General features: G+C 49.3%; 9 protein-coding genes and 1 non-coding gene across 37 annotated transcripts; 5 read left to right on the top strand and 5 right to left on the bottom strand.

Annotated features, from left to right (window-relative positions):
* The first annotated feature begins 256 nt into the window (after positions 1 to 256).
* TCF25 (transcription factor 25) lies at positions 257 to 28,038 on the top strand. 11 transcript variants are annotated; one of them, XR_007149498.1, is made up of 20 exons: positions 257 to 598; positions 7,186 to 7,335; positions 8,314 to 8,388; positions 9,070 to 9,188; positions 9,762 to 9,827; positions 13,270 to 13,352; positions 14,427 to 14,557; positions 15,002 to 15,101; positions 15,912 to 16,005; positions 17,162 to 17,254; positions 17,382 to 17,487; positions 18,852 to 19,011; positions 20,689 to 20,776; positions 21,734 to 21,892; positions 22,044 to 22,134; positions 22,585 to 22,664; positions 24,219 to 24,291; positions 24,601 to 24,891; positions 26,323 to 26,385; positions 27,111 to 28,038. XR_007149498.1 is itself a non-coding variant. In XM_047846177.1 (19 exons), the coding sequence occupies exons 1-18, from the start codon at positions 407 to 409 to the stop codon at positions 26,357 to 26,359; spliced, it is 1,902 nt and encodes a 633-aa protein (XP_047702133.1). In that variant the 5' UTR covers positions 257 to 406; the 3' UTR covers positions 26,360 to 26,385; positions 27,111 to 28,038. The 11 variants fall into 11 exon arrangements, 6 of the variants coding, with proteins under 6 accessions (XP_047702133.1, XP_047702135.1, XP_047702134.1 ...); XR_007149494.1 differs by having other exon boundaries at positions 26,034 to 28,038; XR_007149495.1 differs by having other exon boundaries at positions 26,070 to 28,038.
* Positions 28,039 to 28,597: 559 nt separating this feature from the next.
* On the top strand, positions 28,598 to 44,056 carry LOC125158857 (uncharacterized). The gene is made up of 8 exons (XM_047846359.1): positions 28,598 to 30,353; positions 30,432 to 30,577; positions 30,643 to 30,823; positions 33,945 to 34,060; positions 34,104 to 34,246; positions 41,139 to 41,247; positions 41,771 to 41,881; positions 42,634 to 44,056. Exons 1-8 carry the CDS (start codon positions 29,404 to 29,406, stop codon positions 43,707 to 43,709), a joined length of 2,832 nt encoding a protein of 943 aa, XP_047702315.1. The 5' UTR covers positions 28,598 to 29,403; the 3' UTR covers positions 43,710 to 44,056.
* A 7,167-nt stretch (positions 44,057 to 51,223) lies between these two features.
* Positions 51,224 to 67,736, top strand: DEF8 (differentially expressed in FDCP 8 homolog). Of its 6 annotated transcripts, none has more exons than XM_047846237.1 (12): positions 51,224 to 51,276; positions 55,150 to 55,283; positions 56,489 to 56,586; positions 59,137 to 59,286; positions 60,183 to 60,324; positions 61,633 to 61,797; positions 62,334 to 62,461; positions 62,646 to 62,759; positions 63,301 to 63,381; positions 64,177 to 64,317; positions 64,458 to 64,567; positions 65,651 to 67,736. In XM_047846237.1, the coding sequence occupies exons 2-12, from the start codon at positions 55,160 to 55,162 to the stop codon at positions 65,751 to 65,753; spliced, it is 1,356 nt and encodes a 451-aa protein (XP_047702193.1). In that variant the 5' UTR covers positions 51,224 to 51,276; positions 55,150 to 55,159; the 3' UTR covers positions 65,754 to 67,736. The 6 variants fall into 6 exon arrangements, 5 of the variants coding, with proteins under 5 accessions (XP_047702193.1, XP_047702195.1, XP_047702196.1 ...); XR_007149514.1 differs by lacking the exon at positions 51,224 to 51,276 and adding an exon at positions 52,062 to 54,584 and having other exon boundaries at positions 62,702 to 62,759; positions 64,228 to 64,317; positions 65,651 to 65,682; XM_047846235.1 differs by lacking the exon at positions 51,224 to 51,276 and adding an exon at positions 52,064 to 54,584 and having other exon boundaries at positions 64,228 to 64,317.
* A 5,081-nt stretch (positions 67,737 to 72,817) lies between these two features.
* LOC125158858 (tigger transposable element-derived protein 1-like) lies at positions 72,818 to 74,185 on the bottom strand. The gene has a single exon (XM_047846360.1). It carries the CDS (start codon positions 74,183 to 74,185, stop codon positions 72,818 to 72,820), a length of 1,368 nt encoding a protein of 455 aa, XP_047702316.1.
* Positions 74,186 to 75,236: 1,051 nt separating this feature from the next.
* GAS8 (growth arrest specific 8) lies at positions 75,237 to 139,742 on the top strand. Of its 10 annotated transcripts, XM_047846137.1 has the most exons (16): positions 75,237 to 75,372; positions 82,013 to 82,570; positions 90,834 to 90,912; positions 101,828 to 103,668; positions 103,999 to 104,339; positions 118,510 to 118,882; positions 121,478 to 121,564; positions 125,006 to 125,203; positions 126,137 to 126,343; positions 128,201 to 128,255; positions 129,131 to 129,336; positions 129,876 to 130,043; positions 130,506 to 130,592; positions 133,511 to 133,720; positions 136,453 to 136,518; positions 138,141 to 139,742. In XM_047846137.1, exons 6-16 carry the CDS (start codon positions 118,610 to 118,612, stop codon positions 138,288 to 138,290), a joined length of 1,707 nt encoding a protein of 568 aa, XP_047702093.1. In that variant the 5' UTR covers positions 75,237 to 75,372; positions 82,013 to 82,570; positions 90,834 to 90,912; positions 101,828 to 103,668; positions 103,999 to 104,339; positions 118,510 to 118,609; the 3' UTR covers positions 138,291 to 139,742. The 10 variants fall into 10 exon arrangements, with proteins under 10 accessions (XP_047702093.1, XP_047702092.1, XP_047702091.1 ...); XM_047846136.1 differs by lacking the exons at positions 75,237 to 75,372; positions 82,013 to 82,570 and adding an exon at positions 88,090 to 90,563; XM_047846135.1 differs by lacking the exons at positions 75,237 to 75,372; positions 82,013 to 82,570; positions 90,834 to 90,912 and adding an exon at positions 100,949 to 100,964.
* On the bottom strand, positions 104,317 to 114,164 carry DBNDD1 (dysbindin domain containing 1). 3 transcript variants are annotated; one of them, XM_047846144.1, is made up of 4 exons: positions 114,016 to 114,164; positions 107,104 to 107,250; positions 106,602 to 106,742; positions 104,317 to 105,669 (listed from the first exon to the last, which is right to left on the bottom strand). In XM_047846144.1, exons 1-4 carry the CDS (start codon positions 114,044 to 114,046, stop codon positions 105,512 to 105,514), a joined length of 477 nt encoding a protein of 158 aa, XP_047702100.1. In that variant the 5' UTR covers positions 114,047 to 114,164; the 3' UTR covers positions 104,317 to 105,511. The 3 variants fall into 3 exon arrangements, with proteins under 3 accessions (XP_047702100.1, XP_047702099.1, XP_047702101.1); XM_047846143.1 differs by having other exon boundaries at positions 107,104 to 107,271; XM_047846145.1 differs by lacking the exon at positions 114,016 to 114,164 and adding an exon at positions 112,892 to 112,965.
* On the bottom strand, positions 138,533 to 141,444 carry LOC125158772 (5-hydroxyisourate hydrolase-like). Of its 2 annotated transcripts, none has more exons than XM_047846147.1 (4): positions 141,214 to 141,444; positions 140,628 to 140,767; positions 139,280 to 139,405; positions 138,533 to 138,805 (listed from the first exon to the last, which is right to left on the bottom strand). In XM_047846147.1, the coding sequence occupies exons 1-4, from the start codon at positions 141,271 to 141,273 to the stop codon at positions 138,751 to 138,753; spliced, it is 381 nt and encodes a 126-aa protein (XP_047702103.1). In that variant the 5' UTR covers positions 141,274 to 141,444; the 3' UTR covers positions 138,533 to 138,750. The 2 variants fall into 2 exon arrangements, with proteins under 2 accessions (XP_047702103.1, XP_047702102.1); XM_047846146.1 differs by having other exon boundaries at positions 139,270 to 139,405; positions 141,214 to 141,430.
* Positions 141,445 to 141,447: 3 nt separating this feature from the next.
* On the bottom strand, positions 141,448 to 164,481 carry LOC125158859 (cadherin-1-like). The gene is given in 12 exon segments (XM_047846361.1): positions 141,448 to 141,525; positions 143,960 to 144,075; positions 145,202 to 145,338; positions 145,542 to 145,784; positions 155,093 to 155,274; positions 158,900 to 159,028; positions 159,865 to 159,960; positions 159,963 to 160,045; positions 162,551 to 162,695; positions 163,910 to 164,065; positions 164,172 to 164,315; positions 164,395 to 164,481. Coding segments are annotated over 12 exon segments (1,596 nt in total).
* Positions 164,482 to 167,212: 2,731 nt separating this feature from the next.
* PRDM7 (PR/SET domain 7) lies at positions 167,213 to 186,339 on the bottom strand. The gene is made up of 12 exons (XM_047846362.1): positions 186,239 to 186,339; positions 184,974 to 185,127; positions 184,444 to 184,567; positions 184,018 to 184,125; positions 178,854 to 178,903; positions 176,020 to 176,176; positions 175,282 to 175,383; positions 174,796 to 175,067; positions 174,305 to 174,372; positions 172,922 to 173,115; positions 170,686 to 171,015; positions 167,213 to 167,268 (listed from the first exon to the last, which is right to left on the bottom strand). Exons 2-12 carry the CDS (start codon positions 185,097 to 185,099, stop codon positions 167,213 to 167,215), a joined length of 1,587 nt encoding a protein of 528 aa, XP_047702318.1. The 5' UTR covers positions 185,100 to 185,127; positions 186,239 to 186,339.
* Positions 186,340 to 187,161: 822 nt separating this feature from the next.
* On the top strand, positions 187,162 to 187,267 carry LOC125158865 (U6 spliceosomal RNA). The gene has a single exon (XR_007149557.1). It is a non-coding gene; the product is annotated as a U6 spliceosomal RNA (small nuclear RNA).
* The last annotated feature ends 93,139 nt before the right edge of the window (positions 187,268 to 280,406 follow it).

Raw genomic sequence — 280,406 nt, forward strand, 5'->3', positions numbered from 1 at the left:
TCTCCTCACCTAGCCCTACCTGCGGGTTCCTCCCGCCCAGCCAGCCCGCACTCGGAGAGCAGAGTCTAGGTCCCCGGGTGCAGGTGGCTCGGAGCCCGTGAGGCCCCATCCCCGTCCCAGCCGGACGTCGGTCCCGGGCACGCCTCCGGAAGACCCGGGGACACCCAGCACCCGGGCAGCCACGACTGCCGCGCGGAGGCGCCCAACTCGCGCGAGAACTCGCCCGGACGCGCCCGCACTTTCTTAGATGCCACTGTTGGCGGAGAGGAAGTTCCGGAGGACCGCAGCACGCAGACGCCAGAGCTCGGGCTCGCGCCAACGCGCCGTAAGTGCGCAGGCGCGCCGGTCGTTCTCTTTTCGGCTCTTCCTTCTCCCGGTCTCCGGACGTCAGCGGCCGTTGGGTCCTATGTCGCGCCGGGCCCTCCGGAGGCTGAGGGGGGAACAGCGCGGCCAGGAGCCCCTCGGGCCCGGTGCCCTGCAGTTTGCCCTCCATGATGACGATGATGCGGAAGAAGAAGGTCCAAAGCGGGGAACAGGCGGCCGGCGCCCCCGGGGCGCAGGGAAGGAAGGCGTCTGCGTCAACAACCGGTTCGAGCTGGTGAGAAGCGGGGTTGCCTGGGGTGGGGGTGGTGGGAGGGGGTGCTGTGCCAGGCGGGTCGTGACGTCAGGGGGCGGGGCACACAGGTCTGGGCTGCGGTGGGGGCGGGGCCAGGGGCCAGTGGGTGGAGCAGGCGATGGGGTGGGCGGGGGCACGGCGGGTTGGGCGGGGCTGTCGGGGGGTCTGGGCTGCAGGGTGGGCGTGGTCTTGACGTAGAGGGGCGGGTCCGCATCACAGTGGGCGGGGCCTCACGTCCCCAGGTCTGGGCGCTGTATTTCAGGACCGAACATTGCCTACGTTAAGCTGTTGCAGGGCCATTGCTGACATTCTTGTTTACTTCTCACAACCCAGGACTTGGTGTTTTCCTCATCGCTGCATTAGCTGCGATGGTGTTTAGCTCATCTCTGCACCCACAGCAAGTGTCTGCCACAGAAATGACACCGTAGATGTGAATTGAGTAAACGCCCACCGGGGTTTCTTTAGCTGGCCTCAGTCTGTACTCTGGCATGTGCGCGCATCGCCTTATTCTTGCTTCTCTGACCTCTGGCGGGTAACGTGTCCGTTTTGCTCACCTTGTATCCTCTCCTCGGTGTGCCCGAGTGGTTGAACAAACAGCAGTGGGTCTGAAGATCATGGAGAAACCAGTGACTCTTTCTTGGTCTTGTGATTGCTGCTTGCTTTATGGAAAGTTGGCAAGTTAGACACCCATCACAAGATGGCGGGGCGTGTGGGGCGTGTGGGCTTGCAGTCTGGGAGATTGGTTTAGAGATTATTGACCTTCTCTCTTAAGGTGAGAGACAGCCTCACCCTGTAGTCTCTGGGGGAGTTGGGACGAAGCGCTTTCTTCATATTCTCCAGTCTCCCTCCACTTGTTCCGATTCCGAGATGAAAAGTAACTCCTTCCCCGCTACCTGTTTCTTCTCATTTCTTTCTTCCTTTTTGGCATTTTTATCATAAAAAATTTCAAACAGGTACAAAAATAAAAGCAGTATTAACCTTCACGTGCTCATCTCCCAGCTCCCACAGTTGGAAACACGGCCAGTTGTGTCTGCCCAGTATTTCCGTCACATCACGTGTCCATAAATTTGCCACTTTTCTGACTTCTCTCAAAATACTGAAGTCTTCCTTCTCATCTCACTTGTCCACGGGCTGAAATCAATTTGTGCTGTAGGCAGCCGTTTCCACGGGCGTTTTATCTGCTTGTGCTTTCTCTTTCCCCATATCCCCAAGATTTATCCCTTAACACCAACAGCTGCTCTTTGGAGGACATTGAACATTGCAGGTGCTGCTGCTGCATCATATGATTCTCATAGTCTGGGAAGGAGATCTTGTAGTCCCCCCTGTGCAAATGACATGCTAAGTGACACTTGGAGAGTAAACCCAGGCTTTCTGACCTAAAATTTGTACCCTTAACCATGTCATGGTTTTTGTCTCTGAAGCAAAGTTAATGTTCCTGCTGAAGAAGAAAGGAGGGTAGATGGACAGGGGGGCAGAGTGTTTGGGAGAAATGAAAAAAATGGCAGATGCTTACCTGTGTAAATGGAGGAAAAGAATTCTGATGTGGACCTCCCCATGACATCATGTCAGAGGGACTCAAGGTCTGTACCTGCTCAGGACTCTGCTGTTTGTGTGTTCCCTTCCACTTTCTGACACTGGTGTCACCAGCTCAGATGTCCTTCCTGGTCTTGGGATTCATACCTCCAACTCAGCGTCTGTCACCTCTTAGACCTTTCACAGATATCTCACACCCAGTGTGTCCAACTGTTAACTGCTCTTTCTGCCTCCTCCAGCCTTCTCTATCTCCGTTTTTCCTTTTGTCCACGCCAGCAACCTGAAGGTATCCCTGATCTTTCTCTCTCTCAACAGTATACGAGACCATTCTGAAGTCCGGTAGCACCTGGGTGGGGACTGTTGCCTCTGGCCTGGATCACCGTCACCCTTCGGCCCAGTCCCTCTCTTCTTGTGCCTTTGCCACCTGTCTGAATGCAGCAGCTACAGTCACACATACGTCTGACCTCAGCCCTCCTTTCTTCGCAACCCCCAATGATCCCACGCCGGTCTCGTTTACCCCATGAGCTCTGCCACCTCATTTCCTTATAACCTTGCTTGCTCTGCTGTAGCCATAGTGACCTGTCCCCTTTGCTGTCTCCTCTGCCTTTAACACCGTGTATTCAGATGTCCCGTGTCTCACTTCTCCTTCCTCAGGATTTGCTCAGAGGACGCCTTCTCAGTCTTGCCTACCCTTCCTACCTGCTTTCAAGGTGGAGTTATCTGCACATTCCCATTCCCCTTCTTCTGTTCTTTCTCAGTTTTCCCTGGCAGCTATCATAGAACATACCGTACAGATTCTCTGTCGGTCCTTTCTATTTGGTGTTACTTTCCTTCCTTGCTCTCTGATGAAGTAGAAGCTTTGTGGGAACAGAGACTTTGCTGCTCCCTGTGTCTGGCACCCAGGTATGCAGAAAATTTACCGCAGGAATTAGCATTTCCTCTAAGCGGACCAGCATGTACTGTCTCCAGCCAGAATGTATGTCCACAGGCTTTGGAGTCAGAAGGACCTAGGTTTGGATCCCAGCCCCATCTCTTCATAGCTGTGAGAACGTGGACAAGATATCTAACATAAGCTTCAGTTTCCCTGTTTCTTGGCGATGATCTCACTTCATGGGATTTTCATGAGTGATAAATGAAGTAATAACGTGTGTCGCCTTTAGCCCATACTGGGCAGACGGCGCTCTGCAAATGTAGGTATTGAATGAAATTGAAAACCACGGTAGGAATGTGACCTGAAGTGGTTTACTGAGAAGCCTTTCCTGGGCACTTAGAAGTGCTCTCCTGGAGAGAGGGAAGCAGAGCAGGAGACATTCTTCGTTGTTAGTTCATGGATTTATCCTGACAACTAGCCCTTGGGTGATTTTGTTGCTGTTGTTGTTGTTGTTGTTGTTGTTGTTGTTGTTGTTTTGGCTTTAGAAATCATCTCTCTCTCTTTTTTAAAATTCTGCATATAAGTGGACTGGCACATTTCAAACCTGTGTTGTTACAGAGTTAACTGTATGTGTATATGTCTCTGTTTTTATGTTCAATATAATGGTCATGCCTGGAAAGTAATTGAAATAAGCATCTAAGTTGTAAAATTAAATAAAAAACCAAACTTCTTCCAAAATAAGTTTCGGTGATTAGGCTGCTGCTGTTTGGCTGGAATAAGGACTTGAAATTGTTCAGTGATCTTTGAGTTGGTGTTCAACATGTGTCATCTTTGATATCGAGTTGATTTTGATCCTTTGTGTTTTGTTTTGTTTTGTTTTAATTTTTTTTAACGTTTATTTATTTTTGAGACAGAGACAGAGCATGAACAGGGGAGGGGCAGAGAGACAGGGAGACACAGAATCTGAAACAGGCTCCAGGCTCTGAGCTGTCAGCACAGAGCCTGACGTGGGGCTCAAACCCACGAACTGTGAGATCATGACCTGAGCCGAAGTCGGGCGCTCAACCGACTGAGCCACCCAGGCGCCCCACAGAAACAGTACTTTTAAAGTAATTTTTCTTAGAGAGAGACCATGCAAGCAGGGGAGGGACAGAGAGAGAGAGGGGAACAGGGGATCTGAAGGGGGTTCTGCGCTGACAGCAGTGAGCCCTATGCGGGGCTCGATCTCACAAACCACAAGATCATGACCTGGGCCAAAGTTGGACGCTCAACACACTGAGCCCCCCAGGCGCCCCTCAACATAAATCTTGTGTCTTCCAACCCAGTGATTCTACCTCTGCATACTTACCCAAGAGACTTCTGCAAAAACGCTCACACAGTAGCTTTCATCCAAACAGCCGCAGATGGGAAGACCCTCAAGCGACTTCCTCTGCCTGATGGGTAAGCTATCGTAGCGCGTCCACACAAAGGAGTACTGGTGACCAATAATATGGGCACCAGCAGGATAAGTGTCAACACATTACACTGTGTGAATGGAGCTAGACACAAAAGAAAGCATACTCTGGCTCTTTCTGCACCAAGTTCTAAGACAGGCACAGGCCATCTCTGGTGGAAGAAATCTTAGCAATGTTTGCCGGAGTCAGCAGGAAATGTTAGTTGGAGATGGTAGGAGGCATATATTTCTGGGGTAATGGGAGCATCTTACATCTTGGTAAGAGTGTGGGTTACATACTTATGCAGTTTCCAAAACTCATACTGTGCGTCTGTTTCAAGCCACGTAAATTATACTCCAGTTCCGTGCTCCTCCCCCCAAAAAAGACGAAATTCCCACCCGGTGTTTATTGAAGTATCGATCAAGCCTTATCCCCGTGGAATAGCAGAGAATATGTGTGTAGTGAACAAGAACCTCTTGAAATTGTTACCCATTTGAGACCGTGAAACTGATGAAAGTACCAGCTTTTGGATACCAAATGAGATTTACCTCAGGATGGTGGGTGGAGAGTCCTTGAGTGCTGGTGCCTGCTGATACAAATAGCAATGAATCATGCGCAGTTAGCAGCTGTTTCCAGTAAAGAAACAAGACTGAGTATGTATATCGATGGAGGTTTGTACGTGTGCGCACAGACCCAGAATATTTCAGGTGAAGCTTAGCTTGGCATAGAGCTTACGCATTTGAATTTCTCCGAACACCTCAAGTTTCCAGAAGGGGCTCAAAAAATAATATCTTAGTGGGGCGCCTAGCTAGGTCAGTCAGTGGAGCATGTGACTTTTGATCTTGGGGTTGTGAGTTTGAGCCCCATGCTGAGTGTAGATATTACTTAAAAATAAAATAAAAAATTATTGGGGCACGTGGGTGGCGCAGTTGATTTTGACTCAGGTCGTGATCTCACAGTAGTGAGGCCTAGCCCTGAGTCGGGCTCTCTGTTGGACACGGACCTTGCTGAAGATTCTCCCTCTCCCTCTGACCCTGCCCTGCTCTTGCGTGTGCATGCACCCTCTTTGTCTCAAAAAAAATTTTTCTTAAAAAATTTTTTTAAGGAAGCGGACGTGACTTGAAGTAAACCAGCACCCGGCTTCACTAGCGGCATTAGGGGTTGAATACCGGAGGAAGTGTAGGTGCCCGTTCCCCAGTGCCTCCCCCACTTGTTCAGAGGAAATGTCCCAGGAGGCCACGTTCTAGTTTTGTTCCTTTGCTCCAACACCCAAACCAACCAGACCACACATGGGCCTCTGGCTTTACAATGCCACCACTCAAGAGAAGGTGTCTGCAGTAGGAGTCCCCACGGTATCGGCGACGCGGGGACAGAAACTGTTGTGCTAGAAGTCGAGCATGTGTGAGTCAGATATGGATTTGCAGACAGATTGGCATCACGTACTTCTGGGTTGTGTCCTTGGTAGGCTCCATTGGTAAAGAAAGCAAAACCAAAGGACACAAAAATTTGTTCCCGTGTTCTTTTCTTTGACACTTTCCCAGCTGAGACGGTAGGCCAAAAGAGAACCATCACTGAAAAACTCACCGGCTGCGGTGTGACCTCAAGTTTAACAAGAAATTGTCTCAGGGTTGTGGGGGTTAAAACATGTTATTTTGGGGTGCCTGGTGGTTCAGGTGGTTGAGTGTCCAGCTCTTGATTTTGGCTCAGGTCATGATCTCGCCATTCGTGGGATCCGGCCCCACGTCAGGCTCTTGCTGATGATACTGAACCTGCTTGGGATTCTCTCTCTCCCTTTCTCTCTGCCCCTCCCCTGCTCGTGTTTTCTCTCTCAATAAACAAACAAACAAATAAATAAGTAAATAAAAAAAATAGATGTTATTTTTATTTTTTAGCTTTATATTTTTCAGAGGTTCTAAATTGAACATACAGTTTTATTTTTGTGTATTTTGTGTATTTCACTGTACTAGATTGGGTCCGTCCCATCTCATCTGGTTTATGAAGCATAGTTAGTATTCCTGCTAACCTCTTTTATGTGTTTGTTCATTGACTGGCTAAAGGGCCAGAACTTCCCCTGTAACTTGTACCCACCCCTGCCGCTGTCTCGCCTCCAGGGTGTGAGTGTTTAGTGTGTGCGGGAGTGTGTGCATGTGTGGATCCTTCCTTTTCGCTACTGTGTAAGGTTCTGTCCTGAGTTATTTTTATTATCGTGTGTTACTTTTATCAGGGAAGAGTTTCCAGGTAGGTCAGTCCTTGGGTACTGTTTCTTCCCCCAGGTTCTTGTCCTGTCTGCTACTGTAGATGAGCTACCTAGTGTCTCCAGTAGGAGGAAAGAATATTAATGCATCGACAGAACAAATGTATATACGAATCTTTGTGCTAGGGTTCTGTTCCATAAGGGAGGTAAGTTGTGACGTTTGGGGGTTCTTCATTATGTCCCCTCTGAAGACAGAGACCCCGTGGGGCCACACGGTGCCCAGCATTCTCTGGAGTTTATTGACTAAAGTAACCGTGAACCAGAGCTGTTCAGAAGGTGAGCAGTACGGCTCTGCTAGGCACACAGACTTACGTTTCTTCCTCCTGTGACCTCAGGGTGATCCTGAACGTGTCTCCCCGCCTCCCCTCCCCACCCCCGCCCTGTCCTGCTCTCTTGTCTCTAACGCAGTTCAGTATCACCATGGGATCTGTGACCAGGACACCCGTAACACCCTTGTTCTCTCCCATCTGTCTTCCAGATAAACATTGAGGACCTTGAGGAGGGACCAGTGCTGAATGGGGAGAGACCCGAGTGTCTGCTCACAGGGAACAGAAGGAGATCCCAGAGTGGAGGTGCAGATGCCAAGAAAGCTGGAGAAGTGGCTGGCAAAGCAGCACCCCCAGAGCAGGTGTGGGGACTAGGAGGTGCCAGCCACATACACCCTCTGCTGTCGTTTTCTGGGTCCCAGTCGTCCCCACTTTTCCTTGGGACCCCTGATAAGATTTGCATGACACCCTCAAGACGAGTTGTGGGCATCGAGGAGGCCCCACACAGCGTCCCCGAGTCAAGTTTTCTTGGCACAAGAGTGGCCTCCACACTCTGGGAGGGTCTGCTCCTCCCTCCCCAGGGGCTGTGTTTTTTGTGACTGTGTGTCTGGAGCTCTGGTCAGGTGGTCAAGACCCTGGGTGGACGTGCCTTGAAGAAGTACGTAGGTCAGGTTAGCGTTGGGCTGTGGCTGGTGTGCACGACGGCAGTGTGGGAGAGGGTCCCTCAGGAGATCTTTTGCTTGTTTACTCAGTAAGTGCTTTTTGTCAGCCTGCCGGGTTCTGGGGACAAGTCTGCCTTCCTGGGGCCTCTGGTCGAGAGAGCGACAGACGAGGACAGACAAGTGCAGCTGGAGGGACCCTGACTCGTGGCGTAGAGAGGGGCACCTGCCTGAGCTTGGGGTGGTGTAGTGCTTCACGTCGCGGGGAAGGAGGTGGCCAGGTGAAGGGGCGAGAGCGATTCGGGCAGAGGCACCAAGGGTGTGGGGGAGTGCAGTGCGGGGTCCCAGTCTCCAGGGTGGCTGAGCGCGGCAGGGAGAGTGGTTGACAAAGTGAAAGATGAAGGCAGAGGGCAGGTGGGTGGATGCTTCACACCCTGTGAGCGTCTTGAGGTCCTGGGAAGCCACGAGTTCTGTCAGGAAGGAGAAACTTGGAGGGAACCAGAGTTGTGGGCCAGTGGGAGGTCTGTGTTGTTGAAGCAGGTGAGCTCACAGGACGTTCAGGGTGGGAGGGAGGGGACCCAAGCCTGTGTTCCCGTGTCCCTCTGTAGCTTGCTGCTTTAGTTGTCAGCATGTAAGATTTTATTGTCTCTTTCCTTGACTAAAATGTGCTTCTTTTGTTAGTCTAATATAAGTGGCAAACTCCGAAAGAAGAAAAAGAAACAGAAAAATAAGAAAAACACTGCAGGAGAAATTCTGGTATGTGCATCTGGCTGTTTCTCAGGGCAGTTCATTTTCATTTGATATTTTGATTCCTTCCCGTTAGGAGTCTAACTCGGGGGTCAGGGAAGGTCACTTACCAAATCTCACTCGTGTTTGTTCACTTTGTTCCTTGAGGGTCAGACCTCCCTCTGTGCTTTCTGTTTTCTGGTGACATCTGAAATGATGCTCTCTGGATGGTGCAGCCTCTGTCACTGGACTGCCCATGTGCCCCGACCTTTCTCTAGTGCTGATGGACTAATCAGATGTTGAGGTGTAAGCCTCCAGGTCCAGTCGGTTGTCAGAAAATCTGTTTTCATTATCGCCTGCGGCCCTCGTCACCCGGTTCTGTGTGTCCTGAGGAGGCTGTGGCCCTCTGTGCCTGTCACTGGCAGTTACGGCCCAAGTCCCACCTGAAGAGCTTGGCGGGCACATCCGAGAGACGAGCAGTGTAGGCCTGTGGCTCGGTCATTTCAAGAGTCCTTCTGGTTCTGTGATCTCGCCGGTTCTGAGCTTCCTCTAACGAAGCACCTCTCCTTTTTTTCCAAATATGTGTGCAGTGCGGCGTTCAGGAAGCAGACCCAAGAGAATGCTGCTTCTTTGTGAAAACCGTTTTATTGTTGATCTTACACTTAAAATAAAGTCTGTGTGGTGATGAAGATGTTCTTCTGGGGCTTTTAGGAAAACGGGCTGGAAGATATTGATCGCATCCTGGAGAGGATTGAGGATGGCGGTGGTTTAAGCCGCCCAGGCCCGCCTCCCCTGAGCTCAAAGAAGCACGTCCTGTATGTGGAGCACAGGTTAGCCCGTCCCCCTCCCGGCTGACACAGAGCCTCTTTGCAAAGGGAAGGTAATATTTCAAAAAGAAGGAAACTTACTGTCTTGATCTAAAAGTGATGTAGGTTTATCGCCAAACATTGAGGCAGCAGGGGCAAGGACAGAAGGCGAGGGAGACCCCTCTGTTTCCAGGGACCCATCACTTAGCTTTGTAGATCTCTGGGAGTGTTTTTTTCTCGGAAGGTGCTGAAGTCAGAGGTCATCCTGGGACAGGTTATTCCTGTCTTGTCCTCATAGATGCCTATGAAAAGCCTGTCCCTACTGAAGAGATTGTTGCCAGTGTTTAAAAAGCCATCTCTTTTCCTGAGTCAGTGAGCACACCTTGATCTAGTCGCCGGTCTGAGGCTGCTCTGATTTGGCCCCAGGACCGGCTGCCTCTGCTTCAGGTTAGCGTGGTTTTGAAGGAGGCCTGCCGGTTGTCTTCCTGCCAGAATAGCTGTTCTCTCTGCTGGGTTTTATGTGACCTTTCAGAATTCCCAGATTCAGTGTGGAAGAACTCAGTTTCATTTCTGTTCGTGAAATGTTCAATTCTCTAGACACTTGAATCCAGACACAGAACTGAAAAGATATTTCGGTGCTCGAGCTGTCCTGGGGGAACAAAGGTAAGATCAACACTGGCTTCGTCCCCAAGAAAGGGAGGGAGGTTCTCCAGATGGGTTAGACCCTTGGGGAGGGGGAGGGGGTCCTCGGGGAGGGGGAGGGAGTTTCTCCAGGTCGGTTAGACCCTGGGGGAGGTTAGGCAAAGGGCCTTACAGGAGGAAACCCTAAGGACTTCTGGTTCTGAGGGATCTGAAGGGGGCTGGGGAGAAGTTGGTGGTTGACCTTTTTGATGGCCATTGGGCTCCAACCCTCACACTGCCTTTATTATTAGCCTGTGAGCCAGCGTTTTACAAGGATTCTGGAAGTCGTGAAATTTTGAGCTTCTAGCCTTGAAATCTTGGCCAACTTCATTTTTGTTTCTTAGCAAGCAAAACCAACACGAGGTTTAGGTTCTGGGATCAGTTTGGTCTTTGTTAATTTAATAGTTCTTAATGGTAAACCCAGGGGGAAATGCTCTGTTTGCAGACCTTTCTGTAGGAGGTGTGGGTGTTCAGCTTTCCCAACGCTCCAGCACCGAGTCCGTTCTGACCAGGAGCTGTCACACCGGCAGAGGCTTTGTCTTTTCAAGTACTGTCCGTGTGTTTTCTAAATGTAGAATTAAATGCTTTTTATAAAAGAAAAAACTGAGGCAATTCAGGATTGTCTCCTCTGACAGCCCCGAAGATAACCAGTCAGGACAGCTTGCTGCCCCTCTCCGGGGCCCCTCTGCACACACTCCTCGTTCCCCGGAACCACAGGGCTCTGCTGGCGTCTCACACCGCATGGTTCTTCATGGTTGGATTCCAGGCACCATTTTCACACCCGGTGCACGAGGGGAATGCCCTCGCCCCGGGGACAGGTGCCGGCTTGTGTGCTGGCCGCACTCTCCCTGCGTCCGTGTGGTCTTTTCTAGTGCAATTGCACAGGAATGGGTATTCCCCTGTGGTGTTAGCACCAAGTCTCTCCGCTGCCTTCCAGATACCTGTGTGCCTTAGCCTACCCACCGCCTGAGTGTTTCTGCCTCCTCTGACCTGTCGTAGAGTTAGGGGTTTTAGATTCTGTCATAATATACACGTGGAGGACTTTTCTTGTTATTTGCTGATGGTTTTTGGTTTTATCTCTGGTGTTAGGTTATTCAGGACACAGGGGTTTCTGACTTTATGTCTTCTTGTGGAATATTGATGAAAAACATTTTTGCTTAAAAATGTTCCTCTTGGGGAGCACCTGGGTGGCTCGGGTGCTTAAGCATCTGCCTCTTGATTTCAGCTCCGGTCATGACTTCACGGTTCATGAGTTTGAGCCCAGCGTCAGACTCTGCACTGATAGTGCAGAGCCTGCTTGGGATTCTCTCTCTCTCTCTCTCTCTCTCTCTCTCTCTCTCTCTCTCCCTCTCTCCGCCCCCCCCCCCACTTGTGCTTTCTCAAAATAAAGAAACTTAAAAAATAAATAAATGCATAAAATGTTCCTCTTGGTCTGAACGTCGTGCCTCTCCCCAGCCTAGCTCCACTTGTTTGCATGTGCTTGGCCTGTCTTTGCCGTTTTCTTCACACTTATGCCTGGTCTTGTTTCTGTGCAAATGGTACTTAATGTAATTACATTTATTGTTTTTGTAGTATTATTATACTTCTTAGGGTATTGATTTGTTTAAAAACTTAAGTCCCACCGACGGCTTCCCTGAGAAGCCACGGTTCCCTCGTACCCCTTGTGTGCAGACACACTCAGTGTGTTTCTGATTGTCCCTGTCCGGTGGCCGTCTCAGAACGTGCAGATGGCCTGTGCACAGCTCTTTCTCGGAAAGCTTCCTATGACAGACGCATACGGCATACTCGCCCTCCTGCTGCTCTTGTCTCCCCCCCCCCCCCCCGCCCCCTGCTGCCCCCCAGCAGAGCCTCCCCCACCTACCTCCCTGCCTCCTCTCTGTTCTGAGCGGACAGCTCACTGCAGGGCCGGGCTGTCCCTGGGCTTCCATAGACCAGGCAGTTCTGCATATCCAGTTAATTCTCCTCTTTACACCCTACCAAGCTCCCGGTCAGAACTGGGCTCCGTGCTGGAGCGTCTGGAAACTTGAACACCCACACCTCCTACAGAAAGTCCTGCCAACGGGCCTTCGTGCACAGAGCGTTTCTTACTGCATCTACCGCACGATGCCAACCGCTAAGAAGTGTTAAGTGGACAAAGATCAGACTTATCCCAGGTTCTAAACCTCACGTTGGTTTTGATGCCGGTTGAGAAGCAAAAATAAACCTGGCGAAAGTTTCAGGGCCAGACACTCAACATATTAGAGGTAGTCATTTGAGTGTTCTTCAGACTATGACTGTGCTTTTTTTTTTTTTAAATTTTTTTTTTTTAACGTTTATTTATTTTTGAGACAGAGAGAGACAGAGCATGAACAGGGGAGGGGCAGAGAGAGAGGGAGACACAGAATCTGAAACAGGCTCCAGGCTCCGAGCTGTCAGCACAGAGCCCGACGCGAGGCTCGAACTCACGGACCGTGAGATCATGACCTGAGCCGAAGTCGGACGCTTAACCGACCGAGCCACCCAGGTGCCCCTATGACTGTGCTTTTGAGGCACCGTGTTTTTTTCTCCTGCATTTTGCCTTCTTGGTGGGATAAGAAACCTGCTTTTTTACCCTGTTTGTAATGCAGGCCAGATTCTTACTCATCTTTATTTTCTTAACGAAATGGTTCATATTATCGAGAAAATACACAGAATCACATACACATGTCCACATGCCCGTTACTCAGCTCAAGAAAGAAAGCGTCAGTGATGGAGCAGAAACGCCTCCCTGCAACCACCGCTTTGCGGGGGGCGGTCTGGTACCGCCGGAGACATCCCCGCCCAGCGAGGCAGGAGCACCGGGCTGAGGGATGAGGGCAGTCTGTGGGCCACATCTCAGGGAGCTCAACCTCCCTCCCCTGCTGCCCACTGGTGCTGTCTGGCTCGTTTTCACCCAGGAGTGTGTTGGTGTCAGTGTCCTGATGCCCCCCCCCCCCCCCCCACCGGTTCCTTCCGTGGTTCCCCTTGTTCCCTTTTCAAATAAATCCTGTTCTTGCGTCGCTGGTGTCTTGAGAGGTGAGGAGAGGACCCGCCTCACGACAGAGCTCTGCCCTCTGCCCTCTGTGCTCAGCCAGCGGAGCATCTGTCCAGCCCGGCCCCCAGGGAATTGCGTCCACAGGCTTGCTCTCCTCCTCCTCTCTGTTTTTGGTTTTCAACTTCTGTTTCCTTTTTACCTCTCTTTCCTGCCATTTTGCTAGACCCAAAAACTTCCGGTTCTTTCTGTCTCTGGTTGTTTGGTTATTTAGATGCGGCGTTTAGTTTGGCTGGGCACTGCTGACGTTCTGTCAGTGCTGTTGCATTCTGCCCTGTCCGTGCCCTTCCCTTCCTCTCCCCGCGGTTTTGCTTCCGAGGTCCCTCAGAGGTCAGGCAGCGAAGATGAAGCCGTGACCGTGTCCGTTCTCCCCAGGCCGAGGCAGCGGCAGCGTGTGTACCCCAAGTGTACGTGGTTGACGACCCCCAAGAGCACCTGGCCACGGTACACCAAACCAGGTGAGGGCCGGCACCGGGCCGCGAGGATCTGCGCCCGTTGGGCCGGGCCGCTGCCCTGTTTGTGCAGAGCCAGCGTGCGGGCGTGTGAGCGCGCGCCCCGGCCTCGTGCTGGAGGACGGAGGGCCCCCCACCCCCCAACACAGGCCAGCTGCGTGTTTTCTCAAATACGGTTCAATGCAGCTTCTGTCTACCTTTTTCTTTTTTCCTGTGAATACTGTACCACGGGAGGCAATCAAGTTCATCTTTCAAGCGTGGTATTTTATGTTCTGTTGACATGTAATAAGTACGCGTATCTGAAGAGAAACAGCCACAGTGCAGAAAGGCTTGCTGTGTGCTTGTGGTTGACATCACGACACCAAAAGGAGGAGCATCCTAGAGCCCTTGGGCCGGTCGGGCGGGACAGAGGGGAGGGGCCGGGGTGCCCACTGTGATGGGAGCGTGTGACAGCCACGCCCTGCTTCTGTGTCTCTGGGGTTCTGCATGATTCCTGTGTGCTGGCAGTGAGGACACCCCTACTTAGCTAGCAGAAGCCCCCGAGCCACTTTGAACAGACAAAGCTCCTGGCTCTGTGGTGGGGCCGTCAGAAGGGACTGGGTCGAGGGTAGCCTGGAACCACTCACCTGTTCTGTGGAGGTAAGTGGTTCCTCAGAAGAAACTGGGCCTCTACCCAACACGTGGTACAAAGAGAAAGGCCGTCCACTCGTGGGGTGTAGATCGCCGTTGCTTCAGAGGCCTGGCTGCAGCCCCTGCACGGTCTCCCATGCCCACCTGGATCTGGGCTCCAACCGCTGTTTAGGCCCAGCCAGATGCCATGGGGGTGGCGCCGTGTGTGTCCTCACGTTTGTTGTCCTGGGACATTGATGATCGATCCATACCCCCGGGGGCGGGGCGGGGCGGGGGGGACATCTTCCTAGGAAAGGCGTAGATGGGATGTGGTGCCGGTGTGGACCGAGCCGTGGGCGGTCAGCCCCAGGCATCCTGGGAGAGCAAACGCTGTGACAGGGACTCACATTGGGTGCACGCAGAAATTCCTGTCCAGGAACGCCACGGGGCCTGACGCCGCACTCTCCCCAGGTCTGTCGATGCGGCTGCTGGAGTCCAAGAGAGGCCTCTCCTTCTTTGCGTTTGAGCACAGTGAGGAGTACCAGCAGACACAGCACAAGTTCCTGGCCGCCGTGGAGTCCATGGAGCCCAACAACATCGTGGTGCGTGTGTCCCCACGAGAGGGTCCGCGCCCAGCCCACACCCTCCCCACAGTTACCCAGGGTGCCCCGGGCCTGGGGCCCAGCCTGTGGTCACTCCGCCCGGAAGCACCTTGCCCTCCTGGCTCCTCTCACCTCCAGTATACGCCCGGGTCATGGGGGCTGAGGGCCACGGCAGGATGCTTCCGAGGACTCGCCTCATCTTCCAAGGGCTGCTTGTGTGGGGGGGGTGGCAGAGGGTAAAGATGGGGGTCCCGGGGCACAGAGGTCCCGGTTCCCACCACAGGCCTGGTTATGAGCTTGGTTCGAGGTGAGGGTATCGTGGATGCCACCGCTGGTAAAATTTTCACAAGGTTTACGTGCCTGAGAGAAAGGCCTGCCTGGGGCTGGGGCCTCGCCGGTCCAGGGGCACCACCTGCTGCCCCATCAGTGTCCCCCTCCTCGCAGGTTCTGCTCCAGACCAGCCCGTACCACGTTGACTCGCTCCTGCAGCTCAGCGACGCTTGCCGCTTTCAGGAGGATCAGGAGATGGCCCGAGACCTCGTAGGTAAGGGGGCGCGTGGGCACCCTGCCCTGCTGTTCCTCCGCACCCGCACACGCCTTCGCTGGCGGAGCACAGGCGTTGAATAAAGCGATGGCGGGGACACAGGGTTTGCCAGGGTGTCTTTTAAACAGTGGCTTTCTTGAGGTACGGTTCATAGACCTTACGATGCTGCCATTGATGGCGTATGACTCGCTGGTGTTTAGGTTCTGGCAGAGTCGTGCAGCTTTGTCACCACCGATTCTAGGTCATTTATGTGACCTCTAAAAGAATGCTTGCCCGTCACCTGACGCCTCCCCACCCCCTGCCCCTGGCCACCCGGTGCGCTTCCTGTTTCTGTGCATTTGCCTGTTCCGGACATTGCCTGTGAGTGGAATCCTGTGACTCACGTCTTCAGAGCTCCCCTCTCGTACGGCCAAGTGATGCTCCATAGTGTGGACAGACCCATGTTTTGTGTGCCTGCCGGCATGTGGGGGACACTCGGCGCGTTTCCACTTCCTGGATCGCGTGAACAAGCTGCTGTGGTCGTGTGCCTGTGGGTGTTGTGAGCACGTGTGCTTGTATACAACCCTGGGGCCGACAAGTGGTCTGTGGGTGAAGCAAACGCACAGAGTGGCTTCGGTGATCCCCAGGGTCACATCTGTGGCGCACCGCCTTTTCCCAAACCCTCGCCGTGTGACCTCCTCCCTCTGAGAGCTTTCTCTGTGAGCCGGGGCGGGGGGGGGGGGGGGGGGGGTGGGGGTGGTGGTGGTGGTGAGGTTGCACTTGCCACACAGTGGCCCCGACCCCCTCCCCTGGTGTTTGTGTGGCCTGCAGAGAGAGCGCTCTACAGCATGGAGTGTGCCTTTCATCCCTTGTTCAGTCTCACCAGCGGGACCTGCCGGCTGGATTACCGCAGACCCGAGAACAGGTGGGTTTCACGATGGCAGGTGTGTCGAAGCTGTCCTGCGACGGGAGACGGCAGAGGACTGTCCCCGAGGCGTCCCACCTGCCAGCTCACACTGGGGCACCTCACTGTGTACAACCTGAATGCAGGATGGCTGGGCTCACGGACGCACCGATTGGGCCAGCCCGGGGTTACTTCTGTCCTTGTTACAAGTGAGTCTGATAAGCGACTCCACTATGTTGGGGGCTGTAGTTGTGTTTTCCTTGTATGTGTGGACAGTAGGATCTGTGCCACCTGAGTTTAGAATGCTTTGGAATGCTTTGCGGGCAGCCATACCTTCCAGTTCCTAAGCCAGTTAGCTGCTTTCACTTGGCTTGATCCTGTTCCCGGTGTTAAGCGGTCAGGATTGGGTGCCAGTCTTCTCTCCAAGCCCCACTCTGGCACCAGCCCTCACTAATGGAGCCCGAACAGCCACGGTGGCTTCCCTGTTGACCTCACCCCCTGGCTTCTTGCCCTCATGGGGCTGCGGGGGGGTGGGGGGGAGGGTCCTCTGTTGTCCGGTGCCCTCGCCCTCACGGCCTCCAGCGTCTGTGGTCATCTCCAGCACTGGACGCCCTCCGCACCTTGGCAGTCAGCCTGGGCACGCTGACCCCGACTGCACAGATTGTCTGGTTTTGTTTGTGTTAGTCTTGTCTCTCCAGTTAAGTTCTTAGTTCCCAGAAACAGGTCATAAAATACTAACATCCACAGGCAGGGTGTTGGTTATTGATGCAAGTAACAGCCTACCAGGATGATTCAAGTCCCAGAACTGGATGCATCCAGCAGCAGTGCCCCTAGCAACTGTTGAGGTTTGAGGGCAAATTAAGGTGGTAATTACAGTAGGAGATGTTGACCTGTCCTCTGAAGCGAACAGCAGGAAACAAAAAACACGATGGTCGCAACTCCCAGATAAGCTGGTTTTTCTCCACACGGACACACACGTAACCGCAAACAACAAGCAGAGCGTCACCTTCTCTGCAGACACAGGAACACTTGGCGAACACTCGCGGTGATTAGGCCGCGCGGGAAATGGCCAGCGCAGCCAAGGAGCAGAGGGCGGCGGCGGTGCTGGACGAGGCTTCCGGGCAGTGCGGCTCTGGCGGCTGCCGCTCTGGCTCACGAGGAACTGTCTTGGATCTAGGAGCTTCTACCTGGCCCTCTACAAGCAGATGAGCTTCCTGGAGAAGCGCGGCTGTCCCCGCACGGCGCTGGAGTTCTGCAAGCTCATCCTGAGGTGGGTGCCTGCCTCTGGCGCCTGTGTGCTCGCGGCCTGGGCCCGTGGATGTCCACGCCGGCCCACTCTGCCCCTTGTCTCCCTTCGCCTCCCCCTCCCCCGCCACTCCCTGGGCCGCCTCCGGAAGCCTGGAGCCGGACGAGGACCCTCTGTGCATGCTGCTGCTCATCGACCACCTGGCCTTGCGAGCGCGCAACTACGACTACCTGATCCGCCTCTTCCAGGAGTGGGAGGTAGGCGTGCGTGTGCGCCGTGACGCGGGGCCAGATCCCCCCCCCTCCCACCCCGCTTTTCTCCGTCCAGGGTCTGTGCGCCCCAGGGCGGTTCCGCGAAGCAGTGGGGAGGCTCTGGCCACACCCCGCGTGCTCCTCCCTTTTTGTCTCCACTGCCGCCCGTTTCCCCTGCAGACGGGCTCTGCCTCCAGCCTGACGTCGAGGCTGAGACTGGGCACGAGACCTTCATAGTGATCTCGTGCGGAAGTGATGCTATTTTAGGAATTTGGGTTAAATAGAACATTAGTAAACGTTAACTTCACCTGTTTTCTCTTTAATTTGGCTGCTAGAGAACGAGTGTTCCTGTTGGGCATTGCTGTCCTGGGGACGTGTGAACCTGACCACCTTTAGGGGCGGGGGTGGCGGGCAGGGAATCGACAGCTTACCTCCTTGGTCTCCGAGCTGGAATCTTCTGTCACCGCGCGTTGGTGCGCGATCGAAAAATGACTACGTAGATCATTTGAATTGTGTCGCTTGGCTGCTTGGCCGAGGAGTCCCGCCTCTGGGGATCTGGTTTACAGAGGTTCCTGGAGCACCCCCATCCGCCACAACAGGGCTGAGGAAGAAAGTTTTTTTTTTTAATTTTTTTTTTTTTTCAACATTTATTTATTTTTGGGACAGAGAGAGACACAGCATGAACAGGGGAGGGGCAGAGAGAGAGGGGGACACAGATACGGAAACAGGCTCCAGGCTCTGAGCCATCAGCCCAGAGCCCGACGCGGGGCTCGAACTCCCGGACCGCGAGATCGTGACCTGGCTGAAGTCGGACGCCCAACCAACTGCGCCACCCAGGCGCCCCGGAAGAAAGTTTATATAACCGTGGAGACCATGGTCCCATTTTAGCGGAGGAAACGGCACGCCACGTGTTGTCTGTTCCCTACCCGTGTGGAGAAAGGCAAGGAGAGTGCTCGGCCATGAGAGCAGACTTGATCGGGTCCTGGCAGCAGGAGGGACGTTCTTCGTTGCCGCCCCGACTCACTCAGTTTTCCACTGTGACAGACAGAGCACAGGCTGGCTGCTTTCAGAGCCGAGCCCGTCACGAGGGCGGGCGTCTGGCGGTGACCCCACCTGACTCCGCTTCCCCCCAGGCCCCTCCTCTCATCCATCCCAGGCAGTTTTCTACCCTCCCAGGGCCTTTTGCTTGTTTTCTGCCCCGAGGAAGTCCCCAGACGTAACAAAATTCTCGTTCATGCCAAGTGACGGGATGCCAGCGCGACACTTGTGTTCATCGCGGGCGCATCCACTGACTCTGGAGCAGCTGTGGGTCTTGAGTCTTTTGTCTTTGCACAGTAGAGCTCCAGGTTTTGTGTCTCCGCCCCTTTCAGGCTCATCGAAACCTGTCTCAGCTCCCGAATTTTGCCTTCTCTGTGCCGTTGGCCTATTTTCTGCTGAGTCAGCAAGCAGACCTCCCTGAGCAGGAGCTCAGCTCTGCGAGGGAACAGGCCTCTCTCCTGATCCGACAGGCGCTCACCATGTTCCCTGGAGGTGGGTGCGGCGGGCCCCAGCGCGCACACTCCACTGACAGAAGGGCGTGTCTTCAGGGCTTTTGGACAAGGCGTAGTTACAGTTCAAAAGCAGAAAATGAGTCAGAAGCGACTTTGGCGTTCAGGTGTCTTGGGGCTTCAGGATAAGTTTCTGATATTGACTGAGAAAAACTTACTTCCTGAAGGTGTGGTATTTTCTTTTTTTTAAGTTTCTTTTTAAGAGAGAAAAAGAGACAGCACGAGCGGGGGAGGGGCAGAGAGAGAGGGAGACACAGAATCCAAAGCAGGCTCCAGGCTCTGAGCTGTCGGCACAGAGCCCGACGCGGGGCTCAAGCCCACAAACCGTGAGATCATGACCTGAGCCGAAGGTGGACGCTTGACCGACTGAACCACCCAGGCGCCACTGTGTGGTATTTTCTAGAGAGAGAAGTGAGCTGCTGGTTCTTCAACGTTTATTTATTTTTGGGACAGAGAGAGACAGAGCATGAATGGGGGAGGGGCAGAGAGAGAGGGAGACACAGAATCGGAAACAGGCTCCAGGCTCTGAGCCATCAGCCCAGAGCCTGACGCGGGGCTCGAACTCACGGACCGTGAGATCGTGACCTGGCTGAAGTCGGACGCTTAACCGACTGCGCCACCCAGGCGCCCCTGAGCTGCTGGTTCTTAGCAGAACGTGCAGGAGGGGCCCCGGCTTTCTGTTCTTGTCCTCAAATCCCATCTTTCACTGGGTTGAATAACTCGGAGACAGGGTTGTCCGGGATTGCTCAGACAACCTCCAGGCATCCTAGAGTAGTGGGCTGGTGTCTGTGTGGAGACAGAGCTGTGCGGTCTGTCAGGGTCCCGCTGGAGTGCAGTCCTCCTACCACGTGCATTTTCACAGAGGGCCGAGTCCCGGGGACGGGCCGTGGGGACTTAGGCACGCTGTCCCCCCAGCCCCCAGCTGGAGGGGCAGCCCAGGCTCTTGAGGTGACCCCTTAACCTCAGTGAGCCTGCTGCGTCCCAGGCCGGGAGAGGAGGTGACCAGGGTCCCCGCTCCTGGGGCTCACATCCTTGGGCGGGGAGAGTGGCAGGTAGTACCAGGTGCTGGGGAACACACAGAGAACACAAGCATGGTGAGGGTCTGAGGAGGCAGCCAGGGCAGGGCTGAGGCCCATGTTACTCGGGGCGCCCACTGGACAGTGTTCTCAAGCTCTGCCTGTGTGTCCAGGCCCCGCCCCGCTCCATCCGTGCTCACACGGGGCTGCCTGGCCAGGCCGTAGGACAACCGACCCTTCCCCATCAAGGTGCGTGAAGTTACCAGGCGAGGCCCTTCGTGGGCACCGGCTGTTTGTGTGGGATCGGGGCATGAGCCGCCTGTAAAGTCACTCGGAAGACAGGGTTCTCCAGGTGACCTCCTGTGGGGAGGCCACTGCTGCTCAGGGAGAGAGACAGGCTCTGCCCCAGGCCTGAACCCTGCAGGCCGGCCTCCCCACCAGCCTGCGGAGGGAGACTGTGATGTCAGTGGTTAGAACGCCTTGTGCGTGTGCCTGGGGGGCACGGGTGTAACCCCTCACATGCAGACCGGGCCACTGGGAGGCAGCAGGACGCACGACCCCCTCCAAGGTGGCAGAGGCTGGTGTGGGTAGACTGGCCTCACCCTGGTGTCACCGTGCCCATGGGGGCCCTGCTTTCTCTGCAGCCCTCCTCCCTTTGCTCGAGTACTGCTGCGTGCGGCCAGACGCCGCTGTCGCCACTCACAGCTTTTTCGGACCGGACGCTGAGATAAGGTAAAGACCGACGGGCCCTGGGAGGACAGTGCCCACCTGTGTGTGAGTCGTGGGGACGCTCCTGGGGGCAGACCCTGGGAGTCTGGCTGTCACTGCTCTCTCCCCGCTACTGGGAGGGGCCTGGCAGGTGCTCTCTGCTCGAGACTCCGGCGGCTGGACTGTTGTCCCACTTGGGTGGCCGGGTCCCGGGTCCAGGCGGGGCATCGCCTCAAGGGTCAGGCACAGAGCCGGCCGGTGCGTGAGCAGCCTGCGGCCTAGAGCACAAGCCTTCCTGGTGAGGAGTGAGCAGGGCACGGGGCCCACTGTGCCCACAGCTGCTGGGTGGGCTTAGTATCATTACGCTTGTTAGCGTGGTTCATGCGTCTGCATGGCACGTGCGACGTTTTCCAAATTTCTCATTAGAAAACGACAGAAAAACGTGCAGTAAGGGAGCCAGCCACCCTCAGACCCTGTTTGTAAACCACAGCGGTTCTTGCGGCGTCTGTGCGTGCATGTGCATACTCTTTTTCTATCTTATGTTGCTGCTAAAAAACTCATACTTTTTTATTTATTTTTTTTTTAAATATATTTAAAAGTAAATATTTTGAGAGAGTGAGAGACAGAATCTGAAGCAGGCTCCAGGTTCTGAGCTGTCAGCACACCGAGTGTGACGTGGGGCTCGAACCCACAAACTGTGAGATCACGACCTGAGCCGAAGTCGGACATTCAACCGACTGAGCCACTCAGGCTCCCCAAAGAACTTGTGCTTCTTAAAAAACACATACCCTGGATAAAAGTAACCGCTGTGTGTGCCCCCGCCCCACTCCGGGTGATTGCCTACCCCGGTCGGCAGCCCCTCCGGGCGGTCTCCTGTCACCCCCGGCTGCTGGACGGGGCCGGACGCTGCCCATAGGCGCCGGCGGGTGCACGCAGGCCTCGCCCTGGTGGAGTCTGCTCACGGGCTCCGCTCTCCCGCAGCCAGCCCCCTGCCCTGAGCCAGCTGGTGAGCCTGTACCTCGGAAGGTCGCACTTCCTCTGGAAGGAGCCGGCCACCATGAGCTGGCTGGAGGAGAACGTCCGCGAGGTTCTGCGGGCGGTGGACTCCGGGGACCCTGCGGTGGAAGCATGTGAGAGCAGGTGGGCTTGGGGCCAGGGGTGACAGGGCGGCAGGTGGCCTCGGGATCCTGCTAGGACGAGGCCCACCTGCTCGGGTGCTGCCATCACACACGGGGCAGCAGGGCCGGGGCGGGCTCCATTCCACGTGCTGCCGCTTTACTCCCGGCCCTAGGCGGAAGGTGCTGTACCAGCGTGCGCCCAGAAACATCCACCGCCACGTGGTCCTGTCTGAGGTCAAGGAAGCCGTTGCCGCCCTCCCCCCGGTAAGGCAGAGGGGCTGGGGGTGGGAGCTTTGTCACATGCCGGGCCCTTCCCCTCACAGCCAGGGATTTGAGAGGTGGAGCTGTGACCTCACAGGGCTCAGAGCAGTGACCCAGCCATTCGGGGCCCTGGAGCCTGCGTCCCGTAGCGCTAAAGTGGGGCTCCTGGCACAAGTGACCATATGATTCTGTCCCTTCCCTACGGCACACACACTTTTGCCCACGGGTGTCCTCTGTAGCCCTCTGAGCGGGCAGAGTGGGTGTCCCCGTGTTAGAAAGGCTCTCCCTGCCCGTTCACCCGGTGGCTTAGGACGGGACGCATAGCCTCGCGGCCGGGGACCGTTTCTGTCTGACCGACGGACTCTTAGCAGAGAGGCCGGTCCGGGCTGGAATTGGCTGAGAGTCTGCGGAGGGGAAGGCAGGGGCTCACGGCAGGTCTGCTTCCCTTTGAAGGATGTGACCACGCAGTCTGTGATGGGCTTTGACCCCCTGCCTCCTTTGGACACCATCTACTCCTACGTCAGGCCAGAGAGGTACCTCTCCGCCTCCCGCTTTGCTCCTTTGCTCTCGTACAGCTCTGAGGTCAGTGCTTTAGGGCTCACTGCCTCCCGCAGACACAGGCCCGCAGAGGACGGTGCGGTCTGGGGTCGCGGGTCAGCTCTGCCAGGCGTGTGCTTCCACTCCCTTGTCGACAGCAGGCGCGTTTTTGGGTCAGCTTCTAGAGCAGGCGTTGGAGGTAACGGTGGGAAGCAAGAGTAAGGCATTCCCTGTGTCCTCATGGAGTGTTCACAGGGCAGTGGGGACACACGTTCGTTACGGGATCGAGGCTTAAATGTGGAGTCAAAACTGCAGTGAGAAACTTCGGGTGCACATGACTCTCCGAGAAGGCCGCGGTCACTGCTGTGTGAAGGAATAATAGACCTTCGACCAGTAAAGGGGGAGGGAATGTCGCTGGTACATGAGAAGAGTCGGCGCGTGCAAAGGCCCTGTGCAAGGAGCACGGCACAGGGCACGTTCCCAGAAGTAAAGAAGACCCACACAGCCAAGCCAGGAGGGCTGCGGTGAGAGCACAGCGGAGCCCAAGTCTGCAGTGGATTTGTGGACAGTGGTTAGCCTTGAATCGTGCACTAGCTTCTTTTTCCTCTCCTCTAGTCTTTAAAGCTGAGTGATTGACTTACCAAGAGCCTTGAGCACAGTCTCGTAGATGTGGAAGTCACAGACAGATTTGCCCATTTCGGGAAAGCGTGTGGTTTCCAGATCTCAGTAGAGCACCTTATGTAGGATGAAGGATTTTTTTTTTTTTTAATGTTTAATTTTGAGAGAGGGAGAGAGAGAGAGAGAGAGAGAGTGCAAGCAGGGGAGGGGCAGAGAGAGAGGGAGACACAGAGTCCAAAGCAGGCTCCAGGCTCCGAGCCGTCAGCAAAGAGCCCGACGTGGGGCTCGAACTCACGGACCGTGAGATCATGACCTGAGCCGAAGTCAGACGCTGAACCGACTGAGCCGCCCAGGTGCCCCTGAAGCACTTTTTCTTGACTGAATTGTGCTATAACAGTTAGACTACGTGCTTCTAGGGAAATAGCTCCCGGTTGAATTTATAAGTAGAGTAGGACGACAGTCAGGAATTTGTGACACTGGAAGGTTCAGAAAGAAAGCGGACCGGCTGGACACTGTCGCCCCGACCTGAGGAGTGGCCGAAGGGCTGTGCCCAGCAGAGGCTGCCGGTCCTTAAAAGTCCAGCTGGAGCTGCTTACAGCGTGGCGTCTTCTCAGGGGGGCACTCTCCAGCACACCCTGGCACCTTCCCTTGATGTGACCGACCCCTTTGCACCCCTGCACAGCTCTCCTCAAGAGTGACCCTCCTCCCTGCTCGGCTCAACCAGCCGGGTCCCGAAGGGCCCACCGCCTCTGGACGCCATTCCCCGGGAGGCCTAAGCAGCCCTCACCGGTACCTCTGGGCGCCCACTGCCCACCCAGAGCTGAGCAGGAGTCCGGGTGGTCCAACCCCGTGTCCCAGCTGGGGCTCGGGCCGCCTTCCTGTCCCTCCCCGCCCTCGGGGGCGCTTGCTGACCTTCCTTCCTCCTCTTCCAGGCTGAGTCCTGTCAGCCACGGAAACACAATCGCCCTCTTCTTCCGGTCGCTGCTGCCCAACTACACCATGGAGGTACGTGGGCACGTGTCGGCCGGGCGGGTTCAGGCAGGGCCACTGATTGTGCACGGGTAGAGAGCCTTGCTGGAGCCAGCGGCCGGCCTGCTCGGGAGGCTGGGACGTGCCCGCCTGACGATAACCACCACCTCGGCCCCTCCACCGGACGCGGCTCCCTGACCCCGTGCTGGGGCCTGGTCTTGTTAGACACGCGCGTTTGGGTCTGGGGGCTTCCTCTTCTCGACAGGGTCCTGGGCAGGCCGGGTTGGGAGCGCTGGGCCTCAGGGCCCAGGACAACCCCTGCTCAGACGAGTCTCCTTGCCGCAGGGGGAGAGGCTGGAGGCTGGAGGGGCTGGGGGTCTGAACCACAACCAAGGCTTGAACAGGCTGATGCTGGCCGTGCGAGACATGATGGCCAACTTTCACTTCCACGACGTGGAGGCGGCTCGTGAGGACAACCCCGAGGGGGACGGGGAGTGGGACTAAGCCCGCGTAGATGCCGCACCCCGACGCTGTACAATTATGTTCCCGATTGCTGTTCCGGTCGGAATTGGCCGGTTCCCTGGAGTAGAAATGCTGATGTGTTGTCCGCCTTCCTCCTTTGTGTCTCCTATAAATGTGAGTGGGTTACGCTGTGTGTGGCCTGGGCTCTTCTTTTCCGGGGCTGGGGTCAGTGCCCAGTGTGAGGCAGGTGGGTCCTGGATCCGCACAGCCCCCGAGGTTTCCCAGGAGAGAACATGACCCACGGTCACACACAGCCACGCCCAGGCTCCGTGTGAGCTCTCTCCGTTGCCACCCTGCCCCTCCACGATTTGGGGCACAGAGCAGAGACGAGGTCCCACAGGCTTCAGTGCAGCGTCCCTGCTGAGAACGCCCCAGTGTTTGACCCAACCCCCCCCCCCCATCCCTCCCCCGGGAACGTGGAACAGGCTGGCTGGGAGCCGTAGGGGCTGACACAGGAGTCCTTGGGCTGGGCTCCACAGGTGCGGAATCTGCTCACGCTGACAGAGTGGTTTTATTAGGACACTTCAGGGCAGCCCCGAGCTGGAGGGAGGCTGAGATGCAGGCTTTGGAAAGGCTGTTCTGGCCGCTCTGGAGAACGTCATGGCGGAGACTAGGGGGCATTTGATTAGGGAGTGAGCACGGCATGGGGGAGGGCTCATCACTGGGGCGAGTCCTGGCCCTGGCCCGCCTGACAGCTTGCTACCAAACAGGGCTGCCTCTGACTCAGGAGCCTGACTGGCTGTGGAAGGGCCAAGGGCACTGAGCTGGGTGCTCTTGGCTGCTGGGTGCCCTCCCAGCCCTGATCCCCACCCTTGTAGGCAGCAGACTAGGCGGGTGGGCGGGGTACTGCTGGTGTGCTCTGGGTGGGCCAGGATCGGTGTCTTCTGAGCCCTGGTCCGGAGGCCTGCTTCCTAGGAAGTCCCTCTTCCTAGGAAGTGTTCTTCCTGGCCTCACTGTGCAGTCACCTGTTGGGGACATCCGTGAGGTTATCCTGTCAGGAGTTCCCAGCATCTGTGGGTGAACAGAAGCCTCTGCTTTGAACACCCCTGGCCAGGGCATGTGTCCCACAGATGTGTTGGTGTCTTCATTCCTTGTCCCCATAACCGGATTCGGTAGGTGGGATTGAGTGTGAGATCATCCCAGACTGTCCTGGACGCACAGGTGTCCTGTTAGGGTGTCCTGCGGTAAGCTTCAGCCTATAGGACAAGAGTCTACTGGGTTCCTCCACGAAGGGGTTTGTTCTCTGAAAATGACAGGCAAGCAAGGAAAACTTGGCACCCTGCCTCTTCCAGCCTTAAATACATCCAGATGGGGAGGTGATGTCCAGAGCTGCAGCAGCCATTTTGCAACCAGGAGTCGGTGACCTCCAAAATGAAGAGCCAGTGTCCTAGGGGTAGTGAAGCAGAGAGAGGCTGGCCCCAGCCCGTGATGAAACTGCTCACCTCTGGGCCTACTGTCCTGAGAGACTAACAGCTCATCAGTGCTCAGCCAGGCTGGTTGGGTTTAGGTTATTACTTGCAGTTCTTTGTTTCTATTGGAGACAAGAAGACAGCCAGGTCTCACGTCTGAACATCCGCTCTAAGACTCGACCTGCCACCCCGTGTCCAGGTGAGCGTGAATCGGCTCCTCCCGGGGCTGATATGTTGTGCCCTCTCCCACCAAGCCAGACCCTACCTCAGGGTCTCTGGCGCGGACACTGCAGGGTGGGCGCAGAAGCCATTCCCCTCCCTGAGTTCAAAGAACCCACTGTGACCCAGCCCTGAGCCAGGCCTTCCCGAGATCCTTCCCCCACCCCCACCCACCCCCCCGCCGTGTCCAGAGTCAGGGGGACCGGGCCGCACGCCCCACATGTCTGCTCATGCGGCCGTGTCCCCTGGCTGGCCCTCGGGGGGTAACCTCTGTGAAGGAAGCAGGGCCTGGGCCCGGTGGTCAGTGACCCCTACCTCCTGCTGTGGCCACGGCTAGGCACAGGTATCCCACCGGACTTTGCACCCCAGCCCCCACACGGAGCTCCTTGACCCATCGAATGCTCGCATGTTGTCGGCCTGCGTGCGCCTGGCACTGCGCTCGGTGCTGGGGACACGACGACTGAGGGGTTCCTGCCCTTAACAGCCTCCTCACGTGTGGGTCAGGCACGTTGTCTCATGTTGACACGTGCTCTGAGGGGACAGTTGTGTCCACCACCTGTCCCCTGGCCGTCCCTCAGTTTCCCTTAGGGGCACTGGAGGTCGGAGTTGCTATAAGAGGCCTTGGGGATTATCTGTGATTTCCTTTAGACCCTTCCCCTCACAACCATAACTAATCACAACGCTGACTGTCTCCCTCCCGTGAAGTCCTCAACAGGCACATCAGAACCAGATGGGGAGTCTCGAGGCCTCACCAGGAAGAAGACTGGTTGTCCGCCAGAGGCTGTCCAGTTCTCAGGCCCTTTGAAGTCTCAGGCCGGGGGTGGGTGGGGGTGGGGAGGGCGCGTCCATCTCAAAGGCCTCATTTGTGGAGCTGGAAATACTAACAGCCCTGAAGTGTGACGGCACAGAGGCGGGGGACAAGGCTGCTCCCACGACAGACTCTTGGTCGGTGCCCCCACATGTGGAGGGTGGTCAAGAAGCTGGTCCCTGGTGATGGACAGCCACAGTGTGAGTCCTGGGACCACCCCCACTGGCCGTGGCACCACCCTGTGGTCCTGGGAGCCTTTGCTCCCTTTGGAGTTCTCCATCAGGCGGAGAGAGTGGGAGGTGGAGTCCACAGAAGGCATAAAGCTGGGCCGGGCCGGGGGGGGGGGGGGGGGGGGGGGTTGGTGTGTTCCATCATGTGCCTGGTTCCTGGGGGGTTTGGGCTTTTTGTCTTCTATGGGGGGGGGGGGCAGTGCTCGTGCCAGAAACGGACCCGTGCGTTGCTAGGCGTTGCCCCGCGGGAGCCCTTCCCTGTGTCCACCAGAAGATGGGACAGGAACGCCTGGCGGGTCTGGGGAGACATCCAGGGTGCTCTGTACGCCAAGGACCGCTGCTCGCACCCGCACGGGTGTCTGAGCGCGAAGCAGAGGAAAGCACACGCAGAATTCACTGATGGTCATGGGGTGGCTCCCAGGGCAGGGGGGATGCCCCAAGGGTTCTGGTGCAGTTCATGTTTGATGGCTTGATCTGGGTACTGCTTTCCTGGCTGTGTGGAGGTTGGGGCACCCACTCACCTGCACTTTTTATGATTTGTGTACTTCTTACGTATGAGGTACTTCAATAAAGAGCACAAACCAAAGGGGGTAAAGGAGCTTTGTGAGTTGTGTGATGAGTAATACAAGCGGGTACTGACGTGTGGTCACACGTGTGGGCCCTGCCATCAGAGGCCACCTGGCTTCAACGGGAATGTCACAGATACGCTCCAAACACCGAGACCTCCCTCCCGGTCCCCTCCTGGCCCCACCACCACCACAGAACGAGTCACTCCCCTTTCTCGCTCCGGATTTTCTCTGCCTGTCAACCAACAGTTCGATTCCCCCGCCCACCCTCGCCCTTTAGAGGAGAGATGGCAGTCTTCGGTGAGAAAGCGCTGGGAGCATTCTGGGGCGAGGTGCCCGCAGGCTGCGCGGTGGCTTGGGCAGCGCACCACGTGGTCGTGGTCGCAGACTGAGGTCTGCCCTTGAAGTGGTTTCTTCCGCAGAGGAAATGGGGGCTTGCCCCTCCCCCAGTGGAGGATGAGGCAAAGCAAAAGGCTGTTGTGACCAGGATGCCCTGCAGCAGGTCTCAGTGAAGGGGGTGGGGTTCTTGGGGGCAGGGGCTACCCTTCGCATTTAACAGGGGGGTGTTGCAGGCCGGGGGTGGTCAACAGCCAATGGCTGTTCCCAAGGCAGAGTGGTATCAGGTGGGTGTCCGGGATCAGAGATGGCTCCAGGAAGGAGGTGGTGTTTGCAGCGGGCCTGGAGGAGGGTTAGAAGTCTTGGGGTAGATTTAGAGGAGAACCCCCACACACACACCCGTCCCCGTGCCACACCCAAACAGATGCCGGGAGCAGAGCCAGGCTGGGAGTGATGGTGGAACACAGGTGACGGGAGATCCCCAGCCGAGCCCTGAAGGGGCCCTTGAAGGTCCAGGGCCCTTGGAGTGAGGACGGCCCTGGATGCCATTTGTGTTGCCTGGCAGCAGGCCGGGGTACCATGGGTGCTCTCTGATGGTGCGTCCAGGGTGCACGCCCATCATGTGGCCGCCCTCAGGAGGAGGGGCTCCGGGGACTTGGAAGAACCGGAGAAAGGCTTCATTCTTTCTGGGACCTCAGCCCACCCCGGGCCTGGGGAAGCAGGAGGCCTGGCCGGCCACGAGGCAGCAAGAGGCATAGAAAAACGTATGTCCAGACCCGAGCCACCGCACCTCCACGGAAGAGGTGGGGAGGTGGGCCGAGGGTCCAGAGAGACTAGAGGTTGGTACAAGGGAGCTTGGGGTCCTGGCCGAGAAGTGACCGCTCTGGTGGGAGGCTGGGGTCTTTCCAGCTGCATTGTGCCTGAGCTGACATTTGTCCGGACGGGGAGACGGTGACTGCGAGGGCGGCCCCCGGGGGGACCGATGAAGCCTGCTGGAAGCACCACTGCTGAGCAGGACGCCGCAGAGTGAGGCCCCGTTCCTGTTCCCTGGCGGGACTATGTCCGTGCAGGGCCCCCAGAGGAGGCTGCTGGGCTCCGTCAACTCCACCTCCCCAGCCGCCCCGCGCCTCGGGCTGGCCGCCAACCAGACAGGGCCCCGGTGCCTGGAGGTGTCCGTTCCCGACGGACTCTTTCTCAGCCTGGGGCTGGTGAGCATGGTGGAGAACGTGCTGGTGGTGGCCGCCATTGCCAAGAACCGCAACCTGCACTCGCCCATGTATTACTTCATCTGTTGCCTGGCCGTGTCCGACCTGCTGGTGAGCGTGAGCAGTGTGCTGGAGACGGCCGTCATGCTGCTGCTGGAGGCAGGCACCCTGGCCGGCCGGGCCGCCGTGGTGCAGCAGCTGGACAACATCATTGACGTGCTGGTCTGTGGCGCCATGGTGTCGAGCCTCTGCTTCCTGGGCGCCATCGCCGTGGACCGCTACATTTCCATCTTCTACGCGCTGCGGTACCACAGCATCGTCACGCTGCCCCGGGCGTGGCGGGCTATCTCAGCTATCTGGGTGGCTAGCGTCCTCTCCAGCACGCTCTTCATCGCCTACTACGATCACACGGCCGTCCTGCTCTGTCTCGTCAGCTTCTTTGTAGCCATGCTGGTGCTCATGGCCGTGCTGTACGTCCACATGCTCGCCCGGGCGTGCCAGCACGCCCGGGGCATCGCCCGGCTCCATAAGCGTCAGCGCCCCGTCCACCAGGGCTTGGGCCTCAAGGGCGCGGCCACGCTCACCATCCTGCTGGGCATTTTCTTTCTCTGCTGGGGCCCCTTCTTCCTGCACCTCTCGCTTATGGTCCTCTGCCCTCGACACCCCATCTGTGGCTGCGTCTTCAAGAACTTCAACCTCTTCCTCACCCTCATCATCTGCAACTCCATCGTCGACCCCCTCATCTACGCCTTCCGCAGCCAGGAGCTCCGGAAGACGCTCCAAGAGGTGCTGCTGTGCTCATGGTGAGGCTGCGGGCTCGGGGCCAGGGTGCCGGGCAGAGGGAGGTGGGGATATCCTATGGCCTGATTCCTGTGCGACAGGGGCAGGCACTTGCCAAAGGGGACGGATGAGCCGATCTCTGGCGGTGCGGAGGCATGGACCCTCTGGGGCCCGAGAAGGGAGAGAGCACAGACCTCCAGGAGTTGCTGTGGAGACTGGAGGCTGGGGAGATGGCGGGGCCGCAGGCACTAGAGGTGGGTCCTGGGCCCCTGGACGGGGACCCTGCCCACCCCTGGAGCGCTCCACCTCCAGCCAGGCACCAGGCGAGGACACCCACCTTTGCTGCCAAGTCTATGGATCTGTGCCCCTTGGCCTGTCGGGATGCGAAGTCTCCGTGTGGGCCGAATGACAAGCGCTGCTCCCCGGGAGGGCCTCTGGAAAAGGGACTTTGTGACCAGCAGGACCTGGCTTCGCAGGCCTGCTTCAGGAAGAAGTGAGCTGCTGTTTCAGGCAGAGGGACCGTGTCTGCACGGGCTCCGGCGGAGGGCAGGGCTGATCCAAGGCTCAGCGGTGACCAGAGAGCATGGGGGCTGGGGGTGGCTATCTGTGTGCACCCCACGTATCTGGCAGACGGCGCCGGCCAGTGCCTACTCAGGCCAAGGCGGGGGTTGTCGGCCTGAAGCAGTGAGCCAGTGTCAGCCCAGGGTCTCAGGGCTGGGAAGTGGCCTGGTAATAAATGCTGTGCTCAATGCATCGCCTCCACCGCCCGTCTTGCCTCTTTCTGGAAATTGCTTGAAGCCAGAGGGAGGAGGAAGGGGGAGGGGCAGGGGTGGGGTTGAGGGTGATGAACAGGGTGAAGTGAGTCCCAGAAACCAGCCAGAAACCGTGGCTGGCCTGCCCAGGTGAAGAAGCCACAGCCCTGAGTGACTCAGTCAGCTAAGCATCCCACTCCTGATTTCGGCACAGGTCACGATCTCACCCTTCATGGGACGCAGCCCTGCACGGGGCTCCGCGCTGACAGCACAGCGCCTGCTTGGGATTCTTCCTCCCTCTCTCTCCACCCCTCCCCTGCTCATTCCCTCTCTCTCTCTCTCTCTCTCTCTCTCTCAAAATAAATAAATATGTTTAAAAAAAAAGGCATAAACATAAGAGACTCTTAAATATGGAGAACAAACAGTTACGGGAGGGGTTGTGGGGGGGGGGATGGGCTAAATGGGGAAGGGGCACTAAGGAATGTACTCCTGAAATCATTGTTGCACTATATGCTAACTAACTTGGATATAAATTAAAAAAAAAATAAAAAGAAAGAAAGAAGAAAAAAGCCATAGCCCCAAAGGACCCAGAGTGCCTGAAGCCCGGCCCAGGGGGAGAGTGTGGTGGTGGGGGGGGGGGGGGGCACTCACACCTGCTCTGAGCCCGTGTCCGGTTTTCTCTTCATGGCGCAAACCCCCAGCTCAGAGCAACCAGAGTAAAGAGACAGCAGGAGCAGCAGCCGCACCACCCCAGACACCTCCATGGTGACACGACTCGGCACTGTCCAGGCTGCAGCCAAAGCTGGACCCCCGTGACGCATCTGTGACCTCAGCCCGAGCACATCCCTCTCTCGGCCCAGTCATGGCACCCCTCCTCCGTGTCTGCTCTGAACAACATGGAGGGGCCCACAGTGTAGAGTGGGCTGGGGCTGGGGTCTGCTCTCCCCCCAGCACTGCCCTTCTGGAAGGGGGGTTAGGACTCAGCCAGCTCTGGGAAGTGTTTGAGGCAAGGCCTCCCCGAATGGAGTAAGTCTGTCCAAGGCCTGTCCAAGTCCACACCCCAAGGGAGTGGACATCTGGGGTGAACCATGCTGCCTGGTGCCAGAAAGCCTTGGGTCCCCCCTCTGTTGCGATCCTGCGTTTCTCACTGAAGAGCCCACCTGGTTTGCTCCACACATACTGAGCGCACAGACGACCCCCTCCTCATACAGGTTCGGCGGAGGCCAAAGTGACGGTACCAGCCAGTTTGAAGGCAGGTCTAGTAACGCTGAGGGCTCCTGCAGCCCCCGGCCAGCCGCCCCGCAGCGCTGCCCCAGCCAGTCCCCACCCATGCTGGCAGCTTCAGCCCAGACTGCTGGCCTCAAGGCCAGGAGCTGGTTCCCGGCAGGGCCAGCCTTTGCTGGGAGACAGGATGGTGAGTCAGCTTTGAACCTGGCACCAGAGCCCTCTGGGGATGGAGGGAGAGCTGGCCTGGCCTGATGCCATCACTCAGGGAGGCAGGGCATGTGGGTAATGGGTCCTGGCCAGCAGGATGCTGCAAAGCTTCTTCCTTCGCTCAGACGGGGAGGTGCAGCCAGCTCCGGGGAAGAGCCAAACGCTCACCAACGACCCCCTGAACAGGGTGGGGGGGGGGGGAGGCAGGGAGGGGCCCCAGGCAGCCAGAAGCCAAGGCTCACCAACGACCCCCTGAACAGGGGGTGTGGTGGTGGAGGGGGGAGGCAGGGAGGGGCCCCAGACACCCAGAAGCCAACCACAGAAAGCCACATCGTGGACATGTTGTGGGGGAGGGGTGTCTCTGGAGAACAAAAGACCCATTTCTGGACTAGCCAAACTGGAGAGCTTCAGGAGGGAAAGAGGGGCTTGTGCACAGCCACACCCAGGCAACACACAGGCGCACCGCCGGCTGCTTGTGGAACCTCCGGGCACTGTGACTGAGGCCCTGGAAGATTTTCTTACTGAAACATCAGAAGGACCTTATTATAAGGTGGTTTCAGTACGATGTCTGACCCCAGGGGAACATCGAGCCAGTGGCATATGTACGTCAGCACAACGTCCGCACGGCTCGTCTGCTTCTTTCTCTCCCTTCTTTTCTGACCAGGGGACCCCCTCCCAGTTTTTCCCCCAAGAGCCCCACCCCCTCTGCCTTAGGCACACACCATCTCACCACATAGACCCCACCCCCCCACACCCCGTTGTGCTGGCCTCACTTGGACCAAGGGTCTAGGGGTACAAGTGAAATCAGGAGGTGAAGCAGACAGAACCCACTGCCCACCACCCCCCACCCTGCCAGTCCCTGGACTGGCTTGTGTCCTTATGACCATTCCCGACACCGGTATTCACTGAGCAGCGGACACATGGCAGGCGCTGTGACATGTGCAAGGTCCGTCTGGAATGGCGTGGCAGGCCCCTGGGGGAGGAGGAGGCAGGATCGCAACCCTCACTGCAGAAGCTGCCACCCTCTCCCACCGCCCTTCTGACTCGGCGTTTCTGAGCCCTGCCCCACGCTCTCTTCTGGAGGGTTCGGTGACTGCTGCAGCCTTTCCCCGCGTCCCCCACCCCTAAGGGATCCGGCAAAGCTCAGAGTACCTTGTTTGTCCCTTCATGCCACAAGACAGGGAGCTGAGAGGCGTCCATCTCGGTCTTTTGGGGTGGGAACGTGGGGGTGGTCCCTGAACGGGTGTGGGGGAGAAAGGCTGTCCTTGCAAAGCCTCAGGGTGGGGCTGCCGCTGCGCTGGGACCGGGGAGGGCGGCCTAGGCGGCGTCCGAGAGCCGAGAGGGGCCTCTATTGTCCTCCCCGGAGCCCTCCAGCCCCTCCTTTCAGTGTGCGGCCCACCCCACCCCCCGCCCCCCGCGGGCCCCCAGACCCCGGCGGCGGCGGGAGGAGGCGCCGCAGCGCGCGGCCGAGTGGGGATGCGCGGTGCTGATGGTGCAGGCCGGTGCCGCATTCTGCGGCGGCGCCCTCCGATTGGCCGCGCCCGGTGACGCCAGGCCGGGCGCGGCGGGCGGGGCCCGGCCTATAAGAGCGGGCGGCGGGGACGCCCGAGCCTCCGCAGCCAGCCCCGGCCTGTACGCGCGTGTCCCGCAGCCGCCCGCCGCCCGCACCGAGCATGAGGGAGATCGTGCACATCCAGGCCGGCCAGTGCGGCAACCAGATCGGGGCCAAGGTGAGGAGGCGCGCCGCCGCACCCCCGCCCCGCTCCGGGCCCCGAGACCCGCGCGCCCCCCGCACCCCCACCCCGCGCCGGGCCCCGGAGGGAGGGAAGCAGGGAGGCGCCCGGGCCCCGCGAGCCGCACCCCGCGTCGCACTCGCCCCTGCGAAGCCGAGAGAGAACAAAGGGACGAGCCGGGCCCCGCGGCGGGCGGGCGACCGGGGCATCGGGATCCCCGCCCTGCCACCTGCACGCCGTGTGTCCTCTGTCCCTGCCCGGGCACCTCTGGCCTGCCGGAGCACGGCTCGAGTCAGCGGCTGCGGCTGCGGGGACTGTCTGGGCGTGGCCCTCTTCTCCGGGGTCCCTACGCAGCCTTGAGCCTGATGGATGGGTGGGCAGGTTTGGGTGGGGCGTCACCCTTCAAAGCCGTAACGATTCTGTCGGCCGTGCTCCCACTCCGCCCGCCCGCCCCCCCCCAACCCCCCAGCAACAGGATGTCCTCCCAGCGGCCAGGCCACCCCCGTGTCCCTAACCTCCCTCTTACAGCCCTGGGCTTCCTGACCCCACCCTGTTCCTTTGTTGGGGGGAAGGGTTGGGCACAAAGTCGGGGTGACCTTGGTCCGGGCCGGGACTCTCCTTCGGCTCAGCCCAGCCTGCTCAGAGCACCCGGTGGAGCTGGGTGGGCAGTACCCACCCCGGGACCGCGGAGTCTGGGGGTAGGACGCGGGAACAAAGCCGGGCTCCCGGGATGGACAGCTGCATCATCGCCCCGCGCTTCCCCTCCACTGTTGTTAGCCCACCTCACAGATGTTGGGACTGAGGGGAAGAAGAGCTCCTATATTCCCCGCTGGAACCCAGGAGACAGGTGTCACATCCTGGAGATTGTCCCTTGCCCAAGGTCACACAGCAAGTGCGAGACAGAGCCACGCTCTGCAGACGGCCAGCCTAGGGCTCAGGCTGGGTGGGTGGGGCCTGCTGCCCACTGGGGCACCCCTCAGAACAAAACGGGGCCGCAGGAGTGGCTTTGTCAGGACCAAGGCCAGGGACGCGGGGTGGGAACGGTGGAGGGCGGGTTTCCCGAAGGAGGCTGTGGGAGGAGACAGGTCTTGGAGGGGAAGGGGCCTAGGAAAAGGTTCCTCTGGAGGCTGTTGCCATGGAAACCAGGCAAGAACAAAAAGCTAATTACGACAGGGCTGGGGCAGCCTCGTGGCTGACATGTAAATTGCAACTTCTCTAGGGTGGAGGCGACTTGGATGGGGTGGAGGGGTGGAACCAGGGAGACTCCCTAATCACCCAAGGAGACAGCTGTGTCTGCCCCAGGAAGGGGACTGCGGGAGGGGGAGGCCCGGGGGATGATGGCCTCAAATCAAATCAGGGCTCCTGGGGCAGTCACTGACAGCTGCCCTGGCCAGGTGGGAGGGGCGGAGGGCTCACTAATGTGGTCACAGGGGCCAGGCCTGCCCTGAACATCTGCTTCGGGGGGGGGGGGGTGTCAAGGGTCACTGGGGGGAGGGAGGGCAGTCCCGAGTCCTGCCTGAGCCTGGGTGTGTAGCGAGTCCAGTTATGCACCCCTCCCTTCTGTGACCGGGACAGACATGTACCAGGCAAAGGCAAGTCCACGCCAGAGGTATTGCTGAGGTGGGGGGACGGCCAGGAGGGCAGGGGTGGGAGGAAGAAAGGCAGAGGCAGTAGCCTGAGTGCCAGACAGTGTCCTCCGGGGAGATTTTTTTTCTGCTTCTTAGAGATTGCTCATTACTTTTTATTCCTTTTGGGTTGATTTTCTTACTGTATGTTGTTTTAAACATTAATATCTGATCCTTTCTAACAGTTCAAACCAGGGAGAGATGGGGTTTGCAGGGAGGGGGATTGCTTCTCCCTTTCCCACCGCTGCCTTTCTTTGGTGACCAGTGGCAGCTGTCAAGCCCTTTCCTTCTGGCCTCCTTGTCTCGGAAAGTATTCAAAGCCCCCTGGGCTAGGCCCCATGTACGGGCTTAGTGGATGCTGCCATCTGCCCTGTGGACAGGCAGTGCACTGGCCATTTCAGCCTCCTAATCCCATACTAGTTTGGGGGTTTGGGGCTCCCTGGTGAGGGGAGAGAGCAAACTTTTCCTTTCCATCACGATCAGCAGGCTTGCAGGTCCTTGGGTGGTGCTTGACTCAGCTTGGGTCCCTGCTCCAGGGAGGGGCCTGGCTGTGGGGGATCTAGGGCAGTCAGGGAGACTGGGGCCAGGAGAGAACACATCTGTCCTGAGGGTGAGCTTGGCGCATTACTGACTCATGACAATGGTCGCTGCGTATTGAGCGCTGTGCCAGGTGCTCTAGGCGCACCACCTCGCAGGTATGTGGTGAGATGGGGTACCGCTCTCCTCCCAAGGGTCGCTCCAGGAAGTTGAGGCACCCGCCCAGGGGGGACACGGCGGGAGTTTTGAGTTTAGGTCTGCAAGGATATATCGGGATGCCCCCCCCCCCCCCACCGCGTCCATTCAACAGGCGGATGAATCTGGGGCCTCGCCCTCCTCCCCTGGGGTGCAGGGCCGGCCAGGAGCCTTTGTCTGCACCCCCTTCTCTCGGCCGCTGGGCGGAGCCTGGGAGGGGCGGACCCGGACCCTGGCCCTGACGGCCAGTGGGGGGAGGGATTTCCGGTTTCCTCGCACCCGCCTCCTCTCCCAGCGCCTCCTAAATGGGTCAGGGCAACGCTCTCTGTGCTCGAAGCGGGGAAAGACATCGAGGACCTAAAAGGGTTTAACGCCCCTGAATCGGCTAGCCCTCCCTCTGGCGGAGCTGCTGCACCCCACTTGCCTGGGGCTCCTGTGCCCGCCCAGACACTTGGCCGGCCCCTGGGCGCGGACGCGGCAACGGATCAGCACCACGGACAGCGCCGCGGGGGCGGAGGTGGGGGGTGGTGACGGTGTCTTGAGGTAGGAAATGCCGCCTGGACCCTGGGGTCCACACACCATCTGGCAGTCTTCTCAACTGTAGTGATGGTCGTAATTTTTTACTTAATTTACAAAATTATGTTTCATTTTATATTACATATTTTACTAACAAGATACTTATTTTTCTTAAGATTTTTCAGAAGTTCATTTTTTTGAGGGAGAGGGCACGCTCCAGCAGGGTAGGAGCAGCGAGAGAGGGAGAGAGAATCCCAGGCAGGCTCCACGCTGTCAGCGCAGAGCCTCAGACGGGGCTCGATCTCACTGACCCGTGAGATCATGAGCCGAAATCCAGAGTCCGACGCTTAACTGACTAAGCCACCCAGGAGCCCCAAGATCCTTATTTTAAATCACATTTTATTAGTCTTAACTTCAAAAGCAATTCTTAATATATTCTTGTAAAAAGTGGAGACACTGCAGATGAGGGCAAAGTGCCTACCACCTCCTTCCTGCCTCCACGTTCTGCTCTCCTTGGGGGGCAATTTTGTTTCCATTCTTCCAGCCTGTTTCCTGCGCATGTTATCTGTATATCTTTGTAGAGAGATACAGCATCTTTTGTGAGGTTTGCTTTTTTACTCCATGCATCATTATGCGATATGCCTTTCCCTCAAAGATGCGTCTTGGAATCGGCTTTTATCAGTGATGTTATTTTACTGCACCACACTATCTCAAAGTATATTGCTTTTTTTTTTAAAAAAAAACTTTTTTCAACGTTTATTTATTTTTTGGGGGGGACAGAGAGAGACAGAGCATGAACGGGGGAGGGGCAGAGAGAGAGGGAGACACAGAATCGGAAGCAGGCTCCAGGCTCCGAGCCGTCAGCCCAGAGCCTGACGCGGGGCTCGAACTCACGCGAGATCACTCGAGATCTCGCGAGATCGTGAACTCCCGGACCGCGAGATCGTGACCTCCCGGACCGCGAGATCGTGACCTGGCTGAAGTCGGACGCTTAACCGACTGCGCCACCCAGGCGCCCCAAAGTATATTGCTTTTTTTAACTTTTATTTTTATTTATTTTTTCTACATAGGACTTTACAAATTTAAATAGCGTCTAAGGGGGGTGGCTGGCTGACACAGTCAGTTAAGTGTCTACTTGGCTCAGGTCATTATCTTGTGGTTTGTGGGTTCAAGCCCCACGTCAAGCTCTGTGCTGACAGCTCAGATCCTGGAGCCTACTTCGGATTCTGTGTCTCCCTCTCTCTCTGCCCCTCCTTTGCTCTCTCTCTCTCAAAAATAAATAAACATTAAAAAAAAATTTAAAATAGCATCTAGGGGCACCAGGGTGGCTCAGTCACTTAAGTGTCTGACTTCGGCTCAGGTCATGATCTCACAGCTTGTGGGTTCGAGCCCTGTGTCAGGCTTTGTGCTGACAGCTCAGAGCCTGGAGCCTGCTTCGGATTCTGTGTCTCCCTCTCTCTCTCCTCCCCTCCCCTGCTCACGCTCTGTCTCTTTCTCTCTCTCAAAAACAAATAAACATTAAAAAAAATTTTTTTTAATGGCATCCAAGGGGCATCAGGGTGGCTCAGTTGGTTAGGCAACCAACTCTTGATTTCAGCTCAGGGCATGATCTCAGGGTTCCTGAGTTTGAGCCCCACTCAGGCTCTGCACTGACCCTGTGGGGCCTGCTTAGGATTCTTTCTCTCCTCTTCCCTCTCTCTGCCACTCCCTCCCTCACCCCCCCCCCCACATACACCTCTCAAAATAAAGAAATACAACTTAAAAATTTTTTAAAAATAAATAGCATCTAAGACCTTTTAACTCAATGAAGCCAACATTTGCTGAATGCATCAGGCCTTGTGCTAACCATGTGATGTGGGTACTATTATCGTGTCCACTTGACAGTTGAGAAAACTGAGGTCCCAAAAGCTGGGGTCACTGGCACACACTGACTGGTGCTGGATGGATCTGGTCCGTCTTCTCCTGGAAGACCGTGCTTCTCACAGATGCATTTTCAACAACTTTCTGTAGATATGTTGATGGCAGGGTGACTGAATCACTCTCTGCTGGCCCCACACTTGTTGTCTTGAGCTCATCACTCCTCTACAGGGGCTGCGGGTGTCCCTGAAACCAGAGGTTTGGGGTGTCTTGGAGCCCTGGGGACCAAGGCCCTGGCTCAGGCTCTCACAAAGGCCTGGGACTGAGGAGGGCAGTGGTAGGAAGCTCTGATCAGGCCCCAAATACCTCAGTGACATTTCTGTGTGTTTGTTTCTAATTACAAAATTAACAGACACAGTGTAAAAAGAACAGTTAACAATGACAAAACGGGGAATAAGTCCAGCCCCTGTCCTCACTGAGGGATGACCTCCAAACACACCTTCTCTGGACGAACTACCAAGACTTTTCATGCATTTTATAATAATAACACTTTTCATAATGATCAGGGTTTTAAATTTTTTAATGTTTATTTTTGAGAGAGAGACCGAGCGACAGAGAGGGAGAGAGAGAGAACACGAGCGGGGAGGGGCAGAGAGCGAGGGAGACACAGAATCCGAAGCAGGCTCCAGGCTCCAAGCCGTCAGCACAGAGCCCGACGCGGGGCTCGAACCCACAGATCCTGAGATCAGAACCTGAGGGGAAATTGGATGCTTAACTGACTGATCCACCTAGGCGTCCCATAACTATCAGGGTTTTAAAAATGTTTTTTAAACTAATCTTTTGTTGTTGTTTAGAAATTAACACATGACAAAGAATTCCAAAAACCCCAAGGGTATACAGTGAAAAGAACCCTTCCCCAGCCCAGAACCACACTGCCAGGCACAGCTCCCTGGAGCAGACTTCTGTGTGCCTGTTAGAGACATCTACATATCGATGAGGACGAGCACGCTGGTGTCTTACTGCTTTTTTCACTGAGCCGTCTTTTTGCCAGCACATGACTCACGTGTAGAGGTCTGTTACTTCTTGAGCCCTTCATCCCATTCATCTTCTGAAAGTCACTCCAACCCTGGGGAGCAAAGGGGAGGGGCACCGGGAAGTCCCACGGCGTGTGACCAGTGACCCTCCCTGAGTGGGCCCACAGTATCCACAAAAGCTTGGAGATGCCCTTGGGATGAGAGCAGAGCTCCGGGCAGCCTTCCCTTCCCCCGGGGAGCGTGTCTTTGTGTGCTCACTTACAAGCCCCCACTCACACGCTCCACACAGATTAACTCGCTTTACTCCTGGGAAGCCTTGTTTCCACCATCCGGCCTACCGAACGGATGAGGGCCCCGAGGCACAGAGAATCCTCAGGACCCGGCCAGGGTCACACAGCTGGAAAGAGGTGGTGCCGTTCCTGAATGCAGGCCCCGCTCTAGGCTTTTGGGCCCTGCTACAGCTGCAGGAGCGGAGTCGGAGGAGGGCAGTGTGGACGGCAGGAGGCAGTGGAGGAAGGAAGCCCCGGGGGTTGGGGCCGGGCAGGTCTTTGAGGACTGGCTGGGGGGCCCCAGGCAAGTCAGTCCCCACTCGGGGCCCCTGTGGTTCCTGGTGGCTGAGGCTGATGGTGTCCTGGGCACTGCCGGACCCTGTCTCTGGACAGCCTTTGCCCTGACACCGAAGGGCACACATATCCTGGACCCTGTCACTTGCTGTGGGCAGTCCTTGATCTCTGTGCCTCAGTTTCTTCATCTGAAAAGAGAAATAACGAAAACCGCCCCGCGAGGGTGATTATTACTACCTCTTCACGGAGGAGTGGCTGTCCCAGGCCCCTGGTTAGCAAGTGCAGGGCTGAGTCTGGGGGCCCGGGTCTGTGTCAGCTGAGCCCGGAACCACCCTGAGGGCTGCAGGCCGCGCCCACCGTGCGGACAGTGGACGTGCACATTTGCTGGGACAATCTTGTGGCGGATGACAGAGCTTGGGGGCTCTTCTCCAAAGTCACCGAAAGGAGTGAGTGCAAGCTCTGCATCCAGGCCCCTTAATTTATACCCAGGGCTGAGTCCGTGGGAGGCGAAGGGCCTGGTGGGGGCCGCAAGCACCTGCTGACCCTTCCTTTCTCCCTGCAGTTCTGGGAGGTGATCAGCGACGAGCACGGGATAGACCCCAGTGGCAACTATGTGGGGGACTCGGACCTTCAGCTGGAGCGCATCAGCGTCTACTACAACGAGGCCTCTTGTGAGCTCCCACCTTGCCCCGTGCTCGACCTGGGAGGAGTGGGGAGAGGGCTTCTTGACTGCCGGGTCTCGGCATCTCTGCCCGCCTAGCAGCAGCTTGGCAGATGCAACCTGAGACTCACAAAACAAAGACAAGGGACCCTGGAAACTGCCACCCTAGTGAGATTCAAATACGTGTAATGGTCACACGACACATACACAGTCCAGGGGAATGGACAGGGCTGGGCAGGGTCCTGGAGGTCCCGCAGGAGGCCCCTGGGAGGGTCCAGAGCAGGGGCTATTTAGCAACTGGTGTAAAATGATGTCCACGGCGAACTGGAGAAATATCAGCCTGCCCACGTGGACGTAGGATGAGGTCCCGGCTGTCTGAGGTGTTGACCACGATCCCCGTTTCACATGTGGTTCCCACCTCTCTGGTCCCAGAGAGTCTGAGCACTCATGGTGACAGCATGACTCTGGCGGGACAGGGCGGTAGGCGTCCCTTCCCCTGTGTGACCCACATAACCCACCCCTTTCCTCCTCAGCTCATAAGTATGTGCCTCGGGCCATTCTCGTGGACCTTGAGCCTGGGACCATGGACAGTGTCCGGTCTGGGGCCTTTGGGCACCTCTTCAGGCCTGACAACTTCATCTTCGGTAAGTTTCCCCTGTCCCACACTCTGATGCAGACCCCCACCACAGGCAGATCCAGATCAGTGAAACAACAGAGCAAAGTCGCCACTTAGCAGGACAGAAATGACCTTCCCCTGTTGCAGTGGGCCCAGAGAAAAGGCTCTGTGCAGAGAATAGAAACCACTTGTGTATTTCAGGCAGAACAATGTGTAAGGCAGAGAATTAAGCTTAGGAGACTGTTACAGAGCTGGCAGGACACGAGTCAGTCTCCAGAGGATTCAAGTTCATGGGCAGGCAGCATTGCTGTGATCAAGAGACCCTCACCCCATTTCTGTCTTCCGGAGTTCAACACCCCAGCTGAGGGGCTCGAATCCACATTCAGACCCCAAGCCGTGAGGGATTCTGGGGTTCTGGAGGCCACCGCTTACACTGCCAGCATGGCCAGCCAGAGGGTGGGTGGGCTGCGGGGGGGGTGGGAGGGGGACAGGTAGATTCACCCAGGACCCCCGAGGGAGGCAGAGCGAGAGCTGCAAGCCCAGGTCCTCAATTCCTGTCTCGAGCCCTTAACACGGGGCACCAGGCAGTGGGGTCCCCAGCACACAGCATGGCTGGCATGGAGGGCCATGGAGGGAGCGTGCGGGTGTGGGCACCCCCACTGCACGGAGGGAGACAGGCACAGGGTGTCCCCAGTGGTGCTCTGAGTGGCCTGTTCAGGCAGCCACCGGAGGCCTGACTAGTCTTGTGCTCCCCCTGCCCCCTCTCCCCCTCACCCACAGGTCAGAGCGGGGCTGGCAACAACTGGGCCAAGGGTCACTACACGGAGGGCGCTGAGCTGGTGGACTCGGTCCTGGACGTGGTGCGGAAGGAATGTGAGAATTGCGACTGCCTGCAGGGCTTCCAACTGACCCACTCGCTGGGCGGGGGCACGGGCTCGGGCATGGGCACCCTCCTCATCAGCAAGGTGCGGGAGGAGTACCCGGACCGCATCATGAACACCTTCAGCGTGGTGCCCTCGCCCAAGGTGTCGGACACGGTGGTGGAGCCCTACAACGCCACGCTGTCCATCCACCAGCTGGTGGAGAACACGGACGAGACCTACTGCATCGACAACGAGGCCCTGTACGACATCTGCTTCCGCACCCTCAAACTGGCCACGCCCACCTACGGCGACCTCAACCACCTGGTGTCGGCCACCATGAGCGGCGTCACCACGTCCCTGCGCTTCCCGGGCCAGCTGAACGCCGACCTGCGCAAGCTGGCCGTGAACATGGTGCCCTTCCCGCGCCTGCACTTCTTCATGCCCGGCTTCGCCCCGCTCACCGCCAGGGGCAGCCAGCAGTACCGCGCGCTCACGGTGCCTGAGCTCACGCAGCAGATGTTCGACGCCAAGAACATGATGGCCGCGTGCGACCCGCGCCACGGCCGCTACCTGACGGTGGCCACCGTGTTCCGCGGCCGCATGTCCATGAAGGAGGTGGACGAGCAGATGCTGGCCATCCAGAGCAAGAACAGCAGCTACTTCGTCGAGTGGATCCCCAACAACGTCAAGGTGGCCGTGTGCGACATCCCGCCCCGGGGCCTCAAGATGTCCTCCACCTTCATCGGCAACAGCACGGCCATCCAGGAGCTGTTCAAGCGCATCTCCGAGCAGTTCACGGCCATGTTCCGGCGCAAGGCCTTCCTGCACTGGTACACGGGCGAGGGCATGGACGAGATGGAGTTCACCGAGGCCGAGAGCAACATGAACGACCTGGTGTCCGAGTACCAGCAGTACCAGGACGCCACGGCCGAGGAGGAGGGCGAGATGTACGAAGACGATGAGGAGGAGTCCGAGGCTCAGGGCCCCAAGTGAAGTGGCTGGAGGGGCGAGCCGGGCTGCGGCCAGGGCCACGAGGCCTGTCCCCTGGCGCCATGTCGCTACTGACACCACCCCCAGGCTTGCCCCCACCAGCTCTGCTCACAGCACCCTAGGGCTCCCGAGAGCTTGTCCTCCAGTATTTACGGCATCCCCACCCCACGTGAGTCCTGTCTTCCCGCCATAGGTCACCTCCATTTTTGTGTCTGCTTTATTGTCAGCTGCAGGCCTGATGTTTTATGGCTTATTTTGTTTCTTTTGTTTTTGTTTTTTTTGGTTTTTTACTGGTTTGTGTTTATATTTTTGGGGGAGGGGATACTTAATAAATTTATTGCTGTCAGATATCCCTGCCTGGTGCTGGAGATTTCATTTTGTTCTGGAAAGTTGGGTCTGAAGGGGTGAGGAGGGGCAGACGGGGAGGTCTGTGTGGGAGCAGGGCAAAGAGGCATCGTCTCCCAGGCCGGTGGCTGAGAAGGGCTATGCTCAGAGGCTGCCGGTGCGTCAAGGCTCAGCCCCTGGGGAGCTTCTGGAAGGGGGGTCCTGGAGACGGAGGCTCATCCCGAACACCAGGTGCAGCTCACCCTAGATTGAGAACCTCTAGTCTCCCACAGGGAGACATACTCCGGAGCTTCTGTCTGGTTTACCTGTGTGCTGGAAGTTAGGGTGCAGACAGCCAGAGACCCCAGTGGGGGTTGGAAGGGAGGACTTTGAACAAACCACCCCCCCCCGCCCCCACCGCCCGGAAAACTATGGTGTGTTGGAGGATTGTGTCTTGGGCCCTGGCAAGGGGCTGGTGGGGGTTAGGGAGCCAGGGCCACTGCACCCGGGCACACCCCTGGCAGGGAGCAATGTGCTGGCCCTAGGCGCCCCCTGGTGGCACTCCTGTGGCTGTAGGGCGACCAGTGTCCAACTACAAGGGTTTTGGACGCAAAAAGAGTTGAGACACCTGCCCAGTGTTGAGAAAAGTCCTTCTGGCTCCTGACATTCACAGATGATCTTCCTGGGCCCCAGGTCCACTGTCTTACTGGGGCTCCTCCTGAGAGCTCAACACAGACACCTCAGGGAACCTTCACGATGATGCTACGAGGAGCATGTCATTATTACCACATTTCACAGGCCAATAAATGGAGGCTCCGAGAAGTGAGGGCACTTGCCAGCTGGCAAGTTGAAGAGCCACGTGTCTGGCCCAAGGCTGTGCACGTCTCCACTTAGCTTAAAGCGGCCCCAAACTGCCCTTCCCTCCCGAGCACCTGCACCCACAAGAACTTCCTCTTCCTCCACATCTCTCCGATGCGCCTGGCCTGCCTGGGTCACCCTGCCTTTGTGGGGCTGGCTCCCGGGCCAATCCCTTCCTTCCTTCTCCCAAGGCCCACAACCCGGCTTAGCGCCAGTGTGCAGGGCCAGTTTGTGAGGACTGTGGTGGTGGGGGTGTGGGGAGGTGAAGGCGTGGGAGCCCATCGCTTCCGGCCCCCTAGCACATCTCTGCTTCTCCGCAGACTTCTTCTGTGGGAGGGGCTTCGTGCTTCCTTTTTTTCCATCCCTCTCCCCTCTCCTTCAACTGACTCTCCCCCATGAACCTCTAGCTTTAGTTTCTTATGAGGAGTAATTTAGGTCTCTGCTGTTTTCCTACACTGCAGACATGGGGCAGAAACCAGCCAGCCCTGTGCTCTACGTGAGTTCCTGACTCACAAATTCCCGAAGCATAATGAAATGGCTGATGCTTTATGCCATTGAGTTTCCGAGGGGCTTATTACACAACAGAAAGCAGGAACACGCGTGGGGAGTGGCTAGAACAGCATGTGGCCCATAATAAAGGCCACAAATGTAAGCTCTTAAGTGTATCTGTTATTGTTAGTAAAGGGAATTTGTCTCCAGAGGGGCACCGGCATGAGGGCGCAGGAGAGGCCAGCTCAGTGGCTGCCCAGTCTTGCAGACCCTCCTACGAGAGCTCTGATTGGCCCAGCACCCTTCAGTGGGAATGACCCTATTGGCTGGCATTTGGGACGGCCACTTCATTGGCTACCTCACCCTCAGGTCCGCCTGTCCATTTCAGCCTAGGTGAAGGACCGGGGGTGTCCGGACCTGGGCACACTGCCAGCCCTCATGGGGGAGAAGCCCCAACCCTCCCTAACCCTCTGCCTGGTCCCCTGCAGGAGGTACTCGGGCCAGGAGTTTAGTTAACACTTGGAGAGGGCGGCCAGGACAGATACAGGACACCCAGTTAGTTAAATTGGAATTTCAGACAAACAACAAATAACCTTCCACTTGAGGGCATGATTATGCCGAGCAATTATGCCTCAGTTGCTAAATCCAGTAATCCTAGCCTAGGACTCTTCAGCAGCCCTGCAATTGGGCCAGGCAGGGTCAGGCAATCTTGAGCTCTTCACCTTCTCGTGTGCTCCTCGCGTGACCCTGTGAAGCAGACGAAGAAACTGAGGCAGGAGACAAGCAAAACTGTCCCAGGGTGTCCAGCTGCCAGTGGCAGGGCCACAGTTTGAACGGAGGAGGCTGGGGGTGAGTCGTCACCGTTCCCACCACCCCTGGGGACAGCAGCAACCTGAGGAGAGGAAGGTGAGTGCACCAAACGGAGGTGACCTCGGCTGCTGCCCTGCTCCTTATAGCCAGGCCATCTCCCCTCTTAAGAGCACTTTTCCCAGCCGCAAAGATCAGGTGCCTGCTTGGACTTTAGATTCATTGTGCTCGCACAAGTCTTTGAAAACTACTTGCTTAGATAATAACAAACACGAGTGTATGCACTGGAGGCTGCTGAGATCCAGCCTTTAGAGACTGCCAGACAGACGCAGCCGTCGCGGCCACCGCAAGTGGGGCGTGGGGCAGGGTGGGAGTTCTCCCACGTAAAGAATGAGCCAGGCTTCCGTGGGATTTGGAGGGATGGCAGGCTCAGACAACACTGAACGAACTGAAGTCGAGTCATTGTGGCCCAGTGTGAAGATATGGGCCTCTGACCAGGACTTGGAACCTGACCAGAATCCCATTTCCTGGGGAAGTACAGAGTTAAAGTAGATATGGGGTGTTGGGGAGCAGCTCACACTGGGGCTCCCCTGAGTCGGTGGCCAGTGTGACTTTCATACCCCAGGCGGGAGCTGGACACCCGTTGCCACTATTATGATCGCAAACAGTGTTCCTCAGCCTGTGAGTTTCAAAAGCAGGGTTTCTCAGCATTGCACCTGCTATGGAATGAATGCTTGTGCCCCCCCCCCCCAAATTCATATGTTGAGGTCCTAACCCTTATGTAATGGTACTTGGAAGTGGGGTGTTTGGGTCATAAGGGTAGATCCATCACGAATGGGATTCGTGCCCTTTTAAAGAGATCCCAGAGACTTCTGTCATCCTTTCCACCTTGTGAGGGCACCAGGAGACAGCAGCGGTCCACAAACCAGAACAGCAACCTCACCGGCACCCAGCCGTTCTCGTGCTCCGACCTCAGACTTCCAGCCTCCAGAGCTGTGAGCGATAAATTGTTTATAAGTCACCCAGCCTGTGGTGCTCTGTTATAGCAGCTTGAACAAACTCAGAGCAACCTTAATGCTAATTCACAAAAGCCATTTTTACAGGTTTACCACGCTTGGTCTGTGACAAGTGCTCGACTGAGATGGTGTCATTTACCGCTCCTGGCAGGGTCATAATTCATACCCGGTCTTCATCTCTGAGCCCACCAGCCAGGAAGCTCATCACCAGGGGCCCTAAGGTGTGCATAGGAGGGCATCACACAGCAGGACTCTGGTGGCAACATTCAAGGTTCTGAATTTGAAGACGCCAGCCCAGCAAAGCTGCTGCTGCTCCGCGGAGGCCAAACATGAGTGGTCAGATGTGGAGTGGGACTTCCTGGTCCTGGAGCCAATATGGAAGGCTTGCATGTGGTTCCTGTCTCCTTCTCTGAGGGTGTTTGGTGGAGGACTGGATTCGTTGCCAGCAGAAACCATTTGTGACAGTCTTGGAGTCTTAGAGTCTCTCTCCAGGATCCCTCCACTTTCCAGCACCCGTCATATGTGTAATAACCTTCAGTTTTCCAGGATGGCTGAATGTCACAGGAAAATTATAGAACAAAAATTAATAAAGAGAGAAAATGCGAGAGTCGCCCGTGGTTGCAGTGACGCTGGAAACTCGCCAGCATACCCCAGAGAGGGGAGCGGGGGAATGTCCAGACCCTCCCTGGAGCCCTGGCCTGGCCTCTGGCTGTGCTCCTGGCTAAGTCTCTGGCTGCAGGGGGTTAGGGGTGAGGCAATAGTGGATTTTCTTATATGGCCTTTATTATGTTGAGCTAAGTTGCATCTATTCCTAACTTTTGAGAGTTTTAATATGATGGGGTATTGAGTCTTAAAAAATACTTTCTCTACATCTATCGAGATGACCCTGCGATTTTTATCCTTCAATAGACGGCACTTGGAAATTGGATATCCATATGCCGAGTATTAAAATTGGACACTTACTGGGGCAGCTGGGTGGCTCAGTTGGTTAAGCGTCCAACTTTGGCTTGGGTCATGATCTCACGGCTCGAAGGCTTGTAAGTTCGAGCCCTGCATGGGGCTCTGTGCTGACAGCTGGGAGCCTAGAGCCTGCTTCAGAGTCCGTGTCTCCCTCTTTCTCTGCCCGTCCCCTGCTCTCACTCTGTCTCTGTCTCTCTCTCAAAAATAAACATTAAAAATTTTTTAAAAATTAGACACTTATCGTACACCATACACACAAAAACTCAACACAAAATGAATTAAACACTTAATATAAGACCTGAAACTATAAAACTCCTAGAGGAAAACATAGGGGAGAAGCTTCATGACATTGACCTTGACAGTGATTTCATGGATGTAACTCCCAAAGCACAGGCAATGAAAGTAAAAAGAGACAGGTTTTCATCAAACTAAAAAGCTCCTGCACAACAAAGGAAATAACGAAGTAGAAAGTCAGCCTGTGGGATTGAAGAAAATATTTGCAAACTGTATATCCGACAACTGGTTTGTTTCCAAAATGTATAGGGAATTCCAACAATTCAATAGTAAAAAAAAAAACAACCTGATTACAAGATAGACACATGAATAGATAGACAAGATAGACATGAATAGACATTTCTCCAAAGGAGATATACAAATGGCCAAGATGTATAGAAAAAGATACTCAATGTTGGGGCGTTTGGCTGGCTCAGTTGGAGGACCATGTGGCTCTTGATTTCAAGGTCATGAGTTTGAGCCCCACGTTGGGTGTAGAGATTACTAAATAAATAAATAAACAAACTTAAAAAAAAGATGCTCAGTGTTACTAATCATCGGGGAAATGCAAATCAAAACCACAGTGAGATATCGTTTCGTACCCGTTAGGATGGCTATTATCAGAAAAATAAAAGACGACAAGTGTTGGTAAGGATGTGGAGACACTGGAACTTTTGCACACTGTTCATGGGGATGCAAAGTGGTGCAACCACGAGGGAGAGCCGTGTGGAGCTTACGCCAGCAGTTACAAGGAGAGCTACCACATGACCCAGCAATCCCACTTCTGGGTATTTATCTACAAGACCTCGATTTATACTTGAATAAAGCTGTTAAGAAAAAAGAACCCTCCAGTGGCTCCTGTCTTGGCACAAATCAAAGCCGATGTGGGTACAAATGCTACAGCTTTGCTTCTCACTTCACCTTTCACCAGGCTTCCCATTTACCAGTCTCTGGCCACACCGACCTGCTTTCTTTTCCACGGGCACCCTGGATCTTTCGGTTCCTCGAGTGTTTTGCACTGTGCTTTTCCCCAGTCCTCCAGTGGTTCTCACCGTCCTACCCTTTGGGTCTTACCCGGAGCCTACTGTCCTCCTCCCCTGGCCTTTTGCACCGTCTGGTCACCCTGTTTACTTCCTTTTTGGTGCTTATCCTATCTCCTATCACTTTGTATCTTTGCATATTGTCTGTCTGGCTCCTTGAGTGCTAGGACCTTGTCTGTCTTTTCTCTGCTGTGTCGCAGTACCTCAGCCAAGGCCTGGTTTACCAGACACTGATTCAGTTCAACAGCTGGTGCTAACACACCTTTGTGGAAGCCTCTCTCACTCAAGGCTGACCTCACTCGTGGACTTATTCCTTCCTCAGTCCATGTAAGGAAGCACCTCCTGTGTCCAGCCACTGTTCTGGGCAAGCAGCCCTGAAGAAAGTAAACAGAACGCTTGTCCATAACCCTTGGTTTCTGGTGGGGGGAGGGGTGATGGTAGAGACAGACAGTAAGCAAAAAGGTATGAGGCAGGGGTGCCTGGGTGGCTCAGTTGGTTGGGTGTCTGAGTCTCAGTTTCGGCTCAGGTCATGATCTCACTGTTTGTGAGTTCAAGCCCCGCATTGGGCTCTCCATTGTCAGTGCAGAGCCTGCCTTGGATTCTCTGCTCCCTTCTCTTTCTGCCCCTCTCCTGCTCATTCTCTCTCTCTCTCTCTCTCTCTCTCTCTCTCTCTCTCTCTCTCAAACAAACAACCACACATTAAATACTACTACTAAGTATATGAGACCGAGGACACCAGACAGTGGTGAGGATTATAGAGAGAAATGAAGCAAGGGCACAGCAAACCTAGAAAGCAGTAATAATACCAGCTACTTCAGATCCAGGCTTCACCAACGTCCCTTAACCCATCCTCCACCGATTCTTCCCCTGGCCTCACTGTGCCTCAGTTTCCTCTTCTGTAAGACGGAACAGAACGCAGCGCTTCCCTTCCCCCTCCCTCAGCAGCGGTGAACACCGCCCAGGGTCGTGCAGGTGCCCTCCAGCAGCGGCTGTTCACACAGTGATTCCCACTTCCCTTTTCCCCTCAACCACTGGGCTTTGTTGTTGTTGTTGTTTTTAAAGAAATTAAATACCACCATTTTTTCCTTAAGTGTTGTGGTTTCGATTTAAACCATGACTTTTCTGGGGAGCCCTGGTGGCCCAGTCGGTTAAGCATCTGACTTGGGCTCAGGTCACCATCTCACAGTTTGTGGGTTCCAGCCCTGCGTGGGGCTCTGTGCTGACAGCTCGGAGCCTGGAGATGCTTCGATTCTGCATCTCCCTCTCTCCCTCCTCCTTCCGCCTCCCCCTCCCCCCCTCTCAAAAATAAATAAACATTTAAAAAACGTATATGAGGGGCGCCTGGGTGGTGCAGTTGGTTGAGCGTCCGACTTTGGCTCAGGTCATGATCTCACAGCTTGTGAATTCGAGCCCCGCGTCGGGCTCTGTGCTGACAGCTCAGAACCTGGAGCCTGATTCCGATTCTGTGTCTCCCTCTCTCTCTGCCCCTGCCCGGCTCCTGCTCTGTCTCTGTCTCTCTGTCTCTCTGTCTCTCTGTCTCTCTGTCTGTCTCTGTCTATCTCTCAAAATGAATAAACATGACTTCTGTGATTACAGGGAACACAGAAAATGCAGCACCGCGCCGCGCCGTCTGGAACAGGGCGGGCGAGGCCTCACCCATTTCCCGGAGGCGGACGTGGAGGCTGCGGGCTCGGCCGCCTGTCATGAGCCTCCGGGCCGCAGGCGGCAGCAGCGGGCGGCGGCGGCTGCACTGTGGCGAGGGCGGCGGGCGGGTTCCAATGTGGCGAGGGCGGCGGCGGTCAGGTGAGCGGCGGAGGGGGGAGTCGGGGCGGGCCGGCTGAGGGGCGGGGGTGCCGGGGGTGCGGGGAGCAGGGGCGCTCGGCCCGCGGGGGCTCTCTCGGCCGGCCGCGGCGCCCCCTGCCCGAGGGCGCGGGGGACGAGCGACGGGCCCCGGACCCCCGCCCCCACCCGGGGCGGGATCCAGACCCGACGGGTCGGGGCGCGCACCCTCCGGGCCTCCCTCGGGCGCAGAGGGCGTCGGCGACCCGCGCTGCGGTGCTCCGCGGCTCGGACGCGTTTGTCACCCGAGAGGGGGAATGCCGCCCCCTCCCCGCCCCCCAGGTGACGGTGTCACCGCTTCCGGCCTCGACGTGGGGCCCGCGCCACCTCCCAGGACTGTGCCACTGTCCGCGAATGCTGGGCCGCGCCGAGCCTCAGTTTCCTCGCCTATGAAATGGATGCGCGCCCGCCGCGGGTTCGCGGGGGTCCCCAAAGTGTGGCCTGTTGTTGTGAGCCAAGTTGGGGAAGGTGCCTGCTCCCGAGGCGGCCAGCGGCCACTCCGCCGGCGTCAGTGGCAGACAACCCCCCTCCAGCTGTGGCGGGGGTGACGCTAGACCCTTTTTGGTGGCTGTGCCCCAGGCAGGACACCGAGGCTGGCGGAGTCACGAACCCCGAGCTTTATCCTGAAGTCCCCTCGATTGCGAACTCGCGTTGTCCTCCCCTCACTTCTGCCAGAGAAGGGTCGTCTGGGAGGAGGGCAGAGGTGGATAGTGGGCTTAGTGGCTTCCTTTCGCTTTCCTTCCTTTCGCTCAGTCTCCTCCCTCCTGCCTGTTCCGTGGGAGGCCAAGCCTGAATGTGGGGGCAGGGCTCTCTGAGGGGTGAACCCCACGGGCTGCGGTGTGTGGGTCCGAGTCAGCTGCTGTGTGGCTGCGGTGGCCCAGTATGTTGGGACATCACCTGTCTGTGCTCGGCAGCCCTGAGTGAGGCATGATTCTCCAACCTGGCAGGAGAGAGACTGAGGCTGAGGGGTCAGGGGACCCTCCATCCATCCATCCATCCATCCATCCATCCATCCATCCATCCATCCGTGGCCTCTGTGCCAAGCCTGGAGCCGGCACTACCCCTAAGCAGGCAAATGAAAGATGCTTTTCCAAGGGAGCTTCCAGCCCAGAGGTGTTCCCGCCTTTGAGCTGCTCTGGCCATATTTTAAAATGCTGGGAGATTTCCTGCGGGTTGGGCTGGGCATCGTGTGATGACAGTGACAGTTCGGTTAGGAGCACCTCTGGGCTGTGGGCTCTCCTGCCTTATTTAACTACACACTTGGTCCTTCTACCCACCCCAGTAGGTAGGTATTCTCCCTTATTTGTGGCAAGAAAATGAGATGTATACCTCATCACTGGGAGGCCCAGAATGTAAATCAGGGCTGTATGATTCTTAACATTAGGAACAATGATGATGCTAAGTTGTAGCTGATATTTATTGGATGCATGCTGCGTGCTGGCCAGGATGCTCAGACCTCTGTATTTAATCTTTGTGATAATCGTATACAGCGGGTACTATTATTATCCCCATTTGAAACATGAGAAATCAAAAGCAAAGAAAGGTTGAGGCATTTGCCGGAGACCATGCACGTCAGCTGGGAGCTGGCAGAGCTGGGATTCGAATAGCACCAATTCGTTTTATTACCACAAGGTGCTCAGGGCGGCCAGACAGGGTCTGTTTTGGATGTAAGAGACAGCAATCCCTCTCCCAAACAGAAGTTTATGTCTGTCTTATTTGAATGAAGCCTGGGGGTGAAGCAGCTCAGGGTTTCTACATCACAACCCAAGGTGGCTACTCTAGCTCCACCCATTACCTCTGCATCCCAGGTGACCAGAGTTAGAGCTGAAGAGGGGCAGTGCCTCCTTTTAAGAACAATTCTCATGAGATCTTCCTGTTTAAATTCTATCGGTCTTAACATAGTCACATGAGCACATCTAGCTGTAGGGATGCTAAGCCAAAAATCTAGCTCCCCCACAGTCAAAGAAAACACAGACCTGGATAGTTGTTAAAAATAGTAAACACAGATTTTATTGAGGGCTCTTGCAGTAGGGGAAAAGAGCCGTTGGTCTTGAACCCAGTTCGACGCCGAATACGGCATGGGCAAGTGGGAGTTTATAGCCAAGGAGCAGCTTAAAATCATTGCGTGGAAACTTAATGCGGGGGAGACGTCAGGGGCGAGGGGAGGATTCTGGCTAAACCCACCCGACAGGATCTTTGCTGAGGGCAAGCCGGGTGATCAGATGTCACCTGGGGGTGATACCAGATGTGAGGCTGACCAGGCATCAGAGTGGGGGACTCTTGCTAAACTCAAACAGCAGGGTTTTGTTAAAATTGGATTTTACAGGAAGGGCACAGGTGGGCCTGTGATAGATTTTGGGAGCCTGACTCAAGTCTGGTCAAGTAAAGAACCTTTGTCTCCGCTTGGGGAGGAGAGGTGAAGGAGTATGGCCCTTCCTGCACCCCAGAGTCCTGCTTCATAGGACACTGTGGCCCCTGCCATTTGGAGAGGCACCAGGCATGGGGGCCCAACCACCCTGTGTGAGCCACCCAAAGCTGTCAGGTAACAAGAGAGAGGAGGCTTAAGCCCATGGCACCTGTAATTTCCCGTGTTTTGACCCAGGGGCAGCCAGTCAGTGGGTGCCGGTTTCTGCCGGACAAGAACTCCTGACCCACATCCTCCCTCCAGAGGCCAAACAGGCAGGACAGGTCTCACAGTGTGGGCGTTTCTGACCCAGATGCAGGACAGCGGCCAGCACTGGGCAGGGGTGGGGGGTGACTTACCAAGGCCATCCGTCTGGGCTCAGTTCTGTTTCTCTTGCAGGGGGTGCAGATAGGGGTCACAGGATTATCCTTGATGATCGCAAGTTATTTCAGACTAAATGACACGAAGAAAGCAACTAATACCTGTCACTTTCTACAAAGCTGTTTTACAAAACATCTGACTTGCTGCCACCCTGGAGGCAGGGAGAGGCTAAGGAATGTGGCCCCACCTAGGAAGGAAACCCCTGACCTCACCAAAGCCCCTTTCTCCCTGTCGGAGGCCATCAGCCCTGTGTGTTGTGGACCGAGCCCTCGGGAGGGGAAGCAGCACCAGGTGGTGAACTAAGAACTTCCTCCCCCTTCCTGGGAGCCCAGGGTGTGGGGCCATGTCCTGACTCAGGCCACATGGAGCCTCGGTGGGAATCCAGGCCAGTGAGGTGCCACCCTTGCTGACATGATGATTAACGAGCGATGCCGGGGTCTCCTCTACGTGGCCAGCAGAGAGCTGGAGCTCCGAGGGCCCTGGGAAGGTGGGTCCTGCCCAAGGCCACGCTGCGGGTGGCCGAGCAGGCCTGGGCTCTGGGCTCCAGAGGGTGCAGCACTGTGACCTCTGGCAGTCTTCACCGGTGGCTCCGCTCTGACAGAAAGGGAGCACGTCTGGTTGGGGCCGGAAGTAAGGAACCGGGTCCTGGGAGGTGGTGTCTCACGGGGGCAGCCAGGCCTTTCTTCCAGCTGGACTGGGGATGAACGAGGCGTCTGGGGCCGACGGGAGGCGAGGGGCCTAGGTTCCGACCGGCGGGGCGCCCTCGGGTAGGTCGTCCCCCTGTCCTAGCTCTGCTTGTGTCACCTGTGGGATCTGAGTGGGTTGCTGTTACTGAGGGGGTGCTGCCGGTGGGGCCTGGGTGAAGGGGCTGAGCTGGCTTGGGGCCGGGCAGCAGATGGCACCTGTGGTGTGGGGGTGCCCCACCTGGCCCCTCCTGGGGAGGGGAAGGAGGCCAGGCATCCCCTCTGAGACCCCAGGAACTCGGGAAGGGGACGGCAAAGCAACAAGTGTGGGAGCCGGGCGGTCATCTCTGCCCCCCTCTTCCTCTGCAGGTGGGATGCTATGGAATATGATGAGAAGCTGGCCCGGTTCCGGCAGGCCCATCTCAACCCCTTCAACAAGCAGCTGGGGCCAAGGCAGCATGAGCAGAGGGCCAGCGAGGAGGCCCCAGACTTCGCTTCTGAAGGCGGGTGCTGGGGGAGGCCTGCGTGGGCAACCCGACCCCTCACATTGTGCCCCCCCCTTCCTAGTTCCTCTTGTGGAGCACGCTGGCTTTCCCATGGAGCTGGGCTCATGCTGGCCACTTCCCTTTTGTCCACAGCACAAACCACTTCCCACCTGTTCTTTAGTTTACTTATCTCTGCCCCTCCATGAGAACACACAGTCCTGGGGCACCTCTGTGGCTCAGTCGGTTGAGTGTCCGACTTCAGCTCAGGTCATGATCTCTGTGAGTTCGAGGCCTGTATCAGCCTCGCTGCTGTCAGCAGAGCCCATTGTGGATCCTGTGTCCCCCTCTGTCTGCCCCTCGCCCACTTGTGCTCTCCCCAGAATAAATATTCACACACACACACTCCCGAGGGCAGGGATTTGTGACTGTCTTGTCACTGCTGTGCCCCAGGGCCCCGCACATAGCAGATGCTCGTTAAAGGAACACTTGGAGCGTAAGCTCAGAGCTGAGGTCTCATCAGGGAGACGTTGGATCGCGCTGAACAGAGGCCCAGCCAGCAGCTTGGGAGGTCAGGAGGGTGTGAGCTCTACGAACGGCAGACTGAGTCACCTCGGGGTATCCAGGGTGTGTGTGGGCTCGCGCGTGCGCACACAGAGGTCTCCTATCATTAGGAATTCTGTTGTTCAACCATCTAGCAGCCTTCAACCCATATACACATACGCAAAGTATGCCTTAGAAGTTGGGATGTTTTTCTGATACTGTTTTGTACACCTCTTCTTGGCACTATGTGTGTCTTTCCACCTCTTTTTATTTTTCTGTTTATTTTTTCTTTTAGAGAGAGAGAGAGAGTGAGTGTGTGCATGCAGGGGAGAGGGGCAGAGGGAGAGGGAGAATCCCAGGCAGGCTCCACACTTAGTGCAGAGCCTGACGTGGGATCATGACCTGAGCTGAAATCAACAGTCTGACGCTCAACCTCAACCGACTGAGCCACCCAGGGTTTCCCCACCTCATTTTCTGGAAAGGCTCTCTCTTATTTGTAAAGGATATGGGTGCCTTTGCAAATGCAAACAGGGCAGCTGCAGGGCAGGGCCTGGTTCCCCTCAGCACCTCCTGTGGGCTTCTGTCATCTCAAGGGTCTTTCCCACCCCAGCCTACTCCTGGTGGAAACACAGGTTGATTTTTCCTTCTCTCTCTGCTGTGCTCCACCCCTGCACCCACTCCAGAGGCCCTGCCTGAGTTGCCCCCTGGAGAGCCAGAATTCCACTGCACTGAGCGAGTGATGGATCTCGGCCTTTCGGAGGACCACTTCTCCCGCCCTGTGGTAAGGTTTGGGCCTGGGCGAGCCCCTGAGGCAGGGGGAGCTGGCCATTTTCTTGTCTCCCCGCCCAGTCCACCTGAGCTGGGGCTCCTGGGCCTTGGATCTGAGACCACATGACAGCCGAGTCTCACCCTGAAAACCTGCTTGGGAACCAGAGATGGGCTGACCTGGGGTTTGGGGCCTGGAGCTGCTCTTCCTGTGTTGGGCCTTCCCCCTCCCATGCTCCAGGTTCCTGTGAGGCAGATGTGGTTCCATGTGGGGTCCTAGGGAATCCTGCAGCTGTGCAGCAGGGTGAGGGAGAGGAGGGGTCCTCCTGCCCATCTCCACTCAGCTCTGCAGGGCCATTCTCTGTTCGATATTTTGTTCCGTGGAAACTTTTTGTTTTGTTTTGTTTTAATTAAAGGGCTCTAATGATTTCTTTTTAAAAAGTTTGAAAATCAGAGTGTCTGTGTGGCTCAGCTGATGTAAGTGTCCGACTCTTGATTTTTGCTTGGGTCATGATCTCATGGTTCAGGAGTTTGAGCCCTGCATCGGGCTCTGTGCTGACAGTGTGGAGCCTGCTTGGGATTCTTTCTCTCTCTCTCTGCCCTCTCCCACTTTCATACTCTCTCTCTCTCTCAAAATAAGTAAATAAAAAAAATAAAGTTTGAAAATCTTTTATTTTTATGCAAGGTATCCTCAACTTAAAAAAATTGTTTTTTAATGTTTATTTATTTTGAGAGAGACAGAGTGCAAGGGGAGGGGGTAGGGACAGAGAGAGAGAGAGGGAGACACAGAATGTAAAGCAGGCTCCAGGCTCCGTCCGAGCTGTCAGCACAGAGCCCGACGCGGGGTTCAAACTTACCAGCTGTGAGATCACGACCTGAGCCGAAGTCGGATGCTTAATTGACTGAGCCACCCGGGCCCCCTGTGTATCCTTAACTTAAAAAAAAAAAAAGATGTTTATATATTTTGAGAGAGAGAGAGTGAGTGCATGCCGGAGCCAGGGAAGCGCAGAGAGAGAGAATCCCAAGCAGGCTCCACGCTGTCAGTACAGACCCTGATGCAGGCTCGGTCCCATGAATTGTGAGATCATGACCTGAGCTGAAATCAAGAGCTGGTTCATTGCTCAACCGCTCAACTGATTGAGCCACCCAGGCGCCCCAGTATCTTCAGCTCTTATTTGAGAGAAACATAGTAACATTCAAATGTAACTTAAGTCAGGGGCGCCTGGGTGGCTCATTGGTTGAGCGTCCCTTTGAGCGTCCGACTTCGGTTCGGGTCATGATCTCACGGTCCGTGAGTTCGAGCCCCGCATCGGGCTCTGTGCTGACGGCTCAGAGCCTGGAGCCTGCTTCCGATTCTGTGTCTCCCTCTCTCTCTGCCCCTTCCCTGCTCATGCTCGGTCTCTGTCTAAAATAAATAAATAAATAAATAAACAAACAAACAAACAAACAAACAAACGTTAAGAAAAAAAAATTTTTTCAAATGTAACTTAAGTCAAAAAAGATTCACCCAGAAGCCCCCAGTTCTCACTGACGTTTTATTTCGAATATGGTCTTTAAGTTTTACTGGTACGGATATGTATTTCATGAAAAAAATGTTGAGCCACTCCTAGGGGCCGCCCACTGAGATCCAAGAGTAGGGGTGTCACCTTCTCTTTGCCTGGTCTCCTGGCGAAGGGCGGCTCCTGAGGGCAGCTGTCTTTCCTGGTGTGGGATCTGCCTCAGCTCCCCAGCCCAGTGTGCGGCCTGGTCTCCTTCCGCGGTGGCAGCAGTGTCCTGAGACTAGGGGCTTTGCTGGGCCTTTGCCCTGGGTCCTTGTGAGGTGCTGGGGCCAGGGGTGTGTCTCTGGGCTTGGTGATTAAGCTAGAGGCCACTTCCTCTCCTTCATGACAGGCCAATTGTCCTTTCCCCAGCTTTCATCCAGGAGGAAACTCTGTAGAAGTAAGGAAAATAGCATAGTGAGAAAAGTGATTCGATTTCTCTATTTGATTCTTTTTTATTTTTAAAATTCCTTTTTTATAGCGTTTACTTATTTATTTGGGGGGGGGGGGCAGAGAATAAGCAAGCAGGGGAGGGGCAGAGAGAGAGGGAGACACAGAATCGGAAGCAGGCTCCAGGCTCCGAGCCGTCAGCACAGAGCCCGACGCGGGGCTCGAACTCACGCGAGATCACTCGAGATCTCGCGAGATCGTGAACTCCCGGACCGCGAGATCGTGACCTGAGCCGGTCAGACGCTTAACTGACTGTGCCACTCAGGCGCCCTGCAGTTCAATTTCTGAAAGAAGGAAGTTGTGTTTTGAAAAACATCCTGAATCAGGTTTTCAGGGGCCTGTGAGTAGACAGGTCCAGCTGGGGGTCTGGTTGCATGGGGTGGTTCTGACCTGTGCTGTTCACTTTCCTGGGCCTTGAGCAAGCCCTTGGGCCCCTCTTGCCAGGCTCCAGTTTCTCCATCTAGGCGAGTGAGGAGCAGGGAGGTCTGCTCTGGGCTTCACCTTCACATGGAGAGCGTGCACGGTGGGCATTTGATGCAACCTGATGCCTGCCCCCCCCCACCCCCCCCACTGGGCAGGGTCTCTTCCTGGCCTCTGACATTCAGCAGCTGCGGCAGGCCATCGAGGAGTGCAAGCAGGTGATTCTGGAGCTGCCCGAGCACTCGGAGAAGCAGAAGGATGCCGTAGTTCGGCTCATCCACCTCCGGCTAAAACTCCAGGAGCTGAAGGTGTGTGCTGACCTACCTACCATGGAGGCTGAGGGGGGAATGTAGGAATCTCCCCTTCCAGATGCTGAGGGGCTGAAAGGGTGGGCCTTTGCCCCTTGTGGAGGCTAGTTCTCTATTATTAGTCTGATCTTGATTGGCCAGTCCTGGTCACATGCCACCTACTGGAGCAAGTAAGTGAGGTAAGGCCTGCCTCGAAACTCATTACCTAGAGTTGGTGGGTGTGTGTGTGGGGTGGTTCCTGAGGATTTTGCAAAGGGGACAGTGGTAAGGGTAATGGATTCTGGAGGCCAAAACCCATAGCTGTCCTTGAAGTCCTTGAGTGTGTGCACTCTTTAGCTTGGCTGCCATTGGGTCCCAGGCTGGCTCATGAATCCCTGGGAACTTAGAAACTAGAATATTCACTAGGATATAGGTAAGGGTATGGTAACAAAGATGCCCCCAAATCCAGTGGTTTAAAGGAGCCAGATGTATACTTTTACTTATGTAGAAACCCTATAGGTGGCCTAGAGCCCATACGGCAGCTAATGGTGTTGGGGATCCCAGGCCCTCCAGTCCTTGTGAGAATCCAAGATGGCCTCATGGCACTTTGGGTCTGTACTTAGCAGAAAAAACGTGGGAGGGGGGAGAAGGCCATGTCACTCCTGCTCACACACCCTTGGCCCTAACATGGTCCCAGGACAGCACCTAGGTGCAGGAGATGTTGGGAAAATCAGTCTGTACTCTGGGTGGTTCAGGCCTGACTCATCACTGGCGATTTCGTTCGCTAAAGGGAAAAGGGTGTGTGATGTTGGGAGAGCTCACAATATGTGCTGTAAACGGTACCTGGAAGAACTAGCCCCAGGGGCTCATGGGAAGGGAAAGGAGTTACAGCAGGCTCACCTGTCTGGTCTCTCTAGGACCCCAACGAGGACGAGCCCAACATCCGAGTCCTCCTCGAGCACCGTTTCTACAAGGAGAAGAGCAAGAGTGTCAAGCAAACCTGTGACAAGTGCAACACCATTATCTGGGGGCTCATTCAGACCTGGTACACCTGTACAGGTGGGCTGAGCCCCAGACCTGCTCCTTCTGGGTGGGTAGTCCTGGTCCCCAGGGCAGGGCAGAGACCTTCAGCCCTGCTGCCACATCTGGGCTGTGTTCCGGTGAGTTGTCTGCAGTGTGCTCAGAATTTGCTGAGCCCTGAGGAATACTGGGCATAAAACAAGGGACAAGAGACTCAAACTCCTGCCTTTATCAGGCTCACATCCACGTTCGGCTTTCTAGTATAGTAGCCACGAGCCACACGTGAACTCAGACTGATTCAAACAAGTAACGATTTAGTTCCTCACTAGTGCTGTCTACGTTACAAGTGCTTAATGGCCACATGAGGCTGGGAGCTGCCATATTGGTCAGTGCAAAGAAAACGTTTCCATTATGGCTGAACATCTCTATGGATGGTGCTGTTCTGAACGAGCATATGGTGCGTTAGACAGTTGAAGAAACGTAAGGAAAGAGAAAGCGTAGGTCAGGGATTGTGATGGGTGTGACTTTAGGGTGGAATAAAAAGGCATCACGTGACATTCAAGCAACACTGGGAAGTCAGGGAGCAAGTCAGGAGTATATGTGGGGAAGAATGCCCCTGGTGGGGGGGACTTGGCTAGATACACTGGCTGGTGTGTGTCCAGTGTCTTCCGTGTGGAGCAGAGAAAAGTGTGGCTGGGCCATTGCATCTGAGAGGAGGTTGGTAGAGGTGGGCTCAGAGGCGACCAGGTACTTTCTCTAAGTGCACCGGGGGCTGTAGGTCGGTGCTGGACATGCTTAGGTTTTAACGAGATCACTCTGGCTGCTGAGCTGAGCACCAGCTGAAGGAGGAAGTGCAGAGATGGACAGGGAGGATGATGGCACTCTGATCGGGGTGGGGCTGTTTTGGAGGAGAAGAACCCAGGTGCAGCACTGCCTGAAGGGCTGGAAATGGGCGTAAGAGTGGAGTTGAGATGATTTACAGATTTTAGTCTCAGTAGGTGGAAGGTTGGAGTCACTGAAACGCGAGGCGGGAAAACCATGTGTGGGAGGTGGGTTTGTCAAGGAAGAATGAGAATTCCATTTAGACTGAGCGAGTCTGATGCCCTTCAGGCATCCAGGTGGGAATGGCCGGTGGTCTGGAGTTGAGGACGAAGGCCCGCACGCACCCACAGGGCAAGGCTTGGGAGGGGGCCTGACAAGGTCTTTCAAGTTCTGGGGCCTGCGGTGGGGCCTGGAGAAGCTCTCAGGTCGATGTGGGAATCGGAGTAGAGCTGAAGGCCAGTCCAGGCTGCAGGATCCCCTCCCTCCCCCGTCTGAGAGGCACGTTGCTGGTCCTCCCCACCCCAGGCTGTTATTACCGCTGTCATAGCAAGTGCTTGAACCTCATCTCCAAGCCCTGCGTGCGCTCCAAAGTCAGCCACCAAGCGGAATACGAGCTGAACATCTGCCCCGAGACAGGGCTGGACAGCCAGGATTACCGCTGCGCGGAGTGCCGGGCGCCCATCTCTCTGCGTGAGTGCCCCCGGAGAGAGCAGGGCGCAGGGTGAGGGAGGCTGCTCCGGGCAGGGTACCCCGGCCAACAGGTGTGAGAAACTTGGATCAGTCAGACGCTAAGGACGGCTTGGCTCCTGTGGATGGTGTCCTGCTCTCTCTCCTTGAGGAGTGAGAAGGGGCTGCTACTGGTGCCTTTTCTCTTCCCGCTCAGCAGACCGGGCTCCCGCCTAGGTCACGTGGGAGTACTCACAAGGCTGCCCTGCTCCAGCCTCCCCGGCGGCCCCAGCGTCACAGGAAGCCCGCCTGGACGGGAAAAACGGCACGATAGTCGCTCGCTCGTGCGTCATGTGTTAGGCCTTCTTCCAGAGAGTTACTGATGTTAATTTATGGGGTCCTCTCAGCAGTCTCGTGGTGGGGGTTATTGTCCCGTTTTACTGATGACAAAGCTGAGGGTAGCCGGGTGCCTGATTTGCTTCAGGTCTTGGGGCTCAGAAGAGGTTGCGTCAGGTCTGGAGGGTGGCTGTTTCCCTGTATGTGGCCCCTTCCTTCCACAGGGGGCGTGCCCAGCGAGGCCCGGCAGTGTGACTATACCGGCCAGTACTACTGCAGCCATTGCCACTGGAATGACCTGGCTATCATCCCTGCACGAGTTGTGCACAACTGGGACTTTGAGCCGCGCAAGGCAGGGGCAGGAAGGGGGGGGGGGGGGCTCGTATACAGGCTGAGTGGGGAGGAACTGTAGCCCCAAGGACGGAGAGCCAGTGCTCAGGCCTGGGGGGTGGGGGGAGCGGATCTTGGTCCTGGGGGGGGGGGCGTGGGGGGTAGTATGTGTAATGCTGGAGGTGCCACTCCATCATGTCCCCCAGGTGTCCCGCTGCAGCATGCGCTACCTGGCACTGATGGTGTCTCGTCCGGTCCTCAGGCTCCGCGAGATCAACCCTCTGCTCTTCAACTACGTGGAGGAGCTGGTGGAGATCAGGGTGAGGCTGGAGGGGGCAGGGTGGATGTTGTTCTCCCCCACCCCCATCCTGGGAGGAGAGGTGCCACCTGCTGAGGGCTAGTGAGGCCCCTTGGCCATCTTTAGGGTTAAAGACACTAGAGCAGTGTCCGGTCACAATAACAGTAGGCACAGAGGCAATTTGAAATTTTCTAGTAGCCGCCTCAAAAGTAAAACGCAGGTGAAATTAATTTTAACAATATATTTTATTTGATCCAATGTATCCAAAAGATTATTGCAACATAATTAACGTACTACATTATTGAGATGTATTGTATTCTTTCTCTTTTTTGTACAATGTGTCTGAGGATAAATGCATCTCAGAGTGCAGTTGGCCTGGACGCTGTGATTTGAACTTGAGCTTGGCTGCAGCTCTCAGATCTGGGACCATCCCGGGGGATGTGACCTAGGGGATGCATCCTGTCCCCTCTTGACCTGGAGTGCCAGCCCCCTCAGCCACCCAGATGTGCCAGGGTGCAGTTCCTCCCTGGCCGAGAATGCCCACCTGCCCCTCTTGTCCTTAGAAGCTGCGCCAGGACATCCTCCTCATGAAGCCATACTTCATCACTTGCAAGGAGGCCATGGAGGCACGTCTGCTCCTGCAGGTCAGGCCACTGGAGCGGGAGCTGGGGGTCCGGGGTCGGGGAGGAGGAGGGCACACGGGAAACAGAGAGCCAGGGCAATGAGGACACGCTGTGCCCAAGACTTTTTCAGACGAGTCGATAGCTTATGTGTGCTGTGCATTTGGCACAGGGTCTCCCAGACTCCCAAGGAACGTGAGGTCTTCAGTAAGCAAACAGGCATTCTGCCCACAAAAGCGTTCTCTGATTACGTCCGTGCGAGAAACACTGGGAGAAGCAGGTATTGACCTGAATCTCCACGCAGTGGACCAGGCACAGGCGTGGACCAGGCACAGGCCTGCCCAGGCAAGACTGACCACCAACACACTTTTCCAGGCTCACTTACTTGTTCAACAAATATTCGGGGGTATTCACTGTTCTAGATCCTAGGGAACAGGGAACAAAACAGGTAGGGATCCTTGCTCTCACCTCAGGGAGCACCCTTCGGGTGGGGAAGAAAAATAAGCAGAATGTCGGGGCGGGGGTTGAGGTCTGTGGACAAGATACGGCAGGGAAAGGAGGTGCAGAATGTTGGTGGTAAACAGGGCCAGGGCCGGGAGGAGGTATGGCATGCTGGGCAGAGGTGGGGTGTGCCCGCTGTGTTGGAAGCAGCAAGGTGACCAGTGTGGACGGTGCAGGGGTTGCTCCCTGGGGCCCAGACACCCTCTGCAGCCTGTTGCTTCCGTGAGCACCCCTAGGGCCCAGATGTTGGGAGTGTCGGGGTGGGCGGTGGAAGGGGCCCTCATCTGGTATTGGGGTCACGGTTGCTGGGACCCACAGCTCCAGGACCGGCAGCATTTTGTGGAGAACGATGAGATGTACTCTGTCCAGGACCTGCTGGATGCGCACACGGGCCGCCTCAGCTGCTCGCTCACGGAGACCCACACACTCTTTGCCAAGCACATCAAGCTGGACTGTGAGGTGGGCCCCCTAGCCCGGACCAGGGGGCATCGCCCTCTGCTCCCAGTCTCAAGGGCAGGGAGGATGGGAAAACAGCTTGGCCCAGCGTGCCCTTCGGAGCATGCGCTGACCTGCCCCCCACTCTCCACTGTTGCCCCCAGCGGTGTCAGGCCAAGGGCTTCGTATGCGAGCTCTGCAGAGAGGGTGATGTGCTGTTCCCCTTCGACAGCCACACGTCCGTGTGCACCGAGTGCTCTGCTGTCTTCCACAGGTTAGTGTGGCTCCGACCCACCCTGAGGCCAGGTGAGGGGGCCACCTGCCACAGTGGGGGGCATTTAGGGTCAGGTCTTTGCTGCCTGATTTTCAAAGCCCTTGGCTTTGATCCTAGATACGGGGTTAGACCCTGATGTGAACTAAATTCAAAGTTCCCCTGGGAACAAGCACCTGTGGGGCTGGGGAGGGTGCTGCAGCCCAGACCCCAGGTGTGCACACGGTGTCTGACCTGCTCCCATTTTCCACCAGACCTGAGACGTAGCAGAGGCCAGAGGTTCCTAGACTTCCTGGTTCCTGGCACCCTCAGTGTCCTGGTGACTTTTTTTCAAACATCCCTAGGCCGAAAGAAATACCAACATTTTTATTAAGCACTTAGATCCAAACAACTTAAGCATTTGTGACAAAAAGACTTAGTGGGTTGTTTGGAAAAAGAACACACATATGTTGGAAGAAAAATAATTTAATTCTCTAATAAGCGCAGTCACTAATACGAGGTGATGCCTGCTGGGCCCTGCGTGACTTCTCACGCTGGACTCAGATGGCCACCCCCCATTTCTGTCCCCCATTCCTGTGCCACGGGTTTTTGCCTGGCACTTGCTGTTTGTCCTAGCATCCAGTGACACCGTGGAACTGGGATTGCCGTCACCGTAGCAAAAACACATGCTACAGGCGTGGATTCCCTTGAGCTAGCAGTGTGTGTGCCATGTGACAGATGTCAAGCATTGCTGTGTCACCACCAAATCTTAATAGTCCCCAGGACCGTGTGCCCCCCCAGTGCCCTGGGCGGAGGCTCGGCACAGTGGTGGTAAGCACAGGTAGGGAAGCCAAGCAGTGAGAGCGCCCAGCGGATGGTAGCCAGCGGTCAGGTGTGGACCCTGTGGGAAGGCCTGCGCTGAGAGCCGGATCGCAGGCCCGGTAGACACATCTGGGTGCCCACCTGGCTTCTGCCCTTTGGGAGAAGGGGGATGTTAGAGCCTGACTTAGGAAGCCTGTGAAGGCTCAGCGGTAGAATTTCACATGCAGGGAGCCCGGACCTTTCCTAGGGCTGACCCCCTGTCCCCCCCCCCCCCCCCGCCCCCAGGGACTGCTACTATGACAACTCTACCACGTGCCCCAAGTGTGCCCGGCTCACCTTGCGGAAGCAGTCACTCTTCCAGGAGCCTGGTCCAGATGTGGATGCCTAGAGCAGCAGGCAACCCCCCCCCACCCCCACCCAAGCCTTTCTGGCATCCAACCTGCTGGTCATTGCCAAAGTCAAGGTGTTTTTTGTGTTCTGGAGACCCCAAGGGTGCAGCCCCTGGACGTCTCCCTTGTGCTGGGCCGGAGGGGTGTAAGCAGCACCATGAGGCCCGTCATCTGTCTCCCAGGCATCTGCTGGGATGTGGTGCAGCCTGGCTCTTTGCTGGGTGTGCTGCTGTGAAGGCTTCAGGGCTCCGTAAGCAGGGGAGTGGGCAAAGGGCGTCTCACCTCCCCGGTGGCAAAGAGCCTTGGGGCCGAGGCTGCTGGGCTTTGGCCACCCTGAAAACCCAGAGAGGACTTTGTGGGAGTAGCCAACAAACCCTGGGGATGCTGGCTACATACACCCAGACTTGGCCTGAGGAAAATCTGCAGTGGATGATTTGGATCTACCTGGAGGCTCCCATCCCCCAGCCCCTTGTCTGTTTGGAGGCTTCTAGTTGTCTCTGGCTGGGGTCGTCCACGACTGTCTCCTGAGGGCTCTGCCCCTGCCTCTTGAGGTTCTGTCTCTAGGTTCTCCTCTGACAGGACCAGCCCAGGGGTTACCTGTTCTGCACAATGTGGAGGGAAGGGGGCCGTGGTGTCTTCCTCCTACTCCCCCTGCCGCTGCTCAGCCCAGCCTACCCTGGTGCTCCAGGCTAGGTGGCTGGGGGTCCAGTTGGGAGAGGCTGTCCTGCTTCCCAGTTTGGAGCAGGGACTATGCCCCTGGGGGAATTCTAGGTTAGGCAACGGGGTTGGCAGCAGCAGGCCTGTGTGGCTCTTCTGGGAACTCTCTGTCTGAGGAGCTCCATGCTGCTGCCACAGTGCCTGCGGAGGGCTCTGGACGGCCCAGAGACCACCAGCCAGTGGTCTTTGGCTTGGGGCCTGGAGGTGCTGGGAGTATTTGCTCAAGGGAGCTTTGGGCAGGAATCTTAGAGCCCATGCGGGAAGCCTGGAGCACAGGATGTGGAAGGTCCGGTACACCAGCTGACAAATGGGACCCTCAGGCAGAGGGTGAGAACCCACAGGTTCTTCACTGGTGGAGCCACAGTCAACCTCAGTGTTTGCAGGGACGTTTTGTGCTTTAGAGACCTTGCCATTGAGGGGGGAGTCCTGTGGGAAGGGGACATTTCAGGATGTGGCTCTCCAGCCTTTTGTGCCCTCTTGCCCAGACTGTGGTCAGCTGTTGATGCACATGGTTGACATACATATGTGGTGGGGGTGGGGTGGGCAGGGAACATAGCCACTTGGGTATCCATCACCTTTGGCTAGGAAACCCAAGAGGAGATGCTTCAGCCAGCAGAAAAGTCGGCTTAGCCTGGTGGAGGATCAGAGGGGTGGCTAAAGACCGTGTCCCCTCCTCCTGGCTCTTCTGCGCCATCAGAAAAGCCTCCGTTGGTGGCTTTAGGCAATCCTCTCGCTGAGTGTTCTGATCCGCCTTGGGGTAACAGTGAGAAGCAAACATTGGTGAGGTTGGGTCAACAGGTCCCTGCCCTGCTTCCCCTTCCTCTCGAGGGCTGAAGAGGGGCTTAAGGTCCAGATGCCCTTTTCCTGCACCCCCAGATCCACACATTTTCCACCACTGCTTTCCATTTCTGTCAGAAGGATACTGGCCATTCCCGGCTTTACCGCGTAATGGACGTCACATCATTGTAGTTACAATCGCCACGTCCATAGAAAGCGTTAATAAGTTGCCATCTGCTGGACGAGGAGTTGGCCCCCTTTTCTTTTTAACAACCCCCATTCCCTCCTCCCCCCATATCGCCATCGTCCCCTTCTGGATGACCGAGTCTTTAAACAAGATCACGTGTGGGTCTTGGAATCCGAGCACTGTAGCCAGAACCCACCAAAGAGCCAGTTTGCACGGCCAGCGCTTCACAGAAAAGCAGCAAGGGACACCTGGTTGTACTGACACCATAGCCGCTGTCTCATTAAATCTGTGTTCTCTAGACTCTGGTGTGTGTGGTGAATTGGGGACAAGACAGGATTCATTGACATGCAGACCAACTGCAGCCTTCCCCATCCAGTGGGGCCAAAGGTGATTCGGTTTGGGGAGTTTGTGGTGAGTGTCAGAGGGCTGAGTGTATGGAGTCCCCTCAGCTCCATGTCTATGAAAGATGAAAACACATAACTTGAGGTTGTTCAGGCTCTAGGAAGCATCGAGCACTGAGCCTGGCGTGCAGAGAATGTTCGGTAAGTAGAAACTGTGTCTTCTGGAGCCCTCATGGTTGAGGGATTATCTCATAACCCAGTGGAATCAGCGGGAAACTGGCTGATCATGCAAGTCACATGTCCAGCTCCTGGCAATCTCTTTCACAAGCTAGACCCACAGAAGGGCCCTCACTGCAACTCAGGACCATTCCCATTGCCCTGGGCTTCAGGAGAACCCTAACTGCCCCTCTCCCAAATTACATTCAAGCCTCTGTATATGTACATTCTTTTCAGAGAGATGATCTACAGTTTTGACCAGGATCTCAAAGGGGCCATGACCCAGCGAATATAAGGAATCTTCTGATAAGACTGTAACCCTAACCGTAAAGAAACCAGAGAGCTCTATGGGCGCAAGCGGAAGGGAGGGAGGAATGGTGTGGGAGGGCTGTTTGTGGGCCTGGTCTTGGCATATTTGAGCACACACCTCCAACTACAAGTAACTAAAGCTATACTTGGGATACTTGATGTAAGATGAATATGTTTTCTCTCTTAGGTAATGAAATGGTATTTTCTTTTTACCATTAAATTTTTTTTAATGTTTATTCAGTTTTGAGAGAGAGAGAGAGAGAGAGAGAGAGAGAGAGAGAGAGAACATTAGCAGGGGAGGGGTAGAGAGAGAGGGAGATAAAGAATCTGAAGCAGGTTCCAGGCTCTGAGTTGTCAGCACAGAGCCTGACATGGGGCTCGAACTCACAAACTGTGAGATCATGACCTCAGCCAAAGTCGGATGCCCAACTGACTGAGCCACCCAGGAGCCCCTCTTTTATCATTTATATATTGGCAAACTTAGATATACAGAACCATTGCAAAAACATTCCCATTTACCTATCTCCTGGATTCCCTAAATATTTTTTTTTTTTAGCATTTATTTATTTTTTAAGAGAGAGAGACAGAGCACCAGCAGAGGAGGGGCAGAGAGAGAGGAGACAGAATTTGAAGCAGGCTCCAGGCTCCAAGCTGTCAGCACAGAGCCAGGTGCGTGGCTTCAACCCATGAACCGCGAGATCATGACCTGAGCTGAAGTAGGACACTCAACCGACTGAGCCACCCAGGCACCCCTGGAGTCCCTAAATATTAACATTTACCTCATTTGCTGTATTCTTTCTGTGCACGTGCACATTTCTTTTTCTGAACCATTTGGCAGGGAGTTTCAGAGATGATGCTCCTTTGCCTCTAAATACATGCGTCTTCCTGCCAAACAAGGACGTTACAAGGCCACAGTGCACTTATCACTGGGAAATTAACATGGACACATCACAGAACCTACAACAAAACTTACTTAGATTTTGCCATTCAGCTGCTATGTCTGTTTAGTCTTCTCTAATCTGGAAGGGTGCGTGATGGACCCCTTTAAGAAGCACAAGGTAACTGGGGCGCCCGGGTGGCTAAGTCGGTTAAGTGTCTGACCCTCAGTTTCCGCTCAGGTCATAATCTCACAGTTTTGTGGGTTCGAGCCCTGTGTCGAGTATGGAGCCTGCTTGGGATTCTCTCTGTCTCTCTGCGCCTCTCCCCCACTTGCGCTGTCTCAGTGTCTCTCAAAATAAATAAAAGAAAAAAAAGCACAAGTTAGTAATTTTGAAGACTATCCTTCAATGCGGGTTTTTCTGATAGGATTCAGGCTTCGCACGTGGAGTGAGAATTCCCCAGAAGTGGCGCTTTGATCTACTTGTCTCCTGCGTCCTTTTGACATGTTTCTGTCATTCTTTAGGAACCGCTTACTTTCTAGCGTAATAAGGTGTTCTTGGTTTTTCTTGCGCTTTCCCGCTCCTAGCCCTGAAACCAGCCCTTTCCTCAAGGAGCCCCAATAGCTGTTAGTGGACAGTGGTAATTCAGTAAACAAGATGTGGTCGTCGGGTGTGCTCAGTCCTACTGGGCTGTCACTGCTTCCAGGTCCTTTTACCAGACAGGAAATAGTAGCCCTTCATCGACATCTAGTCCTCCATAAACATATTAAAAACATGAGTTCACACTGATACTCCCAATTTCAAAGTAATGCCACAACATTCTTTCCCCTTTTTAATATTCGTGATTCCCTTCCTTGACAGAAACCTGGCTCTGTTATCTATAATTATTTATTTGCTCAATCCTAGAACACACAGAGAGTACCTTCAGCATTGCCAACCTATGCCTCTGTGAAAAAGAAGCCTAGAGTTTAGTATTTTTTTTGAGTTCCTTTTTGTATTTAGTTGAGGGAATACAGTCAAAACACAGCATTCAAAATTCACTTGGGTGTTTCTCCCCTTTCACTGTGCATATGTAATTCATGAGAAATATGGTTCCATTCATGTACTCCGTTTTATTTCCCTATTTTTATCTTTTTTAAATTGGCTTCACACCTAGTGCAAAGCCCAACATGGGGCTTGAACTCACGACCTTGAGATCAAGAGTCAGAAGTTTAAGCAACTGAGAGCCACCCGGGGGCCTCTTATTTGCCTATTTTATTGTTGTGATATATTAACATGGTTCCTAAAGTCAGAACTTCACAAGAGGCCATGGTGCCTGGCTGGTTCAACAGAGACTTGCCTGTCTCTCTCTCTCAAAAATAAACATTAAAAAAAATTTTTTTAAAGGCACTTTAAAAAATAAAAACCTTTACAAAAGGTTCGTCAAATATCTTCCTCCCCCGTTCTTTGCTTCTTTCCACCCCTTCCCATCAGGTAACCAATATCTTTGGCCTCTGGCTTCTCCTTTCTGGGTTTCTTTTTGCAGAAATGAGTATGATACGTGTCTATTTTCTTATTTCGTTTACCCCTTTTTTTAAATAATTTTTTTAACATTTATTCATTTTTGAGAGATGGAGACAGAGCATGAGTGGGGGAGACACAGCAGCTGAAGCAGCTGTCAGCACGAAACCCGACTCAAGGCTTGAACCCATGAACCGCGAGATCATGACCTGAGCTGAAGTTGGACGTTTAACCAACTGAGCCACCCAGGCGCGCCCCACCCCCGACCTTTTTTTTTTTTTTAAGTTTGTTTTTTGAGAGAGAGAGAGAGCGTGTGAATGGTGGAGGAGCAGAGAGAGAGGGAGAGAGAAGAGAGAATCCCTAGCAGACTCTGCACTGCAGCACAGAGCCTGATGTAGAGACTGAAGCCACGACCTGTGAGATCATGACCTGAGCCCTGCAGTGCAGGCTCTGCACTGCAGCACAGAGCCTGATGTAGAGACTGAAGCCACGACCTGTGAGATCATGACCTGAGCCCTGAAGTCAAGACCCCGATGCTCAACCCACTGAGCCACCCAGGAGCCCCTCCCCCTTCTTTCTTCCACAAAAATGATAGCATACTGTTTTTTTGCACGTTGCTTTTCTCAAATAATAGTATGCCCTGGAAACCATTCTCTATCAGTCCAGAGTTCTTCCTCCTTTATTACTGTTATCATCATTTACATCTAGATTATATCCCATTGTATGTAATAACCATTTCATATTTGACCATTCTTCTATATACGAATATTCAGGCTGTCTCCTCACTTTTGCAGTAACAAACAAGGATGCAATAAGTAATCTGTGCACATGTATTTTCTTTTGTTGGAGGTGTATCTTCAGAGTATACTCCTGAAAGTGGGATTGTTAAATCAAAAGAAATGTATTTTTTATGAGTGTCTGATGTCCCTCCATATTCGTTGTAGCAATCTGCATTCCCATCAGCAATGTAGGAGGTCCCTGTTAGCCCAGAACGTCACCAACAGAGTGTGTGGCCATACTTTTTGATTATCTGTCAATCTAATTAGTGAGACACAGTATCTGTGTAGCTTTAATTTGCATTTCTCTAATCATGAATGAGGTTGAACTTTTTTTGTTTCAAGACCTAATTTATTTATTTATGAATTATATCCTTTGTCCACTTTTCTATTGGATTTCTGGTATTTTTTCCTCCTCAATCCTAAGAGTTCTCCATATAGCAGGGATTAGCCCATTGTCTGTGAGATGTTGCAAATATTTTCTTCCAATTTATCAACTGCTTTTGACTTTGTAGTGTTTCTCCCATGGAAAAGCTCTTTTGTTACATTTTTATACAGTCAAATTAAGTTTTCTTATTTCATCTGGATCTTAAGTCATGGAAAACTTCCCAGCACCCAGGTCCAAGAGGCATTCATCTATGTGCTTTTGTAGTACTCGTATGGTTTCAATTTTTATTTTTGGATCCACGATCTGTTTATTTAGTCTTGTGTATGCTGTGAGGCAGGGATCTAATTTTATCTTTTTCCAAATGATTAACCAGTTGTCCCCCACCATTAAAAACAAAAATCGGGGCTTCCAAACTTATTCCACAGGTCTGACTACTGCAATGACTTACTCGCTGACGTTTTATAGTTTGCTTTAATGTCTTAGAAGAGCTAGTCTCCTTGCAGTTTTCTCTCTCTTTTTTTAAAGTTATTCATTTTGAGAGAGAGCATGCACACAAGCAGGGGAGGGGCAGAGACAGACAGAGGGAAAGAATCCCTAGCAGGCTCTGCGCTGTCAGTGTGGATCCCAACGTGGGGCTTGATCTCACAAACTGTGAGATCGTGACCTGAGCCAAAATCCAGAGTCAGATGCTTAATAGACTGAGTCACCCAGGCACCCTGCAGTTTTCTCTTTTTGAAGCAGCATTTTCCTGGGTATTCTTGCATGTGATTATCCTAAGCACATATTTAAGTGAAATTTTAATGACAAAATTTGGTACTCTCAGGTGTCAAAATGAAAATACCAGAAACAAGAGTTTCCAAAGATGTAAAGCATCTGGAAGTAGAGAGGCGTGGCTGGATCTCATCCGCTGAGGTCATCTTGTTGCTTCTGGCTTTATTTTGATTAACGTTTGGTCGCACACACCGAAAAACGACCTAAGACAGTTGCTTTGAGCGCCGCTTTTTCTCATTGTACAATTCCCTGTAGCAGTTGATCGCATCATTGATTGCTCCCGAAACTTTCAGTTTCCAATCATCATTAGGGCCGTCACTTGTAAGGACCCGTAGGCCTGCCTCGAAATGTGAGAAGGCTGCTGAGAGTCTTCCTGTGGTTAGCTGACGCAGGGCAGGTGGGGCATCTTCACTCTCCTCTTCTGCAGGCTCCTGTTCTAGCTGCATCAGTTCCGTGTTTGAGAGATCCTCCTCGTGGGACCTCAGCAACTGGTCCACGTCGGCTTCTACAACCTCTTCAAAAGCCACATTCTTGGCAAGAGTCACAATGTTTTGTTGAAGTTGTGCAATGTTATCTGTTTGGGAAACGCTCTGGAACTGAACACACTCAGGCCAGATCTTCTTCCACACGCTGTTCATCGTTGCCGGTCTCAGCGCCTCCCAAGCTAGTGCAATGTTGTCTACAGCATCCATGATGCTGTAGTTTCTCCAGAACTCCCTGATCATGGCTGTGTCCTCCCCATCTGTTGCTTCTAGGATGTGCTCAAAAGTTCTTCTCACGTAATGAGCTTTGAAGGCGGAGGCTATGCCTTGACCCATGGGCTGGATGGAGTCAGCTGTACTGTCATGAAGATATTCCACCCTTACATTGTCAGACAGATCACTCAAATTTACCGGGTGGCACGGGGCATTGTCTAGGATGAGCAACGCTTTGTGGGTGAGATTATTCTGGGCACAGTATCTTTCAACGGCTGGGCAAAAAAAGTATGTGAACCATTCCTGAAAGATGCTCCTGGTCGCCCAGGCCTTTTTGTTTGAGCGCCAAATTACAGGCAAATTGGGCTTGGAGTATCCTTTCAGAGCCTTGGGGTTTTCCAAGTGGTACACCAATAGGGGCTTCAACTTAAAGTCCCCAGCTGCATTGCCACCAAGAAGCAGCATCAAGCGATCTCTGGATGATTTAAAGCCTGGCTCAGCTTTCTCTTCCACAGAAATAAACGTTCCTTCAGGCATTCTCTTCCAATAAAGCCCCGTCTCATCTACGTTAAAAACCTGCTGGGGGGTATACTCACCTTCTTCAATGATGCTTCTTAGCGCTTCTGGATATATGTCCTTCTTTCCAGGAGCCGTGCTGTTTATCTTGAAGTGGGGCAAACAGTGGCGCTCCTTGAATCTCACGAACCACCCTTTACTTGCAGCAAACTTTTCTGTTTGAGAGCTCGCACCTCTTTCCCGCTGTAAGTCATCAAACAAACTCTTAGCCTTCTCCTGAATAATTGTGACACTCAGGGGCACATTTCGCTGGCTCTGGTCTTCAAGCCACACATGCAGCAGGCGCTCCATGGTCTCCATGACTGCACTTCGATGCCGCGTCAACCGGGAGGCTCTCAAAGGAGTAGCTATTTGCGAATTCGCTTTAATTTTTTCCTTATTATCTCGGATTGTAGCCACGGTAGAAACAGCAAGGCCCAAGGCCTTCGCAATTTGGCTGAGCTTTTCACCAACTTCGAATCGTCTCAACACTTCCAATTTTATGTCGAGGGTAATTGCTTTCCGTTCCCTTTTGGCACTGGGGATGGCCGATGCATTTAGGGACCTTTTCCCAGGCATTTTCCCTTCCAGAATGTAGTGAAATGACAGCAGTCTCAAGAGCAAGAAGGCCCGTGGCTATCCTCTGCTCCCTTGCAAAACGTGGGAGAGAAAATGGGGCTGCCAAGAAGTGCAGGCGGATGAGAAAAAGGTCACCAAAGGCCTGCCCGGCCCCCTTTGCCAGAAACAGGCTGGTTCACTCTCGATTGGAAGGCAGGCAGCGTAGGCCTCTGGTGTCAATCAGAGTGCCCAACCCCCAGACAGCACATCTGCAGGAACGTTAAAACCGGCGTGGGTTTCTGGGATCCAGAGAACAGAAAAAAATCCGTGCAAGTTAATAACGCTGCATAGCACACACCGAGTCAGTGCCTCCGTTCTAGAGGGACATCGAAGCAGCAGGTAGCCGGGTAGCGGGCTCACGAGAGGCGCCGGTAGCAGCGGCCGGGGGTGGGGGTGGGGGACGGACCGGGGACTGGTGGTGTCTTTTGTGAACCGCTTCCTGTGGAGGACCCGGGAAATATGTGTCCTTGGAGATGCCCGACTTAAAATAAGTCTAAAGGCGCTGGGTATCCTCATAGCATCTAGCCCGAGTCGGTCGCTGGGATTTCTGCGCTCCGCTCTGTGGACAGGGCCCGACAGCGCTCACGTTCAGGTCTTTAAAAAGTCAGGTGGTAGGGTAGACAGCTGACGAGAGGTCCCAAGCCGGCGCCTAGTCCTTACCGCGCATGAGCGACGCCTCCAGCGCCCGCGGGGACGGCTCCGGGGGTGTGGCGCTTCCCTGGCTTTGTTGCTGCTCTGTGCGTGCGCGCGCCCCAGCGGCGCGAGGGCGGGGGCGGGGAGTGTCGCGCCCGCTCCGGGCGGCGGCCGAGCGGTCTGGGCCGTGCGGCGGTGGCCCAGGAGGCGGCGGGACGGGCAGGGCAGGCGTGAGAGCCCTCGGAACAGCCCGGCAGGTGAGCGGGGAGGTTCTGCCCGCAGGTGTCGGGAGGCGGGGGCGCGGGCTCCGCTCGACGCCTTGGTGACGCCGCCCGGTTGCGCCGGCTGTCGCGGGGTAGGGGTCCGGGGGAACGGACTAGAGGGGCCTGGCTGCGGCCACCACCACATCCCCAGCCGGCGGCTCTGTCCCCGCGGCTGAGGTGGCCGTCCCTTGCCCTCCGCGTCCCTGCCCTTCTCCTGGCGGCTTCTTGCCGCCTTCTGAATTTCCCGCCGCCTCCCGGGCCCTGCGCAGTGCTGGCTCCCTCCTCTGCCGCCTCAGTCCCCTCTCCAAAGAGTCCCCACGCGGAGCGATTTGCGTTCGAGTCACGAGTCCCTGCAAACCTACAGCATCTCCTCGGGCACCTCGCTTCGACTGCGAGCCCGTTTCCTTCTGGGCCTGGAGGTAATGCTTGCTGAGCCCAGAGTTGCTCTCTGAGCCGGATGTGATACTGCACGTGGAAGAGTTTTGCCGGCTGTTAGTGTTTCTCACGTGTGGAGCCCGGTTTCACTACTCTCATAGCAGCTAGTACTGCTTCCAGCCTTCCGTGCTAAGGGCTTTACCCCCTCATTTGAGTCCTAAACCCTTCCTGCACGAAAGCGCTGCCATAAGCCTCTTTATAGAAGAGAAAACGTGAAAGCAAAACTGGCCACTTGCAGTTCAGTGCCATCTCGCTCCAGTGCCTTCACTTTTAGGTATTTCTGGGTTGTGTGCCTTTCCTCTGGTTAGATACTATCAAATGGGATACCATGTTTTTTTTTTTTTTTTTTTTTTTTAATGTTGTTTTTAAATTCTGTTTTTAGAGACAGAGTGTGAGCAGGGGAGGGGCAGAGAGAGAGACGGAGAGATAGAATCCAAAGCAGGCTCCAGGCTCCCAGCTGTCAGCATACAGCCTGGCTGGGGGCTCAAACCCAGGAACTGCAAGGTCATTACCTGAGCCGAAGTCAGAAGCTTAACCGACTGAGCCACCCAGGTGCCCCCCTAGGATTCTGTATTTTAAGGTTCTGTTTCTGTATTGGTTGATACATCCCAGGGTGCAGTGATCACATTGGCTTAATTTTTTCTTCTGCACAATTGTGAGGTTTCTGATTTTTGGTCCAAGAAAGGCATCTTGGTTTCCAGACAGCAGTGAAGGAGGAAGAAGGATTCTGTGGATTTATTTCCTGTCTTGTCTTCAGGAATGAGCTTTTCCCTCCCATCCCTATTCATTTTGGGGATGGTACAAGTGAGCTCCATTTCTGGAACTATCGATGAGAGCAGAGCCTTTCGCCTGGGACGTTTCAGCATTGCAGAGGCTGTTCTGGTTGTTAACACGTGGTGGAAGTCAGTAATTGACACAGCTGTGTCCTGGGTCACTGAACCTCCGTGGCCTCAGTGGTTTCAGTTACGAAGGAAGTTGGATGATCTTTGAGGGTTTTTTCCCCCAGACTGAGTTGTTCATCTGTTGAGAGTCAAGAAGTGAACACAGGCAAGGGCTCTGTCCCTCGGCTGCTCTCCTTGGATTTGTAGACTGAGGGGGGGGGGCTGCCAAAGCTGGAGAGGCGTCACAGTGTAGTCAAAAGTACCCTATCAGTTAACACTCATCAAGGGAGGCTTATGTTCTGGAGGCTTCCATGCAGTTATTTTCTCATTCGGTGATCTTGCCGCACCATCCCTGCCGTGCAAGGAGGAGAACGAGACAAGCAGAACAAGGGAAGTAGAAAAGGAAGAGAAGGGAATGGAGAGGCATAAATGCCATATCAATGTGGCTGGGATAGTTGAGTGCTGAAGGAAGCGAGCTCCCAGCAGATTGAAGAGCCACTGCCTGGCGGGCTTGTGTCTGCGTGAGTCTGAGACACCAGGGTAACCTGGCTGATGATCTGACGGGAAAAAAAGGGCGGTGGCCCTTTGCCTGTTGAAGGGTCTTACTGTGCCCAGCCCCACGTCTTGGCATTGCGTGTGCTCATCACAGCCAAACACCAGTAACAGACTGTGTCTCTGAGAACTGCCTCTGACCTAACGTGGTTCCCTAACCCATGTCAGAAGAAGATTAAGTCATGAACTGAAATAAAGGAATTGGGACTTTTATCAAGTTTTGGAGGCCCGAAGCACAGTACTTAGCGCTTCTAGGGCTGTAGGCCACCAGCCCTGCTCTGTTTGGTGTGGAGCTGCAGAAACCCTGGGAGGCTTGGTTTCCCCTCATACGCCTCCGGCTCCCAGTGGCCTTCAGGCACTCACTTACCTCTCTAAACTTTTCCACCCCTGCAGGGGGCGCGGTCACACCTACTTTTTTAGGGCGGATGGTGAGGATTGGAGGAGGTGACAGAGGAGCACCCACCCAGCAGGTGCACCACCTTCTGTGCTCCTTTGTCTAAATTTCCTGTTTCAGTAAAATGCCTTTGCGATGTCTTCATGGTCTCATGATTCCTCCACATCAGGCTCTGGTCCTTTGTGTGGGCTGAATCCCTGCAGCAGGCAGCTTCATTCACGGCGTGGAAGTTCTCATGGCCTCATCACCCTTCCTGGTGCATCTCCTTGCTGAGCTTCTCCGTTTGGGTTTCTCCCTGGTTTTAATATTTTTCTTATAGCTTACCTTACTTGTGAGTCCACTTTGCCTTTTGAAAGGGATGTTTGAATAATTTGGCTTATTAGCAAGTTAATAACCATTGACAGTGAATTTACCGTGGGGAATGGCCTGCCTCATCATGAGGGACAGCATGGTTGAAATAACATGGGTGTTGTCACCTGTATATCTATTTTCATTATAATAGAATATTGGGGGTGATCCAAATCTTTGCTTATGTTGGTTTTTTTTTTTTTAATATAATCAATATTGGGTTCTTGACTGTACTTAGATTTTGTTGTCTTAATATGGTGGCTTTTCTTGAGCTTATTTTTATTCTAATGGCTTTTGACATATACTAGTGAAAAATCTAAGTCGTCTTTGGTCTTGTCCTTAACTGGTGTTAAATACTGTTAGCTTATGGTGAAAACTGGCATTTTCTTCTTTGAGGACTGAAGAAAATACAGGATCTGGAAGAGCACTTGCTTTCTTTGGCCTGACAAAAATACTAATCCTTGGTTGATCAAAGATAAATTATAGTATCCTTTGCTTTTAAATTTTTATGTGGCTTAATCTTAGAATCATGTTTGTTTTTGAGGCTGTAATAGTTTCAGTGGCCAAAATTGTCTCAGGCAAGAAATGGTTAGGGAATTGGTGGGGGTGGGAGTGGAGGCATTGACAGCAATAGCTGTGAAAATTCTTTATGTGTTTCTGCAGTGAATTTAGTTCCCGTTTATCCTGTTTGAATCCTATTTTAATGGGACATTTAAGCGGATAAGCAAAGGCAGCAAGCTAGCCCTTTAGCCCACATCCGGGTCCTTTCCCACCTGTAATGCCACATCACAAATGGCCCATCACATGGCAGAAGGTGTTCATCTTCTCTCACTTTTCACTGCCTCCGGGGGACCTGCTTTCAGCAGCCGCCTCTTCGGGGAAGGCTGACGTCATTTTCTGAGTGGCTGTGTTCAAAACCACCCAAAGGTACCCATCTTTCTTCTGCCATCATTAGCATAACGTTACGAGAACCAAGTGAGGCTTCCTCAGTGTCTCCCCTGTAGTGGGGGAACCAGGGGACAGGGTGTGTGTTGACTCAGGATGCCCTGTGCCTCCTCCCTTTTCTAGTTTCCATATTGAGCCTTACTTCAGTCTTCCCGTTTCTGGGTCACTGCAGCCTGTCTTTATGGTTTTGATAGGACAGGGAAAGAGAAACTCTCATAAGAAAGTTTCTAGGTGGATCTTTTGGGAGGCATGAGAACAAACCTTTGTTTCTACATATCTGAGTGACTCAGGCTGAGCCTCATGTTTGGGAAGCACAACAGAGATGATGTGCAGACTGCAGTTAGCTTGGAGCATATCTGCCTCTCACAGTGGACTGTAGGACTGTGCTCAGTGTCCCCTTGGACACCCTGTATGTGAGGCTTGTAGGTGCATGTTGATCGCATCAAGCAAGGAGTCAGGGCAGAAAACTGGTTTCTCTTGTACTCTCTTTCCTCGTCTTACAGGATGGTTGCTTATGTGAGTGTGGTCTGTGCTTTTAAAGTACCAGAACCTCATCATTTTGTCCCTAAGGGTTTGAGGAATTCTTTAGAAGAAACAGAGACTTAGAAAAAGCAGCTACTCCAAGAAAAGGTACAAGAGTCAATTTGACATTTTAATGGACCGAGCCACCCAGGTGTCCATCAATTTAATGTTGTTTTTTTTTTTAATTTTTTTTTTTTTAACATTTATTCATTTTTGAGACAGAGACAGAGCATGAACGGGGGAGGGTCAGAGAGAGGGAGACACAGAATCTGAAACAGGCTCCAGGCTCTGAGCGGTCAGCACAGAGCCCGACGCGGGGCTCGAACTCACGGACTGTGAGATCGTGACCTGAGCCGAAGTCTGATGCTTAACCGACTGAGCCACCCAGGCGCCCCTCAATTTAATGTTTTAAAACTGTGAGAGTTTTGCATTTTTAAGGCCTTCGCTACTTCCGGGGTTAATCTCCTTGGGAGGTGACAAGCAGGTGGCCCGTGCACGTGTGGTGTTGGCCTTCTCTTTCCTTTGCTTGTCGTGTCCATTGCTTCCAAGTCACCCCCTTCCTTATTCAGATCCGAAGCCTCACAGTTTGGTGATGTGGATTGGTGAAGTGGGTATTTATCAGGTGTGGTTCTCCTGTGGAACGTCTTCTGCTCAGTTACCTGTAAGTGAGGAATAGGAGGAGGCCCATAGAAGCATGTTGGGAGGTGTGTTTACATGCTTTACAAATATAGCAGTTGGTTTTTTGCAACGTTATCGTTTATGCACATTTTTACTCTATCCTGTAATATGTTTGTCTGTTTCCGGGTCACCTAGGCCTTGGGCCTCCATGGCTTTGATTTGGGGTTATTGGAGTGGTGTGCATGTGATGGGGCAGGACTGTGGCTTTGTTTGTCCTGCGACTTTTTGGGCTTCTTGCTTAGGCCCTTCCATTTCCTGTTGCCTGGCTGTGGAGAAACATGGCCATGAATGGATCGCTGCCTTAGAAGCCTCTGTGAGACCACCTTTCCCTTACTCAGGGGAACGATTGTTTTCCTAAGTTTTGGGTTAGTTTCCCAGGTTCTTAGGAACACATGCATTCTTGTGTGGCACCTCTGGGACTTCATTTCTGGTCACAAATGTGTGGGCGGGTGGTGGGGGGGTGGTTTCCCCACCATGCAGTTCTGGGACACCAGCTGGGTGTCCTACAGTTTAACCCACTTCTGACACCATGTACCTGGAATCAGCACCAGATTCCACAGGTTCAGGGCTCCGTCCTGAAAGACTGCCTCCGCCTCCCACTCCCTGCCTTCAGATGCTGTTCCACGTCCAGATTGTCACCTGTGCTTCTGACTGGCTGTAAATCAGTTTTCCATGACCCCTTCTCCTTGGGTTCATTTAATTTGCTAGAGATGCTCACAAACTCGGGAAACCAGTGTACTTACTAGATTACCAGTAGTTCATTACAGAGGATGTTAAAGGATATGAATGAACAGCTAGATGAAGAAATATGTAGGGCAGGGTCTGGTGGATTCCCTGGTGTAGGAGCTTTCTGTCCCCTTGGTGTTTAGCACAGAATGTAGGTACTTTCTTGTCTACCAATCTAAAAGCTCTCCAAACCCTGCCCTTTTGGGTTTATATGGAGGCTTTGTTGCATAGGTATGTGATTGATTGAATCATTGGCTGCTGTGATTAATTCGACTTCCAGCTCTTCTCCCCTCCCCTCCCCCCTTCTCCCCCAGAGTCAGGGGTAGGTCTGAAACTTCTAACCTTCTAATCACTTGGTTGCTTCTCCTAGCAACCTGCCTCCCTCCTTAAGGGTTTTCCAAAAGTCACATCATTGACACAAACTCAAGTGTGGTTGAAAGAGGCTGGTTATGAATAACGAAAGACACCTTTACCACCTAGGAAATTCCAAGGGTTCTTAAAGCTCCGTACCAGGAGGACCAAATGCATACTTCTTATAAATCGAGTATCATACAGGTCAAACAAAGCTAAATGCCTGGCAGACTCCGTGATAACAATTATTCGTTTTTGTTTCTCCCCCTTGTCTTTTTGTGTGTGATAAAGCACCTCTTGGAAATTTTTTTTTTTAATTTTTTTTTTCCAACGTTTATTTATTTTTGGGACAGAGAGAGACAGAGCATGAACGGGGGAGGGGCAGAGAGAGAGGGAGACACAGAATCGGAAACAGGCTCCAGGCTCTGAGCCATCAGCCCAGAGCCTGACGCGGGGCTCGAACCCACGGACCGCGAGATCGTGACCTGGCTGAAGTCGGACGCTTCACCGACTGCGCCACCCAGGCGCCCCAGCACCTCTTGGAAATTTTAACTGGAAATTGTACTTGATGGAGTTACATGGGGAGGGGAGAGTGTTTCTTTGGGTGTGCCTAGCTTTCTAGGACCGTTCAAGCCTTCTGATCCTCAGAGTGTACTTGGAGGAACCCTAGGTGGGCATGTCCTGAATCAGAGCCATCTCTCCTGACACATACTTTGCACCCGACAGAATGGTGGGACAGGGGTGCTTATGGGGCTGGATTTGTGTGCTCTGAACTGCTTTGTATTTTACGTGTGTGTTGCAGGAAGAGGCTTGCAAGGCTGGATTCAGTCATCTAGTTTGTGGGTCACAGTGTTCTGAGAAGTGGTATCGTGCCCCAAGTGCCAGCTGTTTAACAGTAATGCCCCCTGGATCGTGCCTGGTATGTATGTTCCATTCACTGGTGATGACCTGGAGATTTTAAGAAATTGTTTTAAATTTCCATCTTGTCTGGAAATGTCTGGGGTTGGTATGGTCTAGTAGTCTTTTCCACTCTAACCTGTGTCCTGAAGTGGGAGGGGCACAGCAGGCTTTCCTCCTACACTTCCGGACAAGATACTTATGTTTCAGCTCTGCCCAGCCTCTTCCTGTCCTGCTCCCTGTTTACCTCCAGAAGGCACCAGTGTTAGGAAGATTGTATGTTAGAAGGCATTTTTTTGTTCTCTGAAGCCTCTTTCTCTAGGAAGTTGTAATTATTGTTACCTGGTGTCAGATTCTGTTTTCTCTTAGGAACTGGTGAGCCAAAGGATGTTGGGGCTGGAACAGAGGAGGCAGGAGAAGAGGAAAGCAGGGTGACTTTGCCTGGTGGAGCTGGCTGCAGAAGGTGTGTGTGCATCCGAGGACTAGACCCCACGTGGCCCATCACGTACCCAGGGGCTCGGTCACGGTCATAGACCCCACGCGGCCCATCACGCACCCAGGGGCTCAGTCACGCTCATAGACCCCACGCGGCCCATCACGCACCCAGGGGCCCGGTCACGCTCATAGACCCCACGCGGCCCATCACGCACCCAGGGGGCCGGTCACGCTCATAGACCCCACGCGGCCCATCACGCACCCAGGGGGCCGGTCACGCTCATAGACCCCACGCGGCCCATCACGCACCCAGGGGGCCGGTCACGCTCATAGACCCCACGAGGCCCATCACGCACCCAGGGGGCGGTCACGCTCATAGACCCCACGCGGCCCATCACGCACCCAGGGGGCCGGTCACGCTCATAGACCCCACGCGGCCCATCACGCACCCAGGGGGCCGGTCATGGTCATAGACCCCACGAGGCCCATCACGCACCCAGGGAGCCGGTCACTGCTGTGCTTGGGCTTTGTGCAGTCCCTCTGCTTGTTCTTGGAGCAAGCTGATTCAAAGATTCTAAGAAACAAACTTAAGATTATGACAACGTGGAGATTTCCATCTGAATTTTAAAAGACCCAGATAAGAGATAACCCCAGAAGTGTTGGCTCTTTGTGGGTCTTCTGCCTCTCCCAGGTGCTTTGCTGAGCTGCTGTGTTTGTTGTGTTTACATGTGCCAAGCGGAGGCCTTTCCTCCCAAGGACCCCGGCTTTGGCTTCACCACGCACGCAGCATGGTGGAGTGTGAGGAGGGAGCATTTGATGATGTCTCTCATAATATCTGATAAAAGAAGTCGCTGTTTCATGAAGGAAACCACCCTCGTTTAACCGTAAAATGTGTTCTCTTGTCCCACGGGAGGGGGAGGTGGGGGGGAGGTGGGGGGGAGGTGGGGGGGTGGGCATTCCCCTGGGACAAGCAGGGTTTCCGCAATCTTGCTGTTTTGGGGGCGGGCGTTGCTATGGGATTTTTCTAAATCTATTTTCGAGATCCTGGGAAGGAAATCACCCGGAAGCAGTTCATGCAGTATTGCTTGGCGAGGGGTCTGGTGAGGGGACTTACAGTCTGTCCACCCAGGAAGGAGCTGGTACCCGTGGCGGCGTGCCCACCCTGTGGTCTGCAAGCTCTGATCCTGAGCATCCCAGCCTTGGGGTATAGACAAGACCAGTTTTACTTTTCCCAGTAGCTCCCTCACTGAACGCTGAATGTCATGCCCACATTCTTGCTGGGTGGAGGTCCCTGTAACATCATGGCCTCACTTCGCCGTTGACTAGCTTTTGCTCCTAAGACCTCATTCTGTTTTTCTGTAAGCTCCGATCTTCTGTCTGATTGAAAGCTTTTCTCCTAGTGTAGTCCTACCCTGACCCTGAGCAGGGTGGGCCAGCACTGTCCACCCCAGGCTTTGTGCTGTGCTCGCAGGGTCCTCCCTGGCTTGCCCTTCTGAGTGCTGAAGTCAGGTGGAGTGCTCCTCCAGCTTAAGTGTAAACTCAGATAGGAGCAGAGCACTTGCTCCCCATCGCCCTAAATAGCACACAGTTAAGATCCGGACCTCCATCTGTGTGACGATGTTTGTAGAAAACCATTGTTGCCCACCAGGGTCTGTAGCTGAGGCCTTTGTTGTCTGCCCGCACGTCTGTCCTCAGAGAGGCCCTTGCTCCCTGCTGGGTGGGGGAATGGCAGCTGCCTCTCCTCTCTCCCAAGGATCTGCCTCCTGCTGGGGAGGAGGGGTGAGACAGGGGTCCTCCTGTGTCTGCATTCTGGACAGATTCCAGAGTTCCCTCAAGGTCTGGCACCGCTGACAGTGACGTGTTTGTTCTGAGGCACAGCCTAGAGCACTGAACGGGGACGTGTTCCCTCCCTGGTTCACCTCACTCAGCGCTGCGCTCAGCCCCCGTGGTGCACAGGGGACCGGCAGCCTCTCCCCAGGCTCAGACCGAAAACCTGATCTTCCTCACTCAGAGGAACTTTCAGGTTGGCTGGAAAAGTCCAGCATGTGAGTGCTGCACTGTCTCCCAGCTCCTCCGCAGCAGCAGCTGTTGTGAGATCACCTGATGACATCTTAGGGTGTCACAGAAGTAAGTAAGCTGAAGCGTAGCCCTCCCTGAGCGCCTCATGCATTTGGGAATTAAAAAAACCACAGTATCCAGAAACTTAAGTAGCAAACTTTGTTGTAAAATAGCTTTGTTACTTCTCCTAACTAAAATTAGGAGGACGTTTCCTTCCAATTTTTAAAATGAGGAGAAAGTATATTTGCAAAAAATATTTGGGAAGTAAATAAGAATATAAAGAAGGGAGTCCCTGGCCTGCTGTGAGCAAGGTTACACAGGTGGGCACTGGTCTACACCCTGCCCCTTGGGCTTCACCACGTTGAGCTGTGTACCCAGGTGATAGTGTAGTTGTGACGGAGAAAGCAAGACTGGCCAGCCGAGCGGTGATCCAAAAAGTAAGAGATTGAAACATGATGGGGGCTGTAAGGATGTCCCAAGCTCTTGCCTCTTTAACGTGAGAGTGGGTGGAGTCTCTGGGGTCTCTGTGGCAGAAAACCTGGGGCGTTCGGCTGCTCTGAGGCGTTTCTTTAACGAGCATTAGGCTGCACTATGGAAGCATTGGGCTTTGTGGGGTGGTCATAAGATGCCACGGTTGGGAACACGTCCTCATCACACAGCCCCGAGTCTTTATTTACTTTCCAGAAGGAGCATTGTTGTAGTGATCTGAGATGCTGTCGAGAGCAGATGGATGGCAGAAGGAACCAGGGCACACCCCTGAATCGTGTCTTTGAAGAGCTTCCCAGAGGAGCATGTCTGCGTGCAGATGGTTGGGTCCAGAGGCACCAATAGCTCGTGGGCCTTGGGGATTACGTTTTCATTCTCCCTGGCACTGTTTTCTTGTGGTGCCTGCAGCTGGGTGGACAGAATGTTCCCGAATCAGCTCTGTATCTTAGGACTGCCCTGTAGTCAGTGTAAGACTGTTGTTTGTGTGCCTTCTGGATTTCCAAGGCAGTGTGGAATCTTAGTGCCTGGATGTACCAAATTTTAACTCCTGTTGCTGAATTGGTTTCTGTTTATTAAAATGGAAATAGGTTCATACCCCAGGCTGAAAGTATTCATGTTAGTAGAAAAACAGAACGGACCTGTTCTGCAGAGCGTAGGCTGAGGTAGAGCCACGGTCTGGGTCTGTGGAGCACGTCCGAGCACAGAAGCACGTGGTTTGCTGCCGAATGCCCTGCTCTGCAGGTCTGGCGTTCTTTCTCCGAGGTGGACTGGCTGGAGGTTGTGAACAGTTTGTGCGTGGCATTCCTGCTCCTGGACGGCATCTGAGGTGAGGGGTAAGTTCAAGGCTGAGTGTTCCTCCGTAGGGTTTTTTTTTTTTGTTTTTTTAATTTTTTTTTAACGTTTATTTATTTTTGAGACAGAGACAGACAGAGCATGAATGGGGGAGGGTCAGAGAGAGGGAGACACAGAATCTGAAACAGACTCCAGGCTCTGAGCAGTCAGCACAGAGCCCGACGTGGGGCTTGAACTCACGGACCGCGAGATCGTGACCTGAGCCGAAGTTGGCCGCTCCACCGACTGAGCCACCCAGGTGCCCCACGTAGGGTTTTTTTTTTTAATGTAGAGTGTAGGGGCACCTGGGTGGCTCAGTCGGTTGAGCACCCAACTCTTTATTTCAGCCCAGGCTACGAACTCACGGGTTCTTGCGTTTGGGCTCCACGTTGGGCTCTGTGATAGTTCGGAGCCTGCTTGGGATTCTCGGTCTCCCTCTGTCTCTGCCCCTCCCCTGGCGCATGCTTTCTCTTTCTCTCTCCCCCCCTTCCTCTCTCTTTCAAAAATAAATAAATAAACTTTAAAAAAGAATTGAAAAAGTAAAGTGTAGTTTCTGTGTGTGTGTGTGTGTGTGTGTGTGTGTGTGTGTGTGTGTTTTCAAAAACATGCCTCTCTTGGTTTCACTACCCAACAGCGGAGGTTTCAGTTAAGAGGATCTTCACAATTCTGCCCTGGCAAATGCTACTTCCCATGATTAATAACCCGTGTTAAGGGGATCGTTTACCACATCGGTGTGTAGCAATAGCAGTGTTCCAAGTAGAACAGAATCCCCGTGTAGGGCTCTTTTTTAAAATTTTTAAACAATTTTCATTTATTTTTGAGAGAGAGAGAGAGAGAGAGAGAAAATGTAAGTGGGTGAGGGGCAGAGAGAGAGACACACACAGAATCCGAAACAGGCTGCAGGCTCTGAGCTGTCAGCACAGAGCCCGACGTGGGCTTTGAACTCCTGAACCATGAGATCATGACCAGAGCCGAAGTCTGATGCTTAACTGACTGAGCCACCCAGGCACCCCACACCCGCTAGTGTAGGACTCTTAACTGTGACTCAGTTTTGTCAAGTAACATGTAAGAACCATGATCTGAGAGCTGGGAGGAGAGAATGGCACAGGGACACAAAGAAGGGACAGACAAACCTTCGCAGTTGTGGGAGCTTCTTATACCTTCATCCAAGACCCAAAGCCTGTGATTTTCTGAGGCCAGACCCAGGCTTTGCTGGAGGAGCACCGGTGGGGGGGGTTGGTGGCTGGAGGGGGAGCCCAAAGCTACTCTTGAATCTTGGTCTCTGCAGAAGTTTGTATGGTTTAACATCAGCAGTGTTGACACCTTTGAGCAGAACTTGGAGACTGCTCACTGGGAACTGGGCATTGAACTCCCCCAACCAGACGGCAGTGGTCTATGCCACCGAGAGCGACGGGTGAATGTCGGGCTCCAGTCTGGAGTCTGTGGTTCTGAGTACAGAACAGTTCAGTGTTTAATCAGTTTTGGAGGGGCGCCTGGGTGGTTCAGTCAGTTAAGTGCTCGACTCTTGGTTTCGGCTCAGGTCATGATCTGGTGGTTTGTGGGTTTGAGCCCCTTGTTGGGCTGTGTGCTGACAGTGTGGAGCCTGCTTGGGATCCTCTGTCTCTCTCCTTCTCTGCCCCTCCCCGGCTCACTCTCTCTGTCTCTCTCAAAATAAATAAATAAAAACTTAAAAAAAATTTTTTACCAGTTTTGGAGTGTGCTTCCTTTGAGCATATTATAGGCGTCTGCTAATTTACTATATATAGTAAAATGAATACATAAATTCTGTTTTCATGGAGAAAAGAATCGATCGGTGAAATATTTAGGCAGGCAGCCCTTAAGAAATAGTATAATAGGGCTCAGCTGTGAGGGGGCTGTGCTGGGTCTGCTGGGGTCTGTCCTCCTCACCCCCAATTTCAGGTGTCTGGGCAGACAGACGTGTGTGGGGTGAGAGGCTCAGGATTGGGGAAGGGTGGATACTGTGTCCAGGCTCTGACATGTTTTTAAAAGATACTGCTCCCTTGTGTAGCATCAGTCTGCTCTTCACAGCCTTTCTCCCGAGGGAACTGATGAGTGGTTTTCTTGGATCTTCTAGGTTTCCCTTGCGAAGCCTGGTGTCCGCCCTTCTCCTAGTGGGCATCTTCCTCTGTGCTGTGAGGAGGGGGCCCGATGGGGGCTGGGCGTGGCAGGCGAGGACGGGGGCCGCCTCTTCAGTGCTGGGGAGATACCTGCCAGGGTCTTAAAGTACAGTGTCAACGTGTGGTTTGCGGATGTAGCTGGTTGTGAAGAGGCCAGGCTGGAGATGATGGGAGTTTGTGAATTTCCTGAAGAATCCCAAGCAGTGTCAGGACTTAGGAGCCCAAATTCCAAAGGTATTGATTTCAGAAAACATGATAATGCTCTGAGCTCCAGGTCACAGTCCGAGATCACCATGGGTCACTGTGGACAGATACGGGACAATTGAGCGTTTTCTAGAGATGGTGTATTTTATTAATCATGGGAAGTAGCATTTGCCAGGGCAGAATTGTGAAGATCCTCTTAACTGAAACCTCTGTGAGTTTACTTTTTTGAACTATGAGCTTGTGCAATTATAGGAACAGTCCCATACCCAACTGAAGTGTGTTTGTGTTCACTTGAAGCACAAACATTATTGGCTTTTCATTTAGAGGCCAGTCTGTCCGTCTAGTTTGGTTCCAGTGATCAGAATCTTTTGTTAAATGTCCTGCATAAACCACACGTTACCTATAGTTTTGTTCTCTAAATGAAGTGAGAACTTTGAAGCAGAGCAGTCTGAGTGTAGAACCGTGTATTTTCTTATGACATTTTTCTTAGAGTTTTCTTTCCTACTCAATTTGACATTTTTTTTTAGCTGTTTGCCTTTATTGCTTTATTTTCCAAAGCTTTCAACTTAGTGTTTGAAGAAACAACCTTTTTTTATTCCTGTTTTTTTTTTTTTTTAGTTCACACAATGTTAAATTACATAAGTAAAATAGAAGTACAGCTTGCATAAACAGGTTTGGGATCAGATACAGCTGCCTTATGGTGAGCCCTTGACCCTGCTCTGGACAGAGGGGTGGGGTGGGGTTGGTGTGGGTCAGGGTTGTTGTACAGCCATTGTGATTCTGGCTGCTGTGTGTTTCTGCTGGTGCCTCTTTGTGTCATAGACCCTTTGATGGCTTGACAAACTGCGAGTCCTTTCCCAGAATGATTTGCATCTTAAAGGAAATGGAGTCACAGACCCTTCAGTCATCCCCGGGCTATGTGGACCAGGCTAAGAGCGCCTGGTGTAGACCGCTCTTTGGACACAGACCCTTGTAGGAACCCTTGCTTTCTCCAGCTCCTCCCCGTAGTGTGGCCGCCACTAGACAGTTTGTTCTGAGCAACAGCAACAGGTGACAGACCGCTGTGAGCCTGGGGACTAGAGGGTAGGAGGTGCTGTCCTGTCTTACAGGCTGGGGAGTGTTTGCTGGAAAGCATGTGTGTGCGACAGAGGTGCAGCTCGCCCTGGTGCTCCCTGCTGGAGATTTGCCAGCACCCGGCCCAGCTGCTGGTCCCCTCGGCTTTATGGCTTTGTGGTTGGGTGCCGCAGGGGGTGCCTCTCTTTGCTTCTTAGGATGTCCAGCTGCTTGTACGTACTTGCAGAGTGGGTGTGATAAGCGGTGTGGCGGTCAGGTCACCAAGAAGGGCCTCTCACCTGGAGTGCGCCCCTCCAGCAGCGTGTGGGCTTGAGGGAGGCGTCTCTGTCATTCTGTGTGGTGCTGAGGACATCAGGGCCCCCATGGGTGTGGGCTCCCCCTGGGCGTAAAGACCTACAGTGGATGTGGACACATGTACCCTGGACTCTCAGTTGTGCGTGTGGTCACACGACTGGCAGAGATGGATTCATGGCGCACCGTGACCTTAACCCACATTCACGGGAACATGGGGTCCAGCACCATGTTGTGGATCTGAGTTTTGTGACTCCTTCTCCCTACCTTTTCGTGAGTACTTTGTTGTTGTTTTTAAAGACTCAAGGAAAAAACACTGTATGGTCTCCTCTGAGGTAACTAGATGCTAACCCACACCCTTGACTGGAAATGGGGCGGTAGAAATTCCCTGCTTTAAATTTCTTTTCAATTTTCAGGTGTGATGGTAATCCATAAAACGAACACCGAGGTGTGTTACCAGAGTGTGAATTGGTGTCACTGTTTTGTAGAGCAGTTTGACGGCACCTGTCAGACATTCAGACCCTTTGACCCAGCAAGCCCTGCCCTCGGGAGCTCTTGTGAAGACACGGCCTGCTTAGGTGGATGGGCTTTCGTGTGTCTGTGGTATTTGAGCTTTTTATGGTGAACGTGGTTTAATTTTCTAAGAAAATGTTAGAAGGAGAACCTCGGACTAGAAGAATGGTGCATCATCTCATGGGATTCTTGTTAGTGACGCCTGGAAGTCACCTGTTTAAATCAGAAACGGGCCTGTCTTTGGGTCCCATCTGTCCCCTTTAAGAGCCCGGCATCACCTTTCTGTTTCAGGGAGCCATGCCCACTGGTCTCCTGGCACTGGAGCTGCTTCTTGTCACAGCCACTGCGGGGAAGGCCAGTGTGCCTTTCATCACTGTGAATGGGTCAGAGTTCCTGGAAACATTTGTCGGCATTGGGCCAGCAAGGGTAGGTGGGCGCTTGTCCTTGAGTCAGACAGCCCCGGTCTTTGTGTGGACCCGGCAGTGAGCACAGAGCATGCCGTGGATTGAGATAAGGGTTGGGTTCCGGAGAAGGGAAGAAGAGACTTGGGTTAACAAACACTCATTTTTGTTTTCATACCAGGAGCAAACTAGACTCTCTGTGTGGATCCCTATTTTAGGTTCGTGACATGTTTGCAGTGGCCCAAAGAAACGCTCCTTGTGTCTTGTTCATTGATGATATCGATGCATTTGGCAGGAAACGAGGCCGAGGGCATTTCGGAAGCCAGAGTGACCGGGAGAACACACTGAACCAGATGCTTGTGGAGGGATGGATGGTGAGTGCACGCGGCTGACAGCCGCCGAGAGCAGGCCTGTCCTGTCGGCACTGCCACATCTCGCGTGACCCTCCTCCGGCTTTTGTTTCTGTCAACTCCCTGGGTGAGTGAGCATCCCTGATGGTTCTGTTTGTAGGAAGTCTGCTCTCAGGCAGACTTAATGGAGAAAGCTATGTTAGATCCACAGAAGCCCCCCACTGCCCCCTCCCCACCAGCAGGAGGGGCTAGTGGAGATGGGGAGAGGTGAGGCCCTCCTGGGGAGGTGGACCAGGTAGATGAGGGCTCCCCCACCTCTCCTAGTGTAGGCCTTGGTGCCTGCAGGATGGTGTGGGTGGAGCCTTGCTCCTTCTCCTCTGAACCTCTCTCCTGCTGCCCTTCCTGACGCAGAATCTCATGGGTGTGAGCCCACTCCATGTACCAAAATCTCTCTCTTTCTTTCAGTTCAGACTTTTCCTCAAAGTGATTCCAGCTCAGTGTGTCTGGTAGCTTGTCAGGCGTGCTGATATTTCACTGGAAATGTCTACATGGTGAACGTTTTTGAAATTTGGAGATGCTTTCAGTGGTCCCGTGGCAAGTTTTCATCTTCATCTTGGGGCTGCCAAGAGTACCCCAGGTTTGGTGATTCACTAGGAGGACTCCTAGGACCCCATGTGTAGCTGTACCCACGGCCACGACTGGTGACAGACACAGAGCAGAATCCGTGCAGGGAGGAGTGTGGTGCAGGGGAGCTGGCTGCAGCTTCCCTCAGGATGTGCAGGAGGCACCGACTTTTCCTAGCATGGAGCTGTGACGACATGTGGGCGTGTAGTTGACCAAGGTTTTCAGTGGGGGCTGGTCCTGTGGCACTCTCTGCCCAGTATGTACCAAAATCCCAGCCTCCCGGGAGGAAGGCAGGTGCGCAGCAAAACCACACTGTACAAACAGTTTAGGCCTAGGGAGCCCCTCTTATCAGGGCGCAGTGGAGACCCTCCCCAAATCTCAGAGCCAGCTGGGGGCCACCTTATAAGCAGAGCTTGAGAGGCTTACTGTGTTAGATTCTTTCTGCCCAGCCAAGACGTTCCAAAACCCTTTGTTATACCTCGTATCCAACCGTGATTCTAACTAGGTTAGTACTCTGTTCTGATGTCTCAGGGGGCTGATGGGAGAGAGCATTCAGGGGGAAAGAGGGTGGGAATACCACCACTTTCTCTGCTGGCGGCCCGTGTTCTCTGCAGTCCCGCCTGCCCTTGACTATTCCAGTTCCCTGGGCCTTGTGAGCTCACCAGGGCTGGGTGGATGGAGACCTTGGGAAGTAACTGGGGCACTGACACCGTGGAGAGTCTCCTTGCTCCCCAGGGGTTGGGGGGTGGCATCGGGTAGTGTCAAGCTGTCAGGAATCAGTGATGAGTCAAGATGGAGGTCCACACGTGGGCCCAGGTCCTGGGGGGGTCCCAGTTAGCCGGGGAACGTCTGACTACTCTCTGATGGAGACGCGTCTCAGCCAAAGCAATGGGGTCTGTGAGGACCGGAGCCAGTGGTGTGCTGTTTGTGTCCTGCCCGTGAAGGGTCAGAGGGAGGGGCCCCAGAGCCAGCCCCGGGCAGGAGCGTTGGCCCCGCTGAATGGCCTCTGTAGTCCGTTTGGAGTGAGCAGAGGAAGAGCAGAGCCAGTGCAGGGCGGCCCAGGGAGGCCAGGGTCCCTAGAAGGATGAGCAGGTGTGCAGAAGAGGACAAGGCGTCAGGACCAGAGAGAGGAGAGCTGTCTGGGGATACAGCCCTACCCCAGTGGGTGCCAGCCGAGCCCTCTCCTTGGGCGCCCTTGCTTCTCATGAAAACGAACGTTGTGGTGGTGGCTGGCACCAACCGCCCTGACCTCCTTGACCCGGCTCTGATGCATCCTGGCCGGTGTGACTGACTGATCTACATCAGCAAGCCTGCCAGTCACATGGCTCTCAGGTTTGGGGCTTCATGCCCTTGTGCTAAAGGTTAGGTTGGTTAGATCATTACCTGTGTATTTGGAGGCGATTTCTTTTCTTTTTTTTTTTACTTCTTCCTTTTTAAGTAGGCTCCATGCCCAGTGCAGAGCCAAATGCAAGGGTTGAACTTTTCACCGTGAGAGATCAAGACCAGAGCTGAGGTCAAGAGTCGGGCCGTTAACCGACCGAGCTACCCAGGTGGCCCTGGAGGTGGTTCGTTTGATCAGGGCCCTGCAGTGGTTAATATTAACATTTGGAAAAAGTGGAAGCTCGTGGATGCCCTTGGGTGCTGCTAGTTGCCGTCTCCTGGCAATCCACTTTTGGGAGTGACAGGTGCAGCTGGGCCTGCAGAAATGTCACTTCAGCCCATACAGGTGGGAGTGCTGTGACACATCCATGTATTCTGGCGCGGTGTTGTGAAAGCGTAGAGGGTGGACAAGAAGAGCTCACCCTCACCTTTTGCTCTGACAACTGACATCACCTCTTCCCTGGCCCTTTCTGTTTGTGAGAGTGCGTCCGTCCCGCGTGGACTTGCCCTGCTGCCCAGGGTGGTCCTCATCTTGCTCACTGTCGGCTCATGGCCCCGGGAATGGATTTGATGTCAGAGGCAGCACAGTCATGAACGTGTTTTAATGCGTTCAAGAGCTGAGTGTACTAGGGGGCTCGAACTCGCGAACCATGAGATCGTGACCTGAGCCGAAGGCGGACACTTGACCGACTGAGCCACCCGGGTGCTCTTGCCCTGATTAATGATAGTTTTGCTGGATGTAGCATTCCTGTTCGACTTTTAAAAATTACTCTTGTCTCACTGCTTTGAATATTTTGTTCCACTGCCTTCATTTTACTAGGTGCCAGGCACCAGTCGTCATGTTGCTGTTATCCTCTATGTGATGAATCTTTTCTGTTGCTGCTTCAGGATTTCCTCTTTGTCTTTTGCGTTCAACACTTTAATTGCGATGGGTCTCTTGCAACTTCTGGGTTTCGAATTATAGTTAGAAAAGAATCTCTCCTTATTTTCATATCATGGACACATCTTTATCATGTTTATGACTTTTTTTTTTACATTTACGTCTGTGACCCATTTGTACTTTATTCTGATATGTAGCTTGAGATATTGCATAAATTTGATCTTTCTTCAAATAACTATCCTATCATTGCACCACCATTTTTAAATAGTTCATTACTGACGAAGAAACAGTGCATTATCTTGACTTTACCCACTGAATGGGAGCCTTTCGAAGGACAAAAGGAATTACAGAGAACATTTCAGATTTTCTTTAGTTGTATCACAGATAGTACTATCAACATTGTTATTTTGAAAGTATTTCATGTAGGGGCGCCTGGGTGGCCCAGTCGGTTTAGTCTCCGACTCCTGGTTTCAGCTCAGGTCACGATCTCACGGTTTGTGAGTTTGAGTTCCTTGTCGGGCTCTGTGCTTATAGCACAAAGCCTGCTTGGGATTCTCTTTCCCTCTCTGCCTCCCCGCCCCCCCCCCCCCCCCGGCACTGTCTCTCAAAAAAAAAAAAAAAAAAAAAAAAGGAGGTAAGTGTACCTGACCTTTGGGATACTTCATCATTGCTTCCTGACTCCAAATAACTAAGTGTGAAGCAGGGAAGGTGCCTGGAGTCCCAGGCTGTCCTTGTAGATCTTGCAAAGTGGCTACAGGTGACCCTGCTCTGACCGTCTGTGTGTCTCTGTCTTTGTTAGGCCCCGACATCAAAGGCAGATTGTCCATTTTCACAGCCCACCTACACCCACTGAAGCTGGGTGGGAGCCCCTGTAAGGACACTCGCGGCGCTCCCTTTGGGCTGGGTGGGAGCCCCCCATAAGGACGCTCGCGGTGCTCCCTTTGGGCTGTCACGGTGCTCACTCACAGGTGAGTGTTGGCCAGGCCGGGGATGGCCTCGGGTGTTACATGCGCTTGGTAGGTGGTTTCTGGTTGTAGGGTTCAGTGCTGGCACGTGCCCACCTTTGTCTTTGGAACTTTGAATCTGTTGAGAGACATCAAAGGCCTCAGAGATGAGTAGCCCCAGAGCTGATTTGTAGCCATCCGAAGTTCTGGTTTAATTCGGTTTAGACTCGGTGAGTTGTTAGTGCAGGGGCCTCCCTAAATGCCCGAGCACAGACCCACCGCAGTGAGGAGCCGTTGCTGCATTATACGGTCTTGGGCGTCAGCTCCCAGCCTGGGGGCTCCCCTTGCTTTTCTCTTTTCTTTGTAGTTGAAACCAAGATCCTGTACTAGGAAACTTGTTTCCCCACCAGGGTGGTTTAAGCACTGGGAGTTTAGGGTTTTCCCAGGGGGCTTCCTGCCCAGGTCATCGTCTACTCAGCAGCCCTTTGGAAGCCTAATGATTACTGTGATTACTGTGATGAGCCCTGCCATCCCCGGAACATTCTGCAGTGCAGCCTTGTCCCCTCCCACTGTTGTGCTGCCATCTGCCATCTCCCTGGTGTTCTTCCCAGTGCGGAGTGAGGGCTGGGGTCAGGTCACACATAGGAGTGCACGTTTGTTGGCTACAGGATGATGAGTGAGGCGTTCTCATCCGACCAGGCTGGTCTGTTTCCTGCAAAGAATGTGCTCTCTGTTCTTCCTCCTTGTGACTCCCATGTCCACTTATACACCAAAGTTAAGAAACTTGAATAGGCCTCCCAGACTCTCATCCCAGATATACATTAGAGGCTGCCCAGACTCAGCAGGATGACCTAGGACCTCACCAGTCTCCTGCGGCAGCTGCCTCATCGAACTGCCCTCCTCTGTCAGGCTGGTCACGTGGATTCCGCTGTCCCTGAGAGGCAGACCCAGCCTCTGTGAATGTCGACATCGCAGGGACAGAGAATGGTCTCTCTGTCCTCACACACAGAAGGGGACACAAGAATTCGTAGAGGAAAAGAACTGTTGATACATTTTCAAGAGCCACGTAAATAAGTGCAAACTATGGCGCTCTGTGGTTCTCATATTGTTGAGCCTTCGTCTCCACGTGCGCCTCAGGCCCCTGTGTGGGAGATCCAGTTTTTTTAAAAACCTGGATGTTCCTGGGGCGCGTGGGGGGCTGTCGGTTGAGCGTCCGACTTCGGCTCAGGTCGTGATCTCACAGCTCGTCAGCTGTGCTGACGGCTCAGAGCCTGGAGCCGGCTTCACATCTGTGTCTCCCTCTCTCCTCTGCCCCTAACCCACTCACATTCCGTCTCTGTCTCTCTCAAAAGTAAATAAGCATTAACAAAATTAAAAAAATAAATAAAACCTGAATGTTCCTTGGGAACCTGACGTGTAAAGTTCTCCTTTCACATTTTTGCTCGTTCTTTGCACCATAATGTAGTAACAAAAGTGAATGAGAAAAAAGACATTTTAAAACTTAGCTAATGATTCAACAAAAGATTACAAAGTATGCAAAGAAACAGTAAGTGTGGTTCATTCACAGGAGAAAGAAATGGACAGAAACTGTCCCCAAGGTAGCACAGACATTAGGGTTACTAGAAAAATACTAATGTCACCTGTCTTAAAGTTGTGTGCCTATAGAGCCAAAGGGGACCAGAAGAACTGTATGTCTCAACAAAGAGAATATTAGTAAGAAAACAAATTACAAGAAGTAACCAGATAGAAATTCTGGAGCAGAAAAGTACATGATTGAAATGAAAAGTTCACTAGGGGGCTCAATAGCATATGTGAGCAGCAGAGGAAAAATATTGGCAAACTTGGAGATAGGCTAATATTACCCAGTCTGAGGGGCAGGAAGAAAAAGGAATGGAAAATGTACAGAACCTAGGACCAGATGGGACACTACCAACATGCATATTATGGCAGTCCCAGAAGGAGAGGACGGAGGAAAAGGGGCAGTGAGATTATCTGAAGACATAATGGGTCAGAACTTTCCAAATTGGATAAAAGACAGGAATCTACGTTCCCAAGATGTTCAGTGAATTTCAAGTAGCGATGAACTCTAAGATCCATCGGGACTCATCATCATCTGTTAAAGCCGAAGAGAGGCTTGGAACCAGCAAGAAAGAAAGGATAAAGTGTACAAAGGATCATCAGTGAGACTTGATAACGGATTTCTGCTTGCACACTCGGAAGGGCAGAAGGCAGTGGGGTGACATGTTCCAGGTACTAAAAGAAAAAACCCGTAACAAAGAATTCTGCATCTGGCAAAACTGCCCTTCAGGAAGGAAGGGGAAATTAAGACGTTCCCAGATACTGAAAAGTTGAGGCAATTCATTGTGTTTAGACGTAGCCTCCAGGAAATGCTAGAGAGAGTCTTCAGGCTGAAATGAAAGGGTGCTAGCCAGTAACCTGAAGCCATGTGAAGAAATAACAGTGGCACTGGTAAAGACAAGTGCATAGAACAATAATTACAATTTCTGTGATGGGTATGTAATGTAGAAAGCTGTAATCTGTGACAATAACAAGGTGAAGGTGGAGGGAAGGAGATGTACAGGAGACATTTGTACGGTTATTAAAAGCCAGACATGGAAGAGCTGGTCTTAAAAGTCACGTGGAGGGGCGCCTGGGTGGCTCAGTTGGCTAAGTGTCCAACTCTTGATTTCAGCTCAGGTCTTGGCCTCTGGGTCGTGAGCTCAAGCCCTGCGTTGGGCTCCGCACTGGGTATGGAGCCCACTTAACAAAAACAAAAATGAAACCAAATCCTAAGTAAGTAAATAAGTAAATTCACACGGAGCTGCAAAGTGCCCAAGTAGCCAAAACAGTCTCGTGAAAGGAGACCGAGTTGGAGGACTCCTACGTCCCTATTTCAGAACTTGCCACAAAGCTCGGTGAACAAAACACGGCCCTGACAAGGCGGACATACTGACAGAGGAAAACTCACGAGTACAGATGTGGCCTGTACCTCTGTGCTTAGTTGATTTCTCTTAAGGTTGTGAAGACCGCTTAATAGGGGAAGGACAGTCTCTTCAAAAAAATGTGCTAGGACAATGGGATATGCACATACAAAATAATGAAATTGGACCTTGGCACCAGATATAAAAGTTAACTCAAAGTGGGTAAAAGACCTGAATTTCAGAGCTAAAACTATAAAAGTCTTAGAAGAAAACATGGAAGACCAGATCTTCGTGACTCTGGACTTGGCAGTGGTTCCTTAAATACGATACCAGAAGCACAAGCAACAAGTGGAAAAATAAATCGGACTTAATAAAAATTGAAATCTTTTTTGTGTCAAAGGACATTACTGAGTGAATAAAAAGGCAAGTATAGAGAACAGAGGAAAATATTTAGAACTCATGCGTCTGATGAGGGTCTAGAATCCAGAACATAAAACCCAGTCTAAGAATGGGCAAAGGGTTAGAAAAGACATTTTTCCAGAGAAGATGGACAACCGAAAACCACATGACAGAATGCTGAGTGTCATGATTTATTAGGCAAATGCAAATCTAATGAGGTAGCACTTCCATGCCGCGGACGGCCGTGAAAGACAGAGTTGGCGTGGATGTAGAGGTACAGGACGTCTAATAGGGCTGCTGATGGGAGCGTAAACTGGGCTGACTGGGCTTTGGGAGTCAGTTCGGCTGTTCAGAAAGTAAAGTACGGAGCCCTCATATGACCCAGCAACTCCACGTGTAGGTATCTACCCCGGAGAGTTGAAAACCTGTCCACACAAAGACGTGTACGTGTGTTCACAGCAGTGTTGTTCACACTGGCCAAAGGGTAGAAACGCCCCGAACGTCCGTCAGTGCATGAATGGATAAACAATGGTATGTATGTATAATGGGATATTATTCAGCCATAAAAAGAAATACCGGCACGTGTTGCAATAGGGATGAACCTCCAAATATCATGTCAAGCGAAAGCAGCCAGGCACGAAGGGCCATGTACTGTGTGATTCCATTCGTATGAGAGGTTTATAACAAGTCCGCGGAGACAGAAAATACACGTGTGGCTAGCTAGGGTGGGCCCTGGAATCCCCCACGTCAGGCATAGGGTACCTTATAGATGATGGAAGTGTCTGAAATTAGGGCAGGAGTCTTATGACTTGATAAATGTACTGGAAGTCTTTGAGGTACACCCTTAAACCAAGCTAAGCCAAGCGCCAAATTTGGGTTTAGAAAACCGCCTATGGATCCTGTGAGCCGAGATAACGCCGGGGCCCCAGGTCAGCCCGCGGAAGGCCCCCCACCGCTCCAGGGCTGCCCAGCTCACTTCTGACGAGCCTTTCAACGGCCTGCTCAGAGTGCTTCTCCTGAACACAAGGACCCAGGTGGCAGGAGGCAATCGGGGCGGCTTCGTGGCCCTGATTAAGATGGGTGGATTTAATGTTGAATAAATTACACCTCGGTAAGTTGCTTAACCAAAAAACCGGCCTGGCCCCAAACTGGTGACTGACAAAGTTGCTGCCTCGCTCAGCTGTGGTCCCTGTCGCGGAGCTCCTCTTGTAACACCCAGTCCCGGGCACTCATGACCAGTTTCTCCGTTCCCGGGTCGGGTGCTGACATTTTGGTGTCTGCCACGAAGCCGCCCCGATTGCCTCCTGCCACCTGGGTCCTTGTGTTCAGGAGAAGCACTCTGAGCAGGCCGTTGAAAGGCTCGTCAAAGGCGAGCTGGGCAGCCCTGGAGCGGTGGGGGGCCTTCCGCGGGCTGACCTGGGGCCCCGGCGTTACCTCGGCTCACAGGATCCATAGGCGGTTTTCCCAACCCAAATTTGGCGCTTGGGAATCTGCCAGCAGCCTTCATGCTCTGTCTAGAGCTACGTTTAAAATCTCAGAGAGGTGGGGCCTGCAGGGCAGTTGCTCAGGCCCTGGTTTGGGTGCTAATTGCAGACCGGAGGAGGGGGTTCCCGGAGAGCTCCCTCACGGAAGCCACAAGGACAGCCCTCTGAAGGTGGGTGCTGGAGCGTGTGCTTCAGCGCGGGCGATGGCTGCGTGGCCTCCTGGCTTCAGCTCAGCAGCTCGGGGAACTGCGGTCAGCGGGTAGGGCTCTTGGGGAGCTATGGCTGGCAGTGGGAGGGGCTCGCTACCAGGAAGGCAAGGGCACTGAGCTGCAGCTACGGCCACAGGCCGCCTCCAGGGAGGGGAAATCCTTGTGATGCGAGGGGCCGCTGAGAACAAGAATGAGTACCCGATCGTTACATGGTTGGCCCCAGGTGTCAGGTGCCAGGCACTTCCCAGGCGTGTCCCAGTCTCCCCAGGGTTCCACACAAGGCACCTGAAAGCAGACAAAGCAGACCCCTGGGGGGCATCTGAAAGCCCCTGGGGGGAGGGGCGCTCTGGAAGACTCCTGCTTTCCCAGCGACCCCCAGGCCCCCACGCCTCGCCTTGATGGTGGGTGGAGCTGGGCACCTTGGACCCCACCCTCGCACACAGCTCAGTCAGGGCTGCGTGGTTACTGAAACCTGACTGAGGTTTGAAGGTAGGTAGCACAGGAGAACATCCTCTCACAAAAAAACTTCAGGCTAGAACTTAAGGGACGGAGATCAGGGAGGTGCCCAGGTAGCCAGCGGCTGCCCTTCCTGCGGCGTCAGCCCCACAGCCGTGAGAACCAGTGCTGCTTTGCTTTGTGTGTATCTTCTCACTAAAGCATGACATGTATGGAAGGGTGGGGAGTATTGGGTAGCTTCTGGAGAGTTGTCTTGGCAGCTCGGGTGAGCCGTTGGTGCCTTTGCACTGCTAACCGCCTGTAAGCTACAGTGTGGGAGGCGTTGGGAACCACTCCTTGTCTCCATGCTTCCTGTGTCACTTAGCGAGCCACCGAGCATAGCTAATCACATTGGCTGAAAATGGGCCACCGAAAGCAGTCTGCTGCGTGCAAAGTGCATGAGTGGGACACATTCTTTGGAGGTGGGGAGGCAGGGCTTCTGCAGAGCAGAAGGCAGCATCGTGTCTGGCGTGGAGGGACAGGCACCAAACTGGGCCTGAGCCGTGTGTGTGGAGGCTGTGAGTCTGTACTTGCTGAGCAGAGGCTCTGACCAGCCCCCAGCGTTCCCTGAGCGGAGGGTGGGGATTTGGCGCCCACTTCCCAGATGTCCGTTTGTCCTCTGCCTCTCACAGGCCTGGCAACTTGACATGGAGGCCTTGAGAGGAAGACACAGGTCCTGCAGCCCAGCGGGAAGGCGACCGTGCCGGACCGTGGCCCACCACGAGGCTGGGTGTGCAGTGGTAGGCTGGCTCCTGGGGTGCGCGGACCCTTTGCCGAGGGTCGGTCTCTCCGCCTGTAGCCTCCAGGCCTGGGCGTTTGGCTTACCCAGGTGGCTTTGTGTGGCCTGTGGTCATGCGGGCACAGTACGTGTCACCGTGGCGGCACTTTACTTGTCGAGGAATTAATTTAGGTCTACAATTTGGTCCAAAAGGTTCCTTGGGGGGTGGGTGGCAGAGAGGAGGAGTGGAGTCTGGATGCCAGCCACCTGCACCCAAGAGGTTTGACACTAAATTTCCCTCACTTCTAAGCTTTGGACCTGGCTCTTCTGGAGCTACTTTGGGGTGGGTAGGGTGGAGGTTGTTTCCATGCTAATCTTTGGGGTGACCCTACCCAGACCTGCTAATTCTGGGTAGGGCCCAAGAGGCTGCTCTCCTCCCACACCCTTGTGACCGATGGTCACAGTAGGGCAAGTTGGTCTGGGGTGGGACCTGGATGGGGCAGGAGCTCTGTGCGCGGAGTGACCGGGGCACCTCCTGCCTGTGTCTTACAGGTGTCCATCATCCCCCCGGGGCGAGGGGCTCGGCTCTGCCCAGTACTCGCCCAGGGAGCAGTGTCTACACGCAGGAGCAGTTCTCTGACCACATGTGCACGATGCTGGGAGGCAGGGTGGCTGAGCAGCTGGTTTTTTTTGGGGGGGGGGGGGTCACAGGTCAGGGGCCCAGGGTGACTTGAGGAAGGCCACCCAGAGCGCCTATGCTCAGGTAAAGGGCAGAGACCCCTGCAGGGTGGGATCCAGCTAGGTTCACCCCCAGCTCCTTCCAGATTGTGCAGTTTGGGATGAGCGAAAAGCCGGACCACGTGTCCTTTGACTTTCCCCGACAAGGCGAGATGCTGGTGGAGAAGCCGGCTAGTGAGGCCGCCGCCCAGCTCACTGAGGAGGAGGTGCAGTGCCTGTCGGCTCCACCTGTGAGCAGGCCCCGGCCCCGCTGACCGGCTGCTGAGAGCAGGTGGAAGAGGTGAGTGGGGCAGGTCCTGGGCTTGGGTTTGGGGCTTGCCTTCGCAGTGCCTGCTGTCCTGGGAGCGGCTGAGTGATAGGCAGCTGTGATTTCTAGGCGGGCAAGCGGCTGCTGGAGAAGGGCAGACATGGTGAGTTGCTGGGGCGCCGGCCCTTTGCGGAGAAGCCCGCCTACAAGGAGTTTGTGAAAGGCACCAGCAGCCTGGAGGAGGACACCTCCCTTCCTGAGGGGCTGACGGCCTGGAACCAGGGGCGGGAGGAGGGGGCTGCAAAGCGCTGCGTGCAAGAGAGCCCAGCTTAGCAACCCTGGCTTTGAAAGCTGCTGCCAGAATCACTGGGAAACACCTTAAAACCTGATAAGGGCAAACGAGCATTTTGGCTACCTAGAGGATGGGGTCCCGAGTCAGAGGGGCGGGCCGTGAGCCGTAACTCCCCTGCCCCACAGGAAGCAGAAGGCACGCCTCTTCCTGGTGGAGCCTTGAGTTTAGACCTTCCTGGGCCTCCCTTGAGGGGAGGAGGGTGATGGGTGGATTTGGTGGGGATAGGTGTGAGTGCTGGTGTCCTTAATCGCCCCAAGGAGCAGAGGCTTTTGGCTCAGTTCAGAAATTTCACGGTTTAGTGAAGTGGCAGAATTAAGGGAAAAAGCAGCCAGTTACCAAGGGGAAGTGTTGGGTTTGGGTTGGTGGAAGGCCTGTCAGTGGTTCTGAAGGAAACGCCACACTTCCCACAGGTGCGTGGTTGGGGGGAGGGTCGTGGAGCCATGGGGGGTCCTGAAGCCCACCCCGCCCCCAGCACCTGGGTGCTGCTCTGAGCTCTCGGGAGGCAGTCTCTCCGCCGAGGCCAGCACCCATTCTCAGGGCAGACAGCTTTACTGACCAGGGTGTGTCTGGATTTAAGTCCCTTCTCCAGCTGGCCGTGTTCCCTGTGACCCCCTTTTGTTAGAATCACAGAGAGGGAGGGTCTGGACCGAGCTGGGGACCTGGGGGTTGTGTGCAGAGAGTCCTGCTGTCGCTGCCCCCGGTAACCCTCTTCCTGGTGTTTGGGCGGCTGCCAGACGAGAGGAAGGCCAATTCTGGCTTGTGAGCTCTAGGCCTCTGTTGCCTTAGATTGTCTGGTTGGTCTGAGAGCGCGGCAAGGGCCCAGCCCGGGGAGCTGGGGTCAGGACTGGAAGCCTGGGGTCAGTGGCAGCATCCCTGCTTGCCTCCCAGAGTCCTTGGCACCACGACAGTAAAGGGGTGTCAGCCGCTGCCTCTCAGGGGGCGGGTGGATGTCTGGGACCCCGGTGACACCTGCTTGCCTCCCAGCTGTTGCTCACGGCACCCCGGGTGTGGGGGTGGGGCGTCTCCACTTGCCACACGTGACCTCTGTTCTCTGCTTGGTCAAGACCAGACGCTGGGATTTGGTTTAAAAATTTCTGAATCATTTGTTGTGTTTGCTTCAAAAATAGAATTTCCAAGTTGGGACAAGCACTTTCCGTTTTTGTTGTGTGTAAGACATGCCATCGTTGAATTTTTTTACTTTTCCAGAGCTCACCGTGTCATGAAGTCTCCACTAAACTCAGCCTTCATTAGCTGAGCTAATGAGACCCTCTGACAGAGGTGGGAGGTGCTCTCCTCAACCCTGTGAAAGCCCCATGATGTCCAGGACCTGGGCATTGGTCCATTTTGGGGCTTGGTGCAGCCTCCCTCAGGCTCACACCCCCAGCACACGTAGGTGAATCCCAACCCCTGCTGTTTTTTTTGTCTTGGATACCCTTGCACTTGCTCCCTCTGGAGTCTCCTAAGCCCTTTCCTTCACCCCTTCACCCTGTTTGGGCCACCTGGCCACACACTACACAGGCTTTGAGTCAGTTCCTGGGCCCAGGGATGTGGGAGACCTGGCCTAGAACCTTCCATCAGGGAGGCTCGGGCTTCCCTCCAGAGAGGCCAGCAGGAGGAACTGCCTGGCAAGGAGCCCTGGGCCTGTTTTCTGGGCCCCTTGTTACATGGGTAATCAAAAGAATTGGGGTTTGGGCCTCACCCTTGGCCTTCTCCTCACAGGCCCAACCTGCTGGCTGCCTCCTCGTGACCAGTCGCTGCTCTGGGAACCTGCCTGGGCTCAGAAGACTTGCTGGGGAGCTACCTCGGGCCTCTTCTGGCCTGGGCGTGTGCGTGCGTAGGAGATCTTCACTTCCTAAGGACTGGAAATCCAGGGCACTTGTCCCTGACACGTGACCCATATAAGCAGCCCAGAGTACAGCACCGAGGAACCCCCAATGGCTTCAGCTGGAGAAGGCCCAGCACAGTTTTGCTGCTAGGGCAGCTCCCGTACCCTCGACACGCTCTTCTGAGCTCTGGTGTCACCTAGAAAGGAAGAGACACCGGTTGGGCCTTGGGAAGAGGTGAGATTTTAATCCCAATGTTTGTAAATAAACTCTGCGGAAGCCATAGCAGGAAGGCTAGAGATGGAGGGAAAAGACGCAGGGGGCGGGGGGGCCATGCAGCTGCCCTGACGGGGTTTGTGTTTAAGCGGACTTCTGGATGGTGCCTGGCAGACATCCTTTGAGTTGGTCCTCCTCGAGTGGAGGGAGCAGGCCTGTGTTCTCAGCGGGGGACTTGCCTTTAGCTGTGCACAGCGGGCCCAGGGCACGCCCGGGCTTCCGTAGGAGGGCAGGTTCTCCTCCCGTAGAAACGTTTTGGTGGGAAACGGGTCAGGGCGGGTTGGCCTGGGGACCAAAAGCAGACTTACTTATTTATTTTTAAACTGTTCTTGGATTTGCTGTGGGACCAGAAGCCTCTTTCATCCCTTAGCTCATAAAAAGCAGCATTGGGAGCAGCTGAACCTGATGCCCTTAAGTTGGGGCCTGGGGGCTGTGCGAGGGCCCCTCATATTCCCAGTCCCCCTCGGGCGTCTCTACCCCAGGCCAGGACGCCAAGCAGGGGCACGGATGCCGGACTGTGTCCCGGGCAAGGGCAGACCCTGCCCACCCACACAGTCTGAGGCGGTTGTGCCTTATTTGGTGTTACGAACCACAGAGGGTGGGCTCGGCTGTGACACGGGGACCAAGACAAGCAGGGTCTTAGGGCCTGAGGAGGGGGCCCTGGTGCCAGCAATTCTCCCTGGGTGGCAAGAAGAGGATGGGACTGAAATGAAGGTGGCGTTGTTCAGGACGGACTCCCCTACCCACACACTTGGCTGGATAGCAGAGCATCCCGCGGGCTGGAGCACGGTGTGGCCATTCCCAGACCAGAACCCTGAGGCCCTCAGGGGGTTTGCAGAGAAGCTGTCTCCGACTTAGGTTCCCCTCACCCCACACCCCCTCGGGATTCTTGTGGCAGATGAGAGCACCCCTCCTGCAGGCAGAAGTTTCCAAAAGGCCTAGGCCACTCCCACCTCGTCCTCAGCCATTGTTGTCCGAGACTCAGGGACTGGGACGGAGGGGGACATAAGGCCATTGGGCTGTGCTTGTGCTGGGGCACCCCGAGAACCTGACCCAGAGCCACATGGGTGGGCAGTGTCCATGGGGTCAGTACTGTCCGGATTTGTCCTGCCTGGGCCCCGGGGCCAGCTGGCCTAGTCCTCCTTGGGCCTTTCCACGGTGAGAAATGTGTCCACAATTGCTGGTTGGCGCTCCTGGTCACCAAGTGGCTGCTTTTCTCGGTTCTGCTCGGCCCTGGTTCGCGTCCAGGAGGGGGAGCGCAGACAGCCAGACCGGGGTAGTGGGTGCAGGCCTGATGGGAACATAAGGGTCAGGTCATTCCTGCAGCTACTGGGCTGGGCCCCCGTGTGCCTCTCACACGGGGTCTGGCTGCACACTGGGGTCCCCCGGGTGTTTAGAAAACACAGATGCCAGGCCACCAGCCTTGCGGACATGGGGGTCTGGAGGCGGCATGGGCAAGGGCGTTTGTGATGTCCACAAAAAAGAGGGTCTCTGTGCAGCTGAGATCCCACCCTGGCTGTGAACCTGGCCCACAGCATCTGAGCAGTCCGTCACCCTCCCAGGGTGCAGGCTGTACAGTACAGAGCTGGAGCCTGGGCCCCCCATTCCACCCCCTGCCTGCACGAGGTGCGATCAGGGAGAGAAAACAGTCCCTGGGTCCCCATACCCCCTCTGGCTGCATGGCTGTTTCTGGAGCCCTATAGGTCTTGGGTTAAGGGCAACACTCCCCCAGCAACTGAAGGGGAAACAAAGGGCTGAACTGTGGTGCCGGGGTCGATGAAGGCCACCCTGCTTGGCTTAGCCTAACTTGTGAATGATTACATTCACATTTAGTAAATTTCACTTTTTGGTGGGACTATGGCTTTGGCCTTTTGTTGGCGTTTGGAAAGGAGAATTGAGGAAAACAGGAGGGAAATTCCTTAAAGCTGGGCAAATAGACATGTAAAATGCAAAAATATTGGGATGCTTGGCTGGCTCAGTTGGAGGAGCATGCAATTCTTGACCTTGGGGTCGTGAGTTCGAGCCCTATGCTGGGGATAGAGATTACTAGAAAGAATAAAATGCCAAAATATTGAACGAAACGGTACAGTGACAAACACTGATTTTGACACACATGTGAGCAACAGTTATTTTCCGAAATAGGGGTTTGAGGAGAGCTGTGTTTGGTCGGCTTGGGCCCCAGGACCGCCCCGCGCTGCTCACTGCGCCCCAACGCCAGCCCACCTGCTGGCGACTCGCTGGCCAGGCTCTCGTCGTCCGAGTCAGCAAAGACCTCAGCCAGCTCCTGGTCGGACATGTCTGTCAGCTCAGTGAGATCCAGGAGGTCAAAGTGCACCTCCAGGGAGGAGACGCTGCTCAGGGGCTCTGCGGGGCCGGGCAGGGGGATGGCTCGTCATGGGCGCGGTCCGTCCACCCAAGGCCCCCCATGAGCCCCAGGGAGGAAGAGCTCCGGGTGAAGCCCTGTGTGGCCAGGATAAGACGGGGCAGACCCAGACACCCCCGTACTCCACACACTCAACCCTAAACACCTTCTGGGGTCCCCCACTTTGCAGATGGTACAGCCAAAGCCCACAGAGCCGGAGCTGTGAGAGCTCAGCACCACCACCACTGGCACCCTGGATACACCTGGGGCACTGTTTGGACAGGATGGGGACCTCCTGCCCTCCAATTCCCAGGGGTTCATGGTCCCCGTGGGACACACGCTGGGCAGGTCAGCTGTACTTACGCCGCCTCTCTGTGACCTGCAGGAGCCCCGGTGCTGGTATCGGGATGCCCACCTCCTCCTCGGCCGTGGGCGAGTGGCAGCTGTCTCCTGTCCCATGGGCCAGGGTGCCCAGGGCTGCCTGTGGCACCTCAGCCTCCTTAACCATTTCTGCAACAAAGACGGTGTTACCTGGGAGGAGAGATGGGGGCGGGGAAGACCTGGGTGTTTGGTTCACTGAGCCCCCCCTTTGATGCCCCGGGCAGTGAGCAGGGTAGCCTTGGGCCCGGATGCCAGACGAGGGCCACTGGGCAGTGGCCTCCTGTGGATGGGGAAGGGGGTGTCCAACAGCGTCCTCTGTCTCTACTCTTAAGTCCAACCAAGGGTGCAGTGGTCTCTCTAGCATTTCCTTGCCTTTTGGGTCCCTTTGACCCAGAATGGCCCCTGCTGGCCTGCCTGCCCTCTGTGGATTGACTTTTAAAGTCCTATGCTGTTGTGTTTGAATGCTGAATAACGCATTTTCATAGTAAGAGACTGAGGAGTGTTCCTCCAGGTTTGCAGGGTTTTTTTTTTTTTTTTTGAAAGATGTAATTACTCGTGTTTTGCATTTGATGATTTTCTCAGATGAGAGCAGGAGGCCCTGTGGGCAGTCTGCTTGGTAGAGGCTGAGCCGCTCAGAGATGGGGTCCCTGCCCCCAAGGAAGCACCAACTGCACCCTTCCGTTCCTCGGCCCAACACCTTGTCTTCTCAGCTCACGTCCCTCCATCCGTACCTCCTACCAGCCTCTCCAAAATGTTCCAGAACCCACCCATCTCCCCCTCCTGCTGCCTGACCTTGTCACTCCCTGAACTCAGCCAGAGGACCTGTGAGGCACGTCCCTTGAGGCAGCTGGACCCCTTTGTTCCTCCGTGTCCCTACTGTGGCCCCCAAAAGAGTGAACAAATGCCTCCTGACTCCCCTCAGCAGTGCTCTGCAATGCCCCAGCGTCCATGCCTGTCCCACGGGGTCAACATTGAGAGCTGGGTGTGCGCGAAGCTACAGGAGCATCTGCCTTGAGTGTTGCATCTAGGAGGGTCCAGTCGGGCCCCCACTGCCAACAGCTGCCTGTTAGGGGTGGGCCTGTCCCCCCCCCCCCAACAGGGTGGTCAGCAGCCTGGATGCCGCCCAGCAGGTCCTGTGGGTCTCAAGGGTTTCCAGCTGAGTGGGAAGATAATGCCATCCATTCACAGCTGTAGGGCTCTCTGGGTAACACCTTGGCCTCCTCTTGGAGGGTACCACTGTTCCTGGGAAGTATAGCTGAGGGGAGATGGGACTGAGCCCTGCCCATGCTGTGTCATCACATGGGGCTTGGAGCTGGATAGGGGCTCAGGGGATCTGGCTTCCAGCTCTCTGACACATTTGGATTGTGGCTTTGGAATATCCTTGGAGGATACAGTTACACCCACCAGTGTCCTGGCCCTCCCAGCCCAGCAAGGACACCTTCCCAGCAAGATGGCACAAGAGATGTGATTCAGACCCTGCTCTGAGCTGGGGTCAGCAGGGACGCCTGTCTTGAACCTCCGACCAGCCATCTGAGAATCCCTGTCGAGAATCCTCAAGGAGCCTTTACTCCATGGGACACTGCTTTGTTTCCTTGAGGTGGGGACTACAGAACCCCAGTCCCTCTCTCTGAGGGTGTGAGTATCCATGGGCTCACATCACGCTGGTGTGTGCTGTTGTAATTCTGAGACACTTCTATACCCATGGCCCATGGTGACGGGTGAGGCAGGGGGACACAGCAGGGGATGCACATCACACAGATGTCATCAGGACCTTGGCTGCTACTCTGAGTGAGCTGGGAGAAGCCGCTGAAGGGTTTTGAGCTGAGTAGGATGACATCTACCTCCATTTATGTGAGATGCAGGCCAGGTGGGAAGGATGAAGTCCATAGGTGCTGAGATAGTTTGAGGTGGGGGACGAGCATCATTACAGATGCTGGGGTCCAGGGGTCTCGGACAGCCTAGCCTGTTGTGCTGACTGTAAGAAGCACATTTTGACAAATTTCAACATCTCTGAAATAACAAAGCATCTGCGGTCGATGGTATCATGGAGCCAACAGAAAATGGTAGCCCTGAATGTTTCAAAGTCATCAGGTGTCTAGTTTTTTATTCCTCTCCATGTCTCTTGGCAGTTGGGGTGGTCTGTACTCTGTAAACCCTGGTCCTTGGCCTGTGTCAAAGCTGTGGGGGGATGAAAATGCAGAAGATGCAACTTCTGCTATAAAGGACACTCACTGATCTTTTGTCGGGAAGAATGTAATGGAGATTAAGAGTCAATATGCCAGGGCAGAAGAGGCCAGGGACAGAGAAGGTTCTGGGCCCCTCAGAAGGAGCAGGATTGACCTTGGCATGTAGAGTGGTATAGCCATTGTGGAAAACCATCTAGTGGTTCCTCAAACGATTTTGGAGTCACCACATGACCCCGAAGTCCCCTTCCTATGCTTATAACCACGATCACTGAAAGCACACATCCACACAAACACTTGCACACGAATGTTCGCTGAAGTATGACAGTGGTCAAAAGTGGCATCAAGCCCAGATGTCCATCAACGGATGATGTGTGTCCATCCACACCATGGGATGTTACTCAGCCACAAGAACCATAAGAAGCCATAAGAAGGGAAGCACCGATATAGGCTCAACATGCATGAACCTCAGAAACATGGTAAGTGCGAGAAGCCGGTCACAAAAGGCCATGCGCTGTGGTAACGTTTATATGAAATGTCCAGAACAGGCAAATCCATAAAGGGTAGAAAAGTGGATTAGTCAGTCGGTGTAGCGTCTGACTCTTGATTTTGGCACTGGTCATGGTCTCACAGTTCTTGAGTTCGAGCTCCTGACTGGGCTCTGCACTGACAGTGTGCAGCCTGCTTGGAATTCTCTTTCTCCTCTCTCTCTGCCTCTCAAAATAAATAAACATTAAAAACAAAAAGTGGTTTTTTTTTTTAACATTTATTTTTGAGACAGAGAGAGACAGAGCATGAACGGGGGAGGGTCAGAGAGAGGGAGACACAGAATCTGAAACAGGCTCCAGGCTCTGAGCTGTCAGCACAGAGCCCGACGCGGGGCTCGAACTCACGGACCGCGAGATCACGACCTGAGCCGAAGTCAGCTGCTTAACCGATTGAGCCACCCAGGCGCCCCAAAAACAAAAAGTTTTAAAAATAAAAAGAGTAGATTAGAAAAGACATAGAAAGTAGGTGGTGGTTTCCAGGAGCTGGGGTGTGTGTGGAATGGGGAAAGAACTAATGGGTATGGGATTGCTTTTCGAATTGATGAAAAAATTTACACACACACACACACACACACACACACACGTATGGATGTATATTTTAGCTTATTTATTTTGAGAGGAGAAGCACAAGCAGGGGAGGGGCAGAGAGAGAGGAGAGAGCGAGAATCCTAAGCAGGCTCTGCACTGCCAGGGCAGAGTTTGGTGCGGGGCTCAAACTCATGAACCGTGATATCATGACACCATCATGACTGAAGCTGAAGTTGGACACTTAAGCCACTGAGCCACCTAGGCCCCACCCCCACCCCACCCAGTTGATGAAAATATTCTAAAATTAGGTGGTGGTGGTGGTTGCACAACATTGTGAATACGCTAAAAGCACAGAACTGTATGCTTTAAAAGCATGAATTTTATGATATGTGAATTATACCTCAAAAGAAATCCTCAGGGGTGTCTGGCTGGCTCGGTAGGTAGAGCATAGGACTCTTGGTCTCGGGGTTGTGAGTTCGAGCCCCACTTTGGGTGCAGAGATTACTTAAAATCTTAAAAAAAAAAAAAAAAAGAAAATCCTCAGTGGAAACAGCTTGATTTTGGCTGGAATTGAAGGGCAAATCCAGGAGGACTCAAGACATCCACTAACCATTGCTGTGCACCTACTACGCACCAGGCATCAGGCTCAGAGCCTGAGAGTAGGTAAGAGAAGTGTGACCTCCAGCACCTAGGTTTGGTCCTGGCACACAGTAGGTCCACCATAAATGTTTGTTGAATGCACGAGCCAGCCCAACACCCAACCGCATAGTTACTAGGCGGCTGTGTAGGAATCACCTCTCCATGGATGAGACCCACAGCTCTTCCAGGGTATGAGACAGGACTGAAAAGCAGGCACGGGGCAGGTGTGCTTGACAGCCAGGCTCAGCAGCCCCTGGGTCACCTGGGGCCAGGGGGTGGGGTAGCAACACTGTGATTCTCAGCTCAGCACAGCCCCCATTAAGCCCCTGCAGGGCCACTGGTGCGCTGCCCTGCCCTGTGCAGACAGGGAACCAGTGCCCCATGGGGACCGCAGTTGGGTTACCACAGTCCTGCCCCCCAGCACTGGTGGCTGATGTGAGTGGATGGATATGATAGGGTTACCTTGTGCCATGTGGCTGACCTATTTTCCGGCACATTTGTGTGAGCACTTGGCCCAAATTTCAAGTTCCCTGCTGCGTGCCCTGGGCCTTGCCCTAAGCACTGAGGAGGTGCACTGCACGAACAGTTGAACAAGTTAATGAAGTGAATGAATGAATATATATGACACAATTGCAGTGGGGAGGGAGAGATGGTCACAGAGGTGGGGGGCACTCACACCCCATTTCCCCAGCCCCTTGTCCTTGGACTTTGAGGATGCTGGGTGGGCCTTGCCAAGGCTCAACCTCTGCGGTGCAGGGCCACGGCCTCTCCCTGTGGCTGTTCAGACAGACTTGGAGTCCGGTGGGCCACAACCTTGGTTTTCCCCAGCTGGGGCCCTTCAAGAAGTGCACCGCCTCCCTTCTCATTTCCATGTCTGCACACTTGGGTGTGAAGACATTATTGTTGGGATGCCTGGGAGGTTTAGTCGGTTAAGCGTCTGAGCTGGTTTCTGCTCAGGTCGTGATCTCACGGTTTGTGAGTTTGAGCCCCACGTCGGGCTCTGTGCTGACAGCGTGGAGCCTGCTGGAGATTCTCCCCCCCCCCCCATCCCCGCCGCTTCTCCCTCTCTCTCGGCTTCTCCCCCACTCACGCTCTCTCTCAAACATTAAAAAAAGAAATCATTGTTAACTTGTTTAGATGCAAAAGTGGGCTTTTCCTTATGCTCTGTGAAGACCTGACCTTTTAGAGATACTTTCAGATGAAATAGTGTGTCTAGATTGGCTACGAATTACTACTGAAGGGAGGATGCTGGTGGTCTGGTAGAGCAGGCTGGGAAGTGGCACACAGAGCTCTACTGCACCGTTCTACTTATTTGTGTGTCCCACATACTCCAAAATAAAGTTTCCAAAAGTCAGTGAGCTGAGAGAATGACAGAGCCACCCATATGTGACCTCATGAGATCCCACAGAATGGAGATCACCAGGCCACTGTATAGGCAGGAAATGGCTACCAGGTAACAAGAGTTATGAGCCCCGTCAGTGTGGCCCCATCTGCCCCTGCCGTGTTCCCACCGCTGCTCCTGCACAGGGTGGGCACCTGATAAATACATGTTTGTGCACTCAGTAAGTGAGAGTCGGAAACTGAAATCATAAAGCCCCTCTCCCGACCAAACACCTTCCCTCCTGACCTCACTCAGGGCTCCCGCGGCCCTGCAGGGAAGTGAACCTGTCCCCACCGACAGAAGTGGGCATGAAAACTGAAGGCCAGGCTGCTTTCCCCCCATCTCCCGGTTCTGTGCTCCCCAGCCCTCACCTTTCCCTTCACATCCCCTCAAAGCTGCCACGGGGAAGTCCTGGGGTTCTGGGACTGTCAATAGCAAGAAAAAGGTGGATCCCTTCCACAAAAGACAAGACAAAGAAAACCCACACGCACCAGCTCTGGGTGTGTCTGGTGGTGCTTGCAGGGAGGGTGACAAGGTCCTCCAGACAGTTGTCTGGGACGCACCTGCCCAACTCAGACTGCAGACACAGCAGTAGGTGGGCCCATTGCTTCAGGACACCCCTCGGGGCCATCCCTTTGGGCTCCAGATGAGGTCGCTGATGTGGCTGGTGTCCCTCCACAGGTCCCTGTGCAGTCAAGAGTGGCTCCCTGGGATGGGACCTCCAGGAAACCCATGATGCATCTGGGGCCTGGCCAGGCCGGTGGAGGCGCTGATGGCGCCCAAACACCCTTCCTGAAAGGACTCTGAAATGGGGTTCCTAGAGTTTTCCTCTCATCACCAGCTGCCACCCTGCCTGGGCCAGACTCCAAGAGGGGAGACCTTGGTAGAATCTCAAACGCCAGAGTCACCGGGAGCTGACAGAGGCTTCCAGGAGGTCTCTGTGCACACCTGCCCTCCCAGATGTGAGCGCCCTGTGCCTCACCCAGGCCGACAACCCCGGCTAGCCTGGAGGCAGGAGCCCCGAAGGCCCTGCCGGGTGCGCTGCCCCCCCTCCCCCCATCCACCCAGGGCCTGTCCAAGCGCGGTGCCCTGCAGGATCCCAGAGGCGGCCTCCCTGCCCCAGCGCCCGGTGAATAGCGACTTGGGCGAACAAAGCAGATGTGCGGCCCAGGAGGGCAGCGTCGACCCCACGCCTCGCCGACCCGGACCCCAAACCACGGCCCAGACACGCCCCATGCCCAGACCCCCAGAACCCCGGCTCTGCTGGGATGGGGTTCGGCACGAAACTCTGGGCCAACCACCCAGGAGCGCGCCTGGCGGCTGCCGGGGCCTGAAGCTCAGAAGACAAGGGGGCGGGGACGCGGTGTGTGCGCCCCCCGCCTAGCGCGGGGGCCGTTCCCGGGAGATGCCCCCGGCGTGGCTTCCCCGGCGGCAGGCCAGGCTTCCACCCGCTCCGGCCAGGCTCGACTCGGAGCTACCGGTGGGTGTTTGCGGCCCCCGGGAGCGGCCGATGAGTGGGCCCTGGGCCGGGGGAGGTTGGGGGGTGGTGGTGGGGCTATGCTGGCTGCGAGGAAGGAGAAGCTCGGGGACTTCTAGGGACTGGGGCCACACTCACCTCCGGGGCCGGCGCCCTCCGGGGGCTCCATGCGGCCAGCGGGGTCTGGGAGGGGCGCGGGCGGCGTCGGCGTCACCCGGCCCGGGCGCCCCTGCAGCTGCGGCGGCGACGCGGCCCCAGCTCCCGGCGCAGCGCATCGGGGCAGCAGCCGGGGGGCCGCGGCGGCGGGGAGGAGCCCGCGGGGCGGGGCGCGCAGCTGCTCCGGGGCCCGGGTTCCCCCTAGCATCCTCCCCCCGAGCCCCGCAGCACAGGTGCGGCCCCGCCCGGCCCCGCGCGCGCCCCCTGCCGGTCCCGGGCCCTGCGGACCGTGTCTCCCGCTGCGGACCCTGGCGCATCCGGCGGCGGCGTCCCATCGCGGGTGCGGCTCTAGCGCCCTCTGCGCCCCCAGCGCGCACGCTCCTCCCGCAGCCGCGCCGACTTCCGTCCATTTGTTCACCCCCATATATTTATGGGGTGCCAGCTACTCGTCGGTGCTTCGCTGGCCATGGAGGGGAGGCACGAGGAGAGGCAAAGGCGGCGCCCACACCCCTGGCCTGTAAGCAAAGATTTGCAGATTGTGGCTAATACTATGGAGAACACATGTGGGTGGGGTTGGGCGGGAGTGTAACGGCGAGGCCGGAGTGGGGCGCGGGTGGGGGATGGGAGGTAGGGAGGTGGGAGCGGGCAGCCAGGGCGCCCCGGGAAGGCAGGCAGGATCCGGGCGCGTCGAGAACCGCAAACACACGCCCCTGGAATGCGTCCCTGTGTCAAGTTCTTTGTGCGCAATATCTCATTAATTCTCCCAGAGATCCAAAGAAGACGGTGTCCTGTTTTTCCAGGCGCAGACGTTGAGCACACAGAGAGGGTAGGTAAGCTGACCAAGGCTGCACAGCCAGGCACTGGAAGCCAGAGGGTCCGAATTCAAGCCCAAAGACTGCACTTTTATAAAAACAAAACCAACCACCGAGGAGCATCAGGGAGAAAGAGTTTGTACCCAGCTGGGAGTGAAAAAGGCCCGCAGAGGAGGGAGGTGGGTATGAACTTGGTGTTTGCAGGACAGGCACCCTCTCAAAGGCAGGTGGTCCATACAGTTTCAGCCACCCGAGGAAGGCCCTCGTTGCCCAGCCCAGCTCCAGTCACAGGGAGCCCACAGCCTTTGAGACTGTCAGTCCCCGAGGCTGGCTAATGGTTCCCATTGTTCTTTAGTTTACAAAACAAGTGAGAACAAAACTGCAGTTTGCAACCTTCTAAAATGATTTCGTGACCCTGTAGAACCAGCCCTTGCTGTGAGCCACTGGCCTCCATGTGACCCCAAAAGGGAGAGATTTGGATTTCCAGGGACAAAACTGAGTTCTAGGATGGGTGGTGGGGCCATAAGCAAGCCAGTGAGTGCCCTGGGAAGTTGGGACAGAGGATAGGTACTGGCTGTTCAGAGTGAGCTGGGGTGGCAGATTGTATTTTCTCAAAATGGTCACATTGGTATTTCTTTAAAAATTTTTTTTTTGATGTTTTTAGTTATTTTTGAGAGAGAGAGAGAGACAGAGCATGAGAGGGAGAGGGGCTGAGAGAGAGGGAGACACAGAATTCGAAGCAGGCTCCAGGCTCCGAGATGTCAGCACAGAGCCCGACGTGGGGCTCGAACTCACAGACCGCGAGCAAGATCATGACCTGAGCTGAAGTCGGACGCTCAACCGACTGAGCCACCCAGGCACCCCCAGATTGGTATTTCTGATTCCATTTCCAGAACCTTTCCACTCCCCTCAAGACACTCCCTCACCTATACTTTTCCTGCTTGAACCTGGGCAAGCCTTGTGACTGCTCTGGCCAATAGAGTGTGGCAGAAATGATGCCATGTGACTTCTAAAGTTGGGTCATAAGGGAGATTCACCTGTCCCTCAGAAGACCCCCTGGAACCTGGCCACCTTATGTGAGGAATTCCAGGCCACTCAAGACGCCAATGTGTGTGTTCTGGCCAGCAGTAGCCAGTAGACCGGACTTAAGTCCTCAGGCCATGGGGCAGACATGAGACCCGCCTTTGAGCCACCCCTCTGGGGGTGTTCTGTGGAGCTGAGGTGAGCTGTTCCCCACTGAGTCTTGGCTGAGTTGTAGACTCATGAGCAAAACCGATAGTGTTACTGTATCAAGCCATTACTTTTGGGGATAACCTGTTATGCAGCCACAGTAACTGTAATGGCAATCGTTTAATAATTTTCCCTATTTGAGAGATGGGTAGGTGGGTACAGAGGGGGTCTTGTCTAAGGCATCCCAGCTGGTGACCAGCAGGTGATCTGGTTCCAGAGCCAGTGTTTATTTATTTTGAACTTTTCATTAAGAACATTTTTAAACAAAAGGAGAGAGAATAGCACAATTAACCTGCTTGTACCCAACACCCAGACTCAGCAGTTACTAACTCATGGCTGATCATGTTTCCTCTCTACTATCAATTACCTCCCTTCATTGCTGGATTTTTTTGAAGCAAATCCTACACATTATATAATTTCATTTGTAAATACTTCACTATCTCTAAATGAGAGTCCAGTCTTCTCAAGTCCTCTGTTATCTTTTTTTTTTAAAGCTTATTTATGTAATTTGAAAGAGAGAGAGAGGGAGAGAGAGGGAGGGAGAGGGAGGGAGGGAGACAGAGAGAGAACAAGCAGGGGAGGGGCAGAGAAAGAGGGAGAGAGAGAATTCCAAGCAGGCTCCTGTTGTCAGAACGGAGCTCGACACGGGGCTCGATCCCACAAACCATGAGATCGTGACCTGAGCTGAAATCAAGAGTCAGACACTTAACTGACTGAGCCCCCAAGGTGTCGCTGAAGTATTCTGTTACCTTAACACCCAGGCATCTGTTGAGTTGACGTAGTGGTCTGCACTGGATCTTAGCCAAAAGGCCGAGAAGCGATGATGATGTAGTGGTCTGAAGCAGTTTACCTAACTGACCAAGTCAGCAGGCATGAGGAAGAGGCAGACACTAGACAATATGGTCAGGGGGTTTGTCTATGTTAACATTTGCTCTGTGATTTTGCAGGAAACTCAGATGCCATTTATCTGGGTTTCGGAGCTGCACAGCTTGATGCTGAATAAAAGTATCTTGAGCCACACATGTGAAGAAAAGGCTCTTTTCTAAGAATCTGAACTCAAATCCAATATGAAAAGCACAGGTCACTGTGGGCCTGTCAGGAGCCCGGGGAGTTGTCAGCCAGGGCTCTCTGTGGAACGATAAACTAAGCAATGCTGCTGCTTTTGACAAATGAATTCCCTGTCTCGTTATCCTGAGCTCACCTTCTTTTTCTTGCCCTTTTTGCTGAAAGGAATTCTTGTTAATGCATTTATTTAATTCAGAACTCCCAGACTTCTAAAGCAAAAAAGCCAGTCAGCATGAGGCACCTAGCATATTGGGTCTGCCAAAGTAAGTGTTAAATAACAATAATTACCCCTCCGTGTTACCCAGCTGCACTGTCTGGCCCGCCAAATTCCCTCTGGGAGGCCCTGGCATTGGGGGAGGAGGCCCCTATCAGGCCAGTGGTGTAGGCACAGGGACGTGACCAGACCTCACAAAGGCCTCAGGGCCTGCTATAAATAAATCATGGCTCTCTGCAAGGTGGGTCCTTCCAATTGGCTGCTCCATTCCAAGAGCAGTCATGGCTTCGGTGGGTAAACCAGGAAGCCCCTCAGGGTCCTCACTGTGGCTCTCGGATCACTGCCTGTGTGTGTGTGCCTGGGGCCTAAGCAAGCCCAGCTAAGGAGGCATCTTCTTCCTTGGGTGGGATTGGCAGATCCCTTCTTCATTACTCACACTTTGTCCCCAGTGCAACTCTCCAGGGCGAAAAAATTCTGGAATCTTCTCCATCCCCAAACAGATGGGAACATATGACCTGCTGCAAAATCACTAGTTAGGAAGATGTTAAAGGAGAGGGTGTACAAACAAAGAGGACAAACGGTGTGTAAAGATGGGCACCTGCTTATGACACATTCTTAGTCTTCTGATGGACAGGGAGTGATACACGTGGGCAGCAGGGTGGTGGCAGGGGTTGGAAATTCACCTGCAAAATCATATAATGATTTGCAGTTTTCAGAGCAAGGGGTTGGGAAAGGGACCTCCTAAGGCTTTTTCTGCAGTGCCTGTCTGGAAACCCCTGGCAGAGGTTTCTAGTTTTTCCTCACCACGAGGACCGGGGGCCACAGAGGAGGCCTCCTCTGGCAGAGCAGTTTATTTTTGAGGAGACACTTGCCGACTTCAAAACTTTGGAGCTAGCTGGAAAATACTTTTCTTTCCTATTTTTGTTTTGTTCTGATGGTTTGCGGAAACCCAGCTACCTTCCACCCTCACCGCGGCAGCTGGTGGGAGGAATTTTCAAAGGTGGGCGGGGGTGTGGCCCAGGGGCGTAACCTCGGCCCAAATTTGAATCCGATTTGCATAGCGTCTGGGAGCCTTGGGCGGCTGATTTTCCTTGCGGTCTCCCTCCTTCGTTGAAGGCACTCTTACTGAACACCTGGTATGTACTGTTGTTCTAGGCGCTGTACGTAAGAAGTGGACGAAACAGTTCCTCCCCCTCCGAGGAGCTTAAGTTCTAGTCGGGGAGACACGCAAAAAACACCATAATCCCCCAACGAAATGCGCTTAGGAGCTTCGGGAAGATCCAGAGTGCGGTTGACTCCAGGCCGCCGCAAGACCTACTCGACTCGGGCAACCCCGGGTTCCGCCCAGCGCGAGTTGCTAGGAGCTCGCCTCCGCGGCGGCGAGGGACTGTACCGGCTGGCCGAGTCTCGCGAGGATCTTCGAGGTTTCGCGCGGGACCGCCCATCGGTTGCCGGGAGACGCTGCGGCCTCCGTCGGGCGGGCGCCTCTGTCTGCAGGTCGCGGCGGGAATCCACCACGAGAGCCATGGTGAGGAGGCGCGGGGTACCCGGCTAGGGTCCCTGAGGGGGCCAGGGGCTCCTCGGTTAGACAGTCCTGCGCGCAGAGAGACCCCTGGATGGGGAGGCCTGGGGTCCCGGGACCTGTGCGCACTGAGACCCCAAGAGTGGGCAGGCTTGGAGCTCTGGGTTCCTGGAATTGAGGCCTTGGTGCTCTCCTGGCGTTCCCATGAGGAGAGCATGGGGCGCTACGCTTGCCGCATCCCGCATCCCGCATCCCGCACGCACGTTGAGCTGAGAGGTCTGGGATCTCCAGGCTCCTGTGCTCACCGCCCCCCCCCCCCCCAACCCCCGCGCCGAGATCCAGGGTTTGATGTGCAAGCCGTCCAGAAAACAGAACCTGGGACAAAAAGATTTCCCATTTGTTATGGAAGTCTCAGTCCTCCGATCCTTGGGCCCTAGGGTCTGACATTATAGGGTCCCGTGGAGCACAGTCGGGGTCAGGGGACACCCTAGGACGCCCAGTCTCTGGGATGGAGAGTCTGAGGCATACCGCAGTGGCTGGAGTTCCCGCTACAGCAAGGAGTACTGGACAGAGCCCCAGGATACAGGAACCGCTGTTTCCTTGGAGAGCCCCGTGGGAGGCAGGCCTGTCTGAGCAAGACGGGGAGCTCACCGCCTCCCCAGTTCTTCCTCCTGCCTGTCTCCTGTATTGGGGCCCTCAGCTGCCCTGGCACCCATGGTATAGACGCGTTCAGTAGCGCATTTTCTGGGATGTAGCCCGCGGGCCATCAGCTGGCGGGGAGAATGCCTCTCCAAGCCCCTGCAGTTGGCTGTGAATTGCCAAGTAGCGGTGAACCTTTGGGACCTTCTGATAGGGTGGACTTCTCGAAGGAGGAAAGATTTTAGTGGATGGGTCTTTTAAAATCAGCTGGAAAAGATCGCTAAAATTCTTTTTAAAAATTTTTTTTTCAATGTTTTTTATTTATTTTGGGACAGAGAGAGACAGAGCATGAACGGGGGAGGGGCAGAGAGAGAGGGAGACACAGAATCGGAAGCAGGCTCCAGGCTCCGAGCCATCAGCCCAGAGCCTGACGCGGGGCTCGAATTCACGGACCGCGAGATCGTGACCTGGCTGAAGTCGGACGCTCAACCGACTGCGCCACCCAGGCGCCCCAAGATCGCTAAAATTCTTATGTGTATCACTAGCTTGTGGGAATATGGGTGATTTTCCTATTCACTTTTTGCTTTTCTGTGTTTTCCAAGATATCCACGTAAAACTTTTTTGTAATCGTAAACATGTTACAGAGACGTGTAGACATGCATGTACACACGTGAAAACATTAATAGGGACGTTTAGACACACAAATATGTTACAGAAACATGTAGATTCATGCACATGCAAAAGCATGGGTCACAGAGTTGGGAGAAGTCTAGGCATAAAGACAGGGATTTGGAAATTCGGTACCTGCTTGAGTGGCCCTTGAGAGGTGAGTGGAGGTGGGAGGTTTCTCTCATCTTGTCAAAGTTGTTAAAAGCAAGTGACACTAAGAGCAGGTCCGTGTGGTGAACCATTTATAGCACACCCGTGGCGAGTGCTGTCTGCTTCAGCTCCTGACAAGGCTTCTTTCGAGGATTTATTTATGTATTTATTTTAATGTTTAAAATTAATTAATAATAAATAATGTTTATTTACTTGTTTGTTTATTTATTTAAATGTTTGTTTTTGAGAGAGAAAGAGAGACAGAGCACGAGTGGGGACGGGGCAGAGAGAGAGGGAGACACAGAATCCGAAGCAGGCTCCAGGCTCCGAGCCATCAGCCCAGAGCCCGACGCGGGGCTCGAACTCACGGACTGCGAGATCGTGACCTGAGCTGAACTGGGCTGCTTAACCGACTGAGCCACCCACATACCCCAAAGATTTTTTTTTTAAGTTTATTTATTTTGAGGGAGAGACAGCGGGAGCCGAAGAGGGGCAGAGAGAAAGAGAGAGAGGGAGAGAGAGAATTTAGAGCCTGACATGGGGCTTGATCCCACAGACTGAGATCATGACCTGAGCTGAAATCAAGAGATGCTTAACTGACTGAGCTACCCAGGCGCCTCTGATTCTCTGAAGGAGTTTTATATTTGGAAGAAAGGAAGACTTCTATTACCACCTGTGATCATTGCTATGGAGACATTTCCCCTTAGACTTATTGAAGAGTTTCTTGCAGGTTTCTCTATGGTGGTGACCAAGCATTATAGCCAACATAGTAACGTTTGGCAGTGTGGTATCGGGGTTTGTCCTGGCCAAGCACATTTTGCATCTACACCAAGGAGGTCTCTGCCACGTACCAAGGAATGGATTTGGAATGAGTTCCCCGTCCCCTCCTTTCTGAGGGAGAAAATGTTCTCTTCTAAAAAGGAAGATTTTTTTCCCTTGTTTCTCCAGAGGTGTCAACAGAGAAATGTGTGGGTGGTGAAGGGTGGGGAAACCTTAGGGCGGAGTGATGTGCTCCAGGTGGGGCATGAGACAGTGAGCAGTAGGACAGAGGTACCACGACAGGTACTCCTCTTCTGGTGAGCCCGGGAATTCATCAGAGCCAGGCCTCCCTGTCTTACCCGATCATCTCTTCTTTAATCAAAGGCGCCCAAGAAGAAAGGGAAGAAAGGGAAAACCAAAGCTACCCCGATTGTTGACGGGCTTGCTCCGGAGGACATGAGCAAGGAGCAGGTGAGCAATTAGGTCGGGATGGGACTGGCGAGTGTCGTTCGAAGTTGTCTCTGGCCGTTTGTCTTTCTGAACTTCTTTTTTTTTTTTTTTTTTTTAAATTTTTTTTTTAATGTTTATTTATTTTTGAGACAGAGAGAGACAGAGCATGAACGGGGGAGGGGCAGAGAGAGAGGGAGACACAGAATCAGAAGCAGGCTCCAGGCTCTGAGCCATCAGCCCACAGCGGGGCTCGAACTCACGGACCGCGAGATCGTGACCTGGGCTGAAGTCGGACGTCTAACCGACTGAGCCACCCAGGCGCCCCTTTCTGAACTTTTTACAGACTGTTGCCCACTGCCTCCTCGTCCACCTCCCCTCAGTGTGTTCCTGCACTCGTGTCCAAACCAAGATAACACCTCTTCCCATTTCCATACGTTTCGTCGGCTCCAAAACTCTCAAGCACAGTACAATTTAAAAAAGGCATCAGTGCAGTGAAGACATTTTTAAATAGGGTGGTAGCAATTGGGAAGGAAATGATTTTCCAAAATAAAAACTATTTTTAATTTTCTGTATATCCTTTCAGTCTTATCCTTTTATGCACCTGATGCTTACTGAGCTGTTATATGCATATATAATATTGTTGTTTATTTTATTTGCATTAAACAGTAGGAATTATTTTAAGCCACTTACCCATTTTGGCGACATTAAGGACCAGAGAACGTAATTATCTAATTATAATTCCAGTGAAAAACTGCAGCACGTGGTGAACCATGAGAGCAGGTGTGGTGGCCCCCGCAGCCTGTGTTGGTGACTGACCCGTGAGTGAGTGTCTGCTATAGGCCTCTTGAGGGTCCCATGTCAGCTTGTGGGTTGGTGTTAATAACTCCCTTGATAGTTTTAAGACATAAATACAAAGGAGACAGGGACAGTGACATGAGCTGAAGTTGATGAGCTGGACAGAGGCCCTTGTACACTAGTGAAGGGTTGCTTTATTTTACATGCGGGGGAACCTCAAGCAGTTTAAGGAGATGGTGATGGGTTCTGGTTTGTGTTTTGGAGAGAGGGTGGGGCTGCTGTGTGTAGAACGGACGGCACATCACATTGCCATCAGTTGAGCTGTTTCTCGTCTCCCCGTTTACTTCTTGTCCCTGTGGATACAGAACTGTGACACAGCAGTGGTTAGGTTGCACATGTGGGCACTGACACCTCAGAACTGTCTAGGGTCCAGGCAGGGGTGAGGGACTGGGGACAGCTGCAGTCAGTTCATTGGATGGTTACCTTGGGGGCACTGGGCTCCAGTGTGGTCTGTTTTCTGCTTTTCAAAGAGAAGCTAGAAATCTGGATATTTATAAGAAACCTAAATATTGAGGGAAATCTAAGACTGTGAGGCAATCGAACTAGGTAGGAGCCTGGTTTAGGCTATCTGTTTGAGTCTAGATACGAAAGGTCTGTGCCATGAGGACACTGTCATCTGCTGAGCCCCTCATCAGACCCCCATGGGGAGGCAAGCCCCACCCAGGTTCCCCACCACAGAGCTCTGGTTGCCCCTCCTTGGGGGCTTGTTATCTTGGCCTTCTCTCTTCTTAAAGTTTTTAATTCATTTTATTTATTTATTTTTACTTTTATCTTCTAATGTTTTATTTCTTTTTGAGAGAGAGAAAGTATGAGCAGTGTAGGGGCAGAGGGAGACGGGGACAAAGGATCTGACAAAGGATTTGCTGAGAGCAGAGAACGCGATGTAGGGTTCAAACCCATGAACCGTGAGCTCATGACCTGAGCTGAACTCAGACGCTTAAGCAACCGAGCCACCCAGGCGCCCCTCTCTCTCTTTTTAAAAAATGTTTATTGGGGCGCCTGGGTGGCGCAGTCGGTTAAGCGTCCGACTTCAGCCAGGTCACGATCTCACGGTCTGGGAGTTCGAGCCCCGCGTCAGGCTCTAGGCTGATGGCTCAGAGCCTGGAGCCTGTTTCCGATTCTGTGTCTCCCTCTCTCTCTGCCCCTCCCCCGTTCATGCTCTGTCTCTCTCTGTCCCAAAAATAAATAAAAATGTTGAAAAAAAAATTAAAAAAAAAAAAAGTTTATTTATTTGTGTGGGGGAGGGGCGGAAGGAGAGAGTGGGAGAGAATTCCAAGTGGGCTCTACTTTCAGTGCAGACCGTGTGCATGACCCTGGGGTCATGGCCTGAGCCGCCATCAAGAGTCGGACGCTCAACCAACTGAGCCACTCAAGCTCCCCTTGGCCTTCTCTTGAAATGAGAAGTGTGGTTTCCCTGTGGGGAATGGGGTTATCAGGAGAGAAAAACTTCACACTGAGTGGCCTGAAGTTGTGCTCTGAAGATGACTAATTCTTGATGGAGATGAAATTCCCAAGAAAGCCAAGAGCCAGCCCCACGTAAAAAAAAAAAAAAAAAAAAAAAATTAACCTATTTGGAGATTTGCAGTGGGCTTCGGACAAAACCTTTTTGACTGTTAGGGGTTCTTCTGGGTTTGTCTATTTTTTTTGCTTAACATACCTTTAAAGGTGAGCGTTTGTTTATTTATTTATTTAAAGTTTTATGTACTTATTTTGATAGAGAGCAAGGGAGGGGCAGAGAGAGAGGGGGAGAGAGAGAATCCCAAGCAGGCTCTGTGCTGACAGTGCAGATACGGGGCTTTAACTCTCGAACTGTGAGATCGTGACCTGAGCTGAAATCAAGTCGGATGTTTAACTGAGCCACCCAGGCACCACCAGAAGGTGAATGTTTTTTAATTTAGCATTGTTTTGTTAACGTGTGTACATGCTGCTCCATCATTTTCATATTTATGTGTCTTTGGGCCATATAACCTTTTAGTAGATTTACTCTAATTTCTCAGCCATTTCCGTATTTAAAATCATCTCAGATTACTTCCTTTAAACTTTTCTTGCTGTTGTAATAATGGTGTGGCTAATGTCTTTGAGCAGATAACTCTTGTATTTTTTGGTTCTTTTTTTTTTTTTTTTTTTTAATTTTTTAACGTTTATTTACTTTTGAGAGAAAGAGAGCATGAGCAGGAGAGGGGCAGAGGGAGAGGGAGACACAGAATCGGAAGCAGGCTCCAGGCTCTGAGCTGTCAGCACAGAGCCCGACGCGGGGCTCGAACCCACGCACGGTGAGATCATGACCTGAGCCGAAGTCAGACGCCCAACTGACTGAGCCACCCAGGTGCCCCAACTCTTGTGTTCTTTTGAGGAATTCCTCTAGTATAAATTCCTGGGAATGGATGAAAAGATACAGTCATATTTTGATTATTGGTTACATTCAAGGTACTTCTGCTATTTTCTGAATTATGTCCTGTCCTCGGGACCTTTCTAGCATCATATTTTAACATCTCACTTTTAGTTTTTACTTGTGTTTAGGTGAGAACGGCCTTTCTTTCTTCATCGCAGTGGGCAGGGGCGGGGGGAGGGCCCTGCTGGGCCTCACGGCTGCGCTCTGCCCGGCAGGTGGAGGAGCATGTCAGCCGTGTCCGCGAGGAGCTGGACCGTGAGCGTGAGGAGCGCAACTACTTCCAGTTGGAGCGGGACAAGATCCATACCTTCTGGGAGATCACGCGGAGGCAGCTGGAGGAGAAGAAGGCTGAGCTGCGGAACAAGGACCGGGAAATGGAGGAGGCTGAGGAGAGGCACCAGGTTGAGATCAAGGTAAATGCAGCTGGCCTGCCCGTCCCTGCTGGACATACCGTATGGCACAGAAGAACGGGGCTCGAGCAGGGGGGCATTTTGTTGCTTGCTTTGGGGTCACAGCCCTTTGTATCCTTTACACTGGGAAATGAAGGTTTGTTGTTTTTTTGAGTTTATTTATTTTCAGAGAGAGAGAGAGAGAGAGAGAGAGAGAGAGAATGAGTGGGGGAAGGGCAGAGAGAGGGGGAGAGAGAGAATCCCAAGCAGGCTTCATGCTCATCGCAGAGCCTGACATGGGAGATCGTGACATGAACTGAAATCAAGAGTTGGACACTTAGGGGCGCCTGGGTGGCTCAGTCGTGTGAGCGACCAACTTCAGCTCAAGTCATGATCTCAGGGTTTGTGAGTTCGAGCCCCGCATCGGGCTCTGTGCTGACAGCTCGGAGCCTGGAACCTACTTCCGATTCTGTGTCTCCCTCTCTCTCTGCCCCTCCCCGACTCATGCCCTGTCTCTCTCTGTCTCAGAAATAAATAAACATTAAAAAAAAAAATTAAAAAAAAAAAGAGTTGGACGCTTAACTGACTGAGCCACTCATGAAATACTCATGAAAGTGTTTTTTATAAAAGGGTATGTGCACGGGGCACCTGGGTGGCTCAGTCGGTTAGGCGTCCGACTTTGGGTCAGGTCATGATCTCCTGGTTCGTGAGTTCGAGCCCCACATCAGGATCTCTGCTGTCAGCTTGGAGCCCATTTCAGATCCTCTGTCCCCCTGTCTGCTTCTCCCCAACTTGTGCTCTCTCTCTCTCTCTCTCAAAAATAAATAAAACATTAAAAAAAAAAAGGATATGTGTCTGCAGGTGAGCATGCACGGGCAGGTGAGCAGGCGAGTGTGCGTGTGCAGGGGTGTGGGTGAGAGTGTGCAGGGAAGCAAGCGGTGCTCTCGCTGCCTGCAGGTGTACAAGCAGAAGGTGAAGCACCTGCTGTACGAGCATCAGAACAACCTGACAGAGATGAAGGCTGAGGGTGCCGTGGTCATGAAGCTGGCCCAGAGGGAGCACTGCGCACAGGAGGGTGCACTGCGCAAGGACATGCGGGCGCTGAAGGTGGAGCTCAAGGAGCAGGAGCTGGCCAACGAGGTGGTGGTGAAGAACCTACGGCTGGTAGGTGTGAGGGCCGCCAGTGCCTGACTGGCTGCTGGGGACCGTGAACTCCTGATTAGTTAACTTACCTGGGAATTCATATTTTGCTTAGAAGCTTCCTGCATTTTGGGAATTAGTTGAACTATTTAAGAAAAAGACAAATCCCATTTGGGGGCCAAGTACAGAATTTTATTTCAGATCTGAGCAACAAATGGACTTCCCAAGGGGAAAATCCAGCCTAGGGTCCTCTTCATGTGCTGCTGACACCTGACACCTGGCTGCTTTCCCAGGAGTCTATCAGGTGCATTTAGAAACATACAGAACCAGGGCGCCCGGGTGGCTCAGTCGGTTGAGCGTCCGACTTCGGCTCAGGTCATGATCTCGAGTTTGTGAGTTCGAGCTCTGTGCTGGGCTCTGTGCTGACAGCTCAGAGCCTGGAGCCTGCTTCGGATTCTGTGTCTCCCTCTCTCTGACCCTCCCCCGTTCATGCTCTGTCTCTCTTTCAAAAATAAACAAACATTAAAAAAAAACCAACATATGCAACCATTAACATGTCTGGTATGCCAGCCCCTCCGTGGCCATGGCAGTTTGTCATGCAAGCTGGGTTCATAAGCACCTGGCTAACTTTTTGGTCCTTTCTGAGTGAGGCTTGGGGGTTCCAGGTGGAGGTTGAGATTCATTTGCCTGGTGCCCATAAGGTGCCAAGCCCTGTTCTGATCTCTGGGGACATATAGGGAACAGGACTGAGAGAATGAACTGCCCACGTGTGGTTGACAGTCCAGGAAGGAGACAAAAGACAGAACGAAGTGTTGGATACGTGGAGCACGTCCACAGGCATAAATGCTGTGGGAAGAGCAGTGCGGGGAAGAGGATGCAGTGGGTTGAGGGTAGGGTTGTATTCTTCTACAAGGAATTCTGGGAGTGTCTCATTGAGAAGGTGACATTTGGGCAAAGGCTGGAAGGCGGTGGGGCTGAGCCAGGCTTAGGGAGACCAGGTCTGGAGAAGGCATAGGGGATGGGCCGGTGTGGAGGCCCAGAGGAGCAAGGGGCAAGGTGGCTGGGCAGGTAGGTCAGAGCTTGTCGGCATCAAAAGCCACAGTCAGGACCCAGCTGTTGACCTGGGTTTAGTTGGGGGAACTTTGGAGGTTTTGGGCAGAGGGAAGATGTGTCTGACTTTGGTTTTCTGAGGTTCTTCTTGGCCGTGGGTTCGGAAGATTTGGCAATACGTTTGCCTCATGCTGGAGGCACCGCAGCCTCAACTAAGAAAAAACTTTGCAGTGAAGGCTGACAGTGAAGTCTTGGACCTATAAGAATAGTCTGGTCTTTGCTGACAGACAGATTTCCAGTGAATTTGGTGATGTGAGGCTGTCTGCTTACCTGAGGCCTGGATATGGAGTAGTTATGTGGTCAGAATTCCCCTTTGTGCAAAAGTACTATCCTATAAAAAATAATTAAATTTTCTATTCAAAACCTCTCTATATAACTGTGAAAATAACTGTGAATGCTGCTCTAAGTCACAGCTGAAGCAGGCCGTCAGGCATCTGGAGAGAACCTGCGGCTCCGTGTAGACATGGCCCGTGCTCTCCGACCTGTGGGCAAGCTGAGTGAGGGGCCAAGCACGGTCAGTGTTTAGCACGTCTGTTAACATTCGGTCATTAACCAAGGAAAGTGAATTATGAAACACGGAAGTTACCAAAACCACGTTATTCTGAGCCTGGTCCAAGAGCTCGGAGATGAGGGGAACCCAGCACCCTCCAGAAACAGCGCAGAGTTTCCGGAGTTGGATTTTCCATACCACCGAGGAGCAGGGCCAGCCCCAGGGAGAGGCTTCTGTGTGTGTCTGTCACCTAGTAACGGCCTGCTTCTCTGCCTTTGCAGAAGCACAGCGAGGAGGTCACCAAGATGCGGAATGACTTCGAGAGGCAAGTGCGAGGTCAGTTCCTCACATGCGTCCTGTCAGAAGGAAATTTACCTCTAGGGCCTGCTCACCCAGGGCACAGAAACCAGGTTAAAATGGCCTAGACACGCAGAGAGAAAATGTAGTTTCCAAGGCTGACGGATTGCCCAGAATCCCGAAACAACTTACTTCCACGCAAGTTGTGGAGGCTGTGATTACCACCTACGTCCCTACTCCTGGCACAGATCAGCAGTTTGAGGCACGTGGCAGTTATTGTCTTGTGGGCAGTATTCTTAGAATAGTCTTTTCATGGCTTCTGGCCCGAGGAGGCTCCCGTTTGAGAAGTCTGTCGGGTTCACTAATAAAGCTCTAGAGTCGGCCTGGATGACCACCGAGCCGTGGGATCAGCTGACACTTGGTTTTGGGAACCCTAACCCCGGGATTGATTATCAATGCCTGCTACAGGCAAAGGAAGGCAGACAATGGTGTGTGTGTGCTGAATATGTCATCTGTGAGCCTCAGCAGAGAGAGGTCCACTCAAACCCGTCCTGTGCTTTGCCCGCTCTTGTGTGCACAGCCTTCATCCCGGTGGATGTTCCTGGGCCGTGTTTAGAAGTCCCATCTATTCTTTTTTTTTTTTTTTTAATGTTTATTTTTTGAGAGAGCATGAGCAGGGGTGCAGAGAGAGACAGAGGGAGAGAGAGGATCTCAAGCAGGCTCCATGCTATCAGTGCAGAGCCAGACGTGGGGCTCGAACCCATGAAACATGAGATCATGACCCAAGCTGAAATCGAGAGTCGGACGCTCCACCTACTGAGCTGCCCAGGTGCCCATAGGTTCCGTCTATTCTGATAGACACTGGGCCCCCTGTTCCTCTGCTAAGCTGCCCTATATGTGCTTCTGCCTTTCAGAAATTGAGGCCAAGTATGATAAAAAAATGAAGATGCTTAGGGATGAACTTGACCTGAGGAGAAAGACTGAGATCCACGAGGTGGAGGAGAGAAAGAACGGCCAGATCAACATGCTGATGCAGCGGCATGAAGAAGCCTTTACGGACATCAAGAACTACTACAACGACATCACCCTCAATAACCTGGCTCTCATCAACTCCCTCAAGGTGCTGCGCTAGGGCCGGCTGGGCCGGGGGCCCCAGACACTAGGTCTCCACCCCGTCGGGCCCATTACTCTCCTTTTAAAGATGTTTGATGGTGCCCCTCTGTCCTTGTTTGAATTCATAATGGAGCCTCTCCACACCTGTGGCTGGTGGCAGCCAGGATGTTGCCCTGACTGTAGCGTAGGTGGGGCTCGTGAAAAGGACACATTCGACAGGTGGAAGCTTCCTGCGGAATCTGTAGTGGGAGCCCCAGCATGGCTGCACAGGTGGTGTCATCACCACGCAAGTGCTGGCAGGGACAGAGGTCCCACGGTGGGGAATGCCCCTCGGGTCCCGGAAAAGTGTAATCTCAATTTGTGTGGAAGCAGCCTTCCTAGAAGATTCAGAATAAGTGAAGACTGCAAAATTACTCCGTGTTTATACACAGAACAGGTCTTCAGGACCGTCCTTGGTGGGCAGGAGGGCTCCTGGCTCTGCCCTCTGAAGACCTCGGCTCTGCCTGCCGAACCCCTGCCGCACCCCTGCCGTACTTGTGCCAACAGGAGCAGTTGGAGGACATGCGCAAGAAGGAAGGTCACCTCGAGAGGGAGATGATGGAGGTGTCCGCGCAGAACAAGCGCCTGACAGACCCTCTCCAGAAGGCTCGGGATGAAGTGACTGAGATGCAGAAGAAGCTCAGGAACTATGAGAGGGACAGACAGACCCTGGTTGTGAGTTTCTGCCTGACTGTGCCTCCCTCCTGGCACTTCCTTCTGGGCTAGGAGAGGAGGGACATCAGCAAGGTGTCTCCTGGGTCCCAGAGCAGGGTCGGCCTTTAGGGCAGGACTGGGGGGCTGAATCTCAGCCTCTCTGACTGGTGTCCTCCATGGACAGGATGTTAAGCTGGTGCACGTTCTGGGCAATAGGTGTTTCCACCAGCCTGCTGCGGGGGGCGCTCAGCTGCTTGTGTCCTTGAGCCAGTCCTTCGTTCATTCATTTGTTCCTTCATTCATTCTGTCAATCTCTACACTGAGGATGGGGCTCGAACTGACAGCCCTGATCCAGAGACACCAGGTGCCCCTGAGGCAGCTCTCTTCCACAATTATTTTTGGCCTTGCCATCCCCCAGGAGCCTGCATTACGTGGACGCCTGGTCCTGAACACTTTGTCCTCCACCTTTCATTTTCTCTCCAGCGCACAAAAGCACGTTTGAAGGTTGCCGAGAAAGAGCTAAAGGACCTGCAGTGGGAACACGAGGTGCTGGAGCAGCGATTTCTCAAGGTGAGCAGATGCCAGGCCGGCATCCCAGGGACCCCCAGTCAGGGAGAGACCCTTCCTGTAACCCTGGCTCGGCCATTGGTTTCAGGAAGCCTTAAAACCGCGGCTGGGTTTCTAGGTTCGAAAGCTGGGAGTCCTGTTGTCCACTTCTCACGCTCTGCAGCCTTATGAGGCAAAACCCTGTGGTACATTCTAGAGAAGACCCAGGGTCTCACAGAGCAGGTGCCCTGCTGGGAGACCATCACCCCCAATTCTCTTTCCCCCTGGCTCACCTCTGAAGCACGTGAAGGGTACCTGGCCCTTGCATCGAGGGTCTTTTCCATGTATGTACATGTGTTTAAGTAGTAGACTGTCGGGCACACATTGTAAAGAAGTCCTGGAGCCCTGCCGTCTGTGAGTGAAAATGAGAGGGCCCTCCTGCTATGCAGTGCTGGTTCTCACAAGTGGTAGCAGCTCCTTGAGTTTTGTGCAGACTTCTTCCTGTGCACCCTTATGTACGGGTGGCTTCATGCCTTAAGAACGCTGTGCTTTTTTTTTTTTTAACCTCACCTTGATTGTGCTGTCTCCAGATTGTACACACAGAACAGTCATGTTCGGCTCTGTGCCAGAACGCTCCATTTAAAAAAAATTTTTTTTTTTTACATTTATTTATTTTTTGAGAGACATAGAGAGACAGAGCACAAGTTGGGGAGGGGCAGAGAGAGAAGGAGACACAGAATCCGAAGCAGGCTCCGGGCTCCAAGCTGTCAGCACAGAGCCTGATGCAGGGCTCGAACTCCCAAACTGTGAGATGATGACCTGAGCTGAAGTCTGACGCTTAACCCAGTGAGCCACCCAGGCGCCCCAGAAGGCTCCATTTGTTATGCAGCCACTTCCCCTGGAGAGATGTCTTTGTTTTCGTCCTTTGCTGTTACAAACCACTGCCACTGTCCTCCTTTTAAGTTTACCTTTGTGCAGGGGTGAGCATCTTTTTTTTTTTTTTTTAATTTTTTTTTTTAACGTTTATTTCTTTTTGAGACAGAGAGAGACAGAGCATGAACGGGGGAGGGGCAGAGAGAGAGGGAGACACAGAATCGGAAGCAGGCTCCAGGCTCTGAGCCATCAGCCCAGAGCCCGACGCGGGGCTCGAACTCGCGGACTGTGAGATTGTGACCTGAGCCGAAGTCGGACGCTTAACCGACTGAGCCACCCAGGCGCCCCTGAGCATCTCTTTTAAAGTCAGTCCCTAGCAGTGGCTTGTTGGGCCAAAAGGTTTGTGTTCCGAATTTGGGTAGAGGCTGCACAGAGCGTTGTTCTGAGTTATGACTCTGCCCAAAGCACCCAAGGGGCCACTTCCTGCCTGAACCAGATGTCACTAATTCAAAACTTGCTGATGTGATCGGGTGGAAGATGTCTCGTTGAATGTGCTTTTCTGAGGTACCCTGTGAGTGGCACACATGCCAGGCAGAGCAGTTCCGTCTTTATAAACTTTGGTTAATTCAGGTTTTGTTCCTTTTCTCACCTGATTGAGATTCATGCTCACAGACAGTGATTATGGAATGGTCCAGATTCCTCAGGTACATCCCATCATCCCATCAGATCTAGAGTCACCTTCTTCAGAGATGCCTCTGAGGGTCCTGCAGGCTGCTGACTGGCCAGGAGAAGGACCCTTGAGTCACCAGTGAGATGTGCCCTGCGCCCCCCCGTGCCCCCCCCGCCCCCGCCATTGCTGGCTAAGGGGGTGTGCATTTGGGGAGGAGGAAATGGAGGCTGACTGCAGAGGCTTGCGTTGGAGCCTGTGCACTTTGCCCCCTTCTCTTCTGTTTGAGTGTCGTTCGTGGTATGTGCCAAAGTCAGTGTTTCCTGAGAAAACCAAGCGTGTCGATGTGTCAGCAGATTTTGAAGACCAAAGGGATGGACTGATTGAAGTGAATCGAGGGAAAACTGTACAGTAAGGAGAAGGAGAAGGTGCTGCAGGTTTGAGCATAGCCCTCTTCTCTTCCTAGCTGTAAGACATGTTTTTTTTTCTTAATTTTTTTCAACGTTTATTTATTTTTGAGACAGAGAGAGACAGAGCATGAACAGGGGAGGGGCAGAGAGAGAGGGAGACACAGAATCGGAAGCAGGCTCCAGGCTCCGAGCCATCAGCCCAGAGCCCGACGCGGGGCTCGAACTCACGGACCGCGAGATCGTGACCTGGCTGAAGTCGGACGCTTAACCGACTGCGCCACCCAGGCGCCCCAAGACATGTTTTTACACACGTAGAGAACATTCTGGAAGGAGTTACATCATGGGTTCACATGGAGGCCTCTGGGAAGTTGGGTTAAGGGGCGTTCACGTTTTATACTTACACACAGTCTTGATTTTTCTTTAAGGTGCTCAGTGAAAGGAAAAAGAATCGGAAGATGAAAAAGAACACTTCTATTTATTGACAGGCTGGTCTCCAGATCTGCCTCGTGGGGCATGTTCTAGGATCCAGGGCTGGCAGAGGGAGTGGATGGATCCCCACGGGCCCCACTCCCAAGCATTGCTTGCTGGAGTTTGATGCCTTGGATGTGACGTAGGGGTGATCAGGGACATGACTTTCCTGAGCCTCCTGAACAAACCCAGGGCCCCAGCCTCTCTGTGGGGCTTCTCCAGCTCTAACGAGGGTGCCCTCCTACCTCCTGAAACAGCTTAGTAGACGAGGGTCCAGTTAGTGTTTCCTCCTGCTTTCCACAGTGTGGATGGCTGCAGCCCTTTAATCCCGTCACAGAGAGTGGGTGTGGTGGCAGTGTAAATGACACCCAGCCCCCCCATCCGTGGGTGGGCCCTGGTGAATGGAGTTCACTCGGCAGAAGTGGTATGTTCCGGCCCAGGGAAGAGGCGGGAGGGGGCTTCTGACCAGTGAGATGCTTCCGGGGGAGGTGGCCTCTTTGTCCACTGCAGCCTGTCCCTTGCAGGTACAGCAGGAGCGAGATGAGCTGTACAGGAAGTTCACCGCGGCCATCCTGGAGGTGCAGCAGAAGGTGGGCTTCAAGAACCTGGTTCTGGAGCGGAAGCTGCAGGCGCTGAGCGCTGCTGTGGAGAAGAAAGAGGTGCAGATTAATGAGGTGCTGGCGGCCTCCACCCTGGACCCTGCTGCCCTGACCCTTGTGTCCCGCACGCTGGAGGTAGGCCCCAGGCGGGCTCCTGGCGAGGTGCTGGGCTGGAGCCTCATGTCCTTGCCCCCCAGTAGGTGTCCTGAGCTTGGGTTGGGGGTCGCTTGTTTCGTGTGTTTGTGTCCAGCCTCCGTCATTCCGGTGGGGACCCTCAGGTGGTGTTGGGAGGGTCATGGGTTTCCTGTGGCCTGAGCATAGATGGGGCTGCAGATGTCTGCTCACAGGCCCGTGTGTGCCATCAGGCTCCCCAGGTTCTCTCTTACTGGCTTTGCTCAGGTCTGAGGTCTTCTGCAGTCCCCTCCTTAACCTCTCAGCCCTTCTGGCCCTGAGCCCCACTGCCCGTCCAGTTCTCGAGATGGGTTTAGTTCAGCCTATCAGGCCCTGGGTTTCTCAAGCTGCTGTGGGCCGGCGCTCCTCGGGAATTTGGCAGCAAACCTAGAGACAGGCCTGGGGGACAGTCGGGCCCATGAGCTCTCAGCTGAGACTACTGCCACAGTCTGCCTGGGTCGCTTTGATGTCCGGATGTAGGCTGTGGGCAGTTAGGATGGGGAAATGCAGGGCCGTGGGCAGTTAGGACAGGGAAATGCAGGGCTATGGGTGCCCCTTTGTGGTGGCGGGTGCTGTGGCAGGGTTCCCAGAGGGAGTTATGTCTGAGCAAAGGCCACGAGTTCACAGTTCCTCGTGGTGCTCCTCTATGCTGGAACCATCTTGGGCACTGGGGACAGCAGTAAACAAGACAGATGGGGCCCGGGTGCCCATGGGCTGGTGGGGCCAGCTGAGAAACCCTGGCAATAGCTGCCAGCTTTGGCTCAGCAAGCGAAAGCCTGACAGCACCTGGCAGGCCGTCTTGCCTGGAGCTGGGCCTTGTATCTCTGTTCCCTGGGCCTAGTTGGGGCATGTCACAGAAAGAACGGGTGAGGCTGGACAAGGGGTCTCTGGGCTGCCGCGGGAGTGCGGCTGTGCAGGGATCCTGGCCACCTGGGTGACCTACTGTAGCTGCCAGGCCTGAGACAACCCCAGGTGCAGTGCCCTGGGGTGCCTGGGGAGACAGACGCGGGTGTGCATGGCCCCAGAGAACGCAGCTGGTCTGCATGTCTTTATGGAGAGGCCCAGTGAGGAGAGGCCAGCTTGTCCCAGAGGTGGATCCTTCCAGGATAGACGGTGCCTGTGTGTGTCTGCCTTTCCTTCATGGAGAAACAGATCTTCGGAGTTAGGGGCTGCTGGCTGCTTCGGTTTGCGCAAGCGTGTTTCATCCTGAGAAATGGCACACATAGCATTAAAAAAAAAATGTTTTATTTATTTATTTTGAGAGAGAGAGAGAGAGAGAGCGAGAGAGAGTGAGAGCGAGCAGAGGAGGGGCAGAGAGAGAGGGAGAGACAGAGAATCCCAAGCCGGCTCTGCACTGACAGTGCCGGAGCCTGATGCTGGGCTTGAACCCACGAACCGTGAGACCATGACCTGAGCCCAAACCAAGAGTCAGACGCTTAACTGACTGAGTCACCCAGGTGTCCCTACACAGGTAGCATTTTTTAGGTGATTTGTCCCTGTGTAGTTCAGCTGAACATAAACCCCCCCTTTGCTCACATGACACCCAGGCCCTGAGGATTAACTCTGTGTCAGGCCACTTCATGTTTATGTAAAGCATCCTGCACTGGCCTACTGCCCACCTGGCCTTGACCTTAAGCTTGCAGCTCCCACTTGGTTGTATCCTTGTGAGCCCCTTGCTGCTGCTTGGGTGTTGGGGGGAGTGCAGGGCTGAGGCGAAGGGAGCAGAGCCAGAGGGATGGGGGTGATTCTCACGCTGTTGGCTGTGCCCCTGGGTTTGGGGCTGGTAAGGAAACATGGAAGGTCCTGGGTGGGGCAGACTGGATCAGAGAGAACCCTCTGGGAAGGTGGGAGGTGAGCTGGCACTGAGTAGGGGTGAAGGACTTATTGCTGGTGGAGAAGTGCTGAGGAGTCCAACGTTATGTAGTGGCCATTTCTGGATGAGACCAGGTGCTGCTTTTGGGCAGCAGTGAGTCCTGGCTCAGGGGGTGGCAGGGCCAGGAGGGCCTGAGTCACTCAGGACAGGCTCTCGGGGCCTGTGGTGGTGCAGCCACATGGGAGGGGCCTAGTCTGGGCTGGCAGCACCATGGACTTGGGTCTGGGGGCCCATCTGCATCCTTGTCCTTGTTTGTGTGTGAATCCCCTCGAACACCGGCCGGTGGGGAGCGAGGGCCCTGTTAGAAAGGTCAGGACGGCTTTCCTGCCTCTACTTTTGGGAGGGGCAGCTGGTCTTGGAGCTGGATGAGGCTGTGTTGCCGGCACTCATGATGAAATCAGTCCGGTCCTCAGTGGTTGCTGCAGCTGGGCCTGTGGGCCAGGGTCACTGTGGGCCAGGTGGCAGCTCTTGCCTTTTCTGGACACTTACTTCTCTGGCCAGGCAGGAACCCTCCAGGCAGCAGGTAGGGGTTCAAGGGGACTTCCCTGGGCCGTGGTTGGCCCGGCTTCTCTAATCTCTTGTCCTCACTTCCCACCATCTGGACAGTCGCCATCTGGAGAGGCAGATGGTATTTTCCCTTTCTCCTCTGAAGACCTTTCTGTGCTGGCTGGCTGCGCCCTGTGTGGATGCACACCGTGATGGGGTCAGGCTGCCATTCCCTGGATGTCTGAGGTCCCCTGCTGGGGCTCCCAGACCCCTGCCAACCCCTGTCTACCTCAGCTCAAAGACAAGCTCTAACTCACATCCACCTTTCTCTCCTTAGAATGTTCTAGAATCAAAGAACAACACTATCAAGGACTTGCAGTATGAGTTGGCCCGGGTCTGCAAGGTATGAGGAGCCTCCTTGACCCTCTCTCAGGGCCCCACCTGATTTACACTTTGAGGCATACACAGCCTGAGGCTGTCTGGGCCTTCTAAGGGTCACTGTGTGTGTGGACTGGGTCTCTGATGCTGCCACGGGAGTGCGGTTGTGCTGGCATCCTGGCCACCCGGGAGACCTGTAGCTGCCAGGCTTGAGACAGCCCTGTCTCAGCTCTGGCGATGGTCCTGGTGTCCCTTACAGGGGCCTGCCCAGTGGATGTCTGCTAAATGAGGGCGCTCTGTCCCTGTCTCCCTGTTTGACCCTTTACTCTTGCTGACCTGGCCTCTGGGGTGACTGGATGGGCCTCCTTTGCTTCTTCTGTGTAGGGGACAGTTACGAGTCTAAGCTTCTCTCACTCCTTTGTAAGTCTGACGAAAGCTGCACCCCGTACCCACACCAAAGCCACCAGCAGTGTGGAGGCCTCCCGCTGTTGGGGAGTGGCAGGGAGTGCCTTGACCCTTCTTTTGTCTGCCTCATGAGCCCCAGAGGCCTGGGCCCTCTACCCAGTATTCACTCCTCTGTGGGTGAGCCCCCAGCTCTGCCTTGGCTTTGCCTATGGGAAATGCAGACATAGCGCTGCCTACAGATACATTTATCTCGAGCAGCCACCCCGTGAGTGTGACTCAGATAAGCCCATAAACCTGCCGGTGGACATTGCATCCTGGTTCTACTGTGCACCCTGGGTTGTGGAACCCCAGGAGGGAGGCAGTGCCTGTCACTGGCGCTGGGCTCCAGCACCCGTGACCAGATCTCCCTGAGCCTTTCCTCAGCCCTGCCCATCGGGACACTTCCCTTATATGCTTTGGCATCCCCTGATACTTAGATCTACAAAATTAGAACCATCTACTGGTGTGTGCAGTTCTAAGGGAATGTATCTGATTGTCAGGAGGTCCGACCCCCAGAAAAAGGTGAGAGCCAGGACCTAGCCCCCAACTTCTGTCTGGAGCCCAGCCTGAGTTCACCCTTTAAATCTCAGCTCCAAGCATCAGCACCTTTTTCTTGATAATGGTGAGGATGATGTCAGACCAGGCTCCAAGCATTTCCTGCGCATTTCAATCCCTTGTAACCAATCTGATGCAATTAACTCTTTAAAAAGTATCCATTTTCCAGAGCAGGGAACAGGAACCTTGCCTGTGTTGGCCCCACCAGCACTGTTGCCCAGACCTTAGCCTTCCTGGGATCGGGGGATGGAGGGCCGCCTGCACTCTCCACCCACAAGGCAGGGAGGGTCATATACACGTGGAGGGTCATGCCTGTGAAGTCAGGGATGACTGATTTGAATGAGAAATGCCTGGCAAGGAGCCAGGAGCACGTTCAGACTATAGTTCTGCTCTGAGTCTGTATCTTCTGCTTCAGTTTCCCCATCTGTGAAACAGGAATAATGGCAGCGTCTCCCATTGTGGGTTAGCTGAGTTATGTACGTGAAGGTGCTTATGATCAGGTGTGGCGTACCGTGAGCCGTTGGTAAAGGTTAGCTTTAAATGGTTTTCCTCCACCACCCTCCTGTGCCCTCCAGAGCTGAGTAAGGCCTGGGCTAGAGTCACCCTCGGTGTGGCTCCGCCCCTCCCGATGCTGCTCTCACCCCACAGGCCCACAGTGACCTGCTGCGCACCTATGAGGCTAAGCTCCTGGCCTTCGGAATCCCTCTGGACAACGTGGGCTTCAAGCCTCTGGAGACGGCCGTGATTGGGCAGACGCTGGGCCAGGGTCCCGCGGGGCTCGTGGGCACCCCAACGTAGTGCCCGCCTGGGACTGCTCCCTGGATGACCCTCCCTTTCACCAAGGACAGGAGCGGTTTGTCTTTCTATTTGTATCGTCTGCAAATGAAGTTTTCCTACATTTGCTGTGTGTCCTGTTGCCTGGCTACGTGGAAGAGAGGCACCTCCAGGACCCGTGGTACCCTGACCACTTCCTTCCCTGCTGCCCTCCTTCCCACCTCGGGCCAGGGCAGCACCAGCCGAGCCCAGGAACCGCAGCAGCCTTGCAGATGTCAGCACTGACTTTATTGATGCCTGAGACTCAGTGGCTACTGGAAAATGGGGGGCCAGAATCTCCCGCAGGGAATGTGAACTGGTGCCCTCTGTTGAGGTGTCCCAGTGAGCTGTGGGGATGGGATTGATGCTCACAGGCCAGCAGTTGTCCAGAGGAGGCGATGGCTCAGCCACTAGCTTCCTCGATACGTGGTGTAGGACCACGGGCTCAGCAGCAGGGGCACATGGAACCTGTGGGTCTCGTTGGTGATGGTGAAAACGACCTGAGAAGCAGAGAGGGCACCGGGACAGAGTGAGGGTCCGGTGCAGCACACAGGCAGCCCAGACTGTGGACCAGGGGCAAAAGTTAAGTGGGGCTGGAGCCCCGAGGGCCAGATGAAGCCAGTGGAGAACTGGAAAATGGTGAGGGCTGCGGATGGGGCTGAATCCTCCCCTGGAGAAAGCCCTTAGCTTGGGGAACTTGAAGGATCCGCCCTGAACAGGGTCAGGTGAGTGCCTTTGTCCACAGGGGCTGAGTCACTTTTGGCCCTGCCCCACAGCTTTACCCAGGGACAGGGCAGGGATGGGTGTGTTGTGGTAAAATCCCTGGACACCTTTCTTCTGAGAGCTCAAAGCAGGTGAACTCACTGCTTGCCACCGCCCAGGGAGAGGTGGGACCAGCCTGCCCACTGCAGGAATCTTGGTGAATCACAGGCCTCCACCCCTCTGGCCCACCCCCGGCCCTCACCTCCACATACGGGTAGAAGCTCTCCTGCCCCCTCTTCTTCCAGTAGCCCTCAGTGTCAAAGGACAGCTTGTAGGTGCCTGCCTTCATCGGGCCTGGTGGCAGGAGCCCCGGGCAGCGGCCATCCGAGTCGGTGTAGCTGGGGAGAGTGGAGTCGGAGGGAGTGAGGAGTCACCCCTGCCTGGCTCTCCAGGGTCGGTCGGCCCATGGCCTCAGACGCCTCCACAACCTGAGTCACCGGGAATGCCCTGCAGCAGGCCACGTTCTAGGGCCTGGGGTCTGGAGCAGCTCGGGGACACCACTGCAGTGTCTTTTTAGGGAACTCCAGTACAGAGAAGCAGAAAAGGAAAAAAAAAATCTATTCCATGAGCAACAGTCCCTTTATACTGGCATATATTTTTTCTAGATTTTCTCAATGCATAACTATGCTTATTCATAAACTTGGAAAAATACCCTAAAATGGATTATTCTATTCATACTGTTTGATAGCTTGCCCTTTTCATTTAGTATATTCTGTGTGGCTTTCTGGATCAGTAACTGTCCCCAAACCCCCATCCTCATGGTGGCCTGTTTCCAGCTGTACCGAGTGTCTGAATGGAGGGTTCTGAGGGCCTGGCGCTTTGCTCACTGATCAGCCCCCAGTCACATCTGGAAAGTTCTCCCATCGTTCCTGCCACCTGTGCTTTCAAGTTTCTGTGCTGTGACTGGAAGGGGGAGAAGTTGGGAATGGGTCTCTAGGACCCTGCGGGGGACCCCATATACTCCTTCAAGAACCTGGAACCCCAGCCTCTGCGAAGGGGCGGGGGGGGTGGGGGGGGTGGGTGAGCTCTCTGTCCTCAGGCCCTGAACCCTTGGGGCCCAGCCGTCCACTCCCACCACCAGAGGGAACCTGCCTCCTTCAGGAGACTCACGGGGCGGTCCCAGCGCTACAAGGCAGGGCCTGGGCTGGGCCCAATCCAGCGGAGCCTGGGGCAAGGGGCCAGGGCCTGCCGAGCCGCCCACCTTTTGCGTGCCTCTCGCTGCCTTAGTCTCCGCGACTATAAAAGGGGTAATTATGGAGCCTGGCCACAGGCTGTAGTGAGAATAAGAACACAAGAAAAGTGTTCAGTGCACTGCCTGGCACAAGGTTACCTGTTAATCACGGGGACAGTGAGGCGTTCAGATGACACTTCAGGCCTCAGCCAACCCTGCCCTCAGGGAGAGGCAAGCCCTGGCTCCCGGCCCAGTAGGCACTGGGGCTGTGAGGCCGCACCAGTGTGTTCTTTGGCCCCAAGGCTGAGGGGACCATAGCACGGTGGTCAGCACTGCCATCCAGCCCACACTTCCTGGCTATCTGGACTCTCTGTGACCCTCAAGCCTACCTTTTTCTCAGCTCCGTCCACTGCTGGCCATGGTCCTCGAGCCTGGACAGACGGAGGCAGAGGCCCTGGGCTGGGAGCCCTGAGGCCGTGTCCAGCACATGCGTGGTCAGCGGGCTGCTGACCAGCTCCATGCCTCTGCCCTGAACCACGAGAGAGGGACAGGGATGAGCGTGTGGGGCCCAGCCCTGCGTCCGCACTGGCGTAGAGACGGCAGCCTCGGAGTAAACAGCCCCAGAGGACAGAGTCCCCAGCTGCCCCTGGACCCTGGAGGGGGCGGGGTTGGGCTGGAGTCGCTGAGTCAGCCACGTGAGGCTGTGGGGCTAACACACTGAAAAACGCTTCATAAACAATGCTGGTCTGACCCCCGTTGCCCCACACTAGACCCTACTAGGGCCCCCTCCCCTCCGCCCAGCCACTGAAGGGCATCTCCACACACGGGCTTCCTTCTCCAGCCAGTCAGTGCGGGCAGGGGTTGGTCAGACCCCATCTCCTCGTTCTCCCAGAGCCCCTGGCTCCTGCGCCACCTCGGACCTTAGCCCCCAGGCCGCGACGAGCCAGGAACCCAGCGTCCTGACCCGCCCCCTACCTCCGAGGAGCCCAGGTGTCGCTGGAGCGCCCGCAGTCGCGAAGCGGCCCCCGAACTCATGCCGGAGCCGCCCACGTCCACCACCCCTAGAACGGTGGTCCTGAGCGGTGGTCCTGGGACGCAGGTACCTGCCCGAGTCCGCCCCTGCCCTCACCCTGGCCCCTCCCAGGACCCGAGGGCCACGTGTCGGGCCAAACCCAGGTGGGGGGCGCGGCGCGGTGGCGGGGAGGGCGGCTACACCTCGGTGTCCACCAGGGGTGTCCGAGGGGGCTTCGCTGCGGAGCTCTGGCGTGGCGACGGGGGCGCACAGACCTGCGGGGGCCGCGGAGGCTCCTCCCAGGGCCGGAAGTGAAGTTGAGGGCACCGGCGGGAGGTGGGGTTTGGGGCGGGGCGGGGGGCGCGGGGGCGGAGGGGGGAGGGGCGTCCGTTCCGGGTCTGTGGCGCTGCAGGCGGGGCGGGGGCGGGACGAGTAGGTCCAGCGGAGATCAGCGTGGGCCGCGGGCTGCCCTGACTGCCCTGACGGCCCTGAGAGACCACGTGACGGTGCCTCAGTTTCCTGTCCGGTTCTGTAAAACCCTCGGCAGTAACTCCCAAGGCTGAGATGAGGCGAAGCTGTCTACCTACCTCTCTCCCCTTACGCCCCTGTGGCCCCCCCACCTCTAGGGAGGCTCTGCACCCTGACAGCTTAGGGCCTGGGAGAGAGGAGCAAGTGACAGAACTGAGCGGACGGGTACCAGTCCATCGCCATATTGAAGTTCTTGCACATAAAGTATTTTATGTAACGTAAGTAAGGGCACTCTATATTTAACATCTGGAAAGGTCTACACCACCATGTTGGTTGACTGGTTGTGTTGCTCTACGTAGGGAACCTTTTTCTTGCTGTCAAAGGGCATTTTCCAACTACTGGATGGTGAGCATGGACTGTGTGTAGGTTAAGAATCACCCCCCTCCAAGTCAGGGAAGAAGACCCTCCTAGCAAAGGCTGGGAGTGTGCTGGTTACACCTACTTTGGAGTTAATTAAGAGATCCCTATTTGCGGGGCTCCTGGGTGGCTCAGTCGGTGGAGCCTCGGACTTTGGCTCAGGTCATGATCTCGCGGTTTGTGAGTTTGAGCCCCCAGTCGGGCTCTGTGCTGACGGCTCAGAGCCTGGAGCCGGCTTCGGATTCTGTGTCTCCCTCTCTCTCTGCTCCTCCCCTGCTCACGCTCTGTCTCTCTCTCAAGAATAAAGATTAAAAAAAAAAAAAAAAGAATATCTATTTGAGGGGCGCCTGGGTGGCTCAGTTAGGTGTCCGACTTCCTCCCAGGTCATGATCTCACTGTTCGTGGGTTGGATCCCCGCATCTGGCTCTATGCTGACAGCTCGGAGCCTTGAGCCTGCTTCCGGTTCTGTGTCTCCCTCTCTTTCTGCTCCTCCCCTGCTCATGCTCATGCTCTGTCTCTGTCTCTGTCTCTCTCTCAAAAAGAAATAAACTTAAAATCTTTTTAAATAAAAAAAATATCGATTTGAGATTTAAACACATATGACGTTTGGCTGGGATTATGTTTACAGGAGATAACCCCAAAGAGAGGCTCACACCTGTTTTTGCCAACACCCATGGGTATGATGGATGAGAAACAACCAGATGTCTCCACTGGGGACAATTAAATAAATGAGCTCTGTTACAGACCGGCATGCTCTGCAGCCCATTAAAGAGAATGAGGTCCATTTGCGTGTAACAGTGTCCTGGAGTAGTGACTAGCCGCAAGGCATGACACAGGGTGTAAACAGGGGGAGGCGTCTATAGCTTTCTGCTCTGAATGTGTGTATAGCTTCAGCTACATTAAAAGCTTTGCTCACTTAATCCTCACGGCCACCTCCTGATGTTTAAGTATTATTAACCCCATTTTACAGAGGAGGCACAGAGAGGCCAAGACCTGGAATACTTTCTGGTATGCTACCAGCAGACTTACACCAGCGGCCACTCTGGGACAAGCAATTGTGGATGGGGTTACTTATTTTTGCTCTTTAACCTTTCTTTGAACTCTTAGATTTTTTATTTTTGTACTCTTAGAATCATTAAGTCGTCTCAACTGCCATAAGTAAACTGACAAGAGCAACAAGGAAACCTTTGTGGGGGTGTGCCCGGTAACTCCCTTTCTAGAGACCTGACACTCTTTGCCCCAAGAGACAACTTAGTGGCCGGGAGAGAAGGTGGGGGGAAGGGAGTTGTCGCAGTTCCTTCCAGGGCCCCTCCAGGGCCTGTTCCCCATCCTGCCTCCACCCAGACGGGAACTTCAGCGTCTAGGGCCCCTGCCCCTTTCACAAGTCACTTGAGACCCTCAGCCCCTGCCTGGCATCCTGGCAGCCAGCCCTCTCTGAGAACCAAGATTATCATGGGGACATTGCATACTGGGCACTTGCCTAATGAGAAGGTGACAAGGTCCCTTGTGGCACCTCTAGGCAAATTAGAATAAGGTGCTTCATCTTCGAGGTCCTCATCTACCAGAAAATTGTCATAGTAACTGTTTAAATGGCTCATCTGTGGATTCAAAGTTATAACATTTGAAAACACTTAAAAATGATAAAAACACTTGCAGTGTGAGGTATATATGTATCAAGTCAGTGCACGGTCTGATTGGCTGTACACGGTGCTTTGCCGATCCTGGTGACAAGGCTGGATACTCACCTGGGAGCTCATCTTGACAACCCATGGGGACCCTAGGAAGACAACCGTTTGGCGAAAGGCCCTGGTGGCCCATACTTACAGCCTCAGGCTCTCGTCCCCGCCGGCAGATGGAAAGGCACTGTGAGTCTGCCATTGGACAGTCTGTGTGAGAGAAAGTGAGGAGAAGGGTCCTGGTCCCCATGGCTGGAGGTTGCCCTAAGGGGGAATGAGACAGAGGAGATCAGACCCTACAATTGTGAGCCGCTACATTTCCTCCAACTTAAACACCATCCCATGAGGTCTGCTGTCCCCCCTGGGGCCCCTCCCCATGGTCCTATCTCTCACTGGGTGACTGAGCCAGCCTGAAAAGGGCTGCTTGATCTTACCGTTTATCTCCTCTCTAATCTAACTCTAAACGCAGCTTCGGGGTGCCTGGGTGGCTCAGTCGGTTGAGCGTCCGACTTCGGCTCAGGTCATGATCTCGCAGCCTGTGAGTTCGAGCCCCACATCGGGCTCTGTGCTGATGGCTCAGAGCCTGGAGCCTGCTTCGGATTCTGTGTCTCCCTCTCTCTCTGACACTCCCCCGCTCATGCTCTGTCTCTCTCTCTCTCTGTCAAAAATAAATAAAACGTTAAAAAAAAAAAATTAAACGCAGCTTCTGCACAGCGCCCTGAGTACTCACTGGGCCCTTAGCACCACCATTTATGGGTACGGTTTGCCAGGTGCTGGTGGCCACAGGCAACGTGACCTGAGCAGGGACTTATGAGAGTGTGTGTGTGAGTGTGACAATTCGTGTGAATGTGTATGATGTGTGCGTGTGCACGTATGAGCTTGTGAGTCTGCATGGATGTCAGTCTGTGGGAGTGTGCATGAGTGACTGTTTTAATGTGATCTATGTGAATGTGAGTGTGCACATGTGAGTGTGCAAATGGGTATTTGTTGAAGGTGTGTGTGACATGGGCCTGTATGTGTGCACTTTGTCCCTTAGGGTGTCTGGAGGCAGATCCTGCCACTCTCTTCCCAGCGCGGGTAGTGCTGTGCCCACGGTCACCTTTGCTGTAACACAGCAGCCAGGCTGGACCCCCTGAGTGATTTTGCTCGGAAGCCTGGACAGCCTGGCTCAAGCCCGTCCTTGCCCCCTGGGATGCTGGGAGGATCGTTTTCACTCCTCAATCCTGTGTTTTCAGTAAAACAGGTAAGAGAACACAGTCCCTCCTCGTCAGCTTCTGGGAAAGATGTGTTGAGATAATGTACGCAAGCTCAGCCGCAACGTGGAGCTGGGCATCAGAGCGTCACATCAACAGAGGGATGTGGCCCAAAGATGAAACATCCAAGCCCCTGCCGTTGTCTACAGCTATGACAACAGCCGAAAATGTGTGGTTCTCCACGCTGTCCTCGTGCAGACTGGCTCGAGTGGAAATGACGCCTGTTTCTGAGTTGATGTCCAGCTAATGGCTGGGGTCGTGCCCTATCTGGTACCTGAAAGGGACAAACCCTCGGTTCTTACAGGGCTGGGGCCATGTGTCCCCCAACCACCCTCCCGGGGCATAATGAGCTACTGGGGGCTGACAAATTTAAGTATTTCCTCCGGCCAGCTCTCCAGGCACGTGGCTGGGTCTCAGCCCTGGGTGCCTTGAGCAGGTCCGAACGGCAGCAAGGACAAGCCACACCTCCAGTCCTACCTGATTTCCTGAGAGCGGAAGCTGTCTGGGTCCTGGGCCCTGTAGGATGTGATCTCCTGGCCCACACTGGTGTCCTTGGGCATTTCCACCATCTGTATCAGGGGTACAAAGACAGGGGCCTCATTCACGTCCAACACGTCCACAGTGACCGTGGCCGTAGAGGTGAAGAGAGATGCCAAGGGCACTGCATCCACCACTGTCACGTAAAGGACGTACTGCCGCGTGGTCTCAAAATCCAAGCCCCGAAGAACATAGCAGAGGGCGGTCAGGGGACTCAGGCACATAGCTTTCCAGGACTCGGCACAGGAGGCCTCCCTTTTGCTGGCCTGCAAGAGCGCTCAGGCCCTGGCTTGCTACCCTCTGCCTGTCTTGAGGGAAGGCCCCAGCTTGGTATGGCGGGCTGTGTTCCAAAGATGGCCACAGAACATCACCCTTCTCACGTGCTTTCCTGAGCGCATCACCCTGAAGCGGGGCCCACGTCCCCTTCCCGGGAACCCCAGCAGGCTTCCATCGTGGTTTCTCCTACTGCAGGTCGCCAGTGTCATGCATCCTGACTTCAAGGCTTTGTCACCCAAGATGAGGCACCCCGCCCTTGCTCACTGGAGCGTGAAGTCAGAGAGCCCCGAGGTCACCATGCTATGAGGAAGCTCATTTGAGCCCCCGGCCTCCAGTCCTGGTCACCTTCTGGCCACAACTGTGGGAGAGACCCTGACTCAGAATCACTGAGTCTTTCCTGAATTCCTGACCCATGGAGGTAAAAAACTGTTCCATTTTTTAAGCGGCTGAGTTGTGTGTGGGGTGATTTGTTATGTAGCAATAGCGGCTGGTATAAGGAGCAACCAGAAAGCTCCCGTTTCTGAGCTTTGTAGGCCAGTTCTCATTTCAAAGAACTGTGGTAGAGGTTTCATATCATCATGCACCCCCGGACGAGTCCTGAGCCAGAACTCCCCGACGGCCACGTGTGCCCAGCCGTGTGAGTGCACTGGGGTAGACGGCCCAGCCCCTGCCTCAGCATGGACATCATCCCAACCACGAATCTCAGAATTCCCTCTGGCCGAGGCTGGCCTGACCCGAGACCCATTGGCAGGGCAGAAGCGGCCATGACAGGGAGTGCTCTGTGCTGAGCTGGCGCTTGGATACTTCGCACTTAACATAGCAGTGAAGAGGGGGACTGTGGTGAGGGTTTTGGCTTTGCCGCTTACTGTGCAGCCCAAGCAGGTGACCTCACTGCTCTGTACCTCATTTTCCCCATCGTCACCTGTCCATAATTGCAGCACTTCCCTGCTGGAGTGAATACTGAGTGTGTTAGTACATAAACAGCCCGTGGCCCTTCTTGGGACCCTGTGTTAGCTCTCTGTTTTATTATCCTGCACAGGGACAACATGGGTGGTGGGCCCTGAGCAGAATTATCTGAAAGAGTCCCCAGATGGTTGGGCCAGGAGTCAGCTGGGATCGGGTCCTCCTGACTTAGGCCTCGGCACCACCCGCAAGGCATGTGGTTATTCCCAAGGGGTCGATTTGCCGCCTGCTGGCACAATACTCCGGTTTCACGCAGGTCGACAAATGTTCCGGGGCATGTCCTTGGTGGAGTTCTTGATTTTTAGCCCTTCTGTCCCCCAGCCTTGTCTAGATGCTGCCTTTGGCCTTGTCCATGTTTATTCTAGGTGTCCTGGTATTCTGGCACAAGGAGCAGTAAGTGACTCCTCCCCCCCCCCTCCCAGTCACTCCTCAGCCAAGCACAAGTTCCTGAGATTGTCCTTCTCCCCCATGACTCTTTACATTCCCTCTTGGTTTTTTAATTTTAATTTTATTATTATTTTTTAAATTTACAGTCAAATTAGTTAGCATATACTGCAACAATGATTTCGGGAGTAGATTCCTTAGTGCCCTTACCCATTTAGCCCATCCCCCCTCCCACACCCCCTCCAGTAGCCCTCTGTTTGTTCTCCATATTTATGAGTCTCTTCTGTTTTGTCCCCCTCCCTGCTTTATATTATTTTTGCTTCCCTTCCCTTATGTTCATCTGTTTTGTCTCTTAAAGTCCTCATATGAGTGAGGTCACATGGTATTTGTCTTTCTCTGACTAATTTCTTAGCATAATACCCTCCAGTTCCATTCATGTAGTTGCAAATGGCAAGATTTCATTCTTTTCGATTGCCGAGTAATACTCCATTGTATATGTATACCACATCTTCTTTATCCATTCATCCATCGATGGACATTTGGGCTCTTTCCATACTTTGGCTATTGTCGATAGTGCTGCTATAAACATTGGGGTGCATATGTCCTTTCGAAACAGCACACCTGTATCCTTTGGATAAATACCTAGTAGTGCAATTGCTGGGTCGTAGGGTAGTTCTATTTTAATTTTTTGAGGAACTTCCATACTGTTTTCCAGAGTGGCTGCACCAGCTTACATTCCCACCAACAGTGCAAAAGAGTTCTTTCTCTGCATCCTTGTCAACATCTGTTGTCGCCTGAGTTGTTAATGTTAGCCATTATGACAGGTGTAAGGTGGTATCTCATTGTGGTTTTGATTTGTATTTCCCTGATGATGAGTGAAGTTGGGCATTTTTTCATGTGTTTGTTGGCCATTTGGATGTCTTCTTTGGAGAAGTGTCTGTTCATGTCTTTTGCCCATTTCTTCACTGGATTATTTTTTGGGGGGGTGTTGAGTTTGATAAGTTCTTTATAGATTTTGGATACTAACCCTTTATCTGATATGTTGAGTTTGATAAGTTCTTTATAGATTTTGGATACTAACCCTTTATCTGATATGTCGTTTGCAAATATCTTTTCCTATTCTGTCGGTTGACTTTTAATTTTGCTGATTGTTTCCTTCGCTGTGCAAAAGCTTTTTATTTTGATGGGGTCCCAGTAGTTCATTTTTGCTTAGTTTCCCTTGCCTCTGGAGACGTGTTGAGTAAGAAGTTGCTGCGGCCAAGATCAAAGAGGTTTTTGCCTTCTTTCTCCTCAAGGATTTTGATGGCTTCCTGTCTTACATTTAGGTCTTTCATCCATTTTGAGTTTATTTTTGTGTCTGGTGTAAGAAAGTGGTCCAGATTCATTCTTCTGCATGTCGCTGTCCAGTTTTCCCAGCACCACTTGCTGAAGAGACTGTCTTTATTCCATTGGTTGTTCTTTCCTGCTTTGTCAAAGATCAGTTGGCTGTAGGTTTGTGGGTCCATTCCTGGGTTCTCTATTCTGTTCCATTGATCTGAGTGTTCTTGTGCCAGTACCATACTGTCTTGATGATTACAGCTTTGTAATACAGCTTGAAGTCCGGGATTGTGATGCCTCCTGCTTTGGTTTTCTTTTCCAAGGTTGCTTTGGCTATTCAGTGTCTTTTCTGGTTCCATACACATTTTAGGATTATTTGTTGTCGCCCTGTGAAGAATGCTGGTGTTATTTTGATAGGGATTGCATTGAATATGTAGATTGCTTTGGGTAATATCAATATTTTAACAATATTTGCTCTTCCTATTCAGGAGCATGGAATCTTTTTCCATTTTTTTGTGTCTTCTTCAATTTCTTTCATAAGCTTTCTATTGTTTTCAGTGTATAGATTTTGTACCTCTTTGGTTAGATTTATTCCTAGGTATTTTATGGTTTTGGTGCAATTGTACATGGGATCAATTCCTTGATTTCTCTTTCTGTTGCTTCAGTGTTGGTGAATAGGAATGCAACCGCTTTCTGTGTGTTGATTTTATATCCTGCCACTTTGCTGAATTCATGAATCAGTTCTAGCAATTTTTTGGCGGAATCTTTAGGGTTTTCCATATAGAGTACCACGTCATCTGCGAAGAGTGAAAGTTTGACCTCCTCCTGGCCGATTTGGATGCCTTTTATTTCTTTGTGTTGTCTGATTGCAGAGGCTAGGACTTCCAATACTATGTTGAATAACAGTGTTGAGAGTGGACATCCCTGTCTTGTTCCTGACCTTAGGGGGAAAGCTCTCAGTTTTCCCCCATTAAGGATGATATTAGCATTGGGTCGTTCATATATAGCTTTTATAATCTCGAGGTATGATCCTTCTATCCTTACTTTCTTGAGGGTATTTATCAAGAAAGGATGCTGTATTTTGTCAAATGCTTTCTCTGCATCTATTGAGAGGATCATGTGGTTCTTGTCCTTTCTTTTATTGATGTGATCAATCACATTGATTGTTGTGTGGATATTGAACCAGCCCTGCATCCCAGCTATAAATCCCACTTGTTCATGGTGAATAATATTTTTAATGTATTGTTGGATCTGGTTGGCTAATATCTTGTGGAAGATTTTTGTGTCCAGATTCATCAGGGAAATTGGTCTATAGTTCTCCTCTTTTGTGGGGTCTCTGTCTGGTTTTGGAATCAAACTAATGCTGGCTTCATAGAAAGAGTTTGGAAGTTTTCCTTCCATTTCTATTTTTTGGAACAGCTTCAAGAGAATAGGTGTTAACTCTTCCTTAAATGTTTGTTAAAATTCCCCTGGAATTTCCCCTGGAAAGCCATCCGGTCCTGGGCTCTTGTTCTTTGGGAGATTTTTGATTACTAATTCGATTTCTTTACTGGTTATGGGTCTGTTCAAATTTCCTATTTCTTCCTGTGTCAGTTTTGGTAGTTTATATATTTCTAGGAATTTGTCCATTATTTCCAGATTGCCCATTTTATTGTCGTATAATTTCTCATAATATTCTCTTATTATTGTTTTTATTTCTGCTGTGTTGGTTGTGATCTCTCCTCTTTCATTCTTGATTTCATTTATTTGGGTCCTTTCTTTTTTCTTTTTGATCAAACTGGCTAGTGGTTTATCAATTTTGTTCATTCTTTCAAAGAACCAGCTTCTGGTTTCATTTATTTGCTGTTCTTTTCCCAGCTCTTTAAGGTGTAAGGTTAGGTTGTGTATCTGAGATCTTTCTTCCTTCTTTAGGAAGGCCTGGATTGCTATGTACTTCCCTCTTATGACCGCCTTTGCTGTGTCCCAGAGGTTTTGGGTTGTAGTGTTATCATTTTCATTGGCTTCCAAATACTTTTTAATTTCCTCTTTAACTTCTTGGTTAGCCCATTCATTCTTTAGTAGGATGTTCTTTAGTCTCCAAGTATTTGTTACCTTTCCAAATTTTTTCTTGCAGTTGATTTCGAGTTTCATAGTGTTGTGGTCGGAAAATATGCATGGTATGATCTCGATCTTTTTGTACTTGATTTGTGTCCCAGTATGTGGTCTATTCTGGAGAATGTTCCATGTGCGCTGGAGAAGAACGTATATTCTTCTGCTTTAGGATGAAATGATCTGAATATCTCTGTTAAGTCCATCTGGTCCAGTGTGTCATTCAAAGCCATTGTCTCCTTCTTGATTTTTTGATTAGATAATCCGTCCATTGCTGTGAGTGGGGTGTTGAAGTCTCCTACTACTATGGTATTACTATAGATGAGTTTCTCTATATTTATGATTAATTGATTTATATATTTGGGTGTCTCACATTTGGTGCATAAATGTTTACAATTGTTAGGTCTTCTTGGTGGATAGACCCCTTGATTATGATATAATGCCCTTCTGCATCTCTTGATACAGTCTTTATTTTAAAATCTAGATTGTCTGATATAAATGTGGCTACTCTGGCTTTCTTTTGTTGACCATTAGCATGATAGATGGTTCTCCATCCCCTTACTTTCAATCTGAAGGTGTCTTTAGGTCTAAAGTGGGTCTCTGGTAAACAGCATATAGATGGATATTGTTTTCTTATCCATTCTGTTACCCTATGTCTTTTGATTGGAGCATTGAGTCCATTGACATTTAGAGTGAGTACTGAAAGATATGAATTTATTGCCATGATGTTGCTTGTAGAGTTGGAGTTTCTGGTGGTGTTCGCTGGTCCTTTCTAATCTTTGTTGCTTTTGGTCTTTATTTATTTATTTATTTATTTAATATTTTCATCTTTTCTCCTCTGAGAGAGTCCCCCTTAAATTTTCTTGCAGGGCTGGTTTAGTGGTCACAAACTCCTTTAATTTTTGTTTGGGAAACTTTTTATCTCTTCTTCTATTTTGAATGACAGCCTTGCTGGATAAAGAATTCTTGGCTGCATATTTTTCTAATTCAGCACATTGAATATATCCTGCCACTCCTCTCTGGCCTGCCAAGTTTTGTCAAAAGGTCTGCCGAAAACCTGATCTGTCTTCCCTTGTAGGTTAAGGACTTTTTTTCCCTTGCTGCTTTCATGATCCTCTCCTTGCCTGGTATTTTGTGAATTTAACTATGATACGCCTTGTTGATGGTCGGTTTTTGTTGAATCTAAAGGGAGTCCTCTGTGCTTCCTGGATTTTGATATCTGTGTCTTTCCCCAGGTTAGGAAAGTTTTCTTTTATGATTTGCTCACATAACCCCTGTACCCCCCCCCCCCCTCTTCTGGGACCCCTATGATTCTGATGTTGTTCCTTTTTAATGAGTCACTGGTTTCTCTAATTCTTAAATCGTGCTCTTTTGCCTTAATCTCCCTCTTTTTTTCTGCTTCATTATTCTCCATAAGTTTGTCTCTGTATCGCTGATTCTCCATCCTTGCTGCCACTGCATCCATCCGTGATTGCAGCTCAGTTACAGCATTTTTAATTTCATCCTGACTAGTTTTTACTTCTTTTATCTCTGCAGAAAGTGATTCTAATCTATTTTCAACTCCAGCTAGTATTCTTATTATCATGATTCTAAATTCTGGTTCAGACATCTTGCTTGTATCTGTATTGGTTAAATCTCTGGCTCTCATTTCTTCGTGCTCTTTCTTTTGGAGTGAATTCCTTTGTTTCATCATTTTGAAGGGAGAAAAGGAATTAATGAGGTAGAAAAAATTAAAATTAAAAAAATAAAATTAAAAAATTACACACACACACACACAAAATCGAATACGTGATGCTAGATCCTAGGTGTGTTTTGATTGTTGAAAGTGGCTTGATAGGTTAGATAAAAAAGGGGGGAAAAAAAAGGAAATCGTTTGAAAACTTGAAAAAATGAATACACTGAAGTAGACTAAAATGAAATGATGGAAGTAAAATAGAATTTGAAAAAAATTTACACAAAAGTAAAGAATATAGTAGAAAAAATTAAAGAAAAATATTTTTTTATTAAAAAAAATTTTTTTTCAACGTTTATTTATTTTTGGGACAGAGAGAGACAGAGCATGAATGGGGGAGGGGCAGAGAGAGAGGGAGACACAGAATCAGAAACAGGCTCCAGGCTCTGAGCCATCAGCCCAGAGCCCGACGCGGGGCTCAAACTCACGGACCGTGAGATCGTGACCTGGCTGAAGTCAGACGCTTAACCGACTGCACCACCCAGGCGCCCCAAGAAAAATATTTTTAATAAAAATTGAAAATAAAAATGAATTTTTTCCCTTTCTGTTTTCAAGAAAAAGAAAAGAAACAAAAAGAGAAGAAAAAAGAAAATTGAATAGATGGACCTGCTAACAGATTGAAATACGACTGAAATTACTTCGTTTTCCTGTAGAAGGCAGACTATGAAGCGCTTTATAGTCCATAAACCAAGCAGGTGGTGAGCCTTGTGTTCTTGAAGAGCGAAGTTGGCCCAGTTGGGCGGGGCTCGCTGTAACAGCTCCGCTCTCCACTAGATGGCGCTGCTAGCCTACTGGGGTGGAGTGTTGCAGGTAGGTGCGAATGCGCATGTGTGGGAGTGGTGAAAATAGCGCCGCCCAGCTATCCAGCCTGTTCTCCCAGATCAGCAATCGCGCACCGGTCTTCTGTCTTCAGCTCTCATCCACTCCCTGCTTTTTCACTATCTGTGACCAGGCCCCAGTCCGTAACTCTCTCCTGAGTTTTGTCTTAGATGCGGCTGTTTTCCCTGGCCCCTTATTTCCGAAAGATTGCGGCTTTGACCCGTTCAGCCCCTCTGTGGGAGGGTCTCACCGAGCAATGGCCGAATGAGCAATGGCCGAATGTCAGCTGCACCCAGGAGCTCCTGCTGGACCCCACTGTTGCCGGTACCCCGAGACTGCGGCCAGGTGCCAGGCCACCCCCAAAAAAGTTCGCGAGACAGTGTAGCAGCAGTGTTTTAGGGACCATGGAAAATCACAACACACACGTGGCACCAGGCTTCACCCTTAATGACCTTGTTCCAGCACCAGCGAATGTGGCCGTTCTCTGGGGTCTTCTGCGACCAGGTGGCCTCAACAGTCTCTACCAAATGTTCTTCCAGCAGTGGAACCACTTTTTCCCGTGTGGCCCAAGAACCTCCCGGACTCCACTCTGCTCCTGGGGATTCACACTTCCGACCCGAGCACCACCAGGTATGGAGCTGTGGAGTTTCAGACTCTGCATTCCCCTTGTTTACAGTCTTAATGGAATTTAAACCCTCGCCTTTCTCCTTTTTTAGTTCAGTCCCTGCGGCTGTTTCTAATTTTCCGCTTTCTCTCCAGCTGCTTTTGCGGAAGGTGCTTTTCCCGTATTCTCCCCCCTCCCCAGTCTCAGTCCTCTCTCTGCCCGCAGAAGCACCTCCCTTCCCGCGGTTTCTCTCTCCCCCAGTTCAGCTCTCTGCGCCGCATCCCTGCTGAATTCTGTGGTTCAGGTTGTGCAGATTGTTGTGTTAGTCCTCCAATCAGTTTTCTAGGTGTGCAGGATGGTTTAGTGTTGGTCTGGCTGTATTTCATGCATGCGAGACACACAAAAAACTTCCATGCTGTGCCGCCATCTTGGCTCCCTCCCTCCCCTTCTTGTTTTTTTTGTTTGTTTGTTTTTGTTTATTTTTTTTATGTTTGAGAGAGAGAGAGAGCGAGAGCGAGTGCAAGGGTGTGCATGTGCGCATAAGCGGGGAAAGGGCAGAAAGAGAGAGGGAGAGAGAGAATCCCAAACAGGCTCAGGACTGCCAGCAAGGAGCCCAACGTGGGGCTTGAACTCTCCAACCATGAGATCATGACCTGAGCCGAGATCAAGAGTCTGACACTTAACTGACTGAGCCGCCCAGTTGCCTGTCTTTTTGTTTCTCTCTCTCTTTTTGATAGTTTATCTTCAGTTTATCCGGGGGAATGGGGAGTAGATGGTTCCAGGCCCCTGTGCCCACTCTGAAGACCACTGTGGCTCAGGGGACCTGGCTTCCTGCCTCTAGGGGTAAAGCAACAGTTCTAAGCATAAGGGAAGGGAGACAAATGTCTCAGATGAGACGACTGCTCAGGCATTGCTCAGAATGACTCTGGAGGCCTGAGCCCTCTATTCTTGAGCCTCCTGTTCTCTCCCCACTTCCTGTCCCACTCACCCCTTCTCAGTGCTTCTGGGGCCCCTCCCACTTTTGGAGGAACCCAAATAAAGACCCCTGTCCCAGTTTAGCTCTCTGAAAACATCCCAGGTTAGTGTTTTTCTGGGAAAAAGCTGTTAATTAGGCAGCATTTCTGAGGTCCAGGGTGATGGCATGGCTGTTTTGATGCAAGGACCGGGGGGGACCCCCATCGCAGTAGAAGGTCCCCACTGGGAAACTGCCTTCCTGGTGTGAGGAGTGTGGTGTCTGCTCCTGTCTTGGTTCAGGGTGGACAGAGCCAATCGATCACGGCGGCCACCTCCTTAGAACTCACACCTACCTTGGCCGTTTTCAAAAGGCCATTGTTGGTCTCCGGGTCCGTGGTGACAGTGTAGAGGCCTGCTCTGTCATTCAGGATGGAAAACACTGCCTTCCCTGCTGGAGAGCCTGGGGCGTCTTCTCTCTTCACCTTCAGTCTCAGTATCCCTGCATCCACCTTGTTTTCAAGCACCTGGCCCGTGTACTGCAAGAGGACACAGACACTCATTCCTGACATCCTGTGTGGGGACCTGGGAAGCAGCCTGTGGCAGCCTCAAGGGATCTTCAGCAGGATGGGCCATGGTAGAAGGGTCTTTTCTTGAAGCGGGTGTCTGTTGGCCTGAGCGACAGTGAGGGGCACCTGCAAAGGCCCTGCTCAGTACCCTGGACGTGTGCGTCAGCGGTGGGGCCTCCAACAGCTCAGTGTCTACGTTCACTCTGTGCCAAAGGGACGGGAAAGGTGAAACCGTGTCTCCTAGCTCCTGAAGCTTGGATCCCAAAGTGTGCATCAGCCGAGGAGGATATGTCCCCATGGCCAAATGCAGCCATTCCGGGCTCTGTTCTCAGGTTGCAGCCACCGTGAGAAGCTCCTCAGATCCCAGCTGAGGCCATTAGCCCCGCAGGCTCAGGAGCCAAGCGAGAAGTTGGACCTAGAGTGGCTCCTCCAGCCTGTCCCCCGCACCTCGCTGTCAGGTCCCTTCTGACTCAGTCTCCATGGGGAGCAAGTGTCTCTGTCTTACATCTTGCACACGAGACTGTTAGGAGGGCTCTGCTGGAACACCGTCCAGGCCCAGGTGTGACCCTGACTCCAGCCCTAGTCACCTTGGGAGGGACGCTGGGTTTATTGCCCAGGACTCTGTGGATGATATGGTAACGTCTACAACTGTCTCTGCATTTCAGTTATAGGGAATTCAGGCATGTGAGCCTCTGCTGTTCTCTGTCTCTTTGTATCCTGGCGTACCTGTCTTGGGAACAAAGGACAGAGAAGGATGGGCTTCCTAATTGTAGCACGTCCAGCAATGGGTTCAAAAGAATTAACTCAATTATTTTTCGGATACATCTTCCAGAGTAGAGACAGTGTGCTCTCTGAGGTCAGACTGGTTCCAATTCCAGCCCATGAATGAATTCCTATTAGCACCTTCCTGTACATTATTTACTGTGGTCCTCATATACCCCCAGAGGACAAAATCACTGCCCCCCCCCCCCCTTTCCATAGATGATAAACACAGGGAGGTCAGACAACTTCTTCTCCATTCAACAAGGCTAACTGATCTGTATTGCTGTCAGGGTAGCACCAGTGGGAGCAGACAGACCCTAATCTGTACTGCAGTTTAGGAGACCAGGGCTACTATCACCTCTGATTTTGGGGAGGGGCACAGAAACACTAAGGTCACAGCTACAGGACTGAGAAGGGGATGCTTGGGACCTAAATCCAAGGCCCACTGCCTTGAGCACATCCCTGGACTTTATGCCAAGGGTCTGGCCTATCTCCCCTGAGAGAAAGCAGCTCAGAGCCTGGGGCTCTAGACACCCAGGTGACCACCCTGTCACCATTCCCAGTGGCCTGAGCAGGGCCAGCCCATGGAATCCAGACCCCATGTCCCTGGGCTTAAGCCAGGTGACCACCAAACAGGTAGGCCTTGGTTAAACCCTTCAAGGCCTGCAGGCTTTGCCTGGAACCTTCCTCACGACTCTCCTATGGCATTGGGCCGCTTAAGAGTGGGCAAGGGGGTCCAGCCTAATGGGGTCAGTGCCAGTTATTCTGTTATTCTCACTGTGTGATGCCCTGCTCTGTAATCCCTGCTACCAAAACAAATTCCAGCCAGGGGTGGCCGCATACCACGTTCTGGCTGGTGAGGTCAAAGTGCAAGTCTACCTGGTGGAGGTTATGGTAAAAAGACACCCGGCATGGCTCTTGATCTCTTCCCTCCCTCTTCTAACTGGATCAGTGGTCTGGTGTAGCAGCCACCATGAAGACAAAACTCACAAGCTAAAGAAGATGGAACAAAAAGAAGGAATCTGTGTCCCTGTGTTGCCGCTTGGTGTGTCCGGAAGCTGGGGCCTTCTGTGTCTGGATTGTGTTACATAGAGCAATAAACCCGTCATGGTTTTAAGCCAATCCTGTTGACTTTTCTGGGTGTGTAGATGAAAGGATGTCTGCCTCAGGAGGCTGAAATCATGCAGGTAAAATGTGTAGCCGTAAACTGCTCAGTAACTTGGAACTGACAGTTGTTTTTGGTTGGTCTGCACCCTGAGCAGGTACAGATACCTTCTGTTTCCCAGTGAGACACTACTGGTGTGACTGCTGCCTGAGTTAGCACTGAGAGCTGGGAGGTTCCTGCCCTACCCTGAGCCACTGGAGAGGCCCACATGGGACTGCCCACTGGGGCCCCACTGAGACACCGCCCTTATCACAGGAAGGATGCCTGTGTCCTGCCCCCGGCTCCACACCCTGTCTAGAGAGTCTTCTCAGGCCATTGCGATGGGGATTTGTGGTTGGAATGCAGAGACTTTGATTCCATTCCAATTGTTGCCTCAACTGAGAATACATAAAGGCACCTGGGACCTTCCTTCCTTGAGGAAATATCGAGGCGGCATCACCAGGTGCACTGACGTGACACAAAGTGGCAAGAGGAAGGGACAGTCCTAAAGACCTGAACAAGTACAACAATCAAGATGGTGAGATGAGCTGAGAATGAGCTTTGGCGGGGGGTGGCAGGCAATGGGTTTGAGTGTGGTCTTCTCCGAGGAGGAGGGAAGTGCTGAGACAGGGGCATGACTGGCATGTTGAAAGACCAGCAAGGAAGCACAAAGGCTGGAGCTCAGGGAGGGCCAGTTGAGTAGTGAGGCCAGGGGGATGGGCAGGGGCTTGAGGGCCACAGGAGGGTCATGTGTCCCCCGGGAGAATTTCATCTCCCCAAGACCCGGAGTTTTTGTCTGTGTCATCACAGATGTCCCCATGCCTGGGACAGGACCTGGCCACAAGTGGGTACGAAGTAAGTATCCAATGGTTGAAGAGATACAATGACTCCGCACATATGCACAGAGAGAGTCAGGCTGCAGAGTGAGAATTAAACAGATGTATAAAGATGAGACAGTGTGAGGGAGAGGGACAGACAGACAGACAAGGTGACTTGGATTCTGAGGGGTTTCCAGACACTGTTTTCTAGCCCTCATAAGGCTCAGCTGCCCCCAAGCCTGTCTGCCCCCCACTCTGTTTCTTTACAATAAACTGCCTCTATCCTTTTGCTCATCCAAGTGTCCTGTACCGCACGTCCTCAAAGAATCCCTGTGTCAGTTCCTGCCACCTGGGCCCGAGGGCTCTTTATTCTTAACCAGTGGGATGGGGCTCCCCATGAACGATTGTGCCCCTAGGACAATGACATCTTGTCTGTGTCATGGACTCTGTCTTTCACACTCATCTGCCCATCTGAGTCACCACCTGGCCCAGAGCAAGCAGCCCTTTCCCTGGGACAGGGAGAGTTTCACCTTGGCTCACCACTCAAAGAAGCAAACTTTGGTGAATTCAGATCATCCCCTCCCAATACTGACCCATATACTGACAGTTTCCTGGATTGGGATCTGATCAATATATTCCCACTCCCAGCACTACACCTGGGAGTCCTGGGTCTCCTTCCGTTATGTGTGCAACACTTATGGGGGCGGGGGATGCTTGTATTTTCCTATTTTCATCAGAGAATGTGGTCCAGAGCGTTCTCAAACACAGCCAGGCTGAGGCTTGAATCATGACACTGCTTGTCAACACAGTGACACATAATTCACTGTAGGACATAGGTCACGAGACATCCGTTGACTTTGGCTGGACTTACCAAAGTTGGGCTGAAGCCGGGAGGGTTAGCATTGCTGTGGGTGACTGTGATCACAGCTGTCCCTATAGAACTTAAGCCTTCACCTTGGAGGTCAGCAGCTTGAATTGTCAGGGTGTATACGGAAGCGATCTGCAGACAAGCAGGTGGCAGTCAGCACCGGGGATTATAGATGCAGGTTTGGCTCATCTACCCAGTGGCACCCAGAGAGTAAATGTGGAATGCCTGAGGCAGCACACCTGGTGGACCCTCCCTTCCAGTAAATGACTGGCTCCCAGGAGCGACGGTCCTGTCAGGCACTCAAGGAGAGGCTGACATGCTGCCCCATACCTCAGCTTTCTCCTTGGCTCACCACTCAGAGAAGTCAACTTTGGTAAATTCGGACCATCCTCTCCCAAAACTGACCCAGGAGGAAAGTTTCCTGGATTGGGATTTGATCAATATATTCCCACTCCCAGCACTACACCTGGGAGTCCTGGGTCCCCTTCAGTTATGTGTGCAACACTTATGGGGGCGGGGGATGCTTGTATTTTTCTATTTTCACCAGAGAATGTGGTCTGAATCCCTGGGAAACAGAAATCATTTCATTTCATCAGTTACAGGAATTGTCTTGTGGCTCACATTTCTAATTCACCCCAGTGATACCTTAGGGCTTGCTATAGGCCCAGGGCTCAAAGTCAGCCAGGCGGGAGGGTGGGGTGGGGGGCATCAGCGGGAACCCTGCCTGTGGCAGATAGATGCCTCTTCTGATTGGTTGGTTCATGGTCTAACAGTCAGGAGTCTGTTCTGATTGGTTGAGTGCCTATTCTGACTGGCTGGGAACCTGTTCTGATTGGCTGGTGTCTGCTCCGATTGGCTCATGTTTATTCTGATTAGTCAGTGTTTGTTCTGACTTGTGCCCGAGCCTTACCAGCTGGGACAAATGTACATTTAACTGCACCACCCGGTAGCCCCTCTTGACCCCTGACCTGTTGGTCCAACCCAGAAGTGAGCACAGCGATGATTCCTGTGTCCTGGTTGATGGTGAGCATGTTGGGGTGAGGCACCGAGGGGTCTTGGCGGAGGTCTTGGCCGAGGGGTCAATGGCCGCACTGTAGGTGTTCTCATGATCATCTGCGTCCGTTGCTGTGATTTGCATCACGGAGGTTCCTGCAAGGACAAAGGGGAGAAGAGTTGATCTCAACAGCTAACAACTGGCAGGGCAATACAAATTAACACAGAAATCTAAAATTAAATGTGTTCTTTTTTGGTCTATTCACTATACAGGTGGCAAAAGTACTTATCAAGTGGTATAAGTTCTAGTTCAAATAATTCACCAAATTATTATAATAATTTACAAATGATTTGTTTACTTTTTCCAGAAATCTTTAGGGCGTCCTTTAAAATTTTTTTTAGTTATTTTTCTTTTTAAAGATGTATTTAGGGGCGCCTGGGTGGCTCAGTCGGTTAAGTGGCCGACTTCAGCTCAGGTCATGATCTCGCGGTCTGTGAGTTCGAGCCCCGTGTCGGGCTCTGTGCTGACAGCTCAGAGCCTGGAGCCTGTTTCAGATTCTGTGTCTCCCTCTCTCTGACCCCCCCTCGTTCATGCTCTGTCTCTCTCTGTCTCAAAAATAAATAAACATTAAAAAAAAAAAAGATGTATTTATTTATTTAAGTAATCTCTACACCCAACATGGGGCTTGAACTCAAGACCCCAACTGAGAACAAGAGTCGCTCATTCCGCTGACTGAGCCAGCCAGGTGCCCCAGGGCATCTTTTAAAAAATGTATTTTATTTTATTTTCTAAGTTTTTATTTCAATTCCAGTTAGGGGCGCCTGGGTGGCTCAGTCGGTTAAGCATCAGACTTCGGCTCAGGTCATGATCTCGCTGTTTGTGAGTTTGAGCCCCGCGTCAGGCTCTGCGCTGACAGCTCGGAGCCTGGAGCCTGCAGCCTGCTTCGGATTCTGTGTCTCCCTCTCTCTCTGCCCCTCCCTGACTTGTGCTCTGTCTCTCTCGGTCTATCAATCAATCAATCAATCAATCAATAAATAAATGTAATAAAAAATTTAACAAAAATAAATTCCAGTTAGTTAAAATACAGTGTAGTATTAGTTCCAAGTGTACAATATAGTCATTCAGAAATTCCACACCTCCCCTGGTACTTATCTCGACAAGTGCAGTCCTTAATCCCCATCACCTATTTAACCCATCCCTCACCCCACTCCCCTCTGGTAACCATCAGTGTGTTCTCTCTAGTTAAGTCTGTTTCTTGGTTTGCCTCCCTCTCTCTTTTGTCTTTAGGGCATCTTTTGACATGGCTGTCGATGTGGGATCTTGTCCCTCATTAACATGATACTTCAGGGTGCTGAGATGTTATTAGGTGCTCAAGGGGAGGGTCAGGTGACCATTTCATATCTCATCTTTCCAGCTGTTCTACTGATCTCAGGCCTCTTGTGTCATTCTTCCTTCCCTGCCATTGTCAGGGGAGTCCCGTCTGGCCACTGGCCACACATCTGAGCTAGAGCCAAGCACGTAAGCCAGATGGAGGGAAGTGGTGAGAGAGTGGACAAAGGCAGGTGGGGGCAGTGTGTCATGGTAGCTAGAACCAAGCCTCTAGAGTTTGGTCCGCTGAGAGAACCTGAAACAGACCTGTCCCCTACGTGGGTGATCAGGAGAGAGCTAGTGCTGGCCAGTGAGCCATGGTTTGTGGTAGGGCCAAAGGCAGCACGAAGATAGAAAATACAGAGAAGAGGAGGAAGAAAGCATTAGTGGCTGTTATGGCGGGCCAGAAGGGAGAAGAAAGCATCCATCATAATGTCATTTCACATGAAACACCCTGTGATTTTTCGGCTTCATTTATCTTCAGTCCCAAAGAATGAGGACCTCAACATCCATTCCCAAAATGTCCGGTTGGAAGTTGTGAGCATGTGGTCCTGTCAGTGTTGCCTATGATGCCGTCATGGGATCCACAGGTTTAGTGTCATGTCTGGAAGTGTAACAACAGCTCCTCGATGTGTAAGTAAGAGCCTGTTGAAACCAGAGTGGCCCCCTAATCAAGAATAATCAGTCAGATTCGTGTTTGTAGGAGCATGTATTAGGAAATATGTAGGGAGAAATGGAAACTGACGCAGAAAGGGTGTGTCGAGGGAGCTATGAAGTGAGAACGGCCACAAGGGGAGGAGGGTCTGCCAGTGGCACCAGTTACAGAGATGCAGAGACCAGCAAATGCAGACAGGACATAGAGACAGAATTGAGGCAGCCAGTGAGCATCACCTGGACAGTAGCAGACCCATGATTCCTGGACTTCCTTGGCCCCAAAAGGAGCTTCTTGCTTTGTGGTCCCTGTTGGCCCCTCTTTGTGGGATCCTTTCCACCTGTAGCCCTCCCCAGTCCCGACTTTTTTGAGCAAGCCTGAGAGGGTTTCTATTGCTTGAAACCCCACCCTAAAAAAATAAAAAAATAAAAAAAAGAAGAAAGAAAGAAAGGAGAACAAGTCATTGCAGTCCTTGATCTGTCCCTTCCAATCTCCAAATGGAAACTTTCCTTGCACTGGAGCCCAGGGTGTAGATTCGTAAGATCTCCTCTGGTTTTTACACTTTAGTTTCCCAGATTCTTTGTATCTCCCCTGATTTTACTGCCATGTGTCACTAAAGCCCTCCATTGTTCAAATTAACCTGGGTGGGCTCTTTCCATCACAGACGCCTCAAAGACTACCTGGGTGAATTCAGGCTTGTTGTCATTCGGGTCTACCACTGTGATCACAGTCTCCATAGGCTCTTCCACAGCATTCCCAGTCGAAGACGCAGCATGAAAGAAAAGCTGAAAAGCAATAAAGGTGCAGAAGAGGCCAGCCAGTGGGCATCTGTCCCACAGAAGGCCCGTTGCAGTGAGAAGCCACTTTCTTTGTCTCATGTTTCACTTACCTGGGAGTCTGAGAAAACAGGACTTATTCCAACCTCGTTAATGTTAGTAAGGGTTGCATCTGTTGTCTCCTCAGGGTTTTCTGGTGTGATGCTCAGGGTCGAGTGCTAGCTGTCAGCTTGCCCACCTCTTCCCTTTTCCCTAGAAATTGGCTCAGCCACGCACATTGCCTCCCACGCAGCTGGATGTGACCGTGTGACCACGTTCTCATGGTGGGATCATGAGGACTGAGGGCTCTGATTTCTGCAGCACTTGTCTTTGTCCTTCTCAGATGTGGAAGGTGGACCTGATGGGGAACTCACTTAGACTCTGTGAATGAGGGCAATGACCTTGGGAGGAGAGCAAATTGAGGCTCTATTTGGGTCTTGGTTTCCCTCAGAGGGGTATGGTGGACAAGACACCCCAGAGAGCTGTATTTAAGGGATGCTCAGCTGACATGCATTGAGAATTTACCCAGGACTAGTCGTTGTTCAAAGTGCTTTACATATATTAACCCAGCAGCAAAGGGGGTTACTGAGGGGGTCACTACCACAGCCAGGGCTACAAAGTAAAGAAGTGTCAGAGCTGGGGTCTCACCATGAGTTGTTTCGCTCTGGGTCCTACACTCTTAACATTTGGAGATTGTCTAGAATGTTCCAATCTAGAGTCACAATGCGCTCATTCTCTCTGCTCAGCCCTGTCTGGCCGCTTTCTCTCCCCCTGCTGCACCTTTGTCTTTGCTGCAAGAGTCCTGTCTTTTTCCCCTCTAGAATGGGACTCTTCATTATGCGTCTTTGTAGCTAACAGCAGCGGCAGAAACTATAACAGTCTACATCTCCCCCCAGTATCGCTGTCTCCCCTGAGCTCAGAAGCTCGCATCTCACAGCCTCCTCACCTTAGTGAGTCTTGGAACTTGTCCACAGCTGCAGAGCTGGTTCTTAGGTTACAAATCCCAGATCTGTACCCCAGCTCTGCTCTACTCTCTTGACCCTCCTGTGTGGTACCTGGAATATAATAGATGCTCAAAACATGTTCCATAAGTAACTTCAAAAATTAAGTGGCTGTTTGAAATGTTTAGCAAATGAGATGGCTGCCAGTGCTCCGCCCCCTACAGCCATATAGGAGACATTCGCAACATAGTGGGACTCCTGCTCTCTGTCCAAGGGCATTGTCACCTTTAGCCATCCTGTTTCTCTGTCCATTATAAACACACCACAAGGAGGTTTGTCAGCCCCCATGCCAGTGATGCTGTAGAAAACCTGGATTTTCTTGCCGTTGTCAGATTTCACCTGAAGACAACGCAGAAGCAGAAAAGCAAAGAAGGACCCCAGTGAGGTATGAATCCCTCTCCATAGGGAACCCTAGAACGAAACCAGAGTCCTCCCTTTGCAATACCTGAGCCACCATTTTTGGGAATGGGCCTTTTTCATTCTCTCTGATGGAGATGGGAGGGATAACCCAGTCTCTCTTCTGCCTTCTGAGACCGTAGTGGGCATGAGGGAACATCAGCACCTCCGTCTGGTGTCCAGAGAGAGTACCCTAAAAGGACAGGAGGTGAGGGACCATAGCACAGGCTTAACCGTTCAATGAAGCCGGCTCTTGTAAACACCCCACTGACCTGCTGGAGGGTCTTGTCGCTGCGTAGATCTTTCACCACCAACCCCAGCTTCTGAGGTATCTTGGGAGACCCCTCACTAAAAGGCATCCATTGGGCAAGAAGCTGCAAAGCCATTGATGAAGCAGGTTCGGAACACAGGGGACAGTCTTCGGGACAATGCCCGTGGTCCAGCCTGGGTGTCACTACTCATTGTCTTGTTTCTTCCCAGAAAACAATGGCTTCCACCTCCACCATGGTCTCCAGGCTTTCCCAACACCGTCCTGTGGACAGGAAGGCTGAGAGGGGTGCTCTGAGACATCATGGGAGGGGTTAGGTGGAATGAACATATTCTTTCTAAACCCATGAGATCAGAGAACTTTCTTGAGGACTGAATACAGTGCATGTTTTAGTCTATACCAAAACTAGGCTAAACTCTGGTATACAAACTCTTTCTGGAAACACCTTTCATGTCCACTGACAGGGTGTTGGTTCAACCACAGCCCAATCCCGGACATGACGTAACAGTGAAAACTGCAAGAAAGGTGTTCAGGATATTTTGTGAAGGGAAAGAGGCAGGTGGGAAAGTTAGATAAAGTAAGATAAAGAAAGTAAGATAGGGGCTCTGGAGGGTTTGTAAAAGAAAAACGTGCAAATATCCAAGCGTGCGTGCAGTTATTTTTGTTCGATGAACAGAAAAGCTGTAACTTGCTGTATTAATTGATATTCCCTCTGAAAAATGAAATTATTTACTGGGTGGTTTTTATTTTCAGTATTTTCTTAACTTTTATTTATTTTATTTTATTTACTTTTTTTTTTTTTTAAATCTTTATTTATTTTTTAGAGAGAGAAAGAGCATGCACAGGGGAGAGGCAGAGAGAGAGAGGGAGACCTAGAATCCGAAGCAGACTCCAGGCTCCGAGCTGTCAGCACAGAGTCTGATGCAGGGCTCGAACCCACAAACTGTGAGATCATGACCTGGGTGGAAGTCGGATGCTTAACCGACTGAGCCACCCAGGCGCCCCGTATTTACTTATTTTTTAATGTTTATTTGTGTGTGTGAGAGAGAGGCAGGGGAGGGGCAGAGAGAAAGCAGGGACAGAGGATCCGAAGCAGGCTCTGTGCTGACAGGAGTGAGCCCGAGCTCCATGTGGGGCTCAGACTCAGGAACTGCAAGATCATGACCTGAGCTGAAGTTGGATGCTCAACCAACTGAGCTACTCAGGTGCCCCATTATTTTTAAAGATTTTATTTTATCTTTAATTTTTTTTGGTTTATTTATTTTTGAGAGACAGGGAGAGAGTGTGAGTGCGGGAAGGGCAGAGAGAGAGGGAGACACAGAATCTGAAGCAGGCTCCAGGCTCTGAGCCGTCAGCACAGAGCCCGACGTGGGGCTCAAACTTGTGAACCGCGAGATCACGACCTGGGCTGAAGTCAGATGCTTAACCAACTGCGCCACCCAGGCGCCCCTAAAGATTTTATTTTTAAGTAATCTCCACACCCAAAGTGGGGCTAAAACTCAGGACTCAAGAGTCACATTTACTACTGATTGAGCCAGCTAGGCATCCCTGTGTTTTCTTAACTTTAAAAATCATAGCCACTGCATATTATCAGAAAAAAACAACCAAGTTGTTGCTGTGAAGTATGAGAGCAGGGCACCTGGGTGGCTCAGTTGGTTAAGCATCCGACTTTGGCTTGGGTCATGATCTCCAGGTTCCGTGAGTTCGGGCCCTGCATCAGGCTCTGTGCTGGCAGTTCTGAGCCTGGAGCCTGCTTAGGATTCCCTGTCTCCCTTTCTCTCTCTGCCCCTCCCCTGCTTGTACTCTGTCTCTCTCTCTTAAAAAATAAATAAACATTAAGTTTTTTTAAGTATGAGAGCTTGCAAAATAAGATCTTTTTTTTTTTTTCCCAACATTTATTTATTTTTTTTGGGACAGAGAGAGACAGAGCATGAACAGGGGAGGGGCAGAGAGAGAGGGAGACACAGAATCGCAAACAGGCTCCAGGCTCTGAGCCGTCAGCCCAGAGCCTGATGCGGGGCTCGAACTCACGGACCGCGAGATCGTGACCTGGCTGAAGTCGGACGTTTAACCGACTACGCCACCCAGGCGCCCCACAAAATAAGATCTTAAAGTGCATGTATCAAAATGTTACAGGATTTTTCTCTGGGTGATGAGATTAATAGCCTCTTATAAAAAAGTATCTTAAAAACTGTCTTTAGTAAATTTTAAGCAGTTTAATAATCTTTGAGGACAGCATCTGTGGGTGACATTACTCCACAGTGATAGTTCTTGTTTCAGATACTGGCTGGGTAATAGGACTGGGGCCAGATGGAGTGGAGTCTGAGACTCGAAGACAAATTTATTAAGTTTCAGATAAGCTTACTCTCCTGTGTTGCTTGGCTTCGGTTAGGCTTGTCCTCACCCCAGATGTGGAGAGCGTTCTGCGGTTCTGGGTTCTTTGTCAACTGTCCTGGTGAGTGATGCCCTCACCTGCCCAGCTATTGTTCCCAAAGAAGCCGGTAATGTCCCTACCTGGATGGCAGACAAGCAGAGCAGAAAGCAGGTGGGGCCGGCCATAGCTGTGGTACGTGCTGTGGTCACAGAGTGGTGTGGGCCAGAGGCCGTTGGCCACACCGTTCTGTTGCCTCGGCTGCTGACATCCTGTGGCCCAAGGACTATTGACCTACGCGTCCATGGCAATCACAGTGTCAGGGGGAGGTGCTGGGAAGCCAGCAGGTGCAGAGGCCCACCAGGTGTCACAGGAACAGGACAGTGGCCTCAGCTAAGGGCTTCTCAGCTGTCTACCAGGGAACAGAGACTTGGAATCCAGTGGATGTCAGTTAGCAGTCATACCTCTGAGCCTCCTCGTCAAAATGAGGATGATGGCCGCCGGCAGCTGGCGGTTGGGCAGGAGGGGGAAATTAACACTTAGCTTCATTGCACGAGGTGATCTGGGACCTTGTGAAATAGTGAGAGCAAGGCTGAAGCCACTTTGGGCGTCATACGCCGTAATTTTCACAGCACAGGTCAACCCTGTTCTGTGAAGGTGGGGGTGCACAAAGGTGTGGTAATGAGAGGTAGATTTTGTGGGGCCATCTTGCAGGCTGGTGGCCACACTGGCAATGAGGTTTTGCTGAAGGGGAGGAAGAAGGAACAGACCTGTCCTCAGCTGACCTGTGATCAGCTTCCCAGAAGAGTTTCAGGTCAGTTCTGGTGGGAAATGGAGGCAGGAATCACCTGGCAGCTTGGGGCTTCTCCTCTCCCTATATTGTGAGCTCCTCTGCCAGCATTATTCCTAACTCTGCCCCTTCTGCAATGGCTCATGCTAAAGTCACAGAACATTGAGTGTTGGGCTGCTTTCTCAGCATGAGGCTTTACAGGGAAGAGAATTGTCCCCTCTTCCTATAGGGAAAGAAAGCCACAAATACTCACCTTCCCTTACAAAAGCATAAGGGACTAGAGAAAATAATAATGAATATTTATTATTGAAATCCACATAGTTTATGTAGAGAATGTTCACAAGCCAGGCACAGGGAGAGGGACAGAAGGATCACTGTTGGAAGTCTTGGGGTTTGGGTGCCCCCTGGATGGCCCATACTCCTTTTGGTATCTCCTGTAAAGTGTGGGACTTGGGATTTAGCCTCCATGAGGCCATCCTAGTAGGAACTGGACTGAGATGCATACGATTCCTCAGAAGCATGAAGCTAACTCCTGCAGGAGGGATGTGAGAGTGGCTCTCGTTCATTGTGCTTCCTAGAACACCATTGCCTCCTCTTTGTATTGCAAGTCAGTTCTGGCTCTAAGAAAATATGTCAACATCCCCACTTACCCAGTGGTGCATGTAACATGCTTATTTCATGTTCACTTGCAGTCTTGCTACTTCCCCCCATTGTGTCCCTGGGAATTGTGTGCTCCTGGGGCAGGTGGATCTTACATGTGAATGGGTGGCTGTTCACTTGTGCATATCTGCCCTGCTCACAGCATGCTCCACTGTCCTTTCAGACTTCACTTACCATGCAGAAGTCTAAAGATAAAATAGTTAAGAATTTCAGATGACCACAGCTGTGCATTAAACCATATGGGGCCCGGGCACAAGGTAAGTGTACTATAGAAGCTGCTGAGCCATGGGCTCTGTGAACATCGTATGCAGATGGGCCAGTGAGTGAGATCAGAGACTCACTTACTGTACGTCCAGTTCCTGCAGATGCTGACCCCACAGTCTCTTCTCAGGAAGGGCTGGGTGAGCGTCTAGTTTTACAGGTTATTGTCAGTACTGCCTGCCTGTGTTGAGGGGGGTTCAGAGCTGCTCAGGTTCAGTGGGAAGGGCAGTGGCCTGGAGGGAGATGGACCCACCCACTTTGCATCCCTGACCTCACAGCTCTTTCTCAGGGTAGCTGAGTCTGTTCAGAGAAAGCACTGGTGTCTGTCCAATTTATGAATCTGGCTCCCCGCCCCCTACCCTACCTACTCTTTTTACCTTCCTTGTGCAGCGCTAAAGCCCTTGAAGACATGGGCATTGAAAGTTGTGCAAGAGAGAGAGTAACAAAGAGGGAGGGACTTGTATTCTTGGCATCTCTGTACCAGATTCTGCCTATGCTTACTCAACTTTGAACATCAAACCAAGGGCTGGGGTCACCATTCCCATTCTCCAGCTTATAAAACAGGCACAGAGAGGTTGAGTATCTTGCTCTATGTCACACAACTGGTGAGGGCAGATCTGAGAATCAAACCCACTGTGGGCTGATATGGAATTCATGTGCTGTGCACCTGATGCCAGCAAGGAGAGAGTGAGAGAGAGGAGGTGCCCCAGACTGAGCCAGGCACATGGATGTACATACACATAGGTATGTATACATACACACGTGTGTGTCCCTCCCCCCACCCGGTATTCACCTCTGAGGCTACAAGGGAGGAGGGACACCAAGAGAGGAGCCGTGAGAAGCCAAGGGAGGAGGGTGGCAGCAAAGGACAGGCGTCTATTAGGGGAAAACACCATGCTTCCCAGGAGACTAGGGCATTCCCTTCCCTGATGAGTCTGTCTCAAATCTTAAATTTCTCTCCCTGGCCCAGAAATTCTCTACTGGTCTAACTAGATTCACTCCTGACTTATACCTTTCCAGGGGTTAAGTTCCTGTGGAGACCTGGGCCAAGAGCATGAGTTCTCTGGCCCTCCTGGACCCTTCTGCTTTCAGTGATAAGGGGGGAAGAGGTACATGATGTGGAGTTTGGATTTGAATGCACACAAAATTTATTAGAACAGGAGGCCAAAAAACCATGGAGGGGATTGGCGTCAACATCCCCAGAAACACTCAAGGAACCTTCCCCTGTTTGTATACCTCATCTCTTGCCCTGAAAGTAGAGGATTTGTTTAACCTGTTATATCTGCTCTCATTATATTCTTGGGGAGTGTAAGGGGTCAGTAGGCTTCTTCTGAACCTCCCTCAGAGCTGGGGTATGGAGTGTGTGGTAGCTACATTTGTTCTCTGGTAGCTGAGATGCAATTTATTGGTAAAGCCTTGTCCATCCTTCCTGCAAACATAGGGCTTCTCCCCTGTGTGTGTCCTCTGGTGTCTGAAGAGACTTGACCTCTGTGTAAAGCCTCGCCCGCACTCCCTGCAAACATAGGGCTTCTCCCCTGTGTGTGTCCTCTGGTGTCTGAAGAGACTTGACCTCTGTGTAAAGCCTCGCCCACACTCCCTGCAAACATAGGGCTTCTCCCCTGTGTGTGTCCTCTGGTGTGTGAAGAGATGTGACCTCCGTGTAAAGCCTCGCCCACACTCCCTGCAAACATAGGGCTTCTCCCCTGTGTGTGTCCTCTGGTGTCTGAAGAGATTTGACCTCTGTGTAAAGCCTCGCCCACACTCCCTGCAAACATAGGGCTTCTCCCCTGTGTGTGTCCTCTGGTGTCTGAAGAGACTTGACCTCTGTGTAAAGCCTCGCCCACACTCCCTGCAAACATAGGGCTTCTCCCCTGTGTGTGTCCTCTGGTGTGTGAAGAGATTTGACCTCTGTGTAAAGCCTCGCCCACACTCCCTGCAAACATAGGGCTTCTCCCCTGTGTGTGTCCTCTGGTGTGTAATAAGAGCTGACTTATGACTGAAGTCTCTTCTAAACTCATTGCAAACGGAGGGCTTTTCCTCTTTGTGTGTTCGTTGGTGTCTGCTGAAATGTGATCTGTCATTGAACCCTTGCTCACAGCCTCTATTTTTGATTCTTACAATTCTTGACATTCCTACCCCCATGAATAATTTTCCTGTATCCTCTGAATTCAAATTCTGGCCTGTGCTGGGCCCTTCTTCCACCATTCCCTCACACACTCTAGAACTCCCCATTTGTCCTTTGCATGGGGTGGAAAATGCCCTTGAAATTCTCCTCTGCTTTATACTTTTAAGCAAAGGTCTGGACCTTTCTTTGACCTCTTGACATTTTGCTTTGTCATTCCAGCTGTGTGGATCAGAATGTTGCTGCTGCTGCTGATTCTGATCACCTGGGCAGGGATTCTCTGGTTGGAAATGTTTTCTTGCAGATATTTGTGGGAGGCTCTGAGAAGAGTGTTTGCATTCCACATGTTGGCTGAGGAATTTCTGACTGGAGAAGGCCAGTGAGCAGGAGGGACATCGATGGATGTCTGGCTGTGGTTCTGCTGAAAGAGGAAATTTTTCGTCAGGTAGATGTTGCGTTGTATGCTTTGTCTCCTGGTAAGGCCTGCCCCACTACTCATTTTTATTGTGTTGACAATGCAAGATCTGTCTCCCACCAAGTTTTCCTTTATTTTTCCATTCCATTTTCACTTACTACATTGAGTAAATCCAGAAAGCCCATTTCAAGGGTCTTTTTTATGTATTGCCCAGACTAGGTACCTTCAAGCAGCATCAGAGGAAGCTTCCCTCCTTATAGGAATGGAACTACAATGACCTTTCTCCACATACAAACACCTTCTAAGTCATGTGACTCTGTGACAGTGTCTACAGTGATTTTATTCTATTGAGAGGCAACAGCCCTTTTGATGACTTAGAATGTGGCACTAAATATGAACTTGAGTCTCCCCATTTAAAAAAACATATTTAGGGGCACCTGGGTGGCTCAGTCGGTTGAATGACCGACTTCGGCTCAGGTCATGATTTCACCGTTTGTGAGTTTGAGCCCCATGTCGGGCTCTGTGCTGACAGCTCGGAGCCTGGAGCCTGCTTTGGATTCTGCGTCTCCCCTTCTCTCTGCCCCTCCCCTGCTCACGCTCTGTGTCTCTCTGTCTCAGAAATAAATAGAAACATTAAAAAGACATATTTAATTGACAACCAATATGTGTCTGGATCTCTATCTGAAAGTGGGATTTGGATTGGACGAGACAGAGCAGTGCAGTCTCCTGGACTAAAGGACTCTGGTTCCTGCCGCTCCAACTAGGTTATAAACTGCTTCTCTTTCAGTTTTCTACAAATCATAACATGAAAATATATCCTTCATACTTTATTGCATTCGGTCTTAGCTCATCTCAAATACAATGGGAAGTCCTTTCAAAATATTTCCTCGACCAAGTATGGGTATATATATCACACTCCCAACCACCATTCATCTTCTGCCAACCCACCACCCTCTCTCACTTAGAGATGAAGTGATCTTGGAGGGGATTACCCACTGCAGTCTCTCTCCAAAATTAACCAAAACATCATCTTAAAATAGAGAACACGCCACTCTCCAGTCGAAAATTGCACAATTGTTCTGTCTCAGTCAGGAAACACCCCAGTGTCTCAGCGTGGACCACAGGCTCTAGGGCGTCTACGTATCTATGGGTTCTCAGCCACATACCACACATGCCCCACCTCTCTTGTGCCTCAGGGCCTCTCTCCTAGCAGGCCCCCTCTTCCTGGAATCCTTTACCCCTGGGGGTTTGCGCATGTCCAGAGAGAGCCCTTCCCTGTCCAAGCTCTGCCCCATCCCATCCTCTCCTCACACTGGTCCCCAGGCACTTTCCCAGGACTAGTTTTATTTTCAAAGCACCACTTGCTGTGTGATGTTATGCACACACATGCATCTGTACATGTGTTTCCCTTACTCATTCACTTATCAGGTGCTCAAGAGCAGTGATTCTGACAAGCTTGTTCCACCTCCAGTTCCTGGAAGGCTGTCTGGAACAGAGTAGGAACTCACATGACAGCTAACTAAATTATGAGTGAACGCACACCAACATACACATGTCATTTAGAAATACTGAGCAAATTAAGAAGAAAGAGCTAAAAGGGCAGAAGAAACTGACTTAGTGAGGGAGCTGGTAGGTGCTTGAAAATTTAATTTTTTGGCCTCTAAGTCTTTTATCACTATGTTCTGTTACACATTTTATGCACGAGGTATTTAAAAAATCATAACAAAAATGAAAAACTTAAAAATTATTTCTAAGAGGCCAATGCATATGAAATGAATCCTTATTTCTGAAGCATCTGAATTGCAATCGTACTGATTTTAGACAGGATTTTACTCTACTCGAGAGCTGGACATGGAAACTGCCACGGAGAATTCTTTCTTTTCTTTCTGTTTTGAAGAGCATTGGTGCCCACCTTTCCCTGTTGAGAGCTCGCTCTTCCACTTGCTTCCCCACTTGATGCCCAGCTCCTGGCCGTACTCGTCCCCGTACCAGACTAGCAGTTCACAGCCTGGCCTGATGACCCGGCAGGTTCGGTAGAAGATCTGCCTGTGATACTGAAAGGCCACCAGGTTCTGCTCCTCATCGTCCCTGGCACAGTTCACATACCTGGGGTTGAGGCAGGGAAAGGGAAAAAAGAACCATAGGAGATAAATTCCCATTATGTGTCAGATCTGCCCCGATGCTCAAGGCCTCTGTGCTGTGATGCTGTCCACTCCCCAACTCCTCAGGAACCTTCTGTTCATACTTAAGTCTCCCTCACAACATCATATGGATTCCCATCTCTAAGTTATGCTTACTGGCCACAGCCTGCCTTTAATGTTTTCCCCCTTGCTCGATTAACCATTTTCTAAATCCCAATTCCAGACTTACTGCCACCTTGATTGGTCACAAAAACCCAGTGACCTTTTGTTTCTCTAAACTCTAAATTAAGTTCTGTTTTATACCACAGAACTTGATGCTTGACCATGGACTCTGCTTCTAGATCAACACACATCATTCCACACTCAGCCCAAGTGTGGCTATCTTCCTTTGAGAAGGCTTTCTTCAATCTCCCTACACTGTGTCTGAGGTACCATTCACTTGCCTCCCCTGAGTTCCCATAGAAACTTGGAGCTTCCTTTGTCTTAGTAAAATGACACAGAAAAGCAATATTTTATTTACATACTGCATTCCCTGATAAAATGAGAGCCCCTCAAGGAAAGGGGCTGGGTCATGAAGCACAGAGGCCTGTGGCCATACTGTAGCCCATTCTTATACAGGCTTCAGAACCCAGTTCTATTAGAACTGAGACGAGGAAGAGCTACTGCCCTCATATATTAAAGGTCCCTTGTTTGAAGCTATCTCTCCACTGTATACCTCTTGAAAAACAGGGAAATGATAGTTAAATATTCTTAAACTCAATTGTCTATTGTCTGTCTGCAATATGTCTTCCACAAAACATGGGTTGTATAATATGTTTAACTCATGAACTCCATTGTCTAAACTGGAACACAGTAAATGCTTATAAACATTGATCAGATAAATTGAAGTGTGAGTCCAGTGTTCCTGATGAATCTAGGCTCCCCAGGTTTTTGCCACTGTCCAAATTTTGTCTAGCATATTTTGAGGACATATACTGTATTCTTATCTCCTTTCCCCCATTAATTTCTCTTGAAATAAAAGAGCATTACATGGAGAAAAAAGAGGAACAGAGGATTGAGGGAGACCATTGAGGGAGACATGATGAGAAGGAAAGGGACGTAGGTTTGTGAGAGGTGAATGTCCTCTCTGGAGCTCTGAACTCTATTGGCCTTACCTCATCCAGTTGGCCCAAGAGTTATCCTCTCCATCCACATACTCGTAGCAGTTTCTCCCTTTGGTGATCTGAGTTTGAGAAAGATAAATTAAAGTTTTTTGTTTTTTGTTTTTTTGTTTTTTGGTGTGTGAGGGGTGGGGAGGTAATAGAGGGATTATTTTACTCTCCTGTGGTCAGTGGTCTTTCAGCCTGTATGGAATCAGTCCCCAGTGTGACCACATGATGTACTCCTTAGTCGTCGTCTACACAGCTGGTCGCTTTGTCAACTCAGAGCTCAGGTCCCGCAAGGGAGGAGCTTCCTGTTTGTGTCTGTACCACTATGCTCCCTCTTACCCCCTGATCTTTAAGTAGGAACACCAGGTTCATGCAAAGTCCACTCAGTACACAGAACTAACCATGTTATTCTCATCCATGTAGAAGGTGATGTCCTACCAATCCACGGCAGAGATGTGGGAAACCAGAGGACAGGGGAAGAGGTAGATGATTCTCACCAGCCAGGAGTATCCACTGTTGGCTGCCTCTTCGTCTTCGGTGATCTGGCCCTCATAGGGGCCAAAGTGTGTACCCAGTGGCAGATCAGATGCTTCATTCCATACTCCAAGCCCAGCCTCAGGGATGCTCGATGGTCTGATTCTCAGACCAGGGGGCAGAGTGAGGGCTGAGCGGTTGGGATGCCCCTTGCCCACTGCATTGTCCTTTACGAACGTAGGGGGTCCATGAACAGCGCAACTGTCAATGAAGAAATTCTGACACTTCTCACAATCTGGAAGTGAGAGCAACAGGGGTTAGGAAAAGGGTTAGTGCATGTTCCTGCACTTAAGTAGCTTCAGAATTAGCCCAACACACATCATTTAGCCTCTATCCTATACTCCTGGTTACTAGGGGAGGAGAATGATTTGGGGTCCCTATGACATAATGAAGTTATTGTACCAGGAGAGAACAGCTTTCTCTGAGAGTGGGCCAAGATGGTCACTTACAGAGGTAGTCATCATCCTGGGGCTCGCTGACCTCTTGGTATGCAAAGCCCTTTCTTTCTCGTAGACTATACATCTTCACTCCAATCTCCTTTCTCCTGAGCTCTGAGTTGGAAAAGAGTACATGAGTGAGGTTGGTGGGGTCTGGAGTGTTAGTCCCGTTTTGTCAGAAAATGCAAAATCTCCTCTAATAAATTATTACTTATCCTTCTATATACTCTCTCCCCACTGTCCAAACTCTTACTTCAGAGAGTAAGACTCCATACTGACTGTAGATGGCTAATTCAAGGTTAGTTTCTTCCCATTATCAGGCTTACTTTACAATATTTCTTCTTATAAAATGGTTCATTCATGCATTTCTTCATTCAGAAAATATTTGTTGAGGGCACATTACATGTTAGGCATCGAGCAAGAGCCTGGGCATTCAACACCAAGGAAGTATGGTCTTTATTATCACTGAGGGAATTTATTGGACAACTTGCATGTGTCAATTCTTAAATGTTTAATGCTTTCAAACAGTATATGAGCTATGCATTCTTATCTTCAGTTTACAGATTAGCATTCAGGAGCTCAGAGAATTTATAAGATTTATCCAAGACCTCAACGGTAACTACAGGTCTCAGGTTAGTCTAGCTTTAACCTAGGCCTAGCCAAAGTCCACTCCACATACCTAGGTTGTATTCATCAAACTTTCTGGAGGACTTAGAGGGACCAAAGTTCCCATATTATTCTTTCTCTTACCCAATTTTCGTCTAGAGTGATGTCCAGAGGTACTTGCTTCTCCAGGAAGGGACACTGGTTTCTGGCCCTGCTCTGAGCCACTTGTGTTCAGCAACTTTGCTGTTTCTGAGAATTCCTTCAAATTAGATTCCTTACTTAATGGCACTCTGTGGGTTCCCTTCAATGTGAGAGTCACATGTTAAAAGACAACAGGCATTTTTTTTTTTTTTTTTTTTAGTCCTGTAAGGCTTATGATGTGCTTTCACATGAATTGCTTTGGTTAATACTTCAACAACACTTGGAAATACCTGGGGATTCCGAATACTAGAGGGAAAAGAAAGGGAATATGTGGATATTGAATTCAAAACTATAACCCATGGCTTAAGACTCTTTCTCTTTAAATTTTCTCAAATTTCTCCATAAAAGTGAGAAGGAGGCAGGGAGAACACTTGGGAAAACTGGCTGGAGAATCAAGAAGGTCTGTGAAAGAAAGTGGTGAGGACTTGTAGATAAAAAGAGGGGATCATCTATAAACTAGTGGACATTTAATGGAGGAGGAAATGTAGACAAGTGGAAGGGACTGCACACGTCTGGAAAATGAGGTGACAGAGCAGAGAGAGGGGAAAGAAGATAAAGCGTTGGAGGAAATGTATCTAAACACTGGGGGGAAAAAAAAAGGATGCTAAATTTGTCGCTTGCCATATCCAGGAAAGAATATTTGGAATTAAATTAGCTGGTTCATGTCAATTCTGTTTGAATAGGGTTGTACCGGCAGCTAGCTCTCTTCAGTTTTCCTGATCCATAAAATGGTATACGTGCTAATTTTTTAAAAAGTTTTATTTATTTAAGTAATATTTACATCGCACATGGGGCTTGAACTCATGACCCTGAGACCAAAAGTCCCATGCTCTTTCAACTGAGCCATCCAGGTGCCCTGTATACATGCTATTTCTTAATGTTATAGTAAACAGGAAATATTATAATGATCATCAAATTGTCTCATGAGCTATTTGATACAGTATGAATGTGAGATTACAGTTCTACTGTCAATTGAAAGGGTTCTCAATTGTCTCCATATTCAAAATCTAAATCACAGATCTTATTTTCAGCATTCTTTGACCCTTTTATTTCTAATGTAATCTGTAAACGTGGAATTACTTGTTAAGAAAACATTCAGGGGCCCTGTGGGGCCTGGGACTTCTGAGAAGAAAGAGCCTGCAGGGCAGAAGCAGGCTACACAAACGATTCTGAACAACATGCGAGTTGCCTAATGAGAGCTCAGAGGAAGGAGCTGTTGCTTCTTCCTACAAGTATGAACATTTTAAATCAGTTCCAGTTAAGTAAGTTTCTTTTTTTCTTCTTAAGTTTATTCATTTTTGAGACAGAGAGGGAGGGAGAGAGAATTTCAAGCAGGCTCTGCACTGACAGTGACGAGATTTCACGAACCATGAGATTGAGAGTCTGACGCTTAACTGAGTGAGTCACCCAGGTGCTCCACAGATAGGTGAGTTTCTAAAGAATATTATGTAACGTATATGAAGTCTTTAAGTCATTTTATATGTTGTTTCTCAGTCATCAAACCTGAAGGTACTCAGGGCTTCAGATGCTTCCTCTTATTAGAATGGGAGGCTCTGGGGGCGTCTGGGTGGCTCAGTCAGTTGAGCGACCGACTCTTGATTTTGGCTCAAGGTCATGATCTTGCAGTCCTGGGATTGAGCCCTGTGGTGGGCTCTGTGCTGGGTGTGGAGCCTCCTTGAGAGTCTCTTCTCTCTCTCTGTCTCTCTCTCTCTCTCTCTCTCTGTCTCTCAAAATAAATAAATAAACATTAAAAAAGGGGGGGGGGCTGGGTGACTCAGTTGTTTAAGCATCTGAATCTTGATTTCAGCTCAGGTCATGATCTCAGGGTTGTGAGACTGAGCCCCAAGATAGGCTCCATGCTGGAAGTGGATCCTGCTTAAGATTCTCTCTCCCTCTGGGGCACCTGGGTGGCTCGGTCGGTTGGGCGTCCGACTTTGACTCAGGTCACGATCTCACTGTCCGTGAGTTCAAGCCCCACGTTGGGCTCTGTGTTGACAGCTCAAAGCCTGGAGCCTGTTTCGGATTCTGTGTCTCCCTCTCTCTCTGACCCTCTCCCGTTCATGCTCTGTCTCTCCCTGTCTCAAAAATAAATAAAACGTTAAAAAAATTAAAAAAAAAAGATTCTCTCTCCCTCTGCCCCTCTCTGCTCTCTAAATAAATAAATTAACAAATAAATCGAATGGGAGGCTCTGATGGCGGGGATGCTATCTCTTTCATCTGGGACGATCGAGTGTACAAATTGCTGGTATTATTTGTCAGCTTCTCTTACTTAGGGGGTCTTAGCTCATCTCTCACTTCAGCATACTAGAAAAGAACTGGGTCGAAATGAATCAAATGAATAATGTAAATTTTATAAAACTATGAAAGTCTTAATGAGCTTTTAAGTGGTTTAGAAAAGGAGCTTGAGATTAGACTGCACTACCTCTAGCACTGTGATGTCAGGTATATAAGCAAACATGTCTTTGTCTCAATCTCACCTATAAATGGTGATATTTATAGTACCCCCCCCCCCCATAGGGTTGTTGTAAGGTTTAAGTGAGTTTATTTGTGTAAATGCTTAAAATAAAGTCTGAAGTACAGTGAAAATAAAACAAGTGATAGCTAATATTGTTGCTGTTCTTGTTAACTATTACAGCGATGATGATCTCGGATATTGTGCTAAAGAGATCAGTAAAGGAAGGCAGCAGTTTCTAGGATACTCTGAATTCTTCTACTCTTACCTGTGTTTAAATCCATGAGAAAGATTTTCTTGTCATCAGGATCTGGGAAATACTCACCTTGTGTTGTTTATTCTGATCCACTCTGGATGCCACCCAAGAAGGTTTGACTATAAAGTGATGAGAAATCAGTGTTTTGGTTGGCAAATGTTTCTAAGCTCCAGAGACTCTCACTAGAGACACAGAACTCTTGACTAAGGAGTGGCAAGTACAAGGACTACCAAAAGGTGATTGGAAAGTGGTTTTTGAAATATTATCAAAGTCTATGCTGCTACTGGTGACATGAACTAATTTTCTGAAAATGTTAAAAAAATAAAACCTCATTTAAGCGTCATCCTATGTTCATAACTTATCTATTACATATAGTTATATATATATAACTACTATATAACTATATATATAACTATATATATAACTATATATATAACTATATATATAACTATATATATAACTATATATATAACTATATATATATATATATATATATATATATACTGACCTTCTATGACAAAAAAATCTCAATAAGCTGTGAATAGAAAAAAAATTACCTCACTCTAATAATGGCCATATATGAAAAGTCTATCTCCAACATCATACTCTGCAGTTTAAAACTGAAAGCTTTTTCTCTAAGATCAAGACTAAGGCAAGGATGCCCACTTCACTACTTCTCTTCAACATAGTACTCAAAGTCCTAGCCAGGGCATTGGAGAAAAATAATAAGTAAGTATGTAAGTAAGTAAATAAAGTGCATCTAATTTGGAAAGCAAGAAGTAAAATCATTGTTCACACATGACATGGTCTTATATGTAGAAAGTCCTAAAGATTCCACACAATATCTGTCAGAACTAACAAATTCAGCAAAGTTGCAGGATACAAAATTAACACTAAAAAATTAGTTGCGTTTGTATGTACTAACAATGAACAATCCAAAAATGAAATTAAGAAAACAGTCTTATTTATAATAGCACCAAAGGAATGAAATAATTAGGAGCAAACTTAAGGATGTATAACATTTGAACACTGAAAACTACAAAACATTGCTGAAAGAAATGAAAGAAGGCACAAGTAAATAGAAGCACATTCCATATTCATGGATTGGGAGTCTTTTTTTTTTTTTAAGTTTATTTATTTTGAAAGAAACAGTGTGAGTGGGGTAGGGGCAGAGAGAGAGAGAGGGGAGACAGAGGATCCCAAGCAGGCTCTGCACTGTCAGTGAAAAGCCCAATGCGGGGCTTGAACCCATGAACTGTGAAATCATGACCTGAGACGAAATCAGACGCTTAACTGACTGAACCACCCAGGTGCCCCCATTTCTGGCTTTTCTATTCTGTTTCATTGATCTATGTGTCTTTCGTACCAGTACCATACTGTTTGAATCACTACAGCTTTGACATATAACTTGAAGTCCAGAAATGTGATGCCTCCAGCTTTGTTTTTCTTTTTCAAGACATTTTCATTCTTTTGCATATGGATATTCTATTTTCCCAACACCATTTGTTGAAATATTGTCCTTTCCCCATGATGTAGTCTTGGCATTCTTTATTTGATATACATATATATACAAATACACACACACACACACACACACACAGGCACAATGGAATATTGGCCATAAAAAAAGACGAAATCTTAACATTTGCAATGACGTGGATGGGAGCTAGAGAGTATTATGCTAAGCAAAATAAGTCAGAGAAAGACAAATACCGTATATTTCATTCATGTGTGGAAGAAACAAAACAAATGAGCAAAGGGGGAAAAAAAAGGCAAACCAAGAAACAAATTCTTAACTATAGATAGCACACTGATGGTTACCTGAGGGGAGGTAAGTGGGGGAATGGGTTAAATGGGTGCTGGAGATTAAGGAGTGTACTTATGGTGAGCACAGGGTGCTGTATGAAAGTGGTAGTTTACTGTATTGTACACCTGAAACTAATAACACTATATGTTAACTAACTGGAATTAAAATAAAAACTTAAAAAAGGGAATGAAGATGGATCTTCATCTTACATCATATACAAAAACTAACTCTGAAAGGACCGGAGACCTAAATGTATGACCAGAAACTATAAAGCTCTTAGAAGAAAACAAGGGGAAAAGCCTCATGACATTGAATGGGCAACAATTTCTTGTATATGAAACCAAAAGCACAAGCAACAAAAGCAGAAATAGACAAATGGGACCATACTAAACCTAAAAAACTTCTGTGCAGCAAAGGACACAGTCAACAGAGTGAAAAGGCAATGGGAGGGGCACCTGGGTGGCTCAGTCGGTTAAGCGTCCAACTTCAGCTCAGGTTATGATCTCATGTTTCATGAATTCAAGCCCCGTGTTGGGCTCTGTGCTGACAGCTCAGAGCCTGGATCCCACTTCAGATTCTGTCTCTCTCTCTCTCTCTCTCTCTCTCTCTCTCTCTCTCTCTCTGTTCCTTCCCCTCTCACACTCTGTCTCACTGTCTCTCTCTCAAAAATAAATAAAAATAAAGAATAAAAAAATTTTTTTAAAAGGCAATGGGAAAAAATAATTGTAAAATATACATTTGATAAGGGGTTAATATCCAGACTACACAAAGAACTGCTGAAACTCAATAGTAAAAAACCAAGTAACCTTATTAAAAATTGGGTGCTATGAAAAGAATTATGTCTCTCCAAAAGGTCCCTATGTGAAACCCTAACCTCCAATGTGATTGTATTTGGAGATGGGGTCTTTGGAAGGTAATTAGAGTTAGATAAGGTCATGAGAGTATGCTCCTCATGATTGGATTAGTGCCCTTAAGAAGAGCAATCTCTCTCTTTCTCCAAGAGTATGCACATATAAATGAGAGGTCATGCTAGCACACAGTAAGATGGAGGTTGCCTACAAGGCAAGAATAGAACTGGACTATGATGGCATCCTGATCTCAGACTTCCAGCCTCTAGAACTGTGAGAAAACAAATTTCTGTGGTTCATGCCACCTAGTCTATGGTACTTTATTATGGCAGCCTGAGGTTTTAATACAATGACAAAAGGACTTGAAAAGACATTTTTTTCCAAAGAAGATATATACAAATGGCTAAAATGCACATGAAAAGATGTTCCAGGGGAGCCTGAGTGGCCCATTGGGTTGAGTGTCCAACTCTTGATTTCGGCTCAGGTCATGATCTCGTGGTTTGTTGGTTTGAGTCCCACTTTGGGCTCTGTGCTGAGGCTCTGAGCCTGCTTGGGATTCTCTCCCTCCCTCCCTCTCTCTCTGCCTCTCCCCGGCTTGTGCACACTCTCTCTGTCTCTCAAAATAAATAAACTTAAAAAATTAAAAAAAAAGAAAAGATGGTCCATTGTCACTAATCCTCAGGGAAATGCAAATCAGAACTGCAATGAGATATTATCTCATACCCATTAGTATAATAACACTATGAAAAAAAAAAAAAACACCAGACAATAACAAGTGTTGGCAAAGATGTGGAGAAATTGGAACCCTTACACACTATTTGTGGGAATGTGAAATGTTGCAGGCATTATGAAAAACAGCATGGAGGATGCTCAATAAATTAAAAAGAATTGTCATATAATTTAGAAGTCAAATTTCTGGGTATGTGTATAAAAATTGGAAACAGGATCTTGAATAAATATTTGTACATTCAAGGTCATTGCAGCATTATTCATAATAGCTAAGATGTGGAAGCAACCTAAATGTGCATCGACAAATAAATGGATAAAGGAAATTACACACACACACACACACACACACACACACACACACACGGGAATATTATTCAGCCTTACAAATGAAGGATGTCTTGTCATATGTTACATCATGGATGGACTTTGAGGACATTATGCTAATTGATATAAACATATCACAAAAGACAAATACTGCATGATTCCACATATATGCGTTATCTATTTCATGGATATGGAAAATAGAACGGTTGTTTCCAGGGCCTGTCGGGGGAAGGGGAGGGGAGGAAATGGAAAGTTGTTGTTCATGGGTATAGAGCTTCAGTCATACAAGATGAAAAAGATCTAAAAATCTGTTGTTCAATAATGTGCATGTAGCTAATAATACTGTGCTGTATACTTAAACATTGTTAAGAGGGTAAATCTATGTTATTATATTTTGTAACCACAATAAAGAAAATTGGGGTGGGAATTTTAGCTGAGGGTAGATAGATAGAGCTGTGTAGATGTATGGTAAACCATGGGGTATATGAAGACTCTTTTCATGTCAAACCTTTGTGGACAACCACACGCTGGGTTTTCAAATCTCTGAAATCCGTAGATAGAATCATAGACCTAACCCAAGTTGCTTTCTCCAGTTTAGGGAGATCAACCCTTCTTCCAAACTCTTTTGTTTGAACAGCAAAAGAGGAAGTGAGTTTCTCAGTTCTGTTTTGTAGCGATCACACTTCATGTTGTTTGCCTGATGCTGTCTCTGGCGAGTGATATGTGGGAAAGATCAGGGAGACTAGTTACCTCAAACCCTCTTGCAGAATTATGACAAAGAATCTGGTTCATTTTGGGGTAAGAAGATCATGTGTGTGATTAAATATACCTAAAAACTGTATCTTTACATAATATGTTCATCATTTTTTCTTTTTAAGACATTTAATCCAATAATTGGATAATGAGAATAACTGCGATTACTTTTAGAAAGCTCTCTGGTGGACTTACAGTCTAATTAAGGTTTCTTTATCTTCCCTTTCATTAACTAGCAATGTTTAGCAAAAACAGTCTTTTTAAAAAAAAAAAAAACGAATGATAAATCTTAAACATACAGAAAGGTATGGAGAATTATATTGGAAAACCTATACATCCACCACCATTCAGCCTATCTCAACATTCTGCCACAACTTTATATCTTTTAATTTTTATCTTTATATCTTTTAATTTCTATTTTAAAATTCAAAAACAAAAATAAAAGCAAATAAAAAACTAACCAAGACACAGCAAAGCCACCTGCCACCCATTCCTTCTTCTCTTATGATAACTATTCTGAATTTGGCATTTCTTTTTCATGTTCAGATTTTGATACATTTACCACTCTTAATGTATTTATAAATAATATAATTATTATCATCCACATTTTAAAATTTTATATGAATAGCCTCTTACTGTGTGATATGCTGTTTTGCATCTATTTATATTTATGTTTCTGAGGAAAGAGTTTCCTTTTTTAACTCCTGAGATGCAGCTGAGACCTAAACTTTGGGTTCCAGGAGAAAACCTCTAAATCTTCCTGGCCCCTCACCTTGCTGCCTTGGCGTCCATTCTTCATCGGAATCCTCAGTGACATCTACTTGGGGTTTGATGGCCTGCCTGCGGTGACACATGAAAGCTGGTCGAGGGGCTCTGAGACCTGGAAAGAAGCAAAATCCTTGTCCTAAGAGGGAAGATCTAGAAGGAGGAACAAAGCACGGTAGCAATGGAGCACATCTCCTAGTCAGTGCGACTCAGTTGTATGGGCTGGGAGAGTCTAGAACAAGGCAAGAGATGAGCTGTGCATTGCCAGTGCAAGCCCTACACTGATAGAAGAGAACAAAATTTCATTCCAGATTTGTCTTCACACAGAAGGGGACTGTGATCAGACAGAGCCACCCGAGAGGCAAACTAATATAGGGACTGAAGGCCTGATTCATGTTTCCCAGGCTCCTCAGCACCCAGCACTTCTGGTCACCTATAGTCATCAGCGCTTCATAGTTCCTTTTCACATTCCTGTATCGGATTTTCTCCCAGTCTCCCATCTCTGTCCATTCTTCCTTGGAGAAGTATATGGAAATGTCTTTGAAGGCATCTTTGGCCTAGAGAAAATAAGAGATCCCATCAGTGACTTAGTAATGCAAGTCAGAACTTAGAGCCGGGCCTTCTCCTCCACCTTGTATGTGGTGTGTACCCTGCTTCCTGGGTGCTCTCTGTTAAACGAGGGTAAAGCGTTTCTGTCCTTCTTGATGGTGTCCTGATCAAGTGAACGAACACTAAGCATTTTACTAGCTCTCTCTTGGCAAAGGGCAATCGCTGATGCTACTATCCCGTGTAACTTCCTCCCCCACCCACGTCCTGTAAAGGAGTGAGTGCCCTTCATCCTGTGTACATTCACTGGTGTAGGCCAGGAGCCTGTGGTCCTCCAAGGAGCAGCTCCTGGTCACCAGGCCCCTCTCTTCATCCTCTGCAAGAAGTCTGGAGCCCAGCTTCTCCCACACCTCTCACCGTGGGCTTCCATCTTGCTTTCCCTGAGCTTCTCTCAGCGGACTGCTCCGGGAACCTGAGGGGGCTCGTGGTGCCGGGACCTCCAGGCTGGCCCCGCTCTGACTCTGAGGCTGGCAATGGCTCCATGAGTCTCTTTGTCCTAAGGCCAAGGCACCTGTGGAAGGAGAAGGTGCTGACAGGGGGTGACAGCGCAGACCACTGCCCAGACCCATGTCTGTTTTCTCCATGTGGGTGGGGTATCCAGAAGGGATGTGGGCAGCCCAGGGAGGATTGGGAGATGCAGGGGAAACCTGCGGGTAGGGATGGGATGGAGAACCTCTACCGGCAACGACGGGCCATCCTAACGTGAGCTAGATTTTGTTTCTTTTCTTTTCTTCTACTGCAGCTCGGCCCATATGAGGAAAGGTCGCAAAGGGATGTGGCTGTGGGCGTGTGGTTAGAGTCCTGAGGTGCAAGGCCAGAGGAGTACCAAGGAGGCCCGGAGGCCCCTGAGTGCCGGCCCGCTCCGGGGAGAGTCAGTGAATATTTCTCCAAGAAGCGCTTCTTGGGATGTGCACCTGGGGATTCTGGAAAATTTATCTGGTATAAAGAGGCTCAGTCTCTAAGGGACAGAGATGTCTCAGGGTGAGGAGATGTGGTCTCTCGCAGGCTGAGGGAGTTGGGGTTTCTTAAGTCAAGGGGATTTGGGGCCTCAAGATGAGGACACTTAGGGTTCCTCAGGCTGATGATATTGGCAGTCTCTCAGGACGAGATTTGGGTCTTTCTGGCTGAAGAGGTTTCGAACGCTCAGGTTGAGAGGATTTGGGATCTTTGAGACTGAGGAAATGTTAAGTCATATTCTGAGGAGATTTGGACTCTCTCATTAACGGGCTTTAGGTTTTCTGGCATTGAGGTTATTTGGGGTCTTTGAAGCTGAAAGGATTTAAGAGTTCACAGGCAGGGGCTGTTCAGGGTCTCTGACATTGGGGAAATTTGTTCTCTCTGTGGGTGTTACATTTCAGGCTCCTCGGGCTGAGGACATTTGGGGGTCTAAGAATTGGGGCGGTTAGCGTTTCTCTGGGTGACGCGTATGAGGTTTCTGCAGCTGAGCTGCTTTGGGGTCCAATGCTGAGGAGACGTGCAGTTCCACGAAGTTAGCGGATTTGGGTTCCCTGACGGCGGCGGGATTGGGTGTCCCTTGAGGCTGAGGGGATTTGGAGCCTTTCAGGGTGAGGGGATCTAGGGTCTCCCAGGCGGGCTTTGAAGGGCTCAGGATCAGGGTTTACAAGGGTTTCACACGGCACGGCAAAGTCCTCGGTGTTTTCGTCAGTCTACCCGGCCTCTCTCGTTGCCCACCCGGACCGGCCGCCCGCTCCTGAGCCGCGGAGCGCTGTGCGCCGGGTGAGAGAGTCAAGACACAGCGGAGGGCGAAATACCCGCTTATACCGCCCCGTCAGGCAGGAGCCACCAATCAGCGCTGCAATCGAAGCGGTCCCTCCAATTGGCGGTCAGGAGGGGTCTGGTGGGGCGGAGCGTAGGGCGAGCCGTGTGTGTCAGTCATTGGCCGAACGCCACCCCGGTGGATGCTCCCGCCCCACCCCGCGGGGATTGGCTGCTCTGAGTCCAGCGCGTGTCTCTCAAGAAGGCTCCCCCCGCCCCCCGCCCCCCCCCCCCCACCCCGCGGGCATTCTGGTAGTTTTCATCACTTCCCTTCCGTACCCGCCCCCGCCCCCCGCCCCCACGTTGGTGAAGGACGCGCAGGGCCGGAGACTGCGCAGGGCGTCCTGCAGCGCAGGCTGAGTTGGGAGCGTTGAGCTGACGGCAGGGCTTTAGGGTGGACGTAGGCATCCTGTGTTCTGAAAAGATTCTTTCTCTACCAGACTTTTATCAGGCTCTGGAAGGGTCTCCTAGGCCCATCTGTCCCCGTCCTTGTAAAATCCACTTTTAGCGAGAGCTGTATGACCCGTTAGTATATAGTGAATATCGTATTACATTCAGGGGACACCTATGTAATTAAGTATTGTCTGGTGAGACGGTGTGTAGAGACACCAAATAAAATCTCTATGGCTCAAAGATTTAAACCCAACAAATGGAATAGTAAGTATATTAGAAAACAACTCGGGGGTCGGATTCCTAATGAAAAGTAGAAGTGGCATTCGTGAGTAATAGGCGTGTTTAGATAATGCAGGTCCAAAAGTCATCAGAAGTAGTGCTCGCTTGGCAGCACGTAGACTACAATTGGAACAATACAGAGAAGATTAGCACGGCCCCTGTGCAAGGCTGATACACAAAACTTTGAAGCATTCTATATTTAAAAAAGTCAAGAGAAGTAAGAAGACGTAAGTAAAATCAAAGAAAAAAATGAAAAAAAATTCGAGTATTTTGCATAAAAATAAGGCATCAAATACAGGACAATGAGTCCACGGGGGGGGGGGGGGGGGAGGGGCCACTGGCTTTCAGAAGATAAAAAGGGAAGAGTGTTTCTGATCCTTACCAAGTTTTTTTTAAAATTTTTTTAATGTTTATTTCTCTTTGACAGAGCATCAATGCGGGAGGGACAGAGAGAGAGAGGGAGACACAGAATCTGAAACAGGCTCCGGGCTCTGAGCTGTCAGCACAGAGCCCGATGCGGGGTTCGAACTCACGGACTGAGAGATGGTGACCTGAGCCAAAGTTGGACGCTTAACTTACTGAGCCACCCAGGCGCCCCGAGACTGTTTTTTTTTTTTTAAACATTTATTTTGAGAGAAGTGAGAATGAGGGGGGAGGGGCAGAAAGAGAGAGAGAGAGAGAGAGAGAGAGAGAGAGAGAGAATCCTAAGCATGCTCAGGGCTGGCAGCCCAGAGCCTGATGGGAGTGGGGGTGGGGTTCCAACCCAGGGAACTATGAGATCATGACCTGAGCTGAAATCAAGATTCGGAAGCTTTACCAACTGAGCTACCCAGGCGAAACAGGAGACTTTGTTTTTTTTAATTTTTATTGTATTAAAAATTTTGAAGTTTATTTATTTATTTTGAGAGAGACAGAGTCAGCACAAGTGGGGGAGGGACAGAGAGAGAGGGAGACAGAGAATCCCAAGCAGGCTCCACACCATCAGCCCGGAGCCCGACATGGGGCCTGAACCCACAAAACCGTGGTGAGATCATGACCCGAGCTGAAATCAAGAGTCGGACACTTAACCAACAGGCGCCCCCAAACAAGAGACTTTAAAAAGGCAAAAGCTTGATCTTCAGGTGCTCAACGTTTACCTTAAATACAAAACTGCCGGTTATTTTACCAGCAAAAATGGCTTTATTCTGGAATAGCAGGGAATTGCACTCCAGGACTAGCAAGCCCAGGAAAAACCACAGGCTAGTCTTCAGAACAAATAAGTGGATGACTCTTGCATACAGAAGGGGGATTTGGGAAGGGTATTGATAAACAAAAAGTTCATTAGAGTCAAGGGAGTTGTGTGGCTTCTCATTGGCTGACCTACGACTGTCTCTCTTGTCTGGGCTGTTGTGAAGAAACCATCCTTCCTCCTGCTGAGGTAGCATCCACTTGCAAGATGGTCTCTTCCTGTTGGATAAGATACTATGGAGTAAAAGGATCCATTTAAATAGCAAAACTAAAACAGAAATAAGGCACTGTAAAAAAAAAAAACCAAAAACCAAAAAACAAAAAAACAAAAACCCTCCCAAACTAAGATACACTTGGCAACAAATAAGAAAAATACAAAAGAATGACAGAGAGAAAAGAAGTCGATGGAAAGACATAATGTGTTGGTTTTTTTTTTTTTACCTTTTTTTTGAGAGAGAGAGAGACACACACAACATGAGCGGGGGGAGGGGCAGAGGGAGAGGGAGACACAGAATCCCAAGCAGGTGCCAGGTTTTGAGCTGTTAGCACAGAGCCTGACTCAGGGATCGAATCCACGAAAGGTGATATCATGACCTGGGCCGAAGCTGTACGCTTAACTGACTGAGCCACCCAGGCGCCCCATGTTATTGAACAGAAATACGGAGAGTTATAAATATATCAGGTCTCCATATGTTAATGTAAATTTTAATGTTATTCCAATAAAATAACAATGTAATTTATGGAATTTTCCAAGCTCATGAAATAGTTATGTGTAAAAATAAACTCGAATAGCAAGGAAACTTGAAAATAATTAAAAATAGTGGGTGAGCTAGCCTGTCAGATATTAATATTTTTTTCCTTTAGAATTATTTTATTAAATCATAGGTATACAACAGCTTCTTTACACACTCAAATTTTTTTAAAGGAAAAATATGTCTTACTACACCATGATCCTGGGTAACGCTTTTCAAAACTTGGAGAAAAATCTTAAAAAAGGTTTCACGTGTCATCTGAGACTTACAAATTTAACATTATCAAAGAAGGAATGCTTCTACATTCTTACAAAACCACGAGAAAGAAATAACGATTCAGGGCACCTGGGTAGTTCAGTCGGTAGAGCCTCCGACTTTGTCTGGGTTCATGATCTCATAGTTTGTGGAATTGAGCCCCACGTCAGCATGGAGCCTGCTTCGGATCCTCTGTCCCCCTCTTTCTGCCCCTCCACTTGTGCTTTTCTGTCTCTCAAAAATAACTAAGCATTAAAAAACAAAACAAAACAAATAAAAGAATCAACAATTAAAAAGCTAAGAAAGACTTTTTTTTTTTTTTTTTTTAACAATTCTTCCTCCACAGTAACGTACTGTTATTAAACAATCCATTCACAAAATGGCTGTCTGCATCTGTCCTGGTGTCTTCTGCCATATCGGGGGTAGGTATTAACATTTCTTATAAATATTCATATTAAAACTGTCCGGTTTGGCAAGTGAGGATACAGTCATATTAATATGATTTAAATAAAATCTAGAAGTAGGTCTGGGGTGGTTAATTTTATGTATTGTATAGGGGGAGCAGAGCGGAAGGTGCAGACCCTGTGGCCCCAGGCCCAGGTCCTGGGGGAATTTGGAGCTCCCTGAGTTCTGCCACCTGGCGACTGCAGGGTTCGGTGTCAGTGTGATGAGGGAGAATAAGGCAATTTGGCACCCCACAACCCCGCCCATGGGATCTGTGTGACATTCCTCAGGCACTTCTGGCTGCCCAAGAACCAAGGAAAGGGGCAAACAAATGGTCGACTGATAGAGATCAGAGTCAGGTAGGACCTGAGCCTCCATCAGTTTAGATGTTTTAGTAAATTACAAGAAAAAGGCAATCTTATCAGTAGCTTAATCTTCAGAAACCTGTAGACTCAGTCTCTTGGAGCTCCAACTTCATCCTCTCCTCCATAGTGATGTGGGGGACAAAGGCAAGAAGGAAATTGAAGTTAAAACTAAATTTCTTTATAACCTTCAGGTCATTGACAAATACTTGAGGCTGATACAGAGTATAACATTTCTCCAGGCACTCCCTACTTAGGTCTTAGCTTAGAGGGAAAACAACCTTAGCTTGACAATAGCAAGGCCTCAGGTATCTTTTGAGTCCTCTTTAGCATATGAAAGTCTTCTGGAGGCCTCCCTTGGGTCTTTACCTTCCCCGACTCCATAGTATGTAACAGTCACTCTTCACAATCCTAGTGAAGCTCTCTCTGCCCACGGTCCTGTCCCGGTGCTTTAATAAAATCACCTTTTTGCATCAAAGACGTCTCAAGAATTCTTTCTTGGCCATCAGCTCTGAACCCCCATCATTCCCAAACCCCATCATTCCTGCTGGAGGTCCTTGCCATAGGGCTGGGCGTGGCCCCATATGAGACTGCCTGGGTGACCCTGGCCGCCTACCTGGCCTCCCAAGAGCTGAGCTAGCTGTCCCTGGGGCCTCCACTGTGAATCAGGGCCCAGCACGGGGCGCGTAGGTGAGCAAAACCCTTTTTCTTGGCCGTCGCAATGTGAGATTAAATTCCAGACGCTCTCACAGCCAATAACAGTAATAATAATGTGTCTTATATACATATATCTGTAGTAGTGGTTCTATTTTTCTGGAGAATCGTGATGAATTTGGGCCCACAAGTATTCAGTGAAATGATCATTAAGGGAAGTAAAATTTTTTTTTTTTAAATGTTTATTTTTGAGTGAGAGAGACAGACAGAGTGCAAACGGGGAGGAGCAGAGAGAGAGGGAGACACAGACTCCGAAGCAGGCTCCAGGCTCCCAGCTGTCAGCACAGAGCTTAACGTGGGACTTGAACTCACCAACAGTGAGATCATTACCTGAGCCGATCAACTGACTGAGCCACCCAGCTGCCCCTAAGTTTCAAAATATTTTGGAAAAGATAACACTATTGGCGGTTTGGGGAAGCAAGCTGGGAGAAGGCATGTATTGGTATAATCTCTATGAAGATCATTTTGACAATAGCCATCAAGATGTAATATCTACATAATTTTTGATCCAGAAACTCTACTTTTCAAGATTTACACCATAGTTGTGCTTCCCTTTTATGAAATGAAGTATGTTAAAAAAAATTTTTACCCACACTTTTTACAATAGCAAGAGATTTTATTGAGAAAAAAAGTGTTCAGCAGAAGACAATTTGTTAAATTACAGTTAACTATTCCGTAGTGGAATATTATAAAACTTCAAAAATGCATGAGGGTGTATTATATTTCAATTAAAAAATGGAAACCTAATGAGATGGTTCAAGTGAATTTTTAACACGGACTAATTTCTAAATTTTTTCTTTAAAGTTTATTGATTTATTTTGAAAGAGAGAGACTGCAAGAGGGATAGGGGCAGGGAGAGAGGGGAGAGAGCATCCCAAGTAGGCTCTGCACTGTCTGCATTGCCTTGTTTTTCTTTTGTGTCGTTTGGAATGTTGTGTTTTCTTTTTTATTTTTTTTTTACTTAAAAATATACAAACATTTACTGTAAATAACTTACTAAAAGAATAAATGAAAAGTATTGGGCTATATATATGGCATACTTGCTTTCCTTATGTAAATGACACATGTTGATCAGCCAGAATATAAGGTCAAAGTGTCCAATTGTCTCCCAAAGCTTCAGCCTAGCAGGTAAATTCTCATAGGTCAAAATGTTATACTGTGTCACTGGGTTACTGTTCTTCTCCAGAGATACCTGGTCCCAGCACTGTTGTTAAATTTTAGATTCCCCAGAAATGTTGTAGCTAAAGGAGAGACTTTGTTCATAATGGAAATACACCTAAGAGAAAATGAAAGCCTCTGTCACCATTTTCAAGAATATTAGATACAAGTCCTTGAAAAGTCACTCAGTTTTTCTAAACTTCACCTGACAAATAGTACAAAATCTCTAGTAAACCTGATTATAAGAAACTAGTGTCAGAAATGTTTAATTTTGCACAGCCTTATGCACTGGGGTACATTAGTTACATTTTGGGTAACACATCCATTCATTGTGATAACAATGTTGTCACATGCCCAGAAAGCAGCAGTTTTGAAGTTTGTTTTGTTTTGTTTTGCTTTTTACATATGTGCCTTTAAATACTGTATTAATTCTACTACATTGTGGTCAAGCATTCATTCAATGAAACACCTCTCCTGTCAAATTACATGCAAGCAGCATGCACAAAAACATTTTCAAATGTGCATTTAGCATGGTTTTATTTTCGTTACATGGTGAATTTATTAAAATAACAGCTCTGAAGTTTGTACGTGAATAGCACTCGTAGAAACAACTATTGTATATTTAAATTCTGTTTTAAATGTATCGCATGGTGGTCACAGCATGGTAATGCGTGTAGAAGCTTCAACATGTTTACTAAGGTGAGATGAAGGTAAAGATAAACAGAGAGGGTTAGGGTCAGGGTTTGGAGTTTAGGGGTCAAGGTTGGGGTCTGGGTCTAGTGGCTAAGGGTTAGGGTCAGGGTTAAACATAACTTGTCCCCTTCCTGTTCCTCATCATCTCTCCAGGATGCACAGGACTTGCCCAGGGTCACCCGTGAGGCAGAGATCAAGCTGGACCATGGGTTTTCTACTCTCCCCACCCCCATCCTGGGCTCTAATAGAAGAATGAAATGTCTGCTAGTTACGGTCTGTTTCAAATCCAGCCCAAACTCAGTCAAGAGCATGGAGGGCCTCAGAACTCATGCAGATTCCTTCTGCCCTCCTTCCCTGGGAAGGGTGCTGCTGGCCCCAATCTGCGTGGGCAGTTCCAGGTTCCAGCATAGGTCTGACCCACGAGGATACGTGGGAGACAGGTGTGGATTTATATAGCACTGGGTGCAGTGGTCTACCAACCCCTACGTGCAGCCTTCTTTCAGGCTGGTGGGGCCCTCCTAGCACTGGCTGAGTCCTTTGTCCTATCCAAGCGATCAGCAGTAGATTGTCAGGTCTCAGAAAGAGCAACCCTTGGCCTCTGACCACCCAGGCAGGCATCTGTAGTCTTCAAGCTCAGACCAGCCTGGGTGTCGACAACCCCGGACTGTGTTCCTGGCAATTGAACAGTCCATGGGCAGTGTAGACAGTCCCACTAGATGTTTTCATTTCCAGCATTTGTGTGGTTGAAACAAGTGCCTCCTCCCTCACTTCTAGTCTCCCAAGAAAGATAATAGCCCTCCAAATGTGAATGTGGCCTTGGCCACTACAGCCACACAGCAGACTGGCCCTGCAGTCCTTTGGCCTCCCAGTTGTAATGTAAACCTTTGACATGCATACTCATTAGGAGTCAAGGATATAGGACCAACTGTGTCTCTCACTGACGCTGCATGGTCTGAGAGAGCCACATGCACGACCCAGGGACTGTGGCCTCCAGAAAGCCTGCAAAGTGTGGATTCCATGTTGTGGAATAATTCTTGAGCCTCTCATTGTTTCACTGAGCAATAATTTCCTTACCATTTTCACATTTGGTCTCTGCTCTTTGTAAAGGAGAGAGAAGAGACTGGAAAATGAGCTAGTTTGTTCTTTGGGGTTGGGTAATTAATGTGGCCGGGAGGCAGGTGTGACTCCTGGTCTCCCTCCTCCCAGGGACATGAGTGAGGTCTGTGTGCCCTCCAGTCTCTGAGCACAAGGATCCAATGCCCAATACAGGAGCCTTGGGTTTCCCACCAACAGCAAAGTTGCTTTTTCAGCAGGTGAAAGAGGACAGCAAGAGCACTGGATGGGCAGCTGCAGCCCCAGCCCTAAGTGAACCCCTTCCTTCCCTGGGCACGGCGGGTTCCACAGCTGCGCATTCGGCCATCAGTGATGCGGAATCTGCTGCTTTCTGAACCCTTCATCTGTTCTCATGCCCAGGTTCAGCACCTCAGCTTTCCTTTGGGAACTGCATTTCACTCACTTCCCATCCAAACCGCTCCAGAGGGCAGATCCCACATCCCACGTACCTCAAAGACGGGCATATAACCAATCCAGCCAACCCTGTGCTCTACCCTCTGATGGCTCCGAGGATGAGAATGTGACCCAAGCCAGGCCAAAGGCACTTAAAGCCATGACTTTTCATGGAACCCAAGAGAAAGAGAAACTTTTCCCAGGAGAATGGACAGTGAGTGGGTGTCAGCCTGGAGTTGCTGGAGGCCCCAGATACAGTGAGAGAGACTGTGCCTGTGGGTGGGGCTGCCCCAAAGGCACTTAGCAGGATGGAGTATTGGAGAGGGTCCAGGTCATACTGGGAGAGTACGAGCCCCTGGACCAGTCAGGTTCAAACCCACTCTTAACTTGCTTCTTGCAAGTATTCATTTATTTCTACCATTGAAAAATATTAACTTGTTTTACTTTAGTAAGTGTGTCCAGTCCCTTGCCGTCTAAAAAGTGCTGGCTGACTCCTCAGAACCAATAATTCCGGAGACTCCCTGTGCATGGTATCCTCACTGGGCGGGCCATGGTTGGGGGAGACAAAGACAGTGGGTGGGGTCAGGTCTCAGGGGAGCTCCAGAACAGCTCTTTATCCCTGTTTGTTCTCTGTCCTGGGAAAGGAAAACCCCCAGAACAATGAGAGGAGGACCATCAGGAGGAGGAGGCTCTGGATGAGCAGTCGGTCTGTTTGTATTTTCCTTATTTTAGGGTACATTTTGTTAATGTGTGTTTTTACTAGGAAGCCACTCATCTCTAGGTTTCCAGTCTGATGCAGTAGGTTTCTCTTATTTGATCTTTAGTTTCGACTTTTTCTATTTTTCTACAGAATTGTCACAATTAATGAGCAAATATTAATATGTTATAAGGTTTATTTTTGAGAGAAAGAGAGAGAGAGATCATGGGGGAGGGGAGAGGGAGAGAGAGAGTCCCAAGGAGGCTCTCAGCTGCCAGTGCATAGCCCGACAACGGGGCTCAAACCCACTAACCATGAGATCATGACCAAGAGTCAGATGCTTAACCAACTGAGCCACCCAGGTGCTATGATAGGTTGTTATTTACTAAAACTCATACTTTATTCAGGTTCCCTCTGTTCTACTTTTTCCTCCTCCAGTGTTGCCTGCTGCGCACCACATGACATGTATCCACCACGTCCCTTGAGGCTCTTCATGGCTCACACGGCTGAGACAGTCCCTCAGACTTGTCTTGTTTCAATGACCTTGGCAGTGTCGAGGAGGACTGGTCAGGTAATCCTCAGTGGGATTTACTGGGTGTTTGCCTCACGATTAGATCGGGGTTATGGGTTTTGAGGAAGCAGATCACAGAGGTAAAGTGCTCTGTCATCACTGCATATTAAAGGAACATGCTCTGGAGGCTACTTATCACTTTCTGTGTTCACTTTGGTCGCCTGGCTGAGGTAGTGCTTGTCATGCTTCCCCACGGTGAATTACTCTTTCCCATGTGCACATGATGTGTCTTCTCGAGCAGGAATATACTACGCGGAGCCCACAGTGTAGGAGAGGGGAGTTAGCTCCACCTCCTTGTTGGATGGCTGAGTGTCTACATCTATTATGTGGAATTTGATAGGAGAGGTCTATTCAACCCATTTTTTAAAAAATATGAAATGTATTGTCAAATTGGTTTCCATACAACACCCACTGTTCATCCCAACAGGTGCCCTCCTCAATACCCATCACCCACCCACCCGTCCCTCCCACCCCCCCGTCAACCCTCAGTTTATTCTCAGTTTTTAAGAGTCTCTTATTCAACCCATTTTTTTAAAAAAAACTATGTAATCTGTTAAAAATGTAACCAAGTAATTTAAAAGATCCCATTGGAACAATTAATGAAGCAGGCAGCGTCCCGTCTAGTAAACAGAAAGGAGCTCTTTGAGCTGTAAGCAAGGAAAGGTTTTTAAAGGCAGAGAGGGAATTGAAAAAAAGGAAATTACTAGCAGAAGATGCATTGTTTTAGGTAAGGTCACCCTTCCAAGGGGACCAAAAGGGGCCATTCAGTACATTTTCCAGGTTGACTGGTTAAAGGGTATCTGGGGCATGTGTGTGTGAAACTGCAGTTAGGTTAGGTAGTAAGTCTTGCTTTGCTGGGTCTCTGAACACAAGTGACTCCACTTTTGGGACTGCAGTTTCATTTTTAAGTATCTATCTATCTATCTATCATCTATTTATTTTTTACAGTGAGGACAGCTGGGTAGTCATTTTAGGCTGTTGGTTATACTCCAGCACTACAGTGTTCGGTGGCTGGTTCATTTCTCCTTGGCCATTGAGAGTACTTTCCATTGGCTTCTGTTTTCCTTTGACATATTTCATGTGGGGTTTTTCTTGGTACTTTCTTACTTTCTGATACTGGCTCCTATATTTAATGTCTTAGTCCTGGTGTCTGCAATTTCTGCAAGGGGTCCTGGTTCCTTTCATTAGAGAATGTATTAAAAACTTAAATATGGGATCTAAATGTGCTCAGTGGACAATGCAAGGAAATATGTGCATATATTCCAACCTATGTATATATACCTAATTATAAACGTTTCTATGTGGAACTGTCTGTATCTATATTAAGCTAAAGATCAGTTTTCACTGATGTCTCTAACCTGGTGATGTCTGGTGACGTCTCTAACCATATCTCATCACATGCACATTGTGATCTTCTCCCTTTGCTGGTCTGTAACTTCCCACTCCAGTAGTGAGAAACCTGGCTCCCATCATCTGCCATTTATGTAATTCATCGCTCCATTCCAGATCGCAGATGTGGTGTTTTCAGAACTGTTAGCTGCCACCCTGAGGGAAATAACTTTATGAGATAGAGTCCACTACTTATGTACAGTACATTTTCCCTTTTGTTCACAGATTCCATTCACTTCCAAAGTTACTTAGGTCAGCACGTTTTGCTACGTAACCATGAGCAAAACTACAGTTTTTTTTTTCATACGTTCCTAATACAGTTAGATTAATTGTCACATTCTGTACTCCATTGAAGGGGAGGAAGAAATTTTCCTCCTGCAAGATTCTTCCAGCTGGACTAAGAATTATATTGACATGAGACAGATTGAAAGGGGAAAAAAATCAAGGTGCACATGGGGGTCCCATAATGAAATTGAGACCCAAAGAAATAACAAAGGCAGGCAGTTTTTATACTTTGTGGACAAAGAGAAAGTAAACCTGTGATGAATTCACAGGACAAAGAAAACTTAACCTTGAGAGAGAGTAAGGAACTCTAAACAGAAATTGGGCTGTGGTAGTAACTTAGTAAAAAGTACAAGGGTTGTTTATACAGCTTTCTGGGCTCTAAATTTCCCATCTCTGGTGATGTGGGACTCTCTTTACCACCTGGTACAGGGAGATCTTCACATGGAGATTGATGTCATGCTTCCAGGGGGACAGATGGGGTCTGAGTGTTCCTCTTACGTTGGCTATCTCTTAAGTAACTTTTATTTAAATGATCTATGTGCCAAAGTGGCACATTTGGGGCAGCCTGCCCTTGGGCCCTAACATCCTGTGACAATACTACATTCTAAATAACTTAAGTTTAGTGGATTATGGTTTACCCTTTGTGATGTAAAAATGTTTGGGTTTTGACAAATGCATTTTGGCAGTAAAAATCACTCGAATATCATCAAATACTTCAACCACCCAACCCTGATCCTTTTATCATCTCTAGTTAGGTTTAGGGTTAGGTTTAGGATTAGGGTTAGGGGTTAGGGTTAAGGTCAGGTCAGGGTCAGGTTCGGGGTTGGGGTCAGGGTTGGGGTTAGCGTTAGGGTTAGACATAGAGTTACAGTTAGGGTTAAAGTTAGGGTTTGGGATTTCAGAAGGCTTTTGGGTTTAGGGTTATGGCTAGATGTAAAGCCGTAAAGTTAGGATTAGTGTTCGTGGTAGGGCTATGTGTATGGTTAGGGTTAATATTTAGGTTTGAGGGTTAGGGTTCCTGTAAAGTTTATGAGAAAGTCTATGCCAGAGGGACTCTTACTGTAAGTGCACTTAGTGGTGTCACCGAAGACGTATTCGGACCTGGGATAGTAGCTGAAAGATGCTCCCTAGCCAGTCATGTCCTGACCTTCCAATTCCATTCCCAACATGAAGACCCTGAAACCTCATGTGGACGCCTCCTATTTATGAAATATCCACCGGAGATACAGATAGGACACCAACTTTTGTGCTGGAAGGAAGGGCGTGGGGAAAAGCCTATATGGTCACCAGCTTATTATTATTATTATTATTATTATTATTATTATCATATTTTGCGTTGCAGGGTCCCATTAACCCCCTTGAATAATTGATGACATAGGAAATGGTCATTATTGCTGTAACTAGTTTAGACCAAGGGATGTGGGACCCTTCTCTCCTCAGAGCTCATGGGCTCTCTGCCTGCTACCTAAATGCAGAATTGTGTTCTTTTGTCAGGTAACGAAGTGAGGAGACACTGAGTAGGAAGAGGGCGGTGTCTTCCATGAGTGTCGAGTTGGGTGGGGAGGGTCCCAGATATGCCTTCTTATTTCAGGAAAGGAATGTTATGTTCAGAACTCCTAAATAAGGTTAAATCTCAATTCTTTTTGGATTAGAGAGGAAGAACATGAAAATGTGAGCAACAAAGCCAACGGTAGTCCATTATTTGAATCATGCGTCCCACACTTTGTCTTGGAAACAAAAGCGATTCAAGGAGTTCGTGCCCAGTCTCCACCCAACAAAATCCTGCTGAGGCATCAGTGGTCTTGTAGACCCTCTGCAGCAGATAAGATGAGGCCAGGTGGATGCAGGCAGGGCCAGCTGCAAGGACAGGTTCTCCGGGAGCTCCCCCAAATGGGGATCAGCCCGCACTTGGGACTTCCAGCTAATCTGGATCAGAACACTGTGCCGATGTGTCTGAGACTCAGCTGCACCTGTCAACAGGGTCTCCCAGGCTGGTATGTTTCTCCCACCAGAATTGTGAAATCTTCTGTTACCATATACATTTGGGAAATGCCAGGAGCATCTCCTCGGGCTTCAGCCCCAGCACACTGGCCAGGACCCAGCAGCAGAAGCCTAGTGCAGATATGAGTGTAAGTGGTGGGGCTACCCGTCAAGCATCTGGCAGCTTCCCCTGGAGGGAAGTGCTAACCTGCCCTATTAGCCAGGACACATGAAAATAGGGGTCCCCCACCCCTTGCCAAAGTCACCTGCCCCTGTTTGGACAATCACCTGTCCGGACAAGGAGGCCAGAACACCCTGCCTGCATGTTGGTAGTGGGGAAACCCGAGCCCTGGGGTGTCAGGGGCACAGCACCGGCTGCCAGCCACCTCTGCCCACCAGGAATGCTCCAAGCAGGGTAGGGTCTCTAACCAGACTTGATAAACAGAACATACAGACTGCGTGCTTTTGTGTGGGACTCCTGACACTCAGAACCCTGTCTCAGAGATTCATCTGTTTCCTGGCGTGCACCCTTCCTTTCCCGCTGCTGAGTGGTGTTCTACCACGAACGCACCGGGATTCCTTTGCCTTTCTACCTTTGTCCACTTGGATGGTTCTTAATTTGAGGTTATAATAAAGCTGCTAGGAGCATTCCTGTACATGCCTTTGGTTGAACATGTGCCCTGATTTTGAGGGATCTACACCCAGAAGAGGGACTGGCAGGTTAGAGAGCGTGTGCCTGACTGCCTTGAGTGGTGCTGCTGAACCGATTTCCAAAGCAGCTGTACCGTTTCATGCCCCCACCAGCTGCTCCACATCCTCCCCAGCACGCGGTATTGTCAACTCTAGAATTCTGGCGGGTGAGTAGTTTTCCACGTACGTTTATTACAGCGCCAATTACACTAGAGTGTTGGGCGGAGTTCCTAACTTGGCACTCCTATCTATTTCCCCTTCCTTAATGTAGTACACTTGTAGCTGGGCCTGTGGTCACTCAGCTGGCGACTGCACGTCCCAGCTTCCCTTGCAGCTGCAAGCGCGCCGTGACTAAGTTCTGGTCAATGATATGTGACAGAGCTGATGTGTGCCACTTCCAGTCCCACTGAATCTGTGAGCATGCCCTTCCTCCCCGCAGATGCCATGCTGCCCAGGGTCGGCCTGTCCACCTCTGGCAATGTTATGTTAGAAGTAAATAGGTGTCCACCTTCGTTAAGCCACTGCATTTCAGGTCTCTTTATTACGGCAGCAAGCCATGCCCCCAAAGGATGCACTGTGATTGCACGTTCACCTGTGGCTCTAACACAGCGACACCTGTGCTGATTCTGTCTGTTCAGCCCCATCCTTTCGCCAGGGTGTCGTTCCCACCCAGCCCCGAGGTTCTGTGAGATGATGGGCCCACCCTGCCTGGGTGTAGGCAGGTGGCCCCGGTCTAACTGGTCATGGGTCCCCATCCTGTTTGGGGTTATAGTTTCATGGGTTGGGCATGAGACCCAACTGTAGTCCTCCCATTAGACTCTCAGTATGGTGAGAGAGTCTTTGTTATTACTGTGGATTGTGGCGGGAGAGGGAAACCAACACTCCAGCAGAACCAGAGACAATCAGACAGAGGACAGGAGGAAGCCCAACAATGGTGTCTCAGCTCCTGGATGAGCAGCACCTTTAGATGTAAGTGATCCAAGACTGTGAGCTGAACTGCTGTCACTTGCAACTAAAAGTCCCATCTCCTTCACTAATAATAAAATAAACGTGTTTGGGAGCGATTTTATATAAGTATTGTGTTAAGTGGTAAAGTCTGGAGACACCCTTTAAAATGATAATTGTTTCTTGTTCATGTTTATTTACTTATTTTGAGAGAGGGCATAAGTAGGGGAGAGGGGCAGAGGGAGGGAAAGAATCCCAAGCATGCTCTATGCTCAGTGCATAGCCCGATTCAGGGCTCAATCCCATGACCCCGGGATCGCCACCTGAGCCAAGATCAAGAGTCAGACGCTTAACCAACTGAGCCACCCAGGCACCCATAAAATAGTAATTCTTAATCTGGAGAGACTTTGGAGGGTCTATCCAGGTAAAATGGATGAGTGGTCCACTTATATGTGGATTCAAAAATTTTCCGTGTGTGATTTTTTGAAAAATCATACCGTACAGTCCCGTAAATATACTTTCTCTTCCTATGATTTCCTCAACGACATTTTCTTTTCTCTGGGTTACTTTTTCGTAAGATTTCAGCATATGATACAAACAACATGCACAATATGTACTAATGCACTGTATCAGTAAGGCTTCTGCTCAGCAGAAGCGGTTAGTGGTTAGGTTTGGGAAAGTCAGAGTTATTCATGGATTTTTTACTTCATGGGGGGTTGTTGCCCTAACCCTCACGTTGTTTAAGAACACATCAACATTGGTACATGTTACAGACCATCATTTTTGGAAGGAATAAAATTAGATGAGGGTATTTAGTAGAAAAGACCCCAAACCTGCCAAACCAGTGAGTGAATAGGCATTAGCATGAGATGCCCTGCTGACACATAATCCTGCCCGATGTTGACATGAGGCAGACAGTTACTGTTCTTGTGTCTTTTGTGTAAGTTTTGGCACATGTACACACCTGTGAGACCATCTCCATGATCCAGGACATTTCCTTCACCCCCAGAGTCCCCTCACGTCCATTCAAAGTAAACCCCACCCCCTGCCTGCCATTTGCCAGACAAATATGCATCTGCCTTCCCTCCCTGTCCACCTGCTTTCCCTGTTCTCTGACCTTGGGGTCATGAGACGGGACAGTCTCTCTCTACAGGACATCTGAACCTCACTGTGACGTGGGGGATGTGCACCAGCAATCTGCTCGTGTCCACGTGGCCTCTCGTATGCACGGTCCTACCTCTTGTGTCTTCATTCACTAGTGGATGGACACTGGGTGGTTTCCATGTTTGTGATGGTGGTAAATCAATGCCTTTAACAGTGGATAGCTTGAGTTTAGAAAAAACGGATGTTTATTGTTATAAGAAAGTCAATTATGCTCATACCACACATAGATATTTGAATAAAGGACAAAGAAGCAATATTTCTTCAGAGTCCCACTACTCAGTTGTAACCACCAGGCTATTTTGCTGTGTTTCTTCCCAAACTGTGCCATGTGTGTGTATGTACATAAAATCGTGATAATTGGGAAAGTAATGCAAATGTAATTTTGTTCTTGTCTTTTATTTTATTTTATTTTATTTTATTTTATTTTATTTTATTTTATTTTTTTCAATGTTTTTTATTTATTTTGGGGACAGCGAGAGACAGAGCATGAACGGGGGAGGGGCAGAGAGAGAGGGAGACACAGAATCGGAAACAGGATCCAGGCTCTGAGCCATCAGCCCAGAGCCCGACGCGGGGCTCGAACTCACGGACCGCGAGATCGTGACCTGGCTGAAGTCGGACGCTTAACCGACTGCACCACCCAGGCGCCCCTGTTCTTGTCTTTTATAATGAACATGAGTGTCTTAGTGTGGGTTTTCCGGGGAAGCATAACGTATAACATTTATTAAAAGGAATTGGCTCATACAGTTATGGAGGCTGGGAGCCCCCTGACCTGCAGCCAGCCCACTGCAGACCCGGGAGCTGGTGATGTGTGTGGTGTGCATGTGTGTATGTGTGTGTGTGTGCGTGGTGTATCTGTGTGTGTGTACCTGTGTGTGTACTATAAGGAATTGGCTCACACACTTATGGAGGTTGGGAGCCCCCTGACCTGCAGCCAGCCTGCTGCAGACCCGGGAGCTGGTGGGGGGCGGGGGGGTCAGAGCCTGAGCCAGGAAGCCCAGGAGCACAAGCACAGCAGGTGCACATTCTGGTCCGGGGGCAGAGAAGCCCGGGTGCTGCTCAGCAGCCAGGCGGAGAGGGGTTTACTCCCCTTTCTGCTGTATTCAGGCCTCAGTGCACTGGACGAGGCCCACCCTCACTAGGGAGGGCAGATTCAGGTGTGAACCTCACCCAGAAGCACCTCACAGTTGCACCTAGAATGCTGTTTGGCGCACAGAGAGATTGATTTTAGGACACATCATTTACACAGATAGCCGTGTGGAAGGTATTCCGTTGCTAGTCCGCCTTCTCAAAGACAGGGATTTTGTCTGTAAACTTCAGACCCAGAAAATTGACTGTTCTGTCAACGTGAGATAATTATCTGTCCTCCCTGAAGCAGAGTGCTGTTTCTCTGGAGCCGTGCCTCTCTGTGTGCCTGCGCTGGACGCCGTGTGCACAGTGAAGCTAGAGGCCCCCAGAGGAGGCCGCCAGGAGCCTCATGCAGACGCACAGGAACAGAGGCGGGGCAGTGTGGCACTGTGTCCAGAAGGGACCGGTGGGGCCCTGACTAGAGAAGCCTCCAGGCCTCCCTCCCCTCTGCTGTGGCACAGGGGGCAGGGCTCACAGGCTCGCTGGGCAGTGCTCTTGCAGAGCATGGGACGGGGTCTTGCAGCATGAGAGAAGGAAGCTAGTTCTGAAAGCCTCAGTCTCCTCCCTGTGCCTTCACAGTGGGAGACCGAGCATTCACGCAGCATTGTGCCCACTGGGAAGAAACATCACAAGAAAGACCCGCTTCCACTTCTGCACAGGGCACACACACTGTCTCTTGTTTCGCTGCTTCTCAAGGGCATCCGGGCCTCTGGAGAATCTCTCAGGACTGCATTGTGGGATCACCTTGCGAAGCTCAGAGTCCTCACGCAGTGGCACCTGCCCTTCCACGCATGCCGTGCTGCCTGTGATGCTTGAGCCCTGCATGCTGCCCACATCCAGGAAGTTTGAGGATTTTGCCCAGACCAGGTTGGGGAGGGGAGCAGCACCATGATGCCATTTGGCCTGGACCCTGGAGACACCCCCCACACCCCCGCCTCACCATCTGCATGTTCTGTGGGATGTTGGTATAGGGGGCACCCTGGCTCTGGGTGACACACCCCAGGACAGTAGAGAGCAGGGTCTGGCTTAGGCTGGGGCCTGACCCCGAGTCCAGGCAGTGCAGAGCCTTGCCCAAGGGGCTGCATGAACCCCTCAGTCTTCTCCTCATGGGGACAGGGGGCATTTATTTCTGCACCTCCTCTACCCTCAGTGAGTAGTGAGCCCAAGTTCAAGATGCCCACAGATCAGGTGTCTGTGAGAGCATGTTTCCTGCCTCCCAGACAGCACCTCTTTGCCGTGTCCTCACTTGGTGGAGAGGTGAGCAAGCTTTGTGGGGTCTCTTGTAAGGGCCCCACTCCCATCCATGGAGGATCCATCCTCCTCAACTAAGCACCTCCCGCAGGCCCCTCTCCTAACACCATCATCTTGGGTGCTGGGATTCTAACACGAGCTTGGGGGGCACATGACCATTCAGACCATAGAGGTATGGCATCTCCAGCCTCACTCCCAGCTGTCTCATGAAGGGGTCTCCACCTTCCACAGACACTGCCTTCGGAAGTCCCAGATGAACCTGTCCTCTGTTCCCTGCAGTCATGTCTTCAAAGCCACAACCTTCCTCATAGCCTCTCTGTTGGGGGTCAAGCTGCTGCATTGGCATATATTTCGGGTACAATGTAGGCCAGGTGTTCATCTGAGCACTCAGGGCTGTACAGGTATGCTGTGACCAGGAACCCTTGTCCCCATGCCTGAGTGATGGAGCCAGTGTGTGCCATTTGCCCCGGGCCCTTCCGGTTGTGGGACTTCTGCTCAGACTTGAGCTCTGGTCCCCATAAGCAGGAAAGGCTAATGTGACAGAGTGAGACTGGGCATGTTAATGTTTGCACCCCTGGATTCAGGTAATGTGCTCCTCTGTCTCATCCCCCCCTGCTTCTCACTGTGCCATTCAAATTTACTTAAAGAGCCTTGTGATTCCAGCATACTAGTTTGGTCGATGAGCCTTTGTGGTCCACGACCTCTGGGGTAGCTTGTCCGGCAATGCACCTGGAGGAGACAAAGCGGTGTCTTCACCACCTCCTCCAGCTGCAGCTCCACCCGGTGCTCCAGAGGTGGAAGGAGACTTCCTGCCTGCCTTCGAAGGACCGTGCAATTATGGAGGCAACAGGCCCCAGAAAACAAACCCTGTGTTCTCCTTCTGTGAGTCGGACACAAGGTCTGGGCTGGCCCAGAAACAACTGTTCCTCAGGGTCATCAACCTCAGGAGATTAAATGTCACCTGGCGTGTAGGGCTGTAGCCTCTGTAAGATCAAACATTTTGGGTAACAAGAGTTTGGCACAGCCAGTTGGTCACATATGTGCATGTGACCATGTGACATGTTTGTGGATAACCCAGACATCCTGAGGCCCTAAGTAGCCACACGACGTCCAGACAGTCACCGTGATGTCATGACTTTGCATGCAGGTGCAGTCCTCAGGCACCGCCTCCTGACTGCTTGCTCTCTTCTCTGCTGTGTTCTAAAAAGTGAAGCTGCAGGATGGCTGGAACATAGACCATGGAAGGTAGGAGGTGGTTGCTCTTGAGGAGAGGCATGCTGGCCGCAGTGACAGGAGCAAGAGATGGGGAAACTGTGAGCAGCAGATCCAAGAAATAAAAAAGCCAGTAGATGGGGCAGGGGTGTCAGGGCTGCTTCCTTGGGAATCTCATTGCTTTACTGTTCAATGAGCCATGGCCTGGCCTTGCAGACATGTGTGCCAAAGCCCCAGTGGGACCTGGCCTTGCAGACATGTGTGCCAAAGCCCCAGTGGGACCTGGGATCGCCCAGGCATCTCTACCGTGTGCTCGTCAGCCATAACTCAAGCTTGTGTCCTTCTCACCTTCAGAGGATCAAGGGTATCGGTGGTCCTTGCACAGTACATCCTATGTCTTCACAAGTTTGCAAACATCACAGTTTGCCAGGGAGTGACACTGGGGACCTGGATTCCTGATGCAGTACTTTCTGACTTCAAGATGTCTATTCATTGGCAACCTGGTGAATTTTGTAAATAGGGCCCATGTTTGTTAATTCAGCTGCATCGAAGTTAATAGGATCGAATAAGGTCCTTTCATAATACGTTAGTTGACATCAAATCCAATGAGATACTTCTGAAAATCTGAGTTGACCGAGAACGCTTTTCCAGAAAACGAGCCCTGACTCATGAAGCAGCAACTCAAAGATTTGTCTTGTAGTTGAGACCCTTCCTATAAGCTCTCCTCCCATGGCTTGTGTCAGGTCTCCTGCTGCTGCCAAGCGGGGATCAGCCCCAGGGCTGGCCTCCTGTCCATGACATTGTACTCGGCCTCAGCACAAGCAGATGGACTGCTGGCATGGAGTCTGGAACCGGGAACTAACAGAATCTGATCCCAGATGTAATTTCTAAGGGGATCCAGGGTGCAGAGCAGAGCCACAAGTTACACGGGGCTGGTGTAGAGAGATGTCCATGGTTTTGGAACAACCCCTGGACACCCTGATTCCACCTCCTCCTGCTACCAGCAGATACTGAGAAATTCCATTCCAGGTCAGTGAGGGACATCTGCTCAGGGACGAGGAGGGCAGCAAGTTGTCCCCAGCTCTGACTGCTCCCCACTGTGGGCCCATCCATGGCAGCATCAAGGCATCTTTGGCCTCAACCACTGTTTCAGGAAAACGCTTGAAAAAGTCAATCTCAGCATTTATTTCCAGGGTTCCAAACCACATCTGAGGAAGGAAAGATCGGCAACAATGCAAAGAGAGCCTCTCAGCCCAGCCCTGCTCACCAGCCCTGAGGTCCAGGGGTCCAAGGGTCCAGAGGGAAGGACTCATGGGGTTGAGTAAGACAGTCTCCTCAGCATTGACTCCACAGGGGTGTCACTTTCTTGGCTTATCTCCCTCTAGCCCGCAGATATCCAACAGAATATGTGGGCTTTCTGGAAACTTGAGGGCTGTAGTGGGTGGTGGGGGCATTCTAGGCCCGTGTTTTTGAGGAAAGATGCCGCATGGTTAAGACCCCAGGCCTGGGTGCTCTGGGGATGGGCAGGCTGTAGGTGTGTTCAGAGGTCATGGCAATGCTCAGGGCTGTGTGGTCAGTGGTGGGCCTGGGTTCAGTGGGCCCCCTGCAATGCCCTTCCTGAACAGAGTGGGGCTTTTCTGTCTCTGTAACCCCAATGACTGGCTGGGGCCTGTGCCAAGGTAGGCACTTAGGAGGTGTTAAAAATAGAATATTAGAACTAGTCCAGCCCAGTACGCTGCTCCCGCCTACCCAAGCCGCTCTGGTATCTCCCTTGATGCCTGCTTGGCATGATGTATCTGGAGGACCAGTGCCTGGGCAGAAGCTGTGCCCATTGGGGGTCAACAAGAATTCCTTGAATGCCTGATGTGTTAAGGAACTTGTCTGATCCCAATGTGAAGGGTGAGGAGACAGTTGTTGGGGTGGGGGGTGGGTCAGAGTGAGTAGGGGAAGGGATCGGATTCAATGGCTGGAATCCCCCAAGACTCATACTTGGAGGGGCCCAGAGATGGTGTTCATGGGTAAGGCGTGCACCTTCCCTCCCAGCCCATTTTATCCCTCTCTGACCCACCTCTCAGAAGTCTTCATGGGAGGGCTCCCTTGTAGGCAACCTCTGATGTGTCTGATGACCAAAGTGTCACCCGGATCACATACTTGAGCAAGGGGTGTCCTATGAGGATTCTGACCCTAAACCATGAAATGCATGCGCAAACTTGGAACACCCCTCTCCAGGATAACATCCTCAGTCAGGACTGAGAGAAGGAGCCCCCTGGCACGGAAGTGGGTGCTTGGTCCTCATGCCCTCTAAACAGGGCCTTTCCCATGTGCGAGGGAGGCACTTGGTATGTTGTCCATCACTTCCCCGCTCTCTGGTCCTTGCCTCTCCCCACAGGGGCCCTTGCAGGAAAAGCTTCTTAGGGTTCATCCCTTTCAATTTCCCTCTTCCTTCCCTCATTGAGGAAAGTTCTGAAGCACATTCTCTTGTTCCTTTGTAAAATCATTGTTTCAGAGTTGGAAACATCACCAGGAGACAGCTGAATCCAGTGTTGTCTTTGCTGATACTTAATCAGGGGAGCTCAAGAGGCAATCAGAACCACTGCAGGTCCCGCCAATGTCCTCACTGGAATGAATACCACCATCAGGACATCAGGACTCATTGACTTCAGGACAGCCCTGCCCTCCGTACTGGTGCTCCTCCTTCCTCTTAACTGTTGTGGGTTTTTAGTTAGTTGTTGTGTGGTGTGAAAGATAGGGGTCTGGTGTTATGCTTGGTGCTGTCCAGTTTTCCCAGCACCATTCATTGAAGAGACTGTCTTTTCACCATTGTGTATTATTGGTTCTTTTTGGGGGAATTAATTGACCACATATGTGTGGATTTGCTTCTGGGCTCTGCATTCTGTTCCATTGGTTGTCTCTTAGCCCATAACATACTGTTGGTTACTGTAGCTTTGTAATATAGCTTCAGATCAGGGAATGTGATGCCTCCCGGTTGGTTCTTCTTTATACAGATACTTTGGCTATTTATGGTCCTCTGTGGTTTCATACACGTTTTAGGATTTTTCTAGTTCTGTGCAAAATGGTACTAGAATGTTGATCAGGAGGGATTACATTGCATCTGTACATCACTTTGGATAAAATGACAATTCTATAATATTCATTTTTATAATCCAGGAACACATAATATCTTTCCATTTCTTCATCTATGTCTTACCATTTTCATGGTATACGTTTTTCATGTCTGTGGTAGAGTTTTTTCCTAACTGTTTTCTTAACTTCTTTTGATGGTTCATTATGAGTTTGTCCAATGTAATGATTTTTGTATCTTGATTTTGTATACTACAATTTCACTGAGTTTGTTTATTTTAACTTTTTTTTTTTTTTTTTTTTTTTGGTGGAGTGATGTGGTGGAAGATGGGAACTCAAAATGGCATGTTTCTACCATATCCTAGGTCATTCACAACATCCACAGCATAGTGGCCACTAATATCATTCTACCACGGTGTCCTTTAGTAATATGTTACATCTTGTGAACTGTGTCCAGGTAGGGTTTGGCCTCCATCATGAAATTTGATGTGTTCTACACTTTTCTGGTATGTTACTAATATACCAGATTAATACACCAGTTGTTTTGAGAAGTAGTGTAGTTTCCATGAATTTCCAACATATAGAAAGTCTGTCATAGCAGTAGAAATACTCTATCTCTACACTCAGCTTCACCAGCTGTCTTTTTACACAGTTGCCACTTCTTATGACATACTTCTTTGTTTTTTACTCAAAACATGACACCTTCCCCGGGAACTGTCATAGAACTCCCAAACAGGGAAATCATTATGGTTTCTTCATTGTAATCTAATCCAGAGTCAACTTCAACTGTCATCACCTGCCCGAACTCTGTGACAATGACTCTTCCTGTTGTGACCCACTTTACTGTTCTTGAGACTTTCACTCACTTCACAACCATGATGGATTTAAAGATCACAGAGGGCTCCAATCTGGGCAGGCTTTTCTGTGTGGCTTCTGTAATTTAGTATGTTTTCCATCTTCTTTCACGTCATGATATGTTTTAGTACTTCAGTCATGACTTTAATTGTGGTTCAATTTACAAATCATAATAGTAACCATTTAAAAGATTTTTTGTAAAGTTTTTTAAATGTTTATTTATTTTTGAGACAGAGAGAGAGAGAGAGAGAGAGAGAGAGAGAATGAGTAGTGGAAGGGCAGAGAGAGAGAGAATCTGAAGCAGGCTCCAGGTTGGCTTTGTGAAACATGGAGCCATAAAGCCCCTTGGAAATGTTGGCCTGATACTTTGCTTACAGAGTTCCCAGCAGGCTCACCAGGTGAATAAAGAAGGTCACTTCCTGGCAGGGGCAGGAACCTCAGGATATCTTGGGGACCTCATGAAGAGGAATTCGCTCAATTCTACAGGTATTGCAGTCCTGTCTGATAGCAAGTATTTGGCTTGGCTTCTGGCTTGGAGAGGCTACTAAAAGTTCAACCTGGAGATTCCTTATAAAAGTTTCCAACAAAGCAAACTTTATTTTTATTTTTTTAAAATTTTTAAATTTATTTTTGGGACAGAGAGAGACAGAGCATGAACGGGGGAGGGGCAGAGAGAGAGGGAGACACAGAATCGGAAACAGGCTCCAGGCTCTGAGCCATCAGCCCAGAGCCCGACGCGGGGCTCGAACTCACGGACCGCGAGATCGTGACCTGGCCGAAGTCGGACGCTTAACCGACTGCGCCACCCAGGCTCCCCTCAAAGCAAACTTTAAAAGATCCTCATGAAAAAAAATAAAAATAAATAAATAATAAAAAAAAAAATAAAAGATCCTCATGATCAGTCGCTATTCTTGCTGAGCTTATGTAAACAATTAGGCCAGATTTGTTAAGACTGGACTTGTTCCACAAATGCATTGGTCTCAATTTGGCTATCTTTGGAAGGGGGGGTTGTTTAGAAGGAAAACTATGTTTCAACAACGCACAGTTATGGATGTTAAATTGTAGTTCTGTTTGCCTTTAAATGTTTGTTGTTTGCCTAAACTAGACAACTTGAGGTAAACTTCAGAAAAATTGTCACAGTATTTCACATATAGACAATCTTCTGTGCTTGTTATTGTGTGGGGATAATAATAAGAGCCCATGGGCATATGATTATTTAAACAACTGGAAAACAGGATGGATCTCTAAATATGCAAACCATATCTTCCCTAAACCTGATCTGACAGTTCCCAGAAACCCGCCCCTTTTGAAGACTTGGAGGTGGACTTTACAGACATACAACCAAATAGAGGATTCAGTTTCAGGTATCACCCCATGGGTCCATCACTCCAGAGTTAAGAAGGCCAACTCAGAGGAACCCTCAACCTGGTGAAGTGATCCAGATCCAGTCAACCCGCTTAAACTGACCCTCAAAAAGACACTGGCCCCTGACATCTCCAGCCCTGCTCCAGCCACACCCCAGAAGCTGGCTGGCCTGCACACGGCAGAAGCTTGAGGAATCAATCTTGTGACCATTGGCCCCTATAAACTAAATACCCTGGTACATTTTATTGAAAACACTGTTGCTCGCCAAACTGTAGCACGTATCTTAGCTTTCGGAGGGTACCAACCCCTAGAGCAAAAAGTGATGCCTAATAAAAGATTTTTAAGAAGGCATTAAAGGGCAGAATGTTGGGAAAATGAATAAAGTTTTACACCATAAGATGGCCAATGAGACTAAAACAAGCTCTGGTCTCTAGCTCGGAGACCCCTCTTCCGTGTTCTTCTTGCCCTGTTTGCTGGGGGCGTGAAAACCTGTCACAGATATGGAAGCTGACAACTATAAATTACCCTTCCCCCCTTCATTCGGTGCTCAGATCTCTGGAGAAATGGTCTCCTCTGAGCCTGCCAGTGTTAAATAAATCTCCAATCCACCAAGATCTCCTAGTGCCGCTTGGTTTTTCTGCCAGCGTTCCAGCCTGGTTCTGTAACAGCACCAGCCAGGAAGACACAGGAAAAGACAACAAAATAAGGTTCATGTTATAGGAAAGAGAAGCTGAACATAAAACAAAAACAAAAACAAAAAACTTCGGTAATTTTCCTTCAGTCCATTACTGTCATTTGAAGAGAGATTTGAGGTCTTCCACTGGTTCACAGGAATTAGAATGCGTGTCAGCTTGCATACTAGATTCCTGTGAGGAAGGTCCAGGTTTAATTCTTGATATGTGAGTCCATGAAGAATGGCCTTCTAATTTTACTGTAGTGGGAGTACATAATATAACCCAGTAAGGGCACCTTCCATTTTGGAGTTAAAACCCCTGCTGTATTGGACTTCCAATCCTTTAAATATATCATGTCTCCTGCGTTTATGTGGGGTGGGTTTCTGGTAACTGTCAGATCAGGATCAGGAAGGCTATGACTTGCATATTCATTTAGATATGTATCAATTAACCTGGCCTCAATGAATAATTAAATAAAGCACTATATTTATAGTTTATATTTATATTTATAGTGTAGACTATTTATAGGTCTACAGTGAGAAAAGACTTTCCATATGCAACTATTGGAGGAGTCCATCCCATTTTTAGTTGTTTAAGCAATCATATGCCCATGAGGTCCTGTTACTATCTGCACAGAATAATAAGCAAGAAGATTGTCCATACCTGTGCTATTGTGACATTTTTTTTTTCAAGTTTATCTCAAGTTGTCCAGCTTAGGCAAACAATATTTGTAGACTATCAGAACTAGAATTTTACATCCATGAAGGTGCATTATTGAAACATAGTTTTTCTCTTTCAAAACTCTCATTTCCAGAAGAAGCCCAATCAAGACTAATTCATTTGTAAAACAAGTCCAGTTTTCACAAACTTGGCCTAATTATTTACATAAGCTCAGCAAGACTAGTGATTGATCATATAGATCTTTGAAAATTTGCTTTGCTGGAACCTCTTTCAGAAGGAACCTTTAGATTGAAATTCTAGTAGCCTCTCTAGGCCAGAAGCCAAGTCAAGTACTTGCCGTCAGACCTGCCTGCAAAACCTCAGCTTTGGGTAGATTCCTCTTCATGAGGTCCCCACAGTATCCTGAGGTTCCTGCACCTGCCAGGAAGTGACTTCTTTACTCACCTGATAAGGCTGCTGGGAACTCTGTAAGCAAGGTATCAGCCCAACATTTCCAAGGGGCCTTATCGGCATCATGCTTCATAGTCAATCTTAGTTTCTTAACGATGTTACCATTCTGGCCAGGGTACTAACTTCCAGCCATAGGGCAGGCTTTCTCCTCCCCGTAGAGTAGCCACGGTTGAGGGGATAGCAGCCTGAGTGATCAACATGAACGTGTTGCAATAACACCATACTTCTCAAAAGGCCCTGAAATGAGGGTAAAGGAAGGAAAGAGTATGCATCAAGTTTGCACCAGCCCAGAATCCAGATGAAAAGACTCATTGCCCCACATCATGGGCGCCATATAAATGATGAAGTTTCTGGGGTGATAGTGGGGTTCGCAGGGTCTGGAACCCATGCCAAGAAAGAATTCTTGAAGACGTCTTTGGTGCAAAAAGGTGATTTTATTAAAGCACAGGGACAGGATCCGTGGGCAGGAAGAGCTGCCCCTTGTGTTTGCATTTTAAATTTATCTACAGTTTCCAGTGGATTTTGGTGTAGGTTGTAAAGTTTGTGTGTACATTTCACTTCATATGGTTTCCAATTAATTCTTCCTTAACTATTTTTGGCGGAGTCGGGGGATAGTGGGCTCCATTTAATTTTCAATTTCCAAGACGTCATGGATTCAGCGGGCGGCCAGGAGGAGGCGCTGCCTTCACGGACCTGCGAGCCCAGCGTGTCCTGCACTACCGCCACCGCCTACAGGGGGCGCCTGAGCCCCGCTCCCCGACGCCGGCGCCCGCACGCGCATTCAGCCCGCCTCCTGCGTGACAGGAGCTCCGCTTCCTCAGGACCCGCGCTGGGGGTGGTATTCGGGGGGATGTGGGGCCACGGCCGCAGGGACAGGAACCGGGTCTCCTGAGGACCCGCTGTGGGGGCTTCGGGAAGATGTGGGGCCGCGTCTACACTGTCAGAAGCCCCGCCTCCTCAGGACCCTATGTGGGGGATTCCAGAGGACGTGGGGCCGCGTCCAAGAACACGGTCTCCTCAGGACCCGATGTGGGGGGATTGAGGAGGACGTGGGGCGGCGTCCACGCCGACAAGAACCCGTCTCCTCAGGACCCGCTGCAGGAGGAGCAGGAGGAGAAAGCGAGGCCGGGGGAGGAGGAGCTTCCGGAGCGGGGACGCTGAGGGGGGTTGGTGTTCAGGGGACCCGGAGGGGGAGGGGCCCGGCGCGGCACCGTGCGCGGTGACACTGTGTCCCCGAGGCGCTGTGCGCGCGGCCGTCGGGTCTTCCCGCCTCGGGCTCCGGGGCCGCGGGGCCGCGCGTCCGTGTTCCTGCTCCGCGCCGACTCGGTTCCCGCAGCGTCCTCGCGCGGTCCGCGGTCCGGGAGCAGGTGCCCGGGCGGTGCTCGCGCTCCCGCCGCTCTGGTCGCGCGCGGGTCGGGGTGTCCGTCCCGTGTCTGCGACGGCGTCGTGGGGAATTGGGTGCGACGGCCCCGCATCTGCAGGTCGCCCCGGGCAGGACGGACGTGGTCACTGGGGTCGGTTCCTCCGCGTCCAGGGGCACAGAGTGGTGGCTTTGCATCCCTGAGCGACCTCCTCCGTTTCTGTCCCCAGTGTCCTGTCCTCAGAGAGCAGGCCTGTCGCCTCCTGGCTTAGATTTCCTCCCGGGCACGTCGTTGCGGTTGTACGTGGGACCGTCTCTTTCCGGCGGGTGGTCGGGAGTGTGTAGATGTGCACGCGGTGTTCGAGTGTTGATCTCGTAGTCTGCGGGTGCGCTTACTTATTAGTTCTGTTCACCTTAAATAGAGCGCCGCCGGCTCTCACCAGCAAAACCGGGTGTGTTTGGCGGGAAGAGAGTACTCGTCCCCCTGTGACTGGCCTATTTCCCTGGGCACGACGACTGCAAGCCTCAGCCCGCGTCGTGGCAGGTGTCGGAAGTCCCGCCCTTGGGGAGGCCGAGCCCATTCCGTCGCGCACAGAGCGCATCTTGGTTATTTCCTCGTCTGGCCGCGGTCGCTCGGGTTGCTTCCGCGTTTGGGCTCCTGGGAAGAGGCTGCTCTGAACCCGGGAACAGGAAACGTGGGCTCGAGGCCTCGCTTTCAGTTTCCGGGCGTGTGTGCAGAGGTGGAGTCTGTGTCAGCTTCCTGAGGAGCCACGGACTCTTCTCTGCGGCCGCGCCGTGTTCCTTCATTCCTTTAGGGGACGGAATACGATTGCCGTTCACGGGTCTGCCCCAGTTTGTTTCTCCATTCATCCCCCCACCCGGGAGCATTTGCACAGTTTCTACCTTTCTGCTATCATGAAGAGTGCTGCTGTGTATGTTTGTGCACGTGCTCTTTTTTTCAACTACTGTTTTCAATTCATCCGGATACCCATCTCGGAGTAGAGTTGCTGAGCCCTATGGTAATTCTGTGTTGTTATCTTTTTCAGGAAATGCCAAACTATTTTACACCTAGGCGCCGCCATTTTACATTTCCACAAAAGCACGTTTAAGGGTTCCACTTTGTCAACGTCTTTGCCAGCATTTGTTATTTTGTAGTTTTCTTGATGATAGCAATTTTAGTGTGTGTAAAAGGGTATCTAACTGTGGTTTACATCTTCATTTCCATAAGGACTAATGACGTTTCACATTTTTACATGTCTATTCACCATTGGTATGATCTCCCCGGGCAAAGGTATATCTGAGTCCTTCTCCATTTTAAAACTTGTTTGTTGTTGCTGATGATGAGTTGTACAAGCTCTTTATATATTCTGTATAACAGAATAATGTATAACAAGACAGATAATGTGCAGATATTTTCTTCCATTCTAGGCATTGCCTGTTCTCTTTTGGGATAGCACCATTTGATCTACAAAGGTTTTTAATGTTGAGGAAACTAAATTTATCTATTTTTTTCCCTTGCTTGCACTTTGGTATCAGCTCTAAGAGCATTGTTAAACTCAATGCTCATGAGGATTTATCTCCATTTATTTCTTCTAGAGTTCATAAGTTTGCCCCTTACATTCAAGCTTTTGATCCACTTTGAGTTAATGTTTGTATGTGGTGTGAGGGTAAGGGTCCAGTTTCGTTCCTCTGTGTGTGTGATAGCCAGTGGTCAAGCACCATTTGTTGAAAAGACCATTGTTTGCACAATCGTATGTTGTCCACCCTTGTCAAAATTCAGTTGGCCATAGATGAAAGGGTGTATTTCTGGGTTTTCAATTAAATCCCACTGATCTGTATGTATATCTTTATGAGAGTATCACAATGTTTATTTACTGTTGCTTTGTTTGAAGATTTGAAATTGGGAAGTGTGAGCTTCTACCTTTGATTTTCTCGATTGTTTTGCTTATTTTGTAGTCCCTTGATTTTCCACATGACTGTTAGGATTAGCTTGTGCATTTCTTCTCAGAGGCCTTTGTAAATTTTCCTCGGAATCACATTGAATCTACACGTTGCATTGTGTACTATCGCCATTTAGCAATAGTACATTTCAGATTGTCTTTAATTTCTTTCAGTAGTGTTTTTTACATCTATTCCCAAGTATTTTATTGATGTTGATGTTACCTAAAATGGAATTGTTTTCTTAAATTCTTCTTCATAAGATTCATTGTTAGTGTATACAAATAAGTGAGATATTTGTGCGTCAAAATTTTTGCCGTGTAACTTTCCTGAATTAGGTGACTAACTCCAATAATTTTTGTTGATTTTTGGGGAAGTTCTTGATATAAGATGATGTCCTCTCTGGTTTCTGAATAGATGTAGTTCTACCTTTTCCTTTCACATGTGGATGCCTTTTTTCTTTCCTCATCGCTCTGGGTAGAACTTTCAGTACAGTACTGAGTAATGAGTGAAAAGCCTGCATCTTGGCCTTGTTCCTGGTATCAGAGGAAACCTTACAGTCTTCAAAATTGAGAATGATGTTTGCTATATGTTTTTAAACAAATTACTCTTTATTCTGACTTTTTTGTGTCTATGTCATGAACTAGCATTGGATTTTGTTTAGAGCTTTTTCTGTATCAATTAACAATTGATTAACAACCAATTAACAATTCATAACAATGCTTGGTTTCAGTGTGTTAAATAACCCTTAAATGTCTGGGGTAGACTTGCTTATGGTGCGTGATTCTTTTATGTGCTTTGGTTTTTTATATCACTGTATTCTCTGGAGGATTGTTATATCTGTATTTAAAAGGATACAAATATGTTTTTTTTTTTCTGGTTTTGTGTTGTATTGATGTTATATGACTGGGAAAGGTATTAGGGTTTAAAGAACTATGGCTGTGTCCAGAATAAGTTATGGGGATGGGATGAGGATGGGTAAAGCTTACAGTGACTTTCAGGGTTATGGTCAAAGTAAAAGATAAAGGTAGGGGTTAAGGGTCAGAATCAGGCTTAAGAAGAGGTGAGTAAATTGAGAATCAAGGTGAAAGTCAGGGTATAAAGTCAGGGTAAAGGGTCAGGATCAGGGTGAGCGTTTAAGGGTTAGGGTTTAGGGTTAGGGTTAGGGAAGGTTAGGTTTAAGGATGGGGGGTTGGGGTTAGGGTTCAGGGTTTGGGGTTCAGGTTAGGGGTTAGGGCTAGGGGTTAGGGTTGGGGCTAGGGGTTGGGGTTAGGTTAGGGTTAGTGGTTAGTGGTTAGTGGTCAGGGTCAGGGTTAGGTTTAGGGTTAGTGGGCTAGGGTTAGGGGGTTAGGGTTAGCATTAGAGGGTTAGGGCATTAGGGGTAGGGGGTTAGGGTTAGGATTAGGGGGTTGGGGTTAGGTTTTAATGTTAGGGGTTAGGGTTAGGCGGTTAGGGGTTAGAAGTTAGGTGTTAAGGGTTAGGGCTTAGTGGTTAAGGGTCTAATTTAGGAGTTTGGTGTAGTGTTTATCGTTAGGGATTAAAGTGAAGGTTTAGGGTGATCATTACCATCAGGGGAAGGGTAAGACTTGGGTCATTCTTCCTCCCCCCTTGGCACGGAATGTTTCCACGCATTGGTGCTCCCTCCACCTGCCTCCCACTGCACAGGAGTGGGTTTGGCGTGTGCCCCCGCCCCCCCCCCCCCGCCAAGGTAGGGGTTCATGATTGCCCCATTGCCTTGGGAGGGAACGGTGTCACTCACGTGCTCTGTCACACGTCACGTAGGAGGGCATCACTCAGGTCCTCCTTCTGTGTGCCTTCATTGGTGATGTAGCAGTGATGTTCCTTTTACGTCAGACGTTTTTTGTGGTGTCTCAGTCGCTCATTGGGTTAAGCATCCTACTTCGGCTCAGGTCATGGTCTCACAGTTTGTGGGTTGATCTCTGGATCAGCCTCTGTGCTGACGGCTCTGACCTCGTAGCCTTCTTCAGATACTGTGTCTCCTTTTCTCTCTTCCCCCTCCCCACTTTTGTTCTGTTTCTGTCTCTCTCTCTCTCTCTGAAAAAAAAAAATTGAAGCTGAAAACATTTTAAACCAGGTCCGTAGTCTTCTTGTTTCTTGTCCTATTCCTGCCTCTTCACGGGAAGGTCCATTTCACCGATTTGAACAGACTGTAAAACCCTCCTGTGGCCATTCATATGAGTCACTGTTTAGGGAAGAAGTGATTATGCTGCCTTTGCACGGTTAGGATACCACGGCCATTTCACGAATGTCCCTGGGCAGGCAGGGCCTCTAAAACTAGAAATGCTAGAGGTGATTTTATTGGTAAACAGGCGGCGTTTGTGTTTGCTGAGTTCCTTTTACTTCTTTTCATCTTCCCTTGATTGCCTATCTATGTTGGGCCAACAATTGGTTTGATATTGACTTACAGTTAGGTTATTTTTATATCATTGTTAACTATCCGTGGTTATTCACTCTGATATAAGCTGATGCAAGGACAAATATTTCTTGTTGCACATACTAGCATTATTGCTTCTATTGTGAAATTTACCCAGTCTTAACTTAGGAGTTGGTTGTTTATTTTTGGTATTCAGATCTTAAGATCATATACCAATGCCTGAGTCCTACTATGAATGCTCATTGCCACATCCCTAACAGCTGCCTACAGTACACAAATCATATTTTCTGCCCTTCTAGGACAGCCTCGATACACGTACATGTACATCAGCAAGGGAGGGGTGTCATGCTTGCCCCCCCCCCCCCCCCCCCCCGCTATCGGTGAGGGAGTAATGATGCCACTATTAAATATGATGTTTCCTGAATGGCTCTTTTCACTTTCATAGCTAAAGGAGCAGGCAACTGTTAAGGTAAGTGTTTGGCACCCCCCATTTGGTGAAAGAGGGGATCTTGCCTGTGCCTTGCTCCCCTACCCGAGGAGCGGTGGGGCGGGGGGGGGGGAGAGGGTCATAGGGGGGGTCACTGTTGCGTGGTCACCATGGCAAAGAAGCGTGTCACTCATGTGCTCTGCCCCACCTCATGGCAGGAGGGGGTCACGCATGTGCCCCTTCTGCGTCTCTTCATTGGCTATGTAGCAATGATGTTCCTTTTAGGTCAGACGTTTTTTGCGGTGCCTCGGTCACTCAGTGGGTTAAGTGTCCCACTTCGGCTCAGGTCATGGTCTCACGGTTTGTGGGTATGAACCCTGGGTCAGCCTTTGTGCTGAAGGCTCTGAACGTGGAGCCTCCTTCAGATACTGTGTCTCTCTCTCTCTGCACCCTTCCCACTTGTGTTCCCTCTCTCTCTCTCTCTCTCAAAAAATGAAGCTAAAAACATTTATTCTTAATGCTCCTTACCCATTTAGTCTATCCCCCCTCCCACAACCCCTCTAGTAACCCTCTGTTTGTTCTCCATATTTATGAGTTTATGTTTCCCCCCCCCTCTGTTTTTATATTATTTTTGTTTCTCTTCCATTATGTTCATCTGTTTTGTCTCTTAAAGTCCTCATATGAGTGAGGTCATGTGGTATTTGTCTTTCTCTGAGTGACTAATTTCACTTAGCATAATACCCTCCAGATCCATCCATGTAGTTGCAAATGGCAAGATTTCATTCTTTTTGATTGCTGAGTAATACTCCATTGTATATATATATACCACATCTTCTTTATCCATTTATCCATTGATGGACATTTGGGCTCTTTCCATACTTTGGCTATTGTTGATAGTGCTGCTATAAACATTGGGGTGCATATGTCCCTTCGAAATGGCAACCTATATCCCTTGGATAAATACCTAGTAGTGTAATTGCTGGGTTGTAGGGTAGTTCTATTTTAATTTTTTGAGGAATCTCCATACTGTTTTCCAGAGTGGCTGCACCAGCTTGCATTCCCACCAACAGTGCAAAAGAGATCCTCTGTCTCCACATCCTTGCCAACATCTATTATTGCCTGAGTTGTTGATGTTAGCCATTCTGACTGGTGTAAGGTGGTATCTCATTGTGGTTTTGATTTGTATTTACCTGATGATGAGTGATGAACATTTTTTCATGTGTCAGTTGGCCATCTGGTTGTCTTCCTTGAAGAAGTGCCTATTCATGTCTTTTGCCCATTTCTTCACTGGATTATTTGTTTTTTTGGGTATTGAGTATGATAAGTTCTTTATAGATTTTGGATACTAACCCTTTACCTGATATGTCGTTTGCAAATATCTTCTCCCATTCCACCGGTTGCCTATTAGTTTTGCTGTTTGTTTCCTTCGCTGTGCAGAAACTTTTTATTTTGATGAGGTCCCAGTAGTTCACTTTTGCTTTTGCTTCCCTTGCCTCTGGAGACATGTTGAGTAAGAAGTTGCTGTGGCCAAGATCAAAGAGTTTTTTGCCTGCTTTCTCCTCAAGGATTTTGATGGTTTCCTGTCTTACTTTGAGGTCTTTCATCCATTTTGAGTTTATTTTTGTGTATGGTGTGAGAAAGTGGTCCAGGTTCATTTTTCTGCATGTTGCTGTCCAGTTTTCATAGCACCACTTGCTGAGGAGACTGTCTTTATTCCATTGGATATTCTTTTCTGCTTTGTCAAAGTATAGTTGTGTTCTGTTCAAAGTCTGTTCTTGTGCCATTACCATACTGTCTTGATGATTACAGCTTTGAAATACAGCTTGAAGTCCAGGATTGTGATGCCTCCTGCTTTGGTTTCTTTTTCAAGATTTCTTTGGCTATTCAGGGTCTTTTCTGCTTCTATACACATTGTAGGATTATTTGTTGTAGCTCTGTGAAGAATGCTGGTGTTATTTTGATAGGGATTGCATTGAATATGTAGATTGCTTTGGGTACTATTGACATTTTAACAATATTTGTTCTTCCTATCCAGGAACATGGAATATTTTTCTTTTTGTGTGTGTCATCTTCAATTTCTTTTATAAGCTTTCTATAGTTTTCAGTGTATATATTTTTCACCTCTTTGGTTAGATTTATTCCTAGGTATTTTATGGTTTTGGTGCAATTGTACATGGGATCAGTTCCTTGATTTCTCTTTCTGTTGCTTCATTGTTGATGAATAGGAAAGCAACCGATTTCTCTGTGTTGATTTTATATCCTGTCACTTTGCTGAATTCATGGATCACTTCTAGCAGTTTTTTGGTGGAATCTTTAGGGTTTTCCATATAGAGTACCACGTCATCTGCGAAGAGTGAAAGTTTGACCTCTGCCTGGCCAATTTGGATGCCTTTTATTTCTTTGTGTTGTCTGATTGCAGAGGCTAGGACTTCCAATACTATGTTGAATAACAGTGGCGAGAGTGGACATCCCTGTCTTATTCCTGACTTTAGGGGGAAAGCTCTCAGTTTTTCCCCATTGAGGATGATATTAGCATTGGGTCGTTCATATATAGCTTTTATGATCTCGAGGTATGATCCTTCTATCCCTACTTTCTTGAGGGTTTTTTATCAAGAAAGGATGCTGTATTTTGTCAAATGCTTTCTCTGCATCTATTGAGAGGATCATGTGGTTCTTGTCCTTTCTTTTATTGATGTGATCAATCACATTGATTGTTGTGCGGATATTGAACCAGCCCTGCGTCCCAGGTATAAATCCCACTTGTTCATGGTGAATAATATTTTTAATGTATTGTTGGATCTGGTTGGCTAATATTTTGTGGAAGATTTTTGTGTCCAGATTCATCAGGGAAATTGGTCTATAGTTCTCCTCTTTTGTGGGGTCTCTGTCTGGTTTTGGAATCAAGGTAATGCTGGCTTTATAGAAAGAGTTTGGAAGTTTTCCTTCCATTTCTATTCTTTGGAACAGCTTCAAGAGAATAGGTGTTAACTCTTCCTTAAATGTTTGTTAGAATTCCCCTGGAATTTCCTCTGGAAAGCCATCCAGCCCTGGGCTCTTGTTCTTTGGGAGATTTTTGATTACTAATTCGATTTCTTTACTGGTTATGGGTCTGTTCAAATTTCCTATTTCTTCCTGTGTCAGTTTTAGTAGCTTATATATTTCTAGGAAATTGTCCATTTCTTCCAGATTGCCCATTTTATTGGCATATAGTTGCTCATAATATTCCATTCTTATTGTTTTTATTTCTGCTGTGTTGGTTGTGATCTCTCCTCTTTCGTTCTTTGTTTTATTTATTTGGGTCCTTTCCTTTTTCTTTTTGATCAAACTGGCTAGTGGTTTATCAATTTTGTTAATTCTTTCAAAGAACCAGCTTTTGGTTTCATTGATTTATTCTACTGTTTTTTTTTTTTTGTTTTTGTTTTGATAGCATTGATTTTTGCTCTAATATTTATCATTTCTTGTCTTCTGCTGGTTTTGGGTTTTATTTGCTCTTCTTTTCCCAGATCTTTAAGGTGTAAGGTTAGGTTGTGTATCTAAGACCTTTCTTCTTTAGGAAGGCCGGAATGCTATATACTTCCCTCTTATGACTACCTTTGCTGCGTAGCAGAGGTTTTGGGCTGTGGTGTTATCATTTTCATTGGCTTCCATGTACTTTTTAATTTCCTATTTAACTTCTTGGTTAGCCCATTCATTCTTTAGTAGGATGTTCTTTAGAGTCCAAGTATTTATTATCTTTCCAGTTTTTTCTTGTGGTTGATTTTGAGTTTCATAGTGTTGTGGTCTGAAAATATGCATGGTATGATCTCGATCTTTTTATGCTTGTTGAGGGCCGATTTGTGTCCTAGTATATGATCTATTCTGTAGAACATCCCATGTACATGGGAGAAGAGTGTATAGTCTGTTGCTTAGGGTGAAATGTTATGAATATATCTGTTAAGTCCATATGGTCCAGTGTGTCATTTAAAGCCATTGTTTCCTTGTTGATTTTATGTTTAGTTGATCTTTCCATTGTTATAAGTGAGGTGTTGGAGTCCCCTACTATTATGATATTACTATAAATGAGTTTCTTTATGTTTGTGATTAATTGATTTATATATTTGAGTGTACCACATTTGGCACATAAATGTTTACAATTGTTAGGTCTTCTTGGTGGATAGACCCCCTTAATTATGATATAACATTCTTCTTCATCTCTTGTTACAGTCTTTATTTTAAAATCTAGATTGTCTGATATGAGTATGGGTACTCCGGCTTTCTTTTGGCGATCGTTAGTATGATAGATGGTTCTCCGTCCTCTAACTCTTAATCTGAAGGTGTGTTTAGGTCTAATGTGGGTCTCTGGTAAACAGCATATAGATGGATCTTGTTTTCTTTTGCATTTTATTACCCTATGTCTTTTGATTGGAACATTTAGTCCATTGACATTTAGAGTGAGTACTGAAAGATAGGAGTTTGTTGCCAAACAAACAAAAGATAGGATGTTTCTTGTAGAGTTGGAGTTTCTGGTGGTGTTTTCTGGTGCTTTCTAGTCTTTGTTGCTTTTGATCTTTTGTTTTTTTCTTTGTTTCATATTTTATCCCCTCAGAGAGTCCCCCTGAAAATTTCTTGAGGGCTCATTTAGTGGTCATGAACTCCTTTAAGTTTTGTTTGGGAAACTTTTAATCTTTTCTTCTATTTTGAATGACAGCCTTGCTGGATAAGGAATTCTTGGCTGCGTATTTTTTGATTCAGCACATTGAATATATCTTGCCACTCCTTTCTGGCCTGTCAAATTTCTGTGGATAGGTCTGCTGCAAACCTGATATGTCTTCCCTTGTAGGTTAAGGACTTTTTCTTCCCTTGCTGCTTTCATGATTCTTTCCTTGCCTAAGTATTTTGTGAATTTGACTATGATATGCCTTGTTGACGGTCAGTTTTTGTTGAATCTTATGGGAGTCCTCTGTGCTTCCTGGATTTTGATGTCTGTGTCTTTCCCCAGGTTAGGAAAGTTATCCACTATGATTTGCTCATACAACCCTTCTACCCCTTTCTCTCTCTCTTCATCTTCTGCGAACCCCCATGATTCTGATGTTCCTTTTTAATGAGTCACTGATTCTCTAATCTGACCTCTCACTTCTGAGGGACTGTGGCTTTGACCTGCTCAGATCCTCTGGAGGAGGATCTTACTGAGCAATGGCCAGGTGCCAGCCGCACCGAGGATCATGTTGCTTCTGATGCCCAGAGACTGTGGCCGGGTGCCAGCCCGCCCCAGAAAAAGTTCATGCAATCCTGTAGCAGCAGCATGTCAGGGATTATGGCAAATCACAACACACATCTGGCACCATATTTCACCCTCAATGACCCTGTTCCAGTACCAGAAGATGTGGTTGTTTGCTGGGGTCTGCTGCGACGAGGTGGCCACACAGCCTCTACCAAATGTCCTTCCAGCAGTGGAACTGTTTCTCCCTGGGTGGTATGAGGACCTCTCAGACCCCACTCTGCTCTGGGATTCTCCTTTCCCACCAGAGCACCGCCAGGTATTGAGATGTGGAGCTTTAGACTCTGCACTCCCCCTGTTTATAGAGTGTTAATGGAATTTAAACCCTCTCCTTTCTCCTTTCTCCCTTTTTAGTTCAGTCCCTGTAGCTGTTTCCACTTGTCCATCTTCTCTCCAGCTGCTGTTGAGGGGGTGTTTTTCCCGTATTCTCTCTGCCCCTGTCTCCATCCTCTCTCTGCAAGCCAAAACAGCTCCCAGCCCTCTGTGGCTTGTCTCTCCCCCATTCACCTCTCCACACTGTGTACCTGCTGAGTTCTGTGGTTCAGGTTGTGCAGATTGTTGTGTTAATCTTCAAATAAATTTTCTAGGTGTGCAGGATGGTTCATTGTTGATCTGGCTGTATTTCATGGATGCAAGACGCAAAAAAAACTTCCATGCTGTTTCGCCATCTTGGCTCCTCCCCTACTGTGTTAGTTTTTATACTGTTCATGAAACCTCCAACTCTTCAGTCTCGCCTCTTCCGTCCCTGCTTTTTCCAGGTGCTTGGTTTCATTGAAATTCCTAAGTGCTAATATTAATTGGGTGGTGGTGCCACCTGCCATCCTACTGCATTTCCCTGGTCCACTCACCTACATGACTGTTCCATAGCTTTCCTTCACTCCTCCAATCTCTAATACATCATTAATCATCATTAAAAATTTTTAATGTTTATTCATTATTTTTGAGGGAGAGAGAGAGAGAGAGAGAGCACAAGCAGGAGAGGGGCAGAGAGAGAGGAAGACACAGAATTTGAAGCAGGCTCCAGGCTCTGAGCTGTCAGCACAGAACCTGACACAGGGCTCGAACCCACAGACCGTGAGATCATGACCTGAGGCGAAGTTGGATGCTTAACCGACTGAGCCACCCAGGCACCCCTTTAATACACCAGTCTTGATCGTTCATCTCAGCTGATTTCTTTGTTCTCTATTCCACTGAAAAAGCAGAATTAGTTAGGAGATATATCTTGCTGCTCCTAGAGAGGAATTGTCCATGCTCCTGCCCGAGGCCAGCCCCTCTAGCCTTACATTAGATCCCATTAGATTCACTACATTCAATTTGTTCCCCTTCCTTAGGAGGTTGGCAATCTCACCTCCTTGGCATGTCAATTTCCCCCTCTTGACTGCATCATCCCCCAAAGCATATAAACATGTTATTGCTTTTCCCCTAAGAAAAATATTCCTCTCCTGGTCCCATTGGTCATTTTTAGATACCATTCCATGTTTCTGTTCCCCTTGGTCGAAACTGGAGATACATTCATTTTTTCCAGTTTCTCTCATCCATGACCTCTAGAAGCTACTCAAATCAGGCTTCTTTTTTTCAAGGTCACCAAAGACCTCCATATTGCTAAGTCCCTTGGGCAATACTAGACTTCTTTCTTTATTCTTAGTCTTCATCTTACTTGACCTATCAATAATATTAGATCCATGCAAATGTTCACTATTAGGGACTGAATGTTTATGTCCTACCCTAAATTTATATGTTAAACTCTACTCCCCAATATGATGGTATTTGGAGGTGGGACATTTGGGAAGTAATTAGGATTAGATGGGGTCATGAGGATGATGTCCTTAGGGATGGGATTAGTGCCCTTGTAATGAGTCATGAGAGAGCCTGCCTCCTTTCTCTGCTTCTGCCACATGAGGATAAAAGAAAAATCTACACCCCAGAAGAGAGGTCTCACCAGAACCTGACAATGATGCTCCTTGATCTTGGACTTCTAGACTCCAGAACTTTGAGAAATAAATTTGTACTGTTTTTAAGCCCCCCATGTGTGGTATTCTATTATATTAATCATAACTGACTAAGACACTCTCCTTGATACAGCTTCATCACTTAGCTTGCAGTATACCATATCGATCAAGTCTCTTCTTCCTCAGTGTTCTCTTTGCTGGTTCCTGTTGTCACCCCAAACCCTAAATATTGGAGGCTGCATGTATCAATCCTTACATCCCCTTTTTTCACTGTTTTCACTCTCCTAACTACCTTTCCCCCTGATGATCCTCAAATTTAAATCACCAGCTCAGACCTCCCCGTGAACTCCTGTCTCCTATTTCTCTACTTGATGTCCTTGCTTGTATGTCTGACAAACATCTCAAACACATTACATTCAAAACCAAAATCGTGATCCTCTTACAACCTTCTCATTCCACAGTTCTCTTCCCATAGTAAATATAAATTCTATTTTTCCAGGTGTTGGGTTTTAATATCTTGGAGTTTTTTTTGAGTCCCCACTTTGTTTTATACTCTACCTTCATATCCATTCTGTCATCAGGTACTGTTGGCCTTACCTTTAAAATATATCTAAATCAGACTCCTTTTCATCCTCTCTGAAATTACCACCCTGGTCCAAGCTACCATCATTCTTCATCTAGAACATTATAGCCACCTTCTCATTGGTATCCTGCTTTCTCCCTCTTTGGTACATAATTTTATTATTATTATTATTATTATTATTAATATTATTTTAACACAGAAGCCAAAATGGTCCTTTAAAAACTGAAGTATGACTGTGTGACTCTTCCACTCACAATTCTGCATTGTCTTTCAGCTCTCTTGGAGTAAAACCCAAAGTCATTACCCTGTGGCTTATGAGATCTTATATTATCTGCCCCCATGCTTGCTAGTCTTTGACCTTATCTTCTACCAGTCTCTCCTTCCCTTACTCTGCTCCACCTATATTGACCTCTTTGCTGTTTTTCAAACAGCACCAAATTTTTATCTCAGAAACTTTGCAAGAAACTTGGAAAGTATTTCCTCAACTATACACATGGATTGCAGCCTTCCCTCTTTCTGGCCCTGGAGCAAATGCTATCTTGTCAATAAAGCTTTCCTAACCACCCTAACTAAATCACACCTTCTTTCCCAACTTTGAATTCTCATGCCCATTTATTTTCTTCTACAATACTCATCCTGAGCTCATACATTATATCATTTTGCTTATGTTTTTGGTAAATTATCTGTTCCCCAATTCCCCCATTGAGTATTAGCTCCAAGAGAACAGAGACTGTGGTCTGTTTTGTGAATGCCTGTATCCCTATTGCATTGAACAGGGCTTCAATAAATATATGTTTGAAGATTGAATACCTTCATATCTTTATATTAACTCTTTCCTCTGAGCTGTCCTGAACGCTGTTTCTTTTGCAATTTTTAAATCTTTTTGTAATACAGCATCCTGTCAGAGATCCTCTCTTATGAAAACAGCTCCTAGTTGCTTTTACTAAAATAATAATAATCACTAGCAGTTATATTATGCTGACTCTGATCTAAATGCTTTATCTATTTTATAGGTACCATAACAACCCCATGAAGTAAGAGCTATTGTAACATCTATTTTACAGATGAGTTGACACAGGACATTTAAATTCACACAGGTAGTAAGTGGTGGAGCTAGGATATTTTAAACTCAAGGAATATGGCTGTAAAGGCTGTGCTTTCAACCACTGTGTTATGCTGCTTAGAGATAGAGGTTGTGTTAAGGAGGTCTGCAGAAAAGGTGAATAGAGACTTCCATTTGACTTATGGAAGCCAGTTGCTCTTAGTGATGGCGTCCAAGTATTCTCGAAAAGGATGGATAAATTTGCATAAAGGAGTCTGTGGATATTTCAGGAAGAAAGGTTGAGTTATGATTTCATTTCTGGTGCATAGCAGTGTCGGGGAAGTTGAAAACTCTTAACTTCATGGTGAGACACGGGATCACAAATAGTTCTGAGTTGTGGCAAGAAGCAAAGAGAGTGCTCTGTTTCTATGGTGCGGCAAACCCTGGAACTAGTCCTAACCCAGCCAGCTAGCTCTCCTGTAAGCAAGTGGGCTGGTGAACTGAAAAACAGACTCAGGGAAGCCTTGAAAAGTGGGCCCATTAGGGCAAGACATCATCTCCACCGAACCCTATAGCTGTTCTCATAGGGCCTTTGGGAAAAGTTTTCTCTGTAGGAACACAGCCACCTACGTCTTCTGTTCAGTTCTTGCAATTATTCCTAAAAAGTTTCCTCTCACATCCTGAACTCCATAATAACTAACCCTTGAGGTGACAGGCAGTCTCTAAAAACCTGACTTGACCTCACCACTCTGGGGCTGCCTTATGCCTTACGAATATGCATAGGCGAGGGAATGACAGAGCATTGATCCTCAGAGTCCTGGCCCCTTCTGTGAGCATAATGCTGGGGAGTGCGTTCTTCCATCCTCAGAATCTTTACGGCTGTGAATAGATGTTGTCTTACTCCTTGAGATCACTTCTGAACCCTCCAGTACCATGTTTCCAACACAGCCTGCTGATGCCAGGTTTTAAATCTCCAGTTATCAAACTGGGTTAGGGCAAAATTGAAACCACTGCTGTTTTGATGTATGAAAGAGAAGAGAATCTGAGAGATTCCGAATGAGTGAACTTTCTGTTACAGTACCTGATAGTTAGTAACTCCAAGCATAGCAGAGATAGTGTCCCATTAATTGCGCTTAAACCTTAAAGAAAGATGACCAAGTGTACTTCCAAATCCATCACAGATGTTATCTTATTGACTTCCTTCAGGCAAATGTTAAACCACTGTTTCAACATTTCCTTGTCTTGATCATAATTTGTATGCTGTTAGTCATTAGTTGATATCTCTGTCTGTCCCCACTAGTCAGTAAATCCCTCAAGGGTAGGAACCATCTCTGGTTGATCTACTTACCCTTAGACTTAGTTGTGCCTGACATGGTAAGACTCTTACTATACGCTTGATAATTGACTGGACAAATGAATGAGTCATGGGTGGACAAAGAATTTCTCTTTTCAGATTATGTTATTGCTACTGGGTATACATTTTGTTTTAACAAACACTTTATCAAGAGATGGTGTCATATTGAAGGAAGGATTTGTGGCAGATATTTTGGGACTGTTGTTCTTTATAAACATTATGCTTCAAAAGATGTTTCCTTTATACAAATCTGGTATCTAATATACACATGTTAAACCAAGGGAACTGAATTTATGGAAGAGTAGAAAGAGCCGATCTGGTTATAGTCCCATTTTTGCCACTGACCTTGAACAAGGAGGTTGACCTCTAAAGTCCCTTCTGGCTCTTTTGTTCTATAGCTTTGTGAATATATATGTGGAAGTAATCTATGCATTTGTTTCCTCGTAAAATTAGTGAAAAGGTAGATAAAAACACCCAGCCCCCCTCAAAGGAGAGATTACTTCTCTGATAAGAAAAGACTGTAAGGAATTCTCTCTGTTAGGCTCCATTGGGTATGGATTATTTTGCAGTTGTGGCACTCATCTCAGAAAAAGCTATTGTTTTAACATTTGACTCATGATAGATATAAATAGAAACCCATATACTTCCTGTTGTTCAAATGGATGTAATTCTAACACCTTCAGAAAACCTTATAGATTGTTGGAAAAGTTCCATGAGACCAGCAATGAAATTGTAACATAATCTATTGTCTGATTTGGAGGGCTTTATAGCTCCATTGCTAAGAGAATAAAATAATATCTTGGTGAACTGACATCTATGAGGATCACCGTTTGTTAATTAACCTCTACATTGTTATAAGTTTGCTGAAAATACCATAATAGTATTGCTTTGATTGATAAGAAAAATTCTACCACTTAGGTCCAATAGGTACTGCATATAATTTGCTACCACAAAATCTTATATTGATTCACTTACTGATATTAATGACCACATAATGATATATATGTATATTTTCTGCAGCTCTGCTGTTAGGTTTGAACAGATTCTAGCCCATAGACCTGTGCCCTGAAGCAAATTGGATGCTGCTAGTGCAGAGGGAAGAGGACAGGTGTGATGTAATCAGAAGGGCTTAGAGTCTTAATCGGATAAACCAGGGAATGTTTGGGTTATCTCTCACTTGGAAGTAATTTTCAAAGCAAAAATGTGCTTTGCAATAATAAGATTTGGGGATAGAAAGTCGTGTATAATTGGGCCATTAGGTTTGCATCAGACAAGAAAATATCCAGTTCTAAGAACTGTCAGGAAAGAGGGGAAAACAACCCCAGCCCCCAGGAGTAGAACTGGGACTCTGACAATAAACCGGAGGTAGAGTAAGCCATGCTCAAACGTCGGGAAACATCTGGGAACCTTGCAACAGTTGCACCTGCTCAGAGACTCAGATCCAATAGAGCTCATTTGGCATGGGCTTTAGGAATCTGCGTTTTTAACAAGCACCCTACCAAATAGAAAATTCCTGACAAGTGAGGAGTTATTCCCATGTAAAAGATATCAGTCATTTGTGTAAAAAGTTATTTTTCCCGAGAGAATAAACAGATTTTATTTTTTTATTGTGTTCATTGCCTCAGACTTTAAGAGCATTATGTATGTAGGCATAGTGACCTCAGGATATGTTACAACCTCTTGTCTCCCTCTTGGTTTTTAAAAAAGTTATACCTTGTTGTCAGCTCAAATAGAATTTTTAATTGTTTTTTTTTTAAAACTTTTTTTTTTTTTAATTTTTTTTTTTCAACATTTATTTATTTTTGGGACAGAGAGAGACAGAGCATGAACGGCGGAGGGGCAGAGAGAGAGGGAGACACAGAATCGGAAACAGGCTCCAGGCTCTGAGCCATCAGCCCAGAGCCCGACGCGGGGCTCGAACCCACGGACCGTGAGATCGTGACCTGGCTGAAGTCGGACGCTCAACCGACTGCGCCACCCAGGCGCCCCAAGAATTTTTAATTGTTTTTTAATGTTTATTTATTTTTGAGAGACAGAGCACAAGCAGGGAAGGGGAAGAGAGAGAGAGGGAGACACAGAATCTGAAGCAGGCTCCAGGCTCCGAGCTGTCAGCACAGAGCCTGACCCAGGGCTTGGTCCACGAACCGCTAGATCACGACTTGAGCCGAAGTCTGATGCCTAACTGACTGAGCCACCCAGGCGCCCCTCAAATAGAATTTTTAAGGCATGCTTGAGAAGTTTGAGCCAAATTTCCCACATCAGTTTTTTTTCCAGTTTGAATTTTTATTGGAGAAGCAAAGTTTATTTATTCATTTCCCATTTGTAACCTATTTTTTCCCCTTTTATAATCTAATTATGTCAAGCTGTGTTTTAGTCACAAAAGGTGTAAAGATGAATAAAATAGTCCTCAAAGAGCTTATAATCTCTTAGTGGGTGATAGGCATATAGGTAAATAAGTGTAATAAAATGTGATTAGTGTTCTTATTAGAACATATTCCATAGTATGGTTGGAATAGAAGAACTGAGTCAACTCTCACTGAATGGGATAAGTGTCCCAGAAAGGCTGTATAAGCAAGTAGATACTTGACTTGATTTTTTTCTTGCTTTATTGAGCTATAATTGAAAAATAACATTATGTAAGTTCAAGATGTACAATGTGATGATTTGGTACACATATATATTGTGAAATAATTACCATAGTAAGTTTGGTCAACACATCCAACACCTCACATTGTTACCTGTTTGTGTATGTGGGGTGTGGGGTGGTAAAAATACTTAACTCTATTGGCAACTTTTAAGTACACAGTATCGTTAACCATTGTCACCATGCTGCACTGTGGGGGATAAGCTCAGGAATTCCCCGGGCTTACGCCAGTGGGTTAACAAGGCACAAAGAAATACAAAGTCAATAAAATGCTCACACCCGAGTTTTGGTAAACCAGGTTGGCACTCCAAGAATAGGGGTTTGTGCAAGGACACCCCGAGAATAGGGAGGCACAATGGTGCCGGGAATAAGGAGGTGCAAAGGCACCCCACAATAGGGAAGGGGTGCTGATGCCCCAAAAATATATATAGAGAGGCAAAGGCCTGAAATAGAAATGGCGCAAAGGTGCCCAATACACAGGATAACAAGATTAGATATTCAGAGTGAAACACCCCAAATTTAGTATATAGCAGAAAGCTGCTTTCATAGGAGAATAGGGCCAGGTTAGGTAAATTGGTGAACTGGACTTTGGACCACTGCGCTGCAGGCAAAGCAGCCAGAGCAGAGACGGTTAACAAAAGAAAAGGTGGCTTATTAACCCCGAGGTTATTCCCCCTATCTGTCTCATCCCCTAGGCTGGCAAAGATAAACAGGCATGGCGCCTCCTGTCTGCTGTTAACAACCATCTGCCGAGCACCTGGATTTTGTTTTATATTGACCCAAACCCCAAACACTGTATATCTTCAAAGTCCCCCTTTCCCCCTCACATCCACAAGTTAATGTTCCTTGTTTCTTTGTCTCTTTGTACACTCCCATCACGTTTGCAAGCCTTCTGATCTGAATAAATACGGGTCAAGGACCCTTATTCGGGGCTCTTGTCTTTTTCCCGGACATTAGCCATCTCTCGTTTGAATCCTGCGTCCGCTCTTTTGCTGGCCAAAAGAGAACTTTAGACTTAGAGTCTATGACGCACCCCTATGTTTACTGCAGCGCTATTTACAATAGCCAAATTGTGGCAGCAGCCCAAGTGTCCATCCATAGATAAATGGTGCTATATACATTCACACACACACACACACACACACACACACACACACACGCACGCACGCACACACTAGAATATTAGCCATAAAAAGGAATGAACTCTTGCCATGTGCAACAACATGGACTGATATAGAGGATATAATGCTAAGTGAAAGATAAATACCATATGATTTCACTCATGTGTGGAATTTAAGAAACAGAACAAATGAACAAAGGGGGAAAAAAGAGATGAACCAAGAAACAGATTCCTAACTTTAGAGAACAAAGTGATGGTTACCAGAGGGGAAGTGGGTGGGGAGATGGGAGAAATCGGTGATGGGGATTAAAGAGTCCACTTACCATGATGAGCCCTGAGTAATGTACAGCATTGTTGAATCCCGATATGTGCACCCGAATTGAACATAACACTGTATGTTAACTATACTAGAATTGCAACACTTAAAAAATAATTTATTTTGCTGAACCACACCTTTATTATAATACATTGGATTATGATTTTGACTTTTTTTCACGAACTATACTTTTATAAAAAAATAATGTTTCTACATCAATTTAATTTTCTTTATCCCTCTTCTAGGTAGAGTCGAGTATATGAAGGTAAGATTTCAGGCTTCTATTTTCCTTGTAATCTATTGTTTTTTAAATCTCTTTTTAAAAGATTCGAAAGACTGATGCGGGGCTCGATCTGACAAACCATGAGATCATGACCTGAGCCACAATCAAGAGTTGGATGTTCAACCGACTGAGCCACCCGGGTGCCCTTTAATATTTTCTTAATACAGCTGTTCACTGTGGCTTCTCATTCAGCTAGAAGTAAAGACATTGACTTATCAGGTCTAGTTAGCCCCTTAACTCTTTACAGTGACTTTTCCTTGTTTGCATCCTATGTGATAACACAGATTGAGTTGCCACCAACTGAGGTGATGAAGTAGAGGAAAAAATTAGACAATTAGAGAGAAGTGGATGCGTTTAACTCTGGTCAGAAATGTTTAAGAATCCAGTGGCAGGAGTATTTTGGTGTGACCTGACTACTGGGGGGGAATGTACAGATTAAGGCACTGTCTGAGCCTGTCAAGAAGCTCAAGCCTTAGAGAAGAGGTCAGATACTGCCAGGCCAAGAGTGTGTCACTAGAGAGGTTTAAAACATGTGTTAGGAGTCCTGGGTGGAGAGAACCTCTAATGCCAGTGGAGACTGAGTTGAAGTGAACAAGATGCAAAATGGGGCTAATGGATTGTGTATGGGCTTCACGGACTGTGCTGATTAAGTGACTTGGCACATAGTGGGTCCTCAAATGCTGGTGTTGCTATGGGGGAATACAGCACTGCTGGTATAGAGAAAGGTGACCTCAGGGCAGCAGAGCTCTCACATTGTACAAATAGAAGGTAAGCTTGCAGCTCGGGACCGAACAATAGAATTCAATGCCTGTCAGAAGATTCTGGAGTACTGGGCCCTGTTCTAGGTGCTGTCCATGTGCTAGCCACGTGTAAGTTGAGTGTGTCCTGCATGGTGTTTACCAGTGATGCAGGTGGTAACATTTGTATCTTGGGCTTTTGCCATCTTGTGATTTGGGGAGTTATCCAGGGTTCTAGTTACTAAGGGGTAAAGCTGAGATTTTACCCAAGTGTGTTTGATTCCAAGGCCATATCCACCTGAGTGAGCATCCCACCCTGGTTCTCAGGGACGGGACCTTGTGGAGCAGCAGAAAGACATTGGAGGCCTCTGAGTGCCAAACAAGTGACATTTAGAATAATTTCTCTCTCAGTAGTTGTTTCAATGTTTATTTACTTATTTTGAGAGAGAGAGTGTGTGTATGAGTGGTGGAGGGGCAGAGAGAGAGGGAGAGAGAGAATCCCAAGCAGCCTCCACGCTTTCAGTACCGAGCCTCACATGGGGCTCAATCTCACCAACCGTGAGATCATGACCTGAGCCAAAATCAACTGGTGAGGCGCCTAGGCGCCCGCCTCTGATTGTTATTGTTATTTATTTATTTATCTATTTATCTATTTAAAGGATTTGTTTACTCTTGAGAGAGAGTGAGAGTGCAAGTGAGGAGGGGGCAGAGGGAGAGGGGGACAGAAGATCTGAAACAGGCTCTGTGTTGACAGCAGTGAGCCCGATACGGGGCTTGAACTCGTGAGCGGTAAGATGATGACCTGTGCTGAAGTTGGATCTCAACTGACGGAGCCACCCAGGAGTCCCTTTCTTTATTTTTAAAGTGTGAGTGAAAGTGGGGGAAAACCTGGATGAAATTAGGTAGGTTATTTTTTCTTTTTGACTTTTGTTTTTAAAGTAATTGTACTGATTTGTTTATAAGTATGTAGGATACTTGGTTTTTCTCCATTTCTCCTCTGGTGATGTAAGAGCAATTTGAACTGTTCATATATTCTAAGAAGAATGTTGCTTAATGATGGGATATTAGGGGATCCCTGGGTGGTTCAGTCGGTTGTGTATCTGACTTTTGATTTTGGCTCAGGAAATGATAGCAGGGTCATGGGATCGAGTCCTGCCTCGGACTCTGCACTGAGCCCGGAATATGCTTAAGATTCTCTCTCTCTCCCTACCCTTCACCCACTCTGTTTTCTCTCTCTCTAAAAAAAAAAAAAAAAAGAAGGAGAGAGAGAGAGAGAGAGAGAGAGAGAGGGAGAGAGAGAGGAAGAAGGAGAGACTGAGACAAAGAAAAATAAAATGCCACTAACTGAAACTTGCTTTCTTCAGGGACCACAGTAATGCCAAAATGTTATATGTGACCACAGTGCCAGATCATGCGCCTTTGCTGTTGACACAATGGGTAATTTGATTTTACTGGTTTTGGTACTAATCTTAAGAGATTGCTGTTTTACCTTTTTGGTTAATTTAGATCAAATTTCTGAGAAGATTAAGTACTACATGAAAGGAAATGCAAAACATGCAGAAAAAAAATACCCTTTTGTGAACAGCAGGTATAACCATCCCCCCACCCTTTTTTTCATTTTCATGATTTCACCTGGAATTGTGTTCACTCCTGGTTCCCTGATTTTGCCATCTCCTCTTTCATCCTGATGTCCCATTTCATTCCATTTTATACCAGGCTAAATTCAAAGCAATTATCACATATGCAAAATACCACATTCTTTATTTCTGTAATGACTTACCCACCAGAGATAGGTTTTTATGTCAGCGTAATTAATATTTTTGAATTCTGAATCCTTTATTACGTATTTGTGTAGATCAGTGGAGCAAAGAAACGTGCTCAAGAAACTGTGTGGCAAAATAAGCTTCCCTCTTACGAAGCACAAAGATGTAAGATAAAAATCCCTTCTTTGTCCTGGGCTCCTGGTTGGCTCAGTCGCTTAAACATCCAACTCTTGGTTTCAGCTCAGGTCATGGTCTCATGGTTCGTGAGTTTGAGCTCTGCGTCAGGCTTCGTGCTGACGGTGGGGAGCCTGTTTGGGATTCTCTCCCTCCGTCTTTCTCTGCCCTTCCTCTGCTCACTCGCTCTGTCTCTCTCTCAAAAAATACATTTTTAAAAAAGTGTTAAAATTCCTTCTTTGTCCTTTAAAAATGGAAGTAAAAGTAAGGAGTAAGTGTTCCCGATGACTATGTGTTTTGTGGAAGAATAACGGTGAGACCCTTGAGCGCACTGATGAATTTTTTAACGACATCATTCTAAGTGTACACGCTTCGTTGCAATCTGAGAGAAATCAGAATGTCAAGAATCGGGGCTTCCTGAGTGAGCATAATTTGATGTTTGTGCCCTTTTGGTCATTGGGTGAATTGAGCCGCTCAACCTTCCATGCTCTTCACTGCTGTTTCCAGCAATAACACCGCAGTACCTCTTTTATTTGGTAAGAGTTAGGCAGAATTTGTTTTCATAACCCTGGCTTAAGTTTTATATCATTCAGTGCTGCCAGGAGAGAACACTAGAGGTTTCTTGCCATGTTGAACAGTTCTGTTCCTCTTAATGCAGAGAATTTTGAAAGAGAATCTGGTGACAATATTTCTCTTCCATAGAGAAAAGTCGTTCATTGGAGCTGTTTGGCTTGAAAGATTTTACACTTTCTTCGCTTTTTCATTGTCATCCAGTCACAGTTCCATTGTCTGGAAACCAAGATAGTTGCTCTGAAACATTTACACCTTCCACTGTTCTCTTCATCCTTCATTTCTTTATGTGTCTGGCTTTTCTCTTTGGCCTAAACTGGATTGACTGTTTTTAATGATACAGGGACTGGCTCTGGGGTATGTTGTGTTGACAATGCTTCTTTGTGACACGTTGTCCAGTGTTTGTTTGGAAAGCATAGTACACGTTCTGTTTCTATCCTACTTGCAAATCGAGGAAAGGAAAAATCTACAAAGAACTTGAAAGGTGCTATTTTAGTAAACACTTCAGAAGTTTCAGAAGTAAATTCCCTCTATTTCCTGCAGGATTTCCATTGTACACTTTAGCTTTGAAGAAAAACAAATCTTTCATGTCTTAGAATATTCGATGTATATGTTATCTACTGAGTGATCTTCTTCTTGGGAAGAAGTCACTAAAGAGAATGTTTTGCTCAGGTTCACCTCTCCCTTGACAAAGTTCATACCAGCAAAGTGAAATCGAAGTCTGAAGAAACAGCCTGTGCAGAAAGAAAATGCTCAGCTTAAGATCCATAAGAATCAGATAAAAAAAAAATTGACTGTCAAATGTTATATAAATCAGAAATGAACATCATTACTTCCTTTTTGAGTTTCTCTTCTTTAACTCTGGTAAAATACATGCATTAGAAAGTTTCCCGGCATAAACATTTAAGTGTCCATTTTAGTAGTGCTAAGTACATTCACGGTCCTCTATAGTCATTCCACCTTTCTCAAATCTGTCTTAAAGTCAGGAGGTACGAGTACACGCATCAAGGATTCGATGCAGGGAATCTTGACATCTCGTAAATGTAACCTGGAAGAGGTGTTGCTTTGAAGAAAACCTCACTTGGTAGAATGAGTTTGGTCTGGGAAAGTAAAAAGTGGCTTCCTGCCTTGGGAAACCTGTCCTTTCTCCTCTCCCTGCTCCTGGGCTGACTCGTGGGAACAGGTGCGCACATTCAAGTAAACTGTTTTATGCTTGACAGCAAAAAGGAACTGGGGGACAACTGTGATGCACTTAGGTGTGAGAAAGGGTCAAAGGACGCCAGATGGGACACGCTGAAGAAGAATGTAGACATTTGTGATGGAATGTGTGGACAAAGAAGCTCACAGAAGCTCACAGAAGAGTAAGACTTTCAGGAGTTAATTGTTACAAACGCTGTTGTAAGAACGAATGCGTCAGACAGCGGGGATAATTTTCTTTCTTTGAGCACATTTAACACCAACCATACTTTTACCATAGTAATCAGTAGAGAATTGTGTTTCTCCCTTCTGCTTTGATATCTGTGATCTGCACCTTCCTTCACTTTGTGGAAACCTCAGCGTTCATTTTCATTGTCCTTTACATTTCAGTCCCATCATAGCGACATGACTGCCATATGTATGTATATTTTTGGTTAAACTCTAGACATTGGGTAGGAAATATTTGGAGGAGAATTCAGGTGTACTGAGATGGTATCTTGGTGCAGATGAGATGGGAATTTATGTCTGGCAGGAGATCAGGGGTGCCGACATTACTGAATCCTGTGAACTCAGTTTTCCTTCCTTTCCCTCTTTTCCCTTCCCATCCCTTCCCCGCATTCCTTTCCCAGGAGACAATATTCTGAAGGTGGGCAATTCACATCATTTTCTTTTCATCAGTGTATTTTGCATTCTTCTCCACCGGTGTTTTTGACGCAGGTGGCAGGAGTTCCCTCGTGAAGTGTAGAAATGTCCAGTAGGTCATTGTACAGTGTTAATAACACCATGTTCAAGAAAGATGTCTCTATGGCAATGTCATGGCCCGAGCCTTGATTCAGAGTTCAGGACTCTTGGGGGGAAATCAGACAAGTCAGGAACCCCTGCATCATCCTTATGTGTTTAGTTGTGATGAGTTGGTCAGGCTTGGCTTTGTACACTGAAAAGAAATACGCTTATGCAGTCCCAATCACAAGAGCCTGAGTGCATCTCGTGTGGGCTTTTTATATTTATGTGCTGTATTAATGAGTAGGAATAGAGAGCTATGAAGAGAAGCTCAGAGTTGCCAAAGACTTGCCAGCGCGCTGGAGTTTGACTTTGTTTAGTCCCTTCATGGGGGACATCAATGCTTTCCTCTGGGTGTGTTTGTGGATCTGTGCATTTATGGGGAATGGGAGAGGGCACATTTGAGACCTGCTTTCAGATTTCAGGGAGGGAAGAAAGGCAGAATTTCACATGGGCTACCAGGGAATCTATGTTTCTTTCTCCTGTAGGAAGCTGGGACTGAAAGAATGGGAGCAGGTGGAAGGGGAGAAGCAGGTGTCAGTTACAGAGGAGAAAGTGAAATTAGCTGCAGAAGAGCTACGGAACTACAAGTGAGTTTAGCTTCTACCAACAGCTCACACGACACCCATTGTATTACTTTGAAACTTTGTACAGTGTTTAGAGCCAAGTAGCACACAAATATACACAAACATTCAAGAGACATTTGTTCCTATAGAGACTTCAAGAGAAATGTGACATTTTCCAGACATTAAGTTAAAAATATGAAGCTAAACAAGTTAAGTCAATAAAGATTTCCTGATCCCCGATGCTGGCCAGACTATGTGGAAATGTGGTTCCTGAGCATGTTTCTGGAAGTGCTGGAAATGATTACAAACCTCAGGAAGCAGTTCGGTGGAGGACCAATCACATCAACAAATATGACCATCCCATTTGAGAGACCCGCTTGTTGTAACCATGAGGAAATGATAAGGATACAAGGAAAAGATTTGAACTTTATGATGAAAGATACTTATTGCAGGATTAGGGAGCTGTCACCACAGGTAAGGAGACCGTGTCAACATGGAGTCCCGCAGGCATTAAATAATAAATCCAAGATGCTGTAGTGATGGCTGGGAGCTTTCTGTACTCTCCTCCTCATGTGAAATGTGTCTTATATGATTGGGTTGTGTGTATGAGAATTCAGTTCTTATAATGGGAACCTGGGCCAATTAACATCACCCTCAACATGGTGCTGCATCTGATGAAAGCCGTTGCACGCCCAGGAGAAGAGTAGAAGAAACACAAGAGAAGCTGCAGCAGTCAGAGCTCACCTTCGGAAACCAGGTAGCCTGCACTCTGCCTAATAGTTCCTGAGTGCTTCAGCACCTAACGCAGATGATGATAATGGGCCACTGAATCTCTCTACATGGGTTTTTCTTGATGCTCTCTTTCAGATGGCTCTTTGTGAGAAGGCGGCTCAGGACACTTGGGGAAGAATGTTTTTCTGTCCTCTTGTGCACACCCTGCCACAGCTGAACGTGGATGCGTTTCTCTCTTCCAGCTCCTCCCAGTTCGGGGCTCATGTTCTGGAGAGGGCGGTAGTGGAACAGAGCAGGGAGGTCACCTACTTGAAATGCAGGTCCAGGATTTTGACATTTTTTTTTTAAGGGTGCTGTGAGGTTTTTAAAAAGGCTAAACTGTTCGGTGTCCACTGGAGACCTGGGTGTGGTAACTCTTAGTGAAACTGATTCATCTTGATCTTCAAGACTGGAAGTCATCCAAAGACAGAGGCTTCCAGAGGAATTCAGGAGGCACAAACTAATGGCAAGAGGACATGAGAGGGAGATCTCCATGGAGAGGTATGGAGCACATGGTGAAATGCGGTAGTTTAACTTCTGCAGCAACATCCGCACAATCGGCTTCTTGTTCCAGTGGGTGTAATTGTTTGATTTCCTGCAAACAGTCCCAGGTGGTTACTAGAGGGCACAGGTTGTCTCACAGCGGTGACAGGACACTGTTTCCTTCAGATGCCCCCAGCCAGCAGGGCTCTTTGGGTCTGTACCTTGTGAGTGGTGGAGCTTACGCCCCTCCACTGACTGTGGGTCCCCCTTCAACCTCCTGGTTACCCTTAATTGGAGAGAGAGTGCTAGAACAGATGTGGGTCAGCGCCCCTTCCACCTTGAGACAATGTTGAGGGCTGTTTATTTTGTTTCACATGAATAACGTGAACAACAGCATGAATTGGAGGCTTTATGTCTCGATGAGCTTTCTTGACTTGGCTTTTGGGTAAATGCTCCATAGAAAATATGGTTTCTGTAAAGAAAGCAGACATTTCTTTCCTCTGTTTGGAGGTGCCTTTATTCTTTAAAAGTTTTTTTTTTTTTGTATTGTGAACTATAGTACTCCATTAGTAAAGTAAATTCTTGTGAAATTTCACTCCTCTAGTAAAGTAAATCCTTGTGAAATTTCACTCCTCTAATGTTATTTTATTAGTGTAACTATAAAACTTTGCAGGTCATTCCACATAGAATTAACCTTTCCCTACCTCATTACTATAGTATTAGTCTCTTCAAGGCCATTTCTGTTCATGAATACTTACATAATCCCTTGTCAGATACATAAGGCAGATGATATATACAGTAAAGCACTTGAAAAATCCCACCCATGACTTGTAGAAAAGGACAGTGTGCTGTTCATGCTGGCGTTTACTGACATTATCCTAACTAAGCCATTCTTATTTTCATTTTTAATCTGTGATAAATTGCCATTTCCCATGATGTGTATTAGGAAACCCTTCTTTTAGTGTTGATTTCCAATGAATTGAGCCCTGACCTCTCCACAGTTGGTTGGTTATCACATAGCCGAAGGCCTCATGGTGTCTTCTTCAAGGCTCCCCTGAGTCCCAATGGGTCATCACCTGTGCCATGTGGAAAACCCTGTTTCTGGTAAGGGACCTTATTGTAGCAAGCAGTGTAAGATGGTGGAGGAAGGCACGGAGGTATTTGTTTTTTCCACCCAGTGTATGCAAATCAGAATAAACCTCCATCCCTTCTTTGCTCTCTATCAAATGCAGAACCTGGTGCAGCTTCTGTGAGGAGCAAGAATTCAGTCCCTACTATGGCCACAGAGAAGGTCAAGGGGAATGATGTGACAATTTTCAGTTGTAATTCTCTCTCTGGAATCTTTTGTCTCTTTATACAGCACTCTCTCCTGGGGTTGTCTCTAGGTTGTGTGTTCTGACATATATCTATGGTGTCATTTACTTTACAAAGAGTAAAACTCTTTCCCCAGAGCCTACAGGCCTCTCTGTTCTTAGCTTGTTTGTCATCTTTGGTGGTGCCTCCAGAAGCCATAAGTGTTCAGAGGCTGAGGACCACAGGGCAGCCACTGTGTGTTTGTGGAAATAATATGAGGATGACATCGCACTCCACACTTACGTCTCCTGGCTTGGCTCACTTCTTCCAGACCTCCTTTCATGGGAATATTCCTAAACACTGAAACAGTTTAATTGTTGTTATTTTACTCCTTTTCTGTACAGAGCTAGTCATTAACCTGGTTAGAACATTGGTTGTGATCCTCACTAACTGAAAAACACGAAAAGTCCTACTTTCTGCTATGTGCTTAGCAATTTTGAATGCTCTTAGTCAAAGGTTAATTTTTTCCAAATTTCGTAATTCATCAGTTTTCCCATCTCTGGGAAATGTGCTTTTGCAGAGTCACTGCAGCTATTCATGTAGTAAACATATTATGAATTCCCAGGGAAGACATATTTGCAGTAGAACACTGCAATGCTTGCAGTGAGGAAACCCTGTATTCATCCAGATGTTGTGGTCTTTTCCCAACTACCAGCTACCTCGCAGTAGCACCAGTCCAGGTGGGAGCTGAGGTAGATTTATGGTAGTAGTTTTTGGGGTGAGATTTATGATGTCTCGTATTCCTCCCAGTGTTTTCTTTATTTTTTTCTTTTCTTTCTTTCTTTTTTGTGCAATGGTTGTTTATTTATTGAGCAAGAGAGAAAGAGAGACAGAACACAAGCGAGAGAGGGGCAGAGAGAGGGAGACACAGAATCCAAAGCAGTCTCCAGGCTCTGAGCTGTCAGCCCAGAACCTGATGAGAGGCTCAAACTCATAACCCATGAGATCATGACCTGAGCCGAAGTCAGACACTTACCCGACTGAGACACCCAGGTGCCCCTCATCCCACTGTTTTCTTAGTGACAGATGGGCAGGGCAGAGGTCGAAGACATGAAACCCCTTTCCTCCCTCACCACCAAGGTGGGGTTTGTTGTAAGCATCGGGCTCTGTCCTGGACTTAAAGCCCATGCATTCTGCCCTTGAGCCACTGATGTCTGCAGGGCCCTCCTTCCTCCCAGGTTGTGACACAACCAGCCCTCCAGAAACTTTGGGTTCATGGCTGGGCCACCAAGGGGTCAAGGTCTGGCTGTCCACATGCTTCCCAGGAGTGGTTGGAACAGCAATGCTGCAGTACAGGTCATCATGAGAAGCTTCTGTAAACAGGAGTCGCATACACTGTGATCAGGGCCTGGGCTAAAAGATGACAGGAGAGAGGAGGACACAGGACATGTGGCGCCATGCTTCATGGACAGGGCTGCATAGAGCAGAAGGATGAGGGCCTGGGGAGAGACAGAGAAAGAGACAGGCAGGGAGAGAGACAATGAGTCAGTGATGGGGGAGCTGGGCATGTCTGAAGGAGTGAGAGGAAGAAACAGAGGGAGACAGTAGAGAGAAGCAGTGACAAAGAGGAGGCAAGGAAGAAAGGATGGGGCTGGTCACAGTGTGTGGAGAGGGCGATGGGCCATCCAGGAGGGGCTCTGTGACGATGCTCTTAGTGTTGGAGGCAGAATGTGTAGGAACCCTGGGCATGACAGTTCCCTGAGTGCAAAGCTCCAACCTCACTGCGGCAACCTCTGTACAGGCCATTGCCCTTGAGAAGATGGGTGCCCCTCATTTTGCCTGGCGTGTTGGGGTCCTGTCTCTGTATCAGTCATGGAGATAAATGGCTTGAGGCAGCATGTGCAGCTCGTTAGCAGGTAAAGACCAGAGTGTGCCCCATGGCACCCTCGAATTATAGCTGTTAACCTGGGAAATGAGGGAGAATCCCTCACATCTATTAAGCAGAGGAACAGGGAGAGAGAGTCAGTGTCTCCTTTTAGTTGGGTTCTATCTCGGCTAGACCAATAAGGAAGGTCCTCTTCTGGAGGTTCCTCCTGATATCTGCTGGGTTTTGGGGACTTTCCCTTGTTGGGACACTTATTCTTTCTCATGTCCTTTCCCCTTGCAGTAGGATCATTGACCCCTTGCTAAGGAGGTTCTCGGCCTCCCCCGTTGCTGCTGGGCATATTTATGGTCTTATAAGCCCCCTGTTGTGATCTCCATGAGACCCTCTTGATATCAACAGATGTGGACCTGCATCTGGAGAGCACCTGCGCCTGGCCGAGGGCGCAATCTAGCCATGGGGCCTTGTGGGGGAGGGTCGTCTGGCATGGAGGGGAGGAAAATGGGTGGCTGCAGTGGCAGTGCCTTGGCTGGGGAGGCTGCAGCAGTGGCAGCAGTGGCAGCAGCCAGCCCGCTGGGGGAGGAGTTTCAAGCTCAGGGGAGGGGAGGGGAGCCTAAAGTGTCACGAAGCGGGGAACATTAGGGGAGCAGTCTGTCACTTCTTTGGCTCCCTGTGTGAGTCTCCGGATAAAGCAGCTAAAACCTTTGCTTGGCTCTTCTTGCTCTATCCCCACTCCACAATTCTCCTGTGAGGCAGAGTCACAAAGACAGAGGGACAGGGGCGCCCCCTCCAATGAGGAGACCAGCCAGATGCCTGCCTGGCCATGTCCTGAAGGAACCCAGGTGATGCTCAGCCCCACAGGTCCCAGCCTTGTGACACATGATCAGAAACCACTCTGGTATCACCACAGACCGAGTGCCATTCATTTTGGAATCTCAGGCCCACTCAGTCTCCATGGGCCCCTAGGGACCACAAGGGTACCTGTCTGTGGAGCCACAGAAGCTTACTCAGCAGGCAAGCTAGACCGAATCGCACATTCACATTCACATGCACACCAGATGTTATTATATTCCCTACCAGGGAATCCCTACCTGTGAGGCTTCTGAAGTCTTGGGGAGTAAACAGGTCCCCCTTCCAGTCTTGTGAGTGGCCCTGACTAGATTGGGCCCCAGCCTTACCGGTTCCGGCCCTCGGGTCCAGTACCTCACCAGCCAAGTCTCCTCGAGTCCGGTGGGAACGGCAGCGAGGTGCTGGCCTGAATGGGGCAGAGAAGGAGACTGCCGATACTTAGGCAGGTTGCTCACTCTACCTTATGATCCCTCATTCCGGTACCGCCTCGCTGTTCTCCCAAACTGGTGGCAACAATGAGCCAGCATGGTTGGGTTTCCTGCTCAGGGAACCAAATTTGTTATGGAACCAGGTTGGAACACTGGCGGAAAAACCAAGTGGCACTCAGAGATCTTGGGGGATTGGAGATTTATTTAACACAAGCGGGCTCAGAGGAGACCGTATGTCTCCAAAGATCTCAACCCCGATTGAGAGCAGGAAGGGTAATTTTTAGTTATCAGCCTCCGTATTTGTGTGTGTGTGTGTGGGGGGGGGGGTGGTTAAATGTGCAGCAAACAAGGGAAGAAGAACCCGGAGGAGGGGGTCTCTAAGCTAGAGACTAGAGTTTGTTTTAGTCCAATCAGCCACCTCTAGTGTACTTTCTCCACTTCTCCAACAGAACTAGTTATGTGCAACATGATAGTGCATTGCTATTCTTACATCTACTGCTGATCTCTGGATTGTGGATTGTAAGTGAGCAGTTTAAAACACCACCGCCTTCTCTTACATGAAAAGAGAAGCCTCTGTCTTCACTTAGCCTTCCTCTGATTGTGAAGACATGGCAATTATTATTTGAAGGCACAATTATCTACCTATGAGTCTGATGGAAATTATTTCCACACATCTTCATCTCTAAAGCACTTTTCATAGAAAATATTACCCATATAGAGGCAGGAAATTCATCACAGATGTGTAGCTCCCTCTAGGTATGCATTCTGACCTTGTCACATTTGTGTCATCAAACACATTATTGACAACGTGAAAAATAAGCTCTCAACATCAAGATGGTGACATTAGAGGATATGGTGTAAAAGGAATTTCATGTGTTCTCAATTAGAAATAAATTTTAATGGTGAAGGAGAAAGTTAAAGTATTGTCAAATTTTATTGACATATAGTAGACACACCATGTTGTATTAGTTTCAGGCGTATATCACCGTGATTCCGTGTGTATACAATATGCTCTCCATATACCTAGACAAGCGTAGCTATGATGTGAAAGCATGCAATATTTTCTTACAGGGTTGACTATATTCTATAACCTGTACATTGTATCCCAATGACATATTCATTTCATAGCTGGAAGCCTGTATCTCTTTCTCAAGGGTGTCAATTTTTTATTCAACCCATGTATTTTCATGGTAAATACCACTGCCTGTCGTTCATTCAGCATGTGTCAATTTGCAGTCTGTCTTTCCGGGAATGCTGCTTAAAGCATTACAAATTACATCATTGTATCAATAAATTCGGTTTCATTCCTTATTCAGTAAAAAGGAGAAGGAAAACATTTCTTTGTGTCTCAGGCCCTGTCACTAAGACCCTTCCCAATCTGGAGGACAGGCTTAACTGGACCAGCTACACCCTCAGTATCTCTAGCTGAGCGGCCATGGCTTTGAACATTGCAGGAATTCCCACGGCGGCCAGCAGAGGGCGCGCACACAGCACGCCCTTGGAGGGGCCGGTCCTCTGCAGGCTCAGCGATAGCCAGAGAAGGCGCCCATTAGGCTTTTCTGATCCAGGGTGCCTCAGAGCTGGAAAGGCTTCCTTGCTCCTGAGGACCCAGTGCCTCAGAGTGTGGGCAAAGAGCCAGAGCTGGGTATCCATCAGGCTCCGCCCCCAGGCCTGGGGGAGACTCTGGAGGCTTCCCAGCCACTTGCAGTCTCCTCAGTGGTGGGGCTGAGTACTGGGGAGGGGTGCTGGGCAGCTTCCAGGAAGCGCTGGATGGTCAGTGAGCAGCACAGTCCCTTGCATTCTCAGGGCTGTCCGTGGTTTTTTCCTCATTTCCCCTGCCGGTATGTGAACAAGACGTATTTCAGTCAAGGATGTGTGGATTCAGGGGGTCCCACAATGCCACGTCAGAGAGGCTGGGTTTTTTTTTGTTGTTGTTGTTGTTCCAGATTCAAAATTGTTTTGGGGGAGAAATCCTGTCACAAATACGGAGGAACAGGAGTCGCTTTCAGTTTGGAAGTAAAGACACCAAATGTTGACACTCAGGACCTTCTAGAAGAATCAGCTGGGACCCACTCTCCGAGTCCTGCTGGAACCAGAGCCAGAGGTAAAAACACAATGTGCCCTCCACATCATACATGCTTTTATAATTTTCAGTGGGTATATTCCCCCCAACAATGTTGTAGTCGCTGAAAACAACTGAAAACCTGGCAGGTACCTTGTGTCAGGCACCTCCCATTATTTGAAAGTTCAATATTATTCCTGCGTCAGAATTTGTTACAGTTATCCTGTCTTGCCTTCGTTGGAAGGCATCTCATCAATAATATCTTAAAAACATACTAGTTACCTTATGTCTTTTTCAGTTGAGATTTGGCATGTTTTCTAATTTCTCATGAACTCGTGAAAAACTGAAATACTTTTAAATTGACTGCAGTTTTTACTAAAAGCTGATTCACGGCATCCCTCTGAGACTGAGCTGCTGGTCAAAGAACTTACCAAGGCCACCTCTCAGTGTGGGAAAGATTGTACTAAGCAAGCATTGTGAGCCAAGTTTAGAAGAAAAAGCCTGAGCATAGTGTGTCTCTATGAAAATTGATGCTTAGATCCCCTGTCTGATACATTTCCACTTTTTTTTATGTTTCTTTTTTGGCCCATTTTCTCATTCAGAGATTCGTAGACCTGCCTCAGTTTTACAATCATCACCCACTTTATGCTGGTGGACTACTTTTTGAATACGTTGTTAGATTCTGTTTGCCAAATCTTGGTTGAGGACATTTACATCTATGTGCTTGAACGATATGGACCTGTAGTTTTGTTTTTTCGTGGTGTCTTTATCTGGTTTTGGTATCAGGGTAATGCTGAATTAATTTGGATATTTTCTTTCCTGTTCTGTTTTCTGGAATAGTTTGACAAGTATAGGCATCAACTTTTCTTCAGATGTTTGACAGAATGTTCTTGTGAAGTCGTCCGGTCCTGGACTGTTGTCTGTTAGGTGATATTTGATTACTGAGTCTGTCTTCTTGCTAGTAAACCATCTGTTCAAATTTTCGATTTCATTCTGCTTCAGTTTTGGTAGGTTCCATGTTTCTAGGAATTGATCCATATAATCCGGTTTGTCCAGGTTGTTGGCATATAGTTTCTCATAATATTCGCTTACAATTGTTTGTATTTCTGTGGTGTTGGTTGTTGTCTGTCATTGTTATTTATATGCGTCATTTCTGTTTTCTGATTAGTCTGGCTAGGGCTTATCAATTTCAATGTTCTTTTCATTGAAGCAGTTCCTAATTTCATTTACCTTGTTCTACTGTAGTTTCAATATCTATATCATTTATTTCTCCTCTGTTTTTAAGTATTTTCTTCATTCTGCTGTTTGGGGGTTTTGTTTGTTGTCCTTTGTCTGGCTTTTATAGTTGTAAGGTTATGGAGTTTACTTCAGGGTTTTGTTTTTTTTTTTTCCCTGAGGCAGACCTGTATTGCTATAAGCTTCCCTGTTAGAACCAGTTTTCTTGCTTTACAGAAGTTTGGATTGTTGTGTTTTCATTTTCATTTGTTTCCATGTTATTTTGATTTCGTCTTTGATTTCTAGGTTGACCCATTGATTGTTTAGGAGCATGCTGTTTAACTTCCATGTTTTTGTGCCTTTTGCAGATTTTTTTTTCTTGTTGGAGACTTCTACTTTCATAGCATTGTGGTCTGAAAAGACACATGGTATGACGTTGATTGGTTTGATTTTGTTTTGACTTGTTTTATGACCTAATATTTTATTGAGTGTGGGGAATTTTCCATGTGCACGTGAAAAGAAAGTGTTTGTGCTGTTTTAGGATGGAATGTCCTAAATATATCGGTTAAGTCCATCTGGTCTACTCTATCATTCAAAGTCACTACTTCCTTGTTGATTTTCTGATGGAATGATCTCTCCATTGATGTCATTGGAGTGTTAAAGTGCCCTACTATGATTGTATGACTATCAATTCTTTACTTTAGGTTTTGACTGTTTTGTGTATTTGGATGCTCTCAGGTTGAGCGCATATATGTTTACAATTGTTCTATCTTTTTTTGGATTGTACCTTTTATTATTATTGTGTCCTTCATTGTCTCTTGTTACAGTTTTCTTTTTAAATCTGTTTTTTCTGATATAGGTATGGCTACTGCAGTTTTCTTTTGATACTTTAGTTCTATAGTTAGCCTCTTGTAGGTAGAAGATAGATGGGTCCTATATTTTATTCATTCTATCACCCAGTGCCTTTTATTATGAAGAGAGAGTGCACAGGCATGGGATGGCAGGGTGGGGGAATGGGGGAAGATAGAAGGAGAGCAAGAGAGAATGAGAGCGAGAATGTATCTTAAGCAAATTCCAAGGTCAGTGCAGAGCTCAGTTGGGACTCAATCCCATGATCCTGGGATCAGAGCCTGAGCCCAAATCAAGAGTCGAAATCTCACGTGATGGAGCCATCCAGGTGCCCCATCTGTCACCCAGTGCCTTTGATTTGAGCATGTATTCTGTTTCCATTCAAAGTAATTGATAGACATAGAGTTGTCCTTTTATTACTTGATGTTGGTTGTTTCTGAATCTGTCTGATCCTTTCTTCTCTTTTTCTTTTCTATGGTTTGCTGGGTTTATTTAGTAGTGCAGTTGAAATTGCTTGTCTTTATACTCTGCATATGTATTAGTGGTGTTTGATTTGTGGTTATTATTAGGTTTGTACCTAACCACTTGTGCATATAGAAGTCTGTATTAAGTTGATAGTTGTTGAAGCTTGAACCAGTTCTTTACTCCTCTCCTCCCCGTGTTGTAGATATGTAGTGTCATATTTCAAAACCTTTCATATCGTGGATACCTTGGCTGATGTTTTACAGATATATTCATTTTTATTGCTTTTGCGTTTCACACTTTAATACTGTCACTTTAGGTGTTTCTTTACCACTTAAAGAGTCCCCTTTAACATTTCTTGCAGGGGTGGTTTGTTGGTTGTGAACTCCCTGAGTATTTGTTTGGGAACCTCTTGATCTCTCCTTCCATCTGAATGATAGTGTTGTGGATAGACTCTCTTTGGCTGCAGATGTTTTCCATTCAGCACCTTTACCATACCGTGCTGCTCACTTACAGTTTCAAAGTTTCTTCTGAAAAACATCCAGTGATAACCTCATGGGGTTTTTCTTGTAGGTAACTGTCATCTTTTGTTTTCCTGCTGTTAAAATTTTTCTTGATCACGACATTTTGGGTTTTAATTACTCTATGACTTGGTGTGGATGTGCTTCTGCTGAATATATTGGGGGTTCTTTGTGCCTCCTGCTTCTGAATCTGTTTCCTTCCCCGATTTAAGGAAGTTTTCATCTATTGCGTCTTCAAATAAATTTTCTGGTTCTATTTCTCAGAATTCTCAGAATGAGAAATAGGACAGAAAAGACCTATTGAAGGTTCTCTGATGAGTCACTGGATTTGCATGCGTGGAGGATACATTTGGGACTCAAATGAACAACCTACCTTTAACTTCAAAGAACTAGAAAAAAAAAAACAACAACAATCTACATCCAGTGTTCTCAAAACGGAGAAAGGAATACATATGAGAGTGGAAACCAATGAAACTGAGACCATGAAATCAATAGAACATACGAAGAAGAGCAACAGTGGGTTTTCTGAAGAGTGAAACAAAATTGTCAAGACTATACATAGACTATGCTAAGACAGAGAGACAGCCCAATTCAAAAGAACTATAAATAAAAGAGAAGACATTACACCTGATGCCAAAGAAGCATAAAGGAGACAAAGAGGCATCTGTGTGCAGATTAGATGGCAGCAAACCACCAACCTAGAAGAAATGGATAGGTTCTTAGAAACACACAACCTACCAAGACTGTATCAGGAAGATATAGAAGGTTTGCACAGACCCATTAAAGGAAGACTGCATCAATACAAGAAGATAACCAATGAAAATAAATTGAATCAGTAATGGAAATTCTCTCAGGGAAGAAAAGCCCAGGACCAGGTGCATTCACTGGTGAATTTGAACAACCGTTGTAGAAGAAACTAACAGCAGTCCTCTCGCTGATTAAAAAGGAATAAACACCTCCAAACTCATTTCATGAGACTAGAATACCCTGGTAGGAAGCCAGAAAATGATACTACATGAACAGAAAACTATAGGCCAGTATCCCCGTGATGAATATCGATGAGTAATTCCCAATAATATACAAGCAAACCAGATTCAGCATCACCTTTAAAGGATCATTGACCGTGATGAAGGGTTTTTTCCCTGTAAAGGAAGGATGTTTCAGAAATGCAAATCAATAAATGTGACTCCTCACATACTTGAATGAAAGAAAAATCAACCAGAAACCAGAATCTTAAGTATAAATAGCAAAGGCAGGGTTACTAGAAGGGAGGTGGGCAGGGGGATGGGTTTAATGGGTGATGGGCTAAGGAGGGCGCTAGTAGTGAGGATCACTGGGTGTTGTATGTAAGTGATGGATGACTACATTCTATACCTGAAACTAACACTACACTGTATGTTAACCAACTGGAATTTAAATAAAAACTTGAAAAAATAAATTCTAAAGAAATACATAAATACATTTAAACTAAACTAAATAAATACATGTTAAAAATTAAAAAGAAAACTCATGTGATGATGTGAATAGACACAGAAAAAGCGTTCTGAGAAAATTTGGTATCCATTTGTGCTAAAAATCTCTTTAAAATTCTGTGCAGAAGGAACATATCTCAACATAAGAAAGGCCATGTATGTGAAGCCCACAGCTAACATCATACTCAATAGTGAAATTGTGAAAGATTTTTCTCTAAGATCAGGCACAAGACAAGGATGCCCTAGATATGTGAAGGGGATTGGGTGATGCAGGCTTCTGGTTACGGAATGAATAAATTACAGATAGAAGATATAGCATAGGGAACATAGAGAATGGTACTGGAGTGGTGATGCATGGTGACAGAAGATAGCTACACCTGTGTTAGCGTAGCAGAATGTATACACTTGTCCAATCAGTATGTTGTTCATCTGAAACTAATATAACACAGTGTGTCAGCTATTCCCAAATAACATGATTTTTTTAAATAAGGTAAAGGACTGAAATAAAAAGTTTAATGTAAAATAACCTGTTAATATCTAATCAAGAAATGCAGTAAAGTTCCAAACTAGAAAGTCACCATATTAAATTCTGTAGCATTCCTATACAATAACCAAATTATCTAAGAAGGAAAGAAAATAATCCCATTTACAATAGCATCAAAACCAATAAAATTTATAGGAATAAATTTAGTCAAGGAAGTGAAAGATCTCTCTACAGAAAACTGTAAAACCTGTGTGCAGAAATGGAAGAAATTCAATTTGGATGAAAGAAACAGGAGAACACACAAGTCAGTGAAAAGCCATCCCATGTCCATCTGTCAGAGGAATTAATATAGATACAATGCCCATACTACCCAAAGCCCTCTAGAGATTCAGTGCAATCTCTATCAAGACTCCGATGTACGTTTTATGCAATTAGAAACACATATCCTAAAATGTATTTGGAACCACAAAAAGACCCCAAGTAGCCAACGCAAGAAAGAACAAAACAGGAGGCATCACACTTCTTGATTTCAAGCTGCATTCTAACACAAAGAAATCAGTTATGTCATTGGCATAGGCACACACACACAAGACAATGGAATGGAAATTGAGAGCCCAAACTAAAGCCATGCATGCACAGTCAACTAGTATTTGACAAGGGAGTCAAGAATACTCATTGGAGAAGAGTAGTCTCTTGAATAACTGGTGCTGGGAAAATTGGATATTCACATGTATAAGATTAAAGCTTAGCACCTTATGTTACACCACTCTAAGAATTAACTTGAAATGGATTAAAGATGTAAATGAATGATATGAAAACAAAATTCTTCCTCATCATTTCAGCTCTTATTATGCCGAAAAGAAGCTGTTGAGGTGGTGAAGGGCTGGGTGGAGAGTAGTCCTGGAAATAGAAGCCTGTGTGTGTGACACAGACTTTCTTTAGTAGTCTGGAATTATCCCCCTGATCCTTTAAGGCTAGCCACTTCTTTCCCTATATTTTCAGGCACAGCTAGTACCATACTTGCTGCCAGCCATGGACTGCTTTGTCTCCTCAAACCCCTAGAAGCTCTAGGTGGGACCCAGTGGGAAGGGTGGAGTTTTGTGGCAGTGATGCTGCCCTGTTGAAACCAGGTAGAGGGGAAGGAGAGAGGTAACATTCCGTCTTCACTGGGGTTCAGGTATGTTAGTGTTGGTGTTGGATTTTTCACCTTTTACCCTAACACATCTCAAAAGTTTAATTTCTGTCCTGCAGGTCAAAGTGGCTTCCAGAACAGTTCCTCCTTTCCCAGAAGTGCCCTCCATATCATACCCTGTGGGCTGCTCTTTATCACCATCCATGGGCTTTGGGCCACCCCCAACTTCTCCAACCTGGTGGCCTCTGGGACCTCACCCTCCACCTCCACCATCTGGAAAGATGATTGAAACAGTATGAGTTGACTTATAAAACACGTTTTGTCTTTTTACTTGTTGAGTGTTTGGAGAAGATGCAGTGATGGCACCACAGGGCTTTCAGGTCAGCCTGAGTAAGGACAGTGTAACGTGCTTCAAATTTCTCAGGAAATGAATGAAATGGGCAGTCGTTTCCACCCAGTGAGCTGGGCAACACATGTCTCTGAGAAGGAAAGAGGCCTTATACATGCTGACAGACATAGCACTCCCTAGGATGTAGCTTGTACAGAGACCATGTGCTGGGCTCTCTGAGGGATGAAACACACCCCTAACTTTATTTCTAGCTAGATGAGACCTGAACTGTTCACAGCTGCTTGATTAGTTATAAAAACACCTGAACCAGGGCCATGTAGACCTTCCTTAAAGGACAGGATCAGATCTCCCTCTTGTCCTCAAGGGTCACCTGAGGCACCTGAAAAACCCTCTGCCCCTGGTACGGGACGTGAGAATGTGAAAGAGTGAATATAATGAAACATGTTGCAGATGGTTTGTTTTTCTTCCACACAGTCTATGCAAGTCAGAATCAACTTCCATCCCACTCCATCCTTTATGAGACCTAGGACATGGTACAACTCCCACGGGGGAATATCAGTTGTGTCTCTACCATGGATGCAGAGAAAGACGAGGTAAATTCTGTTGCCTATTTCAGATGCAATGCTTTCTGGAAACTTTTATGTGGCCTTGTCTGGTTTTCTATGTCCTCTGGTATTTTTACTGTTTGATTTACATCCTCACAAGCCTCTAGGCTTCTCCAGTTTAAGATCATCACGTTAGGTAGTGCCTCTGGATGCCACAAGTGTGTGGAGGCAGAGGACCACGTGGCTATCACTTTGTGTTTGTGGAAATAACTTGAGGAGGATGACACTCCACTGCACCCTCAAGTCTTCTGGAGCATCTGACTCCTTCCTCACCTTCTTTGCATGGGATTATCCTGATTATTTTCATTTTTTCCTATTTCAGAGTAGGCCATGAATTTGTTCAGAATGTCTGCTATGAGCCTTGTGACTGGAAAAGATAACAACATTTTCCAACATTATATTGTGTGCTTTGTGCAGTGTTGAGTGTTCTTAGATAAATTTCAGAATTCATTACTGGTCCTTCTGTGTTGGTCAATGTGCGATAGAGAATTTCTCCAGTTGTCCCCTAGGTGGAAATACTCTGAATTTTCAGTAGCAGCATGTGTAATCAAAAATGTACGTGGAACTGCAGTCGTGAAGGGAGAGAATCAGTGATTACCTGCAGGGCCAGTAACTCACAGAGTTCTTCAGTTGTATTTATATGAGCAGGTTCAATTGTGTCCCAGGAACAGTTGCAACTGGTACTTTGTCTCATGATGCCTTATGGGAGTTTTACACCTGAAATTGAGACATGTTTCTGTTCATTCTTTTACGTAGAATTTCTACCTCCCTTTTACAATGGGACAAAATAGCTCTGCAATTCATATTGTATTTAAAAGCTGAATTACCTGTGAATTAAGGTAAACACTCTTAAGACCATGAATGTGCACAGGTAACGTGTTTCTCTCAGAAAACACATTTCTAGGCCCCCTGCAGGACTCCAGGAATCCCCATCTCCTCAGAGGTCTCTGTGGCCTTGCACAGAAGATGTCTTTGTCAGTGAGGGAAGCAGAGTAAGGACAGGAATGGGGTGGCAGGTTGAGCTTTGACCTTGGGGTGGCCCTGAATATCTGTGTGGTGCTGGGCTTTTCTTTCATTCCTTCATGTGCTGTCTGTTCTCAATGTGCAAAGAAAAAGTCTGCAGATTTGGTGGAAGAGGACACCAGAGGGATCCTGGACACAGATGCCTGCCTCTCTGGAATACGTTCCTTTATTAGACTGGCATTACTGCCATCAATCTTCTAGAATAGGATTCCTTGGCTTTCTGCATTTGTAAACATGTGCAGTGATGTGTAGAGACAGTAGTTTCTCCTTGTGGCATCTGGTACCTTCAGGCTGTAGGTGGGACCTCATAGGAGGTCCTCGTGAGACCTTCAGGTTGTAAGTGGGATCTCGTGGGAGGGTAGAGTTTTCTGGCACTGATGCTGCATTCTACTAGAACCCGTGAATGAACAAGGGGCCAGGTGCTGACACCTGCTTCATTGTGTTTCAGCTCCTGTGGGCGTTCTACTTCTGTCTCTCATACCAACATAGCTGTCACTTCTGTTCTGTAGGTCCTTATGGTTGCAAGAGGACCTCCTCTTTTCCCAGGTCCACCCTGCAGGCCCTTCCCCACAGATCCCCTTTATCACTGTTCATGGACTCTATAAGCCACCACCAGCTCCTTGGTGCCCTCAGTGACCTCCACCTCGACTATTGTAAGATGATGTGAACAGTATGAGTTGACATGTTCAGCATGTTCATCTACTGTCTTGTTAAGTCTTTGAGAAGATGTAGAGATGGCCTCACAGGCTTTTCAATGCAAGGGTGCTGCTGACTGAAACACTGTTAAGATTCCTCAAGTTTCTTAGGACATACATATGTTGGGCTGTGCCTAAGTGTGTGTATCTCTATGAGACTAAATGCGACGAAAGGTTGTAGATTAGCTGTGTGGCTTCCTTGGCCTTCAGCCTGAGTCACACTCTTAGCGGGGAATTCAGGGTTGACCAGGAAATACCCCTGCTGGACTCCTGTCACTGCAACCCTGAACCTGCTTTCACCACCCTGCCTGAAGGTTTGCATCTCCGACACTTCTCTCACAATTTTCTGAGGCTTTGCGTGTGTTCCTCTTGTCTCAGACCTAATGTCAGCTCTCAGTGGGGAGAGTCTCAACTCAGAGCATCAGCTTTGTGATCTGAGAAGCAGGGATAATGTTGATCTCTGAGGTCAGTGCGATGAAGAGGTGGTTAATCACATGAGGAATTTGTAAAATATATGGGATCAGTGGGCATTCACCCTTTTCAGCGTGGAAACGAATGTATCTGCACACAGAAGATCATCAACAGATGTTCATTCAATTTCATGAAACTAAGGGTATAATGCCTGAGGCTGAGAGATTGGCAATTCCTGTTTCAAAAGATACAACAAAGACCCCCGTGTGTTTTCTATCAAAATTCAGGTGCTACTTTACAAAGAAGGAAAAGATAGGTATGAGAATATGGATGTTTAGGGATCTGAAGATAATCCTCTTCCATTACAGGTAGACACACAAATGCACCCTGACAAATATGTGCTCATCCAAGGCCACAGATGTATTGAAGAAGAAAAAATGCATATAGAAGAACAGAAGATCCCTTTGCAATAACTCAAAATCACTTTGACATAGAGGGCAATCAGTGTGAAATTTGAAGAGCACACTGAACCATTACAAACCAGCTGTGGTTATTATATATTTAGAGATGGTGTCTAATCTGCCCCTTGGTCTGAATGCTTTCCCTGTCCACCCCGTCCCCTCCACGTTGTCCTTCCTAATATCCCCTAATACACTTGTCATAGTTGTGTTTCTCTGTCAGCGTCTGCCTCCAGGAAAATCGACACTCATCCCCCATCAAGTGTACACTTTGGGGTTCCTGTATATGCAGTTAACCAACAGGTAGAATGTATAGTATTGGTGGAAGAAGACAGATCATTCTTTGGGTTGTATTGCCTGGAAGGGACCAATAGTTCCATCTGAGGGGTTGGATACATCCTTTAGGGAGCTCTGGTGGTGGTTGTTCATCTGTAGATTGATGCTCATGAGCACATGGCGCATGTGCTAGTTGATGAAGTTTGTGCTGATGAGCAGGGCAGGTATCTGACTCCAGGAAAGGGTCTCTTCTGATGGTGAGGAATGGATTTAGAAGATCAGTAGGGAGGCCCTGCATTAATTCAGCTCTTGCGCCCTTGTGCACCTTACCAGCTGCCCCCAATAGCACCAGTCGAGGTGGCCTCCAAGGGGGCAAATGGCACAATTTTTGTGGCGAGTCACATGGTGTCCCATAAAGCTCCCCCTGATGCCATATTGAGGCATGGGGAGGGCAGAGGTCCATGGTCTGAGATAGGTTCCTTCGACACCACCCAGGAGAGTTGGGTGTAAGCATAGAGCTTCTTCTACATCAACTAATCCAATCTACTTCAGGGACCCTGAACCCTGTGAGCCCCTTTTTCATTCTAGCTTAGGGAAGCAGCCAACCCTCCAGCAGCTTTTGGGTCATAGCTGGGCCACCAAGGGTAAATGTCTGGCTGTCCACATGCAGCCACATTGCTTTAGCAAATGTCAATATGGGCAGCTGCTGAATGGGGGATTCTCCTCCATTGTGACCAGGGCCTGGGACAAAACATGATGAGAGAGAGAGAGACAGGAGTTCCCTGCGCTCCTGGACAGGGCTGCATGCACAGAGCAGATAGCCTGAAGCCTGGGGAGAGGTGGACAAAGAGACAGGTAAGGAGAGAGAAACTGGATGAGTGATAGGGGAATTGGGCAAGACCGAGAGAGTGAAAGGAAGAAACACAGAGAGGTGTGGTTAGAGAGAAACAGAGACAAAGAGGAAGTACAAGGAGAAAAGTGGAGACCTGGTCCAGGTACGTGGACGGGGTGAGATGGGCCAGGGGGGAGGGGATGTGTGAAGTGGCTCTGAGTGCTGGGGCAGAAAAGGCTGGTATCATGGGCATCATAGTTTCATGACTCTAAGACTCCAACATCCCTGGGGTCAAGCTCTGCAGAGGCCATTGCAATCGAAAAGATGGGCATCTATCATTTCTCCTGGAATTGTGGGGCTCAGCATTATGTTCTGTCATGGAGAAGGATGTCTTCAGGGAGAGTGTGCTGCTCTTTGGCAGTTAAACTCCAGAGCCAGCCCTGTGGGGAGGTGTCCCAGGGTCATCTCCCTCACTGCCCCAGGCCTTCCCTGTTGGATTTCCCCCCTGTCCCCACCAGCTGGCGTTCCTCATGTTCTGAACCCAGGCAACAGGCATTGTGTTGCCCCAGGTTCTGCAGTCTGGACCTGGCAGAGGTGGACTGTTGATATTGATTAAAAAAAATATTTGACAATAAGGTCCATATTCTCCCTCTGGAACGAGCGGTGTGCATCCAAATCGTGGGTTGCTATCCTCCTGTCCACAACCAATCTGAGGATTCCAGAAGGTAGGTGAACCTTTTAAAACACCATAGTCTTCTCTTACATCATTCAAAGACAATTTCTTTCCCAGCTTTCTTTTAATTTTGAAGAGATGGCAATTCCTAATTGAAAGCATAATGGTCCTGTAGGAAATTGACCTACATGACTGATGGACATTATTTCATCCATCCATATCCCTAAAGCACATTTCATTGGAAATATTAGTCACGGATACATGTCGTAAATTCATAACACATGTGTAGCTCCCTGTAAGTTGCATGCTGACCTTGTCACATATGTGTCATCAGATATTATTAGTGACTTTTCAGATAAGCTCTAAACATCAAGATGGTCATGTTAGAGAATCTGGTATAAATGGAATTTCACAGATTCTAAATTAGGAATGATTTTTCATTTTTAATGTTTCTTTTTTCCCTTTTTGGAGAGAGCCCGAGCTGGGGATGGGGGAGAGAGATGGAGATACTGAATGTGAGGCAGATTCCAGTCTCTGAGGTGTCAGGACAGAGCCTGACGCAGGGCTCAAACTGAAGGACGGCAAGATCATGACCTGAGTGGAAGTCGGACGCTAAACCAAGTAAGCCACCGAAGTGCCCCAGGAGTGATAGTTTATTGGCAAAGAAAGAGAAATTAAAGATAGCGTAAAGGATGTCAACTCTTCATTCAAATATTCTTCACACATTTGTTGTATTAGTTTTAGGCATACATTGTAGTCCTTCCATATGTCTATAAATTACGTTGTACTTAAGCACAAGTGTAGCTATCATGTGAAAGCATGCAACAGTATTATTACACGATTGACTCTCTTCCATTGGCTGTCCCTTGTATCCCTAGGACTCATTCATTCCATAGCTGGAAGCCGGTATCTCTCTCTCAAAGGTGTCCATTCTTTATCTAACCTAAACACTTAGGTGGTAAACACAATTACCTCTTGTTCAGCATGTGTAAATTGGTGGTCTATTTTTCTGGGAACATTGCTTAAAGCATTACAAATGGTGTCATTACGTTAATAAATTTGGTTTCATTCTTCACTCACAAGAAAGGAGAAGGAAAATATTTCTTTGTGCCCTAGGCCCTGTCACTAAGACCCTTCCCAGTGTAGAGAACAGGCTTAGTTGCTCAGAGCACCTTCGGTCCCTCAGCTGAGCCACCAGGGTCTTCAACATTGCAGAATTCCCATGGTGGCCAGCAGAGAGAGCTCCAGCACCACAGACCCGGAGGGGCGGGTTCCTCTGCCTAGGCAGTGATGGCCAGCAGAGGGCGCACCATCAGCTTTTTTGACCCAGAGCACCTAGGAGCAGGAAGGGCTTCTATTGCTCCCAGAGGATGCAGGGCCTCTGCTGCTGCCTCAGGGCAGAAAGCAGAGCTGCCTTTCCAGCGCGTTCTGCCGCCCACCCCATGGGAGACCTTGGGAGCTTTGCAGCAACTTGGCATCTCCTGAGTCCCAGAGAGTATCTGCCTTGTTGTACCGAGTGCTGAGGAGGGGGCGCCGGGTGGCTTCCCTGGTCAAGCTGGTTGCTGAGCTGCACAGGCCTTTGCATTTTCTGGGCTGTTCCCGTGTTTCATTCCATCCCTTCCCAGACAGTTTTTGAACAAGACGTATTTTGCTAAAGGACTTGTGGATTGCGGGGTCCCACGACATCACCTCATAGATGCAGTCGATGGTGTGTTCCAGATCCAGGCTTGTTTCCGGGAAGAAACCCTGACAGAAATTCAGAAGCACGGGAGCTGCATTCAATTAGGACGTGGATCCATGAAATGCTCGTCTCACGACCTTCTAGAAGAAGGAGCTGGGACCCATGTTCCGAGTCCTGCTGGACCCAGAGACCAAGGTAAGGGCACAAACTGTCCCACACATCATACATGCTTTTTAAAAAATTTCATGGTTATTTTTCCAACCTAGTGAAGTGATTGAACACTACCGAAAACCCAGTAGGTAAGTCTCAGTAACCTTATGTTATCTTTTAATTTAAATTCCACTGAGTGAAGACACAGTGTAATAGTAGTTTCAGGTGTCCAATATAGAGCAACACTTCCACACGTCACCCGGTGCTCCTCCCAGGTGCACTTCTTAATCCCCATCAGCTGTTTCACCCATTCCCTCACCTCGATGTGGAACTCCTCAGTTTGTTTCCTAGTTAAGAGTCCGTTTGTCTCCTCCCCCCCTCCCCTTTGTTTTGTTTTCTTGCCATGTGTTAGTGAAATCATTGGGTATTTGTCTTTCTCTGACAGGATTTTTTCACCCAGCATAACATTCTGTCGCTTCTCCACCTCGTGGCAAATGACAAGATTTCATGTTTTTACGGCTAAATCATATTACATTCCATAGACCACATCTCAATTTATTCATCAGTTGATGGATGCTTGGATAGTTTCTGTAATTTGGCTGTTGTAGAAAATGGTGCTGTAAACATCACGGTGCATGTATCCCTTTGAAGATTTTGTATTCTTTGTGGAAATACCTTGTAGTGAAATTGCTGGATTGTAAGGTACGTCTATTTCCAGTTTTTTTTTTTTTTGACATCTCCATGTGGTTTTCCAGAGTGGCTGCACCAGTTTGCATTCTTACTCACAGTGCAAGAGGGTTTCTCTTTCCTCACATCCTTGGCAACACCTGCTGTGTCATCCTTCATTGATTTTAGTCATTGTGACAGATGTGATGTGTTATCTCATTGTACTTTTGAATTGTATTTTCCTGAAGATCAGTATTGTTGAGCATGTTTTCATATGTCTCTTGGCCATGTGTATGTCTTCCTTGGGAAAATGTCCATTCGTGTCTTCTGCCCATTTTAAATCGGATTTCTCCTTTTTTGGGTGCCGTATGACTTTATATATTTTGGACACTAACCCTTAATCAGATGTCGTGTGCAAATAGTATTCTGTAGGTGTTTTAGTTTTGTTGATTATTTCCTTGGTGACAGAAGCTTTTTATTTTTACGAAGTCCCATTATTTTTGCTTGCGTTTCCCTTAACTCAGGAGATATATCTACAAAGATGTTTGTACAGCCAATGTCAAATAAGATACTGCCTGTGTTAATTATCCTCTGGGATTTTTATGGTTTCAGGTTTCACACATAGGTCTTTATCCATGTTGGATTTATTTTTGTGTATGTTGTAAGGTGGCGTTGTTGGTCTTGTTTTGTTTTGCAGGTTGCTGTCTAGTTTTTCCAAAACCATATGTTGAAGAGATTTTTTTTTAAGTTTATGTATCTATTTTTGAGAGACAGAGAGAATGCAGAAGAGGGGCAGAGAGAAATGGGGAGAGAGAATCCCACACATGCTCTGCACTGCCCTGAGATCATGACCTGAGCTGAATCCACAGTCACACTCTTTGCAGCCACCCATGTGTCCTAAGACTATCTTTTTTTTTTCCCCATTGGATATACTTTCCTGCTTTGTTGAGAATTAATTAACCATATAGGTTTGAGTTCATTTATGGGTTTCTGTTCTATTGATCTCTGTGTCTGTGTGTTGTTGTTGATGTTGATGTTGTTTTTTGCCAGGACCATACTGTTCTGTTCAGTACAGCTTTTTAATATAACCTGAAGTCTGGATTGTGATGCCTCCAGCTTTAGTTTTCTTCTTCAATTTTGTTTTTGCTGTTTGGAGTCTTTGTCGTTCCATACAAATTTGTGATTATTTGTTGTAGTTCAATGACAAATGTTTTTGTTAGTGTGATAGGGATTTCATTACATGTGTAGATTGTTTTGAGGAGTGTGGACATTTTAACAGTATTTTATGCTTCCCATCCATGAGGGTGAAATATATTTCCTTTTCTTTGTGTCTTCTTCTATTTCTTAGCCTTTAGAGTACAGGTCTTTCACCTCTTTGGTTAGGTTCATTCTAGGTATCTTGGGGTATTTGGTGCGCCTGTCAATGGGATTGATCCCTTACTTTCTCTTTCTGTTAATTCATTACTCGTCTATAGAAATGCAATAGATTGATGTACATTGATTTCTGTATATTGTGAATTGTCGAATTCATATATCAATCCTAGCAATTTTCATTGGAGTCTTTCATGTTTTTTTATAGAGAGCATCATGTCAGTTCCAAACGGCGAAAGTTCTTCTTCCTTGCCAATTTGGGTGCCTCTTATCTCTTTTTTTTTTTTTTTTTTGATTGCTGTGGCTAGGACTTCCTGTACTATGTGGAATAATAGTGGTGAGAAGGGTCATCCTTGTCTTGTCCCTGACCTTGGAGGAAAAACTTTCAATTTTTCCCCATTGAGGATGAGATGAGCTGTGGATTTTTCCTAGATGACCTTTATATGTGTAGGTAGGTTGAGTCCAAATCTACTTTGCTGAGGTTTTTTTTTTTTTATCATGAATGGATGTGACATTTTGTCAAATGGTTTTCCTGCATCTGCGGAAAGCATCATATTGTTCTTATTCTTTATTCTATTACTGTGGTGCATCATGTTGATTGATCTGTGAATGTGGAACCACCCTTGCAGGCCAGGAATATATCCCACTTGATTATGGTAAATGATTCTATTAATGTATTGTTGACTTTAATTTGAAGGTATTTTAATGAGAAGTTCTGCATACATACTCATCAGGCTATTGGTCTGCAGTTTTATTTAAAAATTTTTAAACATTTTTTTAGATGTTTATTTCTTTCTTTAGATAGAGTACATAAAAGTAAGGGAGGGGCAGAGAGACAGGGAGAGAAAGAATCCTGATCATGCTCCACACTGTCAACGCAGGGTCCAATGTTGGACTCGAACCCACGCACCACAAGATAATGTCCTAATCCAAAATTAAGAGTTGGATAGTAAACCGACCGAGCCACACAGGCGCCCTGGCAGTTTTCGGTTTTAGTGGAGGCTTTATCTGGTTTTGGTATCAGGGTAATGATGGCCTCATAAGATGAATTTGTAAGTTTTCCTTCTTTTTTATCTTTTGTAATAATTCGAGGAGAATACATATTACCTCTTCCTTAAATGGATGGTAGAATTCATCAGTGAATTCTGGCCCCGAACTCTTGCTTTGGGGGGAGATTATTTTTTTCTTACTGATTTCATTTCTTTCTGTTTTCAGATTTTATGTATCTTCCTGTTTCAGTTTTGGTAGTTTGTGTGTTTCTAGGAATTTGTCGATTTTTCTCAGAGTGTCCAATTTGTTGCATATAGTTGTTCATAATATTATCTTCTAATTGTATTTTTGTGGTGTTGACTGTTGTTTCTCCTTTCTTATTTGTGATTTTATTTATTTGAGTCCTTTCTCTCTTCTTTGTGAAAACTCTGCCTAGGAGGTTTTCATGTTGATTACTGTTATCACGGAACCAGCCTGTGGTTTCACTGGTTTGGTCTAGTGTCTTTTTGGTTTGTATATCCCTTATTTCTGCCTTAATCTCTATTTCCTTCCTTCTGCTGTTCTTCTCATTCCTTTAGTGGTAAGTTAGGAGTGTTTGAGATTTTTCTTGCTCTTTAAGGTAGGCTTGTATTGCTATATACTTCCATCTTAGATTGCTTTTGCCGCATTCCAAAGGTTTTTACCAGTGTATTTTCATTTTTATTTGTTTCAGTGTATTTTCTCATTGATTTCCTGTTTGACCCATTCATTTCGTAGCATGTTATTTAACCTCCCTTTATTGTGGCCTTTCCCCCTTTGTGTGTGTGTGTGTGTGTGTGTGTGTGTGTGTGTGTGTGTGTGTGTATGAGTGTGGTTAACTTCAACTTTCCTAGCTTTGTGGTCAGAAAAGATGCTTGGTCTGATCTCTGTCTTTGGGTACCTGTTAAGGCCTGATTTGTGACCTAGAATGTGATCATTTCTGGAGAATGCCCCATGTGTGCTTGAAAAGAGTGTGTACTCTGCCATTTTAGTATGGAGTGTTCTGAATATATCTGTTAAATGCATCTGGTTCAGTGTGTCATTCAAAGGCATTGTTTCCTTGTTGATTTTCTGTTTACAGGTTCTGTCCATTGATGTGACTGATGTGTTAAAGTCCTCTATTATCGTTATATTTTTATAAATTCCTTTATGGTTTTGTTAAATGTTTTATATATTGGTGATTACATATTGGGTGCATCAAAATTTACAATCTTTGGATCTTTTTGTTTGGTTGTCCCTTTAAAAAATTTTTTTTTCAACGTTTATTTATTTTTGGGACAGAGAGAGACAGAGCATGAACGGGGGAGGGGCAGAGAGAGAGGGAGACACAGAATCGGAAACAGGCTCCAGGCTCTGAGCCATCAGCCCAGAGCCCGACGCGGGGCTCGAACTCACGGACCGCGAGATCGTGACCTGGCTGAAGTCGGACGCTTAACCGACTGCGCCACCCAGGCGCCCCTGGTTGTCCCTTTTAGTATGAGATAGTGTCTATCTTCATCTCTCGTTACAGCTTTATTTATTTTTTTTAATTTAAGTCTTAGTTGACATAGAGTGTATTCTCTGTTTCGGGAGTAGAATCCAGTGATTCATCCCTTACATACAACACCCAGTACTCATGACAACAATTGCTCTCCTTAATACTCGTCCGCCATCTAGCCCAGCGCTGACACATCTCCCTCTATCAAACCTCACTTTTTTTCTCTATGGTTAAGAGACTCATGTGGTTTGTTACCACTCTTCTCTTTTCCTGCCCCCTTCCCATGTTTTCATCTGTTTTGTTTCTTAAATTCCACATGAGTGAAATCATATATGTGTCTTTCACTGATTGACATATTTCACTTAGCATAATACATTCTAGGTCCATCCACATCGTTGCAAGTGGCAGGATTTCATTCTTTTTGAAGCTGAGTTACATTTCATTGTATGTACGTATGTATATATGTATGTACATATGAGCATACACGTGAGCACATATGCGTATACATGCACACACACACCCACACACATACACCACACAAGTTCTTTATACCTTCATCAGTTGATGGATACTTGGGCTTTCTCCATAGTATGTCTACCATTGATAATGTTGCTAAATATTGGGTGTATGCAATTTTACTACTAGGTATTGACCCAAAGGGTACCAAACTACACTCTCGGTTTTAAAGTTTATTTTGCCTAATATAAGTATTGCTACTGGCTTTCTTTTGACATTATTGTCATGATAAATGCTTTTTATTCCCTCCTTTTATTTATTTTATTTATTTTTTTTTCAACGTTTATCTATTTTTGGGACAGAGAGAGACAGAGCATGAACGGGGGAGGGGCAGAGAGAGAGGGAGACACAGAATCGGAAACAGGCTCCAGGCTCTGAGCCATCAGCCCAGAGCCCGACGCGGGGCTCGAACTCATGGACCGCGAGATCGTGACCTGGCTGAAGTCGGACGCTTAACCGACTGCGCCACCCAGGCGCCCCCATTCCCTCCTTTTAAATCTTCAGGTGACATATGTGAAAATAAGGCTTTGTAGGCAGCATCTAGATAGGTCTTTTTTTTTTTTGTCCATTCTGACACCCTATCCTTGTCTTTTGATTGGAGCATTTAGTCGATTTACATTCAGAGTAATTATTGATAGGTATATATTTAGTGACATTCTACCAGTTGTTTTGCCATTGTTTCTTCCTGTTTTCTCTGATCCTTTCTTGTCTGTAACACTTTTGGTCTTTCATTTCCACTCCAAGAGTCTGATTTAAATATTCTTTTCTTTTGACTGGTAGTACATTTTTTTTAACTTATTTTTAATATTTCTTTTTTGTTAAAATTTAAGCCCAAGTTAGTTACCTTATAGTGGAATATAGTTTCAGGATTAGAATTTAGTGACCATCAATTACAAAATATATCCAGTACTCATCCCAAGTGCCCCCCGCCCCGAGTGCCCATCACCTATTTAGCCGATACCCTTATTCAGAAACCCTCCTGGAGTCCTGAGCTTCTTCCCTCTATTTAACAGTCCCTTATCGTTTGACTCCCTCTCTGTTTGTATCTTATTTTTGCTTTCCTTTCATTATGTACATCAGTGTATTAAATTCCACAGATAAGATAAATCATATGATGTGTGTCTTTCCCTGACATATTATGGTTAGCATAATAAAGTCTGGTTCCATCCACCTTGTTGCAAATAGCAAGATTTCACTCTTTTTGATTGCCGAGTAATATTCCACTGTATGAATATACCACATATTCTTTATCCATTCATCTCTCAATGGTCATTCGGGCTCTTTGCATAATTTAGCTATTGTTGATAATGCTGCTATAAACATTGGAGTGCATGTGCCTCTTCGAGTTAGCGTTAGTGTATCCTATGGATAAATGTCTATTAGTGCAATTGCTGGGTCGTAGTGTAATTCTCTTATTGTTTTTTTGTAATGAATCTCCATACTATTTTCCAGAATGGCTACACCACTTTGCATTCCCACCAGCATTGCAAAAGCGTTCCCTTTCTCTGCATCCTTGCCAACATCTGTCGTTTCCTGAGATGTTAATTTTAGCCATTCTGATAGGTGTGAGGGGATATCTCATTGTGGTTTTGATTTGTATTTCAGTGATGACGAGTGAGATTGAGCATCTTTTCATGTGTGACCAATCTGGATGTCATCTTTGTTAAAGTGTCTCTTCATGTCTTTTTCCCATTTCTTCACTGGGTTATTTGGTTTTTGGGTGTTGAGTGTGATAAGTTCTTTATAGATTTTGGATACTAACCCTTTATCTGTCACCTGCAAATATCTTCTCCCATTACATTCAGTTTCCTTTAGTTTTGTTGATTGTGTCCTCTGCTGTGCAGAAGCTTTTTATATTGAGGTCCCAATAGTTCATTTTGGTTTTTATTGCCCTTGTTTCTGGAGACTTGACAAGCAACATGTTGCTGCAGTCAGGATCAAAGAGGTAGGTTGCCTCCTTTCTCCTCGAGGATTTTGATGGTCTCCTGTCTTACATTGAGATCTTTCATCCATTTTGAGGTGTGTGTGTGTGAGAGAGAGAGTCACAGAGAGAGAGAGAGAGACAGAGAGAGTCCCAGAGGTTTAAGAACATAATCCAGTTTGATTCTTCTCACTGTCCATTTTTCCCAGTACCATGTGCTGAAGAGATTCTTTTTTTTTTTCTTTGCTTATTCTTTCCTGTTTTGTCAAAGATTGCTCGGCCATAATTTTGAGGGTCCATTTCTGGGTTCCATATTCTGTTCCTTTGATCTATGTGTCTGTTTTTGTGCCCGTCCCATACTGTCTTGATGATTGTGGCTTTCTGATGCACCATAAAGTCCAGAATTGTAATGTCTCCAGGTTTGTTTTTTTCTTTTTCAACATTACTTTGGCTCTTTGGGGTCTTTTCTGGTTCCATACAAATTTTAGGGTTGTTTGTTCTAGCTCTGTGAAGAATGCTGGTGTTATTTTGATAGGAATTACATTGAATTTGTCCATTGCTTTGGGTAGTATTGACATTTTAACAATATTTGTTCTTCTAATTCATGAGCATGGGATGTTTTTCCATTTTTTTGTGTCTTCTTCAACTACTTTCATAGATTATGTATCGTTTGTTCTTTTAATTTTTTAATGTTTATTTATTTTTAAGAGAGTGAGCGAGTGAGCAAGAGCCCGTGAGCAGGGGAGAGGCAGGGAGAGGGAGACACAGAATCTGAAGCAGACTCCAGGCTCCAAGCTTTCAGCACAGAGCCCGTCACAAGACTCAAACCCACAAACGCGGGATCATGTCTTGAACCGAAGTCAGCACTTAACCGACTGAGCCACCCAGGCGCCCCTCTATTGTTTTAATGTACTGATCTTTTACCTCTTTGGTTAGATTTATCCCTGGGTATTTTATGCTCTTCAGTGCAGTTGTAAATGGGATCAGTTCCTTAATTTTCTTTCTGTTGATTCATTATTGGTGTATAGAAATGCAATCAACTTCTGTATATTGATTTTATGTTCTGAGATTTTCCTGAATTCCTGTATCAGTCCTAGAGTTTTTTGGTGGAGTCGTTTGGATTTTCCACGGAGAGTATCATATCTGTGAGGAGGCAGAGTTTGACCCCTCCTTGCCAACTTGGACACCTTGTATTTCTTTTTGTTGTCTGATTGTTGAGGCTAGGACTTCCAACAGAATGGTGAATAACAGTTCTGAGAATGGACATCCCTGTCATGTTCCTGACCTTAGGGGGAAAGCTCTCAGTTTTTCCCCATTGAAGATGTTATTAGCTGTGGGACTTTGGTATCTGGACATTCTCATATTGAGGCCCGATCCTTCTATCCCTCCTTTCATGAGGTTGTTTTTTTTTTTTTTTTTTCATCAAGAAAGGATGCTGCTGCATTTTGTCAAATTTTTATTCTGCATCTATTGAGAGGATCATGTGGTTGTTATCTTTTCTTTTGTCAATGTGATACATCACATCAGTTGATTTGCAGATATGGAATCGGTTGTGCATCCCAGGAATAAAATCCACCTCATAGTGCTGAATAATTCTTTTTATTTATTGTTGGATCCAGTTTGCCACTTTTTGTTGAGATTTTTTGCATCCATGGTCATCAGGGAAATTGTTCTCTAGTTTTCCTTTTTAGTGGGGTCTTTGTCCAGTTTGGACTCAAGGCCATGCTGGCCTCATAGAATGAGTTTGGAAGTGTTCCCTCCATTTTTCTGCCCATGACCTTATCTTGTTCTTTCATTTGGGATGCCTTCCTCTTGTCTTGGAATTTTGGTTGAGTATTTGCCATCTTTGTGTTACCAAAGATCATTTTGTTACCTGCCTGTGAGTTGAATGGTTTTATGAAGAGGAGGTCATCCAATGTCCAGGGCCTGGCACATCAGGGAGTGTCTGTGGTGTGTGTCGCATGCACTGTTTTGTGTTCTGGCTGCACTATCCTTCAGGTCAGTTGTATGGGAAAGGTATGTTCCTTGGCCAGAATGTGGTGAGTCTGATCTAGGTCTGCTCTGATCTGCTTGTTAAATGAGACTTGAAATGACTGCTCCTAGAAGTGAAGCCCTGCACAACTCTTTGGTCAAGAGAGGTGGTGTGGTCATGGGCTTCACCTGGTCTTCTGGGGAAGGGGCCAGCTCCATTGGGACTGAGGCAACCTTGAATGACCTAGAAGGCCAGTCTTGGCAGAGCACAGGAAGGTGGGATTGGTGTAAACGGCTTGGGCAGCCAGTGTGGGAATCGCCTTGTTTCCAGCATTTAGCTCTTTGTTTATCCTGGGGGGCGGGGAGAGGGGGTGAGGGCAGAGCAGGGAAATGGTGCCAGGCAGCTCCTCTGTCCTAGCTCTTTGTCCCCTCATTGTGAACAGTGCTTCTCAAGTATGCTCTCCACGATGAGTGTATAATCTCCTCACTATGTGCACCAGGCTTTCTACAGATCACTGTTTCCATGCCATCTGCCTGCAAGTTGTTTGCTGCCTTCTCTTCAGGAGTAGGCCAGTGCCCTCAGGGCTGTATCCCAGCCAAGGCTTCTAACCTTTGAAACTCCACATTCTCAGGGTGCCTGGATGGCTTGGTTAAGTGTCTGACTCTTGATCCTCGATCAGATCATGACCTCTTGGTCGTGGGATTCTCTCTTTCCTTCCTGTCCTGCCCCTCCCTTGCATGTGCTCTCTTTCTCTCTCTCTCAAAATTAATAAACTTAAAAAAAAAATTAGTGGCATGGAATACCTTATTTAGGCAAGACTGCCTCTCTGAGAGGAATGGCAAGGATCTTTGAGCTTTATTTCCACCACTGGCTAGGAAATTCTTTGCTGACTGGTTAGAGGTTACATTCCTACAGGAATGAAATTAGGTTTAGCTACATTGGTGCTTAAAGTAAGTAACTCCATGATGGGCCTGTGATTTTTCTTAACGTTCTAAAGCCAAATTGTATGTATACATTTTTAATTAAATGTATAGCCCTAAATAATATTTTAGCCATCTACTGCCGGCCCAATGATCATATCCTGTGAAACTGTAACTATCTCCTGATCATAGAGGAAGATCAACTCTGTGGCTCTAAGATCTTTGTGGCTCTAAGTTACTTTGATCTATGTTACTAAGATCTTTGTGAGTCTAGGTCCCTGCTGACCTTTGGAAGTCTTTCACCCAGGGACCCCCAGCGAGGTTGCTGAGCGATCATTTAGGCACAGAAGCACATTTTCCAAGTCACCTCTCCATAAAGCATTGTCTTTCCCTCTGGTACTTCTGGAACTTACCCTTTGGCAAGTCACATATCCTCATGCAAACCTGTCAAAGTGGACCAGAAAAAGCTGCTTGCCTGTGACTGCCACTTCATTGTCACATCTTATCCTTCTGAAACCCCTTGAAATCCCTGTTGTTCTTCCAGTCTTTGAATATGTCTTTGATTTGGAACCATTTGATTCTCTTGTATTTCTGATAAAAAATATGTGTGAAAATATTAAAGCAAGGATTCTTTACAATAAGTGAGCCAGTCACAATGATTCATCTGGCTGTGTGTACATTTTTAGTTTTGACAATGTTCAGGCATGAAGTGAAGTATATCCTGTAAAATCTGAGTATCATTCATTATCTAGGATAACCACCTTTATGGAAAGCCTTTCAATGACATGCTCGTTCAAGATCAGAAAAACACTTAATTTACATACCACATAATACAGTGGTATACACATGCGTTATTATCTTCAAATATGTAAAGTAGATGTTTCTATGAAGTGTTTATCATGCATTCACTTTTCTCTACCATGAATGCTATTATTTAAATTAATAGTAAGAACAACAAGAATAGGTACATGTCCATCACTAGTAACTAATATTAGGACTAGTCATATAATATAATGTGTTACAAACACAAAACCATGATTACTAATAATCTTTTCATTCATGCTGGATTTCTAGTTACCAGAAAAATTGGGAAGATATTATTGAGTCTCTACATACAACAGACTGTTTTCTGACTATTGATATCATATGAGTTGATACACAATCACAATCAATATCTTGTGAGATATGGTAGTATTAACTAAAGTTTATATTTGTATTCTGATTTCTTCGGTTTTAACTTCTGTCCCAGACTCATCCTAGCTGGCACATTACCCTCATCCTGTCTCCTTAGGCTCCACTTGGCCATGACAATTTTTAGATTTTTCCATATTTTACATAATCTGCAAAGTTTTGAGGGTACGTTTGTAGAATGTATTTTGTAGAATGATCCTTGGTTGGGATATGTCTAACGTTTGTTCAAATGCTTAGGCCAGAGTTACCGTGTTTTGGAGCAGAAGGTCCAGAGGCATAACGCCATCCATAATTACCACTTCACATAAAGGTTGTTCACTTTGAAGACTGGGGTCTTTTGTGGTTCCATACAAATTTTAGGACTGTTCTAGTACTGTGAAAAATGTTGTTGGTATTTTGATGGAAATTGCATTAATTGTGTCAATTGCTTTGGGAAGTATAGACATTTTCACTATATATGTACTTTCGACCCATGAGTATGGAATGTCCTTCCATTTCTTTGTGTCATCTTGAATTTCATCACTGTTTTATACTATTCAGAGTATAGGTCGCTCACCACTTTGGTTAGGTTTATTCATAGTTATCTTATTATTTGGTGTACAAGTGTCAATAGGACTGTTTTCTTAATTTCTATTTCTACTGCTTCAGTATGGTTTTCTAGAAATGCAACAGATTTCTGTACAGTGATTTGTATCCTGTGACATTGCTGAATTCATTTATCAGTTCTAGCAGTTATTGGGTGGACTCTTTAGGGTTTTCTATATAAAGTGTCATGTAATCTGCAAAGTGTGAAAGCTTCACTTCCTCCAGATTTGGATTTCTTTTTATTTTATTTATTTTATTTTATTTTATTTTATTTTATTTTATTTTAGTTTAGTTTAGTTTCGTTTGTCTGCTGGCTGTGGCTAAGACTTCCAGTAATTTATTAAAAGTGGTAAGAATAAACATCCTGTCTTCTTCCTGACCTTACAGGAAAAGCTCTCAGATTTTCCCAATTAAGCTTGATTATAACTGCAGGGTTTTGATAGATATCCTTTATTAAGTTGATGTATGTTTCCTGTAAACCTACTTTAGGGGGTTATAATCCTGAATGGATGTTGTACTTTGTCAAATGCTCCTTTCTGCATGTATTGAAATGACCGTATGGTTCTTTTCTTTTAAAGTTTATTAATCTTGAGAGAGACAGAGCGTAAGCAGGGGAGGGGCAGAGAGAGAGGGAGACACAGAATTCGAAGGAGGCTCTTGGCTCTGAGCTTTCAACACAGAGTCTGACATGGGACTTGAACTCACGAATTATGAAGTCATGACCTGAGCTGATGTCAGACTGTTAAAGGATTGAGCCACCAAGGTGCCCCGATCATATGGTCCTTATCCTTTCTCCTGTTGATGTATTGTGTCACATTGGTTGATATGCAAATATTGAACCACCTTTGCAGTTTGGGAATAAATCCCACTGAATTGTTGGATATATTTACACTTGTTATATCTTCTTTTTGGATTGTACCCTTTACTGTTATATAATGTCCTCCTCTGTCTCTTGTTATGTACTTTTTTTAAGTGTATTTTTTTCTGATACAAGTATTGCTACTCCAGGTTTCACTTGACATTAATGTGTGCAATGTTTCTCTATCCTCTCACTATCATTCTTGAGGTGTAAAGTGGGTCACTTATAGGCATATAAATCTGTTTTGTTTTTTCATCCATTCTTACACCCTACATCTCTATATTGGAGCATTCACTCCATTTACCTTCAAAGTAATGATTGATATGTATGTACATATTGCCATTTTATTGCCTGTTTTGCTGTGGTTTCTAATGATTTTCTCTGACCCTTTCTTGCCTTTCTTTCATGTTTTGCTTATTTTCTTTAGTGATATATTTCGATTTCCTTATCTCTATTCTTAGCATATTTATGATTGGTTTTAGTATATGGTTACTGTTAGGTGTTTATATAACTTCTGCATTTAGCAGTTTGTATTAAGTTCATGGTCATTTACCTTCGCACCCATTATTTTCTCCTCCCTAGGTTTTTGGTAGAGGTTATTACAATTCAAATCCATTTCTCTGGGTTCGTTAACTGACTGTTTTTGTTTTTTTGCAGAAATATTCATTTTTTGCTTGATTTGTGTCTTCTACCTCTAAACTGTCACTGTTGGTCTCTCTTTTCCACTCAAAGAATCCCTCTTAATATTTCTTGCAGGACTGGTTTAGTGGTACAAACTCCTTTAGTTTTTGTTTGGGAAAGTCTGTGTCTCCTTCCATTCTGAAGGATAGCCTTGCTGGATAGAATATTGTTGGCTGCTGATTTTTCCATTCAGCACTTTGAATATGTGATGTCACTCGCTTCAGGCTTGCCAAGTTTCTGTTCAGAAATATGTAGCTAGCCTCATGGGTCTTCCCTTCTAAGTAAAGGTCTTTTGTCTTGCTGCTTATAAGAGTTTTTCTTAATTGTCATTGTAATTTGCAAGTTTGGTTACAATATGTTTGTGTGTTGGCCTGATTTTGTTGATGTTGATGGGAGTTCTCTAGTCTCCCGGATGTGGATGTTTGTTTCCCTCCCCCAGTTAGGGACATTTTCAGCTATCATTTCCTCGAATAAATTTTCGGCCCCAAGTTCTCTTCCTTCTGGGAGTCCTACAATATGAATATTATTAGCTTTCCTGTAGTCACTGAGTTCCCTTAGTCTCATCTCACGGTGCAGAATTCTGTGCTCTCTCTTTGGTTCAGTGTGATTAATTTCCATCACTCAGTCTTCGAGGGCACTAGTTTGTTCGGCTGCTTCTTCCATCCCTCTGTTCATTCCAGCTAGCGTGTTTCTCCTTTATTGTGTCCTCAATGTCTACTGTGTTATTTCTTATCTCTATGTCAGGGGTCTCACTCTTCTACTCATTTCACAACTCCAGTGAGTATCCTTATGATCATTGCTTTAAATTCCATATCAGGTATGTTACTAATATCTCTTTGGCTTAGATCTCTGGCTGTGACTTTGACTAGGTCTTTCATTGTGGATACACATCTCTGTGTGTGCATTTTGTCTGTCTCTCTGGCTCTATTTCTCTGTGTTAAGAAAGTCAGCTGTGCTTCTGATCTTGAAATTAACGGCGGTATGAAAAAGAGGTCCTGGAGTCCTCAGTAGTGCACGTATCCATTTATAGGACCTGGACCTTCAGGAGGATATCGTATGGGTATTGCTCACTCCCTGCTGCTGTGTCTGTATTACTTTTCCTTTCAGTGTAGATGTCTACACTGATTGCATGCCTGTTGTGGGCTGTGCTTACACTCGGTTGTGCCAGTGGGACCCAGGCAGGCCAGCTGTGAGGTGGTATGCCCGTTGAGTAACTTGGGAGCAGTGCAGGACTGCTAACAAAATTGCACAGGGCTACTAGTCCTGTGCCAGATTTCCTGATGTCCTTTGGTGGCTGGGGACTGTGGACCAGCGGTAGAAGCTAGGGGCGTGAGGATATGCACAGAGCATGTCTGTGCCTGAGGACATGTGGCTGGGTGAGACAGATGAGGATGCCTAGATATGCACAGCTGGGTGAGGTGCAGATGTGCACAGCGTGCTGTGGCAGCTATGCATGCAGCTTGTCAGACAGGGTGCGCTTGTGGTTTGAAAAATGTCTGCCCTGAGACCAGCAGGCTTGGTTTGGTGAGCCCCTAGTGAACCCTTGGGACTGGCGCACTGCTAACGGGTTAGGTAGCAAGTGTCTGTGCAGCCTCACCCTCTGGTGGGTGCTTCTATGCTTATTCTGGGACGCTGGGGGAGAAGAATGGTGCCTGTGAGCTCCCTCATTGTTGGAGAAGTCCTCCAACACACTCAGGAATCAGCATGAATACACCTGTCTCCTGTTGCCTCTGCATTGTGTACAATGCCATGTTTACATTGCCTCTCTACACAGGCAGGGATCTGGCTATCACTCATCTTCCTGGATCACCCAGTGCTGGGTCAGCTGACCTCCAAAGCTCCAGGATCTAAACTCAAGGAAATTCAGCCCCTTTGGGTTTTAATGCCAAATGTTATGGAGATTAGTCTTCACTGTGTGAGCTCCCTGGTGTGAGGGCTCACTATCTCTGCCCATTCTGCAGGCAGCCAGCCTTCACCTTTCTGACCTTGGTAACCCTTCTGATGCAGCTTCTCTCTATTAAGATGTGGAGTTTCTTCTGCCAGTCTTTGGATTGCTCTCTGGTTCATGGACTTGGATGTGGATATTATGTAGTTGAACACATGGGACAGGGTGCGCTCAGGATCTACTAACTCTGCTATTATTAATTTTATAAATGTCTTATTATTTTGGATTTTTGAGACATGGGCAGACAGACTCATATCACCAATGCACTTCAGGATTTTAAAGGAACTTTGCAACATTTGCTTCTAGTATTTTATGTTTTGAAACTCTCTTTAATGAGGTGTAATTTACATATAACAAAGCCTCAAGTTAAAGGGTATAATTTGATGAGACATGAGGGTACAGGACCATGGGTACAGCACCATGAAATCATGTGTTTTCTCCCTGCTTTTTGAGGTAAGGACTACTTTTTTTTTTTTTTTACACGTTTTCAGATATTGCCCAGGTGTCTGAAAGCCTGCATTGGTCTGAGCCTTAAGAGAGAAGTTTTGAATTCAGTTTTGAGAGTAGACAGCCAGTCCAAGAAAGCCTTCTAATTGGCTCTTATATTTAAGTTGTGAGAGATTGTGGATGCCTTGAGTCTGCCTGGATATAGATGTGGGCCTTGTTCTGAGAACAGGTGAACTAAATACCTAACCTGAGTTAGAGCAAACTTTAGTTTTTTTTGGAGATTTTATGGGCATTTTAAAATGAAAAGTTTTCTCAGGGGGGTGTTGTCTTTGTGTGAAGAGGCATGAGCAGGGGAGCAGAGAAGCAAATCATATACACATTGTAACAAAGTAGACCCTGCAGAACACTTTCCATCATCCAAATCAGCCTTTAAAGTTTGTGGGAAACATGAATCACTCTGTGAAACTCAGGGAGGTTGCAGTCCAGATGTATTGTCATCCCCTGCATGTGAAGGTAAAAAGATACTGGCTATCCTTATCAACTAGAATGCTAAAAACTACACCACATGGGTCGTGTAGAGTGAAAACTTTGCTTTCAGGAAGAGTGGATGTTGGTAGAGTGTGAGGTTTGGGAAGAAGGGGATGTCGAGGGATTACAGTGCTATTGATTTCTTGGAAGTCCTGGACAAAATACTATCTTCAGCAGTTGGGTATAATAGAGGTATAATAGAGGTGTTATATGGACTACTGCACAGGATCATGAGAGCATGAGCCTTGTTACATTCTATTATGATGTTGATGCCTTGAAGGCCTTCTTAATTGAAAAGATATTAATTCTAGGGAGAAGTTTTGCAAGATCAACTTGAATCTTGACGGGAGGTACACTGTGGATTCTGCCAATATCAGTTGAAGATTTTGCCCATAACGAGGATGGGAGCTGATCCAATAGGAATAAATGATCAGTACCTCCAGACTCAGCTGTAGGACCAGCACAGACATGGCACAGAAAAGGTGCCAAAGGATCATTTGTTTCCCCTTTTTGCTATTTTGGTTACTGTTGTCAAATTATAGGTCGTGGATCTCAAGTTCAGAGTATCTGCACATTATTTTAGAAAATCCTTCAAAGGATCCTCTTGTAGAATAGAGATTCCGGGTCTACTGAGGGAGGCATTCAATCAGTACTATCTTAAAGTTAGATCTATATTGTAAGAGAGAGGGTAAATGGTCAAAATTTCCTTATGTAAGACTTGTAAATTAAGTGCCAACCTTCTGGCCCTTAAAGGCACCGAGAAAAGCAAGTTCTTGCAGACTTGCCCTCTGAGGGCTCTTCTCAGGAAAAGCCACCTGTTAGACCCTCATGCCCTCCTTATCCAGGATTGTCAGAGATGAAATACCTTCCCCTCGAAAGGAAGGCACGTTCAATGTATCTATTGACTAAAATGCTTCATGGTGAATTTGGTCCCATGAAGGGTCCATTTTCGTTGCAATATTCTAAGCAAACAAAAGGACCTGAGCACAGTTGCAGACAACCCTGAGCAATATATACAAGTGTTCCAAAACCTAACCCAGGGTGCTGGGGAAACAAAAGACACAGGCCATCCCTAACAAAGGGGAATCTAACACCCCTTTACTGTTTTTCCTAATACATTCCGGTTACTGTAACTGTATGTGGGGCTTACTCCCTCATTCATTTCCTGGGTCAATGATTATGGTGATTAGAGCCAACTGTCTTTTGTTGGTCTCCCTCAGAATGGAGGCTTTCAGGAATATTCCCAAGCCACTGCCAAAACTCCTTTTAATCAGTGGAAGTTCCCTGTCTTCTCTGGCCTGACATGGACTGTCTAATTCCACTTGTTGGTGGAAAAAAACCTGGTGTCTGCTCAACTGTTCAAGTTGAAAGACTTTAGGACCAGGAGACCTCTCTCTCTGCCCTCTAGGCTTTTATCTGCCTTTGGGTTTTAGGCAGAATCTTGCCTCTTCTGCCTTCCCCCACTTCCTGTTTCTGCACCGCCTTGGGTGAGGCCTGCATTACTGACTCCTATACCATCCTCAATGCCTCAGGCACCATTGGTTTCCCCTCCCACCCTCTAATGTCAGGGAGTGAAGAGCATTCCCTTGGGCCACCCACTTCAGATCTCCCCACCAGTGTCCCAGGTAAAAACTGACAATAGGGAACACATTGAGTGTCTTTTTAATGGATGCAAGAGAAATTTATTAGGTATGTAAACGAATTTAAGTTTGTTGGCTTAATTAAAAGTAGAGTTGTCAGCATTAAATAGAAAACTTTATTCTATCTAGGTTTACTAAAGTTCAAATAAGCTCATGTTATCTATGTTGCAATTCGTTAGCAAAATGATGGTAACATAAAATGATGGTTAATTCTCAAAGTTTTCATGGGTAATTGTGAAGATAGCTTTGAAAGTCTTTGGTAACCTGAAACATATAAGTTTTGCGAGGATGATAAATTGAAATTGAATTCATTGGACATCTAGGTCTTTTCCAAACAAGACATGGTGCTAAAGCTTTGATTGCTAAACATAGGTTTGTGCTTTTGACTTCTTATCGCACAGAAACAAAGGATATTTGGGTCTTTCGGAAAACATGTTTTTGCTTAATTGATAAATTTGCCATTTGCAGAATTCTGCTGTAACAGTTTGTACTTGGTTACTACTTAGTTTTCACTGGAGACTAAGGTTTCTACAAGTTAATATTCTGCTTAATGAAGATGGATAAAGACAAGAAAGTTATTATGAAGAGAAGTAGGAGATATGTAAGAAATATATAAGGAATGGGAATACATGTTTATTGATGGTAAAAGAAAGTAATTTTGTCACAAATGAGACAGGTTGTTTGGAGAAAAGGGGCTTAAGTCACAATCTGAAAGCAAAAGAAAGTTGTAGAAGGCTTGTGAAGGTAAATGTTTGGAAATAAATTTTGTATGTGCCCAGGATGGACTAACGTTCAAATAAATGCATTTTAAAAGTACAGTGGTATAAGATTAAAATTCTGCCCTAGTCTGTGTTACAAAAGCAAAGGTTTCTTGGATTGTCGTTATTTCTTTGAGAAAAAAAAAAAGAAAAAAGGTAAGCAAAGTTTTCCCCCACTTTTATCTGCACAAAAAGATGGAAAAAAAAAGTGACTTTAACCAAAAGGGCAGGACAGCATGCCCTTTTGATCACCATATATATAAAGGGCTTGTTCTAGAATACATAGGAGCCATTTTGCTACACTAGCCCAGTGTCTGCCAATTTGTAGGACCTAGATACTCTAAATGGCTGGAACATATATCTATGGGCACTGTTGAAAAAGGCAAGGAAATAGACCTGTACTTTGGCCCTTTTAGCCCTCTTGGCGGCCGATTTTATCCTAAAAAAATATGGTTTTCACAAGCCTTTTAAAATACATTTGTAAAGTCGATTACTCTTGGGCCAAAATAAAATTAGTGCATCCTTCTACAACCAGGGTATTCTTTCTTGGTCGTAGTGGATACCCCCAAAGTCCTGCTGGTGGAAAACGGAGGGATAAGAGAAATCAGGGAAGACAAGGTCAATTCTGGGAGGTAGGGTCAAGCCTGGATAAGAGTGACTGCTCCCAGCATCTCATGAGACTGACAGAGCTTTTGGCTGCCAGTTGAATAGCCAGACAAAATGCAGGGCCAGGAGATAAGGCTTCTTCTCCTGTCCAACTATAAGGGTCAGGACATGTGGCTTCTCCTGGCCAGCTATGGAAAATTAAGTTAAGGGATGCCTTTTCCTCCTTTCCCTATAGATGAGCATTTCCCCAACCAAGGCTAATACTCCTGTGGGATGCATTCTGAAAAGTTGGGATGATCCATGAAGTTTGAAAGAAAAAGATAAAGACAACCATTAATTATCATGGGGTTGAAGACCCTATAGGGAACTTTCAGTTTCCTTGGGACCCAGGTAATTACATCCCAAGATCCTACCTGGGACTGTGACCATACCATTGAGAAATGGTATTGCCACCACTTCCAAGCTTGTGCTTTAGAGACATTAAGGAGGTCTAAGGTTAAGCCCTTAAATTATGTTAAATTAGCCACTATTTTACAAACACAAAATAGAGCCCGATGGCCTCCCTAGAGAGGTTGAGTGGGCTCTCTTTAAATATATGGCTATTTCCCCTGACACCCTTGAAGCTGAGATGATTTTAAATGACAAATTTGTCATTCAATTGCCCCCAGATATTCAGAGGAAGCTGAAAAACTTGGTTATTGGCCTGGAAGAGATGCTGGAGGTGGTCTTTGAGCTGCCAATTGGGTACATTACAACAGAGATAAAAACAAATCAAAACAGGGGCGCCTGGGTGGCTCAGTCAGTTGAGCGTCCGACTTTGGCTCAAGTCATGATCTCGCGGTCCATGAGTTCAAGCCCCATGTCGAGCTCTGTGGTGACAGCTCAGAGCCTGAAGCCTGTTTCAGATTCTGTGTCTACCTCTCTCTCTGACCCTCCCCATTCATGCTCTGTCTCTCTCTCTCTCAAAAATAAATAAACGTTAAAAAAATTAAAAAAAAAAGGAATCAAAACAAAACAACAGGAAAGGAGCCTTAAGAAAAACCTGAGGCCTTAGTCATGGCCTTACACACTCTGTCACACAGAGGAAGATGGACACAAGAGGCAGGGCCTGAGCTGTGGCCTGAACACAAGGTTGTTGCCTCCTGTCTGTAGACAGAAAAGGTGGGGGAAGGGAAGAAGAGGACTCAGAAGCCTCGTTTTGTCTTTTTAAT

This window comes from Prionailurus viverrinus, unplaced genomic scaffold (assembly GCF_022837055.1).
Source record: "Prionailurus viverrinus isolate Anna unplaced genomic scaffold, UM_Priviv_1.0 scaffold_38, whole genome shotgun sequence".
In the NCBI taxonomy this organism is placed as follows: Eukaryota; Metazoa; Chordata; class Mammalia; order Carnivora; family Felidae; genus Prionailurus; species Prionailurus viverrinus.

Excerpts from the sequence above, each read along its gene's own strand:
- TCF25 (XM_047846176.1), top strand. The coding sequence starts at position 407 with ATGTCGCGCCGGGCCCTCCGGAGGCTGAGGGGGGAACAGCGCGGCCAG. Across the intron at positions 9,828-13,269 it reads GCTGTCCTGGGGGAACAAAG|GCCGAGGCAGCGGCAGCGTG; the intron begins GTAAGATCAACA and ends CGTTCTCCCCAG. Across the intron at positions 14,558-15,001 it reads TGGAGCCCAACAACATCGTG|GTTCTGCTCCAGACCAGCCC; the intron begins GTGCGTGTGTCC and ends CCCTCCTCGCAG.
- LOC125158857 (XM_047846359.1), top strand. The coding sequence starts at position 29,404 with ATGTCCGTGCAGGGCCCCCAGAGGAGGCTGCTGGGCTCCGTCAACTCC. Across the intron at positions 34,247-41,138 it reads GCAACCAGATCGGGGCCAAG|TTCTGGGAGGTGATCAGCGA; the intron begins GTGAGGAGGCGC and ends TTCTCCCTGCAG. Across the intron at positions 41,248-41,770 it reads CTACTACAACGAGGCCTCTT|CTCATAAGTATGTGCCTCGG; the intron begins GTGAGCTCCCAC and ends TTTCCTCCTCAG.
- DEF8 (XM_047846235.1), top strand. The coding sequence starts at position 54,526 with ATGCCGGGGTCTCCTCTACGTGGCCAGCAGAGAGCTGGAGCTCCGAGG. Across the intron at positions 55,284-56,488 it reads CCCAGACTTCGCTTCTGAAG|AGGCCCTGCCTGAGTTGCCC; the intron begins GCGGGTGCTGGG and ends CACCCACTCCAG. Across the intron at positions 63,382-64,227 it reads AGGCACGTCTGCTCCTGCAG|GACCTGCTGGATGCGCACAC; the intron begins GTCAGGCCACTG and ends TACTCTGTCCAG.
- LOC125158858 (XM_047846360.1), bottom strand. The coding sequence starts at position 74,185 with ATGGAGACCATGGAGCGCCTGCTGCATGTGTGGCTTGAAGACCAGAGC.
- DBNDD1 (XM_047846143.1), bottom strand. The coding sequence starts at position 114,046 with ATGGAGCCCCCGGAGGGCGCCGGCCCCGGAG. Across the intron at positions 107,272-114,015 it reads GGAGGGCGCCGGCCCCGGAG|GTAACACCGTCTTTGTTGCA; the intron begins GTGAGTGTGGCC and ends CTCTCCTCCCAG. Across the intron at positions 105,670-106,601 it reads GGCCAGCGAGTCGCCAGCAG|GCCTGCACCCACTACCCCGG; the intron begins GTGGGCTGGCGT and ends TGTTCCCATCAG.
- GAS8 (XM_047846137.1), top strand. The coding sequence starts at position 118,610 with ATGCGCTTAGGAGCTTCGGGAAGATCCAGAGTGCGGTTGACTCCAGGC. Across the intron at positions 130,044-130,505 it reads GGGACAGACAGACCCTGGTT|CGCACAAAAGCACGTTTGAA; the intron begins GTGAGTTTCTGC and ends TTTTCTCTCCAG. Across the intron at positions 136,519-138,140 it reads AGTTGGCCCGGGTCTGCAAG|GCCCACAGTGACCTGCTGCG; the intron begins GTATGAGGAGCC and ends CTCACCCCACAG.
- LOC125158772 (XM_047846146.1), bottom strand. The coding sequence starts at position 141,273 with ATGAGTTCGGGGGCCGCTTCGCGACTGCGGGCGCTCCAGCGACACCTG. Across the intron at positions 140,768-141,213 it reads GACACCTGGGCTCCTCGGAG|GGCAGAGGCATGGAGCTGGT; the intron begins GTAGGGGGCGGG and ends CTCGTGGTTCAG. Across the intron at positions 138,806-139,269 it reads GCTTCTACCCGTATGTGGAG|GTCGTTTTCACCATCACCAA; the intron begins GTGAGGGCCGGG and ends TCTGCTTCTCAG.
- PRDM7 (XM_047846362.1), bottom strand. The coding sequence starts at position 185,099 with ATGGAGCCATTGCCAGCCTCAGAGTCAGAGCGGGGCCAGCCTGGAGGT. Across the intron at positions 184,126-184,443 it reads TGAAGCGCTGATGACTATAG|GTCTCAGAGCCCCTCGACCA; the intron begins GTGACCAGAAGT and ends GCTTCTTTCCAG. Across the intron at positions 175,384-176,019 it reads TCACTCTAGACGAAAATTGG|AGCTCAGGAGAAAGGAGATT; the intron begins GTAAGAGAAAGA and ends TTTCCAACTCAG.